Source organism: Scophthalmus maximus, chromosome 2 (genome assembly GCF_022379125.1).
Source record: "Scophthalmus maximus strain ysfricsl-2021 chromosome 2, ASM2237912v1, whole genome shotgun sequence".
Lineage (NCBI taxonomy): Eukaryota > Metazoa > Chordata > Actinopteri > Pleuronectiformes > Scophthalmidae > Scophthalmus > Scophthalmus maximus.
In genome coordinates this window covers 4,974,858-5,260,000 of record NC_061516.1, presented here as the reverse complement: position 1 = coordinate 5,260,000, position 285,143 = coordinate 4,974,858, and the positions used below count along the sequence as shown (strand labels likewise).

General features: G+C 42.8%; 11 protein-coding genes and 12 non-coding genes across 43 annotated transcripts; 5 read left to right on the top strand and 18 right to left on the bottom strand.

The window, feature by feature from the left end:
- Positions 1 to 2,270: 2,270 nt before the first annotated feature.
- Positions 2,271 to 2,342, bottom strand: trnap-agg. The gene has a single exon. It is a non-coding gene; the product is annotated as a tRNA-Pro (tRNA).
- Positions 2,343 to 3,331: 989 nt separating this feature from the next.
- Positions 3,332 to 3,403, bottom strand: trnap-agg. The gene has a single exon. It is a non-coding gene; the product is annotated as a tRNA-Pro (tRNA).
- A 975-nt stretch (positions 3,404 to 4,378) lies between these two features.
- On the bottom strand, positions 4,379 to 4,450 carry trnap-agg. The gene has a single exon. It is a non-coding gene; the product is annotated as a tRNA-Pro (tRNA).
- Positions 4,451 to 4,728: 278 nt separating this feature from the next.
- Positions 4,729 to 4,800, bottom strand: trnap-ugg. The gene has a single exon. It is a non-coding gene; the product is annotated as a tRNA-Pro (tRNA).
- Positions 4,801 to 5,298: 498 nt separating this feature from the next.
- trnap-ugg lies at positions 5,299 to 5,370 on the bottom strand. Its single transcript has one exon. It is a non-coding gene; the product is annotated as a tRNA-Pro (tRNA).
- A 292-nt stretch (positions 5,371 to 5,662) lies between these two features.
- On the bottom strand, positions 5,663 to 5,734 carry trnap-ugg. The gene has a single exon. It is a non-coding gene; the product is annotated as a tRNA-Pro (tRNA).
- Positions 5,735 to 6,713: 979 nt separating this feature from the next.
- On the bottom strand, positions 6,714 to 6,785 carry trnap-agg. Its single transcript has one exon. It is a non-coding gene; the product is annotated as a tRNA-Pro (tRNA).
- Positions 6,786 to 7,399: 614 nt separating this feature from the next.
- trnap-cgg lies at positions 7,400 to 7,471 on the bottom strand. Its single transcript has one exon. It is a non-coding gene; the product is annotated as a tRNA-Pro (tRNA).
- Positions 7,472 to 7,763: 292 nt separating this feature from the next.
- On the bottom strand, positions 7,764 to 7,835 carry trnap-ugg. The gene has a single exon. It is a non-coding gene; the product is annotated as a tRNA-Pro (tRNA).
- Positions 7,836 to 8,824: 989 nt separating this feature from the next.
- Positions 8,825 to 8,896, bottom strand: trnap-agg. Its single transcript has one exon. It is a non-coding gene; the product is annotated as a tRNA-Pro (tRNA).
- Positions 8,897 to 11,791: 2,895 nt separating this feature from the next.
- Positions 11,792 to 11,863, bottom strand: trnap-agg. The gene has a single exon. It is a non-coding gene; the product is annotated as a tRNA-Pro (tRNA).
- Positions 11,864 to 13,133: 1,270 nt separating this feature from the next.
- trnap-agg lies at positions 13,134 to 13,205 on the bottom strand. Its single transcript has one exon. It is a non-coding gene; the product is annotated as a tRNA-Pro (tRNA).
- Positions 13,206 to 19,762: 6,557 nt separating this feature from the next.
- sept5b (septin 5b) lies at positions 19,763 to 32,603 on the top strand. 3 transcript variants are annotated; one of them, XM_035625231.2, is made up of 12 exons: positions 19,767 to 20,051; positions 20,282 to 20,292; positions 22,778 to 22,868; positions 26,028 to 26,114; positions 26,217 to 26,340; positions 27,755 to 27,889; positions 27,970 to 28,087; positions 29,673 to 29,774; positions 30,198 to 30,294; positions 30,424 to 30,559; positions 31,078 to 31,180; positions 31,377 to 32,603. In XM_035625231.2, exons 1-12 carry the CDS (start codon positions 20,009 to 20,011, stop codon positions 31,437 to 31,439), a joined length of 1,110 nt encoding a protein of 369 aa, XP_035481124.1. In that variant the 5' UTR covers positions 19,767 to 20,008; the 3' UTR covers positions 31,440 to 32,603. The 3 variants fall into 3 exon arrangements, with proteins under 3 accessions (XP_035481123.1, XP_035481124.1, XP_035481126.1); XM_035625230.2 differs by having other exon boundaries at positions 19,763 to 20,051; positions 26,028 to 26,340; XM_035625233.2 differs by lacking the exon at positions 20,282 to 20,292 and having other exon boundaries at positions 19,768 to 20,051.
- Positions 32,604 to 34,875: 2,272 nt separating this feature from the next.
- Positions 34,876 to 69,069, top strand: mctp1b (multiple C2 domains, transmembrane 1b). Of its 7 annotated transcripts, none has more exons than XM_035625224.2 (22): positions 34,876 to 35,616; positions 49,643 to 49,763; positions 49,849 to 49,991; positions 50,094 to 50,173; positions 51,801 to 51,924; positions 52,721 to 52,765; positions 55,226 to 55,264; positions 57,790 to 57,954; positions 58,058 to 58,188; positions 58,396 to 58,582; positions 58,669 to 58,762; positions 58,887 to 58,989; positions 59,516 to 59,618; positions 60,797 to 60,898; positions 62,270 to 62,344; positions 62,730 to 62,849; positions 62,987 to 63,097; positions 63,786 to 63,839; positions 63,918 to 64,027; positions 64,891 to 65,000; positions 65,090 to 65,187; positions 66,841 to 69,069. In XM_035625224.2, exons 1-22 carry the CDS (start codon positions 35,098 to 35,100, stop codon positions 66,910 to 66,912), a joined length of 2,706 nt encoding a protein of 901 aa, XP_035481117.2. In that variant the 5' UTR covers positions 34,876 to 35,097; the 3' UTR covers positions 66,913 to 69,069. The 7 variants fall into 7 exon arrangements, with proteins under 7 accessions (XP_035481117.2, XP_035481116.2, XP_035481119.2 ...); XM_035625223.2 differs by having other exon boundaries at positions 57,787 to 57,954; XM_035625229.2 differs by lacking the exon at positions 34,876 to 35,616 and adding an exon at positions 49,311 to 49,544 and having other exon boundaries at positions 57,787 to 57,954.
- A 5,727-nt stretch (positions 69,070 to 74,796) lies between these two features.
- arrdc3b (arrestin domain containing 3b) lies at positions 74,797 to 85,379 on the top strand. The gene is made up of 8 exons (XM_035626238.2): positions 74,797 to 75,490; positions 81,009 to 81,090; positions 81,241 to 81,388; positions 82,656 to 82,758; positions 82,882 to 83,138; positions 83,403 to 83,556; positions 83,663 to 83,817; positions 84,329 to 85,379. Exons 1-8 carry the CDS (start codon positions 75,211 to 75,213, stop codon positions 84,404 to 84,406), a joined length of 1,257 nt encoding a protein of 418 aa, XP_035482131.1. The 5' UTR covers positions 74,797 to 75,210; the 3' UTR covers positions 84,407 to 85,379.
- A 9,818-nt stretch (positions 85,380 to 95,197) lies between these two features.
- mef2ca (myocyte enhancer factor 2ca) lies at positions 95,198 to 128,268 on the bottom strand. Of its 7 annotated transcripts, none has more exons than XM_035626222.2 (11): positions 128,042 to 128,268; positions 124,028 to 124,154; positions 113,677 to 113,853; positions 111,353 to 111,556; positions 103,204 to 103,347; positions 102,911 to 103,103; positions 102,766 to 102,810; positions 102,177 to 102,346; positions 100,396 to 100,525; positions 100,149 to 100,293; positions 95,198 to 99,181 (listed from the first exon to the last, which is right to left on the bottom strand). In XM_035626222.2, exons 3-11 carry the CDS (start codon positions 113,728 to 113,730, stop codon positions 98,839 to 98,841), a joined length of 1,428 nt encoding a protein of 475 aa, XP_035482115.1. In that variant the 5' UTR covers positions 113,731 to 113,853; positions 124,028 to 124,154; positions 128,042 to 128,268; the 3' UTR covers positions 95,198 to 98,838. The 7 variants fall into 7 exon arrangements, with proteins under 7 accessions (XP_035482115.1, XP_035482119.1, XP_035482118.1 ...); XM_035626226.2 differs by having other exon boundaries at positions 100,149 to 100,272; XM_035626225.2 differs by having other exon boundaries at positions 102,911 to 103,100.
- Positions 128,269 to 139,557: 11,289 nt separating this feature from the next.
- cetn3 (centrin 3) lies at positions 139,558 to 143,949 on the bottom strand. Its single transcript, XM_035626963.2, has 5 exons — positions 143,784 to 143,949; positions 142,586 to 142,721; positions 142,005 to 142,119; positions 141,695 to 141,886; positions 139,558 to 139,981 (listed from the first exon to the last, which is right to left on the bottom strand). Exons 1-5 carry the CDS (start codon positions 143,798 to 143,800, stop codon positions 139,938 to 139,940), a joined length of 504 nt encoding a protein of 167 aa, XP_035482856.1. The 5' UTR covers positions 143,801 to 143,949; the 3' UTR covers positions 139,558 to 139,937.
- Positions 143,950 to 157,120: 13,171 nt separating this feature from the next.
- Positions 157,121 to 184,254, top strand: LOC118301420 (hyaluronan and proteoglycan link protein 1-like). Of its 2 annotated transcripts, none has more exons than XM_035626920.2 (6): positions 157,121 to 157,333; positions 175,954 to 176,083; positions 179,036 to 179,199; positions 179,997 to 180,195; positions 180,575 to 180,877; positions 181,555 to 184,254. In XM_035626920.2, the coding sequence occupies exons 2-6, from the start codon at positions 175,978 to 175,980 to the stop codon at positions 181,842 to 181,844; spliced, it is 1,062 nt and encodes a 353-aa protein (XP_035482813.1). In that variant the 5' UTR covers positions 157,121 to 157,333; positions 175,954 to 175,977; the 3' UTR covers positions 181,845 to 184,254. The 2 variants fall into 2 exon arrangements, with proteins under 2 accessions (XP_035482813.1, XP_047186549.1); XM_047330593.1 differs by lacking the exon at positions 157,121 to 157,333 and adding an exon at positions 175,400 to 175,517.
- A 2,621-nt stretch (positions 184,255 to 186,875) lies between these two features.
- Positions 186,876 to 219,319, bottom strand: LOC118301018 (versican core protein). Of its 3 annotated transcripts, none has more exons than XM_035626043.2 (17): positions 219,159 to 219,319; positions 217,562 to 217,605; positions 217,395 to 217,472; positions 214,621 to 215,046; positions 211,947 to 212,121; positions 211,713 to 211,840; positions 211,191 to 211,487; positions 205,315 to 206,790; positions 201,666 to 201,856; positions 200,012 to 201,293; positions 199,249 to 199,362; positions 199,046 to 199,159; positions 194,667 to 194,825; positions 192,740 to 192,822; positions 190,651 to 190,795; positions 189,585 to 189,767; positions 186,876 to 189,476 (listed from the first exon to the last, which is right to left on the bottom strand). In XM_035626043.2, the coding sequence occupies exons 3-17, from the start codon at positions 217,459 to 217,461 to the stop codon at positions 189,223 to 189,225; spliced, it is 5,094 nt and encodes a 1,697-aa protein (XP_035481936.2). In that variant the 5' UTR covers positions 217,462 to 217,472; positions 217,562 to 217,605; positions 219,159 to 219,319; the 3' UTR covers positions 186,876 to 189,222. The 3 variants fall into 3 exon arrangements, with proteins under 3 accessions (XP_035481936.2, XP_047186236.1, XP_035481935.2); XM_047330280.1 differs by lacking the exon at positions 217,562 to 217,605 and having other exon boundaries at positions 205,315 to 205,525; positions 205,556 to 206,790; XM_035626042.2 differs by lacking the exon at positions 217,562 to 217,605.
- A 1,436-nt stretch (positions 219,320 to 220,755) lies between these two features.
- Positions 220,756 to 248,433, bottom strand: xrcc4 (X-ray repair complementing defective repair in Chinese hamster cells 4). 3 transcript variants are annotated; one of them, XM_035626210.2, is made up of 8 exons: positions 248,299 to 248,433; positions 243,881 to 244,024; positions 241,563 to 241,753; positions 236,417 to 236,583; positions 235,078 to 235,209; positions 234,087 to 234,241; positions 229,437 to 229,578; positions 220,756 to 221,251 (listed from the first exon to the last, which is right to left on the bottom strand). In XM_035626210.2, exons 2-8 carry the CDS (start codon positions 244,020 to 244,022, stop codon positions 221,149 to 221,151), a joined length of 1,032 nt encoding a protein of 343 aa, XP_035482103.1. In that variant the 5' UTR covers positions 244,023 to 244,024; positions 248,299 to 248,433; the 3' UTR covers positions 220,756 to 221,148. The 3 variants fall into 3 exon arrangements, with proteins under 3 accessions (XP_035482103.1, XP_035482104.1, XP_035482105.1); XM_035626211.2 differs by lacking the exon at positions 248,299 to 248,433 and adding an exon at positions 244,930 to 246,101; XM_035626212.2 differs by lacking the exon at positions 220,756 to 221,251 and adding an exon at positions 224,192 to 226,618.
- Positions 248,434 to 265,311: 16,878 nt separating this feature from the next.
- On the bottom strand, positions 265,312 to 271,494 carry zcchc9 (zinc finger, CCHC domain containing 9). 2 transcript variants are annotated; one of them, XM_035626039.2, is made up of 6 exons: positions 271,349 to 271,494; positions 269,708 to 270,118; positions 267,459 to 267,609; positions 267,272 to 267,364; positions 267,117 to 267,185; positions 265,312 to 265,594 (listed from the first exon to the last, which is right to left on the bottom strand). In XM_035626039.2, exons 2-6 carry the CDS (start codon positions 270,101 to 270,103, stop codon positions 265,482 to 265,484), a joined length of 822 nt encoding a protein of 273 aa, XP_035481932.1. In that variant the 5' UTR covers positions 270,104 to 270,118; positions 271,349 to 271,494; the 3' UTR covers positions 265,312 to 265,481. The 2 variants fall into 2 exon arrangements, with proteins under 2 accessions (XP_035481932.1, XP_035481933.1); XM_035626040.2 differs by having other exon boundaries at positions 269,708 to 270,114; positions 271,349 to 271,430.
- Positions 271,495 to 272,235: 741 nt separating this feature from the next.
- LOC118301014 (hatching enzyme 1.2-like) lies at positions 272,236 to 277,854 on the top strand. Its single transcript, XM_035626038.2, has 10 exons — positions 272,236 to 272,435; positions 272,552 to 272,584; positions 272,672 to 272,737; positions 273,124 to 273,173; positions 274,036 to 274,105; positions 274,198 to 274,312; positions 275,851 to 276,023; positions 276,108 to 276,189; positions 276,273 to 276,394; positions 277,551 to 277,854. Exons 1-10 carry the CDS (start codon positions 272,357 to 272,359, stop codon positions 277,823 to 277,825), a joined length of 1,065 nt encoding a protein of 354 aa, XP_035481931.2. The 5' UTR covers positions 272,236 to 272,356; the 3' UTR covers positions 277,826 to 277,854.
- A 1,321-nt stretch (positions 277,855 to 279,175) lies between these two features.
- On the bottom strand, positions 279,176 to 284,938 carry LOC118301016 (cytochrome c oxidase subunit 5B, mitochondrial). The gene is made up of 4 exons (XM_035626041.1): positions 284,779 to 284,938; positions 281,815 to 281,885; positions 280,705 to 280,804; positions 279,176 to 279,682 (listed from the first exon to the last, which is right to left on the bottom strand). The coding sequence occupies exons 1-4, from the start codon at positions 284,873 to 284,875 to the stop codon at positions 279,570 to 279,572; spliced, it is 381 nt and encodes a 126-aa protein (XP_035481934.1). The 5' UTR covers positions 284,876 to 284,938; the 3' UTR covers positions 279,176 to 279,569.
- Between the last annotated feature and the right edge of the window lie 205 nt (positions 284,939 to 285,143).

Below are 285,143 nucleotides of genomic sequence, written 5' to 3'. Positions count from 1 at the left end.
AACCTATATGGACCATTGACTCAATCACCTGGAATTATGGTGAGTTTTACTTGGAAAGACCATATTATTGTGAGAGCAGTGTGGAGTTGAGCTGACTTGATGAACAGAAGAGATTGTAATCGAAGACGATGTTGTTAAGGGCTCATCCGGGATTTGAACCCGGGAACTCTCACCCGAAGCAAGAATCATACCCCTAGACCAACGAGCCACAAAAAGACAGAAAATCTCAGAGTAACTCTGGGTAAATGGACTTTGCCGGTTTTAAATTGGGAAGTAGACAGCATGGCTTCTCAGTCCTTCAGTTTGATGAAAATAGTCAGGGAGAAAACACACAGAGTACTTTGTGTTGGTATGTTGAGTTGAACCTATATGGACCATTGACTCAATCACCTGGAATTATGGTGAGTTTTACTTGGAAAGACCATATTATTGTGAGAGCAATGTGGAGTTGAGCTGACTTGATGAACAGAAGAGATTGTAATCGAAGACGATGTTGTTAAGGGCTCGTCCGGGATTTGAACCCGGGAACTCTCACCCGAAGCGAGAATCATACCCCTAGACCAACGAGCAACATAAAGACAGAAAATCTCAGAGTAACTCTGGGTAAATGGACTTTGCCGGTTTTAAATTGGGAAGTAGACAGCATGGCTTCTCAGTCCTTCAGTTTGATGAAACAAGTCAGGGAGAAAACACTGACCACTTTGTGTTGAACCTATATGGACCATTGACTCAATCACCTGGAATTATGGTGAGTTTTACTTGGAAAGACCATATTATTGTGAGAGCAGTGTGTAGTTGAGCAGAGTTGATGAACAGAAGTCCGTATAACTGAAGACGGTGTTGTCAAGGGCTCATCCGGGATTTGAAGCTGGGACCTCTCGCACCCAAAGCAAGAATCATACCCCTAGACCAACGAGCCACAAAAAGACAGAAAATCTCAGAGTAACTCTGGGTAAATGGACTTTGCCGGTTTTAAATTGGGAAGTAGACAGCATGGCTTCTCAGTCCTTCAGTTTGATGAAAATAGTCAGGGAGAAAACACGAAGAGTACTTTGTGTTGGTATGTTGAGTTGAACCTATATGGACCATTGACTCAATCACCTGGAATTATGGTGAGTTTTACTTGGAAAGACCATATTATTGTGAGAGCAGTGTGGAGTTGAGCTGACTTGATGAACAGAAGAGATTGTAATCGAAGACGATGTTGTTAAGGGCTCATCCGGGATTTGAACCCGGGAACTCTCACCCGAAGCAAGAATCATACCCCTAGACCAACGAGCCACAAAAAGACAGAAAATCTCAGAGTAACTCTGGGTAAATGGACTTTGCCGGTTTTAAATTGGGAAGTAGACAGCATGGCTTCTCAGTCCTTCAGTTTGATGAAAATAGTCAGGGAGAAAACACACAGAGTACTTTGTGTTGGTATGTTGAGTTGAACCTATATGGACCATTGACTCAATCACCTGGAATTATGGTGAGTTTTACTTGGAAAGACCATATTATTGTGAGAGCAATGTGGAGTTGAGCTGACTTGATGAACAGAAGAGATTGTAATCGAAGACGATGTTGTTAAGGGCTCGTCCGGGATTTGAACCCGGGAACTCTCACCCGAAGCGAGAATCATACCCCTAGACCAACGAGCAACATAAAGACAGAAAATCTCAGAGTAACTCTGGGTAAATGGACTTTGCCGGTTTTAAATTGGGAAGTAGACAGCATGGCTTCTCAGTCCTTCAGTTTGATGAAACAAGTCAGGGAGAAAACACTGACCACTTTGTGTTGAACCTATATGGACCATTGACTCAATCACCTGGAATTATGGTGAGTTTTACTTGGAAAGACCATATTATTGTGAGAGCAGTGTGTAGTTGAGCAGAGTTGATGAACAGAAGTCCGTATAACTGAAGACGGTGTTGTCAAGGGCTCATCCGGGATTTGAAGCTGGGACCTCTCGCACCCAAAGCAAGAATCATACCCCTAGACCAACGAGCCACAAAAAGACAGAAAATCTCAGAGTAACTGTGGATAAATGGACTTTGCTGGTTTTAAATTGGGAAGCAGACATCATGGCTTCTCAGACCTACAATTTGAAGAAAAAAATTTGGACAAAACACACTGAGTACTTTTTGTTGAACCTATATTTAGCATTGACTCAATCACCTGGAATTATGGTGAGTTTAACTTGGAAAGACCATATTATTCTGAGAGCAGTGTGGAGTTGAGCGGAGTTGATGAACAGAAGAACGTATAACTGAAGACGGTGTTGTCAAGGGCTCGTCCGGGATTTGAACCCGGGACCTCTCGCACCCTAAGCGAGAATCATACGCCTAGACCAACGAGCCACAAAAAGACACAAAATCTCAGAGTAACTATGGGTAAATGGACTTTGCCGGTTTTAAATTGGGAAGTAGACAGCATGGCTTCTCAGTCCTTCAGTTTGATGAAAATAGTCAGGGAGAAAACACACAGAGTACTTTGTGTTGGTATGTTGAGTTGAACCTATATGGACCATTGACTCAATCACCTGGAATTTTGGTGAGTTTTACTTGGAAAGACCATATTATTGTGAGAGCAGTGTGGAGTTGAGCTGACTTGATGAACAGAAGAGATTGTAATCGAAGACGATGTTGATAAGGGCTCGTCCGGGATTTGAACCCGGGAACTCTCACCCGAAGCGAGAATCATACCCCTAGACCAACGAGCAACATAAAGACAGAAAATCTCAGAGTAACTCTGGGTAAATGGACTTTGCCGGTTTTAAATTGGGAAGTAGACAGCATGGCTTCTCAGTCCTTCAGTTTGATGAAACAAGTCAGGGAGAAAACACTGACCACTTTGTGCTGAACCTATATGGACCATTGACTCAATCACCTGGAATTATGGTGAGTTTTACTTGGAAAGACCATATTATTGTGAGAGCAGTGTGTAGTTGAGCAGAGTTGATGAACAGAAGTCCGTATAACTGAAGACGGTGTTGTCAAGGGCTCATCCGGGATTTGAAGCTGGGACCTCTCGTACCCAAAGCGAGAATCATACCCCTAGACCAACGAGCCACAAAAAGACAGAAAATCTCAGAGTAACTGTGGATAAATGGACTTTGCTGGTTTTAAATTGGGAAGCAGACATCATGGCTTCTCAGTCCTACAATTTGAAGAAAAAAATTTGGACAAAACACACTGAGTACTTTTTGTTGAACCTATATTTAGCATTGACTCAATCACCTGGAATTATGGTGAGTTTTACTTGGAAAGACCATATTATTCTGAGAGCAGTGTGGAGTTGAGCGGAGTTGATGAACAGAAGAACGTATAACTGAAGACGGTGTTGTCAAGGGCTCGTCCGGGATTTGGACCCGGGACCTCTCGCACCCTAAACGAGAATCATACCCCTAGACCAACGAGCCACAAAAAGACAGAAAATCTCAGAGTAACTCTGGGTAAATGGACTTTGCCAGTTTTAAATTGGAAAGTAGACAGCATGGCTTCTCAGTCCTCAATTTGCTGAAAAAAAACATGGACAAAACACACTGAGTACTTTGTGTTGAACCTATACGGAGCTTTGACTCAACCAACTGAAATTGGACTGAGTTCTAGTTGGAAAGACCATATTATTGTGAGAGCAGTGTGGAGTTGAGCTGACTTGATGAACAGAAGAGATTGTAATCGAAGACGATGTTGATAAGGGCTCGTCCGGGATTTGAACCCGGGAACTCTCACCCGAAGCGAGAATCATACCCCTAGACCAACGAGCAACATAAAGACAGAAAATCTCAGAGTAACTCTGGGTAAATGGACTTTGCCGGTTTTAAATTGGGAAGTAGACAGCATGGCTTCTCAGTCCTTCAGTTTGATGAAACAAGTCAGGGAGAAAACACTGACCACTTTGTGCTGAACCTATATGGACCATTGACTCAATCACCTGGAATTATGGTGAGTTTTACTTGGAAAGACCATATTATTGTGAGAGCAGTGTGTAGTTGAGCAGAGTTGATGAACAGAAGTCCGTATAACTGAAGACGGTGTTGTCAAGGGCTCATCCGGGATTTGAAGCTGGGACCTCTCGTACCCAAAGCGAGAATCATACCCCTAGACCAACGAGCCACAAAAAGACAGAAAATCTCAGAGTAACTGTGGATAAATGGACTTTGCTGGTTTTAAATTGGGAAGCAGACATCATGGCTTCTCAGTCCTACAATTTGAAGAAAAAAATTTGGACAAAACACACTGAGTACTTTTTGTTGAACCTATATTTAGCATTGACTCAATCACCTGGAATTATGGTGAGTTTTACTTGGAAAGACCATATTATTCTGAGAGCAGTGTGGAGTTGAGCGGAGTTGATGAACAGAAGAACGTATAACTGAAGACGGTGTTGTCAAGGGCTCGTCCGGGATTTGAACCCGGGACCTCTCGCACCCTAAGCGAGAATCATACCCCTAGACCAACGAGCCACAAAAAGACAGAAAATCTCAGAGTAACTCTGGGTAAATGGACTTTGCCAGTTTTAAATTGGAAAGTAGACAGCATGGCTTCTCAGTCCTCAATTTGCTGAAAAAAAACATGGACAAAACACACTGAGTACTTTGTGTTGAACCTATACGGAGCTTTGACTCAACCAACTGAAATTGGACTGAGTTCTAGTTGGAAAGACCATATTATTGTGAGAGCAGTGTGGAGTTGAGCTGACTTGATGAACAGAAGAGATTGTAATCGAAGACGGTGTTGTCAAGGGCTCGTCCGGGATTTGAACCCGGGACCTCTCGCACCCAAAGCGAGAATCATACCCCTAGACCAACGAGCCACAAAAAGACAGAAAATCTCAGAGTAACTATGGGTAAATGGACTTTGCCGGTTTTAAATTGGGAAGTAGACAGCATGGCTTCTCAGTCCTTTACCAGTTTTAAATTGGAAAGTAGACAGCATGGCTTCTCAGTCCTCAATTTGCTGAAAAAAAACATGGACAAAACACACTGAGAACTTTGTGTTGAACCTATACGGAGCATTGAGTCAACCAACTGAAATTGGACTGAGTTCTACTTGGAAAGAACATATTGTTCTGAGTGCGGGGTACAGTTGAGCTGACATGCAGAACAGTAAAGACTGAGACAAAGGTGTTGATGAAAAAAGTAAGGGAGCAAACACACTTGAGTACTTTGTGTTGAACCTATATGGACCATTGACTCAATCACCTGGAATTGTAGTGAGTTTTACTTGGAAAGACCATATTATTGTGAGAGCAGTGTGGAGTTGAGCTGACTTGATGAACAGAAGAAGATATAACTGAAGACGGTGTTGTTAAGGGCTCGTCCGGGATTTGAACCCGGGACCTCTCGCACCCAAAGCGAGAATCATACCCCTAGACCAACGAGCCACAAAAAGACAGAAAATCTCAGAGTAACTGTGGGTAAATGGACTTTGCTGGTTTTAAATTGGGAAGCAGACATCATGGCTTCTCAGTCCTCAATTTGATGAAAAAAGTCAGGGAGAAAACACACTTGAGTACTTTGTATTGGTATGTTGAGTTGAACCTATATGGACCATTGACTCAATCACCTGGAATTGTATTGAGTTTTTCTTGGAAAGACCATATTATTCTGAGAGCAGTGTGGAGTTGAGCGGAGTTGATGAACAGAAGAAGGTATAACTGAAGACGGTGTTGTCAAGGGCTCGTCCGGGATTTGAACCCGGGACCTATCGCACCCAAAGCGAGAATCATACCCCTAGACCAACGAGCCACAAAAAGACAGAAAATCTCAGAGTAACTCTGGGTAAATGGACTTTGCCGGTTTTAAATTGGGAAGTAGACAGCATGGCTTCTCAGTCCTTCAGTTTGATGAAAATAGTCAGGGAGAAAACACACAGAGTACTTTGTGTTGGTATGTTGAGTTGAACCTATATGGACCATTGACTCAATCACCTGGAATTATGGTGAGTTTTACTTGGAAAGACCATATTATTGTGATAGCAGTGTGGAGTTGAGCTGACTTGATGAACAGAAGAGATTGTAATCGAAGACGATGTTGTTAAGGGCTCGTCCGGGATTTGAACCCGGGAACTCTCACCCGAAGCGAGAATCATACCCCTAGACCAACGAGCAACATAAAGACAGAAAATCTCAGAGTAACTCTGGGTAAATGGACTTTGCCGGTTTTAAATTGGGAAGTAGACAGCATGGCTTCTCAGTCCTTCAGTTTGATGAAACAAGTCAGGGAGAAAACACTGACCACTTTGTGTTACACCTATATGTACCATTGACTCAATCACCTGGAATTATGGTGAGTTTTACTTGGAAAGACCATATTATTGTGAGAGCAGTGTGTAGTTGAGCAGAGTTGATGAACAGAAGTCCGTATAACTGAAGACGGTGTTGTCAAGGGCTCATCCGGGATTTGAAGCTGGGACCTCTCGTACCCAAAGCAAGAATCATACCCCTAGACCAACGAGCCACAAAAAGACAGAAAATCTCAGAGTAACTGTGGATAAATGGACTTTGTTGGTTTTAAATTGGGAAGCAGACATCATGGCTTCTCAGACCTACAATTTGAAGAAAAAAATTTGGACAAAACACACTGAGTACTTTTTGTTGAACCTATATTTAGCATTGACTCAATCACCTGGAATTGTATTGAGTTTTTCTTGGAAAGACCATATTATTGTGAGAGCAGTGTGTAGTTGATGAACAGAAGAACGTATAACTGAAGATGGTGTTGTCAAGGGCTCGTCCGGGATTTGAACCCAGGACCTCTCGCACCCTAAGCGAGAATCATACCCCTAGACCAACGAGCCACAAAAAAACAGACAATCTCAGAGTAACTCTGGGTAAATGGACTTTGCCAGTTTGAAATTGGAAAGTAGACATCATGGCTTCTCAGTCCTCAATTTGCTGAAAAAAAACATGGACAAAACACACTGAGTACTTTGTGTTGAACCTATATTTAGCATTGACTCAATCACCTGAAATTTGGAAGTAGACAGCATGGCTTCTCAGTCCTTTACCAGTTTTAAATTGGAAAGTAGACAGCATGGCTTCTCAGTCCTCAATTTGCTGAAAAAAAACATGGACAAAACACACTGAGTACTTTGTGTTGAACCTATACGGAGCATTGACTCAACCAACTGAAATTGGACTGAGTTCTAGTTGGAAAGAACATATTGTTCTGAGTGCGGGGTACAGTTGAGCTGACATGCAGAACAGTAAAGACTGAGACAAAGGTGTTGATGAAAAAAGTAAGGGAGCAAACACACTTGAGTACTTTGTGTTGAAACTAAATGGACCATTGACTCAATCACCTGGAATTGTAGTGAGTTTTACTTGGAAAGACCATATTATTGTGAGAGCAGTGTGGAGTTGAGCTGACTTGATGAACAGAAGAGATCGTAATGGAAGACGATGTTGTTAAGGGCTCGTCCGGGATTTGAACCCGGGACCTCTCGCACCCGAAGCGAGAATCATACCCCTAGACCAACGAGCCACAAAAAGACAGAAAATCTCAGAGTAACTCTGACTAAATGGACTTTGCCAGTTTGAAATTGGAAAGTGGACAGCATGGCTTCTCAGTCCTTCAGTTTGATGAAAAAAGTCAGGGAGAAAACACACAGAGTACTTTGTATTGGTATGTTGAGTTGAACCTATATGGACCATTGACTCAATCACCTGGAATTATGGTGAGTTTTACTTGGAAAGACCATATTATTGTGAGAGCAGTGTGGAGTTGAGCAGAGTTGATGAACAGAAGAACGTATAACTGAAGATGGTGTTGTCAAGGGCTCGTCCAGGATTTGAACCCGGGACCTCTCGCACCCTAAGCGAGAATCATACCCCTAGACCAACGAGCCACAAAAAGACACAAAATCTCAGAATAAGTCTGGGTAAATGGACTTTGCCGGTTTTAAATTGGGAAGTAGACAGCATGGCTTCTCAGTCCTTCAGTTTGATGAAAATAGTCAGGGAGAAAACACACAGAGTACTTTGTGTTGGTATGTTGAGTTGAACCTATATGGACCATTGAGTCAATCACCTGGAATTTTGGTGAGTTTTACTTGGAAAGACCATATTATTGTGAGAGCAGTGTGGAGTTGAGCTGACTTGATGAACAGAAGAGATTGTTATCGAAGACGATGTTGTTAAGGGCTCATCCGGGATTTGAACCCGGGAACTCTCACCCGAAGCGAGAATCATACCCCTAGACCAACGAGCAACATAAAGACAGAAAATCTCAGAGTAACTCTGGGTAAATGGACTTTGCCGGTTTTAAATTGGGAAGTAGACAGCATGGCTTCTCAGTCCTTCAGTTTGATGAAACAAGTCCGGGAGAAAGCACTGACCACTTTGTGTTGAACCTATATGGACCATTGACTCAATCACCTGGAATTATGGTGAGTTTTACTTGGAAAGACCATATTATTGTGAGAGCAGTGTGTAGTTGAGCAGAGTTGATGAACAGAAGTCCGTATAACTGAAGACGGTGTTGTCAAGGGCTCATCCGGGATTTGAAGCTGGGACCTCTCGCACCCAAAGCGAGAATCATACCCCTAGACCAACGAGCCACAAAAAGACAGAAAATCTCAGAGTAACTGTGGATAAATGGACTTTGCTGGTTTTAAATTGGGAAGCAGACATCATGGCTTCTCAGACCTACAATTTGAAGAAAAAAATTTGGACAAAACACACTGAGTACTTTTTGTTGAACCTATATTTAGCATTGACTCAATCACCTGGAATTATGGTGAGTTTTACTTGGAAAGACCATATTATTCTGAGAGCAGTGTGGAGTTGAGCGGAGTTGATGAACAGAAGAACGTATAACTGAAGACGGTGTTGTCAAGGGCTCGTCCGGGATTTGAACCCGGGACCTCTCGCACCCTAAGCGAGAATCATACCCCTAGACCAACGAGCCACAAAAAGACACAAAATCTCAGAGTAAGTATGGGTAAATGGACTTTGCCGGTTTTAAATTGGGAAGTAGACAGCATGGCTTCTCAGTCCTTCAGTTTGATGAAAATAGTCAGGGAGAAAACACACAGAGTACTTTGTGTTGGTATGTTGAGTTGAACCTATATGGACCATTGACTCAATCACCTGGAATTTTGGTGAGTTTTACTTGGAAAGACCATATTATTGTGAGAGCAGTGTGGAGTTGAGCTGACTTGATGAACAGAAGAGATTGTAATCGAAGACGATGTTGTTAAGGGCTCGTCCGGGATTTGAACCCGGGAACTCTCATCCGAAGCGAGAATCATACCATTAGACCAACGAGCAACGTAAAGACAGAAAATCTCAGAGTAACTCTGGGTAAATGGACTTTGCCGGTTTTAAATTGGGAAGTAGACAGCATGGCTTCTCAGTCCTTCAGTTTGATGAAACAAGTCAGGGAGAAAACACTGACCACTTTGTGCTGAACCTGTATGGACCATTGACTCAATCACCTGGAATTATGGTGAGTTTTACTTGGAAAGACCATATTATTGTGAGAGCAGTGTGTAGTTGAGCAGAGTTGATGAACAGAAGTCCGTATAACTGAAGACGGTGTTGTCAAGGGCTCATCCGGGATTTGAAGCTGGGACCTCTCGCACCCAAAGCGAGAATCATACCCCTAGACCAACGAGCCACAAAAAGCCAGAAAATCTCAGAGTAACTGTGGATAAATGGACTTTGCCGGTTTTAAATTGGGAAGCAGACATCATGGCTTCTCAGTCCTACAATTTGAAGAAACAAGTCAGGGAGAAAACACTGACCACTTTGTGCTGAACCTATATGGACCATTGACTCAATCACCTGGAATTATGGTGAGTTTTACTTGGAAAGACCGTATTATTGTGAGAGCAGTGTGTAGTTGAGCAGAGTTGATGAACAGAAGTCCGTATAACTGAAGACGGTGTTGTCAAGGGCTCATCCGGGATTTGAAGCTGGGACCTCTCGCACCCAAAGCGAGAATCATACCCCTAGACCAACGAGCCACACAAAGACACAAAATCTCAGAGTAAGTCAGGGTAAATGGACTTTGCCGGTTTTAAATTGGGAAGTAGACAGCATGGCTTCTCAGTCCTTCAGTTTGATGAAACAAGTCAGGGAGAAAACACTGACCACTTTGTGTTGAACCTATATGGACCATTGACTCAATCACCTGGAATTATGGTGAGTTTTACTTGGAAAGACCATATTATTGTGAGAGCAGTGTGTAGTTGAGCAGAGTTGATGAACAGAAGTCCGTATAACTGAAGACGGTGTTGTCAAGGGCTCATCCGGGATTTGAAGCTGGGACCTCTCGCACCCAAAGCGAGAATCATACCCCTAGACCAACGAGCCACAAAAAGCCAGAAAATCTCAGAGTAACTGTGGATAAATGGACTTTGCCGGTTTTAAATTGGGAAGCAGACATCATGGCTTCTCAGTCCTACAATTTGAAGAAACAAGTCAGGGAGAAAACACTGACCACTTTGTGCTGAACCTATATGGACCATTGACTCAATCACCTGGAATTATGGTGAGTTTTACTTGGAAAGACCGTATTATTGTGAGAGCAGTGTGTAGTTGAGCAGAGTTGATGAACAGAAGTCCGTATAACTGAAGACGGTGTTGTCAAGGGCTCATCCGGGATTTGAAGCTGGGACCTCTCGCACCCAAAGCGAGAATCATACCCCTAGACCAACGAGCCACACAAAGACACAAAATCTCAGAGTAAGTCAGGGTAAATGGACTTTGCCGGTTTTAAATTGGGAAGTAGACAGCATGGCTTCTCAGTCCTTCAGTTTGATGAAACAAGTCAGGGAGAAAACACTGACCACTTTGTGTTGAACCTATATGGACCATTGACTCAATCACCTGGAATTATGGTGAGTTTTACTTGGAAAGACCATATTATTGTGAGAGCAGTGTGGAGTTGAGCTGACTTGATGAACAGAAGAGATTGTAATCGAAGACGATGTTGTTAAGGGCTCGTCCGGGATTTGAACCCGGGAACTCTCATCCGAAGCGAGAATCATACCCCTAGACCAACGAGCAACATAAAGACAGAAAATCTCAGAGTAACTCTGGGTAAATGGACTTTGCCGGTTTTAAATTGGGAAGTAGACAGCATGGCTTCTCAGTCCTTCAGTTTGATGAAACAAGTCAGGGAGAAAACACTGACCACTTTGTGCTGAACCTATATGGACCATTGACTCAATCACCTGGAATTATGGTGAGTTTTACTTGGAAAGACCATATTATTGTGAGAGCAGTGTGTAGTTGAGCAGAGTTGATGAACAGAAGTCCGTATAACTGAAGACGGTGTTGTCAAGGGCTCATCCGGGATTTGAAGCTGGGACCTCTCGCACCCAAAGCGAGAATCATACCCCTAGACCAACGAGCCACAAAAAGACAGAAAATCTCAGAGTAACTGTGGATAAATGGACTTTGCCGGTTTTAAATTGGGAAGCAGACATCATGGCTTCTCAGTCCTACAATTTGAAGAAAAAAATTTGGAAAGAACACACTGAGTACTTTTTGTTGAACCTATATTTAGCATTGACTCAATCACCTGGAATTATGGTGAGTTTTACTTGGAAAGACCATATTATTCTGAGAGCAGACATCATGGCTTCTCAGTCCTCAATTTGATGAAAAAAGTCAGGGAGAAAACACACAGAGTACTTTGTGTTGGTATGTTGAGTTGAACCTATATGGACCATTGACTCAGTCACCTGGAATTATGGTGAGTTTTACTTGGAAAGACCATATCATTGTGAGAGCAGTGTGGAGTTGAGCGGAGTTGATGAACAGAAGAACGTATAACTGAAGACGGTGTTATCAAGGGCTCGTCCGGGATTTGAACCCGGGACCTCTCGCACCCTAAGCGAGAATCATACCCCTAGACCAACGAGCCACAAAAAGACACAAAATCTCAGAGTAACTCTGGGTAAATGGACTTTGCCGGTTTTAAATTGGGAAGTAGACAGCATGGCTTCTCGGTCCTTCAGTTTGATGAAAATAGTCAGGGAGAAAACACACTTGAGTACTTTGTATTGGTATGTTGAGTTGAACCTATATGGACCATTGACTCAATCACCTGGAATTATGATGAGTTCTACTTGGAAAGACCACATTCTTCTAAGTGTGGTGTGGAGTTGAGCTGACGTGCTGAACAGTAAAGATCGTAGAGAAAGACAGTCTTGTCAAGGGCTCGTCTGGGATTTGAACCCGGGACCTCTCGCACCGTAAGCGAGAATTATACCCCTAGACCAACTAGAAAAAGTCAGAAAATCTCAGAGTAACTTTGGGTAAATGGACTTTGCCAGTTTGAATTGAAGAAGCAAACAGCATGGCTTCTCAGTCCTACAATTTGATGAAAAAAATTTGGACAAAACACACTGATTACTTTTTGTTGAACCTATATTTAGCATTGACTCAATCACCTGGAATTATGGTGAGTTTTACTTGGAAAGACCATATTATTGTGAGAGCAGTGTGGAGTTGAGCTGACTTGATGAACAGAAGAGATTGTAATGGAAGACGATGTTGTTAAGGGCTCGTCCGGGATTTGAACCCGGGACCTCTCACCCGAAGGGAGAATCATACCCCAAGACCAACAATAACAAAAAGACACAAAATCTCAGAGTAACTCTGGGTAAATGGATTTTGCCAGTTTTAAATTGGGAAGTAGACAGCATGGCTTCTCAGTCCTTCAATTTGATGATAAAGATCATGGACAAAACACACTGAGTACTTTGCGTTGAACCTATATTTAGCATTGACTCAATCACCTGAAATTGGGAAGTAGACAGCATGGCTTCTCAGTCCTTTACCAGTTTTAAATTGGGAAGTAGACATCATGGCTTCTCAGTCCTCAATTTGATGAAAAAAAACATGGACAAAACACACTGAGTACTTTGTGTTGAACCTATACGGAGCATTGACTCAACCAACTGAAATTGGACTGAGTTCTAGTTGGAAAGAACATATTTTTCTGAGTGCGGGGTACAGTTGAGCTGACATGCAGAACAGTAAAGACTGAGACAAAGGTGTTGATGAAAAAAGTAAGGGAGCAAACACACTTGAGTACTTTGTGTTGTAAAGACCATATTATTCTGAGAGCAGTGTAGAGTTGAGCGGAGTTGATGAACAGAAGAACATATAACTGAAGACGGTGTTGTCAAGGGCTCATCCGGGATTTGAACCCGGGACCTCTCGCACCCTAAGCAAGAATCATACCCCTAGACCAACGAGCAACAAAAAGACACAAAATCTCAGAGTAACTCTGGGTAAATGGATTTTGCCAGTTTTAAATTGGGAAGTAGACAGCATGGCTTTTCAGTCCTACAATTTGATGAAAAAAAATATGGACAAAACACACTCAGTACTTTGTGTTGAACCTATATTTAGGATTGACTCAATCACCTGAAATTGGGAAGTAGACAGTATGGCTTCTCAGTCATTTACCAGTTTTAAATTGGGAAGTAAACAGCATACCTTCAGTTTGATGAAAAAAGTCATGGAGAAAACACACTGAGTACTTTGTGTTGAACCTATATTTAGCATTGACTCAATCACCTGAAATTGGACTGAGTTTTACTTGGAAAGAACATATTATCTTAAGTGTGGTGCGCAGTTGAGCTGACATGCTGAACAGTAGAGATCGTAGACAAAGACTGTGTTGTCAAGGGCTCATCCGGGATCTCTCGCACCCTAAGCGAGAATCATACCCCTAGACCAACAACCCTTAAAAGGTAAGAACATCTCAGAATAACTGTGGATAAACGGACTTCACCAGTTTTAAATTAGAAAGTAGACAGCATGGCTGTCAGTCCTTCAATTGAATGAAAAATAATAAAGTAATTGTTGTCCTTCCTTCCAATCTTCATGTTTAGTAAGACTAAACATCTATTGGACAGATCTTGGACTTTCCCTCCAAGGGGGGGGTTTAATTTTGAGACTGGCCTCAAGTAGACATTAAATCAGTGCTTGGCAGCAGTCACAGTTTTAACATAAGTGAGAGACATCTGAAGTATTGACACAAGCGTCTCGTCGCAAAGTGTAACTGTAACATTAGTTACGTTACAGCTTTTGCAAAAAGTTTTGTGAGATCTCGCAAAAGTACTTTTTTTTTTTATTTTACTGCATGTCCTCTCCGGGGCTCTGTACACGTTAAGTGTTTTATCGAGTTAAGTTCAGCCAACACGCAACAATGTTTCAATCAATCAGAAGTGACTTTTCCAGTAAGGAACACAGAATGTGGCTTCTCAGTCCTTCAGGACGAGGAAAATATAAGTTGTTGCTTTTCACTTCCAATTTCTATATGAAGCAAGAATTAAGCAACATTTTGAATGAAAGTCTTGATCAGAGTACTTCTTACTGAGTCTTTTTCCAGTCAGAGGTGTTACATCTGCTTCTGGGTCAGCGTCAGAAAGCCCACACCACAGACCACACCATGGACATGTGAATCATGTTGCGGGATGAAACATCAGACCTGCAGGCACGTGCTTCTTCGGACATGTCACTGAACATGGAGGTTAATGGACTTTTCAATGAAATTAACTCCAGGCTATGGTCTATCAATGTTGCCCCAACACATGTCCCAGAATTCCTGTTTATGTGACCTCAAAATGCGGAATAATCAGGTTAATGCTCTGTGCTTCATGCAGTTTTCCTTCAACAGTATATTGGACCAAGTGGCACTTATTTTAGTGTGAAGTGATGACATCGAGGGTGTTTGCTTTTTTAAAATTATGCATCACTTTTTTTTTCTGTTTCCCACTCAATCTCACTATTGGTTTCTTTTCTTTTCAAGGTATAATGTGGAACCCCCCTTCTTCATGTTATAAATGTTGTTCAGTTGTTACATTATATCTTCAAATCTGGAGAAATTTGTCATTCTAATCAAGGTAACAGTGCGTTTCATTCGGTCGCCTGTCAGTGGCGTCATATCTCCATTGTGCATGTATCAGTGTTTGTCTGCCAGAAAAGTCCAAATTGAAGCTGAAGGAATCATAACCAGGAGACAATGACTGTAATGATGACAACAACTCCCATGAGCCCACACTACTTCACAACATAACCAATCTCCGATCTCCGAAATCTGTAGATTTTTGGTTGTTGTTTAGTTTGTTTTTTCATTGAGAGATGCCTATTGGCAGAAAATTACCAACACCGTTTATTGTATCTATGACATGTCCCCTTTTCTCAAAATAAATCTCATCCATGTTTATCTCATGAAACAGTTGGGTTGGAGGTCTATGGGTTTTACATGCAAACATCAGATCAGAACATGTTTCTTTAGTCTCATTCAGACAGGATCAACATAACAGGGGAGGAATATTATGAAATATTCACTGTGTGGAAAATGCATACAGACAGTCAAGTCAGAAATGGTCGCCCTTGTCATAGTCATAACTCTCATCTTTCAGATATGAGTGTGAGTGCATTTTCTTTTCATTTTCAAACTGAAACCAGGCAAACGAACAAACTACAAACTTTTTCAGACATTTCAATGGATTCAATCCTATGATCCCCTGCCCCACCTCCTCAGCGGTCCTGTCTGCTGTCCCACAGGTGCATCAGCATGGACTTGTTTTGATTACCGGAGTTGATTTTCCCGCCTTATCTTTGCCATCAGCTCATTTCCTGCGTGTAACAGCCACCATTTCCTGTCTCTGTGGAGCAGAGTCGGAGAGATAACACAACCTCCACACTATATCTCCTTTTTCTCTGCTCATTTTTGTTTCTATTCCTGGGCTCTGCACGTCTCAGTGTCTCTGTCATCTTTTTGTTACTGTGTCTTTGCTTCATCATTCATTCATATCAAATTATAAACTTGTTTTAACCTCTTGGAAGTCACCAAACGTTGGTCGGACGTAAAAAAAAATGTCATAATGTCATTATCTTATTCCGTTATCCTCTCTGTGTGTTTGTTAATGGCATTTTGACCCATTTCCTTCGGACAGACAGGAGAACAACACAATTGAACCGTAGTGGACCAACACCAACCATAATTCTTTGACAATTTCTTTTTGTATTCCTGCATCTTTTAAAAAGGATTGTTTTTTTATTACGAGTAAAAACAAGGTTTTCCTCCTGCTTCTATCCCCCCCCCCCGCGCTTCCATTGTTCCTCTGTGAAAAAGAGAGGAGCCTTCCTCAGAACAATGAGCACTTCCTCCTGTGCTGTGTCGTGCTCGACAGCGACAGAGGAATCAACGGCGAGCACATGTGATGGGCCATTGTACGGCGCTGAGCTCCAGGCCTTCCTGTGTGAGCCTGTTTCCGAGCTGAAGTCACTGCGTGACCCTGAGCTGCATCTCTCTCTGTGGGCAGGAAACGCTCTCATATTATACACTGGTATTCTCACATGGGCACAGTACACACATGCGTTTTTCTCACACTAGTCTGTCTCCTAGAAAGCAACTAAACTGCAACGGCAAATATGTTTCGTAGGGACCATGTTCCTTTGTGTTGAGTTTATGAACTGCACTTTGTTTCAGGGTCACGAAAGCTGATGGTTTACTGTGAGAGCCTGTGAGGTCTGAACAGAACCATAAAACACTTAAATGATGCTGGAGTCAGTACAAGTGGAATGTCAGTGTATGTTACTGTTGCCTTCAGTTTAGAGTATTTCCCAAATAGTTTAACAATATGTCAATAGAATATGTGAGGAGGCAGAGTTACCCCCCGCCGGCCACCAACACATCAACAAACCCAACTGGTTGGGACAAAATTACAAGGCAATATGTATCACGATTATCATGGTTAAAAGAATTCATAATAATGATATTATCGTGATATCTATAGGGATTAGAATTAGAAGAAAACAAAAAAGAACTTTGATTATTTGGGTTTTTTTGTCTGTTTTTTTAAGCAAAATAATGATAAAATACTACAAAAATCACATATACCTACCATGTTGAAGTGTGAATGGTGGAAAGAAATGGAAATTATTTACACATTGGTATGATCTGTACAAAAAAAAACGTGATTTTTTTATTTATTATTGCGGTTGTTGTCAGTAGCAGTATAGCAACACACCTGGTAGTAGGTTAAGCCTACCAGAAGAAAGCAGTTGAAACGTGTGTTGTGTTACTGTTGAGGTTATTTGGATGACAGCTCCTGTTGTCGGCTGTCTGCTGCCAGAGATTAAACCACTAAACTCTGCGTTATTCCATTGCATCTTTGACCCTGAGGCCAAACGGCTCATGTTAATCCCAGTTAATCACATTCATCTGGCTCACAACGCGCGCTGCTACAACAACTGAGCTCTGATTGCCAACAGCTCGAGCACCGCGTAGAAATTATCATAGTCGGATAAAGAGCCAGACCAGTGTTATTTTGTTTGTGTGCCGTTTTGGGTGATGGCGGATGGGAGCACTCTCATTGTCAGACCCCACACACACGCCCCACCACCCATGCAGCCAGCACAGAAGTATCAGTCAGTTGTGGCACCCTGCTCCTTCCTCCACTCCCACGCTCTCATCATTGTTCCCCTGCCGTCTCCTCCTCCGTCAGGTAGCTGTCAGCGCCGCGGGACACGTCTCACCAAACCTCGTGTCTGTTGTGACTGAATCGCTCTCTGTTGCTGACCACCGGCGCATGTCACGTCCTGTCACCTGGCTGTGATTGATTTGTGAGTCTTTGACAAACTGTGCAGCAGCTGTGCACTCTTTCATTAAAAAAAAAGCAGAAAAGGTCCACTTTGATCTTTTTCTTTTTTAAAGATAAGAAATACTGGTAACACTGAACAATATAGCCCATGATTTACGGTATCATTTTATCATGTGAATCGAGCGACGCGGCAGTGGATTACTTGTTGTCACCTCCGCCAAGTAGTCTTCACACCATCGTTTTTTGTTGTTGTTGTTTATTTGTTTGTTTATTTGTCAGCAGGATTTTATGCCAAAATTTCATTTTGGCGGGGATCCGGACAAATGGGGGAATTTGTTTTCACTGTCTTGAACATTGTGAGACAGGGTGGGCCCTTTTTGACAATCTCAATGATTTCCCTGGGAATAATGCATGGATCTTGAAAAAAAATTCTGTTTATAAAAAGGTCCCACCTTTTGCCTTAGACATTAAGGTCGCGACCTCAATTTCAGAAAATTGTTACTCACCACAAAATCCGCATTTGATGTATTCGGTGTCATATTTGAGTTAAGCCGGTTTAGCCATGTTTACAAATGCTCGAGAGCGCGTTACTCTGACGCATACGCACTTAACGTGGGTAAATCGCTGCATCAAAAATGTTTTACCCTAAGGTTATTCCGTAGATTTGTTGTGATTTGTGGTTCATATCATATATGATGGCCCTGCGACCCACATTTGGGCCGCGACCCACCAGTTGAGAATCACTGTTATAAAGCAGCAGTCAGGAGTCTGTATGAACAAATGTGTTCACACATCCCATCCTAATGAGCTTTCAGTGTAAGTGATGGAGGAGAACATCTGAGTCCAAGTTTGAATACAAATGGGAAATGTTTGAAAAAATAAACCTGTGTCACTGCTCATACATCCAACTGGACTACTGCTTTGCGGTAAAGGCTTGAAAAACGTTCAACCTGTCCTTTAAAAACATTGAAGGTGTGGCTTCTCTTAACTTGCAGACTGTGTTACTACACCCTCTGATGCAATGGACAACACAGCTCTGCAAGAAGAAGAATATGTCTGTCATAATGGTGAGAAAGGGGCGAGTGACACAGGAAGTCAGGCTGACCACTGAAAGCTTCAAAGTGTTGGTGTTTCCTGTAGAGAAAACCAAAAATGAAGCCAACGTGTCAGTGAGGACAGTTGGAAATTGGAGGAGAGCAGCGCAGTGTCCAGACTGAATTCAAACTGCAAGTGCAACACGTGTGTGGCAACTTCTGCAACAACATGTGATTTACATACCGTGTGTTCGGCTTGGATTTGGATTTGGATGAAACAATAGTTCGACAGGAAGTTTTCGATTTTCCCCATTGATGATTTTTGATTGATGATCGTCTCATGCTCACTCTATGAACGATACTGTTATTCTGATCATTATTCAGATTCTGATTATCAGGGCCCGACCTCCACTGACAAAGTCAGAGTGAGGACCTATTTTAATTGAGTGAATTATTATTATTATTATTATTATTATTATTATTATTATTATTATTATTATTATTATTATTATTATTCCACGAATGAATCGCTAATTTTGAGGCACTCAACGTGCTCTGACCTGCCCCGAAAATTTGCACACGCATCAGATCTGGTCAAAAATCTGATGAATTTGATATTTCAGGGGTCACTGGCATGGGGGTTACAAAATAACTCAACAAAGCCCCTTCCCCCTTGCTTTACATTTGATGTGGATAAACGAAATTTGGTAGGCACGTGTATCACATCAAGACCTACAAAAAAATAACAGGTCGCCATTACCTCCGACCAACAGGAGGTCGGCCATTTCGATTTTGGCGCGCAAATTTGGACATTTTCGCACGTCATACTTTAACGAACTCCTCCGACAGACTTGACGCCAGCAACTTCACATTTGGTGCGTGTCATCTCAAGACCCGTGGGATCAAACTTTTCGTCAGAGCCCCTTGCTATCATTAATATTATTATTATCATCATCATCATCATCATCATCATCAGATGAAAAAGTAAAACTCAGGACAGAACATTCCGCGCCTCAAGGCTCTGTGATGCTCTGGCAGGAACAGTCGTACTGCCCCCTGCTGGCGTTTCACGGGGACTGCATGCACCTTGTGCGCTCACGACCCAAGTGGACCAGTGTGTGTGTGTGTGTGTGTGTGTGTGTGTGTGTGTGTGTGTGTGCGTGTGTGTGTGTGTGTGTGTGCACGCATGACAACACAGTGTGACGTATAAAATCATAGGTGATCTTTGTGTGTGTGTGTGTGTGTGTGTGTGTGTGTGTGTGTGATTTGGATTCACTCCTGCTCATACAACCGCTGCGGTCGGGACGCAGATCTTCCTGCTGCGGCGGGGGAACACTGTGCAGGCGCTGTTGAAGGGAACCAGTCGCGGCTGCGCGCATCATCCAGCTCGGACCGCATTTGTCCGACATGATGGCCAACAGCCGGCACAGGAGCCGTGCGCCCCGGTCAGGTGAGCACCTCCGCGGGTCACCGCCAACCCTTCCGCCCGTCACAGCGGGTCGGTTCCTTCATCAAGCATCGATCAAATGAGTCTCATGAAATCCACTCTGTCTGTGTTTTTATCTCCCCCCACCCTCCACACACACACACACACACACACACACACACACGATTATTCTCCGCGATGCGGCTGTCACCTGCTCTTGGAACGGACCGATGCCTCCTGGGCTTTGTCCCCAGATGATGGAGAGGTAAGAGATCAGCAGCAGACAAAGTGTGTGTGTGTGTGTGTTCGTGTCTATGGTTGTGAGGACACCAATTTGGGTTTAAAACCATCGTTAAGGAGACCCTTTGGTGTTGTGGGGACATGTTGGTTGGTCCTCACAAATTTAAATTCTATGTCGATAAATGACCTCACAACTATAGAGAGACGAAGTGTGCCCGTGTGTGTGTGTGTGTGTGTGTTTGTGTGTGAGAGAGAGAGGGTGTCTCTTACGAATTAAAAGCCCATGCTGTGTTGCACCACAAATCCACATTATGCCATTGTGTACCATCTGTGTAAAACGTGACAAAGAATTTTAAACTGTTACTTTATTTCAGTTCATTCCGTTTTTGAATGCATGAAATCAGACATCGACTTGCAATAAAAAAAGACAAATATTCACTGAGTCCAGCTGCTCAAATATTATAATACTTTTCTGCTTTTATTCATTGTATTATGATGGTTTGACTGCATACTGGTACCATCCTATGGTTTGCTGATTAGCATTAAACACAAAGCATAGTTCAGGCTGAGTTTGTATTTCATTATCATTCCTCATCTATCACTTTTTTGTTAAATTATGTGTCAGAAAATAATGAAAAACTTCTACTTTCAGTCCAAAATAGACAGATAGGCAGTAAATCTTCACATTTGAGAAGCTGGGATAAGAAAATCTTTGGCATTTCTGCCTAAATCCCTCAATAGCACGTTATTCAGTTTGCCATTTGATTTGTTCATCAACTAATCGATTCAATTTTGAACATATAATGTAAAACTGTGAATTGTAAGATTTTCCAATTTTAAATCTACCTAAGGTTTATTTTATTACTTAACCTTATTAATTAACTGGAAATTCAGCAAAACCATGTCACTGTGAACCCTGCTGTCCACAGGCGAGTTGAAAATGGATCCTGTATCTCCGGAGAGTCGGAGGCGCGATATAAGGGATCGCGAAGGGATCATATGATCTTCACGAGCACCGAACGTCTCACAGCCTCCAATGTGAACATCTTTATTTAGGAGATATGCTGCACATCTCCCAAAACCCCACGAGCAGTTTCACATAATCTTTTTTTCACCATTGTCCCAGTTCACAGCCCTGCGTTTTTCATGTCGTCTCAGCGCTGAGGCTGAGTAAGAGCAGCGTGGTGTTATCCAACCGTGTGGATCAGTGTATTTCTGCGTTGTGTGTGTAGGTGTGACATGCATACGCATCCACTGACAAAATGTCAATATGGAAGCAATACTGAAAGCTGAGAGAGAGAAACACACACACACACACACACACACACACACAGAACAGCAAATTACATATTAACTGTTTGTCAGTATTTTCCAGCTGAATATATCAATTATACATCAGTAAACATGGCCTGGACCATGAATGCATCACTGAACAGGCCTGCGGGCCACAGGCGCAGGGGCCCTAGGGGTCAGGGCCATGGGGGGCCCTTGTCCAGAGCACCACTGTATGAAGTAACTGTCGTTTTTTTTTTGTTTGAGCGTGACATTCACATTCACAATAGACACAAACCCGAGACACAAATCCGCCACAGAGTGACAAAAAACGTTCACCGTGAAACAGGACACATTCGTAATGAGACAAAAAGTGACCTCAAAGAGACACGAGACAACAAGTTACGACCTCGGAAAGACAAAGAAATCAACTAGAATGCTACCCAGTACCTCCGCCAAGGCCCTTATCAAAGCACATTTGAATCCACTAGATCCAGGTTTCCCTTTTGGATCCACACAAAATTACACACACTCATCGCTGTCAGTCGCCTAAATATGCCTTTCTTTTTTCATCGATAACCATGAGTAGTTCCCTGGGAAATCGCTGAAACCGAAACGGAACTGCACAACGACCAAAGTAAAAAACTCAAAAGCCCTTCTGAAATGCAAAAACATTCACAAAGGGGCCCTAATCAAACACGTTCGTGTCCATATGAAATTGATGCGCTTCATAAAAACTATAACTAACGTCACCGTCTGCAGCAGGTTAGAAAAAAACAAACACTGTGGACGAAAATTTCAAACTTTTTCTTATATTCTTTGGGCTTTTTTGTTCGGTGGGCGCTGTATTAGATGATTTTTTTTTTAGACCAGACTGAAACATGTTACCCCTCTCTCCGTTGATTCAGATGCACACATACTGTATGTCCCATCTCCCCACCCCCCACTTCTTGTGCCAGCGGCTGCCTGCCACACTGCATTATAAATACCAGGGCATGCTCTCCGTCACTCCACCACGCTCCCTTTGCGCACTTCAATAAAACATGAAAGGAATCACGGGACTGCCCTACTAACACAGACACTGGCGTTCACCACCCAAAGGGGGCCCATCTGACCCAGCAGCCCGTTGGCGTGGGACCGCGATGCTCTGTGTAGACTCACTCACTTGCTGCGGAGCCTCGTCCCTGCAGCTGATTTAACACTCGGGTCATTCTGTCTCTGTGTGCGACTGTTTCTAGGACAAAGAGTACGTCGGTTTTGCGACGCTGCCCAACCAGGTGCACAGGAAGTCCGTGAAGAAAGGATTTGACTTCACCCTCATGGTGGCAGGTGAGAAATGGTCGTCACCTCTGCTGGGTATTTGTTGAATGTGACTGGGCACATGCCCCTTGAGTACACGAGGAAGGGAAAGGAGGGACATTTATTTGTATAGCAACTTAATCCAAAGTGGTGTACGCAGGACATAAAGAAAAATTCGAGGCCACACCACAGACGACGTAAACGCAATCTTTTCATACAACTCTCCCCTGCGGGAGTCTTCGTTCATCATTGGCTCGATGAATGTATAGCACCCCGGTTACTGAACAAAAGTGAGGAGGAAAAAAAAAGGGTACGGGGAGGGAGGGATGTGAAATCGAAGAGGTCAAAGGGGAGAGGAATGGCTGCCTCGGGGAGCAGGAGTGGGATGAGGTCAAGTCCTTGTTCCTGAACCTAGTTCAATCAGGGAAGACGGGCGAAAGCAGAAATGATGTTTATTACAGATTTAACAGAACGATATGTGATGGCGGAGTATCGATTGAGTCTTTGGCACTTTTAGACTCCAGTGGGAGTTATTGTAGCAGAGAGCATCGGTCCTGAGCAGCAGCAAAGTAACCTAGCCAACAAAAGCCTAAGCTCATATAATTCTCCCAATCCTGGCAAGAGATTTTTTGTTTTTTAACACATATTCTATAACCCAACAACTTAGCTTAGCACTTAGCCAATGACATGCCCATTGCCTTAGTCTGGCCTCAGTCACTTTCCCGAGTGGACCGAATCCAACGCGGCCCTCGCACGCACGCAGGATGTCCGTGTCCGCAGGCAGCTCTACCATCGCACCTCCTCACAAAATTCACGAGTCCCGCGAATGAATTGTGAATTGCAATCGTCGGAACAAGATGAGTCACGCAAGCTTCTCCAGTTACATTACACATTCTATCCAACCGATGAGTGAGGATGAGAGTCATCATTCAGGGAGTAAAACCCCTGAGAAGTTACGCCGGAGACTCAAATGTCTCCTTCTGTGCGCGAGTGTTTCTAAACTCCATCGAAGCACAAACTCTGAGATGGCTGTTAGCAATGAAAAGTGCTCTATAAATGAAATTTATTATTATTATTACGACACACTAATGTCAGCCGAACATTTGAAAGCTTGAGTCCCATTTGTGGCATATCATGTTTTTAAAGAACATCAATAGACGATATTTGAGTCATATTAAATTCCACAGTGTGTTTCTGGCTGCTCAGATTAGATTTCAAACCATCCTGGATGTGTCTGGGTAATGTGGGAGTAAGGTGCTTCGTGTATAGGATGGACTGTTTTTTTCTCCTTTGGCCATTTGGTATTCGTCTCAGACACTGGATGTTTCATCCATGTATTTATTCAGTTGGATCTGTTTATGGGTTTGAACTGTTTTATTCATCTTTTCTGTTTTGTCGCTCGCTCCTAGCTCCTAACTAGATCACCTGTTTTTTCATTGCTTTACCTATTTCTATTCAATTTCAACCATTTATTTATTATTTTCTGAAGTTACTATTCCCTTTTTAGCTTTATTCTTTTTGGAATAAAGCTAAGTTGCACTGAGTGGTTACAGGTTGAAGGGCAGCTAACAGGTTTTAGTAAATGTACTGACCCAATATCAGCATCACGACACCAATGCATCACATTTGGCTGTTTATTTAATCAAGTTAATTTCTGCACGGACTGCATCTGTTATTTCCTCTTCTATTTTGGAAAATCCCCTTCTTCACGTGTCTGCTGTTTTTTTCACTTTCACTGAAAGTGTGCTTCACTTGTTACCTCCGCCCGATTGTGTGTTGTCCCCGCATGTAACCTCATGTTCCAATTCATTTTCATTTCCCCCCATTTCCTTTGAGTTAGGTTCGCCTGTTCTGCATCTGCCTGCTCGTCCACATCTGGAGCACCAGTAAGCCTGATTCTACCTTATTAAAAAAGCATCTACCTTTGGATCCAGAAATCCTTAAATCAGAACACAGAACACAGTTAAGAGAAGGAATAAACACAATAATTTTTTCAGGTATTGTTTTGTGTATATCAAGAGGTCAACGAAAAAGGGAACCATACTTTGCTTTCTGTAGCTGTACAAAATGTAAATACACATACATACACAAAGCAAACAAAAATATGATAATAATAATAATAATTATACATGAGATTTATATAGCGCTCTTCCAGATGCTCAAAGCCACTTTACAATAGCAGCTAAAATCAAACAAAATAATGGTTTGAGTTTAAAGGTTAAAAGCAAGATTGAAGATGTGAGTTTTGAGGGCTGTCTTGAAGGACGGAAGAGTGTTGGCATTGCGGAAATGGCTGGGAAGGGCATTCCAGAGGGAGGGGGGCGGCTGCAGCAAAGCCTCTGTCGCACCAGCTCCGGAGCTTGGTCCTGATGGGTTGGAGGAGGTCGTCATCAGCGGACATGAGGCGACGGGTTGGGGCGGGGCGGTGGAGGAGGTCAGGGAGGTAGGGGGGGACCAGGTTGTTGAGGACTTTGAAGGTGTTGAGTAGTATTTTGAAATCGATCCGGTAATTTTGATGGGGAGCCAGTGGAGGTCGTGGAGGACAGGGGAGATGTGGTCAGAGTGGTTGGGTGGAGGTGAGCATACGGGCAGCAGAGTTCTGAACATATTGAAGCTTATTGAGGATGTTGTTCGATGAGCTACGTAGGATGGAGTTACAGTAATGAAGTCGTAATGAAATTAATGCGTGGAGCAGAGTTTCGGCGGCTGAGAATGACAGGGAGGGCCAGAGACGAGCAATGTTCCTGAGTTGGTAGAAGGCTGTTTTTTGTAATCTTAAATAATATGAACTTCCATATTATTATTCCTGCGAATGTCAGAAAACACGTAAACGCTCGCAACTGGACTCTTCTTGTGAATCTGGTAAACACGACCCCAGGCAGCAATACTCAGTTACAAGTATCAGTCAACTTTTAGTATCAAACGTAAAACTTCTCATTATCGAGAACAAAACCTTGTCAAATCTTCCACTAGATATTGTTAACGGGACAGATTTTTGATGCATCTGCAGGTCTGTGTTGTTTCAGTTGGCTGAGAAAATTACTATACGTCCCTTTTTTGATAAAGTGAAGTATTAAACAGCATAAAAAATGAAAACAAACAAGTTGAGGCATCTCAAAATTGTACCTAAGAACAATACTTGTACACGTGCTCACTTACTTTTCACCACTGTCTGCATGTGTGTTACAGGTGAGTCGGGTCTGGGTAAATCCACCCTGGTGAACAGCCTGTTCCTCACTGATCTGCACAAAGACAGAAAATTGCTCAACGCTGAGGGTGAGTCACTGGCCAATCAGACGCCTCCGCCCCTGCGGACTGAAGACTCCCGCACAGCGGACGGACTCTGGGTAAATGTTTCTGTGTGTGTTGCCGTTTCAGAGCGCATCAGTCAGACGGTTGAGATCACAAAGCACACGGTGGACATTGAGGAGAAGGGCGTGAAACTGAAACTGACTATCGTGGACACCCCAGGTTTTGGAGACGCTGTCAACAACACAGAGTGGTAAGTGTTTCCTCTGTCCCCAGGTGGTAAATAATATTAGATAGAGGGAGCTTTCTCTGACTAATGTTCAGTGAACTGGATCCCAGACATATCAATTCTTTTGTGACCCTGCCTGTTCCGCTCTGTCTCTCTGTGTGTTGTCACCCACGTACAGTGTCAGTTAAAGCTCTGCAGTTCTTCTGTTCATTATGAAAATGAAAGAAACTGTTACTCATCCTGACATCAAGCTACTGGGTCTTGAAAAGTCTTAAACAGCAGTTTTCCTCAACAAAGAGCCATAAAAGTAATTAAAAAGTCTTGATCTCAATAACAAGATCTTGAATATTATAACTTTTATCTAATTTTTCATGGGTTATGGGCTGTCGGTGCATACAGAGGGCTTTTTGTGGGCTCTCCGTCTGTCACCAGACAAGTCATGAACACTTCAACAGTAGCTTGGAAGCTCAACAACTCAAAATAGGAACGTGTCAATTTCAGCAAAACCCTTTAAAAAAGCCTGGATTTATTTTAGCCCCGCCTCCTGATGAACCCCAGTCTGCTCTGATTGGCCAGCTGGCCCGGTCTGTTGTGGTTGGTCAGCCGGTTTCTAAATATGTAGGAAATGTCACAATAGCAGAGATTCTCAGATTGCAGGTGGGAGTACCCCAAAAGAGTCCAATTGTGACATCACAGTGGGAGAGAAATCTGAACCAGTTGTTCAGGCCCAGGCTGTAGGGTTTAGCCAGCTCACAAAAAAAAACAAAGGGTGTTCTTTTTTCACAGTGTGCGGGCTGGCAGGCTTCAGCCATATACACATGTATTTGCACAAACATTGAAAAAGTGATTTTTTTTTATTATAATATCTCTTTAACTACTCTATGGTGCCATATATGTGTGTCGTCAAATGAGGGCAGGGATGGTGCATCGGAAAGTCGAACCTGAATCAAAACATAGGTGTGTTGTGTTTATGTCTGGATTTTTCCAGCTCCTCATTAAAAGGTGAAATGTAGTGAGTCATATCTGTCTCATTCTTGTGAACACCTTGAAGGAATTTCTTTCAATTTGGCTGAAATGTCTCATGACTCAAAAGATGAACTGCTTAGACTTACGTGGTCAAAGGTCACTGTTACAAAACACATTTTTGACCATCACCCCAAACTTACCGTTAACATGGACACTTGAATATGCATCAGTGTGACAAGAACAACCTAAAACGACAGGAACCATCTCTGGGAAAAAGTTATTTGACGTGTACTTTGACTTTTTAGTTTGGCCCATGTCCCATCTGCTAACATGGTGGAGGCCAGATTTATGACCTATACTGCAGCTAGCCACCAGAGGGAAATCTAAGTGTTTTGGCTTCACTTTATGGTAGGTGTCTTGTTGTCCGTCTTTACTAAACAGCCTATGATACAGACATGTTTGTGTTTTGCAGCTGGAGGCCCGTCACAGACTACATCCACCAGCAGTTTGAACAATACTTCAGGGACGAGAGCGGCCTCAACAGGAAAAACATCCAAGACAACAGGGTGCACTGCTGCCTCTATTTCATACCACCGTTTGGACACGGGTAATGTACACACTGTCATGTGCACACATGGTATTTTTGCATGCATTGAAATACTCAATGAAGCTCACGTCCTCCCGCAGGCTCCGTCCGGTGGATGTAGAGTTCATGAAGGCCCTGCAGGACAAGGTTAATGTGGTTCCTCTCATCGCGAAGGCGGACTGTCTCACTCCCAGTGAAATAAAAAAACTCAAAGAGCAGGTTGGACCACACTTGATACATAATTTCTGCTCTGAGTTAAACCCATAGACTGAATATAAAGATGGACGACACGTCTCCCAATTCATCCCGTGGTACAAAAAGAAGTGACCTAAAGCCAGAGTCTGTACGCTAGTGATTGTGGTGTGGGGCTGCGTTATAGATTGTCCCGCCCACAGACAAGCTCCAAAAATCTAAAGTCAGTCTCAGCTGTTAATCATGATATTTCACCTTGTTTTTCAAATCGTCTAACTAATTAAAGCCAAACTTGAGAAGAAACATGAACACTTGATCATACATCAGTATGATAATAACTACATAAAATGACAGAAACCATCCCTGAGAAAAATTTATTCAACATGTACTTTGACTTTTAATTCTGGTCCATGTTCCTTCCTGTAACATGAAGGAGGCGGGGTTTATGACCTGTACTGCATCCAGCCATCAAGAGGATTTTGCTTCAACTTCTTTATATATTCATGTCTTCCTTTATATACAGTCCAAGGTTTTAACCCACAAGAATTTCATGTTGACAAGAGACGTCACCATTATAGGAAAATAATACCTCTAAAGATCATAAATTAAAGAATCTGCTTCTCATTTGTTCAAAACAGAAAATATGGGATAATACAGGGGATTACATATTTGATCTACTATTTTTCTTGACGAACAGTAGTTCATCAACTTTACCTCTGCGCTGTGGAGACACAACATGTTCATTAGTGAGCTTCAGAGGTGTCAACCGGCACTCCCCCTGCCTCCAGTCTGTATGCTAAGCTAGGCTAATTATTTCCCGACTTTAAACTTCATGACATTGATTAAACCCCATAAAAAAATCCTCTCTGCTCCTCAAAAATTACATATTAAAACATTTTATCCAAGAAAGAACTCATTCCATTCACAGACCTAACATGGCTTGAATGTAATTCTACACATTTGCCTGATTTAGTACGAATCGTCAAATATTCAAATGAGCAAAAACAATGAAAGATGCTAAAACTTTCCGTTGCACCACTGCAAAGTGCAGAGTCCTGTGATCAATTAGAGGGGGAGTTTCTCAAAGACGCATAGAAACTTTATAGGAACAATTCTTACCCACAAACATGAGATTAATATCCATCTCATCTTTCTCTCAGAACAAAGTGAGAATACGCATATAACCCATCATTTTGAACTATTCCTTTAAAAGGATGCTGCATTCACTCCCAAAACATAACATTTTCTATGCTAAGCCCTGTATTGGGATGTGTATATAAATTTGTTGAATAAGAAATTAGCAAGAACAGAATATTGAGAGTATAGTGCTGTGAACATAAGATACTCATTTACTATGATCTTCTGACCTAATTTGGGGAAAAACGCAATGGACACTGGACGGGGAAGCAGTTGAGTTTAGGTGTATGGAAATATAATTAGATTTGGATCCATTTTCAGCATATGATGAATGACTCTGACATTTTTCCACTGAGATTTTATCTGGACTGATTATAGGGCTGCAACTTCCAGCCAGGCACTCAATGGGAGGATGTGTGTGTGTGTGTACTGCTGTCTATCACATCTTGTATGTGTGTGCGCTTTGTCCTTCCAGCTGAGAGAGGAAATAGATAAATATGGGATAAAGATCTACCAGTTCCTCGACTGCGACTCTGATGAAGATGAGGAGTTCAAGCAGCAGGATAAAGAGCTGAAGGTGAGCGTGACTCTGATCTAATGAGTCAAATCAGTCTAAAACAACTCAGTGCTACAGAAGTATCCGTTGCCATGACGCCAGACTTCAGGGCAGTTTCTTTCCTCAGGCTGTGAGGCGAATGAATTAATCCTTCACATGATTGTTCTCTTTTTATAAGTTGATTATTAACTGCTAGTTGTTTGTTTAAACAGCAATATCCATTCCAAAAACACATCTCCTTTTTCTCCCTTCTCTTTCATAATGTTTGATCATGGCCTGATTTAGAACATTTTTTCCTCCATTCCTATTAACTAGTCATACTAATAATACATCTGTAAATGATGTACACAGGATTCTAATGAAGTGCATTTACATGGTAATCCATCTACTTTGACTTTGAGTAAAGGCTCCGGTGACTTTTGTGTCCGGTGTTCTGCGATGCAGGAGAGCACTCCGTTCGCTGTGATCGGCAGCAACACCGTGGTCGAGGCCCGAGGTCAGAGAGTGAGAGGGAGGCTCTACCCCTGGGGCATTGTGGAGGGTAAGAATCACCTCGACTGGACTTGGGTGTCCTGCCTTTCCCATTCACTGCGCAGGGGTTCTGAGATTTCAGTTACCATGACGAAAGCCATTTCCCAGTAACGCGCTGTCAATCTTTTCCTGCGCGCAGTGGAGAACCCGTCCCACTGCGACTTTGTGAAGCTGAGGACCATGCTGATCAGAACCCACATGCACGACCTGAAGGACATCACCGGTGACTGCCACTACGAAAACTACCGAGCTCAGTGCATCCAGACTATGACCAGGTGTGTGTTCATATGCTGTCTGATGGGTTTTTTTCATTTCATTTTCACGTTGATAGTTTATTTTGTAGGTACGGTGTGTGTCCACACACTCAATTCTTAAACGCCCACCAGTGTAAAAATAAAAAAACTCTATTTGATGAATACAATGCCATAACTGATGGTGACACTTTTTTTTTGTTACATGTATGGTTTGTTTACAAGAATTATAACTATAAAATAACCATCAGAACAAAGGTTTTAACTTTTTGCCCTGGACATTTGTTACTTTTGTGCACCTTCATCATACTTTGATCAGTCTATACTCTTTCTTTCTATATTTCACATTTATTTTAAATTAAAAAAAAAAACTCTACAGAGCGTCTTTGAGTATCTTTAAAAAGTGCTATATAAAACATATATTATTATTTTTATTTATTTTTTATTAATAATAATATATCACTGTGGCTGACTGGCCTGCAGGTAGATTTTGTGATGACAAATGCTGCTGTCACCCTTCATGTTAATCTGTCATGTTACAGTAAGATGAATGCAGACGAGCGAGTGGAGAGTCCCGTCCCGATCATGCCGCTGTCCACACCGGATGTGGAGACAGGGAAACTCATCAAAAAGAAAGATGACGAAGTGAGTTGGATAAAAAAAATAAAAAATCCTTCATGAGTTCTTAATAAACCTCAAACAATGAAAAATGCATGGCAGCAGGCATTACATAACCCAGATGCTGATGTGAAACGATGACCCACGTGTTTGATTATGTAAGCTGTCTCTCATCCCCCTCTTGTTCCCGTTTCTCTTGTCACCCTCTCATCCGCCTCCATAGCTGAGGAGGATGCAGCAGATGCTTCAGAAGATGCAGCAGCAAATGCACGAGCAGGACCTGTGACCCCTGACCTCTTATACTGTAGGAAAAACCGAAAGAGGATCAAACACAGCAAAGATTTAAACCCACGCTATGTTGCCGTCTCTTCAGGGGACGAGATGACGGAATATTTTGATGGTTACATTCAAATAATTTCTGCTTTTCAAAAACACTGGTCACAAAGAGACTGTAGATGAATGACGGCATGCCCGGAGATGTATTTTTGAGTTCATTTGAGTCTTTTAGCATGACGCAACCTTAGAGATTAGTTAGAAATTATTATTTTGAATGCAGTCTTTAGCCAAGTGAGTCGAGTTAGGCAATAGAGAGTTGATTGCACTTCATTACCTTTAGATCACAGTCGATTCCTCCTAATACTGTATAAAATCTTCAACCATGAACCTGAGGGGATCAAACTGTGTTGCAGTGTACAATCAGAACTGTGAACTTCAAAGAAGGACAATGAATGTGAAAACAATCCCACACACAAGACACTGATTCCATTCGGAGAACATATTCGTCGAGTTTTTGTGTGCAAAAGATACAGAATCATTATTTCTTCATTATATCATATTGATTTCAAACTGGGGATTTAAAAATCATCACAGACTCCTGGTACAGATGCTATTGCAATGTTTAACACTGGCCAGCTATGCTTTCAGAAAAAGTCACCTTTGAAGTACAGTAAAATTCCCAAAATTGATTGGCTGTATAATAAATCGTACTACCAATAATAACTTTATAAAGCACTTTTTCCAAACAGTGTTCTTTACATTGAATGCTTGTTTTTATGTAAAAGCGTATTTCTGTGCTAATAAGTAAATATGTGGTTCGGCTTAACCGACGTTGATGGTTCTGTATTGTTAAATGTTTAAATGACATGATTGTCCTCAATAATGTATTTGTACTGATACTGATTTTTTTTAAACTACACTTTAATACTATTTTCAGTAGGACTTGAAGGTTGTCTCAGTGCCAATGCAATTAAATGCAAGACAACTAAATCAGCAGAAAACTTCCTTCATAGTCACCTGTTTTAAGAAGTATGGTGTGTGTGTGTGTGTGTGTGTGTGTGTGTGTGTGTGCGTGCGGCTTGTAGAGGAGGGAAGGAGGTACAGTAGCATAGCATTCCTCCCTACAATGCAAACAAAATTATGTTGATAAATTAAACGCTACATTGAAAATTTACTTTGCCTCAGTTTTATTTATTTATTTAGTTTTTCTTCTTCTTTTCAAACAAAATATAGGGTCTCTGGTCGTGCTTGTAGCTCTGTGAGGCTGTAATCAGGCTCAGACTGAGCGCCAAATACTCAAAATGTGGACCTACGCTACCTTCGCAAACCATTGTTACCAGATTGGGACACTTTTTTTTTTTTAACTGCAGGTAAAAAGTGATTTGTCAAGGTTGTCATAATTTGGGCTGTTTTCTGTACCATACCTTTAGTTTGTTCATATTTCAGAGGTTAAACTATAAGGGAGAGGCATTATACAGGAATACTGTATAAGGGGAAAGAGACTGGCTCGTTTAATAATAGCCTGGTATAGGTTGGCTGCTTATGATGAACAGTGGTGGTGACAAAAAATATCTGAGGTTACCTCAGTGGCATCTGAAGATACAGACATCAAACACTATATTTTTAGATTCAGTATGACTCACGCTTTCCGGTTACATCACTTTCTCTAAAATAAATCTATTATTCTGATTCAAACCAATCTTAATTTGAATCAACCAATATCAATTCGTAAAATCCCAGGATCAATCTTTCCATTGATACCTTTTTTAGGCTCTTGCCTTTTCCTATGGAAGCCGGAAGCTTTGACCACGTGAGTTTCTTGTGGCCAGCCTACTCACGCAACAAGACCATGCTATGTGAGAGACTTGAACCACCGAGCCAACAGGACGCCAGTTGTCTGGTTCCGTTTGAGATTTTAAAACTTTTAAAAAGACAATGAAAAGCTTACCAAAAGCAAATACATATTTAAGGTGGGCAAATACCACACAACTCTACAACAAATCTGAACAAATATATACTAAGTGTGTATACCAACCGCTACTTGATTGCACAAAAGCTTTGTCAGAAAATGCCAGCAAGGTTTGCTTTCCTGCTTTCCTGAGAGCAAGGTAAATATAGAGTAAGTGAGTAAAATACATGATCTGTACGGAAGAGGATTAGGGCCACACATGAAATTTATTTTTGAGTTCTGACTTTAAACTCAGAATTATGACTTTAAACTCAGAATTATGACTTTAAACTCCGGGTATCTGTAAGGACTAGGACCAACCTTGGTGGGAGGATGGCCCTAATCCTCTTCCGTAGGATCTGCAATACAAATTTAGATAAAAAATGTAAGAAATGGTCTACAATTACTTATTGGTCATATCGGGCTAAGGCACATGGATCATTGCCTATTGACTCTTGTTAAAAGTTGAAAATGTGCATTCACTCCTCTTCAATACAAGAGATAGGGGGATGTTGGGCTGCACATTCCTGCACAGTATTACACACCAGCACTCAACAGGTGGCAGAAGATGGAGTAAACATAACATGGAAATATTTGCATTTTCTCTCGACGCGGACAACAGTGACTTTAGGAGAATCTCAACGCTTATTGGCTTTCGCAACAATGCGTCGCGCGAATACTTTGCTCGATTTCAAGTATTTTTATTCGAGCGAGTGAAGTGAACGATGCGAAATTCGTGTCTACTCAAGTCTTTACATTGACTTTGGATGGCAGGTTTTAGTGGCATCTAGAGGTGTAGTTGCGCATTACAACCGACTGAGCACCGTTCGCCTCACCCGACTCTTCCAAGACCTATATAGTATAGTGATTATACAGTAATGAAAACATTTATTCATAATTAATGCTGCTTTTCCTTTGAAGGTTGCGGCCGGAACTGGGGCCGATCTCAGCTAAAATTGGGGCGAGATGTGGGGTACATCCTTGACAGGTCGCCGGGCCATCACAGGCCGGGGCCAACATAAAAAGCCATATCCTTCCTCACATTCATACCTATGGGTTATTGGCAAAATGTAAAACAAAAAAAAAAAAGAAAAGTAACAAAAAAAGGTTTGGAAACCTGACTGAAGATGAAACCAGTGATGTATGAAATGGAAGACATGCCAGCTCTCGAAAAGTGAAGCCAAAACTGATCGCCCCCTGGTGGCTGGCTGCCATATAAGCCCTCCCCCCTCCATGTTATTAGACACCAACTCAAAAATCATGCCAATTAATTTTTTTTGCCAGAGATGTTTTTCCTTTTTTTTTTTTTTTCATTTGATGTTGTTCTTATCACACCAATTACTGTTCAGGTGTTTGGTTTCAATCAGCCATTTGATGCTATAATAAAAGAGGGTAAGATCGATGTCATGATTGACAGCTGTGGGTCAGTAAAGTCAAATGTTGGCTCGCGGCTGCCGAAGAGCTTAAGTCCGCCCCTGCTGTCTTCCTCCTGTAGCTGCCTGATGGTGTGGTGCATATTTTCCGGAAAGGGGGTTGGACGACCCCGACTGCCAGCGGAGCAGCCAGAACATACGCACGGTGCTTGGGTTCCTGTTTTGATGCGCTCCTGTTGGTGTAATGCGGCTGAGCGGGGTCACGACAGATTGCGTAAGTTCTCTCGGTCGATCGCCGGCGTCCCCATCCGTGTGACGGCCCGCTCGCGCTCCGAGCCGCGGCGGGAATGGAGCGAGGCGACGGGGGCGAGGACGAGAGCGGCTCGTGCCAACAGAACACCATGTGGAAACAATTCCAAGCCAAAGCCAAGCCGCTGCTCAGCCCGAAGCCGGGCGCCAGGGAGCCCGAGGACAAGAAGGAGCGGGGCGCGTGGATGTTCAAGAAGATGAAGCGGAGGGAGGACGCCGCCCTGGACCGGGTGATCTCCTCCTCGCAGCCCGACCTGCTCTTCTCCCCGCGGGTGGATCGCGCAGACGCGAGCGACGCGCAGCTCCTCTGCGCCAAAGCGGCGGCGGCGGGCGGCCCCGGACTCGGGCGCGAGAGGATGCAGTCGTCCTCCAAGAGCAAGCCTCCCTGCCCGAGCAAACCCACAGTGGCCCGGCTGGTGCAGTCCCACCACAAGAGCTCCTCTCTGGGGTCCGCGTGCCTGGAGAAGCTGGCCGACCGGCCGGGCAGCGGCGGCGGCGGCGGCGGCGGCGCGCAGGGCGAGGAGGAAACGCAGATGGAGAGCAGGGATGCGCTGCCGGTGGGTCGAGTGCGGTGGTTTGTCCTTTTTAATTCTAAATGTGTGTCCCGTTCGATTGCTGCATCACATGGCCCGAGTGTGTGTATCCTCGGTGGAAACACACGTGAGCCATATTGTCTGAAAACGAATTACCCAAAACAAACCAGAGAGATGACAGGGTTGTTACAGGGACATCTGCATGTATTGCTATGTGATGATAACATAATGCCATAATGCAAGATACAGTTATTTTTGTAAAATGGTAATTATCTGTTAGTTGTTGGTTTTTAAAAAAAAATCTGAAATTGTGGCATGTGCAAGCATTTGTGCAGGCCTGCTAAATCAGTACAGATCTCCAGAGGCACGAGGCGATTTCTTGAAATGGATTGTTGAGTTTTATCGAACAATACGGGGTCCAAAGTTTTTTCAGTTCACATTGACATGAAACAGAGAACAGTGGCTTTTCCCACTAAGAGGCTGAAACTATAAAGATGATTGTGATTTGTGGTCAATAGATGACTGTGAAAGCCCATTTACTGTTTTTTAATGCATCACTGGTCCATCCACTGAGTGGGTTTGTGATTGAAGGCAAACAGTTTGAGTGAAAAAAAGAGAAAGAAGGATTTCGTGTTTTTCTCTCAGGTATAGTTTTAATAGTAAAGGTTTACTCCTCGCGTGTTTAGACTGGTAGGTCAAAGAAGCGTTTAACAGCTTATAGGCCAGGCCCTATTTGTTTGCTTTGCCTAATAACATAGTGTCCCGGTCAGCTTTACTGGGCCACACCAGCAACAGATCTGACCCAACCCAAGTTGTTGTTTATACAGCATACAAGCGAGAGAGAAATAAAACATACTAAAGACAGCTGGGACAACCCATGGGGGCGCGAGCAGGAGCCAGAGACGGTAAACTTGTCCTTACAAAAAAGGTGAAGCGATTATTGAACAGTTACTACTTCCAAAAATCCCAAAACTGTAATCGGAACGACTCCAGCTCTGATATTCACCCACTTCAGTGTAAACAGTTGAATGTTATTAAAAAAGCAGGTCAGTTGAAAAGTCCAAGAAACAAGATTTTAGTTCATGAATGGCTCTGACGGTAGTTGGAAGGAGGTTGGATGGAGGACACTCAGCTCACTCCCAGACACCTCCCTGATCAGTTCAGTTGATCCTCCAGTCTCTTGCAGGACTGTTCTACTAAACTAGTGTTAGTTCGGTGGAACTAATGAACTAGAAAATGTGTGTCCTGTATATGCACAGTTTATAAAAAGTAAAGTATGTACTGTGCGGCTGGCGAAGGACACTTACTGTATACGTGGGAGTTGGGGTCCCGTACATCTCAGCAGGAACAGAACGTGAGCTTGCAGGGTACGTAGTTGTAAAAAAAAAAAAGGAAAAGGGTCAATAGAAAGGACCATGTAACTGTAACATGCTCCTAGTTACACTGTGTTTTGCCCTACAGAAAAAAAGAAAGAAACTGTGACTAAACTAACAACTCACTAAAGTAAACAAGCTCAATGCTCATTTGGGGCAGAGCTACGCTCACGCCTTCCAGCACTACAAACTGTTCAGTCCCACAGAAAACAGCGGTTGTGCACCGTGGTGAGACTGCAGTCATCATTGTAACTGGGGGCTTATTCAACGGCAACGCTTTTTGTTTTCTGGAATCTTGACATCTCAAGGTGCATTGAGATGATTAGATGCGGAAAAAGACAGAATATAGCAGCAGCAGCAGCTAATTTGACATGGAACAGTAGGTTAACTCAGGTCAGGTGGCTCCGCACCTAAATAGAACAGAACTTTATGAACCTCATTAGTTATACCTGTGTTTACATATTTCATGTCAAAATAAGTGCTGTGAACAAATGTGGTGGCACAGATAATATTATAACAGTATGAGCTAACTCTGAATGGGATGTGCGTATGTAAATCCTGCACTCCCACGGGGTGCGGACTCAAAACCTGTTTAACAAATGCTGCTGTATTTTGGAGGGTGTTTTTTGAAAGGAATTGGTTGAGCTGTTTACAGCTGGAACCAACTACAACTGAATGTGGATGACGGGGCAACTCCAAGAGCACATGGCTAACTAATGACTGTAATGATGGCTGCATTCCACATACATGTACAGTGCCAGGGGGCCAGGTGTGCTGAGAGAGAGAACAATTTATCATTACTTGCAATTTATGTGTTTTTTACAAATAAGATGGACTGGAAGGTGTGTTGTGCTTGATGGCTCATTTGATCAAACCATCATTAATTATTAAAATGTATGTGGTGAGATTGGTCCATCCGCATGTGCTCTATAGCGGGCGACAGGTCGGAGATTTTTCAAGAAAACAATGTTTGATTGACCCTGAGAAAATGCATTAAGGTCTGAACGATCCTTGGCATGTACAGCTTCTACATTCACAGCATGTACTTATTTTTCACTTTGAGTTGTGACAGACAGCGGCCAACGCTACACTCTTATGGTGTGTTGTCAACCGACACGACGTGAAAATTTGCGCTGCGTCCGCAGAGCATTAGTAGAGAATTGGCCAGGAAGTATTATTGTTAATATGTGTAATATTTAGAAAGAACTTATTCACAGAAATGGAATATATTGTCCATAACTATGTTTATATATATGAATAATCCCCTGCAACAAATAACCAATGTTTTTTCGTCAACTTTGAATGAGTTAAATATAGTTACCTGAGGTGGACCTGACCTCCGTGTGAGTCTCCATTTGCTACGTCATGTTGAATACTATTGTTGCTCGAAACGGTCCAGAATACGTCGCATTCGCCTTGAATTTCCAGCGCTGCCGGGAAACTAGAATGAAATCAGCAGTGCGCCAACATAAAGTGTCCCATGTCGGGTGCTCAGGTGGCCGCGGTTTGCAACTTTACCACCAGATGCTTCCAGAAAAAATTACAAAAATTACACACTGGGGCTTTAAGATGATTTATTTCTAGTGCACAAGTCTGGTCATAAAAATGACTAGAGCCAAGATAATCAGTTGTTTGGTCATGCAACAGGGGTTAGCCACTGTATTTCCTTCAGCTTTTTTAGTCCTCAGTTAAAGGTGCCCAGCCAGCCAGGGGGTGTTACCAAATGCTTAATGGGAATTGAACCTTAAGTGAGAACTTCAACATTATGAAACTACAAATTGAAAGTTATCAAAATAGATTAATAAAATTAGCTGAGATAACATCTGCAACAACTTCAAACGATTTCCAAGTTCAATTTGTAACATTTAAACAAGACTGCTCAGTCTGTGTGAATCTCAAAACAGCAAATGATTCACTGGGGTTTGCCTTTCATTCAAAACATTTTTAATCTGTAAACATTGGTCCCTTGTCAGCCTCATCAGCTTATTCCCATTCAAAAATGTATATGACTTTTAAACATTTCTTTTTTGTGTGTGCAACATTTGCAACAATATTTTAGCTCAAGGGATGAAAAGTGCATAACATTTGCATTTACTTTCCCTGAACATATTGTCTATTCAGAAGACAGTAAAAAAGCCTTGAACCCTGAAACATTTGAAACTGTCAGCTACATCAGTTTGAGCATTTTTTATATAACACAATTAACCTTCACAATTCTTTCAAACTTATTTCACTGCATTTGTCTGTTTTATATGAACACATTCAACTTCGATACAATTTGCCATCACTCTGCCAGATGCACAGTAGATGTCCTAGAACAAATAAAAATAGAAATTGTGCAAATATTTGGGAAGGAGATGAGTCTGCTCGGTCTATTTTAGTGGCTGCAGTGAGCCCTTTTTGCACTGCACATCCTTTCAAATCTGGACTTCAAATTTGATATTGCTACTCTTAACTCTTGCTCAATGTTAAGCTGGGATCTGTCCGCTGCCAGAGATTTTAGACATAGTAAACACACCGGCCTTTCTTCATCTGCAACCGTATTCACGGCAAACCCAAGGGCTATATAGACTTCATCGTATTTCCTGCTTTTATTCAGTTTATGCCCCCCCCCCCCACGCCTCCTCCGTTTTTCTTTTCACTCCTATCACAAACTTCTCCATCTCTCCTCCTCCGTCAGCTCTGTACACCAGTGTTTCTGTGTAGGTCTACTTCTTCTACTGGGTTGAACAGGCAGCCTGTTGATTAGTTTGAGCACTGCTGCCACCTAGTGACTGGAGGCTTGTTTATCGTTCAAGCATGAATAAAGACACAAGTGTCGTGTCCGTCCGTCGTCGTCGTCCCCCCCCCCCCCCCCCATTTGAGAAGTACTGCTGTAGAGGCTTCAGTTACATTTCAAAGACGGTGTCAGGCGTTTTTCTTTTTTTCTTTTGGTTTGTGGTAGGAGGAGACAGGCGGAACCATGGTTTTCCTCTGGGACACCAGAAGCTGTGTGTCTCTACCTGCACTAACCTGCATGGATCACATGTCAGGCATTTTGGAGACAAGAGCTGCAAGATTTTGCATTTGCTCGTGAAATCTTTGTTACCCCTGCATTCAACTCCTTCTCTTCATACAAGTGTGCTTGTGAATAAACATGATTTGGGAATTCGACTTCATCCTTATCTTATTGATTAGTGTGAAATGCTGCTTGTCAGACCTGTATTCACGAGCATGCTGTGTGATTGGCTATTGAGGATATGCCACTTTTATTGACTTTCCACTGTGAAGAGTATCTGACTAAGGGAAAACAAACACCCCAAGTGCTTTATGGCTGATGGTCAATGCTTTTTTTGCTCAAGACAAATTGGGTGAGACTAGGAAACATTGTCAGAAACTATTTTTCTCTGTGTGTTAGGGTGTGCGCAGTCAGCTGAACAAGAGTGAGAAAATTGGCTGTCTCACACTGTTAGCTCATTTAGTATACATCCTTGTTAAAGAGTGTCAGCAGTATTACTTCAGGATATTTGTTCAGTCACTGCATGTCGAGTTTTACATATTAGTGTGAGCGATATTGACATACATACATTTCTGATGTCTTTTGTAAATAGTCATCCACTCCCTAAGGTATCATGGATTTAACCTGTTTTCATAACTGAAAACAAAACATCTACTAAGAGATCAGTATACACTATTAGCTATTGGTATTTTGTTTAATGAGTCTGGTCATAAGGGTAGTAGTGTTTTCCTCCATGTTTAATTCCCATTTCAATTTCATCTCAATAACCTCAATGTTACTTAACAGAGAGACGTGACGCAGGACTTTGCTGGATAGTGTAAGGATCATATGTCATGTTTTGGCCATTTCAACCTTGTTTCTTTAAATCGTGTTTTATCCTTCATCTTGGCAATGGCGAGTGGGTCTAAACACTACAATACCCGTGAGCCTCAGCTGCCGTTGAGACGAGGACAGTTAGAGGTGAGAATCAGAGCAATAGCATGTTCAAAATGTTTTATAAATGCAGTTAATGGCAAGAAGTGATGCCAGAGCTGCTTACTTAACCCATCTTGTTTCCGGGACTACACAATCAGCCAGTCAGACATCATTTTAATTTGACACTTTTCTCTCAGAACCAAGAACACTCCAAAGACTATAAAGTCAAGGTGTTTTATGGGAAACACTGTGGGGAAACAGCTACCCTGGCTCCGCCCAAAGCTAACACTTGCACTTTTGAAATTCATAAAACTTTTTTCACACAAGCTCGGGAAAACACCTGGAAAATTGGGTCCAGGTGTTTTCCGGACATTGCCTTTCATATATGACGAATGCAGCAAGAGATTGTCCATGAGATTCATGGACTTTTCATATTATTTGTTTTGTTTTTAAGTTTTGGAAAATATCTTGAGCAACATTTGCCGACATTTTGTCTTCAATTTTAAATTTAAATTAGGTTATGTTTCTTAGAACGCTAGTCTGGTCTTAAATCTGTCAGTGACCTAAAAGACGCTGTCCTCTCCTCCCAGCTTACCCTTTAGCACAGCCCGTCAGTCAGGCTTGCTCCGCTAGGATTAAAGTCAAGCCAACCGGCACAGTTCCTCCTCTTCCCCCCTCCTACTCACCTGTTCTTCCTTCTTTCATTCAGCTTTAACACCGACAGTACCACACCTTGCTCCTTCTCTGCTGCGTCTGCTTCCTTTGGATCATACTTTCTGAGGTTACAGAAGATTTTTTTTCGCAGTTAATCTGGAATTGCTGTATAAATCCTCCATGTCTCTTCTTTTGTTATTTTCCCCACATAGTTGCTTTATTTAAAAATAAGGCACCTTACACCTCCTCTCCCTGACTGTATTAACCCTGCTGCGCCCTGCTCGACCCTGGATCTCTTTGTGAGTGAGGGCCCGGTGGCAGAGTCCCGTCTTGCGATTCGAGGGTTACTTCATCGTGGGTCTTGCAATGACTCCTTTTCCCTCGCCTCCACATGTGGACGACTCCTGTTGGTGAGCTCACCATCACCATCACCCTATGTTTCATTTCTGTACTTGTTATATACAAAGAGAAGTGAGGAATTCTAAATGCTTTCTGTTACTAGCAAGTATTTTTGATTTCAAACTTCTGAGGTCAATATTTTGTCTTTTTTATATATTTGCTTTTTTACAGTTAAGTAATTTCTGTTACCATGACCACTAGAAAATGACTGATTATAGTACTATTACAACTTATTAAGTACCTCAGGTTATTATTATAATGTTGTACACGTGACATCATCTGAAACTAAACAAAGTAACAGGATTCACAGAAAAAAACTGGTTTGGTTGTTTAAATGTATTTTCACATGTACGTTGTTTGGTTTTAAGGAGAAGCAGAATCTTCACAGGTTAAAACAATTGACAGTTGGGGCATCAAGAATTTTTTTTGTTGTTGTTGTTTGGTCAGTTAAACATTGTGAACGTCGTGTATTTGATCAATTGTCCAAAACTCAAAGACATTCACTTATTTCGGTATAGGACAGGGAAAAAGTGATGAATCGTTACTGGAGAAACCAAAATCATAAAATATTTGGTCTTTAAAAAAAATTTTTTTTTGCTTATGCTACATAGCTAACATTAGTGTTACTTCGCAATCTAGCAGAAACAATGTGTTTTCACAGTCAAACTTCAATCGTTTACCCACCTACAACTGGAAAGCAACGTCAGTATTAACTATTGCTTTTCTGATTTCTGTTAATTCCTTTCTTTGCTGCTGAATATGGTTTGTGCCTGTGGCTGGTGGTGGTGGTGATAATGGTCACTTGCCAAGAGCTTTTGCTGTGTTTACAAGACAAGAGGTTAGAATACACCCTGTGGGAAGCTCTACTTCTTCATCCTCTCATGTTGGGCAGAAAGGACGCTACAGTGGGTAAGGGGCAGGACGGGTTAGCATGTCTTTGACATCACGTCAAAACTGTCATTTATTTGGATTCTGTTGATCGTTTTAGGTCATGTTTGAATCTTTAAACTCTATTGCACCTTTATAAATAACCAAACAATCCATTGGTTATTTATATTGGATATGTGACACGCCTGTCATATAAAAAAACCGTTCAGTATATTATAATAAGGTTTTAGGACAAGGACATGTTACGTTGGAGTTTTCTACAGTAGATAGATTTGTTGGTTCATCCCCCTCCAGAATTCCAGAGGCTTCTGAGAAATGCTTTAAGTGTGTTGTCTAGTGTGTTTACTGATAAAGTGTCTGCTCCTTCGTGACTGTCGAAGACAACAACAAAAAAGTGCAAATTAGTGGAAACAGTCTTTGTGCGCCGTTTGTCTGCTTAAACATCACACCTCTGAGTGGCTGTTTCCCATGTCAACAGCAAACAGATGTTTTAGGGCCTTCTGTGGTGAGCTACTGACTGGTGCATTACGTGCGGTACAGTCTACAACTGTAGTTAAAAAACCTTTCCTTCTCCCGATTTTCAACAGCCACACATAACGTTAACTTTTAACCGGGAGAGATTGAAGACATTTGTCCCTTTACATTCAGCATTACATTCAACATTCAGCATTGGGGTTGACGTATCTTGATGTTGAATTTCCATCCCACTAAGAAAGGGAAAGCAGACGAACAGTAGTTCCTCCCCCTTTGATTTTGTAGTGTATAAGTGTAGAGCGGAGGCATTAACAATAGACAAGAGAAGAAAATTTTTGAGGAAACAAGACAGAATAAATACACAATTTAAGTTATATATGTTACAAGTGTTAAAAGACATGACAGAAATATCCATCACACTGATCAAAAGATCCTTCCTTCATACTAGGGTGACAGCGGTTTCACATTTTACCGTGACTATAACTTTAAATACCCCAAAATGAGTGGGTTGGGGTGGTCCTTGAGGACTCAATACGGACTCAAAGTTGTGACCAAAGGAGCAAACACATCAATCACGTTCACCCATATTTCAACAGTGGAAGCTTAGTTTGCTGAATTTAGCATTGACTTCCACTATATGTTACTTCAATGACTGCTGAGTCATTCTGTAGCATCTGCACACTCAGTGCTGTATTCAGTATTCTTTGTAGAATGGGGGAGATCGAGCTATTGCTAACAAATCACCAGTCTTACCCTTAAACGCTGGCAATAAACAACCATTAGCAGGTTTTTTTTATGACAAATCAGAATTTCCTTTCAGCCTTACCGATACAGTGCACAAGGCAGCAACACATTTACAACAGAGGAAAGAGGGAGATCAGTTTGCAGCACCACACTTTCGCGTGAATCTGTGTTTGAAGTCTTGGATGTACAACGGGCTCCAGTCCACTGGCTGGTTGTTAGTTCTGCACAGACTGAAATGTACTGAAAACCTTTTATTGCAATGGCACAGTCTTTCCTCAGCTGCAACCCGTGGTTTATTCACCTCAAGTGTTTCAGTGGTACCTTCTTACTCTTTGTACTCGTATAGACTCTCTGCGAGTGTTGAGATAGAAGGGGAAGCTCACACTGTCACACATGTGTAGGTGATCGCAACTCATGTTAATTCAGTGCAGTTCATTTGTAGACATTTTGAAGAGAATGTGTTAAATTGTACTTTTCTGAAAATGGATTTTACAGTTATTCTCGCTTGGAATGAGCCTGTTGGGAGCTCACCGGCTTTTATTTACTGTATTGATCACTGCTGTCAGTATTGGCAGCAGTATTGATGTTAATGGGCCCCAGAGGTTTGACCATCATGTTATGGAGGTCTCTGCTTGCTGACATGAAGGAGATAAATGTTACTCCCAGCGCCTCTTAGAGCTTTCATTGACTTTATTTCAAGCCTCCCTCTCCAGCGTCTGTCATTTTCACTAGGTTCTAGGTAAGAAACAGAGAGGTAGTTTGTTATTTAGAGCTATAAGGATCCTTGCACAGATCTGCCAGGCACAGGCCCGAAGGTCAAAGGGATAAGGGGGCCTGGTCCAGAGCCCTTTTATGATGTGACATATCTGTGGGAGGGTCAACTAAACAACCAGAAAGAGACACAAAATAACCACAAAGATTTCCAAAATGACTACAGAAAGATACAAAATGACAAAAGAGTCTAGTAAAATGGTCAATGGGCTTAAATTATACAGGGCTCAAGACTGCGACCAAATGGTCGCATATTGCCGCCATTATTTGAGACAGTGCAAGTATATTTTTTTACTACTAAAAACTACTCGCATGTTTAAAATGTTGAAAAACGAGGAAGCCAGTTTGACAGTGTAGGACAATGTGAGTGAGAGGGGGAGTGTTTAGTCAACTGGGGGGGTCATGTCATATACACTCGTCATTGCGTCTAACGCAGGTGTAACCCGCCTCAGCTCTGGTTTACTTCAGCAGACACTGAGTGCTACAGAAATATATATATGTATATATATAGGTTGCTTTTTGTTGCTTTAATTCCTTCAAACCTCAACAATGGCAAAAATGAACCATTGACGTTTTTTTCCACTTTCACTTAAAATGTGACATTGTGAACTTAAAATAAAACATCACATTTGGTTGTTGCGTTTTAACTATTCTGTTGTTGTTTTTTGTCACACTAGTGATGTGACGTCAGGGAAAGACTACTTCAGTCTACACTGGAATATTCTAACAACTAGGAGGGACTGATTGTCAGCAAATTTGGCTCAGATATTAATGTTTTCCAGAAGATAAATCCTTATAACTTTGGTGATTTGATGATTTTTCCTCTAGCACCACCCTGTTGACATTTGTAGTTAGTCTGTTATACAGCAGGAATCACAGTGTCACATAATCGCTGATAAGTTAAAGCACAGAATGTTTTTAAAGATGTTAAATCTCTGCTTTTTATCAGGACCAGATTGGAGGTGTGTTTACTTGTATCCTGGAAAAGATTAGTCCTTTTACTAAACACCAGAATATATCAGAATAATCAGCAGCTATTTGGACAATTCAAATTGTGTTGAGGAAAATAAACCTTGTCCTGTTTACTAATGCAATGGGACAATTTGGTCATAATGTGCATGAAATGAAACCGTTTTGGTTGTAAAAATAATTGGGGTTTTAATGTGATACTTATTCATCCAAATCAACCAACCAACAATCAGTCAGATTTTTACAGCAATTTTCATACACAAAGGTCCCATCCACGCACAACAAAACCAAGAGGAAGTGAGGAAACGCTATCCTGAATCACATAGGTTTGCAATGAGAAAACACCAAGGGCAGGGGAACAAATATGAAAACAGAAGGAAAATGAGAAAAAGGACAAAATACGAAAAGACAGATGTTCTAAATGAAACCAGAAATAAAAAGGAGGGAATGAAGAAGAGAATGATCAAGAAAATACAATGCCTTTCAATCTAAGATTTATGAATAAATTTCATTAAAATCAAAAGTATTTGAAACCCACACTAAAAAAGGTAGGTCTTGTAGGTTTACTTTTATCAATTAAATTGTGGAGAGACTCCAGGCGCTGATTAGCTAGAGAGAGGAGATATGACTCTGGATTGGTTGGAACTATGGGAATTCATCCGACTCATGGTTGTTGAGAGGTGCTTCTGAATGGAAATGATGATTTCATTGTTGCCTGAATCCTGATAGACAAAAGACTAAATCCTAGGTTGCATACGCACAACTCAATGTAGACAGAAATACATGCACAGTCCTGAAATAGGTGTGCAGCTGATGGGATTGTATGTGATCTGATGCTATTCCCTGCTTGGTGCTACGCTTCCTGATTTGCTGCCACGAGACAGCTAATCCTGGATACTCTGTGACTCAGCTTTTGACGGCTACACAAGTGTTTCCCCCTTTCATTCCCCGCCAAGTTGATTGGATGTAAGTTTGAGTTAAGACGCGTCGGTGCTGTGCCACTAGCGACAAGACATTTATTTTTAGCTCTAAATGTGAAAAACAGATGAGCAAGAACAATTAAATAACCTGCGGCACTTCCAAGGCGTTATCATTCTGCATTTTGTGTAGAGTAAATGCTCTCACATACAGCTGCTGTTGGTGACAGATAATAAAGCACAAATGGACGCCAGGACAGATATAAGTTAATAAAGTAAGAAAGAAGCATTACACAAATGTGTGTAATGACTGCTGAGTCACTTGTACTGATAAACCCAAAGAGAATTATCATCAACTCTGCCACTCCTCCCAGCTCTAAGGACATTTGCCTCTTTTGGTGCATTGTTTTTATATTTCCACCCTTATCTCTGTCCACTACAGCGGATTGACAGAGTCCCAGAGCAGCTGGTGAACACAGTGGAGGATTTAGCTTCAACAGAACCAGATATTTTCCTTAGCAGGTGGTGGAGACCAAAAAACAGAGATAAAAGAGAAGGACTACTGGATTCAAAAAGGATGATTATGTTGTGCGCCGGATGATTACATTAATTGAAACAGCTTCAGAAGGTGACATGACAGTGTTTTCAGCCATGTAACATTGACCTGGTACACCTCATCCTCTTTTCGTATTCCTCTAACCTGTTCCCATCTGACTTGGACTTACCCCACTTGCTACATATTATTTGATCAGCCCTCCTCCCACAATACAACCTCCACACAGTCAGTCAGACACATGCAGCCTCCTCATGTTTCACAGGATGTCTCACTTTTTTTATTAAAGTGTTAGCAAATACTGTCCAGTGGAATTTCCGGAGCTTGTAAAATGCAAGAGACTTGGCACACCTCAAAAACTTCAGGAAACAAGAGTGTTTCATAACGTGTGTAATTCTGTGGGTAATGCTATGTGTGCTCACACACCAGCCATGGGCTAAAATTCATTAGGTGAGTTTGACATGGAAATGTCAGATGAAATATAATCTTGTTTTTTTCAGCTACTGATGGAAGCGAGAGGAAGAAAACACAGTCGGCCTTCAAACTTGATTTTTGCTCAGACAACAGAAAGACATTCTGCTTCCAGGGTTATTATTTGTGCATTTCTTCGAAAAAGTTTAAGAAGATTCTGGAAGCATTGTTAATATGAAAGAGATACTTCACACTTTTTTGAGCTGCAAACAAAATGACAAGACTGTACTGTGATGAAACATATTAATGATTTTAGTATCCCATTTCTTACCACATTTATACAAAATCTCCATTCCATGGGTTAAACATGGCTGATAACGCCACCTAGTGTTTCAGAACTTACCAACTTACCAATGCTGACATATAGTCAATCGTTTGGACCTCTCTCTGTCATGAAATGTATATTAAAATGACTGCCCTTTAATCAAATGTGAGTGAGTTGATTATCAGACTGGGGAAATGTTTTTTATAGACAAACTGTAGTCTGCTCTTATGCCAGCAATGTAGCTTGACCTTTGGCACCTCCAGCTCTCTGTGTTGTCAGTGAATTGATCCGCAGGCTGTTTTGATTATCAAATCAATCCCAAATCATCTGATCTGTAATACACACAGTCAGTCAGCTGAGACTGTTCACATCTCAGAGCCATATAGTGCACTCCTAATGTATCATCACAATATAGACGTATTGATCAGAGCATCTCAGTAGGTGGATGAGTGTTGACAGGATGTTACATCCCCAGCAGAGTAGTTCTCTTACGTGATGTATGGTGAGACCAGTGTTTGATTAACACTGTTGTTTACGTACGTGCTGGAAAGGCACTGTCAAACATCTTCATCATTATTCATGTTGTCAATCAGATTTACCTTTTTTCTCATTCCTGAACCACTACATCAAAATTACAAGGTGTAATGTGAAATCTGTCGCTTACAGTGTAGTTGTGAACCCTATTGAGCTAATAAAAATCTGAATGAGATAGATTTCATTGCCCTTTAGTATCTCTCTGCAGTTGTGTTGCATCTCTTTGTTGCTGTCTTGTGTCTCTGTGAAGATGTTTTTTGTTTTTGTTTCTTTAAGTTGTTTTACATGTCTGTAAATTAGACATAAAACATTTCTCTAAAATCTTCTTGCACCACCCTGACAGCTTTTTTTTGGCAGTTTGACATCTCCTCATTTTGACTTTCCAACTAGAATTGATAACAGTCAGAAGTCTGTGCCTGTTTGGCCCCATCAGTAATCCATCTGAATGTGTGTTCATGGTTTAAGTTATAAACGTGACAGAAATAACACAATTTCATGAATGCCTCCATGATGTTCGTGAGATAGATACCAGAGTGGAACGAAACAAAACTATCTACTTTAAAGGTTCTTTTTTTAAAATTCAACCTCTTTTGCATCTGTGACATGTATGTGTGTTACATCATATTATAGGCCTGCCTGCAGTGTGTCCTTTATGTCTGTTAATAATAATAATAATAATATATTTAATTTTTTTTTTCTTTTCATGAACCCAAAGCGCTGGTACAAAAGCACAATCTCTCAACAGAGAGATTGTGCATTGCCACAGCAGAAATGTTGCTGTTGCAGCAGTGAAGGTGAGGGTTTTACAGAGGAAAAAATATCAGCTTACCAATGCTGTGGTCGGATGGGAGGAAGCTACTCTCATGTAATTTCCTGTCAGTTTTTACCCCTGGGACAATTTACCGAGCTGAATTAGACACTTCAGTCAGTGTGTGCTGTTTGCAAGCGTGGATGGCAATACAACTGAGGTAGTGAGGGCTCTGCTTCAGAAGGCTTTATGCGACTTTCATTTTCCTGAAAAATGTTGGTGAGTTCACTTTGTGGCCTCTTTGTTCTGTGTGTTGAAGTCCCTGGTTTCAGGCTGTGCTGTTTGTGATTAACGCATTCCTTTAAAAAAAAAAATAGGGTATGGCTGCTTCAAGCTCCTCAGGGGCCAACCCTGAGCGATCTGCCCCCAGCTCAGGGATGTACAAGCTGGAGATTGAACTCAAGAGGGGCCACAATCTGGCCGTACGGGACAGAGGAGGTAGGGTTATGCCCTGGCTATAGATGACTTTTCATTTCTATCTTGCTTTAATGGATCCATCACAGCTTGTTTTTTGTCATTTTAGGCAGCAGTGATCCATATGTCAAGATCAGACTGGCTAATAAGGATGTGTTTAGAAGCAAAACCATCCACAAAAACCTCAACCCTGTGTGGGATGAGAAGACGACTGTAATAATGGATAGTCTGAGTGAACCTTTGAATATCAAGGTAAAGGCTTGGACACACACACACAGCAAAAAAAAGCTTTTCCATTTGCTTTTATTAATGAGCATAAGAGTCAGTGGAGATGCTTTTGTTGCTCCTCTGTAGGTATTTGACTATGACTTCGGCTTACAAGACGACTTCATGGGTTCTGCTTACCTCTACCTGGAGTCTCTGGAGCAGCACAGGTACAGTATGTTACCCTCATGACATTAATGCTACCATTGGGTATCATTTTTTGGTCCCTTCCCAGATGGGTTTCCCTTTTGCGCTAATCAAATTACGCAATTCAGCTGCTGGATTGTTTGAGGGGAGTACCGGCAGAATTTATTAACTAGTGCTAACTGGTAGGTGTGGGCAAAAAATTGATTCATGTAAAAATTGCGATTTTTTATCTTCCAAGATTTTAATTGATTCATAACTTGCCACGTCTCACCGTGCGCACTTCGCAACTTCCGTGGAACACCGTTGCAGCAAGCCACTGGCTAGTCAGTCACTGCTAACGCTAGCGCTTAGTTTGACTCTTTAAAATGCCAAATGGAGCAGCAAGAAAACTAGCCAGCCCCTTCGTCATTGAAGGCAAGTGTTTGGGCACACTTTGGATTTTACAACCGGAGCTGGACATGAATCATTCAATATGCAAGGTTTGCAAAATGAAAGTCAAGTACCTTGACAACACTACGAACGGCCGGGCTCACATCATACGCCATCACCCGGAGTTGAGGAGCGGCGGGGATCAACACCAGCAGCCAACTAACCCACACTGCACTACTTTAGCAAACTTATAGCCAACTCTGAACGGGCAAAAGAAAAGAATCCCTAATCCATTGCCTGTTTCATCTCAAAGGACACGCGTCCCTTCCGCATAGTCGAGAATGAAGGGATTAGATTTATAATCCAGACAATGGAGCCGAAGTATGCCATACCGTCGCCTAAGTTTTTTTCTGGGAATGCGGTGCCTCAGCTTTACGAAGAGACAAAAACAAAAGTGGCGGAGGCCTTGACTAAAGCCACCAAGGTAGCTATTACCTGTGATATATGGACATCAAGAGCAACCTAGTCCTTCGTCACATTTACCGCTCACTACATCACAGATGCCTGGCAGCTTGAGTCTGGTGTTGAGCAAACCAGAATTATGTATGAAAGCCACACTAGCACGTAAATGGTGGTGTGGCTATCACAAGATGTTTCACTCTGAAGCCGATGAATGGAAGTTATCGATGGCGGATTTGAAGATTGTTACAAATAACTGCTGCACAGCTGGATAAATTGACCCCAAGAATCGGAATCGAATCGAATTGTGAGACACCCAAAGATTCCCAGCCCTATTAACTGGGTTTCTGGTAAATTAGAACTGATAGCTGGAATTCATGTTACAGATATTTTCTTAACTTACCTGATCGTGCCCGTTTCTCTGGCTTTTCCCCTTAATCTTCTGTCTCTATAAAGTACAGACGTTGAATCGAACAGCTCTGCATGTCCGCAGATTGTAACAGTAAAAGTTGTCCTCCGTGAATTTTTCATCCATCCATTTGCAGCTATTCACATCTTTGCATTAATTTTGTTTGTAACTTTGCCCTGGGAAAAAAATGCTCATGCTCTAGCACACACACAGACAAGCTTTTGTCTCAAGCTTTTATGCTAAGCTAAAGTTTCTGCCTCTTGTCTGTAACTCCATACTTAACTTACTGACACCAGAGTGCTCTTGAGCTTCTCTCAAACAAGAAAGTCAATGAGCAAAGTTCCTAAATTGTCAAACATTGTATTTAATATGGTAGAGTAGAGTTGATTGTGATTCATACCTGTGTGCTACAGGACGATACCTGTAACTCTAGTGCTGAAGGACCCGCAGTACCCTTGTGAGGACCTGGGCTCCCTGGAACTCGCCGTCACCCTGACGCCTAAAGACAGTCCCATAGAGGAGCGACGAGACTCAACGGTACGTAGACGGGGGATTATATCCCCCTGCCAACCTCTCGCTTTCTTTCTTTTGTGATTGTTTTGGTTGCACTCTGGTGAACTGTAGTTCTGTGGCTGTTCTAACTTGAAATACCGAAAGACTGTATATTGAAATGGACGTAGTCACCAGGTCCGGAAAATTAAGCCAATACGGAAGTCCCTGAAACCTGTATTCTCTGGAATCACCAGGAGATGGCGACTTACTGGTTACAAAGTCAGTTTCTATAGCCTGGGACGCAGGCATCTATCCAAGTCTATCCAATTGTGGCCAGAGGCATTTTGGTCTGCGTCCATTGGTAACACCTGTTGGAAATCGAAAATGAACGGAGAGGTCCCAGACTTCTCACTTGATTTATAACTAATCCAAATATGGTTACTTCTGGTTTCAAAAAACAAGATGGCGCTGGGCAAAATGCTAAACAAGAAGTTTTTAATAACAGCAGTTCACAAACCCATTGGTGACGTCACAGTGTGTATTGGCACTTGGGAATACCACATACTGCAAAAATGCTGTAATCACTTCAATCATCTACAGTACACCATAAACTGCATTTTGAGGCTACATGGAACACATTAAGTTTCAAATGTAAAATCTTCATTTGAAAAGTAACTAGTAAATCACTAAGAGTGTACTGCTACTAGTTTCGGAGTGGAACTATAATTAGTATATTACTTGAGAAAATGTACTTGTGTAGGTGTGTAAGAAAAGGCACTATTGTTTTGTTTACTATTGAATTTTTTTCAGGCAGTGATAATGATCTTTCTGTTTCCTGCAGCAGAAGGAGGTAAAGATGTATCTGTGGAAGCCGTATGTGAACAAAGTGAGTGTAGTTATGATTAGGATCTTAGTGACTTCCTATAGCTGCGCCCTGACTGACCCCTTCCTCCTTTACCTCTTAGCCAAGTGAGGAGCTTTTTCCTCAGAGAGCAAATTAGTTTATGCCATCTAATGGTCAGAGTCTCATTTATCAGGCCATCATTTGCTGTAGTTTATCTTTATAGCCTCTAATCCAATTTTTAATTTGAGTTAGTTTGCTGGTTTTCATATAGCTTTAGGTTTCATCTTTCCCCAGCAGCTCTTAAAGGGAAGACAAACATAACACTGTTGTATACATTTTCCTCTCACCACTGATCTCAATGTGGCCCTCTGTAACAGGTCGTAACGTCTTTACGTCTTTACTGCCGCTGCTCCAGAGCACTGATTAACAGTTTACTCAAAATGTATCAACACTGAACTTAACACGTGTCCAAATTCAGCACCGCACTTTCTTGGTCCCCACACAACACATATGACAAGTGTGAGACTGATAGGATGAACGGCTCTCAAGATATGACAGACAGACACACACACACACACAGAGACAGACAGATTTCTTGACTTATTAGCAGCATGAACAACGTGTCAAGCTGTGGAGAGTATAGCCTCTCTGCTGCCCTTATATATAAATTATATGTCTGAAAATGAACTTCATTTCTTTGAAGAAGAGGAAGACTGAGGTAATTAATCCAGACATTACACAAGTAAAGGTGTTTCGTGTGAAATGTTTTTTATGAATTTCACCACTTGATACAACCTTGATTTCAAGCCTCATTTAAATCCTTTGAATAGAGAAAACATTTTGACTAAAGGTTGACTAAAATGTAATGACTTTTCGTAGATTAAAACATTTTCAGTTGTCCTCGACTACAACTATGAAGAATAAACATGACTAAAATGTGACTAAAACTAATAAGCCTTTTCGTCTAAATTCTTCGTCTTCAAATTTTTTTTGTGTGTTTGTTTTTTGAAACCTGCACAAAGAAGTGGAGGAAGTGACGTCAGCTGAACGGAGAGATCAGATCTCAATGTGTACACTGGAGACACATAATACCAGCCGCAAATGTGATCAAGTTAAAATCATATCTAGATACAGCTTGAATACAGGAGTCCTTCTTATTATAAATATGCAGTCTAGATTTCATATTTTTACTTAGGTCACTTTGTTACAAACACTATGTCTTTCATTAGTATCAGAGTAAGATGGTTTCCTAGGCCTAGGCCTGTCACGATAACTACTTTTTGTTGCACGATATATTGTCTCAGAAATGATCGCGATAAACAATATTATTTTTTGATACTGAATCATGTGATCTCGTAGTATATTTTGGACCTACACGACTTGTGTTGCTGCTGAGAGAAATGTTATCCAAAGTTTAGACTTCTCCTTTAGGTCTCAGACAAAAGAAGCAATTTGAAGACATTAAGAAATCCATATTTCTGACATTTTATAGACCAAACCAGTAATTGAATAATCATATGACAAGAACAGATCAGAGGACAGAAGCAGCAAGACTTGCTGGACTGTTGTTGACATTCATTCTTATGTCAACAAACACGCATGTGGACACAACGGCTGTTATTGAGGTCAATAAAAATGATTGAGTTCATATTTATGAATCGTACGATAAGTGGACTGCCGCAACCGTGTTTTTAATCACCGCAAGTTGGAGGATGATTGCTCTGATGAGGCCACTGCTATAAGCAGGCACAGAAAACAATTGTATGAGTTTGCTGAAAATCTTTGCTGTGCCATTGTGATAGCTAACAACTTTGAATGGTACACTAGCTGACGTGCAGTACGTGATGTCATGATGTTTAGCGTTGTCTTAATAACTAGTAACAATTCATTGTTACTATTTGTTTTCCAAAACTTCCTCAAGTCTTCAAATTTGCATTTGGCAAAAAGTGTTGTAAAGTTGGCCTTCCAACAGGGGGTGCTGCAGCAACCTGCACTCCTACTTCCCACGCCCATGCTTAGCACTAAGAAAATTATTCACTGGCCAAGTCTTTTCTGTGCCGCAGCTCCAGTCAGAGAGGAGGAGAGAGATAATCAGCAAATGACAAAGAAAGAGACAAACATGCGGGGAAGTTGATCAGAAACAGGAGAGTCCACACACAGAGAGTGCAGAGCTCTGTTTCTTTAAAGTCCCATTAAAGCAAGGCCAAAGTAATGAATATTCAGTTCTGGTAGAGCGCATTTTTCACTGTTACAATCTCTGTCTAGATGCTTTATTCATGGAGCATAACTGAAGCGCTGCACCTCCTCTTCATCGCTTGTTTTAGCTCCTTGTGGTTGTGCTATTTGCCCCCCCCCCCCAAATTAAAAATAATTAAATTTTACAGGGAAGAGCATTTGGACTTATTTTTCTTGTTTCCGTGTTATAACCACATTAGCTGCACCATTAGTCTTTTCCCACTCCACAGGAGTCAGTTGAAATAATGTATTTTAATGTATATTCAGACCATGCTGCTCAGGAGGTCCTGGAAACGATCCACCAAGGTAAGTCGCCGTCGTTATCGTTGTCGTGTGCATTCGTAACTGTCCTTCATGCTCACCACCTTCCTGGCAATGTTTTGTTTATATGTTCATAATTGTAGAGCCTTGTTTGACTTTTTTCATCTTGTGTCAAAAGTTTTTTTTGTGTTCATGTTGCACTGTACAACTGAGCATCAAACATGTTGTGTATTGAGATCCTGTTGATTGCTGTTGTTCCTGGTGTCATTTCCATCCACTGCCTTTAACTGCCGCCCTGTTCTTCAAACTTTGCACAATCCAGGTTAACATGGTGTTATCAGGCTAAAATGATCCAGCTCACTTCTTCAAATGTAGTTTTCTTATCAAAAATATGCAAAATTGACTTGAGTGTAAAAATAAGGGATTAAAATATCCCCTGTAGTTATTTTCATGTCAATAAGGTGGACTGAGTAAATTTGCCATCACCAATTATTACTGTAATATTATACTAGTAATAATAATAACTCCAGAGTAGGTAACACTTAAACCAAACATTGGTGATATGTTTTTAACTTTAAAACATAGTTCAGTTATCAATCTCAATAAATAATTAATAAATAATTAAAATATAGTAATCAAATTGATATAGAATGAATTTGTTCTTTTGATATTGACACATTTGTCAGCGTTTAAATGACAAATCAATCTGCTGTAGTTGTTAATTAAGAGGTATATTAGGAAATAAACTCTTTACTAGTCATTTTAAAGCACCTGTTAGTTTTGTATTCTGCATGACCATATTCTACAGCCACCAGAATTTTAGAGAGTTTTAAGAGTTTTCCCTCAATAACCCCCAAAGTAAGTAAGGAATTTATTGTATATGAATCACAATCTTAATATGCTTTGATCAGTACGGGTCTTGAAAGGTAACAGTACCTTAAAATTATCTCATAAAAAGACTTAATAAATATGGTCCCTCTTATGTAACAAAACACAAAACTACAAGTGTTGACAATGTCTGTAAATGAAGTCTTTCTAACTCAGAATATGTTACTCATTCCAAAGTCAGGTCTTGCTTTTCACTTATCAACACACACACAGTTTCTCCATTCTAAAGCTGCCGCCTCCTGACACTTAGTAAATCCACTATAGCACACTACAATGTAATGTTTTCTTACATTATTTTATTAAGGAGAGCACAGAGTCTAGCATGATATGGGCTAGAGAATGGGGGATGATAATGGGTACCCAGGTGAACTTCCAAGCACCCTAAATAAAGTAATTTTATTCTAAAGTACCTGACTCATCTCAGGCAGGGTGTGGTATATCAAGCAAGCTGGAAAAACATATTAAAATTGTAAATAATGAACACATTACTTACTATCAATAAGCAGTAATTGGGAGGATATTTAGGGAACACTCCTAGTTAATACCCTAGTGGTTGTAGAATGTTCCTACAGAATGCAACATTAATAAGTGCTCTATAATGGCTAATAAAGAAAAGACAGTGAGTTGGGGTTTTGGGATTTTAAAACATAATTACTCAGTAAATACCTTAGACACATGAATGTACAGTAAGTGATTCACAATTAATTTGATTGGTTCAGTGAACTAAACACATTCAACACTTGATAAGAAAATCTTAACTCGTGGTTCCCTCAGTTGTGTGTAGACCGTGAAGTGTCAGGTGAACTAGAAAAAGCTAGAAAAGTAGTTTTTTCTTTGTCATACTATTGTCAAAAATGTACTTTAATGTTCCATGTTCAATACATTTTAGTGTGCAAAAGGCGAATCCTCATCAAATGGTCATCATTTCAGTAATTGTCATATTTACTGGTTTCATTGGCCTGACGACATTTAGAAACTTGAATAACACTAAATAATAGCCTTTACATAAATACAGTAGATATAAGTTTCTGTTGTGACAAATTAATTCTGATAGTCTCCATTACCATCATTTTGTAATTTAGTGTCATAGTTGTTTCATTTGTTTCATGTGACAATCTGACAAGGGTTCCACACACATTCAAACTAGGAACGTCCTGATCCAGTTTTTTCGACCCTGAGCCCGATCCGGTCCGAGTTCCGAGGTATATTGGAACGCAGCATTAAATACGGTTGCAGAAAAATGGTCCATGGCTAATCGCAAATAACTAGGTTATGCAATGAGTCTTTTTCTGTCTGCCCTGCGCGTGCGGAGCAGAAACGCTCCTCACAAGTATGTTTTTATGCTCGTGGTGTCGATCTGCTCTCTCGTATTATGCTCGCTTGCATCTGATGTGAAACGAAGGATCAGGCCTTGGTTCATGCTCAATAAAGCTGATCCGGATCAGTTTAAAAAATGCCTTGATCGGCCCCCCATACCGATCGTTGAGATTGGATCAGGACATCCCTAGTTTAAACTACAAACTACAGTAGCAGACGAGAAATACGTTACCATTCAAAAATCAAGCTGACATACACGCTGTCCTTTGTCCTGTCACATGATAAATAAAAGTGTGCGTGTGTGTGTGTGTGTGTGTGTGTGTGTTTGTGTGTGTGTGTGTGTGTTTGTGTGTGTCGACCAGCAGCAGCAGTCAATGCGTCTCTCGGAGATGCATCGGAAATCCCAGCTCTGGCGAGGGATTGTGAACATCGCGCTGATCGAAGGTCGGAACCTGACGCCTATGGACCCCAACGGCCTGAGCGACCCGTATGTCAAGTTCAGACTGGGGCATCAGAAGTACAGGAGCAAGGTCTGTCCGCCCCTTCCTCCGTGTGATGGTGCATTTTCACATTTGACGATATCATTGTTACTCTTGTTTCTGTTGTTTCCATTTGTGTGTGTGCGGTGTTCAGACTGTGCAAAAGACCCTGAGTCCACAGTGGAGGGAGCAGTTCGACCTGCACCTGTTTGAGGAGACAGGAGGAGTGTTGGAGATCACAGTGTGGGACAAAGACACCGGCAAGAGAGATGACTTCATCGGGCGGTCAGTCTGGTTGTTTTGTGGTTATTTTGTGTCTTTTGACTGAGCTTTACGTCTTCCCAACAAGAAATATCACCATGTCACTATCACTTCATATACAGAGACAAATCCTTGCAAAATGTCTGTACCCAGTAATTGAAATCCTACATTATCAATTAAACATGTTCAGTAGCCCGTGAGCTCAATGTGTACACCGTGCTTCTTGCCCAGCTGCCAGCTGGCCCTCTCTGCTCTGGCCAAAGAGCAGACCCATCGCCTGGAGCTACCGCTGGAGGAGTCCCGGGGCTTCGTGGTGCTGCTGGTCACGCTCACCGCCTCGGCCCACGTCTCCATAGCTGACCTGTCCGTCACGCCGCTGGACGACCCGCAGGAACGCGCGGAGATACTCAAACGATACGTAGGCAGCACTCTAGTGACTTAAGCAAATATAGCGCTTAAAAGTTGCCAGAGTACAAAGTCGTGTGCCCTTCTTCCCTCCTCCAGGGCGCGACGAAGTCGTTCTCTAACGTGAGAGATGTGGGTATAGTGCAGGTCAAGGTGACGAGAGCAGAAGGCCTCATGGCGGCAGATGTAACTGGTATTAACATTGTCTCCTCTCGCTCATCCCACATTTGCTACTATGCTTGAAATAGCTTGTAATGTACTGAACGGTCTGTGATTGAAACGCAAAGTGTTATGCTCAGTAACTTTGTTTTCCTAAGGTAAGAGCGACCCTTTCTGTGTGCTGGAGCTGAACAACGACAGACTACAGACACACACTGTTTACAAGAACCTCAGTCCAGAGTGGAACAAAGTCTTCACCTTGTGAGTGACCCTCAGTAGACATTCATCTGTTTTTTTCTATGTTTTACTAACCCGTTAGTAGAAATGATGTACGCAAAATAAAGAGCAGTTAATATTCTTCAATCCTTTGGATGACAGCCATAACCCTGGTCTCCTTAGAAAGGTACATTTTTGGATTTGGAGCGTAAGAGATACTGAATCAAAGTAGCTTTTTGTCTCCCAGTTGCTGTGATGTAAGGGATTACAATGTGGAATTTGTCAAGGGAAGGAGAAGTAAAGCAACTGGAGCCAAACTGTCCCATGGGTAGGAAGGTGCTATTTTAAAGGGTCGGAAAAAAAGGAAAGTGGTATATTTATTGGAATATAGCCCAACTTCTCGCCTTTGAGGTGAACTAACATGTGTAGCTGGCAGCTCTTTAACGGGTTATGAGGAACTTCGCACCCTTCTGGAAACGAATGAATGGATGTCACTTGGTGGCTGATAATTATAGATTAGTCCGACCTGGTCATTTATCCGCTCTCCCCGTCGTGTCTGTCTTCTCTTCAGTAACGTGAAAGACATCCACTCGGTGCTGGAGGTGACAGTGTTCGACGAGGACAGAGACCGGAGCGCTGACTTCCTGGGAAAAGTCGCCATCCCCTTATTACATGTGAGTGCAAAAGACAGAAAAAACTACAAGTATACCTCCTGTTGGTTTTAAAGGTATGACATGTAAATTTCTAAACTTTCCTATCTAAAATCGACTAGGCCTGTGTAATATTTGTTGCTCAGTTGTGTTCTTACGTTGTATTTTCAAACCCGGACAACTGTGTCATTCTCATTGAGGTAACGGCGCGTTTCATTTGGTCGCCTGTCAAGGGCCTCGTGGAATTTTTATCCAGTTATAAGTCGCATTTTTATAACTATTTTAAGTGTATTCTAACTAATGAAGGATTTTAATGATAATGAAGGAACAAGCTGAGCAAACCTGAGCAGCAGCTCGACTCGCGGGCCCTCAGGGACGTCATGTGTCCCGTTCAATTCAATTCAATGTATCTGTATAGTGCCAAATCACAACATGCTGTACATTGTCTCAAGGCACTTTAAGTTACAGAGTTACAGTTCCCACAATGAGGAAGCACTTGGCGACCATGGAGAAAAAAAGAGGTGGGCAGCAAGAGAGAGGAGGAGAGAGAGGTTGGATTCAGAAGGTCCTTTCTATCACCTTCTCCTAACCACTTATCCTTAACCTCAATGGAAAACATAATACGGGTCAAGGAAAGGTGTAAGGAGGATTCATAGGACTGCCAGGAAAGCCACCAGCGGTGCTAAGAGAATACGACTCCTCTTACACCAAACGACGTCATTATGTGCCGGCGGATGTTATTGACGTGCGTCTGCGGTGGTGAAACTACACATTTCCGAAGATGGACTACAGAAAGCGCATCTTATAGGCTACTTCATCATGTTTTGGAGAGGATGGAGAAAACCAGAGCCGTTGAGAGTGAGAGAGCAGCGACAACGGAAGTCCAAAATGCTCGCACGTCACCTGACTCATGTAGACTTCTGATGGTTCACGGAAGTTCTTATTCAGAGCACGGGAACTGTGATTTTTGGTAATTAGTAGACGATAAATGTATCGATTCACAATTAAGCACACGTACTTATTCACTGAGATACAGTGTGGCCAGGTTCCATAAATGATAACTGAAATTCATGCACGACGTTTGTAAGAGCAGTTAGTGTTTCTGTTCATATAGTAAAACAAATCCCCCAAAAAAGTGTTCAACTGCTTGAAAACCTTGAAGTGTCCAAGTCCAAACCCGAACCGTCATTTGTTTCCGTCAGATCCGTAACGGGGAGCAGAAGAGCTACACGTTAAAGAACAAGGAGCTGACGGGTCCGACCAAAGGAGTCATCTACCTAGAGATCGATGTCGTCTACAACACCGTGAGTACCCATCTGTGTGTGTGTGTGTGTGGGGGGGGGGGGGGGGGGGGGGGGGGGACTGATGAGACCCCGTTCAGACCTGGTACTAACATCCGACCACAAGAGGACCGAGACACATTTGAGGTCCGATCACACGCGCGTCAACATTCTTTGAGCTGCGCGAACTTAAATGTGTCCCGGGCCACAAGGAAGGACCGCCCACTCAGCTGGCGTCCCACGAGCCGCCACACTTTCATAATGAACCAAGAGTATTTTTCACATGCGTTGATTTATTCGGGGGCCACGACATTAACACCACTTGTTGATTTTCAATATTTTTACTATTTCAAATCAGACAACTTTCATTTCATTGTAGAGCTGCACACAGAGCATTATTCTCTCAGCCCCTCCTCGCCCTTCTCTCTCTGTCTCTCTGTCTCTCCTGCATAGCCTCACTGGATGAAAATAAGATTATATGAAGGGAAATGATTTACTTGTCTATTTGCAACAAGGGCAGGAAAGTTAGATCTGATCGCAGTGCTCACCGGAGACACAAGTCTAATGCCAGGTCTGGACCTACGACCTCAGAGCCGTCCACTTGTGACCGGATCGCAGGAGGTGGATGATAACAACAATCCCTGAACAGAGGCTGCTGGTGGATCAAAGTGACGTACTTAAATAATATTCTGTGGTCATTTTCATTGTCAGCTGCTTTACTTGTACTCCACCACATTCCAGAGGGAAATGTTGTCCTCACACGACATTTGTTTGACCGCTATTGTTACTTTTTCCTTTCAGATTAAGATTTTATACCACACATAATAACCCCTAGAAAATGCAAAACACTGTTCAAGATTAAACCAGTTATTTAGAACCCGCTTGGCCTAAGCAGTGTATGGTTGGTATATATAAGATGGGACGACGTGACAGCTTCCAAAAGTGAGGGTAGTTAGGGAGTTCTGGGTGAGACAACGTGATTGACAGCTGCGGCTGACTCGCGATTGGTCAGGGAGGTGAGTCGGCGGGACTCTGTTAAAGGTTGGAGTACAGTTTTACACCGCTGAATTTAAGTCATTATACCTCCACTCGGGTGAAAGCTGTGCATTATGTTCATTATATCTCAGGAACACCTTCTTCAAATTTGGTTGGCCCCTTTCACTTATCATATATGTCATATCATTCATATCAGGAGCGCCTTGAGGATTTCTCTACAAATTTGGCACAAGTGGTCGTTTAGATTCAAGAATAAAGGGTCTGCGGCAAAATTTCTCACAAATGTCTAATAGGACATTGTGATGAAGGGATGATGTTGTATTATCTAAAAGGTGAAAGTTCAACAGCTGCTGTGATACCTGGCCTCAGTCACACGAGTGTGTTCTTCTTTGTCCTCAGGTCAAAGCTGCTCTGAGGACTGTGGTCCCCGCAGAACAGAAATATATCGAGGAAGAGCCAAAAGTCTCCAAACAGGTACACTTATACTATGTGTAGGATTATGATCAGATGAGTGAAGACTTTGCTTCATAGAGGACTGACAAGCTAATTAAAGATAATGATATTTTAGTTTAGCCATAAACTTTATCACACATCACTGTAAATAAAAAGAAAACTCAAATACAACCAAATTTGCAGGACTTGAATTAATTTATACAACGTAAAATGGAAGCATAATGCACATTTTCTTTCTACATTGTTTATTCTGTACAATTAAAGATTTAATATCGGTTAACATAAGCGCTGATGCCGATATATGTCTGTGAAAGGCTCATATGGGTTACATATTATAGGTTGGCCGATAATATCGGTCGGGCACTAGTTTAAAATAATAGAAATAACGTACTTTGTGTCTTTTCAGTTGCTCCAGCAGAATTTTAACCGTGTGAAGAAGTGCGTCATGGTCCTGATCAGCTACGGGACGTACATCAACAGCTGCTTCGAGTGGGAGTCTGCACAGAGGAGCATCGTCTCCTTTGTGGTATGGAAATACACTGACATCTTGTCCTGCACCCGTTCCTCTCGTGATCTTCCAAGCGGGGAACATGTAGGTCAAAAGACAAATGAGACGTTTCGGTTGAATCGCACGACCTGTTGGACTTGTCTCTCTCCTCTCAGCTGTTTGTGGTGGTGGTGTGGAACTTCGAGCTCTACATGCTGCCGCTGGCATTGCTGCTGCTGCTGGCGTGGAACTACGTCTTCTCCTCAAGCAGGGACACGGCTGACGTGGTGAGAAAACAAAGAAGACAGATTTTGAATTTGTGCAGAGGAGAGCCAACAGATCCTCAGTGCTAAACCAATATTCATATCGAGCATCTTGGTTAAAAAAAACAAAATCAATCAATCAATCAAAAATGTAAGTAGATAAATGACTCTATACACGTAAAATGAAAAGAAAGGACAGACATGAGAATAAAAGGTAAAAAGAAGGAGAATGGAGCAAATGTTGAACAAAAGACCAGCAACCTCAAGCAAATATACACAACATGTGGTCATATCAAATCAAAAACAAATCACTTTAATTGCACCATGTTGATATGATAAAAAAAAATCATACAATATCTCAAAAATCAAAAGCAAATTCTCAAACAAAGAAATAAAGTGCAAGACATTATATTTTCCAGTATGCATTTACTGTGTTATGAATAATTAATTGCACATTAAAATCACATCACATCTATTGTCCAGCAGAGGGCAGCGTAGACCTGCGGAAAACTCAATACAAAGCACTTTAATCAGTTTTCACAAGGAGGTGAGAGGAAGCGACGGAAATCGACTGTCTGGTGTTACATTTGGATCGTATGCAGTCGCATCTTTTCTATCCAAATTATTTCAAGTACATCAAGAAGTGTGACGACATCCAAGTATGTGTGTTTCAAACGGTGCACCAGTCACACGCGTCTTTCTTCTGTTGCAGTCAACGGACGCCACGTTCGAATGGGAGGATGAAGAGGAGGATAAAGAGGAAAAGGTAGTGTTGTCGTAGAACAGATGTGCACGCATATCTGAGCAAAGTCTGAGCTTTACCCCTTTTTCTTTTCGTTGTCAGGAATCGGAGCCCAAGGGCTTCATGGATAAACTGTACGCCATCCAGGATGTGTTCGTCAGCGTGCAGAGTGCCCTGGACGAGGCAGCGTCTTACGGAGAGAGGATAAAGAAGTGGGTAACACGGCGGCGGTCCATGATTTTGTATCCAGCTTTTATTGTTTTCAAAATGCTTGGAGTGAATAAGCATTGAAATTAGACAGCAGCGACATAGTTTTGCTTTGTGTTCGTGAATTCTGCATAATGTTTGGAGTGAGACCCCCTAGTAGGATAATTATTTACTATGGATAGAAGTGAGGAGCTGCTGCGTTTTGTCTGCACATTGACATATTACATGGTGACAAATGAGTGAGGGAGTGTACACAGTTTTTGTGCATTACACAAGCACAATGTATATTTTCAGATGAGGCTGAGGATGATTTTCAGAAATGCCAGATAGCAGAGAAGTTCATTTTTTGTTGGATGTTACGATATTTCACTTTTAGTCTGTTTCGCATTTGAATTTTATGATTCATGTGAGGGAAACGTTAATGATATTGCTGCCGGCCTCGTCTTTTCACTTTCCCCCGTCTCGACCAAAAGCTGCCGAGTTCCATTTGAAGGTAGCATGCTACGAAGAACGGCACTCGAGCTGAATGCCATTAGAAACATGTCACTTTTCACCAACTGCCAAAAAAATCCGCCGCAAAAAATTCCACATTTTTCCAAAAATGCTCGAGGCAAATTCCGGGCCCCGACAAACACATCGGGGATCGCAGAGTCTCTCATAGGACCCGAATGGACTTGGATCACAGATGCACAGAGCTGTGTGATTCAAATGCGAGACGAATGGATCTTGGTGGAGAGCTGGCGATCGGCAGATAGCTGTAGATGAGCATCATTTGGAGATGCAAGCAGCCGGTTGTGTTCTCCCGTCAGTCTCGTTCGCGCATCCTGTCGTGCGACACCCGCTCTGCTCTGCTCTTCTTCCCCTGCAGCACCATCAACTGGACAGTGCCTTTTCTGAGCTGGTTGGCGATCACTGCCTTATGTGTGGCCACCGTTCTCCTCTACCTCGTACCTCTTCGATACATTGTCCTGGCGTGGGGTGAGTCCTGACTTCACACCGCCGCCGGCCTGCTCCGCCACAGGGAGGACGCACATGCACTCAAAACGATGTGTTCTGTCGTTCTGCAGGTGTGAACAAATTCACCAAGAAGCTTCGTAATCCGTTCATGATCGATAACAACGAGCTTCTCGACTTTCTGTCCAGAGTGCCTTCCGATGTTCAAGTGGTGGGTAACCTCGTGGTAACTTGTCGAGCAAAGCAACGGTTTTTATTTATTTATTTTTATTGTGTTTTTTTTTTTTATTATTATTATCAAGGACTATCTGTGGACAGGTTCAGTTCTTGACCGCCAGTAGTACCCTAATGTAACTAAGTACTTGTACTTGACTTTGATATTTCCATACTACTCTGTACTTTAGTTTCACTTCATTTCAGAGGATAATATTGGACTTTCTACTCCACTACATTCATCAGCTTGAGTCAATTCGGTTTAAAAGTATATGATGTAACAAGCCTTTCAAATGCAACAGTTGTTAAAGAGGAGAGTAGTGGTTTCAAACCCTTTAAGCTCCTGACGTCGTACAAACAGCAGTGTATGAGTTATTAACAAAAAACCCTAACCCTCTTAACGTCTCGCATGGTTTTATTCCAATAAATGTTCCAAAGATCCAATACCCCAACTAAAACTCAAAATTACAGAAAAGTTTACAATAATGGAAATTGAATTTGTGAATGTAAGTTATTCCTTCTTTCCTCTGCCAAGAATTATCTGAGGACCCCTCAGATTTGTCCCGTGTCCCTGTATAATAAAAAACTAAAGTTCAAACCACCTCCCAGCTACAACAGAAACATGCTGCTCACACAGTGATGCTTCACTATTAATCATACAATGATTTCATAGATAATAATAAATCAGTCGGAGGGACCAAACCACTACTTTTACTTAATTAAGTAAACTAAATTTTACTGCTGATATATATTGTGTATTTTCACTTGAGTAGGATTTTGAAAGCAGGATTTTGACATTGATTTATAGTATATTTTTCTTCAGTAAATTATCTGAAAACTGAAAAGATCTGCGAAAATTGGTCATTTTAAAGCACCTATTAGAAGCACCTATACATATTCTACAGCCACCAGGATTTTAACTAATAGTTATCCCTAAATAATCCCCAATTACTGCCTTTTGAAAGTAAGTTAGGGATTTATTGTATATGAATTACAATCTTAATATGCTTTGATCAGTATGAGTCTCATAAGGTAGTAGTACCTCAATGAAACTTAAAATGATCGTAAAAAGACTAAATAAATACGGTGCATTCTTATGTAACAAACCATAATCTCTCATCAAGCACCTTAAAGAAAACCAGTCAGCGTTCATTCAGCTGTAGGAACTCACTCAGCTGTGTGTAGACCGTGAAGTGTGAGGTGTACTACAAAAAATTTTTGTTGTTCTTTGTTATACAATTGTCAAAAATAAACTTTAATGTTCAATGTTGAATACACTCTTGTGTGTAAATGACAAGTCCTCATCAAATGGCCGTTATTTACGTAATTGGCATGTTTGGCTTCATTAGCCTGACAACATTTAGAAACTAGTTAAATAAAAATAAATAACTGCCTTTATATACACACATATATACATATATATATATATATATATATATATAACCAACATTTTTACAACTGTTTACAATTTAATGTGAACATAGAGTCATGTGACAATCTGACAACACTTCCAGACACATTTAAAGCCACTACAGTAGCAGAAGAGAAAAACATAATCATTCAAAAATCAAGCTGACACACAGTACACGCTGTCCTTTGTCCCGTCGTATGATGAATAAAATTCAGTGTGTGTGTGTGTGTTGATGCGCAGATGCAGTATCGTGAGCTGAAGGTCGACCCTGGACAAAGCCCCAACAAACGCAGAAGGACCAACCCAAGCTAACTGTCACCTCTACGTGTCATTAGTCCTCTCTGCCCCCCTGTAAACAATGTAAAAAAATGTTACTTATATATATTTCTTTTATATTTTGATTATGAAAAGTGTTGAGCTGTTTTTTGTTTTGTTTTGTGACTCTGGAAAGACACCAATTTATTTTTCTGAATCTTGTAGAGATGCTTGTGAGAAAACAAAACTCTTTTTTTTTTTAACTGCCGTTGGTTTTCTTGTGGCAACAGAACACATAGTATAAACCTGAAGTTTTGTGTGGTAATAATGTATGTTACAGATGTGCATGCATGAGGGAATGCTGCTGTTGCATGGAATCAATGCATCAGTGGTTTGAGTTTTTTTTACGCTTTTTTATGTCAATATATTGTCCAGTGCTACGTTCAAAATAGAGCTGCATGTCTTTACTGCCACTGTTATCCATGTATGTGACTATATACATGTAGACACTCGGGGAACAACACCTCATATGAAACACAAGGCCTGAGTTGGTCAAATCCACAGGACAACTTTTCATGTATTTGCTGGCTAAAAAATAATAAATACTACCAGCAGGATCCAGTCTGAGAAATAAGTGCTACCTTTGGCTATTTACACCAAACACTGTAACATCATTTTTATTTAGTTAAAGGGACATTCCATTCTTTTTTTCTCCAGTTTGGGAGTGGTACACGTACTTCAAAATTGTATTTCCATTTGCGACTTCTTTATAGTTTTACTACAGTACATCTCAGAGGCAGATTCATATTAATAGCACAAAATGTAATCAACCAATAAATGATTATGTATTGCTATTGTTTTTTATTTTTGATATGAGTTAAGATTACTTTACTATCTTTTACCAGCTAAAACACTAAAGTGATTCTTACACATCAATAGTTCTAATACATTATTCTAAAATCGGCCATTCTGCATAATAAATACTTTTACTTTTGCTACTGTAAGTATATTTTCCAGATAATACCGTTTCATTACACTTCACAGCTTTTACTCGTAACCAAGTATTTCTACTCTATGATATTGCCCCTTTACTTAAGTGAATTATATGAGTTTTTCTTCCATCATGGCTGAAACCAGATTACTGTTCACATACAAAGCACAATGTGTCTAAAAAGGGGACCGTGGCTCATACAGGATGAATGTCATCCGCATTCTTTGACACTTGTTGACATTTGCGTTTCATTGCCTGTGTTCAGCAGGTATAAGCCGAATTTCAAAAAAGCAAATCTAGAGCTGCGTTTCCACCGCAGGGTGGCTCACTTTATATGTAGCCGTCTGTTTTTCATACAACAACAGGTCGATTTGTATAATCTCCCCGAGTCTTCAGACCACGTTGGAAACATAGCTAGTCTGAAGGAACCTTTAAGAACCTGGGACTAAAAGTTCATGTCGAAATAAAAACAAATACAATCGATCCAGTTATTAAATGCAAACTGTTAAATACCTGTAGTTTTAACATGTAAATAGCAAATACATACATGAAAAAGAAATACATACATATGACTATTTATGTGACGTTGCTCTACATGACTTTGTTTAATTTTTTTTTTTTTTAAAGATTAACTTGTTTATTCATTCAGATACTGTATTTTTCCAAGAAACTGCTTCAAGATAAAGAACTGAGTTTGTTTAACCTTGGATGTTGGCTTGTCAGTCAGCATACAACATAAAAGTCAGTTTATGTTTAGTTTCTCTTCTGTCCTTCTTTTCTTTGGGCCAAATGTTGGTGTGACGAGTACAGAGCAGTCAAGTGCATCAATGTATCAGTTTACTTCACATGTGGAGGGTTTAGGGATGTGATCTCCTGCATGTCGGTGTACGCTTTCATTTTCACGTGTGTCAAGTGTTTCTGCATGACCAAAAATGGAATTATATGCAAGTGCATTCATGAATGTTGAATGTGAAGTGCATCTAATATGTGTGTGTTGTTTGTGCGTGACGCCCAGATCCACCTGAGCTCCAGGTGCGGAGAGAGGAAGCTTTTGTTACATCCTATATGCTGTTTCCTCTCTCCACCGTAACTCCTGTCATTTTGCACTGTGTATGTTTACAATGGGTATTTGCTGCTGTTGAGAAATTACTGCGACTGTAATGAAGGACCAGCTGTAGCAACTGTGTAGCGTTTATCTGATAAAATATATTTCTACACATTCACATGGCTCTGGGTTTGGTAGTATCATATGGGGGGGGGGGGGGTTTCATAGTGGATTAGCGGAACTCCTCTGACTAGGCTGACTTCACCCAACGTGCCCTTTACCTGGACGTCTGAGGTAAATAAAGCTCTCCTGACCTTAAGATACTATGCACTTCAGCTCCTGTATTAGTTCACCCTGATCCCTCGCTTCAGTTTATCATTGAGGTTGATGCATCTGACATTGGTGTGGACGCTGGTCTTGCCCAGCGTTTCTCAGCTGATCAGAAAATACACCCTTGTGCGTTTTTTTCCCCACCTTGTCTCCCCCAGGCAGAACGAAATTGTGTCAGTAACAAGGAGCTGCTGGCTGTGATTCTGGCCCTAGAAGAGTAGAGACATTTGCTGGAGGGAGCAGAGCAGCCATTCGTAGTTCGGACTGATTTCAGGAACTTCTCTAAAAGACAAAATTCCCATCAGGCTCCCTGGACTTTGTTTCTGGGTAGGTTGAACTTCAGACTCACATATCGCCCGGGTTCTCGTAATATAAAACCTGCTGCTCTGTCTCGCCAGTCCATTCCAGGAAGGTCAGATTATGAGCCCGAGCCCATCCTACTTTTTTTTTGCGTCTGTGGTTGGAGCAGCCACCTGGAACATTGAAGCTCAGGTCCTGCAGGCCCGACGCGCTAAACCAGAGCCAGGTAATGGCCCTGCTATTCGCCTGTTTGCTCCTCGAATTGTCAGGTCTCAAGTACTCCAGTGGGGATATTCCTCTGAACTCACCTGCCGTCCTGGGACTCATCAGACTCTGTCATTCATCAAACAACGCCCCTGGTGTCCATTTTTGTCTCAGGACACCCGAACCTTTGTCTCAGCTTCCTCCGTCTGTGCCAGAAGTAAGGCCTCTCGCCATCCGCCTGCTGGGCTCCTTCGTCCCTCGCCTGTCCCACAGAGGCCCTGATCCACCGCTTCAGATGGTAACACCGCAATCCTCCCCCTTGTTGACCGACTCTCTAAAGCCATTCATTTTGAGCCTTTAACTAAATGGCCTTCTGCCTCAGAGACTGCCGAATTGCCAGTTAACCGTGTGTCTCGACTTCATGGGATACCAAAGAATGTGGTTTCAGACCTCCTCACGGGTGTGGAAGGCTTTATGCCAGGTACGAGGCGCCTGTTCTCAGCCCCTCATATCCTGCAGCACAAATGGTGGCCAGCAGAGGGCCTCAAACAGAATGTTGTGATCTTCTCCAGAGCTGCAGCCACAGGATTTGTCTCCTGGAGAGGAAATATTTTCCATATAAAGCCTGATTTGAACCATTCATTCATTCTAACCCTATCAGCACTATTGGGCAAATGGACTATTTATAAAGCGCTTTTCTAGACTTATTGACCACTCAGACCTTTACAGTACAAGTCATATTCACACACACACACACACACACACACACACACACACACACACACACACACACACACACACACACTTACTATCCAAGAGCTGAAACAAAAGCAACATCCAACTCAGGTAATCCGAATGGGGAGATACAAGGAGCGAGAACTGAATCGAGCAAAATCCATCGCATGGGCACAAAACAGAGAAGGAGATATGGCAGGAGTTGCAACAAAGAGCAAGTAACAGGAGACATAACTAACCAGACGGACTGACACCGAGCACAGAGACTAAATACACAGGGGAAGCAGGGATGATTGGATGATTGGTGTAGACAATCGCAAGGGAGGGAGACGCAAGGAAAGTCACAGAAAACAGGACGCAGGAGAACAGAAATGGATTTCCAAAACCAAACCGGAAAACACCAAACATAAGATTAAAACACGAGGGGAGAGACTACAGAAAAAACACAAGGGGCCACGGGAAGGTGACAAAACAGAAAGTGAAATGACCAGAAGAGGAAAAAAACTGAAACATTCACGAGAGTTATAGACCCAACAAAAGCCCAAAGAAAACCCAAGAGTCTTACAGAGGGGAAATGAGAGAGAGAGAGAAAACGAAAGAAAAACTCAATGAGAGAGTGAACCGCGGGAACGGCAGCCAGGTGAACGTGTGCTCTGGCCTCGGCTGAGGGAGAGCGAGGCTCGGGCTGGCTAGTCAGGAGCAGACACTTTCAGAGTTTGACTTTGGTTCTGAAGGAGCGAGCACCGGAGCAGCCGATGGGCACGGGAATAATGAGTGTGCAGAGTGTGTGTGTGTCACACAAGCTCCTGACCGAGGTAACGACACACGTTACACAGCGCCGGCTAATGAGAGTCGCGACAACCGAAGTCCAAAGTGTTTGCACGTCACGCGACGTCGTGTCCACTTCCGATGGTTCCCGGAAGCTCTTGGCGCGCAATTCGAATCCATTATTCAGAGCGAAAGGACTGCGATTTTTGGTAATTAGTAGTCAATAAATGTATCGATTTACAATAAGGCAGACCGACACGCCTATGTAGTTACTGTATGTAGTTAGTCGATACGTTTTCTCAAATCATAAATGATTCATAAATAATAAATAATCAAACAAACGTCTTACCCTTCATAAGTGCGACACGGACGGTCGGTTGACTCCATTCTGCTGTTACTCTAATGCGCTGCTGCTCACTTCCGGGAACTATTGAGAGGCTCCATGATCCGCCATTGCTGGAAAAAAACCGGGGTGAGGTCGAATTGTCAAACTGGCTTAGGAAGTTTCCTAGATCTTGATGTGACCCAGAAGTATTTGATCAGCAGCCATGATAAGAGCTGATCTGATTCTCTAAATGGATAGGAAAGAAGCTTCAATGCTTCCTTTCCTATCTCCTTTAGCATAGGGTACACTGGAGCTTCCTATGTGAGAATAAGGAGATATAGACGCCCCACAATGCATTGCGGCAGCGCTATTTAACGTGACGCGCCACTCACGGACGTAAACGATTCAATCCGAAGTAGAAATAGAAGAAGTAGAAGAGTATGAATATGACCCAGAAGATACGTCATCATGTAAGTTACTGTTACATATGAATCATTTACATCTGATGTTCACACGATGGCAAAACACTGAAACATGCTGATGGAGCCGCTGAGGTTTTTGTAGTCCATCTTTGGAAATGACCTCCTGACGTTTTCCACTGAGGTCAAGGAATAGTAAATAGGAAATGTAGATAGGAAGGACAATTCAACCTCACCCCAGGTCCATTGGAGTGAATGGAGATGTGGCATCAAGGGCTCTGATGTTACACTTTAAAATTTGCAGCTCGGACAAAAGATAACGACGTCATGCGTTCACATTCACGTGCATTAAAATTAAAATTCAGGATTTGGAGCAGCAGCAACCAGTGAGGACCAGTCCAGACAATATATGGATGTGATGATGTCCCTCCTCATTGGCGCACATCGTTTTAAAATGGATGAGATTGACTAATGATTGAACATGGCAATGAGCAGGGCATACTGCAGGGCAATATGGATCCACTTCTCAGTAAATAATAACCATCCAGTATTCAGACAACCCAAAGTATAAATAGTATTTTACATTTGGAACGTATTCAAGGAAATATACAGTTGCTTTGCTTAAATTTGTAAGTAGAGGAGATGCTTGACCGTCAGTAAATATAGTTTGTGTATAACTCATTCTTTTCTGTATACTGTAGATGTATTTATTCTGAGACTGACAAATGCAGGGAGGGAGGATTATAGTAGGAGCACTCGGGTGTCATGTGTAACTGTGTTGCGATGGCGAAGGGGTTTACATGGCTCATGAGTCAGGTAGGAGGGGCCCTTAGCAGAATATTGCATATAGGGCCCCAAGGAGGTCAGAGCCGGCACTGGTTGTAAGTCAAGTCAAGACATGGTGAATACCAATTACAAGGACCATGATATCTCTTTTATTCTGCGCCCTCGGCTCCATGTCCTCGTCATCTCTGCACATGAACTCCGTCACCTCTCGGTATCTTTCATTGACTTTTGCTGTAGCTGTGACACATCTCAGCAGGGCTGTTTGTAAACTGACCTTGTTACCATTTCACACACCGGGGCAAGAGAGATACCACGTCTCCCTCGGAGCTCAGTTCATCTCGTCCATCAGCTCAGCTGCTTATCTCAAAGGTCAATCTCATCCTTAGAAAGAATTCATACCTCACTGTCACGGCAGTATTTAACGGCTGTTTGCTAAAACCCTTACCTTAAACGATGATTGTCCAATCACAGCTTAGTAAACCTCCCATGTGGGTCAGCGTTATTACTTTTTTAACTCTCAAAACAACAAACTAAAGGATAGGCTGGACATTTATCCAACTTTGCAGTCATCTGCTTGGCTTTCTGATGATGTGTAAACAAACAGATTAAAGATAATGCACCAGTTACCAATGAAATGTGCTGATTTATCACAGTTTCATGAAGTTCTCCTTCACAAAAAACTATATTTAAGTGTACAAATAGCTCTACCCATGATGTAGGATTCAAAAAATGAAGAAGTGGTACATACAATACCTCCAGAGAAATGATTTGTTTGTTTGCGAGCACATGTTTGCTCAGGGAATGCTCTGCTGTGTTGCTTGGAGGGTATATGGGAATGTTTGCTGAGGTAGTCCGGCAAACGTTTGCCTATGCTTATGAAGGAAAGTTTTCCATTATTTTGATCAATTTTTTTATTATTTTATTTTAACCCCCCCCCCCACGCACATTCTTGTACATCATATTTCTTTTGGAGAGGTCCATCGTAATTTCATATATATACACATATGTACACAAATACAAAACTAAATACACACACATGCATATACATACTCATATATACACCCAATATACAAACATTGACATAAACTGCAAACATATATATATACATGTATAAATATATATATATATATATATATATATATATATATATATAACAAATCACAGTTTGAATTGTGTTTACAGTGTGCATGGCCCTTTGTTATCGTCCATAATTTTGATTACATTATTTATCTATTTATTTTCTAACCCCCCCCCCCCATAAAAGGAAAAATGCGTTATGCAGGAAAGTTTTGTAGCGCATGTGGAATGTTTAATTTTGGCTACAAAAAAAAAATGTTGTTATAGGGAACATAGCTGAACTTCCAGCTTGTAAGATGCTCTGGGCCGAAATGGTCCAGGGGGGGGGGGCTCCTACGCCTGTGTCTAGGCCCCCACCCCCCTTGTGCCTATTTCTGCAGAATGTTGCGCTGGAGGCCAGTGACAGATGCGCCATCAGTCACAGCTTATAAACTTTTTATAACTGGTATACCTTGTCAGAAACTGAACATGATATTTGATGCCATCTGCAAATTTGACCTAAACTTTCACTTGGACTCAAGGATGAACTGAAGGTCAAGGTCACTGTGACCTCACATAATTTTGGCATTAAGTCAAGAATTTGTTGGCAAATTATGACAAAATACATCTGATACCTTTACTACATTTCCTGAAAAGTCTTCACGGCACATATTATATGACTATATGTTACATTTTACACTCATGTTACACTCAGTTTTACTAAATGCGTATTTTCTGCTAAACCGGGGCTGTTCACTTTAAGTCTTCCCAGTGTGGCAATTGAACACAATATGTTATTTCCCAGAAACTTTCTGGAAAATGATTCATTATTGTCCTCTTTTTGCCTTTCACGAGACTGGGAGACGAGTGGAGACGCGTGGCCCCTCTGGCTCTCTGTCTCTCTCTCTCTCTCTCTCTCTCTCTCTCTGTGTGTGTGTGTGTGTGTGTGTGTGTGTCGGATTAGTTCTTCGAGCGCGAGGCTCCTACCTCAGCTCAGTTCCGTGTGAGCGGGCCGGCCGGTGTGTGTGCGCGCACACGCTCGGTGGTTTTTTTTTTTTTTTTGTTTTGCGCACGGAGGCTTTAAGAGCGCAGCGGCTGGAGGCAGACGACAGCAGCAGAGAGACCGGGGAGGCGCTCAGACACAGCAGGGAGGGGAGCCGAGCCGAGAGGAGAGTCGAGAGCATCAGCTATGCGTCTCAGCCGGATGAACCATCACCGACGAAGCCGCGGACCCGGCTCTGTGCTGGGCACCCCGAGCTAGGGCGCATGGACTTGTGCCACACGGCTCTAACTTGTCCTCCATAGACTCTCATTTTTATATGCACATTTAGATTTAAATATACCCTGCCCCCCCACTCCGACCCCCCCCCCAGCCCCCATTATTTCCAGTGCAACCATGGTACTGGGCAAAGTGAGGGCCTTGGCGATCTTCTTTGACAGTTTGAATGAGAACAGCCTGCCCGTTTTCTCCGGCGGAGAGCTGGTGTCGGGGCGGGTGGTCGTAGAGGTAACCGGGGGTGTGCGGGTGAAGAGTCTGGACATGACCGCGAGGGGAGTCGCCAAGGTCCGCTGGACAGAGTCGAGGAACGCCGGGGCCAACACGGCTTACACTCAGAACTACACCGAGGAGGTGGAATACTTGCACCACTGCGACACATTGATAGGAGAGGAGCGAGGTAAGCATTTGGTTCAATCTCTCTGTCACCGATAACCGCTGCTGCTGTCGCTGTGTGGCCCCGCGAAGTGATTGCGGGACAGCTGATCACGCAAACTTTTTTGGTCCCCCCCCCCCCACCCCCTGCCTGTCCGCGATGGAGAAGTTGGTGAACGCAGCGGGTGCAGTCATGTGTCAAAACATAAACACGCAGAGCCCCCCGAAACAGCGCGCGCGTCAGGGACCGGCGCGGTGCTGATGCAACAGCTGATGGTGGCACCGGCGGCGTCCGTCCTCGCTCCGTGAATTATTGAACCGGAGCGTTTCATAAGCACCAAATAAACGTCTCGGGCAGCAGCAGCAGCAGCAGCAGTGCGTTCGTGTGTGTTTGTGTGTGTGTGTGTGTGTGGGGGGGGGGGGGGGGGGGGGGGGGGTGTCATGCACACGAGTCCCCATCCTGACGTCTCACTGAGAAAAAGAAAGAAAGTTGGAGGCCATGTATGAGACACTTGTGCGTAAAAGGAAGAAATCGAAAAGCCATGAAATCGAAGCGAGCCGATGTGCGTCCTTCATATTTCGGCGCAATGTTTGCGCAAACCGATGGAGAGTTGACTTTTACTGATGACATCCTGAAGTGGCCTACAGCTCAGGCAACTCCCTTTGTTTCGAGGCGGTTCAAACCTGTTCAGAAACTGCCAGAGAGAGGGAGGGGAGGGGAAGGGAAGGGAGGGGAGGGAGGGAGGACTAGACTGACTGTGTGTGTGTGTGTGTGTGTGTGTGTGTGTGGAATAACATCTCAGCTGCTGGTTAGGCGTCATAACACTTCCTGTTCCTCAGTTGTGCCCTTACTTTTGTTAAAACAGAAAACTGATGCAAAAGGAGTTTTGATGGGAGCACATTGTGAATAAAAGCCTCCTGCAGGCACGTAACACATTATTATTATTATTATTATTATTATTATCATTATTATTATTATTATTATTATTATTATTATTATCAGTATGTGGGTCAGACGGTCACCTCCCGCGATGGACCCAACTGCCAATTGTGTGTAAACAGTAACAGCGGGAAGCTCATTTTGAATTGTAAGCGTGGACTGTGCAGAACCATTGTCATCATCGTGGAGGATTTGTCGTCGGCCAACAACCACTTCGCACTCGGGCCACGCTCCACAGCTACATCCTGTTTGCTTGTTTGTTTTCATGGATGGCCTGAGGCGGGGTTAAAGGTAAAATGAGGTGATGTGGAAACATCTTGCGGTTGCTTCACTTCCAGGGGAAAAAGAATTTCGTCGGGTGTTCTGACTTGATGAAAAACGCCTTGGAATTGAATCACGCGATCTTCCTCGGCAGATGAGCCTTTGCTCACGTTCACGTTTCCGTTTCCTTCATATATACTTGGAGGGCCGACGTATCGACCGGCGTCAGCAGAACACAGTTGTGTCCGTGCTGGTGAAATTATCAGCAGATAAATAACACGTCAAGCTAGTTGTCACGGTAAAGTTATTTTTTTACACTGCATGACAATTTTAATGTGTCAGGACATTTTGGTTCATGTATGGGTTAAAGTTTAAAATCCTCCAAAATGTTATTATTGTTTTTTTTTAGTAGTATTAGCCTCAGGCCAGTAGAAGTCAGGCTACAAACTTTTTACTTAGGGGTGAAAGTAGTAATGATTATTATTATTTTTTATCAACAATTCATTTTTCAGTTATTGTTTCCACTCATCACTTAATTCTATAAAACTCCAAATAATAGGGAAATAAAAAATATCGAAAGCCAAAGGTGACATGTTTAAATGTCTTGTTCTGTCCCACATCAGTCAAACCCCCCAAAATATAAAATGTATTATTACACGAGATGAGACGAACAGTAAAACCTTTGTCTTTGTCTGAGACACTGGGGACATGAGATATTTGGTATTTTTTGCATGAAAAGGCAACTTCATGTAAACGTGGCTATTAAAAGTTCACTGTTGAATGAACTTTTCTTTTGAAAAGAATCAAATAAAAACACGCTCTTCGAATTCCGTGACGGCTAAACTGAGATTCCTTCAATGTGCTGAGATAATTGGTGGGGGAAGGCTGAAGGCTGAAGAGCAGCCAACAGCTCCTCTCTTCGCTTGTTGATCGAAACTGCTGGGAACTTTCAACACTGTCCTCACTCGCTTTTGTACAAAAAAAAGGGCAGCAGGATGAAAACTATGTTGCTGAAACTGACTCTGGACTGTAACTTTTTGTCATTGTTTGCTGTTGGCTGGTGAATAAAAACGATCTGGATTGCAGCACACGCTCTGTTCTTCTGTCTTCATTTGTTCTTTCATCGAAATGTTTGCGTGAGAGATGGTACCTGCAGCTCACTGATAGTCTACACTACCCTTCCTCTCTCTGAATCCCCCCCCCACCCCCCCACCCCCATGCCACACACCACACACCACACACCACATGGCCGTACTAATGTGGGCAGGGGCTTGTCAGGGCTGCACCAATCAGAGCCCCGTCTGTAATCCATGTCACGTTCTCCTCCAATGGGAGGCCGAGTTGTAATGCATGCGTTGGAGTTTCCAGCTGAAGGAAGCTGCTTAGTCTGGTTCATACCGGTCTGCTCCTGCTTTGCTCTGTGCTGCCAGTGACTTGACAGGGGCGCGCACTCACACATGCACGCACACGCACACGCACGCGCGCAAGCTGTTTATGACAGCTCTCATGGCAAACACATACAAACACACGCGCGGGCGCGCACGCACAGGCGAGACAGACACAAACAGCAGAGATGCAGGGTGAAACAGAACGAGTGCTGAGGTGGCAGGAAGCTGAAGTTCAGCGGGGCTGAGCGCAGACGCCTAGAGGATTTAAATGGCCAACAATAACAGAAGAAATGAGGAAGTGAACAAGGGTCATGTTCTCTCTCCCACAGGGCGTGTTGCTCTTCACTCCGTCTATATTTAGGCCACATGTGCCGGGGTTTTTTTCCCGAACTTCAGCGTGAGCGAATCGCTTGGACAGACTTTTCCTCCTTCACGTAGTCAGGGTCTCAACGTGGCATCAGTTGCGTCTACGACCGACAGGCTTGCGTATCTGCTCCGGGACTGAGGGGTCAAACACTGGCGTCACATGTTCAAACTGTGTAATCTGAACTGATAATATCACCTCAGAGCTTTCTCATATTTTTTTCCCCCGCGGGGGTCGACTGTGTGAAATGGTGCGGCTGTTTACGTCTTATTGTTGGGAGCAACATAGCGGCCATAGTAACTATGACAGGAAGAGGAGGAAGTCAGGTGACGCAGTATAATAAGCGAGAGGGAGGTTATTCCACGACTTTAACCTTTTTTTTTCGTATAATTGTTAACATGACTTTCCCCAAACTTCTCCTTTTTCAATCCAAACCACAAACATTTCCCTAAGCCTAAAAAGAATTAGTTTTTGTGGGCTGAATCGTAACCAAAGTGTGACCCTGCCGTAAACTTAACTCGTGTGTTTATTGCCGTAACCATGGTAATTTCAGGAGATGCTGCTCTCGGCCCTATCAGACGGTGGGAACAAACGACCCCAGTTGTTCAGGTCGGATGACTGGTTGAGGTCATGTTGTTCTCATCGGTCCGTCACTGTTGAATCTCTTCTTTCTAATGTCTGATGTTACATGATATAGTTTTGTAGTATGTTTCTTTGGTTGTTTATGTCTTTGTTTTGAGATTTTCTTTTTTCTTTTGCCAACATTAAGAAAAAAATCAGAAACCCATTCATTGACATTCCTCGCAGTCACGTAGATGACAGCTCCGTTGAGTCCAAATCTCTTTCTTGTCCCACACTTTCTTCCAACTGTGCTCCTTGTTGTCTCAAGATCTTCATTAGTTTTTACAAGAGGAAGAGCCTTTGGTCGTTTGTCCTTTGGCTCCACCTGCTCCCAATCCCTCCTAATCCTTTTTATTAAGATAAGATAAGATAAGTTGATCCTTTATTCGTCACACGACGGGGAAATTTGGAAACGCCTCGTCAGTCGTCCGGCCGATACGTCCGTGACATCGTGATATTGTGCATGAGGCAGGGCCTAGGGGCTAGTCCGGCAACGCCCCCAGCAGCGGTTGCCCAATCACAAAAGAGTGGGCCAGCTGGCTAATCAGACTAGACCAGGCCTTATCAGGAGGGAGGGGCCATAAGGGGACAGGAGCTAAAACCATGCGTTTCACGAAGGCTGAAAAGAGGAGCGGCAGGAATGGACAGTGTGAAGAAACTGCTGTGTTTACTGAAGATTAGAGCATGTAAACCATCTCAATCAATAGCCCAAGGAGAAAATTATGAAAGTGAATATGCACATTATATGTCACCTTTAACAATGATCGGTTAGTTCCCATTGCATTTTAACAGACAAAGTAACTAGCAGCTGGGTGGCCGTGGCTCAGGAGATCGATGGTCACCTCCAGTCCTTGTGCCCCCAAAATAAACCCCCAGATTGCCCCTGACGGCTGTTTTGGCAGTATACGAATGATGTGAGATAGAAAAAGAGCTGTGTATTGCAGCGCTGTATGGATGTGTGCGAATGGGTGAATGTGTCCGTTTACCACATGCATGTTAAATTTACAGCGCACTTACCATTAGCCATGAAACCTCCCATGGACCTTAGATCCTGGTATTCACTGCAACAGTTATGATATCATTCACCAAAACAAAAAACAAAATGTGGGTCATCGGCATCAAATGATCCTCGTGTCTGCTAATTATAATATAATCATATTTTTACCAAGACAATTTCCTCGTGTGTTTTCCATTTCCTTTTCCAAATTTCAACAATAAACTCTTCCTCCTCCACGTCTTTTTAAATGTCTTCAGTTGATGTTGCAGTGTTGATATACAAAACTATGATTTGATAATGATTTGGTTTCGCAGACTAAACAGACTTTTAACATGCTTAAGTGTGGTTTCGAATGTGTGCCGGGGCTGCGTGCGTTCTGTGTCGGTTCAGATGCAACGCCTGGCTGTTGTGAATACCTGAACAGTTGAACGATATGAAATTTTCCTCCATGAAATACAATCTGAAATTTAAAAAAAAAAACCCGAACTCTGCCCGATCAAAGAAGAGGTAAAAAAAGACTGACCTTGTTGAAAGGTCAGAGCTCCGGAAACATTTAGCCGGCGCTCGTCTAGGTCTGCAGGAGTCAGTACCCAGCCGTCATGTGAATGCAACTAACAGCTCATTTGCAATAGTTTTCTTGAGCATTCTTCTCCTTCTGAAAGGCTGTCTTCAGATACATCTGTTGTCAGATCTTTTGTTTTTGCATAAAGAATGTCTAAAAACGGATCATCAATTCAGCTCTACTTCACAAAAAAGTTCTTTCCCACGGTGGGAATTTCTTTTTCCATTGTCCTCTCCTGATGAAATTTCCATTTTTTTTTCCTGCTCACCAGACTCTTTTCGAAAATGAATCCCCTAAGGTGAAGTGATGAGTGGAGCCCACTGTGGAGTAGTGCTACAGTACATGCGATGTGTTAACAGAGCAGGGTGCAGAGTACCGGTGTGTACGGACGCATGTCCTTTATGTTGCAGATGAGGACTGTCATGAGGAAGGTCTGACCATTCTGCACGCCGGCCTGCACGAGTTCGCTTTCAGCTTCAATCTGCCTCAGATGTGAGTAGTGACCAAGGACGTTCGCTCAGGCCTCTGAGTTCCGATTCAGAACTTTTACTTGGTAGAAGTGGAGCAGTCTTTGTTGGTATTTATCGGGTAAAGGACAGAATCTTTTGCGCCCCCTCCCCCCTCCCCCCTCCTGTCTTTCAGGGCCCTGGCCACGTCCTTTGAGGGGAAGCACGGCAGCGTGAGGTACTGGGTGAGAGCTGAACTGCACCGTCCATGGCTGCTCCCTGTCAAAGTGAAGAAGGAGTTCATCGTGTTCGAACACATCGACATCAACACCCCGCTGCTGCTGGTAGGCACGCCGGCCGCGCGCTCCGCGTCAAACGCTTAAAAGCGACAGCTTTGTGGAAATGTTCCCTGAGAGGGCCGACACCCCCCTCGTGGGCTCATGGTAAACACGGAGCTTCCATTCCGCTGGTGGTCTTAGCGGAGCAATGCTGCCCCCGAGGGTGGCTGAGGTGCAGGAGGCGGAGAGGTCATCCGCAGAGCGGAAGGTCTCCCCCGGTCAGCATTGGGGAAGTGTTCTTGTTAAGTTAACCACAAATTGCTTCTGATGGCTCTTCTGGCAGTCTGGGAATGTGGCAAGAAAAGCGTGGTACATAGCGGCACTGTGTGAACGGGACTACAGCGATTTGAGAGGTTGATAAGACTGGAAAAGCGCAGTATAAATAAAGTCCACTGGCCACCTGGAAGCAGAGGCGAACAGTGAGCCCGGCTCAGGAGCAGACGCTGGATTCATTGTTCCTTTCAAATTCTACAGGGAATGAATGAAGGACATCCACAATATGTGGCAAATTGACCGGCGAGATCACAATCGCCTGATCCGATTTATCTGCAAAGATGTAGGTGTATGTTTCAGGAAAGAACAACAACAACAACAACAACAACATGTATTCAATGGAGCAAAAGCAAATTCAACCTAACACTGATCTGCTAACGTTAGCGTGATGACAAATAAAAAGAACTCTGTATCCGCTCACATCTTCACCCATGTGCGCTTTTTAGTGGCTGGACAGACCGAGGACAGTGATCAGAGAGACTTCAGTAAAATGGATGAAGTATTCAAGAATAAGTCCCGCGCAAACGCTAATTTCGTGATAAATTCAGTGCTGCAGGTTAACAAAACACTGGAGGACAACAATACCTACGAGGTCTACCAAACACAACACATGTAGTTCCTTGAATCCGTACAAAAACTACACAAGGTTATCTTTACACTACACTACACTCATATGGCGCTTTCTCTATCATACATCCCATTCATACACTGCTCAGGGGCCAATCCACAGACCTCCTGACTGGGGGACCCGCCCGCTCTACCTCCTGAGTCGGCTGGTGGTCGCTGCCTCAAGTTTTTTGTTCTTCCACTTAACGTGTGAAGTGGGTCCTTGTGCTGTTGAAAAATCGGCCCGCATGCTACATGTTTACCGCACACAGCCAGGAGAGCGGTATCAATCTCCCCATCGGAGTCCAGTCAAGCGGTTCCATTCAAATGGGAAGGGCGGGATATAATGCATTTGTCTCACCCACGGTTAAAACTAATGGTTGTATCTCAATAGGCCCCTCAGGCTGGTTCTAAGGAGAAGACTCTGTGCTGCTGGTTCTGTGCCTCAGGCCCAATCTCCCTTAGTGCCAAGATCGAGCGAAAGGGCTACACACCAGGTGAACAAAAAAACAAAACCCCTCCCCCCTCAACGTGTCCAACTCTTCATCTCCCCCGTCTTCTGCTTTCAAAGATTCCACCCTGTGCCACGTGTGTGATCTTTCTTCTCTTCTCCATCCAAGGCGAGTCCATCCAAATCTTCGCCGAGGTGGAGAACTGCTCGTCCCGGGTGGTGGTGCCCAAGGCTGCGCTCTACCAAACCCAGACCTTCTTCGCCAAGGGCAAGGGCAAGCAGATCCAGCAGCTGGTGTCCAATCTGCGCGGAGACCCCCTGCTGCAGGGCAAGAGCCAGAGCTGGGAGGGGAAACTGCTCAAAATACCCCCGGTGTCCCCCTCCATCCTGGACTGTCCCATCATCAGAGTGGAGTACGCCCTCGTGGTGAGTCCGCCATTTGTCCTACCAAGCATCGTTCATTTTTTCCCCCAGTGAAAGCGATGATGACGACGATGGCGACGATGACAACAGTCCGATGTGGGAGCCGGGGGCAGGAACTTGCTGTGACAGCACACGGTGCTCTTATTTATCCAACTCAAATGACTCTGTCACCCGGATTTCCCCGTAGATATGAACAGGTAGAACTGGCTCCGATGGCACAGAGACAAAAATATTTCTCCTCTTCCTCTTCTCGCCCTGTGGCTGCAGGTGTATGTGGACGTGCCCGGGGGGCTGAACTTGTCTCTCTCACTGCCGTTGGTGATCGGGACCATACCTCTCCACGCCAGCAGCAGCCGCACCTCCAGCATCAGCAGCAACTGCAGCACTTTGACCTGGCTGGGCCTGCCGGCGACGCCCGAGGGTACGAGCAGCAATGCGGACGGGTTTGTTTTCTTTCCCCCCCCCGGTACGCGAAGATTCCTTACACTTTTTTTTTCTTCTATTTCCTTTTTTTCCCCACACTGCAGCACCACCAAGCTACGGCGATCTGGCAATATCAGATTCCCACAGGCGGGATTGTCTGCAGGGCTGTGACGGGTCGTACGGGGAGGGAGAGGACCAGGGATCTCTGCTAACATACATCACCGAGTTCAGATATCTTCCCCCGCCAGTCTACTCTGAGGTAATGTACAGCGCACGCACGCACGCACACGCACACGCACACACACACACACACACGAAGAAACATGCTCAAAGAACAAGTATACAAGCATAGGGCACAAACTAGATTCAAAGCTGCAGCTAAAAGTGTTCTGCGACATGAAAGATACATGTTGGTACCAGTCCGGCAGGTTTTATCTTCAAACTGCCACACCTCTCAATCTTCAGGACACTCGGTTCATCTTAATATCAAATATCAGCGGAGGCAAAACGAACTTGGTGTCAGGTTGCCGTCTCAGTTTTGTGGTCTTCACAGTCATGCGGCTGTCAGAGAGAGCCCTCGAGTTGTGGTCATTTTTAGCTCTCAGTAATTTAAAAAACCTAATACGTTCAGATGAGGAATTTAATGCTATATATGTGAATTTGACATTATTGTATTGTAATATGTGTTTTTTGGTTTCATTGGCCACTCCATCAAGCAGCCTGTAAACATGCAGCTCTATGTCCCCCCTCCTCCTCCCCCCCCCCCGCAGGTTGACCCTTACCCCGACCCCGTGGAGGTGTGCGGGGCCGCGGGTGTCAGGAGACCCGACACGTGTCCGTCCCGCTGAGGGAGCTCAGAGAAGCGTCTGCACAAACAAGACACCGTCACCCTCGGCACCCGCGTCCCACACAGCCAGCGCCTCGCCAGATGACACATCACGATGAACGAGGCGAGACCCTCCCTGACACGGCAGTGTCAGCTGAGAGAGCATTGGGTGACCGCTGACGAAAGGGACCAGGGATCTGGAGCCACGCTGGATTCCTCTATATCCTGCGCTCAAGAAGAGTCCAAAAAAAAAGAAAAAGAAAAGAAGAGAAAAAGTTTTGTCTGACACCACTGTATGACTCGGTCAGAGGAAGCCTTGTCCCGCCTCACGGTGAATTTTGCACATAACCGTATGACTGTTTTTTTTCTTTTGGTTCTATTTCCTGCAGATTCCCACGGGCCCATGTGCTACAGCAGAATCTGTCCGCGGATCTGAACAATATTGTACTTGTTGATCTTAGTGGCACATTTCTACGACAGGACAAAAGCTTTTTTCAGCCAAATAATAGTTTGAACTTATGACCATGGCCTGAAGGTGTCACCGTCGCTAACCAGCGGAGACTCAAGATAGAAGAAAACCTAAACTACCACCTTGAGCACTTCAAATAAAGCTCAAATTATGTGTGAATGAGAGAGAGAGTGTGTGTGTGTGTGTGTGTGTGTGTGCGTGTGTGTGTGAGTGTGTGTAATGGTTTCATTGTCCAGGTAAGAATGCAGACAGGCCCGAGACAAAAAGCACAACTTCGACCAACCACGATTGAGTACCACAAGTTGCCTGTTGGTTTCTGCTCTGAGCTTGTTTTTTCCTAACACAGACGTTCAGAAGCTTTGTCCATCCTAAAAAAACAATGGCAAAGCACGAAAGATAAATGTTTACATACGAATATATCAAATTGAGAATGTGGTTCCAACACGACTTCTTCCAACTGAATTCAAAAGTTCCAAGTGCAATATATTTTTGTATTTGTGTGTGTGTGTGTGTGGGGGGGGGGGGGGGGGAGGGGGGTTTTTGCACTTGTTTTTTTTTTTCATATACACTCTGTTGCTGTTTATTCCATTTCTGTGCATTATATATGATTGTCATGATCTTGATGCTGTCATGATCAACTTTTGATAAAATAAAAGGTTTATTTTATAAAAAGAATGAGACGGCCGACGCGCTTTTATTTCCCCGTGCACCGGACACTGAGAGCGCCTGCCCTTCACTTCCTTCCCGACGGCCGCGGATGCAGCCAACCACATGTAGGGCAGGGGCTCACGTGAGCGGCTGACCTAATTCCTCACTGCAGACGGGCAAACAGCATGTTGGGGTGGAGAGAAAAACCCCCAGAACTGAGCTTTTTTTCGGGTAATGCTATTTTCACCCAGGCTGTTTCACAACTTACAGTATTCAGGCTTTCAAGTATTGATAGATGGAAGTATTTCCTATTCCAGTTGGATTCATTCAGAAGTTACAGACACGCACTTACTTGTGCCCATTATCGTACAAAGAAATCAAACATAAATACACCAGCCATGTGTGTGTGTGTGTGTGTGTGTGTGTGTTTGTAGTTGAACACGGATTTGTTGTGTGTGGCACGGGCGTAGGACTCACCCGGGAACACCCCGTCAGCACTTTATAATCCACTGCCGCTGTAGATACTTGTTTTAACCCAGATGCTGAATCGTACAGTTTGTCATTCGCTGCCACCGCCAAAAAACAAAATGTCTCCTCCGCAATTCGGTGACGACGTTCATGTTCCCCGGATGATGTTCCTCTGGCACCAACACCGGGCCTCACATGTATTTCGGCGTTTGACTGAGAGGCTTGGACTAAGTCCAAGTCTTGAAAAAGAAAAGTTTTTAATGTTTTTGGAAAATCGACTTATTCACTGTCGGGGCTAGAGTGACTTGTTCAGATTGATCTCAAGTGTCTGCTTAGCTTATCTTAGCATAACAACTAAAAGCAGGACGGGGACTGTTAGCTCAGCTCACACCATAAGCTTTGAGCCACGCTGATTATTTATCTAATCCCTTGAAAACAACAATTCACAGTTTTACGGTTGGTCGGTATTGTATGATGGCTTATTCTGCAGTTATACAAATAAGACGAGCTTTTGAGATACTGGTAGATAAAGTTTGTTACCTTTAGCCCTCTAGGCTAACTGTTTCCCACTGCTTCCAGAATCAATGCAATGCTAAGCTAACCGCTAGAGTCAAAATATTGAAAATTCATTTAGCATATTCAGCATTTGAAATAAAAAAAGCATTATCATTATCTATAAATCAAAGAAAAATAAAATAAAACATTAAAAAACTGGCCACCTCAGAGTGTATATTGGTGAGTAATGTAAAACGGTTAATGTATTTTTTTAAAATTTTAAAAACATAATCAAAATGTAATTAAGTAATCCTTGAGACCTTGACTATGTTACTGTAATCCAATTACACATTTTTTAAACATAATCTGGTTTGATTATAGTTACTTATTTTTTGTAATCTGATTACATAATCCCAACTACATGTAATCCGTTACTACCCAACCCTGAGTACCATGGCCAAAATCCTAACAAATAGCCTACTTATTGAGTGATGGATCCATATCTAATGATACCGAACATCCAGTTGCAAAAAAAGGATCTGTATGGGAACAGAAAGCACTTCATCTGACTCTTCTCCTTTTACCCAAAGTTCAGTTGGGCTTAAAGGCCACATGAAGTGAAAAAAATGCATGTTCTCTGTGTTTTTTTGTTCATTTATCTTGTTATTTCTCAAATATATCCAAATCATCATATTTTCACATCGAAATCTCACACCGTTTGATGACTCATCCTCATTTTGCATCCAATTAAAATGCACGGCTGGCTTCGGATCTCGGCACAAACCATGGTAAATGAAAATGGACATAGACCCCGGGTCGAGCGAAGCCGATGGGGAAGTGCCTGAAACGTGCATTATCTCAAATGACCAGCAGAGGGCGACTCCATCGGTTGCCAAAAGAAGTCTGTTTCTATCGGTGACAACACTGTTGGTTTCATGTGTTAATACGAGGACGGTTCAAGTCCAGGTTTTCCTCCTCATGGTTCATGTATGTCAATATTTGTTCTGTTTCACTTTTTATCGTTTATCGTACATGATTTATAGTTTTTAACATCTTACAGTCACTCTGCACTTCATACTCTGTGGTTTTTAATACCTTCTATATATTTTTGACTATTTTAGAGAAAAGTGTGAGTTTTTAAATGTTATTTATATTTTGTCATGATTTTTATGGGATTATTTAATTTAATTTTAAAATGTAAATATCCTGGCTGACTCGGGGAGTAACATTGGGAGAAAAATTATTGATGTACCTGTCCTTCCTTGTACCGTGCAAATGGCAATGAAGTTCATAGAGTTATCCACACGACAACTTTACACGTCACACAACTTATCTGTGACATTTGTGTTTTATTTTCAGGGTTTTTTACGTGGAGATTGAAAGTGCAAGTGGAAATATACTTTGAGTCGTTAACAGTTCAACTAAACAGACTCCTGTAAACTTCCACATGGCTTCATTTAATAATAAAAAAGGGTTTGGGTTCAATTCAATTCAACGAATCTATCACAGCTTTGTTTTTTCTTCTTAATTAACCGCCGGATGACCCCTCAAATTACTGCGGTGACCCTTTGGAGGGTGCCGACCCCTAGGTTGGGAACCACAAGACTAAGGTCTGAAGCCTCCTGTTCGAATGGTCGATTAGTTGGTCGCTATGCTGTCATGCGACCAAATTGTAAGTGGTCGGACGGGTCGACGGTGTTTTATCAACCGCCCTCCAGTCTGAACCTGTTTTGGGATGCTGTGTAAACTTTGTGCCTTATGCTGGAGGCTTCCACCGGGTGAACTTGTCAGTTTGGCACATTTCAATATGTTTGGTCTAATAATTTGATGTTCTGCAAATATATGCTAACACAAGTGCGCGTTCTATGTGAACTGGTTGTGCCCGCCGACGAATTGAAGCTGCTCTGCTCCTCTGACTTGAAAAGCCCTCATCGTGTTTGTCAGGGCCCTGGTGAAGGGCCCCCTTTCCGTCAGCTCAAGAGTTTTACCTTGACTCTCGGTCGCAAAACACTCTCGCATACCAAGACACACGCGCACATGCAGAGTGCACCTCCAGCATGTGTGCACACAATGGTGAGAGGTCACATGAAAAATGTTTTGGCTTCTGATATACAGGCGGCTTGTGCCTGGCTGATAAACAGAAACTGGTTTGAACTGGATGGAGTGAAGAGACTGGCCTAGACAGACAGACAAAGAGACAGACTGGAATCACACTTCTTCCAAAGGACCAGGGGCTGCATTCGTAAAGCTCCCTAGTACAAAGGGTTTCTCTTAGTGGTGAAAGCTGTTAGAATTATTAATGTTTTCTAAGAATTTCCCCTCACACATACTGGTGAAAATGGAAGTTCCTCCCAAAGTGTCTCAGCCCCGAAGAGAGCTGCCAAGGTGAGAAAACTGGGAGGAGGGGGTTTGTAAGAGGATGAAGCCAAGTTTCTGACCTGATTAGAGATGCAACGGTTAATCGATTAACCGATCACTAATCCACTATTAAATGAATTGATAATCGATTAATCTATTTGAAAATTCTCTAGTTTCTTTGCTCCTCTGTGACATTCAATCAAACATCGTTGTGTGTGTGGACAAAGCAAGACATCATCTTGGGCGTCAGGGGGCAACACAATGGACGTTTTTCACCATTTTATGGAACCAAACAACTAATCGATCAATGGAGAAAATAATCGACAGATTGAATCGATTATGAAAGTTAGTTGCAGCCCTAGAAAAGAATTTAAGTTAAGTTTGCCAATCACCTTTGTGTGAAGAGTCCTGGTCTAGTGCTTCAGTCTAACCCGGAGGCGATTTTGTTGCACTCCAACATCTGTGAAGACTTTGTCGGGGAACTGTTTGAAAATAAAGGGCAAGCGCTTTCAAAAAAGAAGAATACTTGGCAGGTGACTGGAGGATCTGCCCATCACCGACTGAAGCCAGTCAGGAGAGAAAAGCCTTTCGGTGCTGCCGAACGCTGCTGTTGCTCGCCGACGGCCACATTGCCCACCGCTGCCCGACGGGACTCCAATTGGTCAGAACCACTGTTGTCAAGCCACAAGGGAACAGCTTGTGGCCTGATCCCGCGGCCTCAAGACGTCACCAATATCTCTCCTCTCGCTTTGCTACATTCTCCCACAACCTGCGTCTTCACCTTTACATCTTAAAAAACGGATTTCATACTCATCAGCCAGCGGAACCAATAGTAAACACCGGTCTTCTATCCAGTCGGGTGCTGCTGTTGTGTTGTCCATATTGTGTATATACATATATATGAAGAATGCGTCATACCGAGCAACACATATCCAACCCCATTTCCTCACCACAATGATTTTTCTTTCCCTCCTTTTATTCTCAGAATTTCCCCAAAATCCCTGCAAGGTTGGGACTCATTCAATATCCGGGCTAAGTTAGGAGCTTCCTCTGTGTTTTCACAGACTATTTGTGAATGCTGCCACTGGTCACGTTGCCATGAACGATAAACTCATTACTTTTGCATTCACCGCCCACTGAGAAAAAGTTGTTGTGAATTCTGTTTCGTACTTGGATAATTGCTGGTATGGGATACACCCGGTCCTCGGGATGGCGTAAGAATTAAAGGCAACCGCCGAGAGGCACAACAATGCACTCTGTACATATAGGTCATGTTTTTCTGTTTGCATGTTTGTTTTTCAAGTTGCTCGTGAATCAGACACGTCTGTGCACATTCACCCAAGCGCACACCACAAACAAGGTGCTTTGCAGGCCTCTGGGTCGACGGCCAATTCACAGGGCGTCCTTGATGACTTTTAAACACAGCGCAGGTTTGGTGGCTGTGTCTGTGTGGAGCAGCTGTTTCTGAACCCCCCCCCCCTCAAAAAAAAGAGTTTTATATGAATTAAATCAAACCCATGTACTGCATGTATGTTAAATACCATACAAATGGAGACAAACATGTTGGCGCACACATCTAACAGTTGCAGTGCACGGTTGCTAACAAAATTCATTTCGCTCCGGTCACATATCACTTCAAATGTGAAAACTGTCCAAAACCTTCGCCCTTCATCCTGGCGTCCAGTTCATCTGCCGACAGCCAGCCAACAATCTATGGGCGTTACCCACGCTGCCAAAAATAAACACAAGCTGTCAGCGTTTCGCCTGGAAGCTGGGGGACTGAATTTATGAGTGGTTTGTTCTTTAAAACTTCGCTTTTTTTTTCTTGCATCTGCAAGTCCGAGGTCAGCAGTAGGTCGGCACAACAGCAGACGGTGTGTGGAGAAGTTTCATTGGTGGAGGTATTCTACATCAACGTTAAGATGATTTAACATTAATCAGTAAATAAAGAAAAATAATGGAAAATACCTGAAAGCTTTGTTAGTCTCAATTCTGCTCTTTATAATGTTGTTAACATTGTTTATGTACATTGCAATTATTGGTCCCAAAACTCTTTTTTCCCCAGTTGATCCATTAAGTATTTCGCCGATTTTGACACTGATTGGAAGAAGCGTCACTGCGCTGGAGGGAAAACATGAAGGTGAAGCCGAGACGGCAGGTCAAATAAGATGAACAGTTTATATTGTGCAGCCTTTGTGCGGCGGAGGGGATTTGAATCAGCGTTTTCATGCAACGTAAACAACATGGCAGACTACTTAAAGGGGCAGTAGGCGATTTTAATCCGATACACTTTTTTGTAAAAATCGGCAAATATTTCCACATGGACCGCACCGCACAACACTGCAGTTTGTGAACATCACTCCCCGACACCTTGAGAGACGTGCTACGTTGCGGCAGTATCTCGTCTACAGTAGATGAGACGAATCTCTCTTTTTAACAGCCATGTTCAGTCTTTCAAGGTCAACATAGATCCTCGCGTCTGCTATTTTGCCTTATGATCCATGGGTCCATAGGAGTGCACCACTCCTTAATGACGCCACACTAGTTTCTGCCTCAACTTGTTTTGGGGGGGGGGGGGCAGAGGGGCAGACATTCGACTCGCTGTGTTAACACTTTATGGCATAGCGTCCATACTTTCACAGGACCAACACCGGTTGCTCCTGTGACATTTGATTTGCAGGAAGGGAGTGAGCGAAGGGTAGAGTTGTCCGTCTTCATTCCATTCTCTGTCACTATCTTCCTGACCGTATCGAACACCCTCTCTGAAGATACCTTGCTTGGCGCTATGCACAAAAGTTACTCCATCCGTTTACCCAGATCTTTTGCCACGATAGCCTGTCAATTCTTTGCTTCCTCGGGGAAGTTCTGCCCCGTCAACCACCCGGTACTCCACAACGTCTTCCCTGAGGCTGGCCAGGTCCAACCTGAGCTGTGGCAGTCCTCTCCCTAGCTCTAGTACCGCAATCCTTTTGTCCAGTTTTCATTACCGCACCTGATTTTGGGGAAATGCCATGTCCAGCGCTGTCAGGTTCTGCAGGATGGTGTCGTCCAAGGGGACATGCTGACGTCTTCCTCATCCTCTACTCCTCTGGGATTTAAAGGGCAGCTTGCGTCCTTAATGTTGCACTACTGCCCACTCCTGGCACGCACATGGGTGTGAAATCTTGACAGAAATCGGCAGAGATGCGGGAGAGTTTTGAGAGGGTAGTGGAAATCGGGAGTCTCCCGGGAAAATCGGGAGGGTTGGCAAGTATGATGGCATCCTCTTGCAGTTGTGAAGAGGATGCCATCTCCACGTCTCTGTCCGGCATCAGATCCGCCGTCAATTGCAGCCTTTCTGACACACTCTTGTCCAATATCCCGATGAATAGTCTGTCGCAGATATTTCATATTTTCGCTGGCCCTTGCTGGCACATCCCGGCCAACCTCGTGGAGTGCGCGGATGAATTCCTCCGCTGGCTCGCCTGGCTTTTGCGCTCCGAAACGCGCTCCCTCTCGCAGATCTAACGTTCACTTTTCGGCCGGGGCCGTAGGAACGTATTCGGACTAGGGTGTGCGGCAGTCAGACAGGCCACGTAAGGAAACTGTACTGGCCTACCTTATCGCTTCTACACGCCGAGTCATGGGATTGATCATTGACATCATGTCATCGTCATCCAAAGTGTCTGTTAATTGTCTTTCTCTTGTTTAGCCATAGTTGGACCAAAGTATTTTCATGGTTGCTCTGAAGAAAGTGAAGAGGAAGAAATTATTCTTCTCTACTACTAGTACAAACTGCCCTTCATTCAAGTGCACTCGATTGCCCCCCCCACTGGTCAAACAGTGTAGCTGCAATCTGGCTTGCCATAGAAAAACATGAATAATGCAGTGGTGCTGCGGCCTGCTGGGGAATAGAAGTAATGCATAGACTCTAGTATGTAATGACATCTCAATTTCCTGCAGGTTACCACTTATTAACCAGTGAGTCCGGAGGATGTGTGCTCCTGCGAGTGGAACAAGTTCACTGCTGAGTGTTTTCCTTTCAGAATAAGTTTGTAAGACAAACAGACAGAATGGTTTGTTTCCTACGGGGAAACTGTTGCGCTACAAAAGTTAACAAGCACAAAAAATTATTTAAAAAAAAAACATTAATATACCAGGCAGCCTACAAATATATGGAATAAAAACAGAATTTGACTTTAAGACAGCCTATAGCTATCTCTGTGCAAACTGTTTGTGGATTTGAGCACTGCCTCTCGGAGGCGTCTCCCCTCCTGGAAGCAGCATTTCCAGGGGGGAGCTGAAGGAGCCTCTACCTGAAAGTACCCTGCTTGTTCAGTTTCTCAGTGTCACCCATTTTCATTGGCAACCTTTCAAAAACATGTCCAGGATTTGTCAAGGACCCTTAATGAAGCTTCCAAGACCTTTCACAACCTACAACTATACAAACGGCACAAGTCTCTCCACAGGTTGGACCCAATTATTGAATGAAAATGAAACAAGAACCTTTTCCATTCCTTTTGTAATGGACTAGTTATTTAAGAGGAAACTGTCATAGTGCAGGATTTAGTCCTACATGCAATAAAATCTAATTTCTTGACTTTTCCAAAACCTTCTATGAATTTACTACACGTCATGGTATTGCAAGGTCTGGAAACTTAACCTACAGTATTCAACCTACCAATAATCAATTCAGATATTGACGTGTAAATATAAAACTGATTTTTAATGATGGCAAATATATGTGCATGTTAAATTACCAAAAATCACTGATTTTTTTGTTATTGTTTTGAGTTAAAGCTCAAATTCACTCAAGAGGCAAATGTGTCAAACATTCTGTTTGTTCTCCACTCCGAGGGTTTGTGATTCTGTCGGCAAGCTTTTGGTTGTGATTTGAGGAAAAACAACATTTTTATGGACCAAAACAGAAGGCAGATTTATGAATGATGAATATAATCAGTTGTTGCAGCTCTGTAAAATGGAAAACAATGTTAGTATTTGAATGTCTGTGGTGCCCCCTGGCGGCTGGTCTGTGTAACTACAACAGACCTCGCCGTCATGTGGTGGGGCGAAATTGTGGCTGTTAGCTTTTTGTAGGTTTTTTTTCCCCACACTTCCGGGTAGTTCTCTGTTAGGTTTATTTTTAATCCCAACTCTGGCTTTTGAAAACCCTGCATGCGCAATTTCTTGCGTGTAATCACAGATTACCCTCTTCATGACGTTAAAGGCCCTCGTCCCAGACGTATGAATGAGGAGGTGACCTGAGGATTTTAAAACAGCCAGGACTAAAACATGTCTTTAATATGTAACACATCTGAGAGCCAACACTGTGGCCACACTTTGTGTTCATCATGGTGTCGGCTTGGTAGCAAACTGGTAACAAAGTGGACAGTACATCCTCAGCACAGTATTCTCCCTGTTTCCCATTGGGCAAGGCTGCTTCAGGTGTGTTGCGCTTCACTTGGATGTATTTTGTATTTGTTGTTATATATGGTAAATTTGGTTAATATTTTTTTTTACCTTTGACATTACCCGGACACCGCCTTTGGGTCTCCCCCATAGACTGAATATAAAGATTGACGACTTGACAGCTGGGCTGCACGGTGGTGTAGTGGTTAGCACCTTTGCCTCGCAGCAAGAAGGTTCTGGGTTCGAAATCCCGGTTCAAACCAACCGGGGCCTTTCTGTGTGGAGTTTGCATGTTCTCCCCGTGTATGTGTGGGTTCTCTCCGGGTTCTCCGGCTTCCTCCCACAGTCCAAAGACATGCAGAATGGGGTTAGGTAAATTGGAGACTCTAAATTGACCGTAGGTGTGAATGTGAGAGTGAATGGTTGTTTGTCTCTGTATGTGGCCCTGCGATAGGCTGGCGACCTGTCCAGGGTGAACTCCGCCTCTCGCCCAATTGGCTTGGCTCCAGCCCCCCCAGCCCCCCGCGACCCTTAAATGGATAAAGCGTTAGACGACGGATGGATGAACATGACAGCGCCCCGAAAAGTGAAGCCAAATCATCACCCCCTGGTGGCCGGCTGCAGTATAGGTATACAAATTATTTAACGGATTGGACAGGTTCAAACTAGTCAAAGTACATTATTAATGCCATTTTAGGTAGTATGTTCAAACATGTGTTCATGTTTCTGACAAGTTTGGTTTTAATTAGTTATTCGATGCTTTAAAAAACCCGTGACGAGTAAAGGTGACAAATTACTTTGACTATATTTAAATGTGATGGTATGCTAATAAATTCCAGTTCAGTAGAAAAAACAACTGCACATTTTAAGTTCTTGTCATTGACCTGCAGTCAATGTTCCGGCCTTCCTGCCAAAATCTCTCGCGTGACACGAAAACCAAGGGCGCCGCAGAAAGGCAAGAAGCAATGACGACAAACCACAGAGACATTCGTAACAGAGCCTGTATATTGAAAGTTTGTTTCTCTCCCACCCAGCAAAATACAAATACTACCACATTTCTGCGCGAGACAAGTGCCGCACACGACCCTGCAACGACAGAGGTGCGCTTTATTTCTCTTCCGAGAATCATTGTCTCCAAGTGGCGACAAAGGCCAGCTTATGCCGCAAAACAATCCCTTAGGTTATTTTACTTGCAGTTACCCAAGCACTCGTATGCGTGGGGGGGGGGGGGGGGGGGGGGGGGATTGCAGCCCAGAGTGTACGTTTGCAGTACAGAGGACAGGGCATTTCACACTTTGGTTAGTTTTCACTCCGTCGCTTCTTCTTTTCGAGCTCTCCTCCGCACCGGGCGACTCCGCCTGGAGCCAGGGGAAGGACACCCCCCCCCCACACCGGAGCCCCCCGCCCCCCCCGGGCCCCCTCCAGTCCGTCGGTCGGCTCTGTGATGCTGGTGTGGTGCAGTGAACCTGAGCCGGAGGCCAACCAACCCGGCGACTACAGTCGTCATAAAAAGAAAAAAAGGAGTGCAGGAGAAAATACATCTGGGCTCTGCCCTTGTTTATTTTTTTATATATATATATATATATTTTAAAACAAGACATTTGTTAATTAGTTTGTAACTAAACAGCAGCGTCTTTCGAAACTAGAACAGCTACAGGGATTTGCATGAGCGAATTGAGTCACTGGGTTTACAGTAAACGGGGGGGGGGGGCAACAGGCAGCGCCGACCTGTGGCTGAAGGTTCGAGCTCGAAATATACACTTCTTCAACCAAAATATTCAAATGTGAACAACCCCCTTAGCCAACTCACGGTCTCTGTAAAAGTTAAAAAAAATAAAATACAAGGAAAGAAAAGACAAGGAGGAAAAAGGGGATCTCAGAGCCCTGGCTCTGACTGTGGCTGGTGTCAGAACCGAGTTTTAGGTACGGGGCACAAATTATTCCTAAATGTCCTCCATACCCTTGTAGAGCTCCATCGACAGGAAACTCTCTGAGATGACGTCGGCTCTGACACCAGCTCAGCATCAGATTTTAAAAAAGGGGGGGGGGGGTTTGACTTAACTTTACAACAGACTTAAAATCTCCCTGAATGTTTGTTAGAAAATGGTTCCCAACTAGGCTTTTTTTTCTCCTCATATATATAAATAGAGCTGCGGACATCCAAAAATATCAATTCGATATTAGGAAGGAAGCTTTAAAACATCATACAATAAACTTTGTGCAGCACGGCATCACTGTCCAGTTGTAATATGGCTTTTAGTGTGGATGGGAGTGTGACTGTTAGCACACAGCTAACTGTCTGTGTGCATGATTCAGCCCTCGAGTCGGGTCAGTTCAGACGCTTGATACATGAATCCACTTGGTCTGAAAGGTAAATGATGCAGATTGTGGCGTATGGAAGCAAAGAGAGGCCATCATTCATTTTTTTTTCAAGCACATGGATTCACTAAATTGTGAAATGTAAGCACTATATAAATACTCAATAATGACATTTTCTTCACCGCTCACTTTCAATATTTTTTTGTATTTCATCTTCAATTTTAGCATCTGACATTGATCTAGGAAATTTCCGAGGGAAAACGTGGAGCCACATGAATCCATATAGATGGATCAACATTCAATGTGATGGCAGTTATTTAATAAGCTGTATTTAAACTGAATGACTCAATGTAACATTAAGACTCGCTTATCTATGTTTATGTAGAAAAAGAAACATCTTAAAGATGAATTCATTGTTAACTTTTTCAATCCTCCTGTTTGGCAGTTTTCCATCCCTCAATATGAAATGTTACAGTAATATGATCCTGTTGAGTTCTTTCGTTATACTTTTATCTTCTATATCTCACCTTCACCAGCGAGTATGTGAATGCTACCGTGTTGGTATTATATGATTTGTTGTAGCTAATGTGCAAATACATTCATTTTTAAAAATGATTCCGTAGTGGTTACTTTTTTAGATTAATGATGATCTTTGCTTCCATAGGTTTATGTAGGTCAATTTGCATTAACAAAAAAAACAAAAAAATCCTTTTTTTTTTTTTTTTATAAACAAGGCTCTGAAAATTCTTCCCTAAGACTTTGAAACTTGTCCAAAGCTTCTCCTCTATGCAACCTGTTGCAAATAAGTTTCTAATCGCTCACAAAAAAAACATCCTCAGTCCCCATCGCTCTCCTCTGTCTCTCCATTCGTTCTGTCTTCCTCCTCTCTCTCTTTTACCGCACCTACTCATGCTTTCTCTCTTTCTGCCTCTTTCATTTGCCAGACTTTATCTTCCATGCTTTGAACATTTGAAATGTGCCTCTGTGTTTCCGTGCGCGCGCACATATGTTGAACCTGCAACACGCCTGCTCTCATGGCTCCGATGATCCACGTGCTGTGAAGTAGCTTCACCGTTCAGAGTACCAGACTTATTCACTTTACCTTTGTTAGTTTGCATACATGTGCACATACGTGCATTTAACATATTTGTTATTTACTCAACCCCCCGCCCTCCAACACACGAAGCCAACATTGCATGTACACCAACAGCCTTTCCAGCCACTTCAGTACACGTTGGTATAAGACGACGTCCTGCACCAGACTGTTTGTGTAAAACTTGTAAGAAATAGTCACACAGTTTGTGTGTGTGTGTCCAAAAAAATAAAGTAAAAAGTAACACTCACTTTACTTAAAGTATAAAGCAGGCAAGAAGAGAACTCTTGGTTTATTTCAGCTGTTTGGGGATTTGTTCCAAAACATCCCCAGTATGATAAATGCATAAAAATGATGATCAGTTTAGAAATTTGGAATAAGTTTAAATAATTGTTGCTGTTTCAGCTTCACCCGAATTGTTGTATTTCATGGCGCAGCCAAGTGAGTCGCACCTAATTGTACTAATGCTCAATCCATCACGTAACCAATTGGATGATTATCAACTTTTTTTCAAGTTTTGTTATAGATTTGTTTTATTATTGCACATTTCCAATATACATATTTTCCTTTTTAAAGTGAAATACACTGTGACTGTGTTATTTTTTCCTTTTGGATAAAAGGAGATCTGTTAATGTTTGATGGAGGTGCTGACGGAGCAGGGCTAGCTTTTTAACCCTGTTTCCAGTCTTTATGCTAAGGTAAGCTAACCTAACTCTTTCTTAAAAGGACTGTAGACATTTGTTCCGGCTTCGGATGTCACCATCTTTTTAAAAATCCCTTTAATCCCTTTTTTTCTACTTCGGGATGTTCAGAAGAGAATTGGTTCGGCGATGCAACAAAATCCCCAAATTTCAAAAAAGGTGTCAAAGCTCCTAAATCGTCCGAGATATTTTTGTCACAACTTTTAACATTTAGATTCAGCATAAAGATAATTTCTTACAAGTTTTGTTCACCAGCTCTGATTGTCCAGGAGTCGTTGCTCTACAACGTTGTAAATACAGCAGAGCATCACTGTATCATGTCTACCCCCCCCCCCCCACATGTTACCATTACACATATAGCACACCCACTCAGTACGAAGAAGAATTTGATAATTATAATAATAATAATAATAATAATAATAATAATAATAATAATAATGATGATGATGATGATAACAACACTATAAGGTAACTTTACTAACACCCCTTCCTTTGTGGTTGTAGACAGGCCCCCATCATGTCGCCCAGCCCTCCGATAGCCTCATCCGTTTGACCGACGGGCTGTGGCGCTCCTCCTGACTGGACAGGGGTTGGAGGAGGAAGCCGTCGTTGCCGTGATAATCGTCGCGCTCCTCGCTGCCTTCATACGAGCTCCCGCAGCTGGACGCGCTGTCCCCGGGGGAGCGGCCCGCCTCGTTGGGACCCCGGCTGGAGGTGGAGTATCCAGTCGTGGTCAAGCCTCGTCCGAGTCCTGTGGCGACCATACTCCGGTCTCTGGGCGGAGAGGCGGGCTCGGACTTGATGTGCAGGTTCTGGTGACTGGAGGTGATGTTTAGGTTTGAGTTCTGACAAAAGTTCCTGTGAGACGAGAGTGAGAGAGAGAGAGAGTTTATTCATCTTGTACATATTTTGAATCCTCCGTTGTGCACAAACAGAACCTGCAAAATTTATTTTATTATTCACTCTGAACGTTAACGGCCAAATCCCGTCCAACCTTTGTCCAGTAACAACAAGAGGAAGGCACCATAGTATAGTCGGTAATGGGAAAATATTTGTTCACAAAAAGTCATGATAATGAAAGCTATGACCGGGGGAATGTTTGGAATATTGCCTGTTGTTGTTTTTAATTTCAGATGTGCAAATGATAAAAAAAATGATTGTTGTAATATTTAGAAATAACTTGTTGATACTTGGAAATTGTGGAAAATGTTTCACTGTTTATACAAACAAACACATCAGGAACATGTAGGAATAAAATACAGTTAATTTATGTCTAATAATTTTTTTTTTAAATCAAAATACTAATTCTAGTTTACAGACTGTAAATAATAAACTGTGTGAAAGCTCTGGTTTTCTACATTTTTTCACGTTGACTTTACGTGACATAAATTCAAATTACTGTAAACTTATACTGTACAGACCCCAATAAATTGACTTATTTGATTTTTAAATGATTCTATCGTCTGCACATAAAATTACACTAGGTATCATCTATGGTCATAATCAATAATAATGGGTCTTAACACTGAGCCTTGAGGAACCCCACAACTAACATTCAGTGATAGTGAATAAAAAAGGAACCATGTAACTGTAAATGAACTTATTCGAGAACCTGTTAATTAAAATAACATTTAACTTCTTAACATAGCGAACAGATTAGGATTTTATGAACGATTTCAAGTAAGTACGTAAGAGTAGGTACAATAAGATCTTCTGTAGAAAATCTTATTGTTGCATGAAATTGTTTTCTACTGCGTAACTTTTGCTATCACTATTCTTATTATTTACACAACAAACTCGTGTAATTTTGATCACAAATGCTTACCCCATGTGTCCGAGCGCTGGATGCTGCAGATTCTGTATCTGCTGATGCTGCCAGCTCGACACCGATCCAAGACCACATCCTCCGAAGCCAGACAGAGAGGACAGGTCGGTTCCAAGAGAGAACTCTGAGGGAAACATGGAAAAATCTTTTTCAAAAATAATGACTAAAAAGTCATTAATTGACTAGATGGCCTAAGAGGCAGCCCCCCCACCCCCCGTCTGTAGCAGCATGGTTCTACAATAATAACCTGTGCCATAAGAAGAGGTGAGTGTTGATGGATAACCGCCCATCCCCTGTCCAGGGAGAGTCGGAGCAGAGATGGAGACCGCAGGAGTCGACAGCGTCTGCGCGGTCTGAGAGTGATTTATTCTCTGGTTCTGCAAAAAAACAATGGAAAGGAACGTCTGTGATACTTAACCTGATTACAGTCACTGAACAACATGACACAAACTCGAGACAATGGAACAAACACTGAATGTTACTGTCCAGATAGGCTGCAGTATTTCTGAGGATTGCAAGGGATGAGCACGTTAGTCGAGCATTTGGCAGCGACAAAGAGTTTGGTTGTAGCCCGTAGACATTTGTAATGTTTAAGTGAACTGTTGTGAATGATCTGCGAAATGTTCCGGACCCGATGACTACGTCCAGTTTGAGATACATGTCTATGGACACAACCCTGCTCTGAGATCAGATGGAAGGTATTATTATTAGGTCTTAGTCTATCTTTAGCTTTTAGCAGGTCAAGCACTGCTTGACTATTTTGCCCTGATGGCACGCCACCGCATTTAAGGTCGGCTGTGGCTCAGGTGGTAGAGGTTAGTGTTTTCGATCCCAGCTTCCCCTGATTCAAACCTAAAACTCCACGTTTATGCAGCTGCATCATTCCATCTAATGGAAAATGGTGAATTCACCCTGTGCATCATTTTAGACACAATTCCCCCCCAAAAAACCTGGTTACATTTGGGAACTCATGGTTCGAATTTCAACCAGTTACAATTTAAAATAAATTGATGCCAATTTGAACAACGGTCGGCTGAGTTTGTACAAGGGATGTCCCGATCCGATGTTCCATATCCGTATCGGGGTAATATTGGCCAAAATGACTGGGATCGGGATAAATAAGAAGTAAAATCCGATCCGATACATTACAGTGAACATACCAAATAAATGCCTATTTACATATCTACTAAGCCTTCAACAACATTCCAGCATCATATTTTTATGTTAATTTATTATCATTTAATTGACAGTTTACAGTTCAATTAGTTTTTTGATAGTTTGAACGGTGCCGAACATAAAAAATTCTGCCAAAAGTTTTGTGAGAAATAAAACAGCAGTATTCCATAACTCAGTCAGTCTGCTGGCTATGTGTGTCTTCCTTTAGGGGAGTTGATTATTTGTTTCACAGTTGAGTATGAGGTTTTAGATGGCTTGGTTAAGCAAAGTGCATCCGAACAGTGCATTATTTAGATTTTAGAGTTGGGTAAAGATTGTATCAGATTAGTATCAGATCAGTATCGGCAGATACTCATGGTTGCAGGATAGGTATCGGATCGGACACAAAATAGTTGTATTGTCCCATCCATAGTTGTAATAGATTTGGATGAATTAGAAAACCAGAACTGAAATATGTCTTTTTCCTGGAAGGAAAAATGCCTATGAGGACTTTTAGCATGTGTGTGTCAGTTCACATAGTGAAGTATAATTTTTTTGCAAAAAAGAGACTTGTCATCCAAATAATCAGGGAGGGAGGGAGACTCCTACAATGATTTTTGAGGTGGAGAAACAAAAGGAAAGTATGAAAACTCTTTGGCTGTGGTTAGGTCAGGTCAGTCTGCACTGTACACTACATGTTCCTACTTACCAACATGAGGTCAAAGTCCTCACACTGGAGGGCAGCATTAAAGCACAAACTCAAATTATTCCATGCATTATAATGGGAGTTATTTTTTTGCAGGGACATTAGCACAGTTAAAAATGAAATGCCATTTATGTAACTTGGGGCGGAACGGAGAAGAAAGCACTCACAACAGTTGGCATGTTGTTGCACTTGTTGGAGGGGGGCATCAGTGTCCGGAGGTCGGGCTTACGGCTCATACTCATTTGGGGGTGGGGAGGACTCTTCTCCTGCATGTTCTTGGAGACTCCTGGAGACAGCAGCCCTGGGGAGGTGCAGTGGTTGCTGTAGCTGCCATTTCCTGGTGAGAAACAAAAAGTGGACGTTAAAGTTTGAACGCAGTTTTAATTATAACGCGCTGATAACGCTTTGTTCCTGAAGGCGTGTGCCTGCTAAATCTCTCTCTCTCTGATTGGCTTGGTAGATTAGATTGTGATCTACAGATTCATCTGTTTAAGGATTTTGTTTATCCATTTTTCTGTCTTTAGTTTCATGACTCTTTTATATTGTGCAGTGACTGTAGCTCGGCTGAAGTTGGTCATTTAGACCATTTACTTAGAAAATAGAGAAAAATGCTAATTTCGAACTTCCTAAGTTTCAAGGTGACGTTTTTTTTCCTTCTTATTCCCATAATATCCAGTTAAGACACAGAATAATAACATTATAACTGGTCACAAGTCCTGTGTAAGTGTCTGATTCAATGATTTGATCCTGTCTTACCAACACTGGAGACCACAGTGCTCGGCAGCTCGGAGCCCATCAGTCCTACACACAGACAAAAACAACACACACACACACGGTCAGGCATCCAGGAGTCAAGTGTTGGGATTACAAAGTTTAAATTACGTGGTCATATCATACACACCTGCGTTCCCAGTGCTGGAGGGCCGCTGGGGTGACATGCAGTTTCTCTGCAGGGAGTGGTGTGTGTGTGAGAGGGGCATCAGATTGTGGTTACTTAGACCACCCCCCATGCCAGGGTGGGAGTACAGCAGTCCACTGGCATTGCTGCCTGGGACGGACACTCCCATATCATAGTTGGAGGGAGGCAGACCCTGCTGGGCAATGAACATTACCAGTTAGCATCAGTGAGCAGACCCTGTGGCACTGCCGAGACAGAAACGCCCAAGGACAATCGCTGCAAAGGTGTGAACTCACGCAGATCCTCTGTCTGTTGATCATCAGGTCGATGTCTTCGTTGATTTTGCGGTACTTGTCGTCAGACTCTGGGCTCTGGCCAGCAGAGTCGTCGGCCTCGATGTCGGGGCTGTCGCAGCCGTTTAAACCCTTTTTACGCAGCGTCTGATTAGAGGGAGAGAAAACAAAGACACGTCGAGATGAAGTGACTGAGAAGAGCCGGCGGTTACAAACAATTATGCTGAACGACCGGTGGCAGTGTAATGCTCTGAGATACTCTGCAGTGTTTGTCAGGGCTCAAGGAAAAAGGGATGTGTAATGGCAATAAAAAATTGTTTTGACTTATTTAATGTTTTATACAAACTGTGCAGTGTCAGGTACCACACACACACACACACACACACACACACACGCACAAACAGGGAAAAACTTTACAAGGAACGATAACCCATTTAATGTTCACAACACAGGTGTGTGTGTGTATGCTGTACAAATGTGAAACTATCCGTTTGAATAAAAAGGGTGCAGTGCATATTTCTACCACATGAGGGCGCCATGTGAGTAGGTATCCCTCCAGTCTGCATCATCGTCGTCATCATCTCAAAACTTTTTGAGACGGACAAGCTGTGACTACACCAAACAACGAGAATAATTAAACCTGATGCACTATAACGAAAACCTCAAGAGGTCTCCACCTGGAATTTACTGTGTGAGAAATATGTGTGGACGTGTCTGACATGTCATGTGTGACGTGTGTATTGTGAAATCTCTGCCTACGCAGGTATATCAGATGATGACGATAAAGAGGAGGGCGTGTGTGGGTGTGTGTGTGTGTGTGTGTGTGTGTGTGGGTGTGTGTGTGTGAAGGGTGGGGTGGAGAGTGTATGTGTGTGGGGGTGGATGGTGGGGGGTACAGTATGTGGTTTGGCTCTCAGTGGCCTGTTTCAGCACTTCACAGCCCATTAGTCCAGTCTGTCACTGGACACTGGAACACTGTAGCGCACACACACACACACACCCACACACACACACACACACACACACACACACACACACACACACACACACACACACACACACACACACACACACACACACACACACACACTCACACACACACACACACACAGACAGGACTCAGCGGTTGGCCCAGTGCAGCTATGCCACTCATCCCAGTCATGTCCACCTGTTTTGCTTTAGAGGAATGGGAGAGGGGGGTGAGGCAGCTACCACCAATGCTAGTGTGGCTACCGGAGTGATGGCCGTAGAAGGCTATTTTTTACTCCTGCGCTCCGCCACGCTTCTCACTCCCATGATCCCTCCCTCACAATCTGTCAAATCTGGCTCGTCTTTTAAAACATAAAACTCGACTAGCCTACTTTTCCCTCTTTACACACACACACACACACACACACACACACACACACACACACACACACACACACACACACACACACACACACACACACACACACACACACACACACACACACACAGTACACACAGTACACAATGTCACTACTGCACACCCACTCCTTCCTCTTTGAAGAAAGAAAACACAAGAGCTCGGCTGGATTACTTTTACAAAGCCAGGAACTGCGGTAGGAGAAGATTGTCTAAGTAAAAGCAGCAGGACCGCACTGTAAAAAAAATACAAACTTCTGCGTTTGCGTTTTGACTGAAAGTGCACAAACATTATCAACAAAGTGCAGTAAAATCATCCAAGTAAAAGTACTTACAGTTACATGAACTGACAAAAAAAAACAAAGTTCTCATTCACTTCTTCTTCATTCGTTTTTCAGACTTTTCTCTAATCTCTGATTTGTGTGAAATATTGGAATATTTGGGCCTTGACTACTTGTCTATGGAAGTCAGGTTATACTTTTACTGAAGTAAAAGGATAAGTGAGACATTTACTCAACACCTAAACTTGCAGTCAGTTCAATTTTGAGGTACCTGTACTTGTACATTACCTGTAACTGCACTACTTATCACAGAGAAAAAAACAAATAGTATTTTGGTGTAGTAGAGAAACCTAAAGTAGCGTGAAAGTACAATTACTTTAGTCCAGTACTTTGACTCTTTATTACTTTACACCATTGGTCAGGAATGTGTGTGTCAGGGTTTATGTGGTGGCAGGTGGTTTGAACAGCTTCCTGGAGTCAGTGGAGACAGGGAGGGAGGGAGGGAGAACGCCATAATATCCTACCAGCCCCCCTCCTCGTCCTCCTCCCACGTCCATCTACACCTCCACCCTCGACGCTTTTTCCTTTTCCATCGATTTTGTTTTCTCCTTTGCTCAGTTTCAGTTGCTTCCACCGCGCTCTCTTTATTTCGTGGGTGGTCTCCTCCTCCTCCTCCTGCTGCTCCACCACTTCCACATCAGATGATGTCCTGAGTGCATGTGTGCACCAGCATATGTGTGTGTGTGTGTGTGTGTGTGTGTGTGTGTGTGTGTGTGTGTTTGTGTGTGAGCGTGCGCCAGGGAACATGACATGCAGCTTTTGCACCACCCCACGACAACCACTCCAGCCGCAGATGGAAAATGTCCACAATTGGAGCAGCACATATTTACAGTTGTAGACCTACGTGACGTACGAAGACATGAGAAATACACTTTATTTTGAAGCTGATTATCTTTCATAGCTAACTTCCTCAACGTTAGTTGGCAATTAGCTGTAAATTACCTAGATAACTCAAAGAAAAGGTGTGAATCATCTGCTATGAATTATAAGGAAACAAAGTGCTTTAGACACTTAAGTTCCGTTGAGGATTAAGAAAGTTTGACAGGATGTAAAACATTTCAGATACGAGTAAGTGGTTGGGCTCGAGTTAGAAGCAAAAGATACATTCATGAAACACAATGAGATCTGACCTGTTAATGTCAGACAGGAATCAGACAAAAGCTACAAACTACTTCAACTGCTGATACTTGCAGCATGTGAACACGTCCACGGATACAACGTGGAGGTTCGGAGGGCAAAAGGGAAGGAGCAGAGCTGAGACCCGGTTACTCAGCCTCAAGTTGCTTCTCTTCCTATTCTTTATTTTCCTCCTGTGGCTCACACAGTTCTACGCACACACTCCGTCATTCACAGGCAAACCACAGTCGCGCACACACTCACACTAGCCGTCATGGCTATTCTTAGCCTTGTTCTGGGCTATTTTTAGACCACTACCGGTTTCCAGCCATTTAGCAGGGGAGGGATCGCAGCCAAGACAAAGGAACTGGACTCAGCCTGTGAGCACATGCCAGCGTTGGTGTGTGTGTGTGTGTGTGTGTGTGTGTGCTCTCAACTTTATTGAAAAACTCATCTGTTTCTAATCTGAAACAACATGGAGCCGCAGCTATGCACGCACACGCACACACACACACACACACACACACACACACACACACACACACACACAAAACACAGAGCAGGCCAAAACATAATAAGGTTGACAGAGTAAAAGAGAAGAATGCAGAACTCCTCCGATTTATAAATAGCAGCAAGTTTCCCAGGCTAAATGAACAATACAATAAGATGATAGTTGTCTGGCCTGCGCACACACACACACACACACACACACACACACACACAAAATAGGCACATGCCAGCCCGCCACATAAGGGGAAAAAAAGAGAGAAAACGATGACCAAAACAAAGGAGCCTCTCTTCTACTGAATTCCTCTCTGGCAGATACTGTATTTCATTGGTGCGGAGCCTTTTCACAGCTACTGTCACAGAGTCCACACAGTCCACTCCACGTGAAAGTAACCCGAATCTCCTCGGGCTGTCACTCGGACAAAAGTAGTAAAGATTTGAAGACGTCGGCTTGTTTCAAAGCTTTCCCTAAACTCCCTCATGAACATTTAATAGTTGGTTTTTCTAACACACAACAAGAGAACATCGCTGTAGACAACTGAACCGACTGTGCCGTCAGTCGGATTGCTGGTGTCCACAGCGGTTGTTGATGAATAAAGACTCATGTACTTCTCATCAATACCAAATATGGTGCTCCTGGGAAACCGTGGCAGGGGTTTAGACCTCAACATATTAGAGTCATATTAGAGACAGAATGTCAAACTTCCCTTGTGCTCTCCATATTTAAGGGAGAGTTCAACACATTGGGAGGTGGTCTCTTTTGCACACTTTCCAAGACCAAGATGAAAAGATAAGACACAAAAACATTTAGCTTAGCATGAAGATGGAAACTGCTTTCCTGGCTCTGTTCAGGGTTCCTTAATACACCTGTCAACATCTCTAAAGCACAGTGATTAACGTCTAGTTTTTTGGGTTTTTTTCCAAATCTGTACTATTTTGATAATCAATTAATCAGTTCAAGTAGTTTTTGTCAGGGGGAAAAGTCAAAATTCTCTGATTTCAGTGAATATTTTCTGGTTTCTTACATACAAAACATCATCAACTTGGGGTTTTTGTGAACCAAACAATGAATCGATTTAATCGAGAAAACAAACGACAGATTAATCGATAATGAAAATAATGGTTAGTTGCAGCCCTATTTGGGCCAATATCAGTCCATCTCTGAAAAAAGAAATGTGAAAACATTTTTTTTAAATAAAAAGAATTATTAAAAAACCCCCACAATTATCAGTGAATGAGTCAGTAAGTAAAACCACACCACAAGTCTTTCTTGTCCATTTCAAGTTTAATGAACTTTTGCCATGCAACTTTATCCCTTTGAAAAAGCTCTGTCAATATGTTTCAGCGAGTGCGACCTTGGCACCGCCGCCTCTGCACCGTTTATTCATCGCCTCGCCATGAGAGGTTACACATGCCTTCACAAAGACTTCCAAGATCCCTCTCACCGTCCAGCCAGAGAGCAGCGAGAAATAAACGCACACACACACACACACACACACACACACACACAGCAAGGTGCAGTATAGTGGGAACTTCCATACACTTACACCACTTTTCTGCCACTATCAGTCGCATCATTTACATTTGCACCTGTCAGTGGATTAGTGGAAAATACATAAATGATATATAAGTTGACACTGGCATGTGCCAGTGGAACACAGCTTGTGCAGGTGGAACAGCAGTGACATGTTGCTTTGCACATGCCAAAAGCTGGATTAACGGCAGCGACGTGTCGCCTGTCAAAGTGGCGTAATCACTGAGAATCAGCATGTGACAAGAAAACGGTGCCACACCATCTACACGTGACCGTGGCACGAGGGTGGCCTACTTTTGAAGCGGCACACGGCGGTGGCATGTGTCAGTAAGAAAAGTGGTCTGTGTCAGTGAGAAGTCGTATATGACAGTTGAACACGGTAGAAGACTTAACGTTAATAAGTGTCGTCAAATCAGCAGTTTACCAACAGACAACAGTGACACACTGTCTTGACATACTAGATGTCGTGGAGTCACTCCTCTTTGATTTGGACACCTCCCAAGAGATTTAACAATCCACCTTGAAAGGGCTGCAATTAACGATTATTTTCATTATCGATTAATCTGTTGATTTTTTTTTCTCGATTAATCGATTAGTTGTTTGGTTCGTAAAGTGTCAGAAAATGGTGAAAAAATGTTGATTGTGTTTCCTAAAACCCGACGTGTTGTTTTGTTTTGTCCACAAACCAAAGATATTCAGTTTACTGTAACAGAGGAGCAAAAAAAAAATTAAAAAAATTATATTCACACTTAAGAAGCTGAAATCAGATCATTTTGATCATCATTTTTTTTCCTATAAAAACTACTTGAACCAATGAATCGATTATCAAAATGGTTGATTGATTAAGTAGTCGATTACTTATCGACTAATCTATTAACTGTTGCAGCTGTAATTGAAAACAGCGACAGATTTGGTGTTAGGGCACAAGGTGGCAAGGATTTGGGTCGGGTGGACGGACACAAAAAATGTGTGGGAAAGAAATACTGAAACAATATCATTAACCTAATCAATATACTCTCACTCCTGACATTGGTGGTGAGAATGGTCGGAACTCACGGGGGAAAATAGGCTCCACAGTCGTGACAGAGGAAATGCTGCAAGGAGGGTAAATGGTAAATAGACTGTGTTTATATAGTCTCATCGGCCACTCAAAGCACTTTTCAGTAATAGTCACATTCACCACCATCAGGGGCAATTTAGGTTTAAGTGTCTTGCCCATGGGCACTTTGGCATACGGACTGTAGAGAGTGGGTCTCGAACCAGCAACCCCCTGGTTGGTGGACGACCCTCTCTCTTCCTCCTGACCTCCACTGAAGTGGTGGCAGATTACAGCGAAGAGAAGTGAGCAGAGGTAAATAACCTGGTCCGTTCAGACTGCGTTGACGGAGGCCGCAGAGAGGAAGAGGCTTGCCTGGACAGATTATACTGTGGTAACGAGCTAAACAGGATTGTGGCTAGATTACAGGAGGATTACTGGGCATGTAAGCCTGGTTCTGTCGGGGCTGGCCAAGAGGCCATGTGGCGGGCCGCGTGGAGGGAAAAGCCCAGGTGCACGCACAGGCACACATGAACACAAATGCCTCTCTGGGCTGCATCCAAGTGAGCATACAGGTACGCTCCTGGGAGCATCACGTACGTGTCCACTAGGAAGCAGCGCAGTGTCACATTAAGCAAAGCACAATGTGGAAGAAATCAGGGAATGGAAATCAATTTTACTCCAGTCTGACTGTGTAAAAATCTTTGCCAGTAAATCTGTGAAACCTGAAAAAGAACAATTTGGATTGAAGATGGACAATAAATCTAAAGTGCCTTGAAGAACAACTTGTTTTCCTACACTGCTACGCTCTGGAAATCATGTTATACTGTGAAGGAGGACATGTGCAGTATTTGTGAACACAAAGAGCTCACATGGGCCCGCAGCAGCACCAACGCCGTTCCTTCCTTTTATAACAACAAGTCAGGCAACTGTTATTGACCCTGCCCTACAAAATTTGAGCTGCAACTCTCCCACATCTGTTCCAATAGGGGTGAAGCTAAATAGATAGTCATAATAGTTGTAGACAACCTCTTAGTGTTGTCTCACCATTTGGAGAGCTTTGGAGAACTGAGTGTGCCACACGCCGAAGGATTCTCCAAAGGAAAGATAGAGACTGGAGCATACGTTGGAGAGACAGGCAGGAAAAATACCTGCAGACCTTGTGCTCAAAATGTCACTGTAATCAATTGCAAGGCTTTGCACCTTATTCTATTTACATTCCACATTATTCTCGATCAATGCCCCATGACTTCTTAAATGAATCCAGGAATCAGAGCAGGAATAAATTAAAAAAACCACCCTCTCACTTCCCGGTGTTGCAGCAACAGTCTCCTGCCTCCTCTCTGACTTTTGACAGCTTAAGTTTGACCTTGCTGACATGGTGTGCTTAGTGGATGTCCAATGTGTGTGTGTGTGTTCCTATATGTGTGTGTTCGTGTGTGCGTTTGCATGTGTCCGTGGAGGTACACACTTGCTATTGTGTTCTGCTAACACTATTACGTAAGTCACGGCAGAACAAGGTTAAATCTAGCACAAACTGTATTGCTCTGTGGTGGTGTAACACTGTCACACACACACACACACACACACACACACACACACACACACACACACACACACACACACACACACACACACACACACACACACACACACACACACACACACACACACACACACAAACGTGTTCCACAAAGGACGCGCCTGACAAGCTGCTGCGACTCTCAGATCTTCACCCCTTCATTCTTTTGCAGCCAGTTAGAACAGATTATTACCTCCGCCAAGGAGGTTATGTGTTCGTCAGCGCTTGTTTGTCTGTTAGATAAACTGATTTCCATTAATTTTTGTCACTTTCTCAAACATGCCTTGGAGAATGTATGCTCTCTTCGAGTTCCCCTTCTAATGATCAGATTGATCCTAATGTAGGATCAATCTGATCACTCTCTGCTTTGTTGTATAATCTATAACAGAGGTTTTTTTTAATAATGTGAGGTTCCTCCACTTTCCGGGGATATCTGGGACATTCATTATCCATCATCAATAAGCATCTATAACTTTTTTTTACTTAAAAGATGACATGAAAAATCAATAGACTATCAAGATTGCTGCTAATTACTCTGTAATGTCCATCCACTCAATGATAGATGTAGTGCTAGTAAGTGTGTGTGTGTGTGTGTGTGTGTGTGTGTGTGTGTGTGTGTGTGTGCGAGCATGCGTGCGTGCGCTACATACATCCACGATGTCAGAGTTCGTCCTGCTCTCGTGGGGCTCGTTGTATTCGGTGTATTTGAGCAGAACTTTGTCCATGTCGGTGCTGGCGTACTGGAACAGCTTGTTGGTGCTGTTGAAGATGATGAGGGCGATCTCGCAGTCGCACAACACGCTCAGCTCGTACGCTTTCTTCATCAGACCAAACTTGCGCTTGGTGAACGTGACCTGGAGGAGAAGAGACGTTAGCTGAGTTTGCTCTCAGTGTAACAAACAATGGATTGTTTTTGTTTTTAATAAACAAAATATTTTCATTTAATATATAGGTATTGGCATTGTGATTATTACACCGACAGATCATAGCATATTCTCAATAACCTGCACGTTTTCATGTAGAATTAAAACTACATCAACGCTCTGAGAAAGATATTTGTCTCTGATTCAGCTGCGTGTGAACAGGCTGCACCTTTACAGGATTGGGTTTAAGGACTTGACAAGATACCAGGCTGTGAAAACAGCTGCAGGTTATTACTTTTTTTTTTACCAGATTCACAAAAAAACGCTGTCCTCAGGATAACTCAATTCATCCAAATACGCAGAACTACATTCTGCGACCACAATCAGAGCTGAAATTTGTAAAACTGTAATAAACGATTGTACCAGACTAGCTTGAACTTAATAAACACATAGGTATAGTGCATTCCTTTAAAGATGTCGTACTGGTGTGTCCATTCTTTGTAGTTTACACACACACACACAAACACACACACACACACACACACACACACACACACACACACACACACACACACACACACACACAGAAGGACTGTGATGGGGTCGTGCTGCTCTGCTACTGGGGTCAGGAAGCACATGTGCCTGCATTTCCTGTCAAAACAGGAAGAGGGGAACTACTCCCCCAGACAGGACTTTATGTGTGTTTGTGTGTGTGTGTGTGTGTGTGTGTGTGTGTGTGTGTTTTGTGTGTGAGACAATGCCCACAGACAAAACTTCCATTGACAATATGATCTTATTACTCAGGTGTCATATTTTTTGCAGGTCTTGGAGCATGTTGAACACAGGCTCACACACCCCCTCCCCCCCTCCCAACCCCCAGCCAGACAGCTTGTGACCATCATATGACATGATATCACCAGTTTCAGGAACTATAGTGCATCTGTGTGCCGGTATTGTGTTTCCGAGTGTGAGGGAGGCAGAGACAGTGAATGAATGTGTGTTCAAAGCCCTTCATCAGACATGGAATATGTAACAGTTCTGGCTTCATCTATCTGTAAAGTGTTGGCTCTTTGTCATCCGGATGGATGACATCATGACATAACATTTACCGAAAGTGCTCATGATGCAACGATGCTCATTGTATGTCAAATCAGCGGAGGCCTCCCAGCTCACAGTCTTGGATTTGCTTAATTCTTATAATAAACAAAAATAACCAAACGCTGCTAGAAAAAAAACTGTTCTGAACTGTTCATGTGCTGTTATTAGATGTCTCTGACTTTGGTGTCATAGTTGCCACATTATGGCTAGCTGAACATTGGATTAAAAATGTAAAAATATAACACTCATGTTGTTTGTACTTCCTCAGCAACCGGGTGCACATCTGAAAGAAGTCAAAATCTCAGATTCATGAGGCATTGTAGAGAAAAATTAAAACCTGTATTCACAGGCTGTTTTGTTCCTCTGGACTTGATAAATGACCATTGAGATCACGAGGGACGCTCACCGCAGCTTCTCTGAGTCAATCCACGAACACATTTTGTCATCGGTTTCAGTAGTTTATTCGACATTGAATCCGATCTTCCTAAATGACCTCCTGCGGTGACCCTTCACACAAATCCTTTTTTTGGTCGGACAACTTGTTCTGATCAAGGGAATCATCGTCTGCAACTTTTTTACCCTCAGGACTCAAAATGGATCATGACTGGGATTGTTTTAGACTTAAACTGAAGCAGCATTTGAAGAGGGTTAAGCCGTGGCCATGAATGATCTGGTGCTAATCATTTGTCGCCACTTTCATTGTATCATTCTTTGTGCATTGTTTGCATCTTGTGCTGTTTTCTATATATTTTTCCGTTTAGTTTTGTCCTTCATGCAGTACTGTATTCACAAAACTGCACAAATAAAACTGACTTCTGCATCATTTCATGTTGTATTTCCTTTGGTTGGATTGGTTTGTAGTTGTGGGTTGCAGCCTGACGCATTAAATCCAGACGTGCGTTGTGTTAAAATTGTCATAAACAAGTCATAAGTCTGACCTCGAAAGAAAGCTGATATGACTTTGAAATGTAAAAGCGATTTGGGAAATCATAACACTCCTCCTGTATGCTTACATGTCTGTTTCGCTCATCCATAATCCGGGCTATCTGGATCTTTTTTCTCCCCATCTTCGTTATTTCTCCTGTTGCTTTTCCTTTTTTTCACAAACTTCTGCTCCTCTGGTTTCGTTGTTTGACTTCAAGGTTCCTCACGTTTTTTTTCACTATCAATCCCAAACTGCTGGCTGGCACCTGCAGAAAATAAAAAACAGCAACACAACATAACCATTAGGGTTTTTAAACGGGACGAGGGGAGGAGAATAAACCAGTTTAAGGTTTCAGTCAAGAGGTGGCGTGTAAACATCTAAACATATCCAGGGCAATAAAACAACAGAAGACTTAAAAACAAAACTCACACAGAAAACATGTATGAACACTGTGTCTAATTAAGAAAAAGGGATTGCGTGTGGGTAGCATTGCATGTTGGGTTGCAGAGTTCAACCGCCATGCATGCAGAGACAGGCAACATATTGTTGCTTACTGTATCCCCATGACACACCCATTAACCCAGCTTCCTCGAGGGGTTACTGTGCTGTACGCTCAGGAGGAAGTGAAACCACCCGGGATGTGTCAGAAAGCAAATAATAAAGAGTGATGAGTTTGGCTGGATCATGTGCAATGTATATAAACACAAATGACAATAAATATATAGTATTTTTTACACCCTCAAGACAGGAAGGAGTAGAAGAAAGTGACATGAACTGTTGAGATTATAATGTCTTCTATGAATAAAAAAAGGAAGTAGTGGTGAAAAGAGAGTACTGGAGAAATTAAATATTTGAAGTGATGAAGGTCCCAGAGGAAAGGGTCAGGGAAAGTTCTTTCAATTCATTCTCTGGGGAACGTGAATCCTGAAATTCGTACCATCTCGGTGGACAAAGTAACAAGAAGATCGGGCAGTTAGATTTCGAACAAGCCTTCAGGTAAGTTTAAGGATTAAGGCCCTGTCCACATGTACTCAGTTATGTTAAGAAACGTAGCTTTTTCTTTTGCGAATTGTCCAAATGCAGTTAGTGCTTGGACAAGAAGAGTGAAGACATTCAAAAAACTCTGTTTTCAGTGTTTCCAATGCCAACAAAAAACTGGTGTGTCTGCTCCTAGCTACACATTGGACTACATGGCTTTATTCATTTTTTTTTTTAAGAAGGATGAAATTGTAAAATGATATAAATAAATAACCACGTATGTGTGGATCTAAAGGTCTAAAATAGTGGTAATCGAACAAACCTTTTTCTGTAGGTACTTAAAGGGGCAGTTCGAGATTCTGGAGAATGCTAGTTTCTCTCTTTGTTGTAGTTGTTATTTTAACTGCTCTGGCCGGGCCACAAACCCAGGTCCTCTGGTGTGGGAGTCCGACACACTCACCACTAGGCCAAAACCACGGAGTTGCAGCGCCACCAGCTCGCATGTGTCTTAAGGTGTCGACGAGTGATGTTTACAAACTTTGCTTGCAGTGTTGTGTGGTGCAGGCCGCACCATTTTTTTTTGTTTATTTTCGATTTAGGGAGCCTGGGCAGAGGCGAAAACCCGGATGATTTTTTTTAAACGTGTATTGCTTTAGAATCGCTTACTGCCCCTTTAAGCGAGTAGGATGCGTACTATATTGGGCAAAATTCCAGCCATATATATGGAAAAATTGTGAACTTAAATATGGAAAAAAAAACTCACTTGAATATTGTGTCAGAAAAATACAGGTGGTGGCTGACTGACATGTTTTCCCGTCGGGGCTTACTCTAGTAGTATGCATTTGCTGCTGAGACCGCTCCTAAAAAGCCGCACAAAGCCCAGCACTCGACTCGGCTGATAACAGCTCTTGTACAGACTCGCTACCTTCGACGCTTCCTGTACGTGCCAAACCTCAGGCTCTATGCCAAAGAAAACTAAAGCTGGAATTATGCCTCTCTGGGCTGCATCCAAGTGAGCATACAGGTACGCTCCTGGGAGCATAACGTACGTGTCCACTAGGAAGCAGTGCAGTGTCACATTAAGCAAAGCACAATGTCGAAGAAATCAGGGAATGGAAATCAATTTTAATCCAGTCTGACTGTGTAAAAATCTTTGCCAGGAAATGTGTGAAACCTGAAAAAGAACAATTTGGATTTAAGATGGACAATAAATCTAAAGTGCCTTGAAGAGCAACTTGTTTTCCAATGCTGCTACGCTCTGGAAATTATGTTATACTGTGAAGGAGGACATGTGCAATAACCTGTGTGTGTGTGTGTGTGTGTGTGTGTGCCATGTGACCCATGTCTCACTCCTGAAGTAGAGCTTAAGAGCTTGGGTCACCGGGTTAACTGGATGTTCACACACGCTGAGACAGACGCACACAAAACACACAAACACACACGACAGGTTTTCTTGGCAGCCCTCTGCCCTCATCTCAGCGGGCCGAAGAGAGAAAAGGTGTGTGCTCTCTTTCAGGAGGTGCCAGCCCTCGGGCACACGGGGATGACATGGAGAATGGAATTGGGATTTGTGAAGGTGTAAGAAGACGATGAAGGTGTGCTGTCTGAACAAAAGGGAGAAATTGACTGCGGTTCTGCCTTGGTGTCAATAAACATCTTCAAAGGTTGCTATTTTGCTTTATCTGGCTCATCTCTTAATTACCACCATCATCATTATTAAATGCATCATGATTTTTCAATACAACAGAGAAGGGTGGCAACAAACTGATCTTCAGTTAAGTTTCCATATTCATTGTTGGGTCAATAAAATGTCCAATAATTGTTCTTCACAGTTTCCCAGGGACTGGGAATACAAATATCCAGGGTAAAGAAAAGTAGCTTACTCACTGAAACAGATACACAATTCATAAGGGGAACATGCGAGCAGTAACTTGTCACGAGCCAATATTCTGCGTACTGTCGCATGAAGGACATGCTCGTGGTTTTCTTTGGACATTCGCAGGGATGTGAACCAAGAATTTGTCTCCCGGCGTGAGACGGTCAGGTCCGAGTTCTACTACACGAAAACTATCTGACTGGAACCGCTTGCTCCATCTCAACAATGTACCTGCTCATAGCGTGTCGGAAACACACAGGGCTTATGGCTACACCGACACAATCTTCACTCCCCCCTCGGTTGGTTGCAGGGTTAGAAGTTGCAGGGAGTCGAATCCAGCAAGTTGGGTACCCACCCAACTTGCTGGATTAAACTCCCTGCAACTTCTTCCTCGTCACTAAAATTAAATAAAAGCTGAAGGGTCGCCGCTTTAACTCAGTGAGATCCAGCTCGTGTTGCAGATGGACTCGGACTGCTTCAAAGGGAACGGCGGTCACATCAAATCAGGTACAGATTTTTCGCAGTCTCTGAACTCTCTGAATGTACCTCGTACGAGTTTCTTCTTTTTGTGGGGCACTTCTGACACAGATACACGGTTATAGTGATGATATTCTGTGACGATATTTAAATATTTTTCTAAATTATCAACAACAATCATTCTGAATACGTGGTCAGGTTATTGTTTCAACTAGATTTGGTTGTTTAGTTAAAAGTAAACACTTCAACCTTCCTATTTTCTCTTAGCCCTCAGTGATATGGTCCTCCATTGTCCCAAAACTATTAAATACAAAAGTAAAAACATCAACGAGTCACACTGTGGGTGTTGAATCAATTAATCAACCAACTGCTTTGCGTAAAATAAAGTTGTTTCGGTGATGTATCACAAAACGTTTCCAGCTTTTCTTCGTTTTATATGATCGTTAACTGTTGGCTCGAACGGCACAAATAATTTGCACTGGAAACTTGTGATGGGCAATTTTGTGAGTTGATTAATCCCAAAAAATAAACAAAAGATCAATCAATAATGGCAATAATGACCCGTTGAAGACCTAATAAGCTGCATTGTGTAATTCCCCCCTCTTGTCAATTATTTTTCCATCCTCGTCTCTGACATTAGGAATGTGTGAATGTGAACTGACAGCATCTGTCACCGGAGGATAACTGATGTGTTTTGCCACAGTGGAACTGCTCCGATTAAGTGCAGAGATGTGAAACTATCAAAATTGTGTGCGGCAAGCAGCAACACGCCAGCCGGAGAGTGTTACGTGAATATCTGGAGCCTGACTCACGCCGCTTGCGAGCTCTACCTCTCTTCAGGAAAACAGCACAAGGACCAACATGGTTTAAATTTAGAGCGCTCGCAGACAAGCACACTGTACGTGTACGCTGTAGTGAAGGGGAGTTCTGGGCCAAATGGAGACGAGAGACTTTGCATTTGAATTTCAAAATAAGTGATTGGATGTTTGTGCTGTAACTGTAGATTTGATTTAATGTAGTTTGATCTTTTCCAGGATGACAGCATATCCTCCCCCCCAACACACACACACACACACACACACAACAAAAACAGTCATGCTCACAAACCACCCTGCTATTTATAGACTCAGCGTAAAACAGAAGGACTCCAAAAATAAAGAATGAACTTTTTACCCCAAACAACAATACGACCGGTTTCTGGTTTGCAGACAGAAAGGAAGACTGTTGAGTGGAGGAAGAGATGGAAATCAGCCATCGCCCCGCCGTCCTCAGCTGCTCCCTCTTTTCCTTTCTCTCGGACTTGCCAATTATTTTTCCAACATGCTGAACCTCAGACAGAGTTTGACTGTGTCCATGTGTGTGTGTGTGCCTGTCAATGGTGGAAGAAGCACTCAGATCCTTCACTTAAATAAAAGTACCAATGGCACTCTTTGAAAATGCTGTCATACAAGTAAGAATTGTACATACTGAAGGGTAGTTCAGTTCTTTACTATGTATCCTATTTTGTTCAATTTGTACTAAAATTCTTAATTTGTAAAGTAACTATTAGCGCCAGCTGTATTTGAGTAAATGTACTCAGTTAGGGTTAGGGTCAGTACTCAGTTTGTGCTGAACATTTGCGTGCAAGTGTCCATGCAGACGAGAGAAACAGCTAACGGGTGACATGTGGCAGTGGTATTCCTTGGCAGGACACTCTGCGTGTCTCTGAGTCGGAGAGCCAGGGAGAGCAGGGTTGGGTGGAGGTTGAGGGGTGAGGGGCCGGGGGAGTCAGGGCTCTCCTGCCTGGGGCTGACAGAAAAGAGTTGGAGCGACAGCTGTGAATGTGCTCCGCTCCATCACTGCCTCCTCCTGTACAGGGGACTTTCAGGAAGCTTGATGTTTAATCTCTTTTTACCTGAAACCGAACTCAAACCACGATTTAAAACCAAACGAAAGATAAGCTGGCAAAAGCAGACTATTATTAATGTTTTAAAGGGCACCACGGCATTAAAGCTGCTAACTTAACAAAAGATCAGTTGACTAGGTGTAACGTGAGAGATGTCACTCGCAGAGAATTATAAACCACTGATTTACACCCTATAAGACTTAATTGTACAGGGTCAATCTCACCACTCTCATCGGCAAACAAAGACACAGTCCACTACCTGTTCAGCTGCGAACAGCAGACAGACAGAGCCAGAGAGTGGAGCCGTTAGAGGCTAAAGAGCCAAGTGTTCTCTCGGGCGGTGGTGGAGACCAAACACAGAGATAGAAGAGAGGGAATGGCAGACTTAGGTTCACAGACACAAATCATCAAGTGCTGAAATAAGACATTATGAAAAGAAATTTAACCACATCTACATTAGAGCCCGACCGATAGGGATATTTGGGGGTAGATGCTAATAAAGTTATTAAGGAATACAAGATTTCCGGTACCGATACATGTACATATATATATATATATATATATATATATATATATATATATATATATATATATATATATATATATATATAAATCATTGACAGGTAAAAATATATCTATTTATACTTGCACATTTGCACTAAATTCAATGTTTGCACTATATTCATATCTTCTCAGTCCCTATGCAAAAAATCCTCATGCTAAACTGCACGGGAATGTAAATACATTTTTGTTCTTCTATACATATTTAATATTTTTCATATTTTTATATCTTTATAATTAATATTTTAGTTTAACCATAAACTTTATCATAAATAACTATAAATAAAAAGAAAACACAAATACAACCAAATGTATAGAACTTGAGATCTATAATGTGGATTCGAATCTAATCCTGTGTGAAATTTTCAGACTCAGTCTTCAGACCCGACTGACGGGGGAAATCCCCCGAGGACATTCATCATTTATCTTGTGATTACATGGTTCATATTCCTACCAGGAGACTAGCAGCGACTTGAAACTTGCTTCAAGAAAGTTATCCATCAAAGTGATTATTTTCTGTCAATATTACCTCGTGGTTGTGTAATGACGCATTTGCAAATATGGATGACGTGGAAAACGTTGAAACACAAAGTTTCTGAATGAACTTGAAACAAGAAGAAATAAATGACCAGTCGATTTTGCAAAGACAATTTTTTATGTCCACTGTGCCAGTCTCTATTACATATGTCTTCCTTTGTCGTCTCAATTATTCAATGTCTGGCAAAGAGTCTGTGTGATTCCACCGGTGCATCCACCGAGTCAGTAGCTTAGCATGAGCCTGTAGCATGTCCACACACCCAGTGGTCATTCTCCTCATCAACTGTAAACTTCATTCTTACTGAATTAAACTACTTTTGAGTGATGGGTAAGAAGGAACAGGGAGAGCTTCCACTGTGTCATTGTGTACACTTCAATGACCACTTCAGTAGTGTGGAAAACTGATCACATCAAATATTTGTCTTTAAATTGCTGGTAAAGTGCAGCCACAGCTTATAAAATAAAAGACCTTTAAAGTTTTAAACATTACAGTAACAAAACTAAATAAGTCTGGGTACACGTCTCCATTTTACTTGTGTGCCAAGTACTGTTTTTAGAGCGGCAAAGAAGAAGTGATTCCTGGTCGTGTTGCCTTAGCCAGAGCTGGCGAAAATGTCAGCAATTGTGCAATATTTCATGCTGGAAATTGCAGTTTTATGTGAGTGAAACTACTTTAAAGACGTGGCATCGGATCAATATATACAAATCGCCTACTCACTGATGCCCGATCCGGCATTTTCGGCAGTGTCGGAGGCATTTCCGATGCTGGTACTGGAGTGGGAACATCTTTAATTGGCTTATAATGAAAGCCCAGGACCGGAAAAAGTTGGATCGGGGCATCCTTAATATTCAGTGTAAGATGGGTAAAAGTGGTCAATCCTCAAGCTGGAGAACCTGATGTGGGCTGTGTCACCACATGATAATCAGTAACATACAGCACCAGTTGTCTGACTGCCAGTAGGTATTCATCTTACAGCACGGTCTGGACTGGAGGCTACAGCCCCACACATTCTGTTTTAAGTGCCTTTATTACTATGAGGTAGAGCATGATTAATCGATTAGTAATCGAAAAAAAGTCAAAATTATATTATTTGAGCTTCTTAAATGTGAATATGTTCTGGTTTCTTTGCTCCTCTGTGACAGTTAACTGAATATCTTTGGTGTGTGGACAAAGCAAAACATCATCTGGGGCTTTGGGGAAACATGATTGACATTTTTCCCCGTTCTATGGTCCAAACAATCGATTAATTGAGAAAATAATCAAAAGATCAATGGATTATGAAAATAATCGTTAGTTGCAGCCCTAATTAAATGGAGAGAAGTCAGACTGGAAGTCGAGTCTGAGGCATGGAAACACACCCTGGGCAAAATGTGAAAAAGTCAGCACACGTACTTGAATAAAGTCCAACAGCTGAGTTACAAACACCTGTGCGCTATGAGAGAACTGCGCCATGCGACAAAGGCGCGACGTGCGGATGAACGATATGAGGCAGAGAAACATGACAAAAAAAGTTTTCAAGTGTCTCATCAGCTTAAAAAAAACCAAAAAAACAAATACGGGCTAAATGACTGCTCAACGTCCCTTGTAAGGTCTCAGATGCAGAAGCGGGTAACCTGATCTGACACATGTGGTGTGGTTAGGGACACCCCCTCTATAAGCAGTGAATGAGTCACTTTGTGGCACAAACACCACATGCTCAGCATCAGTGACTGATGTCACACTGACATCTTTATGGACACAAGTGGGGATCTGTCTGGATTTGAAGAGCTAGGAAACAGTAGAGAACAAAATAATACAAATAATACAAATAATAAATAATGCGTTAACTCTTGAAGGTTTTTTTGGTTTGCTTTTTTTTTGTGGGGGGGGGGGTTACATTGCATTGTCTTATTTTTAAACTATTTTATGCAAGTCGGCATAGACAGACAGAAGTCTGTGTTCAAATTTTTTTGAGCTATGTAAAAGTGCTTAGGTATTACAGTAGGCCTCCAGTATCAAAAAGGAGAGTTCTCTCATGCCGATTAGATCATTTATTCAAGAAACAAGACTCAACAGGGACTTTGACGGAGGACTGAGGCTGCGTTCAAACAGCGCACCGAGGCTGAGTTGGTGGTGTCGCCTCGGGTGCCAGCGAGCCAATCAAAGTTCAGTCAGAATGACTGCCGAGGGCTTGTCTCATTGGGGAACCACTGGTGGAAAGGAGGTGAACAGAAAACCATGACCTCTGTGTTCCCTGAAACCCCTACATGCACCACTGGACAGAGTGATAACACAACACATATGGAACCCCCCCCCCCATTATGGTTATGATTAGTTGTCGCTGTACACTAACATCAAACGACAACTTCTTTTGAACCTATCAAAACGACAGCACTACAGTAAAAAAATCTAATAATATAATAATAATATCTGCCACTGTCAGAGGACAAAGGGAAAACTCCAGAGCAGAAAGTGCCGCTAATGCGCCCATTGCGGTGGTTGCCAACCGCCATTAAGAAGACAAAGAAGAAGAGTTTCCAACCAATCACGTTGCGATCTCTTAGCTGGTCGTGGCCCAAGAACACGGCCTCAACCAACTCGTGGCCCCCTGGTCTTGAATATGGGGGCCCCAATTTTAAGGACCTAGATTTTTTTTAACTTTATTTTGCACCCATTATTTGGAAAGTTGTGTTTCATCAACACACAAAGACAACAGGCAAGGTCACATCAGTCCACCGCAGCAGAGCGAGGGTTAAACCAAATCTTTTATCAATACTAGAGCCCGACTGATATATCGTTTGGCCGATACGAGCACAGACATATCGGCATCGGCCGATATTTCTTCGGAGCCCCGACCTATATTATCTGCCAACTGATTTGAACCTTTAGATGTGCATTTATGTTTACATTTTATGTCAAATAAATGTTTGGTAATAAGAACTATGTGCTTGGTTGTATTTGTATTTTCAATTGATACTTATGATGAAGTTCATGGTAAAACTAGAATGACAAACCCTAATTACATGCCTTTGTCGTGAAGGTTTGATAACGACATTTTAGAAATTGTTGACAGATTAAAAAATATATATATATATGTATAAATAAAAAAAAAATTTGAAGGTTCGATAACGACATTTTAGACATTTTAAGAAATCGTTGACGGATAAAAATATATATGTATATTTATAATTATGTTGTTATCAAACCTTCACAACAAAGACATGTAAATATATATGTATGTATGAATAAATATATATATCGAGGATGTATCGGTATCGGGAATATTGTACTCCCAAATATCAATATCGGTATCGGCCCCCCCAAAAAATCCATATCTGTCAGGCTCTCATCAATTCCAAACTGAAGTGTTCAGTGTGCAAAAATATCAGGACATAGTGAAATGCACGTTGCGGTTGCCTGAAACCCGACTTGATATGTTCGGATTGCTGCGTTTTGTCTGACCGACAGTTCGAAAACTAAAAACTATGAGTTGCCAATCGTCGGAAAAGAACCCGAGCCACGCGACAAGCGGCTGCCACCGTGGATCAGTGGTCAGCTCTGGGGATGGGGTCGGTCTTTGGCCCCGGCACAGACCGGGAGGTTCCTCCCGCCACGCCGAGCGGCCTGCGGGTGGTCGGGTGCGAGGGGCCCGCGTCGGTCTCTTACCGGGTGTCGCTGCGGGAGAGTCGCGCGCCGGCGCCTCCGTCGCTCCTCGTGAGCCAGAAAAAAAGAAAAAGAAGAGAGAGAGAGAGAGAGAGAGAGAGAGTTCCCGACCGTCTCCTCCGGTCTCTGGCCGGCGGGGGACGACGGGGGCGAGGGAGGGGGCACGCGAGCTCGCAACTCCGGAGCAAACCACGACCGGACCCGCGGCGGAAGTGTGGGAAGATGAGTTGTGAGCGCAGAGTGTCCGGAGAGGAGAGGAGAGGAGAGGAGGCTGAGCCGCGCAGCCCGAGGGATCGGAACCAGAAGCGCTTCTGTGATGTTTCCTGTTGCAGCCGAGTGTGCGTGTCACACCCGCACGCCCCGCACCTCTCTCTCTCTCTCTCTGACACACACACGCACGCACGCACCGCAGTACAACAACACAAACACAGCTTTGACAGACCGGGGTCCAGACCCGGGGTCCGGACCGGGGAGGGGCTCACCTCTCCGCTCGGTCCCGCAAGTTCTCCCTGCGACTTTCCCCCCGCGTGTCGTCCGTCCAGCGGTTCGGCTCAGTCCATCGGCGAGTGTCTCTGCTCCGTCCTCCGTCCTCCGTCCTCGGTCCAGCACCTGTGCGTCAGGAGCAGGAGGCGGCAACATCAGAGGCACACGTGCCCGTGCACGCGCGGACGCACGCGCGGGGGAACACAAGAAGAGAGCACGTAAGAGCCGTGATTGGTCGACGTTAAGACCCCCCCCCTTTGTGGCTCTAAAGTCAAATTTAGAAAAGAATAGATGAGAAGATGAAATTCGCCACGTCTAATTTGAATTCATATTTCGCAACAGGTATGAAACGCACTTCACGCTTCGTGTACACTGTGTAGCTCCGTAGGCTCACTGCTGCCACCGAGTGGAGATTTATTAAAACTGCACCGTCACGAATCTGTTCATCTGATCATTTGGTAGTGCCAAAAATGTAAATTGGTTTGTTTTTTGGTGCCATACATTATAGATATAAACTTTTGAATATTACTGAAAACAAGTAGAGTAAATATACATTATATTAAAATAGTTTCAATGCTAATAAGAAATGGAAACGGAAATAAGACATACGAATTAATACATGAGGAAAAGTATGAAACAATAATAAAAACTTTATAATCAAAAGCCATTTTATAGAAATGAGTCTCTCACTCACAAACTTGGTTCACTATCATAATGCAACCTTCACCACTAAACCCCAAACCCTGACCTAAACCTGATTCTGAAGTTTTAACCAAAATGTAGGATAGAGCATAATGCACATTAAGTATCAATAGTAAAGTAAACTGTCTCCTATGACTGACATGTTATTACATCTGACAATATTAGATTGTTGATACTGATGGATCAGCAGCATTACAGTTGTCACTGCTCCAGGTGGAGCTGCTTATAACTACGTATATACATTTAGATCATTTAGTCCGCTAGTTCACAAAGTAAGGGGTTAGGCGGCCCCCAACGGGTCACCACACAAATCAGAGTATTGGATTAAGAGTTATTGAAGTGTAGACAGAACATAACTCTATAGTAGAACTGTAACAAACCAGAGTCAGCTGTGAAATGGGGCCCAACTAGATACTGTTTCATTTCTTGTGCATGTGTCGCACAGAGATGTGGACGAAGATGGGGAAGTAGAAAATATAATGTGGGTGGGTCTGTGGAAATATGATGTCACAAAGGTCATCACCAAATATCTTCAGATCACGAGGAAGTGTGTCGGCGTGATGATTTATGTGGCAGTGTTTCTGTGTCCAATTGTATATCAGTGCAGTGTTCCCTTTTCTTTTAACCTCAATGTTTGGTCTCCACCACCTCCCAAAGGAAATATCTGTCTCTTGGCTGCTAAATGCTCCACCAGCTGCTCTCTGACCATGTCTGTCCGTCTGTTTGTTGCATTTTATTTGCCCTGACAGTTTCAATATACAAAGGCACTGTGATGAAATAACAAGAGAATTCATGAACCTACATATGAGCATGGTTTGCATCATACAACGGCTATAACAGCCAAAATAGTGACCACTCTGATTTCGATAACTTAATAAATTTTGTCTTCTGAATTTGACATATACACACAACAGATTCAGCAACACACACACACACACACACACACACACAAACATATGTTATATGAAAAAACAAAGTCTAGTTATGCTCCACACAAGCTCTTCTTGCTTATTTGATAAACCATAACTTGAAATTGAACCCAGAGAAAGTTTTTGGTTTGTGGCAACACCCACTGCCTTTGCCAAATACAATCAACCCCCATTTGTTCTATTTTCAAAGAGCTTACTAACATCAATTATGACGCATGCCTGAGATATCAACAACCAAACCTCTTATTTAGGGGAAAAACTACAAGAAGGACACTTTCAGTGAAACAAAATGAAAATCTCAGACCTATAGAATTACCATACACACTTGCACACAGGGCCGGCCCGAGGCATAAGTGAACTAAGCGGTTGCTTAGGGCCATGGCCACCAGGGGGCCCCCTAAGAGCAGTTGAAATGCACAAAAAAGCTTGATATTTAAAAAAAAGTAATTTTATTATATACATTTTATATTATGTCAATGCCAATCATACAACGTTTGCAGTGCATGGTACTTCTCTACTTCTTGTCAGACTTTAAATAGCCAAAATATCTCCACATTACACAGTTTCTCGGACCCGTCTTTTAAACTATGTCCTAAGTTATTTTGCGATAATTCTCTTTATTGTTTTATTGCTCAGCCTCATTGCAAAGAAAATGCCCCTCAAATTCTGCTAAGGGGCCCATATAAGCTAAGGCGGGCTCCGCATGCACACACATGCAGATTTGTTTTAATTACAATAGAATTCTTTTACATTCGGGTTATGCCTGTAGTTGACTGCGGTGTCACCAGCTGACATCTAAAACTCAAAACAAAATCATACTGTACCACACAACCTTTTAAGCCACCTTATTGACCAAAGTATAATTTCAATACATGTCTTTAACCAATCACAGCTGTCAGAGGTGAATACATACACACACACACACACACACACCTCTGTAGCTTTTCCATACACCCAGCTGCTGGGTACTGGCTGACACAAAGGGCAATATTTAAAGTTGTACTAATCAATGATTTATACTAACAATGGATCAAATGACCGTGTGATGTGGAAAGTTTCACGTCGCTTACAGAATTACCATCAGCACTGTGGTAACCTTCAGCTTTAAGGAGCTTATTTTAGCATCTTTCAGGACGTAGTTTTGATATTACAACCTGCAACTCTACATTTTTGATTTGCTAAATCACCTGGGCTGATACACAAAGAAGTTACACTGAAAGTCATGTGGCCCTCCCGAGCAAGGCCTTGCAACTCCACTCTGCTTTTGAATCCAGGTAGGAAAAACATCACGGTCTCAGATTGAATCTATCACCTCCATAAGGAGAGAGGTGCTGTTCAGGGAGGGACACACTAACTGTGAACACTTTTCACACCTTTCAACCGACCCAACCTCGTGGAGACCACAAGCTCCAACTCATGTAGCAGTTCTCCACTCAGAGTCTCCTCCACCATGGCAGCACGTCAAAGAAGTCACCGGTGTGGCTGTTTTTTTTTTCTTTCAAATGTATGGCCGAAGGGTCGAGTGTAAACGACTACCATGGTACATCATCTAAAAACAGTAGGATAACTTGTCGGCGTTAGGATGCTCTGTCACTTTTGTGTTTCACACTCAAACACATCAGATTTGGCATATTTTGGTCAAATAACTGAGTTAAAAAATATTTTGATGTGCTGAAAATACCCGCTATTTATATCTCATTTAGGCTAATAATAATATAATAATAAGGCGGCCTGGTAGAGTGAACCAATTGCACTGTAGCCAATGCAGTTCCTGTGAGCAATTGATTGGTTGAAGTACAATTTCAGTCAAGGTTTGCTGTGGTTGCCAGTGATACATACAGTAAGTGTAACATAGAAGTGACAAGAAATGTTTGAAGTAATTTTGTCTCTCCGTTCCATTCTTTAAGTTGTCCAACAAAGAGGTTTCATTCAGCCTTGGCTGCAAGTTTTAAGTAACTACATTTAAAGTTTTTTTATATATATATGAAAAAACATAGTTCAGGTAATTCAATAATGGTCAGACTACACTGATAACGCCTATCTCCACTGCTAGCTCACCAGCAAACAGCAGATAAACTCTGGTGGTGAACACAGTATTTAGCAGCTAAAGAGCCAGATATTTCCCTCAGGAGGTGGTAGAGACCAAAAACAGAGATAAAAGAGACGCAAACCTGTTCTTTAGGGTCCGGACATTCAAATTAAAGCAAATGTTTCTCCATTTATACTTTACGATATGAGCAATTGTTTGCAGGAACTTGGTATTCAGATACATGATTTCAAACCAATGGTTTCCCTTCTTCTTTCCAACACCGTTTAGCAATATTCTAGTCTTTGTCACGCTTCCTGGAGATTTCATGCATCATCCAAACAACATCTGCTCACCAGTGCTTTTTGCTCTGTCTTCACCTGGAAGGTTCCCCACCAGCTCCAGCTGTGGGTTTTGCTCAGTCAATCCCTTGTGTCAAACAAGAAAATGCTGTTGTTTTTTTTAAAGAAAATAAAAAGAAAGAAAGTGAAAAGAAAGAGAAACTATTAAGCCAGACCAGCTGGCTTAGAAAAGAGGGGGGGACCCAGAACTGGGCTGCGCGTTTGGATCTGAGCTCTCTCCTCACAGAGCAGAGGTAGTCGTTCGTGGTCGGACCCGGACACTCAAACACCGCCCCCTTCCTCCTGTCAACAACACACACACACACACACGCACGCACGCGCACGCACGCACGCGCACATCTCTCATTTACACTCACGACCGTACACACTCATACCCTGTGACCTCCTGTGTCCGAGCCGGCCGAGTGCACGTCTGTGGAAGGTGCCCGATCACCTGTCGTTGCCACTCGTGGTATATTTAGCTGTGAGGTGTCAGTGATGCTGCTTGTGTGTGTGTGGGTTGGAATATGTGTGTGTGTTTGAGTGTGTGTATGTGTGCGCGCGGGAGAGAAAAATGTGTTGCTGACACTCAGGGCCTCGGTGGGCCTCGGTGTAAGAGCCCAGGATTACTGCTCCAAAGGCCGCGGGCTCTACACATTACACAGAGAGAGAGAGAGATCAAACCTGCGAGCATGTCCTCCATATCAGCACACAGAGCATCTGGTCGGGCGGAGGATTACCCTCAGCTGTCCACTCCTGTCAGCTCTGAGCAAAAGGGAGGAAAGGTGGCCGGCGGAGCTGGGCTTGCTGCGATGATAATCTACGAATCCACAAGATATCAGCACAGAAACATGGCCGGATCTCTGAAAAGCCCCCCCCCCAAAAAAACAGCACACGCCCGCCAATTTCAAGACCAAAGATCAGGAAAAAATGACAATGAGCTGATGCACATCTTCCACCATCAAATCACACAAATCACCTAACAGTAAACTTTTCCTCTATAGATTGGTTCCCTATAGTGAACTTTTACGATATGATCATTTTCTGTAACTGTGGAAACTCCACCCGCCAAAAGGAACCCGAAGACAGAGGGTGACAGAAAGGGAGGTTAAACAAGAGTGAACCTCGGACACACCCTGAGCGACAGAGGGGCCAGGACGGAGTCTGACAGGGACAGTAAAAAACTTTGACGGCCAGTCAGACAAGGGAGGGAGCGCCGTAACTGGAGAGGGTCCAAAACCAACATTCCTGCCTCTCAAAACTATCGGGTGTGTTTCACTCCGCCTGTATCGCGGCGCTGAGATCGGGGTTTCCAATTCGTACAGTTGTTTTCTTGCCTTGGACAGTAGCCAGGCTGATGGCTGTAGCCATCTTCGTGGCACAGCGGTGCCAACAGTAATACCGCTGTGTGTTAAAGTGTAAAAGGGACAATTTGTTAAGCCAATACATAGTAAATCACGAAATGATTGCATCTACTATCGGTATAATATTCACAGACGTGTTATTACATAATGAGACAAGTCATGTCTAAATGAAAATGTTGTTGACGTATGCACTTGGCATGTTGTAACATATCAGTGTCATATTCACAGACGTGTTGGCTTTCCACGTGAATATCTGATCTCGCAGTATAATAACCAGCTGTAATGGCATTATTAAATATGAAGTGCTTCATGTAAATATTGAAAAAATGTTTACTCAAGACATGGGAGTTATAATTTAAGGGGATTAATTCATTTCAAAACTGTAAAGGTGCGTACGGGGAAAAAAAAGTTTTTGTGTTTCTGTCTGTGGTGTAACATTATGGAACAGCTTAAAAGAAGAACTTATTCAATGTCCAAAAGAGACATACGGAAATAATTCTCACAAGGCACAAGGATGTAGGTGTTTCGATTAGCACTGTTTGTTTATGGTGTATTCATTTGGATTGTTATTTATTCTTTCTAAGTTTCCATTCTTTTCCATTTTCTTTTTCATTTATTTACTCGTAGTTTATTTTTTGAATTCCTGAGTAAATGAATATGACTGAGGAAGCCTGTAAGCTGATTATCAATGACGAATTAGAGGAGTGGGATTAAATAAGTGTAAACTTCTTCACACGTAAACCATCTGTTTTGTGAAAGATTTTTTTTTTGTGTCACCTTTGTGTTTTCTTTTACATGTTCAAAATAAATTCTCAATCAATCAATCAATCAATGTACTTCATGCTGGTGCCAATCATTTCAATGGTTTGATGTTAATATGGAATATAAATAAACATGCTTTTTAGCATCGCACACTGTATTTCCAAAAGCAATTGGTTCAAACTATAGAATGACGGAGTTGATTCCGGTTGGTCCCAGGTTCCTCCGAGAGAACAGGGTGATGGAGGGGAAACAGTTGCAGGCCAATGTATAATTCCACCTGCAAATAAATCGTGTGCATGATTTCCTTCTAACAACACACACACAGAGACGCAGGCGGACGCTTAGCCCTGAATTACTTTGTAAAATGTCTCCCGTTGTGTTACTTCTACATGTTTTAATTTCCCAACAGTTGGTTTGCAGACTTCCAGGACCTCCTCCTGGAAAAAAAATACATTGTTTGTGCACCCCTCCCTCACTTTCGAAAAGGAGATGCTTGGACTTCTGTCCGCACCATTTACAGTCGAGGAGAGGGGGGAGGAAAGGGAGGTGGAGGTGGAATTGTTTGTATCTCTCCACCTTTGCTCCGGTTATCTCCGGATATTTTTTATATATTATTATCCGTCTAATTTGTTCAGTTGTTAAGACACGCTTTTATAAACACAATGATCGTTGGGTATTTGGCATGATTAGTTGTTGTATCATAATTAAAGTGGCTCATATACACTGTCATTTATAAAGAGTGTTGCCATTTTTATAAGCAAGATCCACCTTTTTAATTTAGCTTTTAATTGAATCTTACCTCTTCATTAACTTGTCCTTTTATTTATATTTAACAGCCTTTTTACTGTTTTTATTTTAATTATATAAAGGTTTAACTTAATTTTTAATTTTAATTTAAAAAAGTATTATTTTTAAAATAATACATTGTATAAATCCTAAACTTTTCTCTGTGATTATATATATATATATATACATATATATATATACATATATATATACACACACACACACACACACACACACACACACACACACACACACACATATATGTATACTTTTATTCTACTCACTTTTCTTTTAACTGAGTTTTAATCTTTCTCTTAACTTCCTCTAGTGTTTTTTCCTCATTGCAAATAAGCGAGAGAGCGTTTTCTTGGGATTCCTCCTTCATGTTTTTACTTTAGGTTTTATTCATTTATTTTTTGCTCTTTTAAGCCTTGCGTCGTATGTTTGATCGTGAGTAAATGCTTGTGTGTGAGTTTGTCTATCGGAGGGAGGGGGGTATCTTTATGTCTTTTGTGTTGTATTTCATTGTATGTGAAGCATTTTATGTTGCTTTTTTTTGTTTGACAAAGTGCTATATAAATGAAGTCTGATTGATTGATCATATTCCTTTAATTGCTGTAATGATGATGACTTAATTTCAGTAAAACATCTTTTCCAGTCAATGTTTATAAACAAGGCAATCGCACAACGTGCCACTCTGCGTTTATGTCGGTTCATATCGGCAACGTCACACAAAAAAAAAAAAGCACTAACAGCCGTAGTCCCAAAGACGCGGCCAAATGACGTACAGGTCACGTGTTCCCGGTTAGATCTGAAGTCCATGGCTGCAGCCAGACCCTTCCCCAATTTGGTATAGATCCTGCTTTAGTGGACAAAAATTCTAACCCGTGGTTTTGGCCCTATGGACCCCATAATGGCTGTTGGAATCAGTGTTCAACTATGGAGTCAGTTCACTTTTGCACACAGAAGTTTCCAGGGCCTTGAGCTAAAGCTGCGTGTCCTACAGCACGTGCGTGTTAGTATTCCCCCCCTAGCTCCCCCCCCCCCCCCCCCCCCCCCCGCCCACATGTTCTTGCTCAGCCCATTGACTTTACATTGAGGGAATGTCAAACAAATAAAAACCTCTTGCTTAGGCTCTGGGACAGTTTGACTGATATAAATATGAAACTTTGGTGCATTAAAAACTCATGATACAAATACACCACACAGTGTGTAATAACTGACATACATTTGGAGTGTTCTGTCAATTAACAGTTTTCTTTCTTTTGAAGAGTGGGGAACTCCTTTGTTGCAGTACCACGAGTGACCACTGGGGAAAAATGGCAGCGAGCTCTCGGGCTTTTGCAATTACCAAATAAAATACACGTTGCCAACCCATGTTATCAGTCCAAGTACAGAGCAATCAGCAAATTTGATGAGCTAAAAAAAAACAATTTTTGTTAGAATGCTGATCTCAGCATTTAGCTCATACAACCAATGTGACATCTCAAGCCAAAATATCTCAGATGCAGACGCTGCCATCTTGCGTTGTCGCGAGTCAGTAGTGGACGCGCGCACTCAACCGAAGTCAATGACCTTTCACCCCTTTTTTTAAAAAAAAAAAAAATTTAATAGCATCGACTAGTTAATCAGAATCAAACTCATCTTACACATGGACGTGTATCAGAGTGATCAGAATGACCTAAAATGACAGAAACCTTCTTTACGACATGTACACCGCAGCCAGCCACCACGGTGCAATCAAGATGATAAGTCTGTGTTTGAAATCCCACCATGCCATCTGCGGGGGACAATCCCAGCTGACATTAGGCAAGAAGCAGGGCACACCCTGAACAGGATGCTGGTCCATGACAGCTGACGTATAGAGGCGCACACACACACACACACACACACACAACCAGCCACGCTCACATTCATTCTCTTTCACGCCTACAGGAAGTTTTTCGGAGTCTCTCCGTTTTAGCCGAAGCTAATGTTGTGTCCACGAGGACGCAGTGAATCAGTGAATTGAGAAGTGACTTTGGATGAAGTATTTTAAAGTATTTTGCAAAGATCACAGCCAGAACATATCTGATTGGACTGTTTATACTGTGATATTGTGCTACTACAGTTGTCCAAATCAGTTATCCGACAACAACAAAAAACAACCCGGGGAAGCTCTCGATCTTAACGGTTTGGTCGTGGCCTTACTGGGAAAAGGCAGCCACTGTTTTGTCAATGTGACTCACTTTTATTACACGCGTGAATGCGTCCTGGTCACCTGCGAGACTCGGCTCTGCACGTCCCTGGAGCGTCGGTGGTTTCAGGCCTGCGGTATTTTTGCAGGTACTGTACGTGTGGGTCTGCGTGTAATAACGGTGTGAGCGTGTGCTGGCGGGTGCCCGTGGGGCATCCTGCGCAGGCACGCGAGTGTAGGCGGAGTTGGGACGAAGTGTCGGAAGAAACATAAATAAGCAATCGCAGAAGCAATAAGCTCTGTCTGAAGAGAAGCAGATGTGTGCGGGGAGAGATCCTGGAAATTATTGCTGGAAGCAGAAAAGTCTCTTCTGCACTTGTCTGCAAACATGACCTTTTTCTTTTTCTTCTTTTCCCGTTACAAGGTGAAGACTCACAGAGCTTCCACTCCATCCAAGAAGTCTCCAAATGAAGGGGTTTGTTATTCGGTGGAGCGGTGCGCTACAGTGCTGGGTGAAGCCGGGACGTCCGAGAGATAAAGTTACCGCGAAAGCCATGAGCATGTGTAAACTAATCCATCCTCACCCAACTGCCCGGTATGGTCCACAATCCGCAGCATGTCTCTAGGCGTTCCCTGCCCATGTGTGTGTCTACTCCCCCCCCGTACGCCTCCTCCGCGAGGGAAGTCCGCAGTTTACCATTTCTGCTACTGCACACAACACAGATCAAGTCATAACTTGTCACAAAAGAAATGATCGGGTTGAGAACAGACGTCACACCCTGAAAGGACAAAGTGGTTTACCTGCCATTTCCTGTCTGAAGGCCGTAACAAGACAATAAAATGACGTCCATTAACAATTGTGTGACGATGGTATGATGTGGAGTAAACATAGCCTGGCTGGAACTACATAATGGACGCCTAATGCGCCCCCACCTCTCATACTGTAACCAGAAAACAGAACTGCCACACTGAGCGAGACACAAATATCGTAACCTCCCCGCGGCCTTGTTTGTCTCTGTCGCACTGACATTCCCGGTCAGCTCATACAAAGGCTCTGGCCTCGATGACCCCTGACCCGTCGGGCCACAGGACCTGTTCCCTGCAGGCTCGCTCACTAAAGCGTCCATGATATGTACTTAACTGGTATATGTTTGTTTTTTTTATTTACACACTGTAAATGCAAATTTGACATAATTATATATACTGATGATTTTGCATGGAGTCAATAAGCACTTCTTTTTTTTTTACATTTTGTCTTGAAATGTTTCTTTTCTAATTTTATCATCTACTCTTATGGTAAATATTGTTTATTGTTGCTCACCGGCCTTTTTTTTAATCTCCTGATAGTACGGCAACTTACATTTCACACCTCATACATTAGTTGTAGATATAAAAAATTTCAATAATTTAATATGAACTACTTTATTGACTATTGTTTATTTATTACTTAGTTTTTTAATCCATTAGTCCAAAGACCCCATGTCTCAGTTTGTTCAACCAACAGTGTGAAACACAAAGAAGTTCAGTTCACTGTGATAAGGTAAATAATTAATCAATTATTTTTATTACATTTTTGACATCTGAGTAATAGATCATTTTCTGTGCATAAAGGCGTTCATGCAACAGGTGATTGTTTTACTCATTGATCATTTTTTCTGCAACAAATTCATTTCATAACCAGTCTATAATTTAGACAAAGTCGTCAACAAGTGAGTGATTAACCACTTTAATTATAGGTCATTGTTTGATCTATCATTGTCATTAAATGGCTTATGTTGCACTTCAGCAGAAGATTAATAAAATTAGTAAATATCCACATTTAAGAAGCTGGAACCCCAATATATATATTTTTATAACTTTTTCTTAAATAAATTCAGTTATTGAAAATTTTGCCAGTTAATTTTCTATCAACCAGCAAATTGGATAATTACTATAATTGCTTCAGCTTCAAATACAGTGTAAAGTGGGGCTGAAACTGAGGATTATTTCAAATAATAAATCAATCTGATGATCACTTTCTTGGATAATTGATTTTGGGGAATCTGCAGAGACGTGGGGCTGAATTAAGGGGGGCACAAAATATTGGAGCATTTTTACGCCAATTGATTATTCAATTAGTCAGCTACTAATTTCCGTATAATCAAATAAGTGAAGGGTGCACAAGGAAAAACAACAACACTGTACACAATCAAATACATTTCATTTGCAGTTCAAAACACCGATGAGCCACCTAAGATGCCAGTCATTTTACAATGAGGCTCCATTCCCGGTGGCCCTCACAGGTTGAGGTCAATTCTTACGGGGAAGGGTCAAGGGTCACGGCCCCCATCTGGACACCAATGTCACCACACGTCCATCTGACACGTGTGCCATAAACACCGGGAGCCGTCCCGGTTGGATTTTCCCCCCTCATTTCCATATCCCGAGCTGAACAGGAGATCACACCAGCCAGTCCCAACAAATGGAAATGAATGCCAAACATTCTGTTCGCCGATCGAATCAAACGCGGCCCCAGCGGCGCGTCCCAGCCCTCACCTCCCCGACCACGTCCCCTTGTCTCAGTGAGGGGTCAGAGGGTAAGTGTTGTCACATGGTCGGCATAGTTCACCTAATGACTGACGGGTGGGCACAAGAGCTGACCTCTGACTCCGGTGACCAATCAGACACTCTGGAGGCGCACCACTGCGCAAACACGAGAACACGTGAACCTGCGAGTCGCTCCACGCGAGCCAGCGGTGGAAGAAGTAGATCCTTTACTTTTTCTTTTTTCCCCCCCAGTATTATTGTAATTTTTGTACGTATGTGCTTACTTGCTTATTTGAAATCATTCACTTGTGTAATCATGCTGTATTTAAGAGTCCGTCTGAGTCTGTGTCTTTTGGGATCTGTCTGTGTTCTATGTCTACATGTTGGATCTATGATTATGATTTATATTTGTAAAAAAATATGATTTTCATATGTAATATTTTTGGTGTAAAACAAAAAATATATAAAGTTATAAAATCCTCAATCATAAGCAAAAAAGAAAGGAAGAAAGTTGCTGTTATTTGCATTCAAAACATTGACAGTACAGTAATTGCTGGGGGCAGGAAAGGACAAAAATTACATTTCCACTAAAAGGAAAAGCCCAAAAAAGAAAAAAAAATAGAGACCATTTGTGAGAAAAACACGACCCTCATCTGTTTGGTATATTTTGCTTCCTATTTTACTTGCTTAGGTGCAAATGTCAACGGAACAGAAGTGATAATTATGCAGATTAGATTTAACAAAGACAAAGACTATAGACAAAGATGATAGAATTACTGATGCATTTACATGTGAGCAGCATTTAATGTTGTTGGGGCTAATTTTAACTATGTATACTCTGCTGGGTAAATGGATTGTAAACATGGTTTATTAACTGCAATGAAATGACCTGTTTAAATATTTAGTCCATTGAAAATAAAATACAGCTGTCAGATAAATACAGAGTATATAGTGATTTGAACAAATCCAGCTCTTACATTTAAATCAAAGACATTTTCAAATATGCTGTATTGAAAATTATTTCACTTCGCAACAGAATTTTCAATTTGAGCCTGAATTACCAGTTGATTAATTGATTTCTTGATCAGTCAATACTCAGCAAACTAGTGGGCAATTGTTTGGATAATCAATTTATCCCTTTAAGTGATTATTCAAGGGGAACATCAAACATTTTAGGCTGCGAGCTCGTGCAACGTGACGACTTTTCTCATGACGTCTCTCTCTCTCATTACACCAAGGTGAAAAAATTCTGAAGTTTCGACGGAGGAAACAAAACATGCCACGGTGTCACTTTGAGCTGTGGGTAACGGTGATGATCTTTGTCACTCACACTGAGTACAAGGATTATTCATTATTCAGAGTCAGAGATTATTTGTGACTATGACGCAAAACACACAAAATGTCAGACTGCAGGTTGTAACTCGGAGGGCGATACTGTAAAGCCGTTTTGTTTCGCTCAGCAGGTGCTGGATGAATATGTATTAATAGGCTGTTGCTTCACTGTCTCGCCAGCACTGGATTTCCCAGTTGTACTTGTGAATAATAGTAAACAGTCAATAAATCGACGGCCAGTGTGGAGAACATCAGTAAAATGTGCTCTCATCCCTTCGGCCATCTAAATGTGGAGCCCCGAGCTAACCTCTGCTATTACCCCTGACCAGAGAGCAATCAGACCCAGGCCGGCTTCGCCCAGACGGGGGTATTTTTAGATGTCTCATCAACGCAATGATTACCAGCAATACAGCAATAAAGGAGTGTGTGTGTGTGTGTGTGTGTGCAGAGGAGTATAGTGGAAACCACAGGGGGGCGACGTTGAGGTTGTAACCGGGGAGGAACTGGGTTTGGGTTATTCCTGGAGCATGTGTCGCTCTGGCGCAGGCCCCGGGACCAACAGCTGAGCATGTGCCGGTGCAAGGGCAAGCCACGGTGTCTGTCCCGGCAGCGATGGCCAGATGCAGGTTCTGATAATCAACGTCGGCGCTGACCTTCAGTCCGAGTGCACATACTCAGTAACATTATCCCTGCAGTCGAGTGTGTGTGTGTGTGTGTGTGTTTCTCAGGTCTTTTATTACTGCCTCACTTTCATTTGTCTCGCTTCAAACCTCCATTACACAGGAGAAAAAGCCACAGAGGCCTCGACTCTGTCATTCAGTGATTGGCTCAAGCTATAACCACAGCAAATTGGGTTAGCAAACCCCCGGTCCTCTTAATCATGCGAGCGGCAAGATGGGGGCCGAGACGGATCAAACGTATGAGGCTGCCGATGTTTTTCAATGTTTATCCGACCTGCGACCGGAGGCCTTCATCTGCATCAATAAGTGAAGGTCTGTGGGGGAGACAAATGACAGGGAGCGCGCCGGGATCCGCCCCAAGGGCTTCGTGGTCGGACGATTATTTCTACACGTACGTCGTCACCACATGGGATTCCTAAGTGTTGCCCCAATGTACACTGTTGGGTTTTTTGGTTTCAAACATCTACTACTCAAGTAGCTCCTTTTCTTCATTTGATGCGGTTCTGTTTCGAGTGCAGCAGCACTTATTAATTAGACGCGCACAGCCGTCCCCTCACTTCAGTGAGTCAGGGCACGCTGCGGAACGGCAGCACAAACATTTACAAAGTGTCCAAACTGCTCTGGTTTGTGTGAATGGGAATTCTATGACCACGGTACCTCACAAGAGAAGAACACATGGCTCCGATGAGCTGCTCAGAGTCAGGCTTCGTGGCTTCAATGATTGACTGACTCCCCCTGGTGGACAATCAAGGAACAGGAGGACGGTTTCCACCGACAACCACGGATGTCAATTCAGCGAGCAAGAGTAGTCACACACTGTGCAGAGCTGCCTGGACAAATCAAGACCTAATGTTCCAGAGAAAAAGAAAACTCAGTCTGGACAACACTGATCCTCCCTTAGAATTGCAGACTTATACAAAATTGTTACACTGACAATGCTAGAAAAGACAACATAGTTCTGATGATGGATGAGGTGACCCGTTCAATATGAAAATTTCAATAATTTTGTCTATACAATGACTGAAAAATCCAATATTTAACCCTATTTAAATTACATTGCTCACACTGAAATTTCGCTCGTCTCTCTCTCTCAATTACCCTCATTAAAATCCTCCCTCCGCCATGTCATGTGTAATCAGAGGAATTAGTTTCCGACAGTCAAGTAATATATCTGTGGATAAACATTTATTGACGTGCTTCAATCGTTCCGAGCAATAACATACGACAAATCGTATTAAAAGCTCACAGTCACACACCAAAGTGGGAAGGGGGATTTTATCAATTCAGAAAATCTGACCACCCGAAGAGTCCCTTAATGCCACTACCAGGTTACGTGAGAGTCCATGAGAGAGTGAAATCGCCCCGAAAGGGGGCGGTACTCCACGCCACTTCTCTGGCGGCATCTGGTGGTAAAGTTACAAACCGCAACCAACTGAGCACCCGACAGGGGACACTTTATGGTGGCGCACCGCTAATTACATTCCGGCAGCATCTGAAAATTCAACGCAAATGCGATGTATTCCGGAACGTTTTGTGCAACAACCGTATTCAACACGACGTAGCAAACATGGACACTTACACGGAGGTCGGGTCCACCTCATGTCACTACATTTAACTCATTCAGGGTTGACGAAAAAAACATGGTGATTAAACATATATGAACACGTAGTTATGGACAATATATTCAATTTCTGTGAATGAGTTCTCCTAAATAATTACTAACTTGTAGCTTTAAGTTTGTACCAAATAAATAGCACAGTCGAACATTCCCGTCATGTCAGCTGCTGACAGAACTCCCACTCCTCCAGATGAAACAATTAAAAACTCCCCCGTTTGTGCCATTTGACCCATGTGGATGTTTTTAACACAGTACGCATCAGAAAACAACTTACAGCGTCACGCCGGTTTGGTCACTTTTCTGGAGGTGAAATCACATTTTTATTAAAAACAGAAACAAGCCAAAGTCAACAACATTTAAGAGCAAAGGTGCTTTAAACATCAGTCGACACGTGGTCAGTGTTCAATTTTAATTTAATCAAGTATCAACCACAGGTTGACACACACACACACACACACACACACACACACACACACACACACACACACACACACACACACACACACACACACACACACACACACACACACACACACACACACACACACACACACACACACACACACACACACACACACACACACACACACACACACACACAGTATGGATGAACCAATCCAGCACAATGTCCTGCTTCTATAAAAACCCTTCAGATGCAGCCTCCTCCTCAGGAGTCTCCAGTCATGATGGAAAGAAACTCCTCCTGGTTTACTGAAAGACAGAAAAAAAAAACACTTTGCACATTAATGCTCATTTGGAACAGATTTGAAGAGGAATAACTGATCATCCACACCGTTCATCTGCACATTAAAGAGAATAAAACAGGGTATGACATCTGCAAATGTTCTGTTCCGTCTGACCAACACATTCAATTTTCTATCAGGTGAGACAGAGACAAGCAAATAAAACTCACGTCAGAAGCTGGAACAAGGTGACGTATGTTGTGCCAATTATGCTGCCAATTCATTTTCCGTCGACCAACAAATAAATTAATCACTAATTTAATAATCGTCTATCGTAGTTTCCGTTTTTGCAAATGCATCGTATTAAAGGACAAGCAGCAGTTTCACGTGAAGTTGTCGCACAGGTTTGTTTTTACTGGTTTACGACAAAAAATAACAACACAGTGGAATTATTCGTCATCACCACGTTGCAGGCTCAGAATATGCCCCCTGGTGGCTCTTTGACCATGAATCCGTGATATTACATGTTAGTGGTCTGCCTCCTGACTTCCACAGCAACTAATCTTCAATGTGCATATAAATGTCTCGTCAGTTGAGCCAATAATTTAGTTCATCTTCAAAAGTGTGGTTTTATTTTGAGTGATCGCTAAAGACGCTCCTGCAGAGCCTGTCTGGAGAATAGAGTGCAACAGTGAAAATCCCATTCATATTCTCCATTGAAATTTTGATTATTATAATAATAATAATAATAATAATAATAATACATTTGATTCATAGAGCACTTTTCACTGCTAAAAGCAATCTCAAAGTGCTTTATTTAATTCATTATTAGCCATTATGTCCTAATGTTGACTCACCACGAGCTACGAGGTTGTGAAATGATGATATATGCACAAGTAGAAGCTACAAGCCTGTGCAATCATCCTTGTTTTAAGAAAAAACTGCTTTATTGAGGAATAGTACACTCCCTACAATCCTAATAGTGTAACATCAGAGTTCTAAGCTCCTAATGCCGAGTTCCAAGATGTAATTGAACGCAGCATGAGTTACTGCTCCCCGCTGCTACCACTTAACTCTACGATCGTTATACACTTCATACACTCACAAAACACAAGCTGCAATACATTACAAGACTCTTATCAACAATATAAACACTCAGTGATGTCGATGAAGGTTAAATTCAAGAAGAAGCTAAACTGTCGTTGGAAATGCATTCGCAATGGTTTATGGGAGGAGTAGTTCCTTCACTCTTGAAATAATTTTGTACAGTCTTGTACCTTTTTGCTCCAAATAAATAAAATGTTTTACGGTAATGATTCACCTCCTAGCTGATTGTCCTGGTTCTAAGCTGAAACTCTTTATATAAGGATTTTATGAAATGCTAATGGAGTAAATGAATGGGAAATTTACTTCTGTAACCGGAGCCGTTCAAAAAGTGGGCGGTCACTGTTGCGCCCTGTTGAACTGTGTAGTCATTCTTCTTACATCCTTCTCAAACAGTAAACGATTCAGTCTGTATCACTTGTACTGTCTGTACTTTTGGCTTAAGTTTTCTTGAAAGATGATTTAAGTCTGGTGCACTGGGCAAAAGTAAAGTTGTGTTTTCAGTACGGATCTATCGAATCTTGTTGTATCATTGACACCCAGCATTTATCAGACATGTTGTCTGTTTGTGTATCTCCCACACTTTATTATAATATGTGTGTTAGCCTGATATATTCAGGTGTTGGTGGTCTCTTACTTTCTCCATCTGCGTCAGTGTCAAACTCGTCGATCATGCTGCGCAGCTCCTCGTCGCTGACATTCTCCCCGAGTTCTCGAGCCACCCGCCTCAGGTTCCTCAGGCTGATCTTCCCCGATTCGTCGTCGTCGAACAACTTGAAGGCCTTCATGATCTCCTCCTTCGGGTCTCGCTCCAGGATGCGATCGGTCACTGGGGAAGGAAGGCGGCGGTGTTCAAGGATTTACTGAAGCACGGACAGACTTATTCCTAGCCTCGGCCACGGCGTCCCTCTGCATAGAGTTTCGGTTGAGCTGAAGGCAACACTTACCTACTTCATTGAAATCCTCGAACGTTATTTTTCCATTTCCCTCTCTGTCATAGTCTTTAAGAATCTTCAGAACGTCCACTTTCTTCACTTCAAAGCCGAGCGCGCGCATTGCGACCTGTTAGGAATGTTTCAATGGATCAACTAATCACAGTGAACACATGTACATCCTCGTTTATCCATTGTTTGGGTCTGAATCATAGACTGTATATAAACATGGACGTAGCGTCCGTGACGTCACCCATTGGTTTCTGCGGGCCGGTTTTGAAGCCCAAAGTGGGCGGTTCCGCAGCGGCTCAGCCGTCGCCATGTTGGCAGGGCACGACTCCTCCCTCACCCGGCTAATCCAAATATGGACAAGAGGTGGAGAGTGGGTGAGCCGAATGCAGACCGGTCGCTGAAACACACCCACCTACCGCGAAGCTGCCCTGTTAGCTGAGGCTAAGGAGCTAGGCTCAGAAGCTAGGCTAAATGCTACCTTCCGATGCTGGGCGGCGCCGTGGCCCTGATGCTGCACACGGTTTGGGAGTGGTAACAGTCGGTCGTCCCACGTTGAAGTAACTGAACGTCCTCGGGCTGCTCACCTTCAGCTCGTGGTAATCGATCTCTTTGTCTTTGTCAGTGTCGAACAACTCAAACGCTTCTTTGATTTCGTGCTTCTGGTCCTCGGTGAGCTCCCTCCTCTTCCTGCGTTTGGTTTTGTCGGCCGCAAGCTCCGTTCTGGAGGGACAGACGCCGGTGAGTGCCATGACGAATTCTTTGAGACGGTCAAGAGTTGAAACATGCACAGTCCTTGGATCGGGTCACAGATTTAGAAAGCAGTGATATCACAGACTGTAGTGTGTGTGGGTCTGTCTGTCTGTGCGGCACTAAAACTTCACCTGTTGATATCTGAAGCTCTGGTCTATTTTCATAGAGACAATCATTATAATTCAAGCTTTAAGGCTTAACCCATATTCATGTTTGTGAAATCAACATTTACTCCCCTCTACGAGAACTACAATAAACGCGGCGGCTCCATCAGCATGTTTCAGTGTTTTACCACCGTGTGACATCAGATGTTATGATTCATTTGCAACAGTAACTGACATGATGACGTGCGTCTCTTCTGGGTCATATTCATACTCTTCTACTTCGGATGGAATCGTTTACGTCCGTGCATGGCGCGTGACGTTAAATATCGCTGCCGCAATGAATTGTGGGGCGTCTATATCTCCTGACTCTCACATAGGAAGCTCCAGTGTACCCTATGCTAAAGGAGATAGGAAAGGAAGCAGCTCTTATCATGGCTGCTGATCAAATACTTCGGGGTCACGTCCAGATTTAGGAAACTCCCTATGCCAATTTGACAATTCGGCCGCACCCCCCGAGTCGGAATTCCCGATCCAGTAGCTATTGTGGAACGAGAAACGCGTCTTCCGGGGTATAATGGAACATAGCGTGCTATCGACGTAAAGTAGCTTCGCGACACAAAACAAAACTGTTGTGGGGACGTTGAACTGTGATCCCTGCAACACCCTTTTAACCTCCGTGCAATGGGAACAACGGAGTCAGCTGTTAACCCGAGCGGTTTGCTGCGACGGAATAAGTCAACTACAGCAGAAACCAACTCCGCTTTTCGAAGCTCATTTAGCGCGAGATGCAGTTGAGCAACAGACAAAACAAGCTAACGCTAGCTAACGCGGGGGAGACCGGAGGAGCGTGTCTCTGGGTGGTTGGCGCGTTAGAATGAGATGTTACCGGGGGAGCGAAGAGAGACGCACAGGAGACAGACGGACTCACCTGAGACACAGGCTCATCTTTCCGTCAAGGTCTAACAAACTAGATGTCACCGTCGCCACGCAGCGAGAAGACTCTCCCGACGAGGCACAACAAATCCGTTCTTCCGCGCTCACACAGGAGAAGCCTTCCTATTGGACGCCGGTTACCCGGCAGCAGCAGCAGCAACTTCTTCTTCTTCTTCTTCTTCTTCTTCTTCTTCTTCTTCTTCTTCTTCTTTTTGGCGGGTGGCAACCAGCGTTAGGCTGCATTACCGCCACCTACTGTGCAGGAGTGTGAGCCAGCGTTATGTACCCAATACATGAGCTATGGACCAAAACAACCAAAAGAAAATAAATAAATGAATAAAATAAATGATTGAATGAATGAATAAACAAAAAAGTCCTGTCTCCTTCAAATAAAGTAAAAGACTTCTTATCCCAATAAAATATATATTTTTAAAGCTACAGTGTGTCATATTTAGAAGAACTTATTCACAGGTATTGAATATATTGTCCATAACTATGTGTTCATACATGTATAATCACTAATGACTGATTTTTCGTCAACTCTGAGTTACATGAGGTGGACCCGACCTCTGTGTGAGTCTCCATGTTTGCTACGTTGTGTTGAATACGGTTGTTGCACAAAATGGTCCAGAATACGTCGCATTCCAGAATTTTCTGACGCTGAAGGAAATCGGAAATGGAATCAGCGATGCGCCACCATAAAGTGTCCCCTGTCGGTTGATGGGTTGGTTGCGGTTTTCAACTTTACCAGCAGATGCCGCCATAAAATTACAAAAAATTACACACTGGGGCTGTAAAGTCATCTCATTGATTCCAAGTTTCCTGATTCCCCCTCTCCTTTAATGTTCCTCGCTCTTGTGTATATTTATGTCTGTGTAAAACCACATCCTCTCCTGATTCCTCTGTTTGACATGTTATCACATAACCCTGGAGGATGTTTGCCTATTAAATGCAGTCATTCGCTGCACTGCATAGAGGTGTCGTCCTGTGTTTGCTGTATCCCAACTGTGCTGCTGAAAAGTTATTGATGCCCAGTTGCTTTGATAGCGGCCTTAAAATGAATGAAAAAAAAAGCTTGAAACATTTCAAGCTATGATAATCTTAATGTTCACTTTCATAAATAACTGACGAAAAATATTGAGCCATTTTACAATATTTGAATTTTTGAGCTGCACATACACAGTATAAATTCAACACATATGAGAATATTTCTCATAATTGCATATTTTACAAACATTTTATTTAATTCATAGCATGAGAACATACCACTTATTTTGTACTGTACTTCTGTACTATAAATCCCCATATATTAAAACTGCTTATACAGTACAACATTTATAACCAGCAGACTGAGGCATCACTGACATCTGCTGGTCAGTAAGGAGCATCGCAACAAAAATAATTGTTAGCTGAAAAGGGGCTAATTGACCTCCTGACCCCTGGCAGCTACAGCTTCTGGTCAGTGTGCAGAGACAGGAAGGCAGCAGACACACACACCTCAAGGAAGCCCGTGTGTTCCCCCCCAACATCTTTGTATTCCTTTCCAAAAGTAAAGGCACATTTAGGGCATCATGCGCATATATTATTTCAACACTCTGGAGACATACCATTCACTACCTTCATGACAATAAGGTGGTTCAAGGCTCCAAATGGGTTCTCCTGTGAACAACAGGGGCCTCTTGTCCTGCCCGTCAGGAAGCATGGGATGGGGGGTGGGGCATAAAAGAACCGGGGCTAGACATGCTAACACTGGTATGAGTTTGGTTCGTTTCATTGCCCACATGCTGAATTTATTTATAAAATACAACCAGTGATAACATAATTCCTCAGATTATTTCCTTTTACGGGGCAGCTGTGGCTCAGGAGAAAGAGAGGGTCATCTACTACCCAGAATGCCTATGGTTTGATTCCCGGTTCCTCCAGTCCGCATGTCAAAGTGTCCTTGGGCTAGAAACGTATTCCTATATTAGTCTGTGGCGCCAGTGTATGAATGTTGCGTGAAAGAAGCAGGGCTGTGTATTGGAGCGCTGGATGAATGTGTGTGTGAGTGGGCACATTTGACTCGTACTGACACTTTGGGTGGTCAACAAGTTCAGTTCATTTATACAAACACAGTCCACTTATAAAAGCACCATGTTAAATTGTTTAAACACATGAATGGCATGGTCTGCGGTGGAAAAGGAGAAAAAAACACTCATCTTTGACCCAGATGAAAAACGTCTTGAGGTCAAGGAAAGCTGAGAATCCACAAGAGAACCGGAGAAACAGTGACATACTTAATGCTTTATGGAGATAACATAGGTAAACAGAATCACTTTTTTAAAAGGCTGCATTTAACTATCATTACTCAAAGGATGTAACAACAAAATGGATGATGTTGAAAAGAAAGATTTACAAATGTTTTTTAAAGTTTTGGCCCGTGATATACGCCAACCAAATTTCCAAAATCTAGGTGAAACATACAGCAAGAGTTACTTTGTTTTATTTTGTAAGGGGGCAGAAGTGAGAATTTTAGCATCACCAAAATGCTAAACAACCCCATCAAATAACAATTTTTAGGGGCTTCTGAGAGTGCGTACAAAATTTGGTGAGTTTTCAAGCATGCTGGCCCCCCCTCAAAAGCAGCTCCCTGTTTCATCACGTGTTGCCATGGCAATGGCGTTTCTCGAAAAAATCAAAAAGCTTCACTCTGTAGCATCATCAAAGTCTAGAACTACTCAGACCACATTTGTGCTTAAGCTGGTCTTATTGATCCAATAGCTCCAAAACACACCGGCCTTGTCATGTTCCTCCACCTCCCCTCCCGCCTCACAGTCTTTTGCAGACTCATAACCAAAGCGTGGACTCCACGGAGGGATTTATTTTGCCGCTGCTCAGGACCGGTGCCCTCGACTAGATCATCTCCCACCTGAGTCCAAGCGCCAAAAAACTCTCTCAAGACGTCGTTATCTCATATCATCTATAAAAATCTGTAATAAATAGTGCTGTCCACATTAACGCGTTGATCTTTGCGTTAATCACGGAATATTTACTTCCCGACGCAGGAGAGAATCTGTTCTCAAAGTTAAAATGATGCTATTGAGCAATAGTATTTGAATTGAAATACTTGCTTTGTGTTGATTCTACATTAACGCCATCATTTTACATTTAAATATCCATTATTACAAACTTAAGGAGGAAAAATGCGATTAATCGCGATTAATCACAGCAAGTTGTGCGATTAATTACTTAATTCTTTTTAATCGATTGACAGCACCAGTAATAAACAATTATTCTTCATCCACTTGTCTCTTCTGATTGGAATGATTGTGCACACGAAACCTGTCTAGAAATAAAAGCAAAACAAGCATCAACATTGCCATCGGTCTCTACCACTGTAGACAGAACTTGGAAGAGTGAAGATGCTGAGAGATTGGTGAATACAGTTAACATGAAACAGCTGTAATAATACTAAGGTTGGCTGCATAGCAATTGCAAAACAAATCACTAGGGGTATATGTGAGTCAATAATGATTCATTTAACTTTAATGACACTTCTTAAGGAACTATCCAAAATATCATTCAGATGAAGTTCGCAAAGTTTGACCTTTTACTCGGTTTCCTCACATTTTCCTCCTTTTATCTCATGCGAAGTTTGTGAGTAAACGTCTGGAAACAGGCGTTCCCTGAGAAACCCTTTGCTGTTGTCCACCTTATCCACAAACAAGTCAATCTGTTCAAAGGCTTTCGTCCCCCGTTGACCCCCTGACATCCTTTTCACCACTATCATGTGTTTCCCACAGGGAGTTCGCGGCAGCAGCGACCGTCCTGTTTAAAGAAGGTGCCGCCAGGGTCTCGGCTAATCTCGCAGTGCATCTCCTGCCTCACATGTGCGCGCCGAGATAGAGGCTGGGAGAAAAGTTCTATCTCAACCGCGGGAAAAAAAAACTTGGTGACCGTGACTGGTTCTCTCCCTCCACATTTCCCCACAGTGGTAGAGTCACAAGATCCACGGATACGAACACTATCACGTCTGAAACATGTCCGGTTTTCGTCACAAGCCATAGATTTTGTGAGCCAATGATTTAATCTTTCATAATGTGATATATTCTATGTTAAATAAAGCATCTAGTAAATATAACTGACATAAGTGCAATGTTTCCCTCTGATCTGTATTAAATTACAGAGTTACTGAAGTAATGCACAAAGCACAGTTACCTCAAAACTGTAGTTAAGTACAGTATTAAGGTAAATGTACTTAGTTACTTTTCACCATTGTTTAAACAACAGCTATTTCATGTTTGTTAGAAAAACACAGAAGTGTTGAAAGCCAGCAATCTGTAGAAGATGAATTCCCACGCTGCTGCAAAACCTTACTCTTTCTCTGCAGACACAAGATCAGATGAAATGGCCAGTGATCATTTCTTACACTTTGCTCACCCAATTTAATATGAAAGGGGTCTCTGTCGTTTATTTGTCCACGCCGGTTGTCTGAGAGTTCTCGCTTTGCATAAGTCAGCTTTTGTGCTGATCAGGCTACCAGTACAGTACTAGTACTTCTGAAGGCATGGCAGTTTTGTTTGGTCGCCACCTTTTTTAAAACAATTCAAAGCCATTTTAAATCAATCAATGAATCAATCAACTCTACGTGTATATAGCCCATTTCATACAGAGGTATGGCACTCAATGTGCTTTGCAGTGAAACATAGAAAACATTACACAAATGAGAATGACAAAACACACATTGATACTTTTAACTTCATTTGAATTGATTGAAGGAAGCAATTTGTGCAGTGAAACAAAGTATGATGTACTTCTACAATGATTCACCTGAGAAGTGAGTACAGATGTCATATCTGAACCAGACCTCATGGCAATCATCCAATAATAGAGATGTTTCAAAAGTGAATAAAATGGCAGCCTCATGGTGGCATGTAATGATGAGGCACTTTGTCATTGATGGCTTTGGCCTTGTAAATATTGCACAACTGGGTTTTGTAATATAGCACTTTTAACAAATATCTTCACCCAAGACATGAATAACCACATTTTGCACTCTGGTAGCTATATGTGCACTCTATTAGCACAGAACTATATTATAGTTCTATATTGTATATTTGTGCATTTTGTACCAGATATTCACAGACTATTTATTGAATCTGTATGGCACATAAAAAGCAGTGAGTAGACTTTTGTTAATATTTGTTTGAATCACATTCAAAAATAGCATATTGTGATTTGGTTAGGTCATAATAGTTTGAGAACGCCTATTAAATCTGTTATTATCTATTTGGTCTATGTTCTTACTGTTATGTTTGCTGTTGAAGCTGCTTGAGAATAAACATGGTTGTACACCTTACCATCGCCTCGTCATCTTTGTTTTACTGCATCATCCATAAACGGCACTAGAGCAATAGTTAGCGGACTACCAAAAGTCAGGACAGGATTCAACCTCTGGGAATCATGAGCCTTGATGGTTGTTAGAGTTATGTACTATTTTTCACAGCAAGAGTGGCTGGTCGGTGAAATATGGAGAGATTCACTGCTGCTGTGCCGTGTTTGAACTCTGGCTCCCTCTCCTTTCTGTCGGACCTCCACCTCTCAGACAGATGTTGTGGTTCTTGCAGAGGGGTCTTGAACTCGGTTCTTGCTGGGGAGGAGGACATTTGGGGGGCATAATGACCGAAGCGTGTGTTTACCATATCCAGAATCAGCAGGCTGCACAGAGGCAGCTTTTTTGAGGACGCCGCATGTGAGAATGCCGCTCAGAACAGAACAGTGCATTCAGCCTATAAATACGTGCGTGTGTGTGTATGTCCAGTCTGCTTTGAGGTGGGCTGTTGAAATTGGAGGGGGAGGGGGGGGGGGGGGGGGGGGGGGGGGGGCAGGGTGAAGTAAGTTGCAAACCTGGCCTCAGAAAGCAGCTTCTGTTTTTACCTTGAAAGACTTTGATTCAGTCTTTCCAGGGGCTGAACTCCATTGAGTTATTATTGTACTCAGTTAACACTACCTGATTCAGGATGGACAGCTTAAAGCTACACTGTGTAAAATTTAGAAGAACGTATTGTCAACTTTGAATGAGTTATATATTTAACTGTTGGCCGTTGTTACATTAGGGGGACCCGACCACCGTGTGAGTCTCCATGTTTGCTACGTTGTGTTGTGCTGCGTTCCGGTTCCACTCCGACTCGGGTGGTCGGAAAAAATCACCATACCGATTTCCGGGGTCTAATGGAACAAAGCATTAAATACGGTTGCAGAAAACGGTCCAGAAAACATCGCATTCGCGCTGAATATCCAGCGCTGCGGGAAACGGGAAATCGAATTACCGGTGCGCCACCATAAAGTGTCCCCTGCCGGGTGCTCAGCTGTGTGCAACTTTACCACCAGATGCTGCCAGAAAAGTACAAAAATCACACACTTTAAGGTAGCCATATCGGACCAAAACAAGAGAAGGCCGTAGTACCAGTGGTTGTGTGAAACACATCCCATGAGCCCAATAAGCCAATCTGCTTGAAAACAGCCAGATGGGAAACACATAAGTCAATTTCACTACTAATGTTTCTTTGCAGTTGCAACTGATTTCAACATTGGACATAAACTCAATGTTTGATGAGGGGCAGTGGCTCACATGGAAGAGCAGGTTGTCCATTTCTTTTTTTAATTTCCCAATGGCCAGTGAAGTTATGACTCTCCCAATTCATTTGGATACAGCAGTTATACAGGAGCTGTTAAGAAATTGACTTTATCAATTTAAAAAGAGTTCACATTGAGGGATGGGATTAGAGTGAACCAGCTGAGAGGAAATAAACCTACAATTTTGGGCTTGAACTTAAATGCTAAAATCCAGATTTGTCTCAAATCCTTGCCATTCAAATCAAGATAATTCAGGTTTACAGCACTGTAAGGACGTTATTTTGCCAAGGATTTGTTAATATATAATACAAAATGAGTAAAATAAAGATGTAAAGAGTAAACCATACTAACATGCTTCATTACCACTAACTTCTTATACAACACGGTATTTACTACCTGTAACTCAAGATTGCTGAGGTGGGGCTGCAGCGTGTTAAAGTCTCAGTGTGTGTGTGTGTTCATGTCATTAAACCAAATTCCCCTGAACCCCACCCTGAGCGAGTACAAAGACCCCCTGTCCACTTTCTGCAGACGTGGGTGTGTTTCACTTAAAGCTGCAGCAACCTGGTGAGTCTGTCAGATTTTTACTGCCTGTACGGGATGATGCTAAACAAAAGATTTCACAAGAAGAGACAGTAGGTGAAACCCGTGGTTTTGGTCAATTTTGAGTCGTGTCTGTCCCTCAACATTTTCAACATGACAGTGCCCCCGTGCACGGTCTGCTCCGAATGCCTTCCCAGTTTTAGTGTCGAAGAACTTGACTGGCCAGTAAAGAGCTCCAACTCAAACTGATGCAACACCTTTGGGATGAACTACAACACAAATAAGTTGTAAGTCGTCCCGCATCATAACTAACATGAGAGCTCTTGAGTTCCAAAAGTTGGAACGTGTTTTGTGACATGTGCACAGAATATCATCTTTTGTGTGTGAGGTTTAAAAGAATGATATCTCAAGACCTTGGGGATCCATAATTTAACTCTCTGAAAGGGAATATTACAAAAACCCAGACCCCTGTTTTCACAGAAAAATTATCCTGGCCATTTTTCTCACTTCTAAGGGCTTCCGTAGAATATTCTGCAGAACGAGTAACTTCTTTTTGGATACTTGAAGTAAAAAATTCTGTACGTTCCATACTTGAATGTTCAACAAAGACATGTACAATTCACAACGTTGTATCACTATTTATGTAAAGCGCCTTTCACATTTCTTCCACCAACTGGTCAACGGGGCAAAGTATAAAATGTTGAACTTGAAGATTTTGCATGGATATGAAGTTCAGCAATCCCAAGTCATTCCTCTGATCGCTGATCGATTCAATGAAAAAAAGGGTCACTGCGTTAGATGGTGTTGGTGTGACACGCCATGTTCAAAGACCTGACAGAAGAAGAGTGGAGGTTGTCAGGGCAGCACGTTTCATTTTGGAATGATCAACCACCGCATACGGCGGCATTATTTTCCAGTCCAAATACTTTTGGCTATTTAAAGGGCCCATATTATGCCCCCTTTTACACAAGTTACATTGGTTTTCAGGTGTGTGAACTACATGTCTTTGCCATTCCATGTCAAAACACCTCAAGGATCAAGCCACACAGCACCCTCCTCTTTCTGTATAAACAGCCCTGTGAGACTACGGTCGATTCCAGCGCTTTCCTGCTCACTCCTCGCCCCCCCTCCCTTTGTGTTCCACAAAGCTCCGCCTCGCTCCTCCCCGCGTCTGCTGCGCAACTACGGCGTTGCGCTGCCATGACAACAGTCGCACGTAACAAGGCACATACACGACGTAGAGACCCGAGAGGCCCAGCGAACACGTTCTCCATAATTACACACAGAGCACAAGGGGCTGGGCGATAGAACGTTAACGACATCCCGGCCGCAAGTCTAGCTACGCCGGTAGCCGCGAGCTCTGCCGCAAGCCGGCCGGTCGTTATTCTCTCTGACAAACCTCTGACTTGATTAGTTTAGACCGTGTATAGACGTTTAATGCACAGCTTTGTTATTCTGCTAGTCTCAGCTGCCCTGCCTCTCCCGCACGTCAACTCCTATTAAGACGACGGCTAATTAAGTGGACAACGGGATTTATTCTCTCTGACAAACCCCTTCTTCCGTCATTACAGATGGCAGCCCGACTGCTGACCTTTTCAACTCTTTATCACTTTAACCTTTTCCCGGCGAAGCTCGATGACCGCAACCGCGGCGCGGCAGTTAATGGTGCAGCTCTGGCAGAGACAGCAGCAGGGCATGTGGCTCGTTTGGCTCTACAGCCCGGAAATCAGAACCCTGCGCTGAAAGAGGAACAATTCACCGACATTTCCTGCATATTTTTTTTTCATCTTACCAAGCACCATTTGCATTTGTGCATTACATCCGGTTCTTTAGCCGCTGACTGCTCCACTATGGCCACCAGCTGATCTCTGGCTGGGTATGTCTGCTGTTTGTTGTTGAGCGGGTAGTGGACAGAGGTTTCTTATAGCAGTAGAGCTCGCTGCCGAGTGTGGGTGTGGCAGTCAGACTTCATAACAGGATGTTTTTTCTTCAGACTCAGATTGCTGGCCATCAGAGTATCTGCTGGAAGAGGTCGGCCACTTATTGCTGGTAAAGCTTAGTGGGTTGCTGACTTTGGTACAAAATGACTTTGGTACAGTGTGGGCCCCTTAGGGAAGGCCCTTAATGCTACCTGCCTACCTCTGATATGTTACCCATTATTGTAAGTCGCTTTTGACAAAAGCGTCAGCAAAATTAATGTAATGTAATGGAAATGTATTGTAATATGATGCCAGGAAGCAGTGAATTAGTGAAATTTCCTGTGATGCACTGTTAATGTTTGAGGGTATCTGGTATATAGAAGCACTGTATGAATGTATTTGTTTGATTCGGTGTACGTGACTCTTATGTCCAAACTGCTTTGAGTTGTCGTTAAAAATGGAAAAGCTCAAGATTAATCCATTGATTTCGACTGATTCCCACATTCCCTGGACCACGAACATCAACGAGGGTCATGGGATGGCAGCAACACGATGAATCATGTGGAGTGGTGTTCGTGTCCACCTGAGGAATCTAAGTCCGGTATTCCCATCTCTTTTACCTTTGTTTTTGGTCTCCACCATCTCCTAAGGGAAATATCTGGTTCTTTAGCTGTTGAATGCTCCGCCGTGTCCACCAGCAGATCTCTCACTGTGTCTGTCTGCTGTAGAGCGGAGGAGCACTCCAGAGAGGGTGATACATCCCTGACGGTTCTTCAATACGTTAGGCATTATTCAATTGATAAAAGGAAAATATGGATCAGCACAGCCTTATGGTCATTTCGCAGGTTTTACTTGATACTAGCACATTTATAGGCATTTTTTGATGTTTGTGGAAGGGATTTATTTTAGCTTGCCACCGAAACACTGTAATACTGAGTAGGATTATATAAACAGATGACTTGATGAGTCCCATCAAAGCAGCCACAAACCAGAAAAAGCTGAGAAAAAGCTCTAATGAAAGAAGCTCTAATGAAAAACATTTTAACTGTGTGGTTTTAAGACAATTAAGGCAATTACACAAAACTAACTAAAGTTTCCAGAGGAAAACTAATAGTCTATTTTTTTTATTCCTGTTGTAATGTTACATATTTGAACCCTGGGAGGCGGTTCGCGTTGCGAAGATGGTGAGACTAAACTGTTTGACATTTGGCGCAGTGCCTCCCCAGTCATTATCAGACTGTTACTGTAATGGACTCTTGTACCCCCCAAAAAACAACAGATGTGTTGGCTTAAGCCACGGTAAAGAGAGAAAAAAAAAGGTAGGGGTAGTGAGAACATAACACATTAAGCAGAAGAGGTGACGCAGTAAGAGAGAGATAAGAGAGATAGATGGGGAGACGGGGAAGGATGGATGCAGGGGGAATGTGATAATAAGTGTAATTAATTCTCGGGTGAGTCTGTTGTGAAACATTTTCCACAGCATGTGGTTTGTCCGCGAGGAGACCAAACCCAACACCCAGGCACTGTTCCTAATTAGGCTGACGACTGGCTGCACAGACGCAAACAGACGAAGCGCTTCCTCTGGGACACGTCGCATTCAGCCCTCGGTTTCTTAGGTTCTTTTTTTCGAACTGACATGTGTGAGATGCTGCGTGACGTAAAAGGGACACGTGCATACACAGGTGTTCTGAAAACAGCGGCTGTGGGAGTGTTTCCATCTGGAATCTGGATATCTTGATGAGATATCTTTATAAGATATCCAAGTTTTTACACTTTGCTGCGTTGGCAAAGTTGTTACATTAAAGGGGCAGTAAGCGATTCTAAAGCAATACACGTTGTTTTTTTTTAAAACAGTGAATATTTCCCCACTTGTCGCAAAATCGTTTACTGCCCCTTTAAAATGAAAGAGAGTGCAATGGCAATGGCCTTTAGAGAATAAACACTGATGTACGTGAATCATGTCATTTAAACATCACTGGTCAGGTATAAGCATTAAAATTATCAGATTTTTGTGGAGCGATGATGACACAAACAGAGATGCTGCGTTTCCATCATCGTCCTCATCATCATCTTGTTGCTGAATGAGATGTGTTAGGATCAGCCCCGGTAAAGGATTTTTGGAAGTACCTCTCGTGTGAAGTTCTGTTTGAATTTCAAAACTGTCCTTGCTTACCGCGTGTGTCTCTTTACTCGCTTTACTTCCTGTCTGTCTGGTTTCCCACTTCAGTGATTGTCTGCCCTAATGTTTTCCACCTGTGCCTTGTCAGTTAGTCTGCCCGTTTGGTTCCATGTTGTCCCCCCCCAGTTCCCCGGTGTTTCCTAAAAATGTCTCAGAGTTTTGTCAGCGTTTTGCTGCTTGAGTTTCGAGATTTGAATTCCTGTTTCTTCGTGCCTGCCTGCCTGCTCCCAGAGACTGGAAGCCTGTCTGTAAGATATACTCTTTTCGGCACAACCGATACCTTTTCAGATGTCTGCAATTTTGTTCCTGTGAGCTATTTCTCCTCATAGAAATGAACTTATCGCAGAAAAAACTTGACAAGAATCTGGAGAAGGGAAAATGGGGTTGAACTGAATAGTATTTGAATACTATTGTGTTAAGACAATTGCTATAAACTTGTATTTGTGGCTCTACCAGTTGAACTTATTAATGGCAACTAATGGATTGTATTGTTGTACAAACCTTCGAAATCAGAGTCCCGCAAAGCCACTACCAACCAATCACCCATTTACTGGGAAATAGTCATAATTGTATACCAGTTCAAAAATTATTCCGAGGGTTGCTTGGCCGTTTCATCTCAGGCTTAAATTTGCACGAGTGCCCTATTTGATGATCTTTAAATTTTTTTTTTTTAAAAAGGGTAATAATTTGTGGTGTTTTGTTCGTATGCAGCATTTCTCTTGAAATAATTACTAAATCACAAAATTGAATCAATACAATATAAACAATGCGGAAAAAAAATATTATTAAAAACTGGCAAATTTGGGACGGACTTGGGCTCATGTCCTCAGTACACCTGAGATCTTGCCTACAGCCCTGTTCATTCCACCAGTGTGTGATATCCAGATGATGAGTGAACCTGCTCATTGAAACAGGCTATAGAAACCATGTCCACAGTGGCGTTTCAGGCTGTTAGGGGTAATGTTGTCTTTTTTTCAAATGATTTATATTAAAGCAGGGCCGGCCCAAGGCATAAGCGAACTAAGCGGCTGCTTAGGGCCCCCTGGTCACCAGGTGGGGGGGGGGGGCAAATGTAACTATATAGGCACAATACAACCATAGTCAGTCAGACAGTTGATGGAAAAGGCGGCAGCGTATACAGTTAGAGATAAAAGCAATGTCACAAAGAAGGACGTGCATGACTCATTTCACTGTTTTACCGCAAACATTCACCGGCCAGCTAGCCGTCAAACATGCCTTCGGTTCAGTCGAGGTGTCTTCGGTTAACGTTAACCATCAGCTAAGACAATATAACGACAGCCACTCAGTACTGTGTCACCTTGAAAATTAAAGTGCAAATTAACACTAGACCACCGTTGTGAGTCGGCTTCTTTCAAGATTAAAAACCAAAGAAGCATAAAGGCTGACACTGGTACAATGTAGGATAAGCAGCACAGCTAGAACGAGTTCAATTGATCATGGGTGTGTTAATTCTGCTTAGGGGCCCCATGTAGCCTAGGGCCGGCTCTGTATTTACGTATTAAACAAAAGTGGACTAACTGTGAATTTGACAGCAGGTACAGAACTTTGAGAAGTGAAAGTAAGCATCAGATTGGAGCAGACGTACTGTACATGGAGGGAGCAAAGCGATGGGGCTCAATAAGAACAACTCTCTGACTCGAGCTTGTCACGACATTGAGCAACATGGGGCTGGATCATTCCTGCTTTGTTAGAGACTTCTGGAATGGGTGTGACGCATCTGGTGAGATGTGTCCCTAAACAACAACAACAACCCACCAAGATCTGGGACTGCAGATCCAATTCAAGTTCCTTGGATTCCATACTGCAGTGATGCGAGGCAACCTGCCAAACCCCGTGACACACACACACACACACACACAAGATTTTACTGTTCGGCGAATGCAGAGACCACCTGGGCCTGGTCTTTTGCATCTCTCTGCAGTTATTAACCTGCAGACTTGACCAGAGTGTTCGCGCACGCAGATTAACCTGCATGCGTCTTGGCGGAGCGCAGATCGCAGACTCCTCGCGTCCAAAAAAAAAAGGGGGGGGGGGGGGGTGGGGGAGAGAACATTTAAAGACACACGGCGGAGTGCGCCTTCTGGTCGCTCTCTGCCACACTTCTCTTGCCCTCAGAGGACCCGCTCGTTGGATCTGACAGAGGAGACGGAGAGCATCCGCACCGCGCGCGTCGTCTTACCTTGACGTGCGTAATCGTTTTGCGCTTCAGTCCGCATCCCGACTGCCCGAGAGTCTGGACTTCCACCGCAGCGCTGCGCACTGAGAAAGGTAAAGTACAGATGTTTTTGTATTGAGGACCCCCTCTGTAAATAAGGCTTTTAAGAGATTAGTGCCCCTCTCTTGTTGGACTTGCTAAGAGAGGTGGGGACACATTTACTGAGCGTTTAATGTGGTTTTTTTTTTTTTCGGGGACTTTGCCTTTATTGGAGAAGCGCAGTTGAGAAACAAGCACATGATCCATGTAACACAGATAAGTGACCGGATTTAAACCAGGGGCTGCGGTTATAGGTGTGCAGTTTCACCAACACAAGTGCTGTGTTCAATGGAATAACTCTCATACACAACCTGCAAACATGTCTGGGAATATTTCATCGGACAATAAACCTTCGGCTCAACGAAAGAAGGAAGAAGATTATTCAAAAACGGTTACAAATGAAAAGAAATTGTGATTAATACGAGCGCTTCAACTATCACCATCTTAGTGATTGTAGTAGTAAGATTAAGCAGACACAGTGAACAAAGTTTGGGCCATGATTCATACACCGAATCACAATTTTGTTTGTTGTTGCTCATAGTCACAGTTGAATTGATGCTTTCCGTCATGGATTTCTGTGGACTGACGCACACAACATGGCCTTGAGATAGGACACGCTTCAAAACAGGCCTGGCTGATGCTGCTCTGGTCAATGTTTTGTTTTGCCTCAAAAAACGTTGGAAGAACAGGATTTGTCATGCTGTAGTGTCGGCGTTGTAGTCAGTAGTTTTGGTGGAGTTGATCTGTGTCCACCCCCATATTAGATCGCAGGCAGGGGGCTCCGACATGGGGGACTCCTTTTTGCCATCGTTTTCACCCTTGCCCTGAATGAGAATGTGATTTAAAGATTGTGATATTATATCACACTTTTACATAGAAAACATGTGATCATCAGTAAATAAAACATTAAAACAAAAGTACAGCACTCAAAGTGGCCATCCATGACAACACCTGCAGTTTTGATAATTGATTCATAGTTTGTGCCAGTTTTCAAATAACAGTGTTGTTTTTTACATTAGGGCAAACTGAATATCATGGTTTAAGGACTGTTTTGACCTTTTATGAACCAGACAAGACTGCTCGATTCATTCATTCATAGGAAATAATCGTAACATTAACTGACAGCGAAAATAATAATTTCTTGCAGTTCTGCATTTGTCCTTTACACAGAGGACATACCGTGTTATAGTGAGAAACACTGTAAATATATATATGCTAGTGTGGGCCTTGTAGAGATAGCAAAAGTTGCAAATGCTTCCTTTATGTAAAGTATCATTAGCTGTACTTGATTGCTTTGACCCCAATGCACATAGTAACAGTAACATTCTTTTATATGTAAAGGTTGTATGTATTATCATGTTTTATGAATGACTGAAGAATATAGCACACTGTGTTAGGGGCCCTTTAAATGTTGGGGCCCTAGGCAGTTACCTAATGGTTAAGTCTGTCCTGATTAAAAGGTTCTCCTCACTTTCAGCTCTTTGATTGAAACCCTTAGTTTTTGAAGAACCACTTCTTCTACAGTGAATTTGGACACGTTTTGATTTGATTGATTGATTGATTGGTTGATTGATTGGCTTGTTGCGAGAGAGGCAGCATCCATGAGAATACAGACAACCGTCGTATGCAATTGCCTCTATGAACTGAGGTTTGGATGTTTTTTCCCAGGACATACTCGTGCTCGTCATCTGTCAGTGCAGACGATCATATTTGCGAGACCTATCATAGTTGTGGTCAACTATATTGTGCAGTGGAAGTGATTTGGAGGCGAGAGCGTCAGGGCTGGGGCCGACTCGCAGCCCGACAAGCCCTCTCTATGCGCGCTGGCTTAGACTCGGCGGCTCCACCCTGACCCCCCACCCATTACCCCTGCACCCACCCACCCAGTACACACACATACACACAAATACCGACTGTGGCCTGCAGTGGCTCATGTCGACCACCCTCCACCCCTCCAATTGCACAGGGGGACTATTTCTGTGCAGCGACGCGCACACGCGCACAGTCAACCTCAATTAGTGCAAATGAGTGGCGATCAGGAAACAACAGGTTAAATGAATTTGTGGCTGTGTGGTCACGTCAGCATGTGTTCCGTGCTTTTTTTCTGCAGGAAAAGGTGTGGGTTCAGATTTGAATTAAGAAGAGGTCTCTGTATTTGCGTCATGAATAGAAGTGTCTGTCGTGTTGAGTAATGCGTTTGCCATCTACTGGCTGGAGCTTCAGAGGCACTGTTCCTTTAAATAGCCTCTGTGTGTGTGTGTGTGTGTGTGTGTGTGTTTCACCACTATTTGTGTACCTAACACCTTCTTGAGGAAGAGTTTTCTGAACTTTCCCCTCTTTAGAAGCAGAAATATGACTGAAGCGAAAACATTAATTCAGGCTGAAAGTGTACACAGACTATGTTCACTGCTTAAACAAACCAAAAAAATAAATAAAAATAGAAATTTAAATCCAGTGTAGAGGAGGCTGCCAGAAACAAAACACTGCTCTCTGAACGCCACGTCGCTTGTCCACTATCATCCGTCTGATTGTCAGTCTTGTCTCTTCCATTTAACAACTCAGTAGTTGATTTGGTTAGCACTGTGTTATAATGAATAAGAAGATGAATAAGAAGAATAATAGACAAACCTACAGTAAACCACACAAACCAGACCCCAGGTGAAATAAACCAGTGTCTTCCATTTTTGTCAAACGCTAACATATTGGTGTTAGCAGGTATACTGCTACCTAGGGGGACATGTTCCTCTATATCCAAGAACGCACACTATTAAGTTGAATTTGACTTAGTCCAACACTCCATCCAGCTGCCCCAAATGTTCACCAAATGTGGATTTATCAACCGCTGAAAATAGTCGACAGCCAGGCTTGCAGCTCTGTGAATCTAAGATTTTCACAAATAATAATGTTTAAGAGGATGGTGTTAAGTATTTAGCACTATCTACCATGTCGGACATTTTATTTTGGTATAATAGCATGCTTACATCTGCTAATTAGCACTAAACACAAAGTTCAGCTGAGGCCGATGGGAATATTATGATTATTTTTGCTATTGGGTCATAAACAGAAGTGTTGGCAAAAAATAAAAGGTTTTGGGCTAATTCATCCTGAAGGGAACATGAATGTTTACATTTCATAACAGTCCTTCAAATAGATGCTTATAATAGATATTTCACTGAAAACCACAAATGCTAGAGGAACTTGCTACAGTATATATCACCAAAGTCATGAGGATTCATTGTCGGGTTACCATGGACACCTGTACAAAATGTCTTGCAAATAGAAATATTTCAGTCTGTCTCAATGTGTTTGAGCAACCAACCAACATCCCTGATAGAGCCATGCTGCTAGCATGGTAAAAAGAAAAGTGCAGTCCAGTCCAGATGAGGGGCCTTCTTCATCACCATAGTGACTGAGGAACAATCCTTCATATACAAAGGGACCAACTCACATTAGGTTTGAATGTGAACAGTCCTCATTTGACAATGTTTCTAAGCTTTAGAAGATTCAGCAGAGAAGATAATATTTGATGTTACCCCGAAGCTTGAAGTATGAACCTGTTTCATATCACATGTAACACTGTGACCAGTGCTGAACCTTGACCTCTGGTTTTCACCTCTGACACCATGTGATGGGGGTTGAAAGAACCCTGCATACGCAGACATCTCCGTCTTTAAAAACAGGGCCGGGCTGGGATAAAGATGAAGTTTGACTTTAAACTGTATGGCTCTCCTTGGGGTCAAGGGAGGCACTTAAAAGACATGGCTGAGCAGTTCAGCGAGAGAAGGAGTTGTAAATTACCTCTCCACTGTGGGGAAGAGTGGGATGGGGGATTGGGGGAGGGGAGGGGTTTTGACTGTCAGCTCCTGAAGTGTCATATATTCTGTGAATGATGTATGGTGCCTGTTACTAGCATGATTGAGAAATTCAGAGGTTTTATTATGAGGTTTATTTTGCTGCGTAGACAGGGATGAAATACCTCTGCATACAAAACAAGCAGAGATGGAGGGAAATAGGCTGCTATAAACTGGCTGACATAATCCAAACTATTGAACAAACTGAAATCTGAGGTGATGATGGTGCTTGATAAAAAAAGATTAGCGCCCACCAGAGTCCATAGGATATATTGTCTGAGAAGCACGAAGGCCTCAACGCCATGTTGTGCCAATACATCAAGTAGATCTTGAGAAGTCATAGTAGACCTCATCCTCAGCGGATGTCCTGCGTATGTGTACAAAATGTATCAACAATAAGTCCAGTAGTTGTTGGGATGTTTCACTCTTGACCACAGTGGTGGACAAATTGCTAGAAGAATGCCATGACAACAACTATAAACAAAATGTAAAACAATGTTAACAAAAAGATATGTGACAAAGTTGGTCGGTTTGTTGATTTCGTGGAGATTAAATATTTCCAAAGTATATAAGGGATGATAATTCAATTTTTAAACAGGCATTCGTGGTTCCTAGAACATTCGCTGATTTTTACAAAGCCGAGCTTACTGCCCCTTTAAAAGAAGAAGGCTTTAGCTTGATGAACGTTGTCATGAACATTTTCCATAGTGCAGGTTTAAATGAACGCAACCTTAAATTAAATAAATCAAATGTGCATATAAGAGCAACACAACCATTCTAAAAAAAAAACAATGTGCATGACTCCTCACCAACGCCGCTCTCTCTCTGCATCTGTAGTGAATGCAGAGAGACTGACAAGACTGACTGGTTCTCTCTGCTTATGCCAAGGGTAGTGGGTGGATGAGGACGGATGAGAATTGGGCAGAGGATGATACCAAAATAAAAAAAGAGGCTCCCCAGCGCGACTCGGATCCCTTTCTTCTTCCTAAAGAGTCATTCAACAGAACCGGTGCTGTCGCAAATGCCAAGCCCGGATTATCCATATATAGAATCGGGGCGAGTGCCCTGGGGCCCCAGCTAATGGGGGGGCACCAAATGATTGAGCCTAACCCCCGCAAATTAAGCAAGACCCAGCCTCCCCCTCATTTCATAGCAAGTTATTCCTCCCACACACTAGACGACTTTGAGAAGACACTGAAAAGACTTTTAAAAAGACTCCACCCTCTCACATCTAAAGACAATTTGTCATGAGTCACAGAGTTTTTAGTCGCAGTTTAGCCACCACCAGCTTTTAGCCACTAGGTGTCCTAGTTTGTGTGTGTGCAGTGGTCTGTACAGAAAGTCTAAGCCAACAAGAAGAAAAGACGCCTCAAAATGTGGAGACGACGGGAACACATGCTGCAACATGCTGTATTTCACGACCCCTACACGCTTTTCGGCTTTCCGTTTGGCTCTGGAAAGAGCTCACCTATTGGTTGGAGACAATGTTCACGTCACCGTCTGCGTGAGCGAAGACTAAAAACGTGCGATAATATCAAACATGGTTGATTTTATCGGAACGTCAAGACCGACTAAAAACAGCACAGATGACGGGAGCGCGCCTCAACTCGAGCAAAACTGTCATGATTTTAATTTTTTTTTACACCGACACTGGAGTTAAAGGACATTTTTCTTTAGTTATTGTCTATTTTTTTACTAGTGCAAACGAACAACTGTAAGGAAACTATCAGAAAACTTACCCTATGACCAGTTTTTCCTTATTACCTGTAAACAAGTGTCTTTAACGAGTTAAAGATGTCTGTTTATCGAGTAACAATATGTTACAAAGCAGGTAAACAATATTTCTGAACTGATCACATCAAATCACAGCCGCCCCTGGCAAATTCACCAGGTGGTTTAAAAAGTGCTGCTGAATGTGTTAGTGGAACTGGTGGTTGGCCAAGGGACGAGTCCCCAATGAATGTGTGGCGGAGAGGACCAAAAGAAAGGAGACCTGAGGAGCCATAGCCATAACCGGGGGTCGGCCACGATCTTTCCTGCACGCCTCGGAGTCCTGAGGGACGGCAGGTTGATCACCTTCTCGGCAGAGGGGACGATACGATGTGGTCTTCCTTTGTCCTTTGCAGTGGCAGCAGCGTACCAGACGGTGATGGAGGAGGTGAGGATGGACTCGATGATGGCAGTGTAGAAGTTCCCCATCATCGCCTTTGGCAGGTTGAATTGCTTCAGCTTATTTGTCTACATCCTCTGCTGAGCCTTCTTGATGAGGCTGCTGAGGTTCAGCTCCCACTTGAGGACCTTGGAGATGATCGTTCCCGGGAGGTGGACGGACTCCAGAGCGTCAACTGGAGAGTCACAGAGGGTGATGGGGGCGGGTGGGGCTGCGTTCCTTCTGAAATCCACAACCATCTCCACTGTCTTCAGCGCGTTGAGCTCCAGGTTGTTCAGACTGCACCAAGTCACCAGATGGTCAATGTCCCACCTGTAGGTGGTCGAATCTCCACCTGAGATGAGCCCGGTGAGGGACTGATGACTGGAGGTGCAGCTGTTGATATACAGGGAGGAGAGAAGTGCCTTTGGATGCAGCTGGATAGACCCACGGCCAGTCAAAGCGACGGAACATGTGATGTAGCTTGTGCACAAACATGAATGCAGTTGTTTGTTCTTTTTTTTGGGAAAGTGTTCTCCACTTTCTTAAATACCACACAATACTACTAAAAGAGATAAAGAGTTAAAAAGTTGGCCTTTTTGGAGCCGTAGTGGTCTGAGTCACACTAAACGACACTGTGAGTTCATGTTGTTGAAGGAACGTGTCAGACAGTGAAACAGTGTAGCACACGGATATGTTTTCATAGTTTCAGAAACAATGGACAAATAAGATGTATCTGGCTTTGACACGTGGAAGTGGAAGTGGAAGACACGACACCGGGTTTTGCTCTATTGATGGAGAAAAAGGTCATAGTATTAGTTGATTGGACATTACAGCCCTTCAAATGTATCCCTGCTCCGGCTGCTGCTCTGGCCAGCGAACCTTCCTTCGCAGACCTAGTGTGCTCCCATACTGAGGACTCTTTGTAGCAGCCAAGGTGGTGTGATGGTGACGTAAAAAAACCCACTTTAACCACGGAGGAAAATATGTGCGCTGTTCAATGAGGAGGAAATGAACCAAACTATTTGTGAATACCCAAGACTGTGTGTTCAGCTGATACCCCACCCATATGCATACAAATACATACAGTCCACGCTCTTAACAAACGAGGTCGGCCCACTTTTCCACAGCAGGTTGTTTCACAGCTGCTGAAACGTGTAACAGCGGTGTGTTCCCGCGCTGGTGCAGTTATGCTGAATATGGTGTCTTCCCTGCATCATTTCCCATCAACTTGAGAGTAGCTCACCGTGGAAGCACTTGTGAGCGAAGGAGATGCCTCATCACCCTTAGAATAAAGTATAGCTATACATAGTACATGTTCTTTTACAAAGTGGGTTTATTGAAAGAATGGAACTGAACTTATCTTTCATTTATGCTATTTCTTCCTTCCTCTTGTGCTCACAGGCAAAATTGCAATGAGGCTTTTGTGGCTTTTTTAAAATAGGAACAAAGGTGTCGATTAGCTGATGAATCTCTGCAGTGACAATCTTATCAGAGTATCGGTGTCAGCTGGGTGACCTGAAATGTTAACCAGAGCTCTTTATAGCCGTGCCAGAGAGATCACCTAAGACAGTAGCACTTTAAAGAGTTCACCTCTGTGTACACAAGTCAACCTGAACTGTCTGATTTGAAACGTTGTGTTATCTCTTATCTAGTATTGTGTAACTGTAATGTCAAACACAAAGTGCTTGTCACTACCAGTGCCTCATTGTCAACCACGACAACGGTGTGTTCCCAACAACAGCGGAAACAACAGATTCTCCGGTTCAGGGTTCTGTGTACTGAGTCGAGATTCACCGAAAACAGTTTATTTGCGCGTCTGAACGCGGTTGGAGCGAGGCTGCAGTCTGAGGGCTGCTCTTCTAACGGAGCAAAACACACAGATGAGCTGCACAGGAATGGCATGAAGCTCGTGAGCCGCGGGTTCGTCACTGCTGGACTAGATGCCCGCCGGGTAAAAATGTAATTTGATCTCAACACCTTACATTTTGTCCCATCTCCTCTCGTCAAGAAAACAAAACTTACATTTTGTCATAATTTCTATTATCAAAGATCTTTTTTTGGCTCGAACATTTTTTTCATAGTTTTTGTCAACGAAATTAACAGCTGGGTCTATTTGGGCTACATGGGTACGGAGTGGGTATGGGCTTGAACTCGGAAAATGGTATGGGTCCCATAGTTTCAAAAACATGGGCATGGGGATGGACTTCCCATGTGGGCTGATTTGATTCGACCCAGAAGGGATACGTGCGGGCTAAGTGGGCATGGGCTGGAACTGGGTAACACTTTGTGGGAACCACATGGTTTTAGTAGCATGGGTCCCACATGGGAAGCCCAAGGGGCAACACATGTGGGGCCACTGTGGAACCTGCGGACAAATCCACTTGGAACCCATAATGCAGCTCAGTTAGCCCCCACTTAAGGCCCAGTCAGATACCTCTTCAAGGCACACAGACGGGGCCCACATGGGTCTCATATAAATTGTCCATTTGGGCCCCACCAAAAACCCAGTTAGAAGCCAACATGGGCAAACACATGTGGGGCCACTGTGGAACCCGTGGACAAACCCTCTTGGGAACTATATTAGCAGCCCAAATTAAACCCATATGGGCCCCACATGGACATGCTGGCTGGGTATCGGGCCAAAAACATGTCACAGTACAACTGGACAATTGCCATTTACTTGCTCTTTAATTGAAAGTCTGGTTTTATTTTTCCATATGAATTATTGTTAATGTCGAGAAGTCATGTGTTTAATGTGATTGATACATTTATGTCAAAGCCTGCTCAGCCCTATAGCAGCCGCTGTGGCCTGTCATGTCGCATCAGTACCTTTTGACAAGCCTCTGAATGAAACTCAAGAGAAAAATACTGCCTGTTTTCTTCTTAATATATAGCATATTCATGAGAAGTCAGTAGGGCTGTAAATAGTGATCATTTCCAATATCCTTTCATCTACTGATTTACTTACTATGTCATGAAATATTAGGGCAATATGTACATCAGTTTCCCAGAGACCAGTGTGAATATTGTGTCTTGCTTTGTCCAACAAAAGATATTCACTTTACAATTATCAAAATATATGGTTATATAACTCTTTGCTCTTGTAAAACTGATACAGCACACCTCTGATACAGCACAAGTCTCACCTTGGTGCTGCTTGTTCGACATTTGCTCTTGAGTGAGGTGTCTTCGTGGACTCGGTCTGGTGCAACAAATTATAATGGGATTATTACTGCCCCCTGAGACTGGAGGATGGAAACATAGCAACATCGACATACGTCTGCTTCATAAAGACTAAGTGTTTTCTCCACATTCTTGCAGTCTCCGATAGTTTCACCTTGTCAAATGGCTCACCACCAGATTTATGGAACCACCCAACCCCCACCCACCATTTGGATCAGATCTTTCAGTCATGGTTCCTCTCAGTAATGTCCTCCTGGGTCTCACTATCAAACTTGAGGGCTTTTGGTGTTTCACGCCTCATTTCTTCTTCCTCTGAAGGATGTTTTGAGGGGGGTCAAGTGGCCACTCACCCCCCTCCACAGCCTCATCATAAATATCCATAAACGACAGCCTCAACGCAAGAATGTCTCCAGTACGCCAATATTGTTTTTTGACCTAAAATATTATTATTATTATATATTTTTTATGAGAGGTAACTGTCTATGAATGGGAACAGAAACCAGGTATTAAACTGGCCTCGGTGCTAAATTATCAGAGCTGCTAACAGTCTTGAAGAAATTAATGCATTTGTCTATGATGAATTTTCGCTATTCCCAATTCCGAGGAGAGATCCGTGTGCTGTGCAGGGGTCCTGGCCAGTTCCAGACACGCAGCACTGACGGACACTCACTGCTCCGTGTGACGACGGCAGAGCGTCAACCAGTTGAAGGTCTGGTTTTACTTAACCAAAATCAATGGAGACAACGCCCGTTGTCCTAAGTGTAACAAATGTTTTGCAAGTAAAGGCGGTAACACGAGCGATCTGACGAAACATTCAGTGAAAGTGAAAGTACATCTAAGCCCAAAGCCCCTGCCCAGCTGCAGCTAGAGGGTAAATTAGTTTCACCTCGCTTTGACCCGGTTCATAGTGAAAGACGCACAACCCTTTAGAACAGAGTCCCAGGGCTTTAGGTAACAGTCTGTCTGTACATTTGTTACGTTTACGTTTCAGATTATCTTCTTGAACCACTGGCTAGAGGTTAAAGAAAAAGCAGGTACTTTCCCTTTAAAGCACATTTAGGTTTAACTATAATGTATTGATTTAGTCAGTCTTGGGTTAGGGTTAGTCATGGAGTTTTAAACTGTACTAAACTGCAGTGTAATAAACTGCATCTAGGGTTTATTCAGATATGAGAAACTTTAAGAAAACATTGCAGTGGTCGCGACTGAGTCCAGAGATTTTTCTCTCCACAGTCGCCAAATCGCCAGCGCTTGCTCAATGTGGACCCTCCAAGCCACACCTATAAAGCCCCATTGAATGAAAAATCCATGTTAACCAGTTTAAATCCCGTGTCCCTGTGTTAACTAAAGCAATAAGCACGGAGAGGTCGCGGTTTACAGTGAATTCACAACAACTAAGGGGCGTCAGGCACCACCATACGAAAACATTTATTGACAACAAATAATCATTCCTTCGCCAAGCAACGTAGTTCTTCAGTCACATTGAGCATAATGGTTGCCTAACAATACGCAGATTTAGGTTTAGTTGTGTTGGCACTGGGGGGTTAGGGTCCCATCACAAACATGATTTCTCCTCATCAGACAGTTTTTGTGCAGTGATGCTGCGCTGGTATTGATTGGTGTAGATTGTCCAGGTGGCGGCTGCTTCACAAAACTGTGGCAATATGGAGCCGAGGACGTTCACCGAGTAAGGGCGGCCAGTCAGTCGAGTACTGTGCAGTGTGAGTGAACTCACTGACATCACAAGAGACGTCTGACTTCACTAGAGACGTCAGGAGTTTGAGGCCACCCCTGTTACACATGCAGTTTCATGATAAATAGCCTGAAAACAGTGAACAGACCACATAATCTGTTTAACGGTCCCGGCTTCATTTCTTGATTTTTCCAGCTCTTCAATTTGTATCATTTATTTCCATCCTCTGCTTCGTCGATCTCTTTCAACCATTCACCAATGCCCAGTCCTACCAGTAAATACAAATTAAAGCTGCACTGTGTAATATTTAGCAGAACTTGAACAGAAATTGAATATATTGTCCATAACTATGTGTTTGTGTATGTATAATCACCTGCAACAAAGAACCAATGTTTCTTTGTCAACTTTGAATGAGTTAAATATAGTTACATGAGGTGCGCCGGCATAAAGTGTCCCCTGTCGGGTGCTCAGTTTGTTGAGGTTTGCAAATTTACCACCAGATGCCGCCAGAAAATTACACACTGGGGCTTTAAGTCAAATTATTTTTACAATGGCTTTGAATGGGGCTCAGCCAATGAAGAACCAGAACTACCAGTTTAATTATGTTAATTCATCTCTTTTTTTTAAACTAGGATCATGGTATTTCTTACGCCTAAATCTCTGTCTTTACACTTCCTGTAAAACACTTTCAACAGTTTGATGACTCCTGCACTGAGGGCCGTTCACTCATTCTGCGTCCATAATAAATAAATAATAAATGACAATAAAGCTTGGAATTTTTGACTGCGGTTAGTGACTGGCGCACAGGGACTTATGCTGTCAGATTCATCGGTTAAATCTGCAGTCGTAGGTGAATGTGGAGGCAAGTATTCCTCAACAACAGAGAGCAGGCGGCCGTCATGACTTTCCATGTTGAGCTACTTGTTACTGTCAACTCTGCCATGTGACGCACATTCAAGCGCAATTAGCTGCTGCAAATGCCAAATGTCACTATCCACGACATCCCCCACCGGGGCTTTGTGTTTATGGTTTTAGATGTGTAATCACACAACTCTGACGTCTGTGTCATGGAGACACCAAGCTCAGGAACAAGCTCCTTCAACGTGTGCAGGAGGATGTTGGAAATGACCGTGGTGGCCAGTGTACTGTTCTTCGCTGTGGGCTGCTGAGGGAGCAGCATCGGAGCCAGCGGCACTGACAGACTTAAGAAACTGATTAAGAAGCTGGCTCCGTAACAGGCTGCAAGCTGGAGACTTTTGAAACTGTGGTGGACAGGAGGACAATGGACAAACTGTTATCTATCAGGGATAAACACTGACCATCCTCTCCACCTCACACTGGACCAACAGCGGAGCTCCTTCTCTAAAAGACTCATTCAGCTTTGCTGTCGAAAGGACCGTTACAGGAAATCTTTCCTGCCTCAGGGAATAAGACTCTACAACACCTCACCAATGTCTGACAGAGACACTGGACTCTGTTTAAACACAAATCTTCATGTTACCATGTTCTTCTACACATTGATGGTAACTGATTGCACATACTGCACTATTTCATGTAAATTCTTTATAATTATTCCCATTATTCTTTAATTTTTTTTTGCAATTCGTATATCTTTACAATTTTTTTTTGTAAATATTGTATATTTTGTAAAGGTTGGGTGATACCTGCTGCTCTAACACCGGAATCTATTTATCTCTAAGACAAGTACATTGACATAAAAAAAAAAAATCAGTGCATTGCCCCTTTAAAATGTCTCACATTGTGATTAGTTGTCATATGTGCAGTTATTGTGCTGATGGTCAATGGGCCATTGATGTCTGAAAGTGCTCAGTGTTTATAATCTGCAGAAGAGGTTTAAGGTTATGTAAACATGGCACTAATGGACCACACTGCCGTTCTTCTCTGGTGTTAACCGAAACTCTACTAAATAAAAGAGCACAGCCAAACAAGGAATGGAAACTTTTTCTTGTTCGTGCCAGCTGCGCTTCTTTGACATTGTTTAACCTGACAGTTTGGTTCTCTCCTTGTAGCTGTAAATGTGTTTCAAGGGGGTTTTCAAGTGTTCCAAAACCCCCAGAGATCCAATACTTAAAATGCCTTACAGCTTGAAAGTATACAGAAATGTTGAAACCCCATTAGGACACATCTGCCTATCCAGTTTATTTTTACCTCGGAGGAGATTTTGATTTGTTTGACCCCCGTGGCTGTTGGTGGCACGCATTCAGAGCTACATTTGTTCAGCTCGTCTTCCGCCAGAAAATGACAATGCCAAAATCTGGCACCCTTTTGACCTTGACAGGCAGCCACGTAGTCATGTGTAAGTGAGAGAATATTCTGATGAGGTAAATTCCTATGAAATTTTTGACATACACTCAGAAGAACATATATATTTTAGGGCTACAAATGTGAAGACATATCTTGTTCTGTGTCGCAGTGTGCTGGAGCCTTTATGGAACTGTATGTTTTGGTCTTCCAGTAAAGTTCTACTTGACTTGACTTGACTTACCATACCATGTATGTAATCAGTCAGTCAGTATTAAAATGAGACGAAGGACGTTTACTGAACTGTAGTTTGTTTGCTCTTATGTTGCTTGGATTTTCTTAGTGATTTTTATAATAATTTGAATGGCTAACAACATTGTACTCCAGTTTATAGATCATTTTACACTACAACAGACATCAAACTTGAACTGTAACTTGCTGAAAGTTATAGCAGCACAGGACCATATTCAGCTGTGGACAGTTCCCACACGGAATGCAGGTTTATTCTTCATCAGATGACATAGGCTTTTTGGGGATTTTTGTGGTAATGTATATATAATATTAATAAAACAAACAATTAAAAATGCATTTGGAGATTGATTACCGCGGCAAAAGAAGCTTTGAAACATACTGGGCAGCCCTAAAGAGAACCAGGTTGCGTCAGTGACAGCCCGGGCAGAGTGTTCACTTTGTCCAAATGTCCGCCAAAATGTAAGGAATGCATGCATTGCTAGTCAAGTTAAGAACTGGATTAATTATGGCTGGTAGCAAACGCTGGTTTAGCTCATCCATAGCCTGAGCCAGAGCATTAGTCTGAGACCTCTCGGTTAATTTTCGATTTCCAAGAGGCGTTACCAACGGACGCAGACGAATCATGTGTGACGTCTGTTGAGCGTTGCAAAAATGGCAACAGACTAGAGCAGAGAGGTGATGTCTGTGATGATGATTCCACAATGTCTGTGAACGATTGTTTTGCCGTTTTTTGGGAGAAGTTTGAGGATACAGGGTACTTTCAGTCAAATGCTTCTTCATTAGCGAGCGCCTTGGTTGTTTACAAAAGTTGCTTCCGTCCGCGTCGCGGTATAAACCCCGTCCATTATAAGATAATCGGTTGTGATTGGACCGGCAAGTTTTGGAAAAAAATCACTTTCCAATGGAGGGGATCCAGACCGTTTTTTTTGGCAGAGCAAATTTAAATGAGCACCCAGAATTGGTCGGGATCCCAGGCCAGCTCATCCACATTCCCAAATGCAAAGCTAAGCTGGAGACTTGAGCTTGTTTAGCTCCTGTGCGCGGTTCCTTTGACCTGTATCAGATCAAGGTCTGAATACCCACCACAACCTAATAGTTCCATATATTTACAGGCATTATTGTAGTTATACTGCACCCAAGCACAAGAAAACAGGTTTGAAAATGCCTCAGGAGTCTACAAATCTGTGAATATAGCACATATACATGCTAAATGAATATATAAACTGATGCCCTTTCTCCCCACGGTATTGATGTGTGTGTGTTTTTAAGTGCTTGTGTTTGCATTGGCCTGTTCACAGATCCAATCACTAACTTGGCATTCAGGGACTGGGAGGGGCCCCACTGTTCTCTGTGGGACAATAGATTACCTCAGCTCCAACTGCAAAACATCTCCAACTTTATCGCTCACAGAGTCTGATCTCATCCAAGGGAAAGAGGTTTTCATTTTCTTGCTATGTATATCAAATTCTGTGACATATTTCAGTATCAGAGAAGTAATATATAGTTTAAAAGAATGTTTAGTAGGTCATTAAGCGAGTGACATAGTTGCCATTGTGAGTCAACTTTGGATTTTTGTCTCTTGAATCAAGTTTAATTTTCATGATTTTAGTGGAGGGAATTTTTTTCTATCAATAGTTTGTTAAAGGGAGCCACTGAAAGTGCAGCAAAAGTTGTGATATGTCTGATATAAAGTGGGTATGCTTTTGAATATCATCCAGTTGATGTGCCATAACAGTGGTGTTGAACTTTTATTTTCCACATGTGTTATTCTAACTTGATGAAAGCTATTTAACACTTTTAATTATAGAAAACATTGTGATACTGCAGTTATGGTGTTTTGATTAAGCCTTTAAGTTTCTTCTTTTTGCATTTGTACTGTTACCCCTTGAGTTATGGGAACTGGGGTGGATTCGGAAAGTCCTTCCTGTCACCTTTTCCTAACTACTTTTCCTTAACTTCACTGAAAAACGTCATGAGGTCGAGGAGGATTTATAAGACTTAGGAAAAGCCAACAGCGGTGCTCAGAGAATCTGACTGCACTTTGTTATTATGCACCGGTTGATGTTGTTGACGTGCGTCTGCCGTGGTGAAACTACCCATTTCCGAAGATGGACTACTAAATCTTATAGGCTACTTCGCGCTGTGTGTTCTTAACAGGTTGATTCATGCAGGCTAAACATGGATAATGCTGTGAAATCATTCATTCATTACCAAGGTTGGAATTGAAATAAAAATAAGATCTACGAAACTGAAAGGAAAAGGTTGAAACATTGAGAATGTTTAGCCAAATGATCTTGATCACCCCCTGGTGGCTGGCTGCAGTATAGGTCACAAACCCCGCATCCTGGGACGTGGACCAGACTGAAAAGTCAGATTACATGTCAAATAAATATTTCTAAAAATCGATTTTACCTATTTAGGTAGTTCTTATCACACTGATATTCAAGTGTTCATGTTTCTGATAAGTTTGGTTTTAGTCACTTGTTTGACGCTATGAAAATGGGGTGAAATGTCCTCATTTACAGCTGAGACTGATTCTCCATCGGTCCACCGCATTTATTGGCGAGACCTCGATACCACACAAAAAAACGAAATCACCCGACAACTTGATAACTGATTGCTGGGGTCGTGAGGAATGTGAGACACAAATGCAGTCAGAAACATTAAGGGAAACGTTTGCTCCTCATTTCCCGACCCACCTACTGACACTACCTGTCCTGTACCCTCCCCCTCATCTGCTTCTGTATCCTCCTTTTCACCACTCCCTCCCAGTGAGGTACCATCCTTAGTCACTTCCATCGCCCCACCGCCCCACCACCTGCCCTCTTGACCCCTACCCCCTCTCGCCTTCTTCAGTCTACCGCTCCTGACCTCTTTCCTTTCCTCACCCACCTCACCAATACCTCTTTGACAACCGGCCACTTTCCCAACACTCATAAAGCAGCAAGAATGCATCCTCTTTTAAAGAAACCCACTCGCAACCCATCTGATGTGACTCTCTTCTACCCGTTCTTCCCAATACACTTTAACGTGCTGTCTTCGTTCAACTTCCTGCATATCTCCACCAGAACAACCCTCTTGACCCTCATCAGTCCTGATTCATGGCAGGGCACTCAACAGAGACCGCCCTCCGAGCTGACAGAGGAACTCCACACAGCTCGGGCAGCCTCCCGCCCGCTGTTGTCGTCCTCCTCGACCTCTCAGCAGCTTCTGACAGAGCGAACCACCAGATCCTCCGACAACTGCCTCGCATGTAATATGCATACCCAAACTGATCCAGACACATGTCCTTAAACACACACACACACACACACACACACACAGACACACCTGGCCTTTAAAGACTTGGCCGTGTTTACCCTCCACACAGATGGAGGCTGAGGAATGCCGTCACTCCGGAGGACACGTCTGAGCCTTTTCCAGAGAGTGCACACACACACGGACACACTGATGTCTTATCCGTGTGCAAGTTCTCCGTCACAAAAAGTTGAGTCCGTCGCAGTTAACAACTGCTAATGGAGCCTAAAACTTCGATTCGTCTGCATCATCTTTGCTGCTGCAGAGTCCTCTCAGCCCCCACCCCCTCCCTGCCGTGGCCTTTTTTTTCTCCTTTTGCTGTATCTCCCTGGCTGTATCCTCCTCTTTTCACACATCACCTGCTCCCCCCGTGTCCTGCAGAGAACAGACTGACTGAAAGTTTTTCCCCTCTTTGAAAAGGACCTATCCCATTTTTCCCCGACACACACATCGCATTATCACATGCCCTGACCCCCTGTTGGAACCCCACCCCCACCCACCCCACCTTCCCGCTATGCGTAATTACTATTTTCAGGCAGGGAGGGGTGAAGAGTGATGTGTGTGACAGTGACACACACTCTTTGTGTGTGTGTGTGTGTGTGTGTGTGTGTGTGTGTGCTGCAGGGTTATTCTGCTGACTGCGGGAGCTACACCACTTCGCGGGGGGGGGCAGCATCAGCATTTTGTAAAGGGAGTGAATGAAGATAACGGTGGGAGGGGGTTGGTGGTGGTGGTGGTGGTGGTGGTAGTCCAAATGACTGTCCCTCCACATACACACCCATACAATCACCGATCAACCGCATAGACACACTAGGGAAGTCCAGGGATGCCAATGTGATGCTTTTTTTTTGCCATGAATTTGAAAATCCTTCTTTTTGTATTGTCATTGTTTAAAAGGTATAGTCATTGACAAAACTGAACACAACTCCGGGAGGGGTTTGTGTCATGTCAATTGTACATTTTCCTATAGGAACTCTTTTTTCAGATTATCCCAATAGCACATGAATGCACTATCCATGAATGATCTATTTTTTTTATGTCTCCTGCCCAAGCCATGCTGGCTGAGTATGCGCTACAGGAATGTCCTATATCAATAAAGTATGCCTATCTATCTATCATGGTGACCAAGGAGAATTCGTCAATGATGAAAGCATGAAGGTTAAAGTTAGATTAAGGAGTTTTGATTAAAAAAATGTTAACATTATGCGCACCCAAACAGAAAATATGATTTCCATTTAATTCAAGAAATCGATTAAAGTTGAATTATTGGCAGTGCTGAACTTCCATAAAACGTGTCCATGAGATTGTGAATCTCATTCTGTTTGGGACGTGTGTAGAGGATGGGCTGCAGTGTGTGTGTGTGTGTGTGTGAATGAAGCCCGAGGTGTGGGGGGTGACGCTGCATTGTGGCACAGTCTCCCTCTGAAGTTGTGGACTATCAGTGTCAACCGGGACATGCTGCTCCCTCGCACTGCTGGATGACAGGGAGGAGGAATATTAACTGCACAGTATGTACATTATATACTCACGCTGTGGGTGTTTGCAATCGTTGTTTTATTCACAGCGTGTTGGTGATAAGTGGCGTTTTCTTTTCATCTTTAATTTGTGCATTTTGAGAATGTTTTAGCATCATAATGTGATATTTTGTGCTCGTGCTCGTAGATGTGCTCAGTGTGACGGATGCAGGTAATTCTGCACTCCCATAGTAACCACGAAGCTCTCAGGGGGAGACACGGCACTGCAGAGAGAAACACTGTGTCACACGATTCTGAGCCGAGCTGCGTGCAGAACATGCTTTCACGAGCACGTACAGTACGAATATGTTCCCTCTCTCTGGGTCTCGCGCTGACATTGTGCGATATATCAATGGGACAACTCTTTCCTCAGCAAAATGCTATACTGTACAAGCTCTACTGTAACCCCCCTGTCTGTGTGTCTCTGCAGTGACCCCCAGTTTGGTGACTGAAGATGATTCCTGTGCTCATCTGTGCTTTGATTACACTGAGTATAGCAGACAGCGACTTAGACACTCTGTACCCTGAACTGGAGCACTCCAGAACCATCTACGTCACAGGTGAGTGGATGTTCACCCTGAACTGTTGGATGTCTCTCTATAATATTGCGAGGTGTAGACAAAGGGCATTGAGATAATATGTGTTATGATTTGAAGTTTAAGAAACAAAACCAAATTGAAAAATGTAATTCCTCTGGGACGGTGATAGACAGAGTATAAGTAAGAGAGACCGTTTTCCCAGTGTCCCTTTCTGTGTTTCGTTCGTGACACTCACAGTGCAGTGTCATTTGCTTCCTCACTTAATCAGTGTGTTCTGCTGCTGTGGTCGCTGCTCGCTGATAAGGCTGCCACGTGGGGGATTATTAGCTCAGTGAGTTAAAATGATCTATCTCATTTGGCTATCAGAGACTCACAAGATGAAAACCTTGTTAGTACATTGTTAAAAAAAACAAAAAACATTTAGGACATGAAAATAAGAATGTATAGCTACAGAGAATCGTGTGCACGTCTGCCCAGCTGAGAGATAATATTCAGCCACTTCATGTGGAGAAGAGGGGCGGCACAGTGGTGCAGTGGTTAGCGCTGTCGCCTCACTGGGTTTCGAACCTGGCGGCTCGATGGGGCCTTTCTGTGTGGAGTAATGTCCTCGCTGTCCCTGCGGAGGCTTCCTCCAGGTCCAAGTCCAAAGGACCCTAACCCTGTCAATGTAATGGTGACAAGAAAAGGGAAAATGTTCCATGTCATCTCATAAGAATTTTTAATCAGCACGTGTAACTAACTAACTGACTTACAACAGCAATGTGAGTAAAAATGTGTGTAACCAACTGAGCAACCGACAGGGGACACTTCGTGGTGGCCCACCGAATGTGCATATTCTGAACTGCTTTGTGCAACCGCATTCAAAACAACGTAGCAAACATGGAGACTCACACGGAGGTCCGGTCCACCTCATGTAACTATATTTAACTCATTCAAAGTTGACGAAAAAAACCTTGGCTCTTTGCTGCAGGTGATTATACATATATGAACACAGTTATGGACAATATATTCAATTTCTGTGAATAAGTTCTTCTAAATATTACTAAATTACTTTTGAAGCAAATATATAACTGATAAATAATTCAAAACTAACTACTGTCTGAGAGTAGAAATCTCAGTAGGGCTAAGCGATGAGGCTGCAGACTGTCAGTGACACTGGTGAAAGGATTCAGGAGCTAAAGCTGAAGAAGCAGTTGGGAGGAAATGCAAACTCTACACCGCAGTACACGTAGGATCAATGTGTTCCGCTGCTGTTAGCTCAGTTAACTGACAACACATGCTTATGCACCGACAAAGTGACACGCTGCGATGGACCTGCCGTACAGGAGCAGGCGGCCGATCTGAAAGCACTGGTAGTGGCCAAGTGGCCCATTGGTTTTGTGAACTGCCGTTTTGAAGCCCAGAGTTTAGCATTGTGACCAGCGCCATCTTGTTTTTTTTTGTACGGTTGGCAGTGGGCCTGACTGAGTGCTCGTCGGCTGCGCGCCCACCAACACCTGCAACCATGCACCGATTGGATAGTACTAGCTGTCAATCATGCCGTATCCACACAGTCCAGTGCATAACGCGTTTTATTTTCTATTAAATGGCACCATCATTTACAAAATGAACACCATGCTGTTTCGGAGAAGACGTGAAACTAGCGACTGAGACCATAAACTCCTCTGGAAAATAAATAGATAGATACCGATTATTGGCCTGGCCGGCTATCTGCGCCGATATTCACCATTTCTATCAGACATTTTTTAAGCCGATTTGCCGATAAGATAATTTAATTTTAAAATGTGCTAATTTGGCTCTGATGCAGCTACTCTCTGGACTTAAGCAATGTCCGGTCCATGTCTGTTCAACTTCATAATAATGCTGCACTATTTGTGTCAAGGTCATGTTGAAACGTGCTGTGAATGAAACATGCGCTTTAGGGCATTTCAACAAAGTTTTGAGGAGAGGATGGTCAGGGTTTATCCATGATAACAGTTTGTATAGTGTCCTCCTCCACCATAGCTTCAAAAGTCTCCAGCTTGCATCCTGTTACGGAGCCAGCTTTCTTGATCAGTTTGTTAAGTCTGTTGGTGTTCCTGGCTCCGATGCAGCTCCCCCAGCAGACCACAGACTGATAGAACACCTCCAACGTCCTGCTGCACCCGTTGAAGGATCTACGTTTCCTGGGAAGCAGAGTCTGCTCATCCCCTGCTTATCCACAGCCAAGCTGTTGGTCTTCCAGGAAAATGTTTACAAGTAAACGTTTACTGACTTTATAAATAAAGTGAGAAGTAGAGTTGTTTACTCATAAACTTCTATAGAAACTGGCTTTGTGAGTCGCCCTCTGCTGGTGATTCCGGAGAACACAGGCTACAAGCACTTCCTCCTTGGCTTCATTTTCCGGACCCGGTGACGACTTCGTCCATTTTTATATCGTTTTTGTTCATCAGCTGTCAGAAAGTAGGACAATACTTAACTGTTTGTGGAGATACATTTATCGATTTGTTTCACGGTGGGATGCAGAGCTTCACAAATCCAAGCTTGGGTGTTAATGCCATTAAACCTATGGTGTTTATTTAGTCTCAAAACTCGCTCGTGTTCAAAAAAACTCGCTTGTGTGCAAACCAGCCATACGCAAATAATTCAGGGGTACTTATGTAACTTTACTCCTGACCATGCATAATATTTATGACCAGTCTTAGTGAGCATGAGACTGGTCAACAAGACTTGTTGGTGCAACCAGCCCCAGGGCTAGTTTTTCTAGTAAACACCTGACACTGACAGATTGCAAACATTTTAAGGTCAATAAGAGCAAATTTCCAAAATGCATTCATACATTCAAACTCTAGACCCATATGTTATCAGCAAAAAAAGAGATAAAAAAAAATCTGATCTCAAAATTACACATTTATTTATGCGTGTAAGAATGTAGTTTCAGACAGTGGCAGCTAATATGTGGTATTGGTTTCTAATTGTGCTTCTATGTCGCAGAAAATGGCCCTCGACTTTCCGTGGGGGCGGAACTCTCAAAGGTGGTGTCACGGCGAGGCGGGAACGTTACTCTTCCATGCAAGATCCAAAGGGACCAATCGTTGGCGCCCAATCGCAAGATGAGAATCAAGTGGACCAAGCTGACCTCAGACTACCTGAAAGAGGTTACTATTCGTCTTATTGATCATAGATTGTCATTTGTGTTGTGTATCTTCATTAAAGCATGTGTAGCACCTTTAAACATCAATATATCAATCAATTAAGCTAACGCTACTCTGGTTTTCTTGTGCACTGATCTCAAACTGTACCTGCATTTATGCATAGCATAGGATAAGTGGCAGAAGTAGGTCTTCATATTGTCTGTAATTTGTTTGCCATTAGCAAGCATACTCCTGCTGACTGGGCAGTGATGCAGCTGTCCAGTACTAGCAAGGCCACAGATTTTTTCCAATGATCCACAGTTGAAATGTGCAATGGGAAGAATTTAAGCAATGTGTCTCTTTTATTGCTGATTAATTTGTCAATCTTTTTTAACTATAATCACTTGGTCTATAAAATTTTAAATGTTGTGTTAAGTCCAAAACCCCAAAGATGCTTTTCATGCAATTATATTTATAGGTGTTCCTTAGCGATCCAGTTTGGGTCATGTACTGTCTGGAAACCCCGGAAATTTAAATGTATGCTAACACAGTTTTGTATTGCTGTGCGGGTTGTATTCAGTCAGCTACAAAATGCTTGTATAATCATTCAAATTCACCTTTGTTGTAAGTACTGGGAAGTTACAGAGTGATTTGACACTTTTTGTTTTGTTCCTCTACAGACGAATTAATGTCTGAAACTTAAAGCCAATATTTATTTTTTGAATTAACCATTTTTCAGTGGTTATGTTCTGTACAAACATACGTGGGTAGTGTGAAAATGTCTTGGCATCATGAACTCACTGCTAATCATCTTGCTCTAGGTGGATGTTTTCGTTGCCATGGATTATCACAAAAGGAGTTACGGCAGTTTCCATGGAAGGGTCCACCTACAAGGCTCCTCTCCCATGGATGCCTCTCTGGTCATCACAGAACTCACCCTGGAAGATTATGGGAGATATAAATGTGAAGTTATTGATGGGCTGGAAGATGGAACGGTGGTGGTGTCACTTGACCTTGAAGGTATAATATTTGGATTAATTAACATGGGAAAGAATGAAAATGTGGATATTTAAAAAATAACATGCCCATTTGATGTCATTGCACTGTAACAGGCTGCAGTCGGCTAAATTTAGCTCCATGAGCAGAGACTGCTTGGGGCAATGTCAGGAGCAAGTGTGTTCTGTAAGCAGATTGTACATCAGTGCCAGAGCAGCTTCATTATGCCTAAGAGTACAGAGAGACATTAGCCATTACTGCCTGAAGCCAAAAACACTGGCACCAGGCTGTCAATGAGAGATGTGCTTTCACTTTCAGTCATCATGTTAAATAACAGGATTGAATACAACGCCATCATTTTTGTTCTTTGGTCTCTCTTTCTTTGTCACACCTCTGCGTGTAGGGGTTCTCTTCCCGTACTTCCCCCGCCTGGGCCGCTACAACCTCAACTTCTACGACGCCGAGCGGGCATGTCGTGAACAGGATGCCATCGTGGCGTCCTTCGACCAGCTGTACGATGCGTGGCGAGGAGGGATGGACTGGTGCAATGCCGGCTGGCTGAACGACGGCTCGGTCCAATATCCCATCACCACCCCCAGAGAACCCTGTGGAGGCAGAAACACAGTGCCGGGCATTCGCAACTACGGCCTGAGGGACAAGGACAAGAATCACTATGATGTCTTCTGCTTCACCTCGCACTACAAAGGTGAAGGACAGGTCTAAACCTGTGTGTGTGTGTGTGTGTGTGTGTGTGTTGGTTTACCCCCATCTTGGTCTGTCGTTTTTTTTATATATATACACTCATAAGTATATGATAGTGTTATCTGCATATATCATTTTTGTATGATACTACTATTATTGTAGGGATGGGCGTGAGTGATTTGTTTTTTTTGCACTCCTCACTTCTGTGCTTGACCCGAGACACAAAATTTTGGAGTTTGAGTTTTTATTTTTTATTTTACCGTTACAGGCCTACAGCGTGTGTTCGAATTAAGTAAAGTAAAGTGTGACCTGCGAATTTTATTACATTTTTGAAGTTGTGGTTGTGAAAAAAATAATCCTTAAAGGGTAACTGTGATTGTTTTGATTGAGAATAAGTATTACGTGTTGGGTAGGCTGTATTGCTGTGCATCGTTATCCCTGCAGAAAGATGCGTTGCGTTCCAAAAATAGATTTAGAAAAAGGAGTACTCGATTGACCCTCGAGGAATTGATGTGATCCCTCGATCTTGGAATTTACTACTTGTGCCCATCCCTACATTATTGTTAATCGATTTGAGACTTCTATTTCGTGAGCATACACAGCATTTTTCATGTTCATATTCTTATTCTTTAATAGATTTTACATTCCTGCATTTATCTGCCTTTATTTTCTTCTTCCTAGGTCGGTTTTACTACCTGATCCACCCGTCTAAGTTGACCTACGATGAGGCGGTCAGGGCGTGTCAAAAAGACGGAGCTCAAATTGCCAAGGTCGGCCAGATGTATGCTGCCTGGAAGCTGCTGGGCTACGACCGCTGTGATGCTGGCTGGTTGGCCGATGGCAGTGTCCGTTATCCCATCTCCCATCCTCGCCGGCGCTGCAGTCCCACGGAAGCTGCCATTAGGTTCAGCGGCTTCCCCGACAAAAAGCACAAGTTGTACGGAGTGTACTGCTTCAAGGGCCACAACTAAAACACAAACAGACCCACAACCTGCACACACATGCAGCACACACATTAGCATGCACATACACAAGCTCAAACAACCTTGTACTTCTGTCTTAGTGAGGACACTCATTGGCATAATGCATTCCCCAGCCCCTAACGCGAGCCTAAACTTAATCCTAACACCAAGTCTCAACCCTCAAGCAGTCCGTTGACAGTGTGTCACAAAGTGAGGACCAGCCAAAATGTCCTCACTGCGTTAAGTCTTTACTCACAAAAGACGTATGTAAAAGTACACACGCACACACACACTTGTGGAATGAAAAAGAGACAGATTTTGGTGGTATGAACAAAAACATTCAAACTGTGATGATGTATTTCATGGAAATCTTAAGACATTATTGTCAGACCTTCATAATGTTGCTTTTAATCTGGGACCCAATACTAGTTTACACATATTTAAGGTTCATATTATTTAAGCAATAGAGTGCTCCAGGGATGACGAATTTCTGTGGGCCAACCTGGAAGTTAGTATCACCTTGACAAAAAAACAATGTCATTTTTCCACTGTTTTTTTGGGGAATATTGCAGAAAATATGTTCTGTGACAATGTACACTTTACAATTTTTGAAGATTTAAAACAATCTGCAGAATGCTTAAAAAATCCTGGAGTGGGGTATTGACTGATGTAATTTATGTCATGGAGTAAAATGTCACAACGGCATGTATCAACCACAGACCTTATTCAGGCATCTAACCACAAACCCCTTCAACCATCAACTTCAGGACTAAGCTACCAGAAGTGCAAAAATGCTAACTCAATTCCAGAATTTAGGACTCATTCCTGCAGCACTCTATGCATTTGAGAGGGGTGGGTTGTTGGAAGAGGGGCTACAGCCACGCTGTCATTTAAGAATGGACTAGGTATGTGATGTAACAAGGAACCATGGGAGAACTATTTAACAGCAAACTGTGTCATGGTTGGACTGATACTTTGGGCACTTATCTTGTTTTGTTCAAGACCAGGAACAACAACGAAGCCATGAAACTCAGCTGAAAACAGGAAAAACGAGAGATCGCTTAGATCCCCTGATACTTGTCAGATAGGGATCCAAGCCTAGCGCAACCAAACTGCAATTTGCCGTCCATTCTAAACAAGGTGCTACGACTGGTACTTTGTACTTCATCATACCATCCAGTATTTTAAGTTTTTATACAAATGTGTTGGACCAAACATCCATCTCATCACAACAATGACTAGGGGAAAAAAAGAACATCCAAAAAATAGCATTATTTGTATTCTAAGTATGTAGAGTGTGATTATCTAAAATGTACTTCTGTTAATGACTATTGTTTGATATACTGTTGAAATATTTACTTTTTCTTTCTTCTTCTTTTTTTTTTCTTTCTGGCGAAAGAAACATCTTACAACAGTAAGCCAAAATTCACTGTCCCAAAAAAAAGACATTGATTGCACTGCACATGTAGAAGATGCCTAGGAAAGAAGATAAGGCAAACAATAGCTCGCCCAATCCAGCAATAGAAAAAGCCTTGCATAGATAAGAATAGTACTGTGTTGCGAGGGTGTCGTTAGTCTACAAGCTCAGTTTTACAATGAAGTAGACCTTTGTGGCTGCATCTCTGGCTTCAACTTCACAGCATGACTTTGCTTCAACAAGCAAACAGCAAAGCAGCTCCCAATCTGCAAACACTATCTATCTAGCGCCTCGATAAACTGCTATTTTTGATACAAAGACTGTAGTTTCTTAAAGTGAATGAGCAGAGCCAAGGCTATAAACCCATTTGTGACCTCACCCCCTTCGAACGTTACTCCACAAATCTGTCACACAGTGTTGCCAAATGCAAAATCTTAAGAGGGAAATTGAAAAGGTATAATTTCTACCTGTTATGCAGTAGTGGGTTGTATTTCAAGAGGTATTTTTGTGACCCCACTAACGTTTTGGATTAAAACATTGATTTTGCTCAGAGCAAACATTTGATCTCTTAATTCTGTCAGCCAAAACTATGGCAAAAACTTTTTTTTTCTGTCAAAGGAATTTAGACAAAGTAAATATAGAATTATGATTTCCATCAAATGTTAAAAAGTGATTAACAATAAGGTGAAATATCCTGGACATGAATTAATGGATGTTTTACTGCGGTCTTGGTGGTGGAAATACACTATGTAGCTCCTCACAGCTCAGCTGCCCAAAACATTTTCAGAAGTTGATGTAGAAGTTTCACCTGAAAGCTAAGTTTCTGTAAGTCAGGTGCTGGGAAAAAAAGAAAAAGAAACTCTACAATCAAACGGAAAGTCTAAAAAAAGAACCAGCAGGAAAACTTTTTGGGACAATAGTATATCTGGTGCTTATAGGCTACTAGTAGGAATGAGTGTGGTTTCTAATGTCATCTTAATTGTCTTCTTAAAGTTTGGGAAAGACATATCACAGCGTTAATATAATCTGCTTTAGTTGGTCGTCTCAAGATAAACCCATTCAGTGGACAGTATTTTAGTAAAGTGAGAGTGGCTCTGCTCCACGGTGGTGTAGTAGTTAGCACTTTCACCTCACAGCAAGAAGGGTCTGGGTTCGAACCAGGGCCTTTCTCTGTGGAGTTTGCACGTTCTCCCCGTGTATGCGTGGGTTCTCTCCGGGTTCTCCGGCTTCCTCCCACAGTCCAAACACATGCAGAATGGTGTTAGGTAAATCGGAGACTCTGAATTGACCGTAGGTGTGAATGTGAGAGTGAATGGTTGTTTGTGTCTGTATGTGGCCCTGCGATAGTTAGCTGGGATTGGCTCCAGCCCTCCCGCGACCCTTAAATGGATAAAGCGGTAGACGATGGGTGGATGGATGGAGAGTGGCTCTGTTCTGACAGCCAGAAAAAAAAAAAAAAAGACAAAACTAAACCTAAATGTCTTAAATTTTGTTAAAGATTCAACCTAGTACTGCGTAAAGGAAAAGTAGCTAACACTTTGTGACGGAATCACAGGAGTAAAGTGCAGATCGCTGAAGTCACCGATGGGACGAAGCCAGGCCCTCAGCGAGCATGCTTTCTCTGGCAGCCGCTGGCAGCCTGATTTCTATCTCAGCTCCGAACCGGCTGACCTGTCTCTGGGCTCGCCAATCAGACACAGGCGGCCAGCAGCCAACCTGCTGAATGAGACAGAAATATAATACACTCGAAAATGCCAATAGTTCCTGAACGGAGGCACCGAGGGCTTCTTCCATGTAAGGGTATCAGAGTGGAAACGGTGCACATTGATAGATTGTAACCTTACTGCGGACACTCCCAGCTGGCACGGAGATCCTCCACTTGGGCCTGGTGGTGTAGGGTTTGCAACGACATTCCACACGGAGAAACAGTTAAGGCTTGTAACAAACAGCGGTTTCATAACTTTTTTTTTTTTTACATCTCAGTTTGTGTATAGATCAAAAAACAAGATGTAACATGTTAATGTTGATACATGTGAAATTAAGAGGTTTGGGTTGATACCAATCTCGTATCTGTCCGTTAACTATAGGGCTGAAGCCTGCAGCTTAAGGTGACGTAAAGAAAAGAAATAGGGGGAAACAGCATGTGCACCTCTGTTACTAATCATTCGGACCCCCCCAACTCTAAAGATGACTTATTAACCAGGTTTTGTATGAATTAACCAAACAAAATGTAGGTCGTTGATTAGAACTCTTCCGAGGTGCTCTGGAGCCAGCTGAATATCTCCAGGCTATCTGTTTCCCCGTGTCTTTGTTGGGAATATAAGATGATTACCTGCTGGCTTCAGCTTCATATTTTGAATGGAGACATGAGAGTTGTATCAATCCGCTCATATAATGCTCAGCAAAATAAAAAAAAAAGACCTACACATATTTCCCAAAGTATAATTGAAAAGTTGCCTTTTATTTTGTGTATTGTTTGATAACTTTGCTCATCAGGGGGGCGTTGGTAATAACTGCACCATGCAAGGAAACCCGAATGCAAGGGACAATAAAATTGTACATGAACTAGGACTTTGTCTTTGTCTCTTTACAGAAGGTCAACTATTATCCCAAAATACCCCCAAGAGATCTTGTGAGAAAATCACTGTAGCTGGGCTGTAATGGACTTTGGCATGGCCGCTGGCAGAGCGTGCCAGGTGCAGTTCCTGCGTAATGCGGTAATGTGCTCGACGTGTTTCCAAAGGGAGGGGAGCGGCGGCTGCCTACACAAATGTTTTCCCGACAGAAGACACCAGGGCCATTCATGGTGCCGCTTCCAGTCCATTTTGGAGCTGAAATGCAGAATTTTGCCAAAGCATGGCACTGTTTTAGGAACTGAGTGACGACATGGAGGTGACGTGCTCGGGTTTTTGCGTGCATAGAAGGTTGTTTGTTTGACTGTGGAAATACACAGGGGCCAGACAACCATTCATAGGCTTATATCATATGTAATAACTCATCATTAAAGTGAAAATCTACACGGAACCAACCAGTGTTGTGTGTGTATCCAAAGGGAACATGTCTTATTTGGGATTTAGAGGTTATACTGTGACGCCGCGTCACATCCTACATTGTAGTCATGGCTACGGCCCGCCGCCTCTACCTTCCGCCTGCAGGCGGCCAATCTTGAGTTCCCGACCCCCGGTAAGCTAACCATGCATAAATCCAAAGAAAGAAAAGTCTTTTATTAATTTTTCTTTTATTAAAATTCCCAAATAAGGGAAGGACTCAACAGGCCTGCATAGTTCTAGGCCAGCAACAAAACAGTTTTCTTTTTGTTGTTATATAGTTTCATAAATGCAATAAACTATAGTTCTTTATTATATAGTATAACTATAGATAAAACTTTATACGCTGTGTTATCTTCATTTTAAGGGTCAAATAGGTTTTGCGGCTCCAGATGAAATTTATTTCGTGGGAGAAGGGCCAAACAGCGCTCTTTTGATAGTAAAGGTTGCAGACCCCTGCGCTAGTTGGACCCTCACAGCTCTCTGGTTGTCTGCAGGTCAAACACACACACACACACACACACACATTGGTGCATTCATGAATGCCATGAAATAAAACTGCACAAGCAGCACAGGTTTGTGTTATGAGTTTGTATTATTGCACACACAGCTGACAATAACAGCAAATTGAATAGAGAAAGAAACGGTGATTACATTAAAAAATAAGCTCTTGTGCCACAGACACAGTAAACCCCATTAACCACACGGAGTAGAAAAAGGCTTTTTTTCCCGGACAAATTCATATACATTGAAAAACAATATATAAAAAAGAAAAATATAAGAGTAACATGGAAGAAGAAAAATGACAAATCTCGTGGAGGACGTAGAAGTTGTCTCTATGCGGCTTTTTCACATTCCCTTATCACTTGAGTTAAAACTTTTCTGTAGCGGAAAATAACACTACATGAAGCGGAGAACACTTCGAACACCCCCACCCCGACAACGTCGAAAACTATTCAAAAGAAACACCCGGTGGTGAATTCGTCGGGTGGATTTTGAGCACAACGAGAAGCAAATGGCAGCAAGCTAATGATCAAAAGTTTCTCTCTGTGAGAAACAACATGACAGTAAACAGCAAGGAAGTCACCATCAACCGAATGACCTTGGCTCCAATGACCTTCATTTAATATCACAGTCCATTCAAAGTTTTTAAAGTATACAATAAGTTAAATTCATATATGGCTTCATATAGTATCTATATTATATATCCTATGATTAATAGCCACAGCCAGAGCACACGCCACACATTCATGCCGTCCTCTCCTTAGCTCCGTGTGCCACTCATTAAATCTCCCCTGTCTCTTTTAAAAACTTTTTCTATGTAAAATATTTTGTACAAAAACCCACAAGGGAGATGAACCAGTGAAAAAAGAAAAATGGGTCATAGTAAACAGCAAAGCCAAAACTAGACTAACGGACCATTTTCTGTGATAATAATTTAAAGTGATGAATTCATGCTTTCTATAATCTGTCAATGGCATTATCTCAACCCGCAAAACTACTGGACTAGCTCGTTTAACAATGAACCATAAATGATTCTGTGATTATCGTGTTTTTTGGTCTTCGCCAATTATGTCTTCCCAACATTAAAGGTACCTTGTGGAAATTTTCCGACCGCTAGTATCACCATGGACCAAACTGCTTTCGAGAGTGGGCTTCCTGTTTTGCTAGCGTCTCGTCCCTACGGGTCTCACGGCAGTCTGCTGACAAACAGACAGAAATTGGAAAATTGCACCAACAAAGAGGCAAGAGTTGCAGACACACAGCTGCAGATATCAGTGGGCCACTTTCTGGGAGCTTGTCTACCGGAACGGCGAGGAAAAACTTTGCAGCTCTGGGTTTGCACTTCTCTGACTGCAGCCGGGTTTCCATCGACCTTCGTACCATGTACGTCAGTGCTGTAAATAAGCGCTGATGAGGAAATCACCAGATATGTGTGTGGAGCGAATATTTAGCATTTTCGTTTGGAGATTTCCTCCAAATTCAGTCGAAGCGTGCACTTCATTTGGATCGAAACCAATCTATTGCTGGAGTCACGCTGGATGGTTCACACACATTCTTCCTCGTTCTGAAATCCTACATTACCCACAATGCAACCCGACCGCAAACACTTTGGTTGAAGATTTTGGCGGGTGTTACGCTGGTAACGGTTATTAAGAGCTGCTAGTGTCAAGCAGAGGTGAGGAGCAAGACCCCCAGAGGTTTGGTAAGCTTTTTCTTTGTCAGACTTGTAGTCTTCAGCTCGAAACCGATGCCGACTCGAGTGACTTCATCATGTAGTAGGAAAGACCTGTCAACAGACTGTGTGGATGTGTCCTTGGATATATGCGAGAACCCTCCCTCTACAGCAGAGATATAAGACTACAGAGATATAAGTAAGACCCTCTTTCACCTCTTATTTTGGCCAATTGAAAGATATTTTTCCTGTTTATATATTACAGCTTTTAAGCCTCAAGTTTACCCCCCTGAAGACGCATACACAGACAGCTGCCGACACCACGTGTGTGGTTGTTATTCGCTGTAGTCCACGTGGAGAACTTGAGCCCCACAGGGTACCTTTAAAGTAAGATTTCAAGATTACACAAGGCACTGAGTTAACACAGTGTGTTCAGATTGGCTGTTGGGCCAAGAGAAAATAAACACAGAATCAAATTCAGATGACACACAGGAGTTTCACAGACCACCTGTGCGGTGTTGGACTATTGAGTTCACCACACGGTGAAACCAATACGGCACTAGTATCACAGTTCAGATCCTGGAGTGTTTGTGGATAATGCACTGACGGAACATCCTCCCCGTCCATTTCAGAGCCATCGATAGACAGTTCAGAACATCGCTCGATCTGTCTATCGATGCCTCTGCCAGCCTGCTGTGATTGGCTGCCGCTGCGAAGCTAAATTTTAAAAAAAACCCACAAAGCAAATCAGTGTCTCATCCGATCTTCATTGTGTGTCTGTGCCTGAGCTTCCCTCTTCTCCCTCGGCAGCTGCTGGACTTGATTCCGGAGAGGGTTCCAGAGGCTCTGCACGAAGCTGTCAATCTGCTGTTGCTCGTGGTTTCGACTGGGCTTCTGATGACTCCCGGTGCGATGAATGTGATGGTCTCGGTGCCTGTTTTGTCGCTCGCTGTCCTCGTTGTCACGGTGGTGGAGCGCAAATGATTTGTGGTACGTTGCGGCTGAAAGAGAAGATGAAAAAAGAGAGTGAGAAGCATTGTACAGCCTTTTATATTTGAGTGCCGATACAGTAGATGTGCATAGTGCTACAATCGGATGTTATTACTCACGGCTTGTGCAGGTGACTTTGGGCATGTCCCATTGTCCGTTGGCACAGCAGCGTATAGTGGGGCTGTGTCTCTGGATGAAGCCCTGTTTACAGTGATAGCGGAGCAGGGAGTTGACCTCGTATCGAGGCTTCATGGTCCCAAACACTCGAGTATCCTTCACCACAGGAGGCTGCCCACATGACACTGGATTGTAGGCAACACACAATAAAAATTCCATTCATAAAGCTGCAGAGTAGCTATGGGCAATCTGCCGAGGGTTCAGTATTTACTAGAGTTTGTTCTGAGATCAGGGGCCTGTACTACAAAGCAAGTTCAACATACCCAGGATACCTTTGTCATTATTAACTAAACCTAACCTGATAACCTGTACTACAAAGCTGGATATCAACTGTATAAGTAATCCCTGGGTTGTCATAGACAGCTATGAGAGCACACATGTGGGAAAGGCAGAGTCAATTAATTCGGCAAGCGACCATCGTCATAACCAACATAAGAATATTTTGGAAATAAGCACATGAATTTTGAGTAAATATTTCTGCCCCCTTTTGTCCGAAGATGATCAGACCTATTATAAAGAGAAGCAGAAGTGATGTCAGACTGAGAGGAGAGACGTTAATGTGATGAGGTCAATCACATTGAATTGATCATTCGCAATGTTGGAAGATTGAACGGTGTGAGGATCATTTTTCTAATAAAAGTTAGAATTGTTATTGTGTCATTTGATATAGTTTTTACTGACGGACTCCTGGCAGCAGAAAAACTGTGTTGTGTGTTTTAAAACATACTGCAGGTTTGCAGACCGACACAGTTTACTTCAGTACCTGAGGAGACTTGAAAAGTGGATGATTTGCTTTCCGTACTTTTATTTCTTTCCTTTGAAAATAACAAAGGTTCTTCTGAAGAAGCCTGAGAGAAGGATTGAACACTATAGCATTGTTTGAACTTCTTTAAAAGTGACTTGCACTAAAGACTTTTTTTGTAGCTTATGAGCCCCCCCCCCCAAAAGGCATAACCATTAGTGTCTACGAATGGGAGTTTGTGTGTGTGGTTTTCAAAGTGTGAGTACCTGTTCCCTTTTTGCAGGTGAAGGTCAGGTGATAGTTGCAGGGCACGTCGTTCCACTGTCCCCCCTCGTGCCAAATCATCACCACACAGTCCTCGCCCGACTGGAAGAAGCTGTCCGGCTGGTTCGGTCTCCAGTGGTCATATTGCTGTCGGAACACAATTTGTTGTCTGCGACTTTCATTGTAAAACATCCGATAAACACTGCGATCAAGATTTTGCTATCAGCTTGTACCTTAGTACAAGGATTCTAGGAAATGTAAGATGATTTGCACAATTACACTGCCAAAGTTAGTAGAGCTCAAACATACAGAAAAATATGTGCGTGTGTGTGTGTGTGTGTAGGGGCCATGAAATCAACGCCTACCCCCATGAGGCTCTGGTGAGAGTTCAACACATGTAACTCGTACAAAGACCAGGGAGTGGTGCTACTGAGACAAAGATCACCACAGGCTACGACAAACCGAAAGTGTCTCTGAATTTTCAATGCACAGATACAAAAATCCTTTGCTTTGTGTAAAATAAAGGCCATAAGAAAATGAACAAATTGACTCTGTACAAAACATGCACTCCACTGCATGTACACACTTGGGCTCTGGACACATTTGGCCTTGTAAGGGTGTGCCCATTATTCTGAATGATAACACATTACAACAGGCAAGCCCCCCCCCCCCCCCCCAAGTGTCAGATTTCAGACTCTCTGCTCTCATCAGGGTCCGCTTTCTCCGCACAATTCAGCTCACATGCCGCAACAGCTGAGCATGAATCCCAGCGGACACGCCGAAAAGTGTGAGAATGTTTCATTTGTGACTAAAAACATACGAGTGCGGCGGTCGGTGAGACGGGGGTCTGCAGAGACGGGGTTGCATCACTGCCGGCATCAGGGAGGTGATGTGTTTTATGTTTCTGTTTTGTTTCAACTATACGGCAGAAACAACCCTACAAGAAGGTGGTGTGTGTGTGGGTACGGTCGAGTTGTCGAATTGGCTTAAGAAGTGACCCGGAAGTAATTGATCAGCAGCCATGATAAGAGCTCTTCGGATTCTCTAAATGCATAGGAAAGGAGCATCAATGCTTTCTTTCCTATCTCCTTTAGCATAGGGTACACTGGAGCTTCCTTTGCGAAAGGATAGGGGATATCAATGTCCCACAATTCATTGCGGCAGTGATATTTAACATGACGCGCCATGCACCAACGTAAACAATTCATTCTTAAGTAGAAGTAGAAGAGTATGAATATGACCCAGAAGAGACGCCCGTCATCATGTAAGTTACTGTTACATATGAATCATTTACATCTGATGTCACACGGTGGTAAAACACACTGAAACATGCTGATGGAGTAGCTGTGGTTTTTGGAAGTCCATCTTCGGAAATGTGTAGTTTCACCACGGCAGACGCACGTCACCGTCCGCCGTCGCATGATGATGTGGTATAGTGAAAGTGGAGTCAGATTCTCTGAGCAGTGCTGTCGACTTTTCCTAAGTCCTATCAGTCCTCCTTTACATCTTCCCTTGACCGCATTACGTTTTCCACTGAGGTCAAGGAATAGTAGATAGGAAAAGTAGAAAGGGAAGGACAATTCGACCTCACCCTGAGGCTCTCTGTCTACTTGTCGTCAGATCGTTGGTATTGCACCAGGCCAAATCAGTCTCTAGTCAGTTTGATACTTTCTTGTCTTTTGTAATTTTTTTTGCATTGTAATTGTAAAATTGCCTTTAGGTGTGATTATAGCGAATGGTTGTTTCTCAGTTGTGATGGGCTGGTGACCTGTTCAGGGTAAAGCCTGCCCTCTCACCCAATGTCCGCTGGGATTGGCTTAAGCTAAACTGGAATAGATACTGGATGGATGGAAATGTGAATTCTAGAACTGATGATTTACCCAAATCAATATTCACATCCTCGCTAGAGAAAAAGTCTGAGGATTACCAAACCCAGTATGATTTATCCTCAGGGAACCATGAATGTCAGCACCAAATTTCATTGAATGGACGTTGACACATTTCTATGCTCATAGGTGGATAGTCGACTGACATTGCCATCGGTAGAAATGCGTCAGTAGTGGTTGTCCGCAGTTTGTGTGCTTGTCTTACCATTGGCCGGCCATCCGTCCATCTGAAGTCCCTCTCAAACATCTTGTCGTTCAGGCCAATCCACTGGTAATCGCTACCTAGACCTGCACAGCACAACACACCAGAATCTAACTTTGAGTCTGTGTTGCAGCCTCCACCTTTAGCGAAAAAAAAGCATCTGGTGAAAGGATTAAGGGACGTGTATGATCAGGATTATCACACTGCAAACGTCATTGAGGAGACCAAGGAGAGACAGAGTGTTGGGGGAGACGGTGTGTTGTTTTGCTGTTTTACAAGTTTGTGGTTCGAACATGTGTGTAGAAGCAGAGGGGAATAATCAAGAGTTTGAACAAATGAGAGAGAGAGAGAGAGAGAGAGCAAGAAGGAAATGTTTGGGAGTCTATTTCTTCTCAGCAAGCAGCTTCGCCAGTAAACTGAGGGAGTATCTACATGTTGTCCAAACACAGAGAGATTTGGTTTTCATTGTAAACTCTCTTTATCCTCTATCTTTAAACCAACTACGTTTTATTACTTATTTCATCTTGCTGACACGCATCACTGGATTACAGCACTGACCTATACAGAGCACTGACTTTGTGGCTCTGGAAACTTTTCTAACTTACTTACTAGCGGAGTTCAGTTTGTCAATGGGTGGACCAAAAATAGTAATAATATTTTAAAGACAAAACCAGTTTTGCAACAACTTGAACATGGCTAATGACGCCACCCAGTGATCCAAACCGTCTTTGACCTTGCGAGGCCAATGCTGACATAGAGTCAATCGTTTGGACCACTCTTCATTTGCGTTCTTACTAATATTATGTCACCAGTCTGCCCCCATCCTGTCTTGTACTTGCATAGTCTCAGGTCCGAGATCTCTGGCTTCAGGCGTAACTGGGGCCGGAGCCAATGACTAGAACGGATCCGGTGGAGTCAGGACCACCATGACCCTACAACACACTAACCCCTGCCCCAGGGGATTCTGGTTTGGGGAAAACTCCTCCACTTCAAAAGAGCCCTCTGTGAGTCTGCGGTGCTCTCCATTATTGTGTGGCCGGAGGATGTCAGTGACAGTTAGTTCGCGAGTCAAATGTTGTCACATCAAGGAGTGATGGTGGTGAAAGCTACACGTTAGTTTTAAATAAGACTAAGAGTATAAAGCCATGCTCATAATGACAGCGCCAAAATGCTAATTTTTTTAATCAAAGAAATATTTATAATAATAGTAATTTTGCAATAAAGTTCTGTCCCACAACATTTGTGCAACCCTTTTACCGAAACCTATTTAGCCTGGCAGAAGAAGAAGAAAACAGAGGGTGACATGATTCCCAGGAAATGATGCAGTTTGCCGCATGAATGGGTAGACCAAAGGGATATTCATATTTTTCATATTTTTATAATATTTTCAGCCTTGATTGAATGTGTCGCTCTAACCAATGCAACCCTGTTACACATATTATCAGACTAAGAAAAATACATTTTAAAGTTTTTCTGTTACCGAAATTAATTAATTAATAACAGGGTTGCATCTCCTTCAATCCACCCATAAGGGACAATCTATCATTTATAGTTCAATTAAATAATTAAATAATTTATATCATTTAGATTATACTTAATGTTTAAAATAGGAATTATTCTTATTATTCTTAGAGCAAACTTGCTAATCAGACATTGAAGATGAGGCTTCATTTTTGCCGTGTCTACTGATGCATTGGCGGAGTTTGACGGATCCTGATTGGGCTAAGACTCCTGGGGATAAGAGACGAAAAGTGAAGTCGCCCTAATTATTTGTAATATTATTCTCTGACTTGTCTCTGAATCTAAATACATTTTTTGATCAGAAGACACTGTCTACTGATTAGTTCCTCTTCGTAGATATTATTTTTATTTCATAAACTCAAATTCCCGAAGAAAAATGCTGTAGCTCAATCGCACGTCTTGGACTTACGATTGACGAACAGTTGCTCCTCGTGTGACAGGATGCTGGCCAGGTGGGCGCCGTGCATCCGACACTCCCTCTCAGCGGCGTCCCAGGTACGTCGGTGTGTGACGTACTTGTAGCAGTGTGACTGAAACTTCTGCCAGCCAAATCCACACACCTCGATGTCTGCAGTGAGGAAGACACAGAAACAGTTAACTGCATTGCTCCCCCCTTTCTGGTCTACATATCCTCACCTCTGCTGAATTAGTTTAACCCCGGTGGGGACAAAATGTATTTAAAAATATTAGGAAGGGGGATTTCATTCTTGCATGTTTTGGTTTGTTGTGCAACGGCGGTCGGCCAGGTCAGCTGGTGGTCAAGTGCCGTGCAGTGTTTGCAAACTCGCCGACACCCTGAGACGTGCTAGCGACAGACGCTAGCGCCCATGGGCTTAAGCCTCCTTTCTAACACATCTGTCTCCAACGCAAGGCTACTCCCGTTACACATGATAGCAACATCCCCACTTCTTACACCTGAGCATCTATCTACTGAACACAGAAGAACCACCTAGCAACATCTGAGGGTGCTTTACACCTGCAGTTCGATTGGACAGTTTTGGCGATGTCATCCCGTGTCATCAGAGTTACATGGAGCCACATTGAGAAAATCAGTTTCTGGTGACTGATCGCAGAAAATGCTACTGTACACTTTACTGAATCAGAAATGAATCACCAATGTGTGTTCTCTGGGGTCACAAAGAGCTCTTGAAGAATTCGCGGAAGATGGATTTTATTGGCTGAGAAAGCAACCAAACCTCATGTATCATTGATAGTGCCGAACAGACAAAGATGGGATCAAAAGAGGTATTTTTCACCTTATTATTAGAGAAAGACATTTCCCATCTCAGTTGGGAAAACATTAAAGCTGCTCATTGAGTTGTTGTCGAGGGACGATTGCGTCAATCATCTTTGGCGATTTGGTTTGTTTGGAACAAGCCAAGGAATGTCCATAATGTCCAGTCCATAATGTTTTGATTGCTCCCTCCTCTTTCTTTTAATTTCCGGGAGACCAGGCACATGAAATGCACTATTGCATCCGGCCAGTAAAGAACAAGTGGTCACCGGACAAACACATGGAGACCCATTCTTATGCCAGATATGATGAATGTAGAGCGCTCCCTCTGTGATTTGATCGCGTTCCATTAAACCTCGGAACTCGGATGTCAGGTTTATAGTTCCAGTATGATCTCGAAAAACTTGGAATTACAAACTCCGAGTCAGAAATTGCAAATGGAACGCCCCTCTGAGTCGGAATTCCGACTCGGGAGGTCGGAAAAAATCACCACCCCCGAAGTTCCGGGGTCTGAGTTCTGAGGTATAATGGAACGCAGCATAAACACATGTTAATGTAGGTATGTAGGGAGCCTCCGCTTGCCTCGTGTTGGTGACCACAGAATGAACACTAGCACAACACACAAAGGGCAGCTGTGGCTGAGTTGTCGTCCCCCAACTGTGAAGGTTGGTGCGTCAATCACCGCTTCCCCCAGTGAGTGGTTATTAAGAAGAGAAATGTGCAATATAAATACTGTCCATTTAACACCCAACTGAAGTATCTCATTCAGGTGTATGGGACCTCTGTTCAATAAGATCTGCAAATGTACGATCCTAAATCTCGATCCAAAAAGTCAGCGTCAACTCGACAAAATCCCTTTTTTGTCTTCAGAAAGATAAGATACTCACTAAGTCCCTCTTAAGCACAGAAAAAGGTGACTAGCTAGGCATATACTGTATTTTACTTGATACACCAGCAGCCTTGCGGCACTTGTGTCAGTCAGGTGGAACATGGAACTCAGAGTTGGGTTCTGAAAGACTTCTCCTTGATCTCGTTATGACCTTGATTGTACCTGACTTGAAGGCCAAATATATAAATGCAGATGTAAACTGAACAGGACACTAGGGCGGAATTAGAGTTAGACAGCTTCCACACCAGTCATAACCAACCCAACACACTAACCCAGCAACAGGTTACGAATGAGCATAGAGCAGCCACATTGCAAATTCTCAATAAGCTATGGCTCTGAAGACGTCAATATATCTTCAGATTCAAAAATGTTCAAGTCCAGAAGTGGTTAATGGTTCACAGTCACCTGCAGTATTCTGGTGTACAGTGTGTCATGTACTGTATACGGTCCAGCATATACTCCACAGTGCGATTTACAGTCTGTACAACAGTTCTGTTTATAACAAGGCTCTTTAACTGCATATTTTTGAGCTTGACAACATACAGGAAGTTGTCCACATGCAGCCAGATGGTTCGGACCCACACTGTTGTAACAAATGGACGAATTGCAGCTTAGATTTGTTTATTTCTCATCAGAATCTGTTGTTCAGACCAGAGAGTGAGAGAGAGAGAAAAAGAGAGAGAGAGAGTCGAGGTCCAGCTGGAAAACAATGGCCCCTCACTGAATGAGCTCAGTAACACGCAGTTGGACTTCATTAACCCTCACAACTCTCCATTTGTCTGCAGGTCACACACACGCACGCACGCACGCACGCACGCATGCACGCACGCACGCACGCACGCACGCACGCGCGCACACACATACACACACACACACACACACACACACACACACACACACACACATGCACGCACGCGCGCACACTTAGTTTGCTATATGATGACTTTAAACCATATAATCAGCTCTCTGCTTTGGCAGGCGCAGCAAACAATGGCTGTTTTGTATCAGTGCCTTCAGGATAATGTGCACGCCAATAAAGCCGTGATGGAAAGTTGCTGTCGAGGCTTCGGGATATTAGCTATCATCAGCCCGCCTCGTTCTTCAAAACTCCAGCGTGCAGCCACCTGGAGGGTCAGGTGAGGTCCCCATGCCCACGAATGATCCGTGACCCTCCTCCTGGCAGTTTGAAAGGAGCAGCACTATGCAGATGTACAGAAGGAAGGCCAGTCTGAACACCGCTCATCCAGACGATGAAGGAAAGCTTGACTTTAATAAGTCTGAGGGAGTATTTAGCCACACAGCTGTAAACGCTTTCTGGCAAAGAAATAGAGTCATTATCTCTTTTTTTTCTTCTGTCTTTCCACTGGCAGAAGCTGTGTGTGTGTGTGTGTGTGTGTGTGTGTGTGTGTGTGTGTGTGTGTGTGCGAGTGTGTGTGTGTGTGTGTGTGCGCGCATGCGTGCGTGTGCTTCTCTATCTACCAGCTCATATATGTACAGATGTACTGTAAACTGCACAGGGTTTTTAATGTATGTTGTAGATGTTGCATACATCTTTCACATGTATACACCCTGCACACTGGGGTTTCCACTTCTTAACTCCATGACTTTCTATGAAGAATTGATCAGGCAAAGAGGGTTGAAAACAAAAAATGAATTTGCATATAAATAAATAGCATCTTTTCCATTTCTGTGCAAACAGGTTTTTCTTTGATTCTCCACTAATAATGAATAGTTAAACTTCAGTGGTGGAAAATAACAAAGTGCGTTCACTGAACATTCACTAAATTTGAATATTTTCCTTTTATACCGCGTCATACTTGAGCTCCACTGCACCTCTACTGCATAACAGAAAAAAGATGTTGTGCTTATTACATCACTACCTTTATTCCATAGCTAAGTACAGTATAGCTCCTGGTTACTATGGAGATTTATTTATATAAATGTATGTTAAAACTAGAATCAACTCTACATTGATGCTTACAAGTTAATGCATCAGTAATAATTACACATGGAGTACCTTTCTGTCTGCGTAAAGAGGATGTATTTTTACTTTTGTATTCTCATCATATTTTGCTAATGATACTTTTATTCAAGCAATATAAGGATCAAAAAGTTCACTGGAAAAATAATAAAATTAAATTTAAAGCTTAAGAACTGAGGAAAACTGCATCCGCCATTAGTGTAATGATACACAAGTGAACTGCAGTATATAGTACAGGATTGTGGCCTTAATCGTTTCATTTTTATTTTCTTTTACATAAAAACAATATTTTGACCTTACTTTTACTTATTAACTATAGAATAACTGGAAAGACTCATTAAATTCTCATCCCCTGAGAGCTGGTTCATTTTCGTGGAAAATATGAATCGCTGGGGTCCGCTTGTTTGCCTGAACCTCGACCAGAGCAATGACAGAAAAGTTGGACGAGAGTCTGGAACTAATCTGCTGAGGAGCCGACGCCCAGTGCTTCGGGGTAAGTGAGGACCAGAGGCTGTCGTAAAGACGGCATGCTGTACGCACCTGTGTGCATGAGTGTCAGCGTGTACACAGTTACATACTATGCATCTTAAGATCTCTGATAAGAACCTCACTTAAATTGGGTCTTATTTTTGAGGTTCAGTTCAGAACAGTTCTATTGAATGTCATTGCCGCGGAGTGGCTGACCTTGTTCGCAGAGCTCTCCCGAGTAGCTGGGCAGGCAGAGGCAGGTGAAGGAGTCGACTCCGTCCAGACAGGTGGCCCCGTTCAGACACGGGTTGGACTGGCACTCGTCAACATCTGCAGACAGACGCACAACACGCAGGCCTGTTATTATTCCACGTCCTCCATCTGTCACGATGGTGTCAGTATGGTTTGAGTGTGTGTACCGGTTTCACAGTGCTGCCCAGTGTATCCAGGTGCACACGTGCACATATTCTGCTCTCCCCTCCTGTAGCAGGTGCCTCCGTTCTGACACACGCTGGCCGAGCACGGCAGGAGATCTACGCAAACGACACAACGCAAAGGAAAACACTGCTGTAAAGTGCTGTGGCTCAGTGGTTCAAGAGTACAGCATAGTGACTGTAACTTGGCACGGCAGCTTTCAGATTTCATGACATGATAAAGCTGTAGATGACCAGATAACAATTACTACCTAGTAGTAACATCTGCCAAGGTTCTCAATCACCCATGTCATAGTTATCCAAAAAGGGAAAAAGGCCGGCGTGCTAGCCTCGTTCCTGGATGCAGCAGTATCAGATGCGAGGCCAACGACAGCAGCTCTGTTCTGCTCTTTCTCTGCCGTCCGAGCCAAACTCATTACCCACGATATCGTTACTCATCGGTTCATCCTCAAAATGTAACCTCTGTGCTGCTTGTGCAATCCCCAAAAAATGTTTTAAATGGATTCCGATGAGATCTACCCTTGCAGCATGTCCTTTACGTGGATCATCAGTTGATATGTCTCTGCCCGAGACATGTCAATAGTCCTAGAAAGGCTCTATATAAATACAGTTCATTTACATTTGTAGTTATTACTTTTCCTAATTGGAACCTTATTTTCAGCTATTTCATACACAAAACAACTGACTGATTCATTTGATAAAATTCTGGTAGCTCCAGAACAATCCACCAACAATTGTGTTCATGTACCTCTGACGTTCACAGAGACGGCCTCCACAGAAGCCTGTGGTTCTTCTGTGGCCACGGTCTCTTCTGGTATCTGAGGAACTGACTCCACCAGAGAAGGGACAATCTCTCTGTCATAGTCAACAAAATCCTCCTCTGGGAGAGGGGTGGCAGCCGGGTCGGGGAACAGTGCCCACTGGGGGACGGAGTGGGTGTTTTGGTCGAAAGTGTACACGGGTGAAGTGGTGGAAATAATTGGCTGGCTTACAAACTTAGCGGAGCCTGCGGTGGACTGCTCAGCCCGGTCTCTGTGAGGCTTGGTGGGGAGTGTGGTGTGGCCATTGGAGGTTGTGGGTGCAGGCTCGGTGGTAACAGCAGGATGTTTCTTATTGTCTGTGGCAGCGAGGGAGCGATGTGTGGACGGGTTTGATGTGCCGGGTTCTGGAGTTGCGTCCATGATGTGTGTGGGAAGAGTGGTTCGCTCCGAAATAGCTGCCACATCTGGTAAAACAGTAACCGCAGCCTCTCCAGGAAGGTCAAGCAGATCGCTCCGGTCCCCAGAAACCTCCCCCTCTCCGGACAGCTGCTCCACACCTGAGCCCGTGACTGTAACTGGGTCAACAGCTGGTAAAACAGCGGGGACCTCTGTGACGTGGGTACCTGTGGCAGTTTGAGGCTGCTGGCTGGGGAAGGTGGAATATATTGTTGGTTGTGTGCTGATAAGCCTGGGCATCTCTGGCGGGTCTTGCCCTGAAGCTTCGTCTTCCCCAGAGGCAGACCCTTCGAAGTCTTCAGTCTGGGTCTGTGTGGTGGTATCTTGTGACTGCTTGTCTGGGATAAAAGTAGGAAACTCGGTCCCCCCAATTTCGGCTTCATCAGTCATGCCAAACTGGCTGTCTGCCGCTGGTGTGGGCAAAGCATCGTGTGCAGAGGCCTTCTGCGTAGCACCGTCAGTGCCACAGTTTGCAGAACCTCCTGCGTCGTTGCAGGCAGAGACCACATCAGTGACAGGCTGGGAGACACCAGGGAGGACTGGTCCTGAAGGTGTGGTAGACGGTGGTGAGGGGACAAGGTGTGTATAAGGGGGGATTGAGGTGGTTCTGACATCTGGGTACGTATCTTCAGGATGAGAGACTGCGTCATGAGTTTCCTCTGCCTGTGTCTCCTCCGTATGGACTTCGATGATACCGTAGTCAAAAGGAGTCACGCTTTCCCCCTCCACTTCCACGTCTTCCACCCGAAGAGGAGTAGCTGTCTCAAACTGATCCCCTCTCGCTTCCTCTGGTTGCTCCTGCTCAAATGTTACCTGGTCAGATCAGAAGAGCAGGTAGAAGGGTAATACAAGAGGGAATCAGCAAAGTGTCTTCAAAAGATCATTCCAGTTCAATACAACTTTGGTCAGGGTTTATATTAATTTTATATATGTTACATTCATTTAATGGATTGGCTTTCGTTTGTGTTCATGGGCTGTCAGTAGGAATGACTGCAGGACCAATGTCAATCATCTAAATATTCCTCTAGATGGATTCAAACAGCCACAGTTTTGGGATCGACCCTAACCCAACTGCATTAACTGATGACAGTAAGACAGAGTCCCTACCCGTCTTATTTTCTACTGCAACAATAAAATTCTGATTGGAATAAACCAAAATTATCCTTAAAAAAATCCTCCAACTACCTCGTGTTTCCCATTGACAAAGCTGACAGTTCGAGGCAGGTTGATGGGTGAGGGCTCGAGAGAATCGGCATCCCCACTGCCCTGGATGGCTTCACTGGTCACATCTGAGAGGTCTGGGATTTGGGGGAACAGGAACTGGGAGCCGGCGATGCTGTTGCCAGGCTGGTTCAAGATGTCCAGGATGTGGTCAACTAGAGACAATCCATAAGAAACAGAATTTAAAAGTCAAGCAAAACAAATAAAGCAATAGAAACGACCACTTTAGTTTTTTCTTCCTAACTCCTTACTCGATGTACTTTGACAACATTACGATGCAGCAACTAATTATCAAGTGTCTGAGGGTAGAGAGCAGTATGCTGCGTCTTGACCTTGATTGTATCCAGTATGAAAAACAGCGAGGGATGGGTGTTTGTATAGTACCAATATGCCACCTGGTACCAACTCATACCCCTTCAAACTCTTTACTAGTTCTGAAGTGTTGGTTGGACAAAAAATAAAATTTGAAAATGTCAATGTGGGACATTGTAACTGCATTTATGGACAAAATGATTAGTTGAACTGGATAAAAACTATGACATTATTTTGAAATTACAAAAAATTAAATAATAATAATAATAAAAAATAAAAAATAAATAAATATATATATATATATATATATATATATATATATATATATATATATAAGATTAAGATGAAAAGACCTGTTTTCATTTGAACATGCTTAACTCAAAGATTTCAAGAAAAACCACTTGAGCCTTAACACACCGCCAGTATTTGGGGAAGTCTAGAGCAGTGAAAATATCAGCGGAAATATTTTCTTGTATTTTTATTTGGATCTGCACCAAATTGTACAGGCTCATAGATCATTCCGCTTAATATGCCATATTTTTTTCCTAAAATCCATGCATTAATCCCTGGGAAGTTGGTGAAAATGTAAAAACGGAACAATCTCAGAATGCTAAAGGAGTGAGGAAAAGAAATCCTGGATCCACCCCTTTGTCAAGATTAGTTCCAAAATTTGACGGATTTTGCTTGACCCATGTCCCATCCTGCCACCAAGTTTTGAAGGAATCTGTTCTGTAGTTTCTGTGTCATCCTGCTGAAAAAGAAACAAACAAACAAACAAACAAACGGAGCTCTAAGCATAACCTCCTTGGTGTAGGTAATGAAGTGAAAAAACTTTCGAGTGCTAAAAAAAATCTAAATTTGACTGTCTTTGACCTGGGGGGTGCCAACTTTGGATTTGGTTTGACAGCTTTTAATACTTAAACGACGCATTGTGGTTGGCACCAGAAATGTACTAATAGCCTTTAACATTTTAAAAACAAATACAACCGCTCAAAGATGGCACCACTTGACTGGGGGGTAACAAATACACGAGCACAGTCATTTGAGTGACAGTTTAGATGTGTGGAGGTGTGTGTATGGGGGTTTGAGGAGGCGGACGTGGTGATTTGGGGCCAATCCGCCAAAAAAAAATCAGTTAACTAAATAGTAAACCTGCAAACCTGAAACAACATCACTTTCAGGATAATGCAGCTTTATTATGAAGGAGGAAATTCACTACATTTCAAACAAGTACTCATTCAATTGATCTGCTGATTAATGGATTGCACAGAAAAAATAGTTTTTCACAATCATTAAGTCATTTTTTTATCTTTCAGTGTGTCAAGTGTGTAAAGGTATGACCCTTTTTGTGATATATATATATATGAGATTAAACATTCTGGAGTTACAGTTCAATATAATGATCATTATAGTTTTCTGTAACTTTTTGACAGAATTATTGACTTAAATATCAGCAAAATAATAAACATATTAATAGATAATGGACATCATTTTTAGTTGCAGCCCTAAAATGAACTAAAAAGTTCGATATCAGAAGATATTCCTTATTAAAAGATGTAAACAAAGACAGGGCATCCCTATATTTTTATAGAGCTCTTGGACTAGTCCGCACAAAATGGTAACAGTTAACAGTCACTTTAACCAGAGCCTCCAGCTTTGTGGCCGCATGAGCCCTCGGGTTCCTCAGACATGTGCCTGTTGGACACCTTCTGAGTTCTCATCTTTGGTGGTGACACAACAAATTACACGTGGGGAACGAAGGGGGAGGTTGGAGATTTCTGGATGAATTGGCAGTTGGAGAAATTCAGGCAGCTCCCTGACGCAAAAAGGCAACTAAGGTCAACACACTCGTGGTCTGTTTCCGGCTCTTCCGACAGACATTTAAAACCTGAGAGTTGAACACACAGCTCTGTAGACACTCACTCCGTCACACCACCAGATGATCTTTGTGTGTGTGTGACAGAAAAAAAGACAGCATGGTGAAGTGAAAGAGTGATTTGCTGTGATATATCTGATAGTTCATGAGGCACTGCTGCTCTCCCACGGGAGACGCTGTGATGTGTTTACAGTATGTTAAACTACAAAAATTGGCCAAGTGGAGATGACTGACTTCATAACTTTCCACATCTGGCAAACTGTGTGTGTGTGCGTGCGTGCGTGCGTGTGTGAGAGAGAATGTGTCTGCACCAAAATACAAAGCTTACAAACCCTTCGCTGTTTCCTAAGAAGACAACAAACAATAATAAATCAACTGGAGCACATTACTGTGAAAAAAAATCCCCAACTGCACGCCACAACAAACATGAGGTTATTCGACAAGATCAATGTTTCACAATGACCTGAGAGTTTCACATTTCACATCAAACCTTTGGGTCCCGAAGCACAAAACCGGTTGCAAAACGTACCAGGGAGAAATGCATTACTGCTCATATAGGCAGCAATATGAATTTAAGCTGTTAGTCTCTGCTTATTGCAGACAAATGTGACAAGGCACTGACAGGCGACCAAATGAAACGGACGGTAACCTTGATTGAAATTCCTTACGATGGAGGGAACTAGTTACTGCATATTCCACAGTTGGCCTTTAAAGGAAAAGCTGATCACGTTAGTAAATACAGGTATTCTCTCTCTCAGAGTGAGATGTTCACATGGATTTCAATCTGTCATGTCTGTGCGTTGAGTCTGGGTAAAGTTAGCGTTAGCATTAAGACCCCCACAGTTCAAAACAATGGCCTACCAATACCTGTCGTAGCTACAGATTCCTAAAAATCACAAACTATTCCTTTAAAAATGCACTTTCTAATATGAAAAGAGTAAAATGAGCAACAATCTAATTCTAAAAGAGAGATTAATACGTTGCATGGGAAAAAGTTATCAGCATTTTTTGTTGTTGTTTTTCTAATAAATTTTTTGAATCAGTAGTTAGTAGCACTCATGTGATTACTAGTGAAGTAGCTTTAGATCTGTCATAGAAATCTGGAAAATAATCCCTGCGCAGCAGCTGCCCTAATTATAGTTTGGTCTCTGTATAACACCAGTGACAGTGAACAATAATGTTTGTATCCTATTACATGCATACTATTGCAATATTTAAAGCAGCAGTAAACACTATTCCCTATAATAATAAACACTTTCGATTGAATAGGCAACACTAAAATATATTTACAATCTGTATAAAAGACATTAAAAGTTCAAATTAGTCAACATTCTCAAAAATCTACCAAATCTCCACAGCTTGATAAGCTGTGACTGACCAGACCTAACTAAAGGGAATTCTAAAACAACTCGATGTCTCGCTCACCTGACTGATTCTGGTTGTGCACGTTGACGATGATGAGATGGAACGGGGGTTTTGCCGATGACTCTCCACCTTCAGTAGGAATAGCCAGCGATTGGTCGAGGTCAAATTGGTGCGTGGCTCCAGGGGTGACATCCTCTTTGAAAACCACCGCAGGATGTTGTAACCCATCATCTCCACTCCCGACCGGGAGGCTGGGCTCTGGGGTGAGGACCTCTGGGAGGCTGGGCCTTGGGGTGAGGACTTCTGGGAGGCTGGGCCTTGGGGTGAGGACTTCTGGGACGCCGGGCTCTGGGGTGAGGACCTCTGGGAGGCTGGGCCTTGGGGTGAGGACCTCTGCGAGGCCGGGCTCTGTGGTGAGGACCTCTGGGAGGCTGGGCCTTGAGGTGAGGACCTCTGGGACGCCGGGCTCTGAGGTGAGGACCTCTGGGAGGCTGGGCCTTGAGGTGAGGACCTCTGCGAGGTCGGGCTCTGGGGTGAGGACCTCTGGGTGGCTGGGCTCTGAGGTGAGGACCTCTGGGAGGCTGGGCCTTGGGGTGAGGACCTCTGCGTGGTCGGGCTCTGGGGTGAGGACCTCTTGGAGGCCGGGCCTTGGGGTGAGGACCTCTGGGAGGCCGGGCTCTGAGGTGAGGACCTCTGGGAAGCCGGGCCTTGGGGTGAGGACCTCTGGCAGGCCGGGCCTTGGGGTGAGGACCTCTGGGAGGCCGGACACTGGGGTGAGGACCTCTGGGAGGCTGGGCTCTGGGGTGAGGACGTCTGGCAGGCCAGGCCTTGGGGTGAGGACCTCTGGCAGGCCGGGCCTTGGGGTGAGGACCTCTGGGAGGCCGGACACTGGGGTGAGGACCTCTGGGAGGCTGGGCTCTGGGGTGAGGACGTCTGGGCCAACATGCCATGGAGTGATCTGTGGAAGCTCCGATGTGGTCTCAATGCCCAGCTTCGGCCCCATGCTCGACTCTAGCAGCTGACTCGGTGTTGATGCGGTTTCTGCCCACACCTGAGTTAGGGTCACCCCACCAGAACTGATGTCACCACTGCCTCCATGACCACTGCCACCGCTCTCACCTTGTCCCGACCCTGTCTGGCCCCCCTCCTCCCCCCCTTCGTAGACATCAAGGTGTGCGATCTGAGAGCGGGTGGTCGGTAAGGGAGGGAGCTCCATGGGGACCAAAACGTCTCCTCTAACTGGCACTGACTCTACCTTGTTAATGTCAAAATGTGGAACCTCGTAGTCGTCGAAGATGGTAGTGGGGGTCACTGAGGTGGTGGTGTGCGGGGCTCTGTGTCGGTCTGGTGAGGTTGTGTGTGGCCTCTCTGTGGGCGAGTACGCAGCCAGCTCTGGTCTACTTGTTTGAATCTCAGCTTTTGCATGGTCTGACAGTGGGAACAGTGTTGTAGTGCGGGGTTTGTACGTGGGGCCGTCAGGTTTGTACACAGCTCGGGTCGTCGCTGGACTCAGCGAAGTCGGCTCTGGCAGTTCAGCTATAAGAAAAGGCGGCAGAGGAGAGTACACAATATCAGATTTCCATTTTAATGGAATCCATAATGTTACTTAACATGGAAACACAGGGTTCACCTGGATAATATGACAGTCATTTAGGTTCAGTTTAGTCTAAGTAATCTTTTTGATTGCATTTACAGATAAAAACATGGTGCCATTGCAAATACATTCATCCAGAACCCAAAAGTGAGTTCATTTAAATTGCAGATTTGATTAGAAGTTTGCTTGACACAATACATTTTTAGCTGCAGCTCGACCTTGACTGTGTGCGAAATAGCAACAGGAGCTCTGTGATCGGATGTTTCTTGCTGAAATGCATCAGTGGAGTTGAAGCACCTTTTGCTTTTCAAATAATCCAACTGGATATGTTTAAACACATTTATTCATGTTTTGTGCTGTTGATTCTGCCAGGAGATTTCCAATGTCCATCCTAGAAAACGTTGTGTATCATCATCTGCAATATTCAAAAGAATATAATTTTATTAACTAAGAGGAATGGGCACATCGGTCAGAGGCAATTTAGGGTTAAGTTTCTTGCCCAAGGACACTTCCGCTTGCAGACTGGATGAAACGGATCGAACCACCAACCCTCTGGGTATTGGACGGCCCTCTCTAGCTCCTGAGCCACAGCCACCCATTATGGGAGCAAAATATCCCCAAATCTCAAAATTGAAAAAGTACAGAAGCTGGATGATAAACCAACCATCCATCACAGTTTCAGATCAACATTCAGGTGCAACTTTGATTTGCCCATTTACCACAGTTGTGCTGTTAATGGCTGGATTATCAGACAATATTTTGGATGCGTTCTATTGATTGTCAGTTAAAATGGTTAAGATGAACTGTATAACTCTTGGTTTGAACAAACTACATCCACCGAATAAAGGCATGAAATGTAGGTTGCGCTACATCTGGCTGGTTCAGATTTCTATTCAATTCAAATCAATTTTATTTGTATAGCGCCATATCACAACATACATTGTCTCAAGGCACATTACATAGTGAGGTCAATATTACAATATTACAGGGAAAACCCAACAAATCCCACAATGAGCAAAGCACTTGGCGACGGTGGAGAGAAAAAAACTCCCTTTTAACAGGAAGAAATCTCTGACATTCTTTGCGTGACAAATTTTATGAATGTCGAAGTGACTGAAATGTTGAAGTCGTCTGTGATATCCATGACCTTCACACCACGTAGGTAAAAAGGCTGAATATCACATTTCAGATGTCTGGCTGGGTACGAGGGGCCACACAAACATGGTCTCAAGTGGCTCGTGCCAAAAACTACATTGACATACCATGTTAATAATAACCAATGTCTAAAGGGGTAGAAGAATCAACGTGGTGTACTTTGGGAAGTTCTCCACCACAGTGTAAATCTTTCCCTAATTTGTCAAGATTGGGCAAAAGTCTGGCTCTTTGGAAAACAGCCCCCATCCGCTATATCCAAGAAAAGATGTTTGCACAGTGAATCAGCATCGTCGTGACTCATTAAGAAAATAAAATGGTGCTATCTGGAAAATGCTAACCGAGCAGCTTGTAGGACTGCCGTAAAAGGAAAATGTAGCAGCTTTGATTTTTGAAAGATGAAGTCACCTGTCCAGAGTCGAACAGTTTCAGGCCCCGCAGACAGAGGAGCCTGATTGTTTGAGGAACCTTTGCTCAGAAACAAAAACTTATTTCTCTTGCTAAAGTCTGAATCCATCCTCTTCTTCCTACTCTAAACAAGCGCCGTTCACAACCCTGAACAGACCAACTGTGCTTTTGATTGTAAAGACCTCCTCAAAATGCTCCGAGATGCTTCGAAAAGATTTATATCTTGTCATGTGGAATACATACCATATGAGCAAAGGCAGGACATAGGAGTCGCAAACACACAGACAAGGCCCTGCTTTGTGTGGGTCTGAGTGCTGAGTTCATGTAGTTAGTGTGTTGGGATTAAGCAAAAGGCTTCGACCGTCACTGACATAATGCTTCAATAAACGTAAGACGTAATTGACTCTCCTTCATGTGGACTGATGGGGGTGGGGTTCCCCTTTTTCCACTCCACCTCTTAACTCTTTCCACCAAGAGGTGGAAAGTAACTAATCACATTTACTTAAGTATTAAGAACAAGTTTGAGGTACTTTTGCTTGAGTATTGAAAATGCTACGTCATGCTCCTACTCCACTACCTTTCGGAAGGAGAATATGTACTTTTTCTCTTGCCTCTTCATCTATTTGACAGCCACAGCTAAATATAATATCGGCCCTAATAAGTTTAGGGCCAATATTATTATAAAAATGTTGTATCTTCTTCTTTCCTTTTCCTTAAATCATCTCAACTCTCAGATTCATACTTTCACCCTTTTTTTCTTCATTTTTGAATTAATCAGCAGATTATTTTTTTCTTTATGAATACACTAATCACCGTGTGGATAATAAAATGGTTGAAAAAATATCCGTCACAGTTCCACAGAGCACAAAGTGAAGTCTTCATATTGCTGATACTTTTTTTTGTTTTTTACTTGTGGATGGAGTAATGATCTGAGTCCTTCTTCCACTGCTGAACACACTGATGGTGTTTCCTGCTGACGGGCCTGCAGACTCTGGGGATTAGCCGTGTTCTGCTCTGGTCTGGTCTTTTCGCACCACGAAGGAGACTCCGGCTGCGTGCTCGGGCCCCGCCCTGATATGATGTCATGCGCTTGGCGAGGCTACATTCATCTGGCCGGGCCGGGGTCTGTCCTCATACTGTCACTTTACTGTACGTTAACTCTCCGCCGCAGCACTGCCACCTCACTTAATGCTTGGCAGAACCAATCAGAAATCCTCCAGGTCCAGAAAGTACCTTTTTACGCTGCCAGACGTGGGACTGTTAGCAATTATATCATCTGCAAAGCATCATACTAAAAGTGTATAATCAGTTCCTCCGCTGAATGTGTACCCCACACTGCATAGACTGAGCTGACCTCTCCTTTGAAGGATTGTGTTTCTTTGTGTTTTTAAATGATGATGATGTTAGGGGAGAACGAGCTCTGCAATCCCCCTCTTTTCCACCTTCCCCTCCCTCTGTCTGTCTGTCTGTCTGTCTGTCTGTCTGTGTTTGGGCAGGGTCCAGCTGTGGAGCATTAGGGACCTGTCCCGCTCCTGCAGTGTCTGTGTGAGAGTGCATGGGAGTTGGATTTTCCCCTTATAAAAAAACAAAAACATCCCCCACCATAACAGGGCAGAGGGAGTGTATTCTTCTCTTGTTTGGGTTTGAATACTGTTTGTTCTCTCTCATCCCTCTTTGTAACCGCTGCTTTATGCTCGCCTTGCTTTTCGACGGCTGCAGATTGTGCCGTGTTTGTGCCGTAACACACCTCAGCGTTGAGTTTTCTTGTGACTTCCTGGGTCATGTATTTGTCAGTGATCTGGACCTTTAGAGGAGGATCCGTCTGGACCAGTGTCAATCAATTCATTAATTCTTGCTGCTTTTATTACTTTCTACATTTTTTCATTGTTGTTGTTTTTCATGACTGAATACAGATTTGTGTCCTTTTTATTTGAAGTACATCCTCGTATTTACATGTTTTAAGTGATCATTCCTGTGTTTGTACTTGATTGTAATCAAAAAATTTCATAATTTCATCACATTGGTCAAAATTTGTTGTTTTTAAACGATAAACTGACGTGACATGACATTGTGCCAATAAAGAGTGGAAGGGAGGAAACCAGTGAAACTGCTGACGCCCGACTGCACAAAGCATTTTAAGAAACAATTGTCCTTGATAACTGCTAAAAAAATATAATCTGAGGGTTCCTGGGATGATTAACGGGACAGGAAAGTACAAGATATATATTCTCCTCCAGACTTTTGAGGATAATGGAGAGTTTTACTCAAGCAGGCCTCTACAAAAAAAAAATATATATATATTCTTAATCTTTGTCAAGGAAAATCCCACGGTATAATAGTAGCCATTGCATCACTTTTAAGAGATCACAAGCCAAAAAAATGTTGAAAACCACCGCAGTAAGTCATCTCTTCAGGAAATATGCCAAAAAAAAAAGAAGAGGTTTAATTGTTGAAAGTGAACCAAGGCTCTCAGTGAACTCCAACAATCACATTTTTCTTTGGCTGTGCAGGCTCCTCCTCCCGACTTTGGATGTGGATTTTCTTTTTTGTTGTTGTGGTTGGACAACAAATTCTGCAAACTAGCTCATTTAAAGAATAATTGAGCCTTTAATTTGTAAGAATTAAAGCATCTAGACCACATGATTTTTTTTTTGTCTGGGCCTCCTCAACACAGCCTGAAAGCTAAAAATGATATGTTATATATACATCTATGTCCAAGTGACAACCACCTCTGCAGGCTGTAAGAAGTACGAGATCGTGATTTCGTTCATTTCATTCTTACCCTTGAAGCAGAAAGCTCCGTGCTTGTCTGATGGGTCTGGGTAGCCAGTTTGGTTCTCGTACTTGTAAAGCGTGCGAACGCCCAGCAGGCCCCCTCCACACTGAAACCTGGGCATGGTGACGGGGTAGCGAACGCTGCCGTCAGACAGCCAACCGTAGTCACATCTGTTCAGGCCCGCCCTCCAGGCCGCAAACAGCTGACCAGGCGACGCCAACACAGCGCCGTGGTTTACGCACGCCTCCCTCGCCTGCTGCAAGGTGAGTTTACCGCTGATAGATGGGGGGAAGAAGACCTCGCCTTCAAACAGAGCAGACAGACAAACAAAAATAAGTCTGAGGTTTAGGGTAGTGTTTCCTACCTGACCTGCAAATTCTTTCGGAATCTCTGCATGCACCCAAGCAATGGGGAGATGGATAAACTTGTGCGGAGAAGAAATTGTCGCAGCACATAACCCATTGGATTTATGATGGGTAAAACAATGTGTTTTATGCTAAATGTATCTACTTCTACTTGTGTATTTACCATGTAGTTTATCAACGAAGCAGTACACGTCATATTTCTCTGTGGGGAGTCGGATGCCGTATGTTCTCACTCCTGGCTTGCTCATCAGATTACCTGCACAGCCAGGACGGGGCACGGTGATTGGATATCTGAAAAAACAGCACAATAAAGGCAACACACAGAATTGATCTTCAAAAAATCTCCACCTAATGAATTTACTCCGGCACAATGATAGATACTTCTTTTAACACACACCCGACTGACTGGTCAGCGAGCCAGCCGGCGTCACAATGGTCAAAGCCATCCTCAAAAGCAGCGGTCAGCTGTTCAGGTGAAGCTATGGAGCCATCTACAGAGCGACAGGCCTCCACAGCTCCGGGGAAATCCAGGGTGTAGCGGCTGGTGTTGGCTCTGTAGTGGAATACGACACCTGGACACGGATGATAGACAATCAGGAAAGTACATGAAATATGTGCAGGGTTGTGGAGTGACGGGGGCTGCAGTTACAGAGCAACATGATGATTCATGTGGAGTGGTGTTTGTGTCCACCTGATGAATCTAAGTCCAGTTTCCCCTCTCTTTTAGCTCCGTTTTTGGTCTCCTCCTCGTGAGCGAAATATCTGTCTCTTTAGCTGCTAAACGTTCCACTATGTTCACCAGCTGCTCTCTGGCTGTATCTGCCAGCTGTTTGAGCTGAGCAGGAAGTGGAAAGAGGCTTCTTAAGAGGCTATGACAGCAGACAGAGTGAGGCAAAACGGTAAAGTTGTAGATTGCAAAACCAAAACAGTGAGCAGAAAGACGCTCCACAGAGCTTAAAGTACCCGTAGGGTCGACACAAGCGACACAGTCGAAACACTTTGAGCCTGGACATGTCAGTGCCCATGGAAAGAATGACGGGAGTAACTCTGCCTTTGGTACAGTACGTGGCGCTCTGCCTACGTACAACTGATCGGAATAAGGCTTTTTTCCCTCTAGTTGACTTGAAAATCACAACAACTTGGAAAGTGGAGGAGAATATGGACGACTTTTCAGCGCTGTACGTTTTGTACAGTGCTAACCCATCAGCAAAGGGGAAAATGTATTAATAAAGTGGAATAGAAACAGAATCTGAAATAGAAATACTATGCCGCAACAATAACAAATACTATACACAATAATGTGCAATGTAGCTGTTGTGCAATTTGTAATAAAATGAAATAAAAATTGGAGTTGGGGATTTGGATTGAGTCTCTTCGACTGTGGCGTTGTTCAGTCTGATGGCTGACGGCACAAAGGAGCCTCCCAAGCGCTGACTCCCAATGTTTATTGTTCTTTGTAAATTATATGAATGATGTACATTTATATCTTAGTGGAATGGGACTGGACTGGTTATGTTGGTGGTGGGTTTGAGGCGCGAACGAGCTTGTTGGAGGACACCAATGGCCCAACTGCACTCCTGTACCAAGGGTCTACGTACTTATTTATATTGTCCACGAGTTGCAGAGAAAAGACACAAGGACAAATACAATCACAACTCATTATCAAAATTGCTGCTGATTGATTTGCTTGATCGAGAGATTGGCTTGATCTGGTTGATCCGGTGGTTTAAATTGTTTCAGATCTACTGCGGGATAAGAAAAGTCGCACTGACAACTCAGTTCAGGACAAAGAGTCATAGCATCACCAGTATAAATAGTATTTTGTACACGAGGGTCACAGTTCCTTCGTACATCACACTGCATTGACTATTGAAGATTTCTGGGGTCCTGCCATCAGAGTTCATCCAGTGGAAAACCCGCAGTGTTCTGAGGGAGATTATCTGTCAACTGAGCCAACCCTGGCTCTCGGACATTTACACAGATTCCACATTAAGACTGAACAGAGAGCTTTGTTCAGCAGCTCCTGACAAAGACGCCCCCTATGAGAGACACACAACACTCCATTTAACAGTTCAGTCATCTATTCATATTGCCCCCTGCAGCTATGCCAGGATATCCTCACAGACAAGAATGACCCCCCCCCCCCCCCCCCTCCTCCATCCAGCTGAAAATAAAGGAGCTAATGACAACAGCAACAGTTACGTATGGTCTGAGGATGACAGCTGAAATAGCTGATAGCTGGTTTGTATTTCTCTACACTGTCATGTAATGAGCTGGACTGTCTGTCACTGAAGTGATCCAGTGTCTGTCAGGAACGAATGTTTGGTATAATCGAAGCCATTTTAAAGTTTTGTATCAATCGATATATCCAACTATAATTATTCTTTGTTTTACCTCTATGTGGGAATAATCATGCTCTGCATCTAAGGAGTACAGTTTCCATAAAGTGGAAGTCCATAGCAAACATAGTGGGGCCATGGAGGCAGGGAGGTACATAGTGGGCTTGTTTTTTCTTCCTTTTATTTTCAATCCATAGCAGCCCCAAACAAATATGGTAATGGTGGCTTTTCTGAAGCACAAACAGGGGGGGATTTTGTGTGATCCATGGTTCCATGTCCTTCTTCAGATTCTGTTTGTGGATCTATGTGTTTACTGAAAACCTGCTTACAAATTCAACTTTTCAAAAAATCTTTCCCTTAGCAACTGCATGAACTGCTTCTTTGGCCACTTAGAGGGAGCAAGGATGAGAAAGGATGATATGGTATTCCACATGCAGATCGACATAATGATTAATGTGGAGTGCTGTCTGTCTCTTTTAGCTCTTTTTTTGGTCTCCACCACCTCTTGAAGCTGTTAAAGGCTCCACTATGTTCACCAGCTGCTCTCTAGCTGTGTCTGCTTGCTGCTGAGCAGGAAGTGGACAGTGGGTCAATCCCCGTTGAGGTTTTTTTTGACTGATGAGAGACTGAACAGAAACAGCAGAATTGCAGATTGTCATTGATTGTCAATGTGGCCAGTAAAAGTGAACCATTGGCCCTCGTTTGGTGTTTATGTGTGTGTGTTTAACTCACCGGTGACCTGGAGGCTGACAGTGTCTTGGGTATCCTCCATGCCATGCATCACCTCACAGCGATAAAGCCCTGCGTCGCTGGCCCTGAGTCTCACTATCAGCAGAGAGGCGTCCCCGACTGACAGTGGGTGGCTGGCCACCGACACCCTGCTCCTGTACTCCGGCCCCACCTTGACCACCCCTGCCTGGGCCACCAGCACCACCTTCTCCCCGTCTTCCTCCAGCTTTGTCCACTTTATTCTCAGCTGCTCATCGGGACTCAGGGCGTCAGGAGCGTCGGCGGGGGGGAGCGGTCCAGGCGCAGTAGAGTGAGTCAAGCTGCTGGGAGAAGCCGGCATCATGGAGAAGTGACACGGCAGCACCACGCGGCCCGCCAGGGAGCCGGCTGCGCGCAAGTCCCTCTCCATCCTCACTGAGTGTGGCGGTGCTGGAAAACAGGATCCTGCATGAGTGAGTGAGTGAGTGTGTGTGTGTGTGTGCGTGAGTGTGTGTGTGTGTGTGTGTGTGTGTGTGTGTGTGTGTGTGTGTGTGTGTGAGTGTGTGTGTGTGTGTGTGCGTGTGTGTGTGTTTTCAGAGTTAAACCGGAAGTTGTCTAGACAGCTTCAAATCAGCTTGATTTCGAATTTGCCGTTTACACTAATCTTACAAAAATGTATAAGTTCAGCTGCCAACAACCACTGTGTCCAAAACACATTTGGACATTTTAGCCATATTCCTAAATAACGCTGTTTAACTGTGAATCACCCAAGTGGAAATAGACCAGGACGTTTTCACAGTAGGTAGAAACAAGACAGAAATGCATTTGGTCTTATTGTATGTTTTTTCTTTAAAAACTGCAGGTTGGTGAATAACATGAGGGGGGGATCCTTCATGTTATTCAGAATAAATGAAAAATGCTGAGGGGAACATTAATGTCAGAACCAGATGTCATTATAATCAATCCCGCAGTTCTTGGGATATTTATATTATCACCCTGATGGTGCGAACACCAGGGTGAACACCCCTGAACACCAACGCAGCATCTCAGAGAAACACATTGCCACAGTATATTTGGAATCCAAACATTGCCTGCACATTAAAACAAATGAGGATGCAATAAACAAATTCACCTGTTAGCTGAACTAAACTGTATTCGTCTAGAAATAGATCAATTCACCGTGGAGCCCCTTGCTGGCACGCAACAGTCGAGAAACACCGAACCAATAACCATGAACAACCTAAGTATCAGTCAACCTCTCTCTTTTTAACATCTGGACATTCTTGAAGATGAATCCTAATGAATGTCGGAATATAAAATCTACACATCCATAACCCAAATCCATAATCCAGGAGCTGCTAGTGGCCAAAGCACCGTGCAGACAACAATCATCCCGATTAGTCCCGTACTCTAAGAAAAGTCTGAATATGAGACGTTTTAGATCGGGTGCAACTTTTATGCTTTCTACATGGATTTATGCACGTTCATCCCTGTTTCGTCTCACATAGCCAGCGTTTTCTCCACACTGCTGTAGCGGTGCTGGAGAATGGTCTGGCTGCTCCAATTATTACCCTGCTATATAGAGCGCAACAGTGAGATAACGGAAGTGAAAATCCCATTCATATTCTCCTTATACATTTTGAATATTAGCCATAATGTCGGAACCATCCAATGTTGACTCACCACGAGCTACGAGGTTGTGAAACGATGATATATGCACATGCAGAAGTCACAAGTCCATATGAAATCAACCTTGTCTTAAGAAAAACATGTTTTATTTGCGGTCATCGAGAAATAATATACTACCCATAATCCTAATAGTGTGTCATCCATGTTTCTGATTGGTGGAGCTCACTGTTACCACGGAAACGATCACTACACCCGCGAACCTCATGTCGGCAAGTGATGCGGCGTTCAATCGTACTCGTACCTCGGAGCCTGGGCGTCGGGATTGTCGTTCCATTATACCTCAGAACTTGAAATCACAGACCTGCGAGTCGGAGGTTGACGCTCGAACGCCTCCTCGAGTCGGATTTCCAAATCTTAAAATCATTTTGCGCGCAGTCACACGTTTTATGGTAATGATGTCGTAGCTTATTGGCTTGGTGCCAGGCCTAAAACTCTTCATAGAAGGATTTTATCAAATGTCATTGAAGAAAAATGAATGGGAAATTCACTTCCTGTTCAAAAAGTGGGCAGTGACTGTTGCGCTCTATTGGGGGTAAAGAAAACACTGTGGCTTGTTTGTATTTTTTTAAACCAATCACAATCGTATCGGGTGGTGCTACACAAAATGGCGGTGGGACATGCGTTAGAGGAAATATTGCAACAGACCAGTCAAAGTTTTGTGGTGACTGTGTGATTGCAGAATCCGAATATTTGTGCAAAACTGTTGTTTGTCTCTATGTGTCAGCCCTGCGATAGGCTGGCGACCCCAGTGTCAGCTGGGATGGGCTCAAGCCCCCCGACCACGGCCCCCTATAGATAAGTGATATATCTAATGGACGGATGCTTTTGCCACCCTTGGAAGATTGTCTGGGGCTTTTTAATGTGAGCAGCAGAGGCAGCTTGCTACGGTACAAGAGGATGCAAGAAACTACACATAGTATGAAAGTGATTACTGGAAAACATGAGTTCAGAACTGATTCCCGAATGCAGAGTGAATCTTGTACCGGATTATTAATCGCTCGTGGCCCATGTGTTACCACGCCTGCGCAAGAGGAGCACGAGGAAAGGCGAACAGAACCGCGGAGCGGAGACAGAGTTTGGTTTTCAGCTCCGGTCACTGGTGGACCCACCTGGTGGAGGACGAGCAGAGCACACACACAGCAGGCAGAGCAGGTGTGTGAGAGTGTTTGGGACCATCTCCACACGATCTGCAGAAAAAGATGGAGACGAGATGATATGAACATTGACCGCTGTTTAGTGTCAAGCAAACAATCGTGGAAAGTAAAGATGGTCTTACAGGTGACTTGTTTCCAGCGTCTGCTGCTTTAGACTCGCACAGCACTACATTTCAGAGAGAAAAGATGTGGTGCTTCTTATTGCGTTACATTGATTTCACACAGAGCTGCAACACTCTGTCGACTGACAGAAAATGAATGCAACTATTTGGGGAATTGAGCAATCGTTTTGTGTATTAAACGTAGGTTGCTGGTTCCAGATTGTTCAGATGAGAGGATTTGATACCTTTCTATGTCATGAATGATAATAAACCGAATGTCCTCGAGTTATTCAACTGTTGGTTGAGTAAAACAAGCAATTTGACTGCATTTACAAATTTGATGGGATTTGAATTAGAACACAGGGTTCCTCTGTTTTCTGAAATTTTATAGACAGAACACCTCATAGCTTAAAAAAAAAGAAAAAAAGAAGTGTCCTGCAGATTTTCCAAGGTCCAGGTCCAAGTCCATGGTGATGTCAACACATCTTTCTAGGAATCGTTCATCTAAATGCGGACGCTGTCCAACTGACGTCCAAAAACCTTCAACTATCAGATGAATTCTTGAATAAGCGAAAGACGAAAAAGGGCAAATCATCCCATTGGAACGGTTTGGTACTTATTCTTCGGTCATCGCTCATTTCCTGAGTAACTGACTCGTGTTACAGCTCTAGTTCTGAACCGCCCCGCCCATGCACACAGGTATAATCACGGTTCTGTTGTAAAATCTTCCCAGTTGTCATGGCAACACAGAAGCGCGCTATTATTCTTTTTCCTTTTTTTTTGGTGCCCCACCCAAATACACTAACAGCTGCTCTATATGATACTGGGTTTATTGCAGGACTCTTGCATTGGACCGCGGCAGTTTTAGCTCAGTGTCAGAGGAGGAAAGTAACTAAGTACTTTCACCCAAGCTCTGTACTTATAGTATAAAGTACAGCTATGACATACTTGTACTTTACATGAGTATTTTAATTTTCAGGCTACTTTCTACTTCTACTCTGAACACTCTGAAATGAGCCATTCAGCAGAATGGGCCACTTCTGCTTTTGATACTTTCCCAACAATTCCATATGAACTTTCACTTATGGGCAGTTTTGCGCGCAGGACAGGACAGGACGGGGGGGGGGGGGGGGGGGGGGGGGGGCACACATGACCTGCTGCTTGCGCCGCCGAACTCATCGTTAGTGTCTCGACACGGGACGACCTGACACCTGTGACGCCGAGGCACCGGCTTCGAGAGGAACGGACAGGTTTGTCACGTCTGCCTCGGTCCGAAGCGCCGCCGAGGTGATGACGCGCACCGGGAGATCACGTGGTTGGTCATCTTGTCAGTGGACGGTGAGAACGGACCGAGCTGCTCCTATGAGCGTCGGTTTTTATCCCGTCTCTCATCAGTCAGCCCACTGTTACCAGTGGGGGTTGATAACAGTGCCCCCCTCCCCCCCCCCCTCCTCTGCTGCTCCTCTGGGATGAGAGACGCGCAGGTTAGACGAGATGCGGCCGGACGGTAACGCGCGCGCGCGCGCACCTCCTTGGTGTCCCCGTGTGAAATCGATCTGTGAGTCAAATCAAATCTGTGCAGACATGAGAATATGTCAGATCAAATTCAATATCCTACCTTGCAAATGCTACCAGAAAAAAAGAAAGTTAGAAAATCCAGCTGCCTCCGGTCCAGTTTATCACTTTCGGACTTTCTCCACACAGCGGGTCGTGGAGTCTTGGGGTGCAGCTCAGACCTCCTCCAGCTCTCAGCCACTGCTCAGCTGCAAGTTCAAATCCACCTCGCGCCCGCTATTATGCACACATTGTGGGAGGGGAGGGGCGGACGTGTCCGCACACCGCCCACTGGGGGCTGGGTTGGGAGGGGGGCTCGAAGTGTGACAGAATGGAGTGGATGGGGAGAAAGAGTTGGAGGTGTGTCCAGCTGGAGGAACTGAGGATGGGGAAATCCTGAGTGGGAGACTCCTCCACGTTATTAGTATTATTAATATTATTTGGTCATCGATATTAGTCAAGTCTACGTTAAAGAAAGTGAAAATAAGTTCCTGGAAAATAAAATGATTGATTCTGTCTTGGCCCATGTCGAATCCTTCACGGAGCTTCAGGGAAATCCGGCCAGTATTTGCGTGTAAGGTTGCTGACAAACAGACGGGTGAAAATAGAACCTTTTAAATGGGTGTAATGGAGGATGTATGTCCTGACCTTTCACCTCAGGATAGCCTCAAGCTCCACAAAACGCAGGATACTACATTTCCCGTACAAGCGACTCGACAGTATATTTCCATCAAGTGTCTTGACTGCGCTTTTCCAAGTCAAGCAGTGCTGGTGCCTGATCTGGAACCGGTTTCCACACATTTCCACAAAACGGCCGGTCCACAAGTCGGCCGCTGGAGGGGCCACCGCCGGAAATTCTGTGCCATTTTTTGGAAAACATGATCAAAAGCAGCAGAGATGCAAGGAGGATGGATATTCGTCAGAATGCGTTTGTCTGTTTGTTAGTCGGCAGGATTACGCAAAAACTACTCAACCGATTTTCCATGAAATGTTGTGGAGGGGTGGGGCATTACTCAGGGAAGAACCCGTAACATTTTGGTGCAGAAACAGGATTTTTTGGTTCTTTACCTTTCTTCAACTTGGCCACATCGGAAGTTGGTCTTGGCGGACACATGCACTCTCCCAGTGCCCCTTCTGGTTTCTAATAAGCATCATCTTTAGCTTCCAACCCTACTAGCAGTGCACCTAAGAGTATTTTAAGCTTGGTCACTGGATGTCGATGCTGCACTGCGCTTGTCTTGTACTTTTGGCTGGGAAAAAGTTATTTTCTAAAACATTTGCTGTCAAATTTCAGGCCAATCCAAGTCACTGAAGTGTTTTCGACTGCGAGTCACCTGACATTGTAAGGGCTTTTTCAGATTTCAGACATTGTGGGAAAAAATACTGCTTATGCATTTTGAGAAACTGACCTGGGTATGTACCACAGCTAAGTAGGCGCTCCTTCATTGTGGCTAAGGACATTTCCGTCCACACTGCTAAAAGAATGCGGCCACGTGTCCCAGACGACCTCCGACTGTCATCAAAGTGATCGGATGTCAATATGTCCTCAATGCGTCTTGGGCGTGTTCTGATCCCAGGGTTTCAAGAAACTGATTTTGACATGGAAAAATTTTAAGATATGGTAGATAAATACAATTAATGAAAATACATGAATGACTTTGTCATTTAAAAATCCTACTTACATGGATTTATTGGTACAAATATTCACGTAACAAACTTGCAAATATGTAGAACATATTCAATTCAGTACCTCATACATCTTCAAAATACATTATGATTCTGCAAAACAGACAGGTGACGAATGAAAGGAATGGCTGAATGGATGGAGCAACTGAATGCAGAGGTTTGATGACAGTGATGTGAATCCTTCTTTACACTTGAGTCTACAGTCACCAGATCTCAACACAAACTGAATTTATGATTCTGTGTGTGTGTTCTAATAGTAACTAGCTAGCTTACATCCGGTATAAAAAAAAATAGCAAACCTTTACCAATATATATACATCACAGGTGTAATCTTTTTTATTTGTACAGTGCAGTCTGGAAGTGACGGGTCAAAAGTCGTCAAACAGATCCTCTGCTGCTGAACTTGCTGCCGCAGCATCTGCAGAGCGCTGGGGAGGCAGCTGCTTACTGGATCCTGCAGGGGAGTCGCTCCTGTGTACACACACACACACACACACACACACACACACACACACACACACACACACACACACACACACACACACACACACACACACACACACACACACACACACACACACACACACACACACACACACACACACACACACACACACACACACACACACACACAGGTCAGTGGGCTAATGAGGCCGGTTTACAGGAGAGTTTTCCTGTTGAGACGGGAAGTGTATCATGTGGCCCATAGTGAGCAAGACTAGAAACACATGGGCCACTTTATACCTTTGTGTAGATAAATGGATCTGTGTGTGTGTGTGTGTGTGTGTGTGTGTGTGTGTGTAATAGTGGCGCAGCAGCTCCCCCACCTTAAGTGGTTTACATCAAATACTAGACTTGACTACCTGTGCACTTTACCGCATATAGAGGCTTGTGTTGTTTTCAGGTCTGTGCTGTATTGTGTCCTCGATATACAGTCTATGGTATCGTAGTGTGAGCTGAATGTCGCATCGTGGGATTTTTAAGAGCGAGAAAACTGAATTCCATAGATACAGAGGATGAGAGGATGAGGATCAAAGATGCACAGTGGGTAGCAGAGAAACGAGGACAAGGGGGGGGGGGGGGGGGGGGGGGGGGGTGCATGTTAAGATGTCTCATGCATGTACAGTGAATATGAAACTAAAGCCAGGTGCTGGTTAGCTTAGCTCAGAGACTGAATACAGAGGAGAGCAGCCAGCATCAACTCCAGTGTTGGTTTGTGAAGAATGCAAATTTTAACAAATATTGTTACTTGTGAAAGGTGTCTCGCCACCTGATTCTCAAGCTCCCATCAGCTCTAAAGAGCGTTTCAGCATCTTTTAACTCACTGTTTTGTTTTTACAGAAACTGTGTTGAACTCATCGCTCTCACAAATCCAGTCTTCCTGCCAGAACAGTAGCTATTTTCAGACAAATATCAGTAAAAAAAGCCACTGTCCACTTCCTGCTCAGCAGCAAACAGCAGACAGACACAGTCAGAGAGGAGCTGGTGAACATAGTGGAGCCTTTAGCAGCTTAAGAACCATATATTTCCCTCAGGAGGTGGTGGAGACCACACATGCTGATAAAAGAGAGCCTTAGGGGATTGTCAAAATGGAGATTTCCTAGCTTTGTTCATAATAAGTAAGTACGTTAAAAGGGTCAAAACGGTTCGCTCTGGCGTCTTCTGCCACGGCCAAGCCATGCAACACGTGTTTGAGGAGGTGGTTGGTTGTCTCCTGCCGTCCACAACATGTTACCTGTGGTTGCCCCGGCCGTGCGTCACTCAGAAAACAGTCGGAAAATGAGAAGAGAGGCTCATGAATATTAATTAGACAGGCCAAAAGTGCCCTGTTCTTAGCAGGGCTCCTGAGGGAGGAGCTATAAAACATATTGAGATGGTTTTGGGTACTTAATACCACAAATATATCTTCTTAAGTGTATCAAAACTTCAAATAAAACACCAGAAAGGTGTAAAATATGGGACCTTTAAATCCATCAGGTGCAAAATTAGGCATTGCAATGCACTACAAACATAGTACATGCTACAACACAGAAGATATCAGCTGAAGATAACTTTGCACTATGTCACAAGACCTTACGAATGTGGATACGTGCGCTCATTTTTTAAGTCTATGGTAGGAAGCAATCAAGACCAAGGATTTAGGGGACCAGAGTAGATACCTCTCTTCTCCGGCTGTAAACCATCGAACATAGTTCTGTTCTCGCCTTTCACCTGAAAAACCTGAATCCAAGGCGACCTGAGGACCACCCACAAACCCAGATGAGCACCATGAGCTTTAAGTCTGATAAGAGTACACGAGATGGCTGCTTCCAAACCAGCCTCACTGAAACGATGAGGACCTGAACCGGAATGAGAAGAAAAGGCCAGTGTGAGAAAGTATAAGAGAGGCCCAGAGCTTGTTTGAATCATTTCCAACTGTATGGCAAAGAGCACTGCACTGCTGGAACCAGTTAACGGGAAATAAGAGATGTGCTCACTGCAGAGGGGAAGCTGTTCCATGCTGCCACAGAGGACCACCGGAGACTTCAATACATGACAGAGGGCTACGTGACGAGATTGGCTTCAACCCCGAGAGGTGAGGTTAAGCTCAGGGATTGGGCACGCAGGAGCCCCCACTGGAGCTGGAGTGGTGACATACCAGAGCTGCAACATGGACTCCAATCATGTACTGGTTTGTGGCTTACAACACTAAACAGAGGTTCACTTTCGACCAGGCTGGGTAGAGGGATAAGTTTTGTATAAATGAATAAGAAGTTATACCCCCAAACCTACCGCTTGGATGAGAGGTGAAACTCAGGAAACTGGTGGCTATGTACCGTTATTTACAACTATTCACAGGAGTTGGTTTATTGAAATAAGCCTTAGGCCAGGTGCCATTATTACACTGCAGCAAAAGGGGACAAGACGATGTAATTAAAAGACCGTCAGTCAAAGTTCGAATGAAGGAAAATGAATGTACTGAAGTGCCGAAAGCTTGGTGACGGAGAGTACACTATGTTTGTTTCTTGTACACATGATGATGTCGTCATCTGTCACCATTTTTCCAGTGTGCTGAGTGAAAGCTTGATAGAAATTTAAGTCATGTGATTTTTGTACGTCATCACTTCTGTTTCTGTTTCCACTACACTTTACTATTTATCCATACACCAACTACTCCACATCTACAATAAGTAAAAAAGTGATGCAATGCTGTAATATCGTGACCAAATATTGTAGCACTAGAATGATACTGGCTATAGCCAGAGTATAAGCGGTTGGCATGAAGGCTACAACACATTAAATGGCCCTAGATGCAGATGTAGAAGCTACATCACCAGGTTTCTTTTTTATGAGGACCTGCAGATGAACTACCTAACAAAGTTAATACACAGAGCACACTAAAAATTGTTCAGTGAGGTCTGGAGGGACAGATTTTGACATTTTCAATGCACTTTTAAGAAAAAATGATTCAACTAATTCAACAGCTCAGTCAGATTGTGTTAAGAGCCACATCATACAACAACAACAACCTATAAGAACTGCGCTGATCGCAGTGTAAGGCAAAATGCAAATGCACAGATAACACTCTACCAGTCCCGTGTCTTGCAGTGATTATCTGTCATGGCTAGGAGCGAGGTTTGATAGTTCACAGAACCAGCCCCCATGAGAAGGAGGAAGAGTGTTTCTTCTCATTTCTTTTCATGGCAAAAACTGTCCTTACAACACTTGGATCTGAAGGACGCACGAACAGGAAGTACAGTGAGCCAAAAAGGTTAATCTGAGCATCAGAGCAACCAGGTGTTTAATAATAGACCAAGAAGTCTTCCAACTCATACGACGAACTATGTCGTACAAGGAAAAAACGACCAAATCGACCGTTACCTAACCATAGCGCCTCTATCGTTGAAAGGAAGTACGCCACATACTTTTCGCCTCAGAGTATTGTGGGGTTTTATTTGCCTTACCGACACATGATTAATGAGCTTGTGAAGGTAAGCATCATGGTTGGGGGTTAGGGTGCCATAAAAAAGGGGATCAGCACAATAACTTTACAGAATAAAAGAAAATCCATTTGAAATGCATAAACTTGACGGACTCACCAGGTCCACCGATGACCTCTAGCAGCCGCGTACATAACTACCGCTAGAGGTCTGCGGTCTTTAAAATGAACACATACGTCGCAATACGTAGCTTGAACAAATGACCTATCCGGTAATTTTTTAGTGGAGAACAGGCTCTTATAAACTCAACACTTGGCTTGTTTCCTAGTGATGTTTTAACACTTGTTTTGTTAAATTAATGAATAGTTCAACATTTTGGGAAATACACTTTTTGTCCTGTCAAAGAATGAGATGAACAGATGGATATAAGTCTCATGTCTGAGTGTCAGGACATGGATTTCTTAGCTCAACATAAAAATAGGAAGCCAGGGGAAACCGCTAGCCTGGCTCCATCCCACGATTTAAAACACACCTATTTACACGCAGAAATGTTTAAATGATGAACATACGCTACATCTGTCGGCCCCGAGTTAGAAGCAAGGAAGTGTATTTCCAAAACTGTTGAGCAATCCCTGTAATTAGTCATCGTTGTCTTCTGTTCATGTGGACTTAATTTAATTCTATGCCGACCCCCCTAATTTTCAGCTCTTCCACCTCCTCCTCTTCTCAGTGGACGACCTACATGTAGAAACATATGGAGGTAACACGGGAAGGTGAATGAGTTGAGGAGTGATGGAGATGGCCAAAAACAATAGCTGGGAGTAGTACTGCCAACAGTTCAAGCCCCCCACGTTAACCACCTCAGACAAAGACCTCTCTTTTGCAGGCAGTGTTGGTCAGCTCAGGGGGGTGGGGGGTGGGCAGCTTCTGCAGCGATCAAACATCCAACCGCAGCTGCTCATCGGCTCACTGCTGCTTCTTGTTGGTAATGAGCCGGTAATGGGCACCAGTACCCACTACAGTCAGCAGCTGGGGATAGATGGCACGACTTACGGCCATCTGCATGTGGCACAGTTGCTGGAGCTCTGAGGAGCTTGGACACGGTACCAGTACAGGCCCACTGTTGGGCAACTAGAGACAATGTTAGATTGAGACATGTCTATGGAAGACTTTCTAAATGGCCGCATCCAAAAAAGAAAACTGGCAAATGTGAGACACAGGCACAAGATCAGTAGTATTGTGGGGTTTTGGATGTGCGGCAGCAGTTCTTCAGAAGCTGTGTGATAGTCTGACTCAGCAACTATAGACACAACAGAGAGGAGAAAAGAAGAAAGTTTTACTTTGAGACCAGTGGCTGACTTTGGCTCCCCACTTCACATCCAAGACCCCCCCTAGAATTCCCCCTTGCTGCACTGTGCTCGGACCCGAGAATAACGGTATTCACAGAGGTCCAAGAAATGAACGGCTTGGTTAACCAAACTATAAAAAAAACACATTTTCATATGTAATGCAGTAAAGCAGTTTGTCGACATAAACTGACAAAAATAACAATATTCTAACAACCAGCCATAAAAAGCAACACACAACGTGGAACACTCACACACAAAAGATGAGCTTTCACCCAGCATTGTTGTACAATTTGTGCCCCACAGTTTCTTCACCAAACAGTCTTGTGCTCAGTTAAGCAGTCTGTTTTTGGGCGCTGCTATTTACCATGCATTTTCTGTCACATTTATGCATTTTCATACACTGCAGGAAGAGTCAGTAGAAATGAAGGGTCAAGTGTCTTGCCCAAGGACACATTGACAAGCAGACTAGGGGAGGCGATGATCGAACCGCCGATGTTCGGGTTAGTGGACAACAGTCACTACCTCCTGAGCCACAGCCGCCCTATGTTGTTCCATATGATATAGGCAAACTGTTAAAATAAAGGAAAAAAAAAAAAGTGAATTAGGCATGTTTCCTTTAACTGATTTTGCACAAATAAATTAGGCTGCATAGTGTTGTCAGAAGTTTGAGGTATAGGTTACGTTCCATGTAACCACCTCAAGCAAGCATAAAACTTGAAGCTATTGTAATAAATGTCAAAAGACTATCTCTTTAACAGGAAGTCATTCCGGTGATTCCTCTACACAGCATGCTTTTGTATAATCCAAATTGGGACACAGATATATCACTGCATGGACAAATAAAACCAAAACGATTGGCATTAAGAGACACCACTTGAGTTTAGTGAGAAAATATATAAATAATATATTAATAATAAACCCTTTTGTATTCCACTCAAAGTGCGTTGGATTGAACTACAAAGACCATACCATGAACATAAGACGACATGTGAAGCAGCTTCCTGATGTTTTCCACACAATCATTAGTGGAGCTGTGCATTCACATAAAAATCCACGGTGGAAAACTAAATCTGTCTCCTGAGGCTCAGTCTTCAGCAGTCGTCTCATCCCCAGCTGTCCTGCCAACAGCCACGGCAGCATGTGTTTGTGTGGTTAAAGAGATAAAACAGACACTCCGATAGAAGAGACAGAATCTTGAAGCGGTTGAAGCCCAGCGGCAGGAGTCATAAACCTGCGGGACAACTCTGTCCCTGTATCGCCAATAAACTGCTGAGAGCTGAATTTGATATTCCCCCCTTAGAGGAATGCAGTAAATGTGATAACGCCCTAAAGGTGTACAGCTGGACTCTCTTTGGACCTAACAGAAGGCGACACGAGGAGCGGAGCCTGGAACAAGGTCAAACTGATGGTCAACCAAAACAACAAACTCTTTTTCGACACTTATTTTCATAAATCCTCCTCTCTTCTCCTCTGAGTTCAGTGAGCAAGGGCACTTGTTGATTTCTGTTCAGCCCTGCAGTCATCTTTTGCAAAACATGTCACATACTGTATATGTAGCCAAGTGTGTGGTGACATGTTTAGTCTTGGTAATGAAAACTGCCTCTGACCTCTGGAGCTACAGTCCACCTCACACTACCCAGCACACTGTCTACCATCGGGGCTCTAAGGTTATGTCATCACCTATCCAAAGAGGAAAAAAAATATAAAAAATGCATGTACTTTTAGTTATAATTTCTGATTTCACTTTAATCCGTATGGTTTGCATAATATGGATTTACCTGAATGAGTAAATCGAGTCAAGCTTTGATGATCTGTACCCTTGACCAGCATCAATCTGACTGGACAGTGCTGACCTTGTAGCTGGTGAGTCCAGAGCGGAGGAGGCCATTACAGAGTAGCTTATCCAGTTAAACAATTCCGCAGGAGCATAAAGTATAAAGTGCAACTGCGGCTTTGGCTCAGGAGGTAGAGACGGCTGTCCACCAACTCCAAGGTCTGCATTCCGATCCCAGCTTCCCCTAGTCCGCATGCCAATGTGTGTTTGGACAGATGATGGCGCAACTATAGCTTTTGAATAACCTGAGCAGTGTTTGCCACAGAATTCGATCCAATCTATGGCGGTAGCTGAGGGAGGGTGGTGATGGTGATTCGTATGACTGCTCTGTGAATGCCATCTTGTACTCCTGATGCACAGAGATGGCAGGTCTGCCTGCCTGCTCAGAACTGTGTGCTTGTTGTTACAATGCTGAGGACAAATTTGTAGTTTGGCAGAACGGTTGTAACACGGCCCCTCAGAACCGTGGCTCTACTCCACGCTCAACACTAGCGCAGACTATGGTTCCAAATGACGTCTCCAGCGCAAGATGGCTTGATCTTTGTGCAGTGGAAGGAAATGGAGAACCACCGTCCATCTTTGTATACAGTCGCTTGTGTTAGCAGTAGTAGTTCTTGCTTCAGCACGGTTCTACTGAATGTTGATACAGGTTTGTTTTGCCAGAGTCCTCTGTATTGACAACCCCACTGCGTCAACACAGTGGCCCCTCTCCATTCAAATTAATGAGGGGGCCACAAAGTTGCCCCTGAATGCAAACGTAACTTTCTCCGGGTATGCACTCATCATCAGCATCAAAAAAATGTTAAACCTATAAGTGTGTGTGTTTTTATGTACACGTACCTCCTGTGAAACACACACTTTGCTGCATGGCTCTCCACATTCCTTCATACATTTACGTCACTGATTGTTTTGTGGTCAATCAGTGGTTTACAACCAAATACTGCTATTTGAAGGATATTAGATCTGCTGCCCATTTAGCCTTGTGTATACTTCACGCACAGCCCAACAGCAATTTGGTGGGTTGGGGGGATGCAGTAATCTCCAACTATGCGAAGGTTGCTGACGATCCCCGACACAGAACCTTTATGATGTTTGATTTTCCCGTTCAAGAGAAGGCAGGGTTGAGGGGTGTGGGAGAAGAGGGAGAGGAAGGGAGGGGGTGAAGGCAAAGGAAAGATGAGACAGAGGGAAGGATTTGACAAAGAAAATGAGGAAGCGTCCTTAAGCATGAAGCAGTTGTGTCCAGGTGGACACAATCATCTCTATCTCTTGTGATTTTTGCTCCACAATAAAAGAGGGACGTATGTTTTAACTTGTAACAATAAAGTGCATTTAAATAGATTCAAGGATAACTGTATGAAGAGTTTATGAGCTGCAGGGCCAGTTAACTGCTCTAGAAAAGACATTAACTGACATCATAAAGCAGGAGACAGTTATGTTGAAGAAACTACTTTTCACACATTGTCAAAACAAAATGACTGCAGCGCACACACTCAGCAAGAAACATGTGAATGACATTATATGGTTGTAATGCATGGCAGACAGACTCGTACCTCTTTCTGTGGGAGGTCTGTGGGTTCGGTCTTTTAATCGCCTGGTCCGAGGCCCCAAGGTGACGAAAGCGCCTCTTGCGACAGGGGGCCACGTCTGTGATGTCCTTCAGGCTGTCATCCAGTGGGCTCGGGGTAGAGGAGTCTGTGGAGAGCATGAAGCAGTCAGGGGTTTCTGCATAAAGCAGTACACTCAAAAAGAGACTAATGTATAAAATGTAATTGAATCACGCTGACATCATCGCAGAGTTGATCTTGTAATCACTATCTAAGATCGCGACACTTCTATCTGCTTCTGTCCCTGATTCATAGACACAGATGGGAAAACCTGAAAAAATCAGCAAAAGGAATTCAAATTGAGTAATAACATATCTGCAGCATAATTCAAGACCATTGCCAATTATTTGCTAAATGACGTTAATTGTGTGTTAATTCATGATCTGCTTTGAGCTATATTTTGATTAATGCGTGGTTCTATGAATGACAGTGTAGGCCGTTTGCTTGGTCCTGAAATGTCTCAACACCTAATGGATATGGATTTACATTACATTTTGTACAGACAGTCATGTCCTCTTTCTGTCCCAACACACCAAGCTTGGCCCATAGTCTTTCTGTAAAAAAATTTCAGTTTCAATGAAATGATCAGGTTTATTTTCTCTTTTCTTTACAAATCATCATTCAGAGCAACAGAAGACTGTTTCATCCCAAGTACAACTCGGTCCATGACAGTTAATCTGATGTGGAAAATCAGTGGAACATCAAATAATGCCTTTATTCCACCAATTACTGAGACACATTTGAAGATTATTATTATTATAGGTCTGCTCTTATCTCAGAGGAGACCTTTTTGGCCCTGTTCAGACCTGGTATCAACACCCATCCTAAGTGAACCCATCACAAGTGGACAGCTCTCAGTACATCAGACACAAAACATGCATCATTTCTGTTCACAAAGACCAAATTATATTGTTTTTAGCCAATGTGACTATATAGATGTGTCTAATGTCAGTGTTTATTGGGTTGTGTGTGTGTGTGTGTGTGTGTGTGTGTGTGTTATCGTGTCGTGACCCTACAACACGGCCACAACCGTAGCTCTTTTCTCTCTTTACGTTCTCCAAGTGCTTGCTCATCGTGGGAACTGCTGGGTTTCTCTGTAATATTGTCTCGACCTCAATATGTAAATTGCCTTGGGATAATGTACGTATGATATGGTGCTATGCAAATAAAATTGAACAACAACAAACAAAATAAATGTCGGGTTGTTTTGCTGAATGAAAAGTCAGCGGATCATCGAGGTTGTTACACTTCATCCTGAGGGGAACATGAATATCTATTTCCTCACAAACCATTTGGTTTAATGAGATAGAAACATTTTACTTAAAGTCAACATTTTTATAACCTACAATCAGTATGAAAACATTAGATTATTGGAAAAATTATACAAATTTTAAATGTTTACTAGTGTACAGTAATTGTCGACAAAAACAATTCTGTGTTTTGCTGACTTGTCATTCATTATCTGTTTAAAACAGTGGCATCCAGTTGTGTCCATTTAGACTTGTTGATAAATACATTAGCACTCAGATCAGCTTATTACTACGATATAATGTGTTGTAAACCACCTTTTACATATTCTGACAATACTGTGTACAGTAAATGCTGAATAGGGGCACTACAGTGTGTTACTGTTGAGATATTTCAGTAAAAACCCAAACATCTAGCTCATGGCAGTTATTGCCCAAAGGAACTAAGATACGTAGAAAATAGTTTATTAGTGGGACCATTGAAAGCTTTTTACCACATCACACACACACACACCCGTGGCTTCAATGGAACTGTTCTGTTGTGTGGATCAAAACAGAGACACTCAGTGACGCCTTTCTCACCAGTAGCAGCAGAATCTACGCATAATGTAACACACACCACAAACACAAGCCAAAGCCCCAAATTTACTCCTGCTCCCTCCCCTCTTCTCCCGTCCCCCTACCTGTTGGCAATAACTGGCAACATGTGGCCATCTGAGTAATTGTCATAGCTACAGAAACAACACAAGTCCTGCAAGCTCTTCCCTTTAAGAGGCAGGGGAAGTCCCAGGAAACGGGAGCATGCACGTCACCCAAAAATTAAAAAAAAAAACACGACATGGCTGTGGACGATTGAATATGTGAGAAAGTGGAAAAATCTGCTGAGAGGAGGGGGAAAAAAACTCTCAGTTTCATGATAGGTAACTTATGCTTTGCTCACATCCATCTTACTTAAAACACACCTACACCTCATACATCCATCCTCCTGCTGACGGCACATTAATCCCGTCCAGGCCACGTGGGAGCAGAAGTGTAAAGGTTTGATGTAAGTGTTAACGTCAGCGTCTGAAGCCGATTGTTTTTTAAAGGTGTTTAGGGGATGTAGGCGCACAGGCCCACTACTCTGCATTACGCAACTCCTCCTCAGTGATGTCATGCTGAGTTTCTGGGCATGAGAAACAACACAGCAGATTTAAAAAAATAAATAAAAAAAACTCAGTTCCCATGACAACAGCTCCAAAAAATATCATACTCAGTCATATTTTAATTCCAAATGGGAACATTTTTCATGTGGAAAACACTTATCATTCCCATATTTTTTTCTTTTCTTGACAACTTTACAGCACTAACTTTAGGTGTTTTGAAGAAAGACATGTTACTGCGGCGCTCTCAGTCACGCCCCAAACAGTGACATCCCAGCAAGCGTTTCCCACCAGCCGTCACAGTCAGAACGCCTGCAACTGCCATTTTTCATCTATGCGATTCAATGTTGACAAAACTAAGTGCTGTCTGTGGATTGTCCGTTAATACTCTTGACTGAAAACTCTATGTAACTGTCATGATGTCAACTTAGACACACCAATACAGAGACAAGGTCATGACTGTCAAAACTTTGGTCTGGATCTACGGTTACTGGAAAAGTCCCCCCCCCCTCTTAAGGAATCTTGACATTAATAGAAACTGTGAGGTAATATAGAGAATTCTTACTTTACTAACTCAATCCCTACTGACGTTAGCATGACAGGAGGGTTAATCTGAGAAATAAGCTGCTGTTGTTAAGATCAAATTCTAATATTTATAGTCTTGGCTTATCAATGACTAAATCAATCCACAGATGGTGAAACTCCAAAAACATTATGTTGGAAAGAAGCCCTGGCAAAGAGACACATTAAGACACAACAAGAGACTCAGTCTTTAAAAGACATGTCACTACAGAGAGCAGGCCGGGCTTCTTTATGTTCCACTGACCTTTGTTTCACAACGACATAATAACAGATTTAGGGCCCGACCGATTTATCGGTTGGACGATTTAATCGGCTGATATGGGCCTATCGGAGAAACATCTATCGGCGTATATGTTCACTGATATGCGCCGATGTGAGACATTTTTTTTAAATGCAGATTTGTGATGTGATTTATGAATGGCTTCATATGCCGACAGTAGAGCGGTGTCATCACGTGAGTTTCTGCTGTAACCATTTTTATGAAATACAGGGAAGTTAATAAACAATGACCCCATCATTTCCCTTTTCAAAATAACTCTAAATCGTTAACACTGCTCCCGACAACTTTGTCAGCTGAGTGGAAGCTAGTCGGTGGGCATCTTAGCCCATTCTACCTATAACGGTACATTATACACATTAATAGAAGTGTAACTAACGGTAACGTGACATGTATTCACACCAAACCGTTTTGTCCGGGTCTCGCAGTTTGGCACGCTCCTCCAACCGAACACTTCCAGTGGTCGCATTTACAAAAGTCAAAATCGAAAAGTCTGGTTTTCCACGTTGAACGTCTCCCTTGAACGTCCATAGCAGAGGCCCTGCCGCTGTTCATGTCTCGACTCGGCAGCAGCGAGCCATGGCTTACCGTTAACATTGTACATTACCAGCGAAATATTGCGAAAGATGTTGTTATGTTTTGATAAGCAAAAAAAAGCGTTTCTGATTGGAGTTCAGTCCATTGAAATAATGGTTCGGAAACAGAACAAAGCTGTAGCTTGAATCTCTTGGCTCGCTTGTTAGAGAAGAGAATACCTGGTTTAGCAGAGAGCAGTGGTGGAATGTAACCAAGTATATTTACTCAAGTACTGTACTTTAGTACGATACAATTTAGAGGTACGTGTACTTGAGTATTCCCATGGCATTTTCTGCTACTTTATACTTCCACTCCACTAAATTTCGGAGGGAAGTATTGTGCTTTTAACTCCACCGCATTTATTTCACAGCTATAGTTACTAGTTACTTTTCAGATCAATATCTTATACGTAAAATATATGATATATATAAAGAATATCGGCCAATTTATCAATATTAAAAAAATGTACTTTTAAATATAGTTTTTGTTTGTTTTTCAAAGTATATTTTTTTGTTTTGTTTTTTTCCTTTTTGACAGTCTCACATCCGTTACGCGTTTCTGAATGGCTCCAATGTTGAATTTCCATTAAGTTGAAAAATCGACCGAAAGAAGCTTTTACAGGATTTTGTTTGGTGTGAGTGAGGAGCCTGGTTGCGGCAGAGGAAATGGTTTGTTTTGATGAGTCACATGTGAGAGGTTAATGGGGGTCAGACGTGATGCAAAGTTTGAGCAGAAACAGGAGTGTTGGTGGAGTCACTGGCAGAGATCTTACCCCTGGATTGTAACGTCGTGGCAGGGGTCCCTTTCACTTCCTCTGGCTCCTCGTCAGTGCTCCCTCCATATTCATCCTCCTCAGTCTCCTCCTCGTCCTCACCTGCTGTTTGGTCGGATTTTACTGAATCCTTATTTTTCTGTCCCTCTGAACTCCTACAACAGAGACCAGAGTCAGCACATGATTCTTTCATGGCTACAACATGAAACACAAGAGCCAAAAAATATCAACCAAGACTGAATAAAACAAAGTGCAGGTCACAAGATTTTCACAAGAGAGATGAATCGGAGGATTGCAGTAGTTCAGGAAATAGGAAATTAGGAAAGACACTTGAGCTGAGTTTATTGAGCAACTTCTTTTTTTCCCCCAGATTTATTACTCTGCCAGTGAAGCTTTTGAAACATAGACCCTCTCCACCTCCTTAGCCACAACCTTTAGTCGTTTTTAACTTTTTCAGGGATTGTTCATTTTAAATCTCAGTGCAGCTGAACACACAACACGGCTGTTGTCATGAACCTGGATTCATGGCGATTTTAGATTTGACACTGTGATTATAAATCAAGGATTTGAGTGACTGCTGGTAAAAATGGAAAGTTCACGGGGAGCGGGGAGCATGTCCATGGCTCGACAGACGACCTCGCCAAGAAATATTGCTTTTCTCAGGCAGACGTCTGTCCCACGTCTTACCAGATGTTAGCTGTGATGCAGTTTTGACGTTTTACTGAAAAGAGGGCGATAATAGTTCCGTTTTCACAGCGTTTAGATATACAGAGGGTTTTAGAGAAACAGCGTGGTATTGCAATAATGCAAAAGCAAATCAGTTGACCAGGATATATACAAATTTGAATGCTTGATGTAGACTGTGTAGTTGATGTAGTTTTAGTGTTTAAGTTAAAACAGGGCTGACACCAGTTGGACGTCATTTCAAGTGTAAAGATGAAAGTAGTGAAACTGTCGGACTGTAACATCTAGTTAATGTGAGTTGGTGAACCTGGATTCCTGCAGGCGTGAGACGGTCTCCTGCAGACTGCGGATCTTTGCTTTCTTCTCGTTCAGGACGAGGACAAACCGAGAGAAGAGCTCTGCCTCCAGTGCCTCTTTCCCACCAGCGTATCGCTTCATTCTTAGAAATACAGAAACAGACAAACACACACTTAATCATTTTTTTTTTCTTTATAGCTTTTATAGCATACTGTTGATGCATAGGGGAGTCGAGGGGCTGAGTACAAACACAGCCATGACTCATAGGGGGCGAGCAGCACTGGACATCACGGCACCAGAGCCTGATTGATTATATGTGTTGGTTTTAATTGAATGTTTACATTCTCTACTGTTTTAATTCATTAATACATCCTGCATGTTTTATTGATAATTTGTAATCAGTTAGAGAGAAATTTCAGATATTGATTGACAAAATTACATGGTGCCATCCATTAATTAACATCATTAATATTTTTCATAAGATTTCAATTAAGGTGAAATGGCATACTACTTTAGTAGTAAATAAAATTAAGCTTCTCTTAAGTTACAAATTACAGAAAAAGATGTTTTAGTCCTAAAAACACATCAGTCCTTGCAGAACAAACAATTAAAAGCACCTTAATGCATCACAGTTAATTTATCTATCCACAAATGTGGCCCAAGTAAACCTGAATACCTGAACAATGACCAAGATATCAATAGTTTATTTTGATTCATATTTTAGACCGACAAACCAAAATCCCAACCTTAATACCAATATCAAATCTGCTTGATTTGTGAATAAATGAATTAATGACACATTCAAACATCACAGGGCCCCTCTGACTTTGACCCCAGGTGGGATGGAGCCTGGTTTCTCACACACACACGTTATGTGTTATTCTTTTGTAGTGTGCTGAGTAGTGTTTCTTCAGGTCTTCGTGTATAGATTTGTGACTTCATGAAAATGGGGCCATGAATCAAAACGTGTGGAGAACTGAACTTCGAACTGAGTTATTATTATTTGACCATGTATCTTCTAATTTTCTTTTTAATTCCTAAAGACAAAATTTGAGTATAACTCAACATAACAGAGAGAGAGAGAGAGAGAGAGAGAGGTTTAAGAATGAACTGACGTGAAGGGGTAAAACTCAAGTTAAGTAACAGTACATCCAGTTATCCAGCTGCAAATCAGCATTTAATGTCATAAATATGACATTAATGTTTTAACATGTACTGTACTCTTACAGTAACCCTAACCCAACCAAGGAAACTTTTCAGATGTTGAAAAACCACCCCACCCAGCCCTGCCTAGTTCTGGTTTTGGTTCTGAGCAGATCGAAACTGTGGTGTGTTCTGTGTGCGTTTACTCTGCAGTGATGCGTTGGTGTTCTTGTCTCAGTTTTCGGTTCTCCTCCTCAATGTTCTGGTTCTGGTGCTCCAGTGTATTTCCCCACTGCAGACTGTGAATCAGTAACTCCCTCACAGGCTCCGCTGGCTCTTGGACAGACTGCAACAAAACAGAACCCAGCCTGAACTGGAAAAGGGGAATAGCAATGAAAGAAAGATCAGAAAACTCAGAAACTTTAGAGGTCACTACATGTCTTAGTCTGAAAAATCATATATCCTTTTCAAGGTTTTCTCTGTTGCCCACAGATTTTGGCCACATGGCAGATACAGTATCTGTGTATGAATGGACATGGTTAAAAAACACATCAGTGGGAAATTATGAGACTAAGCAATGTCAAGCAGAAGTTACCGATGATGGAAATCAAAAAACAGATCATATGAATTAATTTTCTTTTCTTTTCCTCTCCACCACCCACTGGACCGACAGCAGAGCTCCTGATCCAAAAGACCCATTCAGCTTTGCTGTCACCGTTACAGGAAATCTTTCCTGCCACAAGCAATTAGTCTGTGCAACACCTCACCTCTGTCTGACAGACACACCCTAGGCTCTGTGTTTAACACAAATCCTGGCACATTTGCAACTTCATGTTAACATGTTGTTACTATGGACATTACTAGTAACTGATTGCACATACTTGCACTAATCTAGCACATACTTGCACTAAACTAGCACTAAACCTACAGTTTTCAAGATCTATTTGCATTTTATCTTCATAATAAGAATGTACTTAATTTGTATAGAATAATATTGCATGGAATGCAACTGGTGACAAAGTTTTCCCTCAAATATGTTTGTGCATAGATAAGAGGCAGAACAGCGCCCATCACCCTGACCTCTACGGCCATCCCCTCTCGAAATAACTGACACTTTACAGGGGGGGTGAGACGCAGCTGTGTGTCTGTATGGACTGGATTAGAGAGTTAGAGCCAGTTAAAATACTGCTCAAATGCCTCTTCTTAGGTCATCTAGCACACAACACTAGGTGTTGCCTCATCATATATTACAGTCTTGAGTCAGTATAAACTCTTAACAGTTGCAGTTGTACCTGAAACAGAAATTTCAGCTGACACCTGATGGCTCCTATTTGGGATCTGGGTTGTAAAGCTTGTGGTCAGAGCTCAATGTTGTGGCCCGGTCTGAGACAGCATGTTGGCTGGACAGTGTTGATGTAGGCAAAGGTTTCTCATGTTGTCATAGAGACACTACTGTTTCAATAGCTGCTTCTGACTCACCGCTTCACGCTGATTAACTACTGGACACTTTTATTTAGGGAGAAAGCCCCAAGTGCAACTCCACCTATTCTAAATTTACTGCAGTGTTAATACAGAGCTGGTGAATGTTAAAGACATTAATATGCACACAGGCTTCTAATAAAAGTACAGAGACTGCCACGTTGGAGCTCAGGTTTGAACTTGTCAAGCTGAACTCAGGAGTCCAAACGTAAGAGAACAGGAGGACACGGTACTCTGGCTTTGTGACGAGGACACCAGTAGTTCAGCTATGGTGATTACACTGTCACTATCCCTGGACTAAGTTTAAAGGCCCCCTCTGTTGTTTCGTACCTTTAAAATGTCTGACATTGAGTATAGGGACTTGTGTCTGAGCACATGTTGTCACTATAGAGGTGTTTTCACATTCCTCTCGCATCCAAGCTAATTACATACGTCATGTACGTCATGTACCAGATACAAACTGAATTTAGTGACCAAGTAAATGTTGTAAAACAAAAGTGCAAACATTAGTCAGTACGCAGAGCATGCTGGGTAAAACTGGTGGAGTAAGAACACTCAGTTTCTCTCTCCTTTTTTTTGATTGCTTGCATATGGACATTTTCACATTTAGTTTTGATTTCCTGGAAATAAGCAGCTTTTTTGTTTTGATTCTTCAGTTTGGCTTTGGTCATAGATGCTTATAAATAATTAACAGTCAAATGTTTCAAAAAAAAATGTTAGCCTTGACAACTACACAACAGCAACACTTTCTCACCACCTCGGTAGCTTTTTTTACAAGGTCAGCACGACAGGGTGAAAACTGAACTTGCAGTGAAAGATGTAGAGCTGCAACAGTTAATCGATTAATCGATTAGTAAATGACTACTAAATGAAGTGCCAACTATTTTGATAATTGATTAATTGCTTCAAGTAGTTTTTATTGGAAAACACAGTCAAATTCTCTGATTTCAGCTTCTTAAATGTGAATATATTCTGGTTTCTTTGCTCATCTATGACAACAAACTAAATATCTTTGGTGTGTTTGAAAACCACGATCGTCATTTTTCACCATTTTACGACATTTCACAGACAAAACAACTAATCGATTTAATCGAGAAAATAACCGACAGATTAATCAATTATGAAAATAATCGTTTGTTGCAGCCCGAGAAAGATGTAAATGAAAGCCATATAAAAAAGGTTGTATGGGAGAAGAGAAAAGTAAGAATGAGATGCAGGGTTTTAATTATGCAAATTAACACAATAACCTAACTCATTTATCTATATTGGTTTGGTTTGCATGTTGAAATACGGAAAGATGAGGAGCAGCACGGTCAAAATTCAGCAGAGGCAAACTGGTGCTGTTACTGCTGAGATGCAGATGGAGCCCGTCGAGCAGCTAAAGGCTCCAACTTGACTCGTAAGTTACTCATTGGTTCATTATGTTACACGTCGCCAACCGCTTGCTCATTGTGGGAACTGTTGGGTTTTAAGGTCTGTTGTGATCTGGTGCAATACAAATTAGATTAGATTAGATTAGTTTCAACTTTATTGTCATTGCACAAAGTACAGGTACTTAGACAACGAAATGCAGTTTAGCATCTAACCAGAAGTGCAAAAAGGCAGTGAAGTGCAAAGTATGTGCATATGTACAGGAATATCTAAATAAATACAATAGGTTTAGCAGCAGACAGCAGTAGGTAGTGCAAATAGATCAGTATAAATAAAGTGCAGTTGACAGTATAAGTGATGGAAACAATGAATACACTATGAATGAGAGGTATATATACATATAAGATGAATACGCTATAAGGGATAAATACAGTGCTAAACAGATATGCTCCACAGCGATTTCATGGAGCAGATCACAGCAATGTTAGAGAATGTTGGTTGTGACTACATTGGGCGTTTTTTTTGGCTGGCTATCATGGACACGGGTTCAATTCACAACATTCAGTTGTGCTTGTCGTTGTGTTTTTCAGGAGCCACTTTCACCGGGCTTCGTATTCGCCATACCTTGCTGAGAACACGTGGGGGGGTAGGGGGGTGGGGTGCTGTCGCTGAGAGACGCTGGTGCTCTTGGAAGACATATAGTGGCAGTGTATTCCTTAACATTTAGATAACCTTTAAGAATACAAAATATCCCTCTGAATAGTGTGAATTACTTTTGTGAAACTACCTCAAAATTGTACTTTATTTCAGTATGAGAGTAAATGTACTCAGTTACATTCCACCACTAAGAACCTGAAGAAGTATTCCTAGCAGTGGTCTCTAATCTTGTTCATCACAAGATGGAAAATGCACTGTAATGGGTTTACACATTCACCGTGACCATCTGAGTTTTGGATCAGTTGTGGGAAAAAAGCCTTAACCTTTAAATTATTAACGTCAGTGGATCCCAAAAAAAGGAAACATTTGTGAAACACAAAACAACATTAATACCACATGTCCCACTCATCACGGAGAGACACGGTGTACACATTACGCAGGGAACATGCTGACAAACTGCATGAGCACAAACACACACGTGTGGTATGCTCAGCCCCGCAGGTAACACCTGTACATGTGTGTGTGAGTCCCTGCTGGTGTTTTGCAGCGGTGGACAGGGGCTGGGATTACAGGGGAACGGATGGGCATTAGACCCGAAGCCTTTCATTATGACTGAGCTTCATGGCAGATGAACTTTTATGATGATAAGAGAAACCCTCCCATGACACATCACAGCACACTTCTGTAGAAACTCAAAAAGATTCATTTCCCCTTTACTGCGAAAGACACACTAACATTTCCATTCTGTCATAACTACCATGGCAACAAAGGTATTGTACCAACACCGTGAATGAGTGTGTTCACACGTGACCCGTGATCAGGGATTATTCAGTGAATTGCAGAACACTTTCAAGGTTGGTTAAGTTTCTTCAGTGACTGCTGTCACATAACAAAGGTTTCCCAACAACATCAATGTTCCCAGATCAGATCAGATCAGCAAAATGCTTTAATCAAGTCAAAATCAAATCAGTTTAAAACCCCAAATACTCTGTTTACCATCACAGCGTACTGTAGCTGCGTTCAGACATGCACTGAAGTCCGGACATTGTCCTGAACTCCTATTTGTGAGAACGCAACTGTCCGCACATGTTGCTCCGGACATTCTGTGGACTTTCTCCTGCCAGCCCCTAAATATGATCTCCGGAGAGTCTCATAGTGAGCTGCCCATGTGAGAATCCGGAGAATTCCTGAGCGAGCGCGTGGGCGTTTCGGCGACTGTAAACAAAGGGGTTACCCTGCTCAGAATTCAGCCTAAAAGATTCCAATAATCTGATAACAGAATGCATCTCTGTAGTTATTATTCTACTGGATGTGTTAAATGACAGCCCGTCTGTGGCAAGGTAACACTGTAACCGTCGCACGGAGCCACAGCACAACTCAAGTTTCTAGAAAAACATTTCCAGCTGAAGGTGTGGGGCAGAATCCCCCTTTCACACCATTCATCACTTCCTCGGTTCAGTCAAGAAATCAAAACAAGCCCCTTTCTCTGGAGCTTTTAAACATCCGTGGTAGATGAGGGTGCCCCATTATCTACAGTCAACGCAGCACTGACGTCATGTGAAAGATCAACAGTCGGCTCTGAACGTGGCTCTAATGTCAACAATCATCTCCATATTTTACCGATGTTGCAAAGTGAAAACACTCGACGGCTCTTTAAATTAACCTCGTGACTCATCAGTGGGGCAGAGAGATTTAAATAAACACACTTACACACAGAAATGTCTGAAACACGTCTCGCCAAAGTGTGATGTGCTCATTCATCAACTCCTGCGGTTATCTGTGCATCTGAGATACTAAAAGAGGAACGATTTTGCTGCGTCAGAGGTGTGTTTGCGTGGCACTCACTGAGATGTCCTTCTGCACCTTCTCATACGCCAGTGTCACAGCGGAGCTGTGGCTCGGTGGAGACGGCGTCAGGGCGAAGCAGTAGGTAGTGGTGCTCTCTGTCCCGGTCAGCGCCTGCTGGAGGTCATCGATGTACCTCTCCTTCTGCATCTCCATCTCTTCTGCCTCCTCGCACACCGCTGCCTCGCTCACTCCACCGAGAACACAAAACACAATGAGGGTGATCCTGGATTACCCTGCTCCGAATTCAGTGTTGCTGCAGCAAAGGGAAAACACAATACAGCAGAAAGAAAAATGCAACATCTGACAAAAGGTGTCTTTACTAGTTTCAAACAGACGCAGCTGTCTTTTTCCCCCTAATGTTAAAGAGCCCGACGGATATATCTGTTGGCCGATAATATCAGCCAGTATGAGCCTTTCACAGACATATCGGTATCGGACAAAATTTTAAGAGACCGACCGATATTTTCGGCCAACTTATTTGAGATGTTTACATTTTATGCAAAATAAATGTTTTTTATAAGTTCTATGTATGTGGTTGTATTTGTATTTTCAATTTATGATGAAGTTCATGGTTAAACTTAAATATTAAGCCTTAATTAAATGTCTTGATAAAGACATTTTAGGAATCATTGACCGATTCAAAGAATAAATAAATATATATATATATATATATATATATATATATATATATATATATATATTTATATATATATATTTATCGGCCGATGTATCGGTATCTGGAATCTTGTACTCTCATATATCGATATTGGCATCGCCCTATTATTAACCTCCGCAAAGGAGTTTATGTTTTCAGTATAGCTGCAACAGTAAATCGATTAGTAATCGATTACTAAATTAATCGCCAACTATTTTGATAATCAATTAATCGGTTCAAGTAGTTTTTATGTTTTTATCCAATTTCTCTGATTTCACAGAACCAGGATCATTAAGGGAAATTAGCCGTAATGTCATCTTTTGTCTCACTGGTCTGGCTACTTGTATTGGCCCTTTTAATATTATGGTATAGACAGTGTTACACATCATTGTTTTAGTGTGATCTAATTGGCCCTGTCCTCGAGTTCTTGCAGACTCACACTGGTACACACTGATGACGTGATCAATTGTTATTCATACATTTATGTTGTTTAAACTCCAGCTAGCTCTGTTTGTCTCTGAGTAAATGGTCCACATTTATATCTTGTTTATCATGTTTCATAGAGCTGATGTTTGCTTTGTATCGGTCTAATATCACCCATTCATACAGCTTTGTCTATCATTCACACAGCTTTCACACACAGGCATCGAGGTATTTTGGAGTGTCTTGCTCAAAGAAACTTTGACTTTTTGGAGGAGCCAGGATTTCGCACCGTTGCCTTTTTGATTAGTGGACAACCAACTCCACCTCCTGAGTCACAGGTGCCCAAGGAACGAGGACAAGAGCCTTCATATCTTCTCCCTCCTCTGACTGGAACATGCTCACTTCAGACAGAACTTTAGGAAACTCTCAGACGTTCTAACTTAATTCTTTGTTTTGATTATGTGGTTTTATAGTGACCAATGGTAAATGGACTGTATTTACATAACACTTCTAGTCTTTTCGACAACCCAAGGTGCTTTACAGTACAAGTTCATAAAGTGCTTCAATAAACAGCGCTTTTCCCTATCACACATAATTCATACACTCCCGATACAGCCGTCAGAGGCAATTTAAGGTACATGGACTGGACAAACCGGGGCTCGAACCATCGACCTTCTGGTTAGTGGACAATCCTCCATCTCCTCCCTGAGCCAATGGCTCTTAAATTATCATTTATCTTTTATCATCCCTTAGTTGTTATTAAATGCCTTGTCATAATCTATAGCTGTTACCGTATCTGTTGGCTCGTTTGCCTTTTGTGATGCTTGATTATTCTCTTTAAAGTTCATCATGAGTTTATTTTTGCAACCTCTTACATTTTTTGTTCAATGTGCAATGTTATACGTGTCCCATTTCCTGAACCTTTGACATGATCTCGTGATATGAATAGATGTTTGCAGCATGTACACGTGCGGGGAAAAAACTGTGGGATCTGAAACAAGCCAGCATGGTTTGCAGAACCTAGTTGAATCCTGATAAATGTACAGGTGAATGGAGCTGTTAGAGCAGGTGAAAAGGTCAACGATGGCGCTCTCTAAAATGAACACAGGTGAGGTGAGGAAGGTGTGTGGTCAAACAGGTGAGGTTGTCCAAGTATCAGGTGCACGTAAATCTGTCAGGTCCGACATATAAAACGTGCGCCAACGTGCTATGAGGTCAAGCTGGGTGAGGTCCTTACCTTGTCCTCTCCAGGCATCCTGGCCATCAGTCAGCAGCAACTGGAACCCCAAGCCCAAACCCCGCCCCCTCCAGTCCACCCGCAGGAAGTAGGTGGAGTCTGGTTGAGAGGAGACGTGGATTTTACGGACTGATGTGGGCATTTCTGCATAGAAAAAAACAAAGCCACACAAAGATCTTTTTAATTTATGATGCCAATTAGCTCCTTAAATAAGACTTTTTTTAGGGGGAGAGGGGTTTACATCCAACAAGGAGCCCATTTATTGGTTGGTTGGTTGGATTGTTTGTTTGTTTTTCAGCAGGATTAAGCAAAAAAACGCTCAACGGATTTCCACAAAACTCGGTTGAGGGTTGACATGTGACCGAGGAAAGATTCCAGTTTGACGCGGATCCAGGAATTTTAAAATCACTTTCTTTAATATTGTCACTTGTGAAGTAGTATATTTTATGACATCTTTCAAATATGCACAGAATTTCCGAGTGGTCCCGACCTGTAGTAGGAGTCACGTAAATTGCCCTGCTGTTAATCAAACCAAGTTTTTCCACTTTCAGGTCGTTCTTTCATCACTTTAAAGCAATTATAAGTATATAAATTAAACTAAATGTATATATACATTTAGTCTAATTATCATACATTTCACCTCATTATGTTAACATAATTCTGTTTAATTCTGCATGTATTCATGTTCCTGTTTAACATTGTTGCGCTATTGCCAGGGGAGTGTTCATCTTTGGCAGTTGGCATGCATGTTGCGCAGGGGCGCACAGGGTTGCAGTTCGTGTCACGCTACCCTTGCCATTCACGTCACCCGACTCAAAGAGAAAATCGGGTCTAGTTGTGTCTTTGCATGTAATCTACTTGCACAAATAATTTGCGTTGCGTCCAGTGTGAACGCACAATTAGACCATTTCTAATCAGATCTGTATTCTTTTGTCAAATGAAAGTCATTGTTAAATAGTTTGTTCCTTCCTGAGGGTATCACTAATGAACATGTCGCTTCAGATTTCCCCCAAAACAGTGAAACACTAAAAGACGGGCCGTGTACACACTTGTGACTGGCAGTGTAAGCCGACGGTCCTGGTTGTTGGAGAGACCTGGTGACCACCTGTCATCACTCCCACAGCTGTTCTTACATCATTTTCCAGGCATCAGGCGCAGTCCGCTGTTCACGTGCCAGCCAACACTTCACCTCCCCTCATCTCGGCTTCCAGCATCCAGCAGAATGACTGAACCTCCTGACTGAGCAGTGACTCTGACATGCTTTGAATTTGTCCGTGCAGCCGCATTCAGCAGGAGGCTGAGATATTGAATTATGATGGGAACGGAAGACATACTGAAGGACCGCAGGGAGAATGGATCCATAAAATATCAGGGACACCATAAGGCTTGGCCACGAGAAACCAAAGAGCCTCCACATGAGAAAACTCACAAGGCCTGCCTGTCGTCAGGGGTTTGAGAGGACTGGTAGCAAAGAATTATGGTTATCAGTTAAAAAGGAGAAGCATCTTTTGACTAGCTCTGTCTGACATCAAGGACTACGGCTACGGACAGAGCCATAAATGCTAAATGATTTAGACCCCTTTTTCATTGCAAAGGATTCAACACCTGTAACAACTACACATGCATTCAGAGAGATGATACACCTGTGGTGAATTTAGTCTTATATATTTTTTTTTTTAAAGTGGCAGAAAATTGTCAAATGGAAGATCAAAAACTAATAGTGTAAGCTCAATAAAGTCTTGATTTATGCCACTGATGAGTTGATGAGCTTCCTGACTACATTGGCTAGGAGTAATAATCATAATAATTATACAATGCCGAATAACTCAGAAAAAAGGCATTCATTATCTGCTCACTTCACTGAAAGATGCAGAGAGCTTGTGCTAGAATGAGAGTTGTGTAATTGTAAACGTTGGTTTTCCTTAGTGCCATTTGGTCACATAATGACCAAAGTGAGCAGGACCCTCGTAAATGGTTAGTCCAGCGCCATGCAACCGTGTTATCACAGCTCCGTAAGCACTGTAATGCACTAATACACAGCCTCTCATTTGGTGTATAAGTACAGGCCGATCGGGCTGAAGCAGTTTGCTGGATACTAATGACTGACCACAGCAGCATGCGTCCTAACACAGCCAGACACATGTTTCTGTAGAGCACAACAGCAGCTCCATCTTTAACAACATCCTTTTCACACCTGCTTCACAACTAAATATATGCGCAGTAAGAGGAGCTTCTCATTTGGACAAAAAATGATACTAGACAAAGTTTTTCTTTGCATTAAAAGTAGCTCTTGTCTGCATCACAGACAGGGGCATAGGGGTTATTATTACTGAGGACGCGTCATCTGTATTTTCTGCGGGAATTTTAGACTTTTAACAAACTTTAACAGACTTTTAACAAACTATTATATATTTATATATTCTTTCTACAGTTTTCTTATCAGCCTCTTTTGGCTGTGGACGACGCTGTCATCTACCTGCTGTAGCGGGGCCAATCGCACCTGGATGGGGTTGGCCGCACTTTGAGAATCACATTCTTTGATTCGACACCATGCAGCCACTGTTAGTGTGCGACATGTGATGGGTGTAGACACGTCCACCATCTCCTGGATCACTGACTACCTGACAGGCAGGCCACAGTTTGTCTGACTGGGCCGTCTTCCGTCTGACATGGTGAGTGGTACAGGAGCTCCACACGGGACTGTGGAAAGTGTTCTGATGATTCTGGTGGTTTGGTGTCTAAGGAATGGACAGGAGGGGGAGTACAGAGCGCTGGTTTGACAGGTTTGTGGAGTGGGGATGGAAGAAATCACCTGCTACTGAACGAGAACAAGACCAGAGAGGTGGTGATCGACTTCAGAAGGAATGGAACGGCTTCGCAGCCTCTATGCATTCTGGGGGAGGAGGTGGAGACGGTGGAGGACTACAGGTACCTGGGTGCCTACATCGAAAGCAGGCTAAACTGGAAGACCAACAGCATGGCTGTGTACAAAGGAAATGAGCAGACTCTACTTCCTGAGGAAGCTGAGATCCTTAAATGTGTGCAGAAGGATGTTGGAAATGTTCTACCAGTCTGTGGCCAGTGTACTGTTCTTCACCAACAGACTTAATGAACTGATAAAGAAAGACATCCATCCATCCATCCATCCATCCATCCAAGAAAGTTTTTTACACATGGTGGATTTTGAATTGGTTGATTATAGTGTTTGCAGGGATGTCAGTCCATCCAGCACGTTGTACAAACTAAAAAATGTTTAAATTTGTATCTGCCCCTCAATTTCCAGAAGTTTCATCAGATTTGGTGGGACTTTCTTTCCAGCCACGAGTCTTCAGTTAAATAGAGCTGCAACAGTTAAACGATTAATTGATTAGTAAACGATTAATACATTTTAATTTAATAAAATGAAGTAGTTTTTAGGGGGGGGAGTCTAAATTCTCTGATTTCAGCTTCTTAAATGTGAATATTTTCTGGTTTATTTGCTCCTCTATGATAGCTCCTCTATCTTTGGTGTGTGGACAACACAAAACATCATTTTGGAAACGCAATCTTAATTTTTCCCAATTTTATGAAATGTTATGGACCAAACAACTGATTGATTAATCAAGAAAATAATCAACAGATTCATTGATTATGAAAATAATCGTTAGTTGCGGCCCTACAGCTAAATCTTAAAGGACCGCAGAAAAGGGAAAATACTACACACTGAGGGTCACCCTTCACATTCTAAAATGGTTCAGTATAAAGTAGTATTCCCTCTTTTGACCATGTTGCTACGCATTTAAGAATAGACTGTGAACCCCTCGGACACATGACTGCTGAAATGTTTTCATGATGTACACTATAATGCACTATCATTTCCTGTGATTAACAATCTGTTCTCTAGATTCTTTCTATTTGACCCAGATAGTGTACACCCCATCTATGTTGAACACTATTTCTTAGTAGTTTGCCACAATTGATCCCAGTAATGTGACTCCACATTAATGCCAGACATTATTATTGCTGTGGCCAAACATGACGCAACTCGTTATATTGTATTTCAGTGGTTCTTCTCCGAAAACTTTTTTTTCACTAACTTCTATATCATGAGATCTTGTGGTTTATTATCAACTGACGCGAGTGGCTACAGGGCTCAGAGAGGCCACAGCCCTTCATATTGTATGTTAGTACATTATTTTTCAGAAATGTGCTGAGGTTGTTTAACAGTTTTGTGTCCTGGGGTTCCTCCTATGTGTTAATCTAAAACGTGTGGTGGCTACACAGACATTTTACAATGTACAAAAAAATGACGGATAGTCCCTGAAGTGACCCCCATCACACACACACACACACACACACACACTGAAGCCTCAACACGTTCACACAAGCGTCCACACGTCCACAGCCACAACCAGGAGCAGAAGCAGTTTCTATCTCACCAACAGCTTCACCGCGTCGCTGCCTCGGTTTGTTTCGCGGAGAAACTCCCACCTTTCGCTTCACCAGCTCCAGCGACTCACAGCGCTTCCGGGAACGATACGTCTTACGTCATCACTATGCGACGGAGCTAAACAACTCTTTTTCATTCAATATTTCAGAATACAAATCTTATGAGCATTAAACATTTCTCATAAAAATACACTTTGAAAACTGAGCAGAATAGTCAGTAGTATAGTGCAATATATATATATATATATATGCAGAAGAGACAATGAAAGCCATAACGAAAAATGAATAAATAAATCAAATACAATAAAATTAAATTAAAAGGTCTTCTGTGTTATGAGAAGGGGGTGGCTGCAGACTGCTGGAGCTGCGGAGCTCCACCCTAGACCGGAAACACATGACCTCCACACAATAAGGCAGTAGCAGGGTGGTATTCGTTTTAATTCTACAAAAGAACTCAAAATGAGTGTTATTAAATCCTTTTTCAGTATCTCAGACAAACTAATGTAATTGACTAGATATGAGAGTTTTTTGCTTTGTTTTTGTTTTTATTATTCCATCATATCTCAGAATTCGGAGCCTGGGAATATTCGCATTGAAATAAAAAAAAAAACTCTTTTGCGAAGGAGTCCTGGCCAAGGTAGCGGCTTCAATTTTGTATCAATGAATAAAACAAAACACCAACTTCAAACAAACGATAAACTGTACATAAAAGAAACAAGCGTTACAAGATAAGACACACAGCAAACTACAAAAATTGAATGAACCAATGCTCAAAATAGGACATGTACATCCAGTGGTCAGATATAGCTCTTAATCCTATTTTTGTAACATCCATGTTGATCAGATAGTCAAGCTTAAACATGGATGAATTTTGCACAGTTTTAATGACAAATGTTCATTATGTTAATTATCTCAAGTACAGATCTGACATTAAAGTAAGTGTGTCTTTATCACTTCTTTAAATGTCAGACAGACATCCAGTAAAGACATGTTTGCGTAATGGCACATGGTCCAGAAATCAAACAGTGGTCTTAAAAAAATTAGGATTCTGCTGAAAGACTTTTATGTTCATTGATGATGCCATAAGCCAAAACAAGCTCAGGGTCAGTGTGTGGTTTAGAACTCTCAAGTGAGAGTATTTACTCTCTGAGGCAGTGGGAGTTGTTGATAACCAGTATTTATGGACTGATGGAGATTACCATTCATAGCCATTCTCCTGTCAAGTTTGACAGAGGTGCTGCACTTAGTGTAAAAGGCAACTCTGATAATGAGGATTTCCGTTTAAGTTCTTGTTGTCAGTGCTTTTGACGTTATGTCCTTTGACTGATACAGCTCAACACACTGGGGTAACTTATCTGCATATTCAGGGCAACCAGAAAAACCAGACAGAGGAAGCGAGTTCAAGCAAATAATAGCAATAATCTTCCCTTTCCCTGTGTCCCTTTGTGTTGTTTTGGTTTCCCTGTCAGCGAGGCAAAGGCAACAAGCTGTTTGCCACATGTTGTTGAAAGGGAAATGAGGGGATTACTGTAAGAGTATGATTTAAGTTCTGCAAACAGACACTCTTTCCAAGAATAATTGCCTTAAGAGGCTGCTTGGGCATTAAAAGAAACACACATACTCATGAAGGGGGGCCCCATCAGCTGATTTTCTACAGGGACTTACAATGTGTGTACGAGCGTGTGTGTGTGTGTGTGTGTGTGTGTGTGTGTGTGTGTGTGTGTGTGCGTGCGAGCGTGCATGTGTGTGTGTGTGATTATAGTTGACAGAATAACCTGTACAACTCTCCCAGGTGGCCTCTAAGTGTATGATCACATGTGATGAGGACTGTGGGAAATATTAGGTTTCAGTCACACAATCCGCATGTAATTTCTGACTTGTTTAAAAAACCCAACAGAATCACAAAAGCCCAACGAGCTCCAGCTGACTGGTTCAGAGGTGTAGCACAATGTTTAATATATTCATTGTCATGCAAGTAGCTGAATCAACAGGTGAGCATTTCTTGGGTCTTGGTAATGAAGTGTTATATATCGTATATATGTAGCTGTGTGAAGCTTCACAATGGGCCTCATGCAAGAACATTTTTGTATTCTTATCCTAAATGTCTCTTACATTTTTTCGTACGTTGAGTTCATGCCACCTCCGCATATTTGAGCCAATGTGCACGAGCTTAAATAGCTTCTCTTTTTTTTTTAAACACATCTTGCCAGGGCATGGAAATTGGTGACTGCAGGTATGTCAAGGTGAAGTCTCTGTCACTGATATGGATGAAAATACGTGCCAGGCATTGATTCACAGGCATGTTTTCTACGGGTGTTGGGTCAGTGCACCTTCATTCCTTGCAATATTGTGTACAGTAATTTGTAGCATGCTAAAATTATTTGACGTACCTTATCTGGCGTGTAGAGCCAGACTCCTATGTCAAGCCAGCCATCTCCATGTGTGCCTTGTGCAAGATGCATGCCAACAACCCACTGAGTTGTGCGCTCCCCTAGCCATCGCGCAATGACGTTTGATTCGAGTTGCAGAGTTGAACAGAATAATGTCAATATAGTGAGGTGTAATTCACAGATTATTTATGTATAATTGCTTCAAAGTGATGAAATACAATCTATTAGGGGAAACACTTGATCTGAATAACAGCAGGCTAATTTACGTAACTCATACAACAGGTCTGGACCACTTGCAAATTGTGTTTGTACCTGAAAGAATATTCAATTACGACGTTCATATGAACGGTTCTTGGAAGAGGTCTTATGTTTTACAACATCATTTCCACGGCATTGTTGATTTTAGGGCATTATACCTCGAGCATAAGGCCCCTGCAATGACAAAAGATCACTCTCTGTACAGGCGAAGAAAGCTTCACCTGCTCCTGTGGTGTAAGCAGTAATGAGTAACATATAAATGATTATAAATTCCAGATGGGACTTCATTCTTCCTTGTCGGCCTTCCTACCCTGGATAACTGGTTTCTTCCTGCACCAACTCAAAAAAGACACTGCAATGAACTCGTGTTTGTTTGCTCATGTTTGACTTGACCCCCATGCTAATTCTTTCCTGTTTATCTATTTCATTTCTCATCAACTACTTTTTAATATATTTTCAGACTGTCTCACAGGATGTTAATCAGAGACTTGACCCACTTTGTTGTTTGTGATCATCTCTTGCTGATATAAGGCTCAGGTAACTAAATCCATGACAGGATGAGAAGCAATGTCAGCTCAATAATCTACTGTTTCATAATCAAAATTGTATTAATTAAGAAGTTAGTTATTGTAATACTTGCATCAGTCGGTTGCATTAAAACCACTATGACTAATTTAAAAGACTCAGCTTTGGGATCTTCTAATGGTAGTTTTGAAGAAAACAGATCTGAGCTGAGAAACTGAGATCAATATATAGACTGCACCATTTTTCACAAACATTGTCTTCTCCAAACATGCCGCCGCCATCATCATAATTACAAATATGCAATGATAATATTATTATTATAAGTTTTATTGCATTCAGCTGAGTAATTAAGAGAGATTTCACAATGCAAGGATTTGTGTACTTTTTAAAAGAAGAACAAGTAATGTCTTAGAAATAGAACTTTCTTTGTGTCCTTGGTGTAAAGGAAACTTGATGAAGTTGATGCCCCAAAACCTCCCTATCCCAGTCAGAGTGATGAATCTAACTGTAGTCACATACAGTCTTGATGTTCTTTTGGATTTTAAACATTCATACATTGTTTCAAAGCAAAACAGTTTGTTGTAGTATCTGTATTTCATTAGAGGTACTGATACAGTTTTGTACAAAGCCTCCTCTGTCCTGCCCACAGGCCCTCATAATGCAGCTTCATCATAGACCCAACTGACTTCCCGACGTCTGTGTAAACACACATCTGGGCTTGGTTTTTGTTCTTGTTTTTTATTGGTTTGGGATGTTGATGAACTTACAGTCCAATGTGTTCACTCTATGACTGTATGAGATGAGATACATGTAAATCCAACTGTAATACGCAACATTTCTATGGAACAATGCTCTTTTCAGTCCATTAAGGAAGCTGGATTTGAGGTCAGAGACACTCCGGCAACTTTGTAGAATTGTTCTTTATGTTGGCCGAGTGACGGTGGGCTACTCAAGATCTGAAGAGTTTCTCCCTTATGATGTCTGTGGTTTCCCCCCACTGAGTGATAACCAGTGATGGCTGATGCCTGAACCGTATCACAAGCCTCCTATGTTAATTTGTGTCCGACCATACACACAGTCAGGTCCACAGCAGCTGCCGAGAATTCACAGAGTTTGTTGGTTGATCTCAACAGATCTCTGAGGGATTGGAGATAGTAAAGGTCAACAAGCCGACGCTCTCTCCAGGGTCTGGGTCATTTATTTAGATTGGCACTTAAAGGACATGAGAGCAGCTACAGGAGACTAGATCTGAATCATTAAGCACAGTGATTTTTGGAAGGTGGAGAAGACTGCTCCAAAGGACAACTTCAGTGCCCACATGTTTTGCCTTATCTTTTCCTTAAAAATGCACATTGTGGCCAGCTGTAAAACCACAAGAAACCATATCACCAAAATATTAAACTACATACATTTCATCCAGTGTGTTTAATTTCTCTCATATCCAGTTCCTCTCTCACTATTCAGATGACATTGCACTCACCAGTGCTGGAAGTTGGGGGGTACGCACCGAGTACACAGTATCGGAACCTCTACATTTGACTCTTTTGAGTACCATTCCTTTTACTTGCGTACTGGGACTTCCTGCAAGCTGCCGGTACTCGTTTAGGCTCTCATCGATTCACTATAATAAACCCTATAATAATCTACATTTACCAGGTGACCAGCCATTGTCTAAAGATCTCTAATGTGTGAGTATGTTGTATGTGCACTCACGTACACATGCGCAATTAACAGACTGAGGGGAAGGTGGAGTACACCGCTGCGTTCTTATTAACGTTACTGGGATGTAATGTTTGGAGCAGGCTGTTTGCCTGGCCCGTGGTGTTGCTAGTTGCAGATTTCTTTCTGAAATTGAAGACCTGCAGGACTCAGTCGTCAGAGCTCTGAAGCCGCACTGCTGCACAAAGAGCTGTTCACCTGTTTAATTAAAGTGTGTTAAGCTCGACCTTAGAACACAGGACCAGTGCTGTACCGGACCTGACTACAGACTCTAGACGTTTTTCTATTGTCTCGGACTCGTTGGTATTTGCACTCGGACTTGGTCATTGGTCTCGCTAAATATTCGAATTGATCTCGACCAAATCCATTCTTCCCTCAAAACAAAACAAATTCATTTTTACCCATGGATTCTTGAGAAGTAATACGTTCAAGAATGGGAACATGTCAACCTGTGTTGCTTAACATATGCCTGTTATTTGTTACATTTTACTCCGGCAGCCCAGAATGTTATTGTTACACCCTGATAAAAAAGACTCAAATTTGAAGTTGCACGATGCTTCTCCACTTCCTTCCGTTGTACAAAATTTAAGCCAAAATATCTCAGATAAGGGCACTGCCATCTTATGCATTTGACATCATTTGGAGTGCTGTAGTGATCCAAATGACAGACAATTGTCCCATCTGCTAACATGGCGGAGGCAGAGTTTATGACCCACACTGCAGCCAGCCACCAGGAGGCAATTAGTATGATTTTGGCTTCACTTTTGGGAGCTGTCATGTCGTCCTCCTTCATATGCAATTTATGTGTGAAAAAAAACAAACAATGAGCTGGAAAATATTCACAGAGTACAATGGTATTATTGCCAGTAGGGATGATTACAGAGCCTTGGGAGGTATCGTGACTCATTCATGTACACAATGTAGTAATTTGTGCTTTTAAATGTTTTTGCATGTTTTGCATGCACCATACACTTTTTATTTGATCTCAAGCTTATGTCTTTTGGGTTTTGACTGTAAAACACAACACAAAGTATGTAAATGTTGCAGTCATTCCTTTCTCTTTTTTCGGCAGGATCACAATACCGAGATCAGCCCTGAAAGTGTGAATGTTGATGACTGAGAGATTGCATTGGTCAGCCAAATGACTGCATCATGAAGATACACCATGGGTTGGCCACCGCAGTGTTGGAGTTTCTCCATTAGCAGTTGCTTGTTGAAAAGGAGTTTTATGCAATATTTCCTGATTGATATTAGTCTACACACCTTTCACCTGATCACTTTTCCACCGAGAAACCCCTTCAAAAAAATCTGCCCTTCCCTTCGTCCCTTTTTTCTAGTGCAGCTTCCCTGTGCAACCTTTGCTTGTGTTTTTGGTTGCTCTTTTTGGACTGACTTGACTTGTGTATGTGTATGTATTGGACTGTGAGTAAAGACAGTGGCTTTTATCTTAAAGCCTGGTCTCCTGAGTGTTCTCTGCGTCTGATTACCCCCGCCTCTGCCACAGAATTGGCACAAACAATTTCTAGCATGTAAACCTGCAAACCTGAGCTTCTTCCTGCAGAAGAGAGTCGCGAGTGAGCGCAAGAGATTGGACTTCCCCTCCTCAATTGACCGTCTTGGCAGTCACCCCTGGTTATCGTACTTGTTCCATTGTCTGACAACAGAAACCAAAAATCATGTCAATAAGAAGAGCCTTATTGGAAATTCAACTGCAATTAAAAGACAACGCAATGACAACATGAATATATACTAATTGGTGTTTATGTCACCTAGCAACATTTAGCTTATTTTCAAGCAGGATTTGGTTCATTACATTGTGGGCTCAGGAGAGAGAGAGAGGGTAGAAAGGCTCGTCCACTAACCAGAGGGTCAGGCGTTTCGAGCCACGCTTCCCCCCCCGTCCTCGTGCCGGAGTTATGATTTCAAAGTAGTTGTTTATGGCTGTTCCACACCAGTGTTCAACTCTGTCCTCAGTTTCACAAATTTTGTCCAGACAAAAGATTGTTTTTGGACCTAGCTGTGTTTTACTTCTTTTTTCTTCTGCATGGACTTGTCCATTATTTATAAGGAAACAAAAAGCAAGTCACCGAGGAGGACTCGATAAATACAAAGCAAAATACGACGATGGTTTTTCGTGTGCACCCACCCAACGCCTTTGGAAGTTGCTCAAACCCATGAGATAAACAGAAACATGTTTCCCAGTGACCCCTGGCATTACCAGAGGGCCTGAAGCCTTATTACCACCCAATAGACCCTTAACCTTCAGTTTCTGATCTCCTCTCCTGTGTCATTAACCTCAACTTTTTCACTTTCATCTCTCCCTCCTCTGTACTACACTACTCGGGGATCCTTCCGCCTGTCTTCAGCATCGCCTTCACCTAATAGCCACAAGCAGACACGTGTGCATGAATGTACATGAGTCGAGCTCTTGAGGCTGGATCCTGCAGTAATGACTTCCAGCTCTATCTTCAGGTAACAAGCGTTTCCCTGTGGTTGGGTCTGCCTGAGGACAACTCCTGACCAAGTTACTGCAGCTCACAAGTTATTTTCCAGACTTGTAATATGAAATGTTGCAGGCTTCTCCACACTGTTGCAGTGGGGAGGGTGTTAAACTGTAGTAGCTCTACAAAACATCTCTATACTGTCTCTCATCAACAGCTCCACATTACTACTCTGCCACTACTCAGTTGACCAGCACCATCATGTTTTTTTGGAACCAGAAGTAGCCATATTTGGAATGTGGTGGGATGGGTATGGGTCTGAGATCTTGTCCACTGCGCGCCCACCTACACCTGCAACCAGTGACTGACTGGGATCAAAAAATGGCCCTGCCATTTGCAACACACCCTGGCCCTATTTACAAACCCAACAACACAAACTCCTCCCAAATGTTGACATAAAGCACAGGCTGCAGGCAACGGGTTGTGAATAACTTGAAATAATCAAACACAAAATTGCTTTTACAAGTATTATTTTTATCAATACAATGACCCTGGTGGCCCATACAGAGGGCGGCCCTTCTGGCATTTGCCCAAATTTCAGATGGCCATTCCGTCACTGCCTGCAACCATGCACCGATTGGACGGAACTAGCTGGCAATCACGCTGTATCAATGCACCAATGCATATCATGCTTCAATGTCTATTTTACCCTAAATGAGACCATAATTTAGAGAATGAATTTCATGCTGTATTGAAGAAGACTTGAAACTGGAGATTGAGACCTTTTTCCTTAGGAAAAGCGTTATTTTCTCACAGACTTCTATAGAAACAACCAGTGGAGTTGCCCTCTGCTGGTCATTCCAGAGAATACAGGCTTCAGGCACTTCCACATTGGCCTCACTTTCTGGACCTGCATGGTTTTATAAACAGTCTATATTTATGAATGTGTGAGTTGCGAAGATGCTTGTGAGTCACAATTCAAAGTATTACAATTTTTAATAGAATTAATAGATCAATGGCATTGCAGACCAAGTTCTAAATGTAGAAAACAAAATATATTTGTCATTATCAAGAGATTTCATGTTTGTAGAGATGATGTTAAATAGTCCTTTTTTAGAGCTGACTATACTCTATTTCACACTGCCCATTTTATGGTGCCGCTTTAGTAGTGTATATAATGATGCAATCAGAACTGTGGTGTAAAAGTGCAAGCCTCATAATGCTGCGTTCACAACAAGTGAATTTTCATGTTGCGCTTGTCGGACGAATACATTTAAATGATCCAGTGGCCAAACTCACGCAAGTAACCCGACGCGAAAATTTGCTTCACATTTGGCGTGAACGCAGCATTATAAGGCTTCCACAAAATTATGAATGCATCATTATATGCATTACCAAACCCACACCGCAAATGGGGTGGGCCGCTCTTGAGGAACTCAGCGCTAATTTTGCAACGTTACAATATCATGTCACGTGAATATTTCGCTAGAGTTCAAATATTTCAACTCGAGCGAATGACGCGAATTTCGCATCTGGTGTCTCCATGTTTGTTTCGGGACTTTATGGTGGTTTTGAGTTTCAGTGTCCCTTTTTCTGTCTCTGTGTGTTTGGTTCGCGTCTCTTCGTGCTTGTTTTGTATCTCGTTTTAGTTTGTCTGGAGTCTCCGTGTTTACTTTGTGTCTCTGTGTGTTTGTTTTGCATGTCTTTGTGGTGGTTTTGGGTCTCTTTGTGTTTGTATTGTCTCTTGGTGGTGGTTTTGCATAATCACACAGTGATGCTGCTACAATTCTAACGTGAATGCGAGGCCTCCATTACAGTGCCATGCAGTAGGGCATTAAGGTCAACACGGTTGACCTGTTTAGCTGCTCTGAATTTTTGGTAAATTTGCAAAAGAGTGGAGGAGTCCTCCTCTTCCCTCTGCTCACACCGTTGGCCCCTCTCTCACAGGGAGGGCAGTTAAAACACAGTCCATAAATGCAGTGAAGTCCATTAGGGCTGGCCTGGTTTTGGAGGCAGGGGCGCTGAAGAGGGGCAGAAGAGTTTGAGTTGGGGTCTCTTCAAGGGTCTCAGATCATAACAGGGATTAGGGATTTTTACTCTCAAAGGGACCTCGACTAGCTTTTGTCAGTGGGCCCATCGAGTCTTGCAGCAATCCTGCATGGAGAGCTTAGCATGGGATGAATCTGCATCCAGGCCAGCTGAAGCAACAGCAGCGTTAAATTGTATTTATGTAGTGCGATAAACTCTCCCCTCATTTATTAGAAACTGTTTCAAAACCAGAGTGGACACATTTATTGATGTTTTAAATTATATTTTAACATAATCTTAGTTTATTTATTAAGTGCTTTTATTTATGAGCTTATGTTATTCTATTTAAGCGTAATTTGAGTTTATTGGGTGTTTTTATATTTATACCTTATAATTTTTAAGTGTTCTCTCTTGCACTGATTTTCTGACTGGTGGACGTGTGAAACACAATTTTTCATACAGCTCAGGGAAGTGGAAATCCAATTCATATTCATATTCTGTCACTTTTTCATGTCGCTTAAACCAAATTGACCAGCACGTATCAGCGTTTCTTTTTGTATCATATTAAAAGAACCTTATTCATGGTTCTGAAAATGTCACTTGTAATTCCCGACTCCAAATAACGAAGACCAAGGTCGTTGGAAGTGGGGGGTGCGGTTGTCACATGGGCGTCGGAAGTATAAAAAAAAGTGGGTGGGTCCTCCCCAACGTTCTTTTGCTAGAGTAGATGCCATTTCCTGTATTTTGATGCGTTTTGATTAAGTCTAACAGAAGCCAGCCAGTCGAATGCTGTGCAGTGCGTGTGAAGATCACCCCCTGAATCACTGAGTCCTGGGCTGAGGCATTAAGCTTTTATCACAACGCAGCCGTCTCTCGTGCCGGAGGTCGTGAGTTTGACTCAACACTGGTGACAGTATGTGAGCACGATGTGGCGGGAGCGGGGAAAACGTGGTATGGAGTTCCAATGAATTCTGATGGTCCCTAGACACCCTCACCCGCGCAGAGAGCTTCTCACATTCCTTACGTAGACATCGACTGTTTTAAGATTGTGTGCAACGCCGGGTTAACCACGAACAGCAGCCGCTCGGGGCAGTTTGGAGATCCAGGGTAAATTACCATGGCAACATGCCTCGGGTTAAATGGGAAATTAAATCCCCAACATCAAAAAAAGTTACCCCTGAAGTTGCTCTGACAAGCCAGTAACCTCGCTTCGTTGTACAGGCCTCAGGTTCACACCCAGAGGGGCATTGGTGGTTTAGTAAACAGCGGCATTTTGCTTAAAGTTAGTGAAAGATCGATGTTTAGTTAAATATCAAATCCGTTTGAACTTCATCTGTATTAATCCAGACCAGGGTCTTTCACTAACTTTTACCAAGAACTGTGGGAGTCTAAACAGAACCATAAACACGTATTCCGGTGGAAAAAATTGATGACAATAGAGGGAAATCAGAGGAGCATCAAAGTCATTAGAATTAATCCTGTATGGGACACGGAGGTCTGTACAAACCACCACTAGGAGCTCTTTTCCACCAATTTTGACAGTCTGTTGCTTAAAAAAATTGGCACAGGCATGGCCCGACAAAAATTTCTGGTGGCTACTGCATGAAATGTTCCACCGGTCTGAGAGAACAAAAGCGAAGGCAGCAGTGAGATGCTTTCCGAAAGCTTTCAAATTCAGAATTTGACGTCTACAATTTACGATGTATACAACAAAAAAGAAAGAAAATAAGCAAAGCAGTTGGCCATGATTTCTATTCAGCCACATCACCTTCTTTTTCTTCTTAAAGGGTTTATCGGCAATAGGCAAACAACAAATTGGCGCCTAATATTCAGTTCTTAAACCGATCAACATGCCTGACAATTCAGCGCCAAAGTGGACCTTGCTGACCGAGCCAAACCCTCAGCCACTTTATGAGCGTGGAAGGTTTTTTTTTTTTTTTTAATTTTTTTTTATTGTAAACGTCATCATCTGAGAAATTAAAAGGATGATGTCAAAAGATGTTTAAAAGCATCCCCCCGGGAGGATGTATGTATGAACAGGAAAATCTCAGAGGAGTAAAACTGAATAATAGGTGGATATTGGGCAATCCAACGACAGAAAGACAATAGTTGGAGGAAAGACCCCTCTGAGCCGTTCCTAAATTGGAACCAGGAGACATCAGTGAATGAGCCCTCTGTGCTTTTGTTATGAGGCAGGCGCAGACACACACACACACACACACACACACACACACACACACACTAAACATACACACACTCTCCTGTAGATGAAACTTCTGGTTATATTGTGTAATCCGCCTAAATGAGCTGTGAGCTGGCAGCGTGCAGCAGCTCTATTGGCGGCAGCTTCGCTCGACATCCATGAGAACGCATCAGGCTCTGTGGAAACCCGGCACGGGGGGGTGGTGGGGGGTGGGGGGGGGGGGGTCTTCTGAGGGTAACTTCCAGGAGGCGGTCCCTTCCCTCCCACAGTTTTATTTATATTATACTTCACTATTACCCAACCAGGGAGTCGTTCTGAGAAAAATGCCCCCCTTTCTTGTTAACTAGAACACACAAATAAAACCTACAGCGTCATCAACTGGTTGGCAGCAAGACAATGTGTCAACACTCAAACGTGAAAACTGTTGCACACACAGAATTTTCCTCTGCAAGTAGAATCTTTGCAGCATGTAAACCACTGACTCAGAGTAATGAGGCAGACTGGGGTTTGGAGGGCGATCCACCGATAATGATGCAGGTTTGATACAGCTCGAACAAGATGGTGCCAGTACAACATCAGCAAACGGAGGCCATGTTGTCCCGCTGTTCGGCAGTTTGAGGTTGTGAACGCATGTCACACGAGCCAGACAACCAGTACAACACAGTCTAACCTGGATGAACCTCTCATCAAACAGAGATGCTTATGCATGTCGTCGCCGACAAAAAAAATGGTAATTGATTTCAGATGGGCTTCTGAGAAAAAGCTTCTGAAAGTTGTGGCCAGGCCACACAGTGGATGGCAGTGTTGATCGCTCATGTTTCTGTTGCTTTACATGACATACCTACAGTACGTCCTGTTGTTATCACCTATGTGGGCTACGTTTCCCAATACTTTACAGTGATTCCTTTGTAGACGGGCGTTGTGGCAATTCAACGAGTAGCTTTTTCCGTTTCCACTAGCCATCCTTTTCATATTCTCTCTCTCTCTCATTCTCTCCGAAAAATAAGTTCAAAATTTTGGCATTTTTATGTGTTTTTCAAGTTGACTTTTTATTGTTTCCGGCCAAATGGCAATGAAATATTCCATCTCCTCCTCTCCCCAGGTGCTACCGCGGCTCATTTTTACACTTCTTTTTCAGGTTCCTCTTCTTCTTCTTTGATCGCTAGCTGCCTCAACTTCCTGTAATGGGCCCGAAAGTCCGAACCGTCCAAAACAGGGTGTTCACACTGCTACCGAACCAACCATGGTTCAATTTGATCCGGACTGAGACCATCTCTTTTGGCCAGACCAAATTTTTGTCCACCGATTGTCCGAGTCTACCTTTCATACCTGCAATTTTGGTTCGGACCACACTGAAGAGTCCGAGGGGTGCGGACCAAACAAGATAGGTGTGAAAGCGCCCTCAAATATCTCAACGACTACCGCAAGGATTGTCATGAGATGTAGTACAGACATTCATGGTCACCAGAGGATGAACCCTACCGACTTTGGTGATCCTCTGACTTTGGCCCCGCCATTTTTGTTCTTGAATGAAATGTTTCAACGACTGTCGGATGGATTTGGGCTCAATCAGTCACGTGTAGGGGTAGGGGTGTCTCAGTTCCCTCTGGCATCGAGGGGGAGGGGCTAGGGGGCTAGATGTCCCTCCAAAAGGAGATTTTCCAGACCCACCCTCCAAACGGCGGGCTGTGAGATATGCCTTGCGGATCACCTTCAAGTCGGTTGAAACCATAGTAACTGCGGCAGCGTCTTTACAATGACATAGGCGTCATTCCAGGCATGTTGAATCTCCAGTAAAAACACGTCGCTTCTGCCTACATGATGATGGATCGTGTCCGAAGGGGTGTCCCATTTCGTAGGGGTAGATTTTCAAGAGAAAAATGAGAAATGGGATTGGGCCCTGGGCCAGTCATGTTCCCCTCACGGTGTATTGTAACTGTGACTTCAACAGAGTTCATTTAATGTGGCTCGAACCTGATTACAGATTTGAAAGTCCACATCCCAGGTCAGGTCAGCACTGGCAGTGTGAGTACTTTTTTGAGTAGTTTTCATGCAATAAGGTCGACGTTTTGTCTGCCATGCGGACTAAACAGCGGTCAGTGCTTGAAAAAGTGCTTCTGGTTTTCCAGAAACCTTTTGCATCATCAGTGATGTTAGACCTTGTTTCATAATCTCCAGGGGAATGCACACGCAAACACACACACACACACACACACACACACACACACACACACACACACACACACACACACACACACACACACACACACACACACACACACACACACACACACACACACACGCACGCACGCACGCACGCACGCACGCACAGGATCTCAGCTCTTTATCTTCATTTTAAAAAAGTCTGGAGCGAGCTGCTGTTTATGAGGGTTCCCCTGAGAGTCTGTGTCCCACTCTTGAGTTGCTGACGCATTATGCTCGAGGGTAAGTGTTTTGATGCAGTAGGGGTGTTGACTGCCTTATTGATTGGTCACATAAGGCTCCATCCTGCCACAGGCTCAACTGTTCACCCCCTGCTGTGACAACTTGAAACAGACCACCAGATTATTACATTATTCCCTCGTGTCCAGGAAATGGAAATGTATCTTGCAGCTCCGGATATATAAATATCCTGTAAAGTGAATGTGTGTTTGCTGTTTCCACTGTACTCAGGTTTATAGCAGTGCACAACATAGGGACCTACATCTGAGGAAAATGGAAAAACTTGGAAAAATAATTGTGTAAATTCCAATCGAAATGAAATAATGACATTTGTTTGTATGAACAATAATGGACGAAAAGTTTGAACTATTTTAAATCAGCTGGCAAAAACGAAACCTTTGCTTCTTACCAATGGTGAACTTTTATTCTTAGATATATCTGCTTGTGAATTTTAGGTTATCTATTTATTTTTAACATTCAATTTTAATCTGATGGCTCTACAAGTTAGGCGCTCCTTGTACTAAAAGAAAAAATATTCTGTAATAGCACAAATGCGTTTTCGCTTTGTGATATGGTGACAATAATCAAGTCAAAAATAATTAAGACAACACGAAATCCGAAAACTCGACTTTTTTAGAAATACATGCCTAACAGAGAAAATGTCATCTTGAAATATTTGTATTTGTCTTTATTATGCTACAATTCTTTCATTTCAGTTCATTCACTCTTCTGTAGGAGATTCAGGAGAACTTCATGAGGGGTCAGCTGATTGTTGATGAGCATCTTCAGTTGGCACAAACATACACACCTGTTGTGTGGATAAAAGTGAAAAAGACTTAATGAATAAAATAATACTGACATGCATGTGACTTAATTATCACTCATCACTGAGGACATCTTCAGGTGGGAGTGGAGCGATGAGGAGACTGGATCCTTCCTCACATTAACACATAGAGAGATATCTAATGTAAAGACTTTGGCTCACATTGTGGCACTTGTACCTTGTACCTCTGTCTGCATGAGTTGTTTCTAGAGAATCGCAACATTTTTTTAGAGGAAGACCTTTGTGGCCAGTTCTTTCGGGTAAGACACCTGTATACAAGTGTGTCTTCTGTTGTCTTGCATGTGAACAGGAGCAGCAGGACCTTGAAGGCACCACGGTCCTCCCGCCGCAGCTCAGTACTGCTTCTCACTGGCTGGGTCTTCACATTACAGCTTACATTAGACACCAGTCATTCTTATTATTGTTACAGTTATTCTGGATTGAAGATGTCATTCTCTATAACTGAAGATATAAAGTTGCATTCTCAACCTAAATGGGAAGAGACAGAGGGCATATCCAGTTATGTGTTTATTTACACAGGAATAGTCGGCTTGAAGACCTTCAGTCAAGATTTAGAAGAAACGTCATAGTACAGAAACAGCACTGCTGAAGTGAACGACCTTCTCATGGTCTCAGACAGTGGACATGTCTCTTTTCACGTCCCGTTAGATCTTAGTGCTGCATTTGACAACATTGATCACAAGATTCTATTTCAGAGATCAGAACACATTATTGGAATTAAAGGAACAGCACTAGGCTGGTTTAAGTCCTACTTTTCAGATATCTAGTGGTTTACCTCCATTTCCAGAGAGACGAAATAATCCCGCTGCTGTTCAAAATGAGGTTTAAAAACATCATACTATATAGTAAGTCACAAAATGTAGTACAGTAAGGAATTGAAAAAGTCATTGTATAGTTTTTTTTTTTAAAAAGTCAAACTACACTAAGTCATAAAAATGTCATAGTACAATTGGTGTTCTTAGATCAGGGCCACCATTAAACATCCATCATCTTTAATTCAATATATATATTTATATATATAGTAAATATGGCAGCGGCGGTGCCAGAGTAAGATAATAACACAATTCTATCACCGCTTATCCCTGCACACCTACAATACAAGACTGAATAGATTTCAACTTCATGCCGATCATATCTGCATTCATGTCTTAAGTTGAATAGTGAAGCATGATTCTGTATGCTTCCTCTGCTATTGTAAGTATGTTAAAATGAAAAATGTTACATTTTTGGGGAGGTCCTGCCCTGCCAGTCGTGTAAAGCAGACTTACGCGGGCCCTCTAGTGGGCCGCAAAATGTCACTTTAGAAAAAAAAGAATGAAAGATTATTAAGTTGATTCAACTTATAATATGATGGTAAATGGATGGTCAAATGCTATAAAGTTTATAAACGGTTATTAAAATAATTGATTACTAATTCTATTAGCTCACTTGGTAGCGCCAGCGCTACATGTGCGGAGACTTGAGTCCGACCCTGGCCCTTTGCTGCATCATCCACCACTCTCTGCCCCCTTCACGCTGAATAATGGGCCCTGTCCTTGTATGAATAGGTGGGCCTTGAAGTGGAAAAGGCAGAAATCCCCTGGTGTGAAGGACATACTCTGATCTTACTTGAGGGCCAATTACAGTAGAGACATTTTTATTACCTATTTTCTGGGCAAAGCTAATTTATGGGTGATTGGTAAACAATAACAGCACACATATGAAACTACTTTGGATTATGATAGAGTAGCCTGATGATGGGTAATGTCAAATGACACTTTGTTGCACCCATACTGTAGATAATGTAACTTCTAACACACTTCCTCCTCCACCGGGCTGGGGGACGTCCTCAAAAACCGCTGCAGCAAGGAAAGCCTTTTGGGCTTAGAGTGAGGTCGAATTGTCCTTCCTATCTGTTTTTTTCCCCTTGACCTCAGTGGAACACGTCATGAGGTCAAGGAAAGGTGTAAAGGAGGATTCATAGGACTTAGGATAAGCCGACAGCGCTACTCAGAGAATCCGACTCGACTTTCACTAAACTACGTCATAGTTTAAGCTCGTCTCTTTAAGGCCCCTCCATCCCAATGATGATGATAATCTCAATACTTTAACCAGGAAATATCTCCTATTTTTTACATCGCCTTTAAACAATGAAGCCATCATAAAAGATATTGTTCCAGCAGAATAAAATCACACTTTATTAAAAAGGACCTCAGTTATACAAGGGGAAACAGAAACATGTGAACCACTTCACAGTGCTTGAATGGTAAATATACTACGTGTTCGAGAGCAGGGGTTGAGTCTGGTTAGAGGTGAAGGTGTGAACTCTGTATCAGAGGTTCCGTCAGAACATCACCACCTTGGTCTGTTTGGGTTTGGCTTTCTTCACTGGAACATGAACTTCCTCGTGGTCTGCACTCATGTTGTTGGACAACCAGCCCACCGTCACAGAGTTGGCTGCAAGAACACAAAGCGGAGACGTCACGGTGAGAGATTGTGCTCACTCTCGTTCACCTGCAGTGTTTAACACCTGCAACTATCTGACCTGAAGGTAAACTGCCTCAAACTCGTTAATGTAGAAGAGAACCAGCATCATCTGATATGATCCTCAATGTGCAGGCTCGGTGTGTAAAAGCTTTAGAGACCGGATGAAATCCAGCTGCTCACCTCCACATGCCTTTTGCGACGTGATCTTGGCGGATGTTGATATGTAAATTCATGTTTTATGTTGTTGAGCTGTGTTCTGAAGTCCTAGAGATGGTTTACAGCAGTCTAGTGGAAAGCATCATCTCCAACAACATCACAAGCTGGTATTGAAATTTAGGCGCTTAAAACAAAAGTAAGATCACAAAAATAGTCAACACAGCCAGATAGATTAGAAATACCGCAGTTTTTAGAAATGTTTTAATATTTACCTGCGCGTCTATTAGTCTGTTGTTGTTTATTGCTCTGTATTTATGTATTATGTCTGTTTTAACTGTTGAGCATCTGTTTTTATTTTTATCATTTGTACATGTAAGGTGTCCTGAAAGGTGGCCATAATTGAAAACGTATTATTAGTGTTTCCTATAGGATTTTGAGAGATTAAGTAGACTTCAGATCAGATTGTAGCCTTACCACCACATTCAACTACAAAAAAAGGGGGCAAAAGTAGCTTCTTTTGAAAATATCATTCTTTGCATAAAAATAATAACAGCACAGAACAATTAATTAAAATGAACAAATTAAAATGAAAATAAATACTGAACTTGGTGCTTGTAGGAATTTTGAGGAAGAGTAGCCATCTGTATAAGATTATGAAGGGTGTGTGGGGGTGCTCAGTTGGTTGTGGTTTCCAACTGTACCACCAGATGTCGCCAGAAAATTAAAACAATTTCACTGGGGCTTTAAAGGTTAACGTTTTCAGTGGGATCATACTCTCTATGTGCATGTGTCAAAATAGACTTTTTATTCAGTTTTTAGTCTCATTTCACACTCCACTTTAGATCTTTGTGGTTTTTCACCATCTATTTTAACCGGATGAAGGATTTTAGTCGTGAGACGTCTAGTTTTTTAAGTCAAAAGAGAAACAAGCAGAGCAAACATGAGCAGCAGCAGCTCGACTCACAGCCCTTCAAAGATGTCCTTTGTCTGCCGTCTGAGAAATACAGATTTTTATTAACATGCAGCTGCTTTATTCAGTGTTTTTAAATTGGATTTAATCAGCAGCTCTGTTTGCGATGGAGATCCTCTGAGGAGAATTCAGCTCCTGAACCTTGGACGCTGAAGGAATCCTTACCAAGAGAAGTGGATTGCAATGACGATAACAACTCCCATGGTCCAATGCTACTTCATGACATCGTCACTCTCACACAATATGTTTAAACAAGACTGGACTGTGAGACTTGCACACTGAGGAAGCGTTTGTTCTTGTTAATGCAGCGTGAACCTGTAAAAAAATCAGTTGAGACAGTGAAGCTGACAGACAGTAGAGACTCACTTTCAGCCTGGTGCTCCGGACAGTCCTTCTGGAAATGTTCCACTGAACCACAAACACGGCAGCAGCCTCCTGCGCACACACACAGAAAACCTTCATTTAAACAAGAGAAGAATGAATGATTGTACAAGGAGTGTAGTGACCGTCTGTGCTTGTACCTTGTGCGTACAGTCCTTTAGGATTATCCGGGCAGGACCTCGACAGGTGTCCAGTCTGACCGCAGATGAAGCACTTTGCATATGGGTACTCGCCTGACAGAAAAAAAAAGAAGCATTTTAACATCATTATAGCATGTTCATGATTTTGCAGACATCTTTAGTGGTTCAGTGTCCTGATCGTCCTCACCCAGAGCCGGGTCCACTTTAGCTCTACATTTGTGGATTTCGTGTTCGGTGGAGCCGCAGCGGTAGCAGATGCCTCGGCCCATCTCCTCGTCTCTGTCGGCCTCTGGACAGTCGGCCAGGCCGTGGCCGGGCTTCCTGCAGTTAAAACACATCTGAGGAGAGATGAAGAGAATGCACATGTCAATATTTTAATATTAGGATCACAAGACTACTTCTATGTAAAAGGGGGTTCCTCATGATGATGAACCAACAGAGAATCTGCTTGATGGAGTAAGGGTGGGCGATCACAACCCTTGATCTGAATCACCATTTTTCGCACTATCTAGAACAGGGATGGGTTACTTTGATGATAGGGAGGACCACAAAAATGTCGTCCTCACCACCAGATGGCCAGATTGTGACCGTGCACTTTCAGCAGAACAATGCTGTAACCCCTTCATTCAATTTTCCAATTATAGCTACTAAATTAATGAATACAACAAAATATTTAACGGTAACGAAAGTTTATTTTACCAACATCTCTATTTTTTACATTCAAATGCATTTAGTAACATTCAGAAAAAAGCTGCCTCGTTCATGTGTCACAGGGTGGACTCAGGGTGGTTTTAGTGATAAACATACAAAGACAAAGGGTCTAGATTCATCCAATTTGATATTTCAACTTCATAAAGCTGATAATATGCCAGTGTTGTGTTTAGAACTCCCTCTGAGTCGTCTGTTCAATCTTGTCACAGAGGCCAGTTAGATGATTGGCATACAGCAGCCCCCTCACAAAGATCTTTGACAGACAAGGTTTGCAGAAGGCACGGTCACTCTGGTCGAGCTCTGACCGCCCACTCTTGGAGGAATTCATTCCTCTTCCCTCTGGCGGAGATATAGCCTCCCTCGAGCAAAAAAAAACGGGTACAAATTTATTCTGTTCCTTGTTCAATAAGAGCTATTAACTTGCAAAACTCTTAACTCTCACTTAATGACACTTTTAGAAATCACTCCTTGTTTTTCAGACGCTCTCAAGGATTTCAATTTGACACTGTTAACTGGTAAGTGATGAAATTGCTCTTAACTCATCTGTCGGTTGTGTGCTGCTACGGTGTTTTTTGTCTCGTTTGGTGTGTTTTTAAATTGCTTTTTTGTTTTTTGTACCGCCAACTGCAGATCAAATTTCCCCTTGAGGGACAATAAAGCTCTCTCTCTCTCAAAATGATGTTATGTCCAAAACACAAAATTGTCCCAACGTGTGAAAAAAGCCAACATCTGGTACATGATTTTAAATAGCGTCAAGTGTGACAAGGTATAAAATGCCAACGCTACATGACAATCATGCCAGTTTTTCTTTATTTCATTATTTCTATAGAAAAACTTAAAACTCAGCCACGTCCTGAAATAAAAAAAATTCTAAACATTATCTTCTTGTTTTATCCAACAGACAGTTTGCTCAGTATCTGTGTGTAAAACAGAGGGAACACACTGACCAAGCATAAAGCTTGTGTCATATTGTTATAAGAGGCTTTGTTACAGACTTTGTACCAATCAGACACTGTGTTGTTGACTGGTCGAGACTCGAGACAAAAATTTTAAAGAAAGACAAGGATCTTAGAATTAGAACAGGACATATCATTCCTCCTGTTTTTTCCTAATACTACTACTGACACAGTTTACTCCTCTGTGTCATTGCAGACAGGAACTGCTTTGCAGAATGGCACGTGACTTTTTGGGTTGAAAGACCAAAGGACTACAATGTTAAGAATTGTTTTCCCTTATAACCAAGGCTTTGAAGAACAGCTTTCAAAAGGGAAAAATCTTCTTCGATGTTGGTTATTATATTGAATTATATTATTGTGTCATTATAATGAATGTCTGTGAGATTCAGTTTCCGTTTTGTTTTTTCTTTTGTATTTATGGTCATATAACTATTAATTCATGTGATATCACAGTAGCATACATATTCTGATAGCCTAGGTTGTCCCTGAATAAAAGAGATGTATATAACTTGACTGTACATTACAGGGTTGAGGTTTTAGAAGCATTATTACACTAGGAGACGCAGTGGACCAAAAATATGAAAACAAAATGGCTTAGAGTTCAGAGGATTAATCTATGATCAGTATAGGTGCAGCTTCATTTTCTGTTGATCCACTGATTGACTGATTGTTTTAGCTCGAGGGTGAAGAGGTTATTTGTGTCCTTACAAAACACGGCTACAGTAAATATCACAGGGCGGGTGTTGGGACAGACTAAATGCTCACTCACCATGTTGCTCTTCTTGTCCGTTTGTCTCTTTATCCTTCTGTCCTCCCTCCTTTGGTCTTTCTTCAAGGCGACTTCCACCTCCTCCCTCAGACCCTGCTCCCACTCCCTCCCTCCATCGTCTGCTCTAGGCAGCGGCCGTCCACTCTGATGGAGATGCTCCAGGAAGCCGTTCACGTCCTCGTTGATGTAGTCCTTCTTCTTACGGTTGGGCTTTTTCACGGCTGATCCACTGGGCAGCGTCCTCCTCAGGTGGTCCCTCTGAGATCCCCCTTGAGCAACAGCAGGGTCACCCGACCTGCCTGCAGTAGCTCTTGCCCCGGCTCTCAGCTGACTCCATGGAGTGGCCTCGGCTGGTTTGTGCTTGTGGATGTTATTGGCTCTCGCCCACCTCGTCATGACTGCACCCTCTAGCTGAGGACAAACAGACAACCGTGTGTGTCAGGTGGAACTGCAACTATAATAATCATAATAATAAATTTCATTTACAGAGCACTTTTCATTGCTATAAGCAATCTCAAACTAGGCCTGTCACCATAGCTACTTTTTGTTGGATGATTTATTGTCCCAGAAATTCTTGCAATAAATGCTGTTATTGTCATTTAAAGGTGATTTTTGTGAGTGAATCCTGTGAACTTGCAGTAAAGGCCCATTGGTCATTGTGCATGCCAGTCACTGCTATTCTTTTTTTCTTCAAGAATTTACAGGGAAGACATAGCAATGCAAAACATGGCAAGAGGAACAGGGTAAGTTGCATGAGATCAAAGTAATAGAATGAAGAGTAAAGCAGACAGACGAGGACAAACCCTTGGGATGTAAAGCGAATCAAGACAAAAGTGCAGAAGAGGCACAGACACCACAGTAAAAGAAATACCAAAAACAACAACAACAACAACAACAACAACACACAAAAAACACAAACAGTACAAATAAAAATAGTAACGAAACACAAAAAAACATGCATACATCAGCAAGGACAGCGACAGCTCTATTCACATATACAATAAGGTTAGAAGAAGCAATGAACAGCTGTTATCAAGGAGGTCACGAGATCATTTCTGGGGGCGGTCTGGTGGTTATGGTTTGGAGTTGGGGTTTTTTGATGGGTGTGTTTTTTTCACCTTTTCAGAAGTTTAACTCGTACTTCTGCACCATTTAAAAGGATTTGAGCAGCTTAAATTACTGTACGGACTAACCTCTTCGGGCATGAATACATTACCATTTGACGACATGTTGCATTTTGATGTCACATCAACCAGCCTCGAACATACTCGTGAGAAACTGCCACGAACGCGGCTTGTTTAAGATGAATAAAGTGTTTTTAAAAGTTTGCACTCATTTGCACCAGATAACAAAGAGAACTGTTCATTCTAACTACACTCAACACACCGTCGTGATACTGTATTCCAACTAAAAATATCTCATTTCCCCCGATTTCCTAATGAAAACGCGCTAGCATGTGGTGTAGTAGCGGCTAGCCAAACCACACAACGTTAGCTTAGCTTGTGACGATCAGCAGGCGCTGTGCAACTAACACGGAAAAGTGAACTGGAACAACACAGCCGGAGATTATACATCCGCTTTTCTCCCCACCGAGTCAAACATTTAACATTTAAACTTTCACGAAACCGCAGAAAACTTTACCTTGACAGGTTGTCAACACAGACCCATGTGTTTGGTTTTCTTTCCCGGAAGTGTTCTTCTTCTTCTTCTTCTTTGTGTTTATAGATCTCGCGGGTCGCAGACCACCGGAAAGCTGGAGTGCGCCATCTAGTGTCTGCAGTGACGATGACCACCAGGAACCTGCGGCAATGCTCACATTGTGCACAAGTCCAATTTTGTAACGTAATAACAAACCAGCTACCTCCTAAAGCAATGTGTGCATGTTAATATTATTATTATGAAATAATAATTCAAACAATTACAATAAATTAACCAAAAATGACAACGAAATAAAATATATATAAAAAAGATAAAGCGACAAATAATAAAAAGGTTTGTATGTTGAGATTTCTGGCATGGATATTTTTCATTTATTCAGATTTTTTTTTTTAGAAAAGGAGTTTCATTTTTTTTAAATACAGTCCATAATGGGGGTGAACTGATGCGCCTGGACATTTTTACACTCGGCGGTCTGGAGCAACGTGTTTGGCCGTACTCCATATTTATTTGATTTAAAGTAAAGAAATTAGTAAACTGAGAAATTCCAACTGCTGCAGCAAACACATAATCTTAAAGCCGAAAAATTACACCACATTGATGAGTTTTCGACGGCTATTAGTTACTTTCCACCACCACTGTTTGGATGTTCCAGTCTATAATCATGCTTTATCATACAAACTATCGCTTACGTGACTGTCAGATAAATACTCACAGTACAAGCACTCCAATATTTGAATTGAAATGTATTTACCAACTTTTCATCGCATCATTACAGATAATAATGCATCATATATTTTATGAGCTGATAAGCTGATGAAGAAGTTTAGTCTGTAGAGTAGGTAATGCTGTCCAAAAAGGCTCAGGGGGAGCTGGGGTATAAATACAATATTTGAATACTGAAGTATAATACAAGTACCTCAAAGTACCAAGTGTCTGAGCTTCGCAGGAATAAATGAGGCAGCAGCTCACAGCTGCTTTGACTTGACTGTGATGATGAGGGAGCCGAGGTGCTCGGCCATGCTGCGTCTGCTGCTCTCTGCACTTCTGTTTGTTGCGAACCTTAAAGATGGTGAGGAATCATTGTGAATAGGCTGCTGCTGCTGCTGCTGTTTGATTTTTTTAAACATTTTTTTCACTGTGTGGAATAGCAGACACGTGATTTTTGTCTCACCTGTTGCATTGCAGTCGACTCGAGTCCTGTGCGTGAAGCCAAGACAGGTGCGGTTTGCTCTAATTGAACATTGTTCCATCACTGTGTTGACGTTCATGAGCTTTTCTGTATCTTCCCCTGTAAAAATGTGACAGTGCTTCGGGAGGAATCGCTCATCAAAGCGTTGCATTATATGGAGTCTAACCCAGAGACTTTGCAAGGTGAGCCCAGCCCAGATCAGAATGTTTTTATTTGATTTGTGTCTCGCACAGCTATGCCCAGAAATCCAGACAGCATCAGTTCTTATGAATACAAAACCACAGGTCACTGGCAAAATAAATGGATAATTATAGATCGCACTGCAACAATCAAAGTAAATACTAGTTAAATTGTCCATGTCTTCTTCAGGCCCCTGAATTCCAGTTTTTGATTGTCTCAAAGTTGCAGGGTCTTTGTTGAGCTATTGAATGGAAAACTAACTGGGTTCAATCATTAAATCATAACATGACATAATGTCAAACCTACAGCTGGTTAGAAAGAGGTTTAAGAAAGAAGGAAGTTACATCAATGTTGTTGTTTTTTTCTTCCTTTTCCCTCTTTGTGACAGAGCTGCTGTCCAAGAACTATGCAGTGCTGGAGGGCGACATGGTGATGTCTGTGAGTGATCTCTTTTTCTTTTCTAAATAGTTTTGTTGGTTAACTCGGAGAGCTTGTGTAATCATTTCACACAGCAGCTAGATTGATATGTGGCCAAATTTTAAAAAAAATGGCCTTAACGTGTGGATCAGAGCTGCACTGAGTTTTGGATCATTCCGCCCACAGAGCAGCTTCCGCTCAGACATGTTGTAAGTTTGCCCGGTGTGAACGTCTCTGCAGGTCTGGACCCACATCATGATGCTCCTTCCTCTGTACTTTATCGTTGCCGTGCACTTCCCTACTTATGCCACATGTCGTGCTGTGTGTTCTCCCCAACCAAGCTTGACAAATTGTCGAACGGCTCTTTGACAAACGTCGTGGTAAACGTCTGATCATTCTGCTTCTTGTGCAGTTTTTTTTTTTTTTTTTTGGAGTCAATCTCAGCTGGATGAACACTTCTATGGAAAGCAGCCACAGAATAAAATCCCTCCAATATGTTTTGTGAAATGCAGTTGTGTTTTGACCCTCAGGGCCTCCTGTGAAGGGCAATCTCAAAAAGGATGTTTACTAAGTACTGATGTTCATATCACTATCCAACAGGTCCACATACTAACCTACACTGTAAACATTTTAATGATTTGTTCAGTGACGACAAATTTTAGAATGAAGATGATTCCATCTTCACTTTATCTTCACTCCGTATTTTTAATTTGACATTGAGCCACTGGATAGGTTTTCGTATAGCTCCACCAGTCCCAGTTGTCCTGACGACCACTCCACCGTCGACCAGCACTAACCAGAAAAGTGTGCAAACTGCCCTGCATTATGTTTTTCTTTGCAACTGCACATACCAGAAGACTACTATTATTATTATTACCAACAGACTGACAGGAACGCTGTGGGAAATAAATGGCCAACTCGGAAGATCCCGTACGCCATCAGCCCAGAGTTGGGTAAGCAGTCCGCAGAATTTCAAAATAGAATCGGACCTTCTGATCAATGTCTCCGCTCACGGGAATCTCTTGTTTCACTCACTGCTTTCCAGCCAGTCGGACGGACGACATCCTCTCTGCTACGGTGATGGTGTCTGACCACTCCTGTCTGTCCTTCCACAAGCGAACCACTGAGACAGACCACCTGCTCTTCAAGACCGGCAAAGGGTGTGTCTTTTTTTAATTTTGATTATTGTTTTGAAATGTACAGGTTTCCAACAGACAAGGAGTTTCTTGTTGTAATCTTTCCCCCTGTTCGAACTCAAAAATGCCTGTCCGAAGTGCCTCTGGTGTTAGTGATGGGGACAAAATCCAGGCGTTTTTGAAAAGGTTCATCTGAAATTGAGACCGTTCTGTTTTTACAAAAGGCCCTACATTAGAGATCGTCAGTTGTAGTACAAAGAGTGACTCTGTGTTTTGAGGAGGGTGGGGAGCGTCGATTTGAGGTCATAAACGGCATAAGGCGTGTACAGTGAGGTCAATTTTTTTTTTTTTTTACAATTCAATGCATCATATTGTAGAAATTGTTCCTTTGGTGGTCCGTCAGATAAATATAGCAGAGTAAGTATCTCCCGCTGAAGTAGACTTATCATGAAACGGCAAAGCACAAGAAAGTATCTCAAATGTGGACTTAGGTGCAGATTTAACATCAAATACTCAAGGGTCAGTAGATGTACGTATGTGTGTGACATTTAATAAATAAATCCGTAATATATCTGGCCCCCAGATATATTACGGAGCTACTAAGTGCCAAGCCGTGACCTAAGATCTAACTACTACACGCTAGTCGTTCTTATGTCAAGGCTGGTAACTGAGTGTGACCAAGATTTTGCCATCAGGACTCCGAGACTTTCATAGGGATAGCCTTTTAATTCTGGATTTTCAGCTGGTTTTAACTGATATTAGTTTTTATTATTTTCTTTTGTTACCTCTTGTTTTGTTCCGTGCCGTTTCATTCCTGTTTGTCGTGAAGCTCTTTGTGACCACGTTCAGGGAAGTGCAATAGAAATGAAGTATTGTAATTTATGAGTATTTATTCATGTACCAGCTGGACCATGTCTTGCAGACCCTACAAGCCACGCCCCATTCAAACCACGCCCAATATAATTTGCAGCGGTCGTTTGTTTGCAGCCAAACCACTCCCACCCCTAAACTTCAACCTCCATGGTTGCAGCTGGATGTACGTTAGGGAGATGATGATGATGATGGATAAGAATGTTGAGTAGCAGTCGTGAGGGACGAACCTAAAGGTAGTTCAATTTGAATTTCCAAACATGGTTAGGGGTAGGGGTGGTCTTTGACCGTGTTTATCTCCCAATGAGAAACTGATCAGCTGATGTTTATGTGAATCCAAGACTGTCACAGCCTTATTTAAACTTCATTGTCTCCCCCACCTTCTGAAACCAAGCCTAAGCCTCTAGACTGGTCAGTCCTTTGGGCAAATCGGGAGCTTTTAAGAAAATTGTATTAGTTCATATGTCAGGGTCAATGCAAAAAAAAAACATCGTAACATGATACAGATGTGATGCACATAGAGTTTCTAGCCTATAGGCTAATATAAAAACCCTGGTCCCTGGTTAGGCTTTTCTACTTAAAAATGGTCCTAACATATCATTGCCAAAAGTACAGGCACATAATAAATAGTGACACGATCATACAAGATTTGTAATATTATAACTTGCTTTGAAAAATCAAATTGATTGCAGCTGTGCTTCATATGTGGGCGTCATCGGCGGCGAGCAGCCTGTGTTTATCGCGCCCCAGTGCATGCCGGGCAACATCGTCCATGAGATTCTCCACGCGCTGGGCTTCCACCACGAGCACACAAGGACAGACCGCAGAAAATACGTCAGAATTCTCCATCACAACATTATGTCAGGTAACGTTCGGGAGCCGCCGTGCATCATTTTGTCACAATGCTGCTGCGTCTCCGCTGAGAGAAAACCGCATGGCTGTGTTCCAGGCATGGAGAAAAACTTCAATGAGCATCCAGGGAACACGTTCAATCTCCCTTACGACATCACGTCTATCATGCACTACGGGGGGTAAAGTGTTCTAACTAACGAGCACATGAAGACGTTTCTCATTTTGTCCTCTGTAGCAGTGAGTCATTTTCCATTCCCGTCAGAGGGTTTTTTTCAGCCAACGGTCTTCCCACCATCGTCCCGGTAGAAGATGTGATGGAAATGGGACAGCGGGTTAAAATGACAAAGCTGGATATTGAGAGAGTATATCAACTCTACAACTGTGGTATGTGCACTCCCTTCTTTTTAATGTAGCAGGTCCCAAAACCTAACTCTTTGTGTGTGTGTGTGTGTGTGTGTGTGTGTGTGTGTGTGTGTGTGTGTGTGTGTGTGTGTGTGTGTGTGTGTGTGTGTGTGTGTGTGTGTGTGTGTGTGTGTGTGTGTGTGTGTGTGTGTGTGTGTGTGTGTGTGTGTGTGTGTGTGTGTGGTGCTATGTGACAGTAGAGGAGGGTCACCAAGGTTCTTACAATGAATCTTCTGGGGATCGTGAATGCTCTGCAAAAAAAAAATTCCGTTCCAGTCTGTTCAGTAGTTTTCCAGATGATTCAGTCTGGAACAAAGTGGTTCAAAGTGGTATAAAAAACAAACCAAGATATTAGAGCTTACAGGAAACTGCACTGACGGCTGATGAAGAGAGGCTAACACAGGAGCCTAACTCTGTCCCTTTCCCTGCTCTATTTACAAGATGCAGACCCTACTTTCCTGAGGAAGCTGAGGTCCTTTAATGTGTGCAGCAGGATGTTGGCAATGTTCTATCAGTCTGTTGTTGCCAGCGTACTGTTCTTCACTGTGGTCTGCTGGGGGAGCAGCATCGGAGCCAGCGACACCAACAGATTGAACAAACTGATCAGGAACGCTGGCTCCGTAATAGGCTGCAAGATGGACGCGTTTGAAGCAGTGGTGGAGAGGAGGACTATGAACAAACTGTTATCCATCATGGATAACCCGGACCATCCTCTCCACCTCACACTGGACAGACAGCGGAGCTCCTTCTCCAATAGGCTGATTCAGCTTCGCTGTCGCAAGGACCGCTACAGGAAATCTTTCCTGCCACAAGCCATAAGACTTTACAACACCTCACCTCTGGCTGACAGACAGACTCTGGACTCTGTCTAAGCTAAACATTAAACATAAATCCTGGCACATTTGCAACTTCATGTTCCTCCGCACACTGCTGGTAACGGATTGCTCTACTGCACCATTTCCACTGTATATATTTAATGTAAAATCTTCAAATGTATTATTCTTATTCTCTATATTTTTCATTTATTTGTGTAGATATTGATTATATTTTCAAAGTGTGCTGTGTGAAACGTGCTGCTGTTGCACCGGAATTTACCAGCTTGGGATAAATAAAGTAACTATCTATCCATATGCCACAGAAAATCAGACGGGGGAGGAAAGTGGTGATGCTGACAAGGAAGGCGGTCCGTCTAATGCTGAGAGTGAGGATGACACAAACGCCCCCCTCCAGAGGTTGAAGCTTCCCCTTGGCACGACCAGCGGAGGCAACCGGAGTCATGCGCCTGCCGACGAATCAGAGGACAATCGCGCACCTGCGACCGCAGCTCCACCTGCTTCCCTGCAGCACCTGGACTCTGCCACCGTGGGGCACAATGACACCAGCCACACAACTGGTGCCGCCACTGAACCGTGATGGAACCTTCAATAAAACCAGAAAATACAGACCAGACGTAGAATCTTCTTAAATCTGCCAGTGTAGTGGTCGGCTGCACTGGAGAGGCCAGATACAAGCTGTAATGAATGAATGACGGCGGAGGAACCTTTGATGGACTGTGTCCCAGGAAAGCAAATTAGTCTATCAAACGGGTCAAGACCGTATAGACCATATTTAAAAAGAATGTAGACTCCAGGTCCGGAAAGTGAGGTCAATGCGGTGTTCATTTAGTGAATTATGGTACCATTTAGAGTAAAAGTGATAAATCACAGTATGCAATTGACAGTTGGTGCCGTCCAATAGGTGCAGGTGGACGTGCTGTGTCCTGAAGCCTGAAGTCAGACCTAGGCCTTCAATCTGCCCAGCTCCAGCCCCCTCGTCCAAATATGGTTACGTCTGGTTTAAAGATAAAATAAAAATTGCTGCTCGCCAACATGCCAAATTCTAGGCTTCAAAAGGGCCATTCACAATCTGAGTCCATCTGACAGAGCACTGCAGTCTCTTGTGGCGATTACAATTTTTTGTTGTTGTTGACCGAACAATTATTCACAAAAAATAGAAGACATTTTTTACATTTCTTTCGGTCTTCTTTAAAAAAACACCACCATGACATCACTTTATGGTGAATGGCGTCGCTCGTGCTGCCTCAATTACATTGATCACATGTCACAGGACATGACAGAACACTGTGCTCTCGTAGACATCATGACCAGTTTGATGCAGAGAATGTGTGACGGACATTTGAATGTTTTCAAGGTCATTTAACACTTTCAGACGAGAAACTGACACCCATCACGACTATGATGGGGTGCAAACATTCAAATGAATATGGATACAAACAGCTGATTTACAGGACAGAAACTACATTGATAATTGCCAAGTCATTTTTCATGTAAATGTCAAACATTTCATGTTTCCAGCCTCAATATATACATATTTATTTGAATGTTAGGTTCTGGCAGCTGGTATGACGTGAGGTTTTACTTTGGGCTGTTGTAAAATATTCACCTCAGCCAACAGCAAAATGTGGATAAATGACCCACTGACAATACTCCATATGCACCATTTCTTTCTGTTAATTTGATAAAACCTACAGCAAGCAGCTGTTTCATGAAATTAGTTTAATTTCAAAATGTTGAAAATATTGTATGTTTTTAAAGATTTGTGTCTTTGGTGAGAGTCAAAGGACCCGGAGCTATGAGCCATAGAGGACAGACAGACCAACAGTGATTTGTTGTCAATAACTTGGCTTTGAGCGGTCATTATTTCATGACAAATAGAGAAGTCCATATAAATGCAGTGCAACAAAAACAGATTTGGAGCCAGAAATTATATATTGATGACTTTATTGGTTAAATAAGAGTAAGTGGACCACTGAGTAACATTGTACAGTACAAGTTTGTAAACTGAAGCTGAATGGAAACGATGTGAAACTAAAAGTTGCGTCCCACTTCACATCCGACACCAAAGAAGAATGCAACATGTAAAAGCAAAGGCTTATGAGGTTAACAGGTGGATCAAGTACTGAGACAGAACAAGTCGAAGACCAATCAGACAGGGACTCCTGCCAGACGACCAGGAAATACACGGAGCCAAGGATGTTCCAATCGCTAGTCTGATTCTTCTTCACCTCATTCTGAAGGAATATTTCAAAGAGAAGCTAACGCTATACTGACGCATAGCCGTGTGATGCGTGTCTAGGGTAACAGAGGTATGTTACAGGTTAGTGGGGCAGCTCATGGTGCACCAGTTTGTAGTAGGAGCCACAGGATGGGCAGCGCTGGGCGTCGCCCTGGTGAATCCAGAACCACACCACAGTCGTGTTGTCTTCTTCACCTACAGAGACACAAGACAAGGTGAGAGACGCAGACACAAATATGCCGTGGGGCATCTTTTCACATCCAAATATCTTAAAAATGTGGCATTATTGGTGAGCATGAGCGTGGTGTAATCATTACTCCTTTTAAAACAGCAGGACACGTGATCGTAGTGACATCAGCCTGTTTGAAATCATGTGTTACACCACGCCGACCTTCGGGCTGATGGACGACTGACGGCCTCCTGAGCTAGGGCACGCTTAGTTTACCATACAAACAAATCTAAGAGACAATTAGGATAAGGATATGAAAATGTTCTTGTATGAGGCCCAATCTCAAATTCAATTCTTACAAGGCTTTGAGTTAAGCACTATTTCATAAAACTGGCATCCAGTCAGATTTAACCACGCGTCTGACCTCAAATCGCTGCCCACAACCACCATTAAAAAATTCAAATTTAATTTTTTATCTTTAAAGCACTTGAGTCAGATTATCAGGTCAATTCAAATTGTATAATACCTATGTAGCAGTGTTTCCCCGACATGCGGCAGTACGCCGCTGTAGGTTTAGCATTCAACCTTTGACAGTGACTTCGGTGTTTAATAATTAAAACTCAATTACTTTGCAGAAACAGAAAGCAAAGGTTGCATTTAGTGTCAGCTCCAATCTAAAAATGAGTGATGAGCAGATTATACAAAGTCCTGTGTAGACAAAGCTTGAGTTTGCTGTGTCGACGCCTATTTTCATAGGCAACTCGATCAGAGTACTGGAGGTTCTGATTCAGGACGACTGCGCTGATCACACGTTATTAATGGAAGTTTAACTGACACAATGACGTGATCTGCGGAGAATCGTCACACTGATGGTTTTGTTGAACTACCATGAAGTGAAGTTTTGATAAAGCACAAAGTTGATTTTAGCTATTTTCTTTTTCTTGTCTGTAGTTTTGATCAGTTGCACTGGCTCCTGTGTGGTAAGAGCAGACTTAAAAAGACTCAATTCTACAAGGGCTGAATCTTGGATTTAATAAAAGAAACTTACAGATACATCCCACGATCCGCTTGTTTGTGACGGAGGGAACAATGTTTGGATCGTCCTTGGTACCACTGTACCACTTGGGCTTCAACATGTTGTAGGGATCCTGAAACAGAGGGGAAGATTACAGCAGGTCAGAAGAAATAGTTAAAGAATGATTCAATGTAATTAATAACGTTGGTCCGCACACACCGAAATTCATTAGTCCGTGTGTTCAGGGACCAGCAGAGAAAAAACCCTGAAAAGTAGTAATGAGCCTTACATCTGAGATAACTGATGTTCATTTCTAAGACTGTCCCTCAACGCGTCTGCTGGGCACAGATAACGTACTGCGTCACTATTCACAAGCTGTGGATCATTCTTATTAGGGGTCGACCGATCAAGATATCGGTTATTACTTATCTAGGAGGCCGATAGCCGATATTTGAAACCGATATTTGTCTGCATTAAAAAAAAAAAAGTACAATACAAACTCTTTACACAAACTTTGTTGAAATGTCTTAAAGCATAGGTTTAGTTCACAGAACCTTTCAATATGACCTTACCAAAAAGTGAAGGGAGCTATCAACTAATTCTTATCTCCTACGAGACTTATTATGTAAAACTGGAAGTTTGTGTGAAGGGAGGGGAGAATAAGAGATTCTGGTGCCATGGGGATATCCACATATCCATTTTCTACAGTTTATCCAGTACCAGGCCACGGTAGCATTCATGTGGATGTATTGATCAGTCTTCCGGTTGTGATCTTCATCATTCAATGAGCTCTTTTGATAGAAGAAGTAACCATATTTTGAGGAGTTGGGGGTGGCCCCGACTGTAAATGGAACCATAATTTACAAAATGTACATCACGCTGTTTTGAAGAGGACCTGAAATTAGCAATTAAGACCATAAACTCCTCAGGAAAATAATTGTTGACTTTATAAATCAAGTGAAAAGTAGTCATTTTCTCATAGACTTCTAGAAACCGACTTCTTTTTGCAACCAGGGGAGTCGCCCTCTGCTGGTCATTCTTAAGAATACAGGTTTCAGGCACTTCCACGTTGGGTTCACTTTCCAGATCCAGTGATAACATCCATTTGTAGATACAGTCTGTGGTTTAGAAACATTGTCGTACTTCTCCTTTCTTCATGGCCTCCATGATAGTCCTCTCCAGCCCCGTGGCCTGCTCCTCATCAGTGGGAATCCCTGCAAACATAAATAAAAAGGTTAAAGGCAACAAGTGAGAAGTCATATACACAACGTTGTGTTGAAGACCTGCTACATTATTGACCCAACAAGTAAATGCTGTGTATAATACTAGTCTGATACAACGCAAGTAGATTTACAACAAGCAGAGTTAACAACAGCCGATGATCCACTGTTGTATGTGTCTTTCTTTTTTTACTTGTGACAATAAAGATGTAAATTTGACCTCGGCAGCAAACACATTCAAAATAAGCTTTTCTTCAAATGTTAATGCTCTGTTAGTTTTTATTAAATCAACTAAAAACACTAATTGCATGAAAGGTTTGGAAACGTTCCTAATTCAGTGCTTCTTAACCTCCTTTTTTGGCAGATATTACATATAGTGGCACAATCGAAATTGAATCTTTTGTCTTACCACAATTAAATTTACATGATAGACTGTGACACTAACATTTAAAATTTAGTTGCTTATTAAACGATTACAAAAGTAAAATGGAACGCATGGCTATACCACAGCCTAATACTTCCCTTAAGCTGTATCACACTGACCTAAATTACACACACTCATAGATATCAGAGCCCTAAATATGCCCGATAGTTTTTTCATCTAGTCATCGTCCCACTAGCTGTTGTGTTCTTTCCCTTTCATGAAATATTTCACAGATCGCTTGTTACATTTGTGTCAACAAGCGTTGTCGCCATTGATTTTACTTAAGTACAGCTAGACGTTCACTCTCTGCCATCGTCACGCGGAGCAGGTGAGTGTCTCCGTGTGTCGTGCAGTGAGAGCTGGCCACGCCCCCTGCACAGCACAGCCTCCAACACCGCGACTCAGGATTGGGAATAGCGAAGATTCATCATAGACGAATGGAGGAATTTCGTTAGCAGCACCGATAACGCCGGAGATTATTGATACTACTACCGTCTTTCATAATTTAGCCCCGGGGCACGTTTAATACCAGGTTTCCGTTCCCAGCCCTTGATAAGACTGAGCCCAATCTCTTCTTGTGAAAAAAATTAAAACTAAAATTATAATAATTCAGGAGCCCAGGGAAAAAAACAGCAGGGGCACACCGCCGTTACTGAATGAATGTAGGGAACACACTGTTGCATAATTGAGTACTTTTACATTTAATACTTCAAGTACATTTTTCTGACTTAATAGTAGAAAACTAATGTTGTTGTAAAGTGAGGTATTAGTTCTATTACAGTCTCACTCCCCTCAAGCTGTGAATGTGATGCAGTCCAGAGGCTTTGTTGCAGGAAGTGAGTCTCTGTGTAATAAAAGTACCAGCGGTCACAGAAGTCGATTCTATGAGGGATAACTCATAGGCATAACGTGTGACTAGATAAGTATAATAATGTCAAACTGTAACGTTGGTGCATCCCTAAAATTAATGGATATTGAATCATTTTAAACATGTGGTATTAAAAAAAGTTTCAACGTATCGATACTTTTGACAAACCTAGTTCAGTGGAATGCATTTGTCCCTCCATCTGTGCAGAAGGAACCTGTACTCACTTTTTTTTACAGAACCCATTTCATGATTAAGGATATATTGCCGAATCCTCATTAGCATTTGAAGAAGGGTTCATTTGATTTAGTTTGCAGCAGGGTTTGAATTTACCTTCGGACACCTGTTAAGAATAGAATCTTTACTGTCATTACACTCGGGTATAATGACATTTCGTATGGCTTCTCAAATACAGGAGAAGTTACCCTCTTCATTTCACTACAACACTAACTTCTCACTCTTTGTTTATCCGACAATCACATAGCTTTATTAATCTTCTGCGGCTCAGGAGATGGGTCTTCCACTGACCAAAAGGTCAAATGGGTCTCCCGGGGTCTTGCAGTCAACGAACCAAAGTGTCCTTGGGCAAGACGCATAACCCTAAATTGCCCTCATCTGCTGTGCCGCCAGTGTACAAATGATGTCTGATAGAAAAAGTGTTGTGTATATATAAGCGAATACAGAATATATAGAATGGGTGAATGTGACTTGTACTTTAAAGGTCGATAAGACCAGAAAAGTGCTGGAGTATACAAACACAGTCCACTTTCTACCTGTTAAGCATGCGGGCGGAAATATTCCACTTCGGCGTTTAGTGTGGCAGCCGTGTGCCAGGAAACAAACACAAAAATATATGGAAATGTGCAAAAATCCCATTGTCAGCCATAATTCTAGCTGGCATGGCTTAGTGGGTTACACCGCTAACTTTGGTGCTTCGGTGTTCGATTCCAGGTCATCACGGTGAGGGCCCTCAGGCAAGGCCCCTAATGCCGCCTGCGCCGACGATTGTCAGTCACAATGCACAAAACAAAATGAAGGTTATGTATCTTGTATTTTGATATTGTTTGTTTTGTTTTTTTAAATCAAAATGCAACTTATTTTCTTTGACCCGTGTTCCTTTTCACATTATCTTGACATCCAGAGTACGAAAAGCCCCGTTAGTGACCATGTAGTGACAGGCTCTGGACGAGTTCATCCATCTGCTCCGATTGCGAGTGTCAGAAGGTGACTAACACAATCCCTGACTGCTTCTCGTGTCTGTAGCTGCATGTTCACCTCGGACACGGTCCTTAGCGCGGCTACATGTCGGGTTGTCGTTTGGATGATTCACGTGTGAGCCCTTCTCCGAAACGATGACCCGTTCGCCGCGGGCACTCAACACACTTGAATGTTTGTGAATCCGTAATTTCACCGGCGTTGACGCAAAATAAATCACGTTTGACCTTCCACGGCTACGGCGCGCTGCTAACGCTGCTAATGCTAACTACACAGCGGGCGGAGGACTTCCGCTTGTGTTCGCCGAGGACAAACCGCCGTTTTTAAAGTCGAGCTCGCCCCGTCTTACGTGTTTTAAATCTCAGTGCTGGTTATGTCCTCACCTCCAGCCGCCATGCTGCGGGTCAAGGCAGGGACCCGGGCAGCGCGGCAGGTTGTAGCGGCTCTGAAAGCCGATCGAAGCAGTAACCTTGCAGCCATTTCTCTTCCTTCACTGACGCCGCACTCTGGTCGCTCCGCGATGACGTAGGCGATTTATGAGAGCGCTTCTTCTTCTTCTTCTTCTTCTTCTTCTTCTTCTTCTTCTTCTCCTTCTTCTACTGAATTCCCCACGGGCTGTATACGTCTGAGCGTCATGCTGCCCTCCACAGTCTGAGAATGGCTATTTCATCTATATTGTTTTCTACAGCCCCCTTTGGTGAAGAAAACTGAGGACGGCTCTGCCAGCAAGATGATAAAATAAAAATAA

Bases quoted from the DNA above. Each gene is read 5' to 3' on its own strand.
- sept5b (XM_035625230.2), top strand. From the start codon at position 20,009: ATGATGGCCAACAGCCGGCACAGGAGCCGTGCGCCCCGGTCAG. The intron at 30,560-31,077 runs GTGTGTGTTCAT...GTCATGTTACAG, and splicing joins TGCATCCAGACTATGACCAG to TAAGATGAATGCAGACGAGC. The intron at 31,181-31,376 runs GTGAGTTGGATA...CCGCCTCCATAG, and splicing joins TCAAAAAGAAAGATGACGAA to CTGAGGAGGATGCAGCAGAT.
- mctp1b (XM_035625223.2), top strand. From the start codon at position 35,098: ATGGAGCGAGGCGACGGGGGCGAGGACGAGAGCGGCTCGTGCCAACAG. The intron at 49,764-49,848 runs GTAGGGTTATGC...TTGTCATTTTAG, and splicing joins GGCCGTACGGGACAGAGGAG to GCAGCAGTGATCCATATGTC. The intron at 58,763-58,886 runs GTATTAACATTG...TGTTTTCCTAAG, and splicing joins CATGGCGGCAGATGTAACTG to GTAAGAGCGACCCTTTCTGT.
- arrdc3b (XM_035626238.2), top strand. From the start codon at position 75,211: ATGGTACTGGGCAAAGTGAGGGCCTTGGCGATCTTCTTTGACAGTTTG. The intron at 83,139-83,402 runs GTGAGTCCGCCA...CTGTGGCTGCAG, and splicing joins GAGTGGAGTACGCCCTCGTG to GTGTATGTGGACGTGCCCGG. The intron at 83,557-83,662 runs GTACGAGCAGCA...CCCACACTGCAG, and splicing joins CCTGCCGGCGACGCCCGAGG to CACCACCAAGCTACGGCGAT.
- mef2ca (XM_035626222.2), bottom strand. From the start codon at position 113,730: ATGGGGAGAAAAAAGATCCAGATAGCCCGGATTATGGATGAGCGAAAC. The intron at 111,557-113,676 runs GTAAGCATACAG...CTTCTCCTCCAG, and splicing joins TGGATGAGCGAAACAGACAT to GTCACGTTCACCAAGCGCAA. The intron at 100,294-100,395 runs GTTATTATTGTA...TTTTTGAAAAAG, and splicing joins CACCTCTTCTTATGGCACAG to ATTTTTCCATGTTTCCCTCA.
- cetn3 (XM_035626963.2), bottom strand. The intron at 141,887-142,004 runs GTAAGTGTTGCC...TTCCTTCCCCAG, and splicing joins CGAGGATTTCAATGAAGTAG to TGACCGATCGCATCCTGGAG. The intron at 139,982-141,694 runs GTAAGAGACCAC...TCTGTCTTTCAG, and splicing joins CACTGACGCAGATGGAGAAA to TAAACCAGGAGGAGTTTCTT.
- LOC118301420 (XM_035626920.2), top strand. From the start codon at position 175,978: ATGATTCCTGTGCTCATCTGTGCTTTGATTACACTGAGTATAGCAGAC. The intron at 176,084-179,035 runs GTGAGTGGATGT...TCTATGTCGCAG, and splicing joins CAGAACCATCTACGTCACAG to AAAATGGCCCTCGACTTTCC. The intron at 179,200-179,996 runs GTTACTATTCGT...ATCTTGCTCTAG, and splicing joins CCTCAGACTACCTGAAAGAG to GTGGATGTTTTCGTTGCCAT.
- LOC118301018 (XM_035626043.2), bottom strand. From the start codon at position 217,461: ATGGTCCCAAACACTCTCACACACCTGCTCTGCCTGCTGTGTGTGTGC. The intron at 211,841-211,946 runs GTGTGTGTTAAA...CTGTTTTTTCAG, and splicing joins CTCGCTGACCAGTCAGTCGG to ATATCCAATCACCGTGCCCC. The intron at 199,160-199,248 runs GTACACACACTC...GTCTGTCTGCAG, and splicing joins TGGGCAGCACTGTGAAACCG to ATGTTGACGAGTGCCAGTCC.
- xrcc4 (XM_035626210.2), bottom strand. From the start codon at position 244,022: ATGCCCACATCAGTCCGTAAAATCCACGTCTCCTCTCAACCAGACTCC. The intron at 241,754-243,880 runs GTAAGGACCTCA...TTCTCGGTGGAG, and splicing joins GGATGCCTGGAGAGGACAAG to TGAGCGAGGCAGCGGTGTGC. The intron at 236,584-241,562 runs GTGAGTGCCACG...CCCCTTTTCCAG, and splicing joins AGGTGCAGAAGGACATCTCA to TTCAGGCTGGGTTCTGTTTT.
- zcchc9 (XM_035626039.2), bottom strand. From the start codon at position 270,103: ATGACGAGGTGGGCGAGAGCCAATAACATCCACAAGCACAAACCAGCC. The intron at 267,610-269,707 runs GTGAGTGAGCAT...ATCTCTCCTCAG, and splicing joins CGGACAAGAAGAGCAACATG to ATGTGTTTTAACTGCAGGAA. The intron at 267,186-267,271 runs GTACAAGCACAG...GTGTGTGCGCAG, and splicing joins TAAAGGACTGTACGCACAAG to GAGGCTGCTGCCGTGTTTGT.
- LOC118301014 (XM_035626038.2), top strand. From the start codon at position 272,357: ATGATGAGGGAGCCGAGGTGCTCGGCCATGCTGCGTCTGCTGCTCTCT. The intron at 274,313-275,850 runs GTGTGTCTTTTT...AATTGATTGCAG, and splicing joins CTCTTCAAGACCGGCAAAGG to CTGTGCTTCATATGTGGGCG. The intron at 276,190-276,272 runs GTAAAGTGTTCT...CATTCCCGTCAG, and splicing joins TCTATCATGCACTACGGGGG to AGGGTTTTTTTCAGCCAACG.
- LOC118301016 (XM_035626041.1), bottom strand. From the start codon at position 284,875: ATGGCTGCAAGGTTACTGCTTCGATCGGCTTTCAGAGCCGCTACAACC. The intron at 280,805-281,814 runs GTACGACAATGT...CCTCTGTTTCAG, and splicing joins AGGCCATGAAGAAAGGAGAA to GATCCCTACAACATGTTGAA. The intron at 279,683-280,704 runs GTAAGTTTCTTT...GTGTCTCTGTAG, and splicing joins GCGGATCGTGGGATGTATCT to GTGAAGAAGACAACACGACT.